The sequence below is a fragment of the Thermobia domestica genome, chromosome 10, assembly GCF_964235325.1.
Source record: "Thermobia domestica chromosome 10, izTheDome1.hap1.1, whole genome shotgun sequence".
In the NCBI taxonomy this organism is placed as follows: domain Eukaryota; kingdom Metazoa; phylum Arthropoda; class Insecta; order Zygentoma; family Lepismatidae; genus Thermobia; species Thermobia domestica.
The window spans coordinates 89,674,092-89,945,093 of record NC_137463.1 but is presented as its reverse complement, the minus strand read 5'-3'; the positions used below and the strand labels follow the sequence as shown (position 1 = coordinate 89,945,093).

The 271,002-nt window shown below is 35.1% G+C and overlaps 4 protein-coding genes across 4 annotated transcripts in view; 1 reads left to right on the top strand and 3 right to left on the bottom strand.

The window, feature by feature from the left end:
• Nucleotides 1–29,935: 29,935 nt before the first annotated feature.
• On the bottom strand, nt 29,936–49,826 carry LOC145662554 (uncharacterized). Its single transcript, XM_081728232.1, has 3 exons — nt 49,292–49,826; nt 40,319–41,095; nt 29,936–37,867 (listed from the first exon to the last, which is right to left on the bottom strand). Exons 1-3 carry the CDS (start codon nt 49,577–49,579, stop codon nt 37,826–37,828), a joined length of 1,107 nt encoding a protein of 368 aa, XP_081584358.1. The 5' UTR covers nt 49,580–49,826; the 3' UTR covers nt 29,936–37,825.
• A 279-nt stretch (nt 49,827–50,105) lies between these two features.
• On the top strand, nt 50,106–84,905 carry Pus10 (Pseudouridine synthase 10). Its single transcript, XM_081728230.1, has 8 exons — nt 50,106–50,398; nt 59,019–59,141; nt 61,447–61,751; nt 65,048–65,259; nt 71,638–71,763; nt 74,217–74,406; nt 79,964–80,324; nt 84,681–84,905. The coding sequence occupies exons 1-8, from the start codon at nt 50,258–50,260 to the stop codon at nt 84,726–84,728; spliced, it is 1,506 nt and encodes a 501-aa protein (XP_081584356.1). The 5' UTR covers nt 50,106–50,257; the 3' UTR covers nt 84,729–84,905.
• Nucleotides 84,906–96,759: 11,854 nt separating this feature from the next.
• On the bottom strand, nt 96,760–169,687 carry LOC145662552 (lysocardiolipin acyltransferase 1-like). Its single transcript, XM_081728229.1, has 6 exons — nt 168,819–169,687; nt 135,412–135,616; nt 122,305–122,417; nt 112,693–112,843; nt 110,162–110,279; nt 96,760–106,518 (listed from the first exon to the last, which is right to left on the bottom strand). Exons 1-6 carry the CDS (start codon nt 168,990–168,992, stop codon nt 106,152–106,154), a joined length of 1,128 nt encoding a protein of 375 aa, XP_081584355.1. The 5' UTR covers nt 168,993–169,687; the 3' UTR covers nt 96,760–106,151.
• A 57,060-nt stretch (nt 169,688–226,747) lies between these two features.
• The window catches only part of LOC145662547 (regulator of microtubule dynamics protein 1-like), a 69,222-nt gene continuing 24,967 nt past the window's right edge, over nt 226,748–271,002 (bottom strand). The window contains exons 3-7 of the mRNA XM_081728225.1: nt 270,299–270,443; nt 262,695–262,806; nt 255,098–255,312; nt 249,010–249,243; nt 226,748–238,258 (exon numbers count right to left, since the gene is read on the bottom strand). Coding sequence (XP_081584351.1) covers nt 238,196–238,258; nt 249,010–249,243; nt 255,098–255,312; nt 262,695–262,806; nt 270,299–270,443 — 769 coding nt within the window. The 3' untranslated portion in view covers nt 226,748–238,195. The remainder of the gene's footprint in view (nt 238,259–249,009; nt 249,244–255,097; nt 255,313–262,694; nt 262,807–270,298; nt 270,444–271,002) is intronic.

The following is a 271,002-nucleotide window of genomic DNA, read 5'->3' as shown; positions in this document are numbered from 1 at the left end:
CATATTAAAGCCTCAGAATAGTTGGGCAAGCGAATAATCCAGAAGTTACGTAACCCTATTGCGTTCATGGGAACGAAAACACAATAATTATAACTATGCTAAATTACTATAGACTACCAACTGCTCATTCAGAGAATTTATGAAGTTCACTTTATCGCAATAGTTTTATACAAACTAGATTTAGACTACGGATAATAGTTTTATACAAACTAGATAATCAATTATTATTATTATTATCATTATATTTGCAGTACAACCAAATACAACGACATTAACTATTAGTTCTAATTAACTGAATTGAGCTGAAAATTAAATCTTGATCTTTAAAGATTAACTATTAATTTTATGCGTTCTGTACCTTTCTGAAGGAATAAAAGCTGGAATTGGTTTCAAGGCTGTTTCTGAGTGAATACTTTCTTCAAAATAATATTAAAAATTATAGAAAGATTTTCGAGACATTCGAGTCGAGTCGAGATTTTTAAGAGCCGTCTCGACTCGACTCGTGTCTCGACTCGAAAATTCGAGTCGAGAAATACGTTTGTCTCGACTCGTCTCGAATTTTACAAAGTGTGTCTCGACTCGAATCTCGACTCGAATTCGAGTCGAGTCGAGTCGAGATTCGAGACATGTCTCGACTCGAGCGCATCCCTAGAAAGAGGTAAGAAAAATATCGGTGTTGTCAACTTTTCTACATAAGAAATAAAACCTTTTATGTGCAAAGCTATTCGTCAATTACTGTGTATAAAAATGGATTTATTAAAAGGTATCTAGCATCTACTTTCCAGTAATGGATGTTTTAATCATTGGAAAACCAGAGACGATATGCCTTTATCACTGAAAAACCGGAGGCGGTATGGCATATCATCGAATACCGTCTCACTTCAACCACTGCTATCAGTCTATTCAATGGCACAATTTGTGCTCTTGATTTTTTTCAACATTTGTGCGAGCAATTCCAACCTCTGCCTTAAAAAATTCTAACTATCGTACCGCCCACCTAAAATGTTTAACCTGGATCCGAACCTGGATTTTTTTTAAATTCAACATTACTTGTATAAAGTAAAAGACGAATTCTGGCCAAAGCATATACTTTTTAATAAATAATATATGCTTTGGTCAGATTTATTTATTTATTTTTTATTTATTTATTTTTTTTTACATTATACTAGAAATTCCAAAGCTAGAATGAGTAGTGTTCAAAATTATTCTTTTCACATTGTCCGGACTTACGTGTTTACAATTATAAGAAAATTAGTCTTAGCCACGAGACTAGACGAGACCAGAAGCTTTTCAAAATGGAAATGAGATTGGAAAGAAACACTAAATATTAGATACTAGAGACGAGACGAGAGTGCCTAAAAAGCCCTGAAAATGAGACGAGAAAGCATACTGGCATATGTGTGTGTTTTCTTGTTTTCAACCACTTAAAGGCCACGTTGGATCACCATGTTATGGTAAACGCGATGTTTATGTAAACGTTTCATCTGTGTTCTTCCACATTTAGATAACCGATATGCTCAAGCAAAAACTTAAGAAAGCATACCGCATCTGCTTCCCATTTCGTAATCACTAATGTTAAACAATTAGTTTGAGTCTAAAGGCCGGTTCAACAATAGTAAGCCTAAGTCTTGCAAACGGCTTACAACTTATAGTTTTGTATTTAGACTAGCCTTTGGCTAACTGTGGGCTCCGCGCCCAGACCTTCGCGTCTCTTATGTATCAGAATTTGCATCAAGAGTGAATTTCGTGCATTTGCACATTTCCTGAATTTGACCCAGCTGGGGGCTTCGCCCCTGATCTGCGAGTTTATTCGGCCTACGGCCTCGCACCTCTTAAACCCACAATTCTACCAAATTTCAAGTTTCTTTTCTTATTTCAAGTGTTTAAAAGACAAGATTTTGTATCTCAAGAAAACGTCCATTTCAATAACATGGGAATTTCTTCATCCCCCTTTATACCAATTAAAAACTAAAAATATTCACTCTTGGCAACTTTCGGGAGAACATGAGACGAGTTACGTGGTTCTGATCTCGTCCCGAAGAGCTACAATCAAGCCGAATTTCACTATTCTAATCCTGCCGGAAGTGCCAAATCCTGCCGGGGTGTAGAACATGTCCCATATAAATAACATGGGAAAGATTTTTCAGTTCCCCATAAAACCACTCTACGGTTGGAACTTTTTTTTAAGTTTTGGCAATTTAGTTAGTTAACGCTAACGAAAACATATAAGCATACCGAATTTCGAGTTTATATTCCAACTCGCTAAAGCTCGCTGGGGGATCCGCCCCCAGGCCCCCGGTCAGGCCTTTGCCATGAGGTGTCATGTTCTAGAAAACTATTCCTTCAGGAATTCACTTCCCTTTACAACAGACACCTGTTACCAACACATACTTGAATTCAATCGGTATTATTCCTTCCATGTAACTTTGAATAGCAAACACACAATTTATTAGAAAGAACTCTATTACTACTTCTACTCTGGCAATCATGTGCATGGCTTATTATGTATGATCTGTCAGGAAAGTAAATGTACACCTATTTTTCGAGTCTGGCATTCCTGCGCTCCATCCGTGGAGAGTATGAGAATTAAATCAATCAAATGTTTACTGAGGGGCAAAAAGAAAAGCTTAATCTGAATAAGACATTGCAGAGGGGCACAAGCTGTGAATACGAATAGTGCATAGTGTAAATAAAGGACGACACCGAAAGAGAAAGCCAGAAACAGCTGTTAAACTTACAAAAAAAGAGTAAAAATTGTCGAAGTGGGAACATAAAACACAAACATACCAAAGAAGGCGACAACTAAACGTTCACCATGCCATGATCTTGGTGTAGTGGTTAAGGTGCTGGCTTACAAATGCAAAGGTCACAAGTAATATCCCCGTCAAGGATATTTTTAAAAATGTTTGTTAATAATACATACAACTCATGAGAGGTGGTAAAAGAGGTCGTATTTAGTTTTTCGTAGCAATTATTATTGGTAATGTTTAGTACTGATAATACTTTTTGTCTTTGCGTATTGCTTTTATACTTTTCTCCATTTCCAAAGAGAAGAATATCCGAACAAATGCCACCAAAATTCCTCATATTTTGAATGTAAACGCCATTTGCAATTAGTGAAGAATAAAAATTGAACGTTCCGAAGTAGCTGCAAAAAGTAAAAAGAAAAACATGGAAGTGGACCATACTCATGGTTACTAAAAATACAATTTCTACATGCCTTACACCTTCCGACCACGTTTCTACGTTAGCAAGTAAGAGGTTTGTGTTTAGGTTAGGCTCGTCAATACGTTTTGCAAAGGGGCCCGGCTTAGCTCTGACGCACCACAGGTGCGAGAAGGGAGAAAAACACTTTTTCTCTCTCCCTCTGTGTGTCTATTTATCTATCTATTTGTATATATATAATGCTATTTGTGAATGCCATAACCACCCTAATTTTCAGCGGATTGAGACGAAACTTGGCACAAACATTAATTGTTGAAATATCTTGATGAGTTCGTTAACCAGAATAATCAGATGAAAATGTTCAAAATGGTGGCCCTTCAAACTCTTAAAAAGTTCTAAGGGAACCAAATTTCGCCCATAAATAGGTATTCAGAAAGTTTGAATAAATTTTCCTCTTTTACTGAAATATTTGTGTGCAGAAACTTATTGAAATATTGGACCCGATTAATCGCCTAAGAAGGTTCACGCCCTTTCGCTACGGTCAGTTTTTTTTTTTTTTTTTTTTTTTTTTTGCAGGAGGGGGTTATTTTCCTATCGGAACAAGATGATTGTTAGTGATGATATGAAATTACACATTGAAAGTGAAGTAACTTGTGAAACGTGTTATTTGAAAGAATAATATAATAAATGTGCATTCCTCTAACACAGAGAACTGTAAATCATGTATTTCGAGTTCGGGAGCCTGAATGGCGAGGAGTGTTATTTGATTTGCTTTTAGTAACACATTGCATTGCAAATAAAGGTAGGCAACATTAGTGGTAAGTAAAATAATAATAATAATAATAATAATAATAATAATAATAATAATAATAATAATAATAATAGGTGTTGTTTGTGGCAAGGTAATATCTTAATCAATTCTTCTTCAAACGTAATGATTGTAACGCCATATCTCCCTTACAAACAAAATATTAGCATTTTATATCGAGAGAACGGGAAACTGTAGAGCGATGGGAGCAACGTTGGACAGTATGCACTCATAGTACTCAGAAAAGTAAGCGATTTCAATGCAAAAGGAACGAAGAGTCATTGTCATGGGTACTCATGGGGCCACGGCAGAGCCCTCTTTAGGCAAAGTGTCAATAACTTATATCGAGAGGTGATACTGGGATGGGATCAACTTTGGACACCGTGGACCCATAAAGCGCATCGAAAAAAATAGGGGGGGCGCCAGCCAGCCTTACTTATTTCCACATAATAATATAAAATTATGTTGTCGAAATACACACACGAGTTAGCTACTAATATTTCATATTATTATTATTATTATTATCGACAGCGTCTTTTCATTACGTGTGCGTGTTTGACATGAAGCCAAAGAGAAGATCCATCATTCGTAGAAAGAATAATAGTCAGTTACTTTAACTGTGAACGACAGCGAAAAATACGAAAAGAGTGGACTACCTGTAGCGTAAAGAAACAATATTTTCTCTCAAATGGATAAAAAATCAAGCCGAGATTGATTCGAACTCGCATGGACGGCGCGAAAAGCCAGTGCTTTGTCCACTTTTTTTTTAACTGACTCACTGAACGTGTTTCAGTAACTTATTGCTAATTTTACTTGCTTCACTCGTTTAACTTGCTTTTTCTAATAACTTATAACGACAGGGACACGAACACAGAAACATCGAGGACAGTTAAAAATCATAGATGCTCTCCCGCCGGGAATCGAACCCGGAACTCCATACACAAAGGCGCACGTGCTAGCGACTAGACCAGCGGGAAGGACACCACTCTCTCCCTGTGTCGTTAGGGATTACGACCACTGTCTTGCCAGCTATCACTTCTGTGGGTTGTATACTATGATCACATGTTTCTTCTCTGCTGGAAGAGTAAAACCTACATTATAAGTAATACATGAGGTATTTAGACCTACATGCTCTTCATATAATGTAATAAAAGGGTCATGGTGGGAATAAGAAAAAGAGCATTCCTTGGACAAAACGGAAACTATTGGCATTAGAAATATTTATCTACGAGGCATGCGCAGTAGTGTATTTCAGAATAGTTTCTGTTTTGTTCAGTAAACGAAGAAAGGGGTATTAAAAAGCAAATATATTGCGTCAACGAGATCGACCAGATTTGACAGGGAAGAAAGCAGATGTATAGTAATACAACAACTTCGCTCAGTTGATACGAGCCGAGCCGGTTATCACTACCCGAGTTGGTCTTCTCCTTGGGCTCAAGAATTTGACCGTGCAGGTCTCAGCCTTAATTTTAAGAACTACAGTATATACTTATATTGGTGATTACGACATTTGAGGCTGTCTCGTAATAATAATAATAAAAGAAACTCTTTTCTTCTCGTTATCTAGACGAGACGAGATACACTAAAATTGCCCCACGAGATGCACCAAAATTACGAGAGGAGACGCACCCTTGCCGTGAGCAACACTAAAAGTATCCCACATTACTGCCTACATTTCTCATGGCTTTCGGTTTCCAGTCTAATTAGGCCATTATTTCAAAACGAGTTAAAACGAGCTGAACGAGCGAGAGAGCCATTATAAAACTCGACTCAACTCGAAACTCGACCTCGAAAACAGCGCCTTGGCTTGGAACTCAACTCAAGAAAAATACCTTTGACTCGACTCGGATTGAACTCGAGTCGAGTCGAATTTTGGCTCGACTCCTGCTCATCCCTATTCGTATTTGTATTTTGTTTCCACTTCAACAATTTCTACTCTTTTTTTCTTCGTTTACCTATTGTTTCTGGATTTCTCTGTCGGTGTCGTCCTTTATTAACACCATGCACTATTCTTATTCCCAGCTTGTGACCCGCTTCAATGTCTTATTCAGTTTAGGCTTTTCTCCTTATATTGACTTCACATGTGATTGATTTAATTCTCACTTTCCGCGCACGACCGATGAAAATGTTTTATTATTATTATTATTATTATTATTATTATTATTATTATTATTATTATTATTATTATACTATTGAACTTGCACGGCGAAATTACTGTATAATACGATATCATTTCAGTAATTTTATTCCATTGTATGTTATTTAATTTATTAATGGGCACTAAATTGTCTCCAGATCAACGAATAAATTAACTACGGCATGCACTTTGGTGGAAATATCATAACTAAATAACATACAATGGAGTAAAATTACAGAAATGATATCGTATTATACAGTAATTTCGCCGTGCAAGTTCAATAGTATAATAATAATAATAATAATAATAATAATAATAATAATAATAATAATAATAATAATAATAATAATAATAATAATAATAATAATAAAGTAATAATAATAATAATAATAATAATAATAATAATAATAATAATAATAATAATAATAATAAAACATTTTCATCGGTCGTGCGCGGAAAGTGAGAATTAAATCAATCACATGTTAAGTCAATGTAAGGAGAAAAGCCTAAACTGAATAAGACATTGAAGCGGGTCACAAGCTGGGAATAAGAATAGTGCATGGTGTAAATAAAGGACGACACCGAAAGAGAAATCCAGAAACAGCAGGTAAAAGGAGAAAAAAGAGTAGACATTGTTGAAGTGGAAACATAAAATACAAACACGAATAGGGATGAGCACAAGTCGAGCCAAAATTCAATTCGACTCGAGTACAATTTGAGTCGAGTCAAAGGTAATTTTCTTGAATTGAGTTCCGAGCCAAGTCGCTGTTTTCGAGGTCGAGTTTCGAGTTGAGTTGAGTTTGATAATGGTTCTCTCGCTCGTTCAGCTCGTTTTAACTCGTTTTGAAATATTGGCCTGATCAGACTGGAAAGCAAAAGCCATGAGAAATGTAAGCAGTAATGTGGAATACTTTTAGTGTTGCTCACGACAGAGGTGCGTCTCATCTCGTAATTTTAGTGCATCTCGTGGGGCAATTTTAGTGTATCTCGTCTCGTCTAGATAACGAGAAGACAAGAGTTTATTATTATTATTATTATTATTACGAGACAGCCTCAAATGTCGTAATAAGTATATACTGTAGTTCTTAAAATCAAGGCTGAGATCTGCACGGTCGAATTCTTGAGCCCAAGCAGAAGACCAACTCGGGTAGTGATATCAACCGGCTCGGCTCGTATCAACTGAGCGAACAGCTCGAGTCGGCTCGGTTGGGATGAGCCGATGACCCGAGCCGGCTTAGTTGGAACAAGCCATCGACTCAGCTCAATTGAGCCGATGGCTCGAGCTTTCTCGGTTGGGATGGGTCACCTACTCGGCTCATGTGAACTTGTTCGAGCCAGCTAAGTTGAAACTAGTTCATCAGCACGTTTCGACTCAGCTCAACTAAGCCGATGGCTCAAATCGGTTCGGTGTGGTGAGCTGTTGGCTCGGCTCACTTCTCGATTCGGTTCGATATTGAATGAGCTGTAAGCCGAGCCGCTCGAGCCGTTGAGAAGCCCAAACCCGGTCCCAGCTGTTTTGAATATGTTTGGATGAAGCCTATAACTTTTAACAATTTTTTGCTCGAGCCCGAATACTTGCCCCTTCGGAACTCAAACCCAGAACGTGACCGATGTCCTTGCCTCCTGAAGACTTCCAGACGACCGAGATCGACAGTCAATTAGCTTTTACTATTCAGATACAAACCGTATATCTTTTAAAGATTATACATGGAGTTGATATAATAATAATAATAATAATAATAATAATAATAATAATAATAATAATAATAATAATAATAATAATAATAATAATAGTTTTAAACTTCCCCTGAAATTTGGCAAAACTTACTTAAAAGTAGAGATTTCGGGGAAAGGGTTCCGTACCTTCAAGACACACCTCTGCAACTACCAACATTTTAAACTAGAACCTTTCATTGAAGTTTCATGTAGAAAGTATGTTTTGAGGAAAATAACTGTAATAAATATAACTGAATATCACGCGACAGTAAGGCATATAATAAACTAATTTTTAGAATATGCAGAGGTAAATATAAAAGCTTTGCTAGAAAAATACCTACACAGAGCATAATTCAATGAGCTCTGAAATACAATGTAACGAAATAGCCTATGAGATTCAGTCTACAGAGCAATTGTTACTTAAAGAATGGACATACACTATTTCGAGAATCGAGACAAGACGGGAAATGTTTACGATACTTTTCGTCTCGTCTCGATTCTCATCTCCAAAGAAAGACGAAAATTTTGATTTAGCCCTGACCCGTCTCGAATGTAAAATGTTAATTCTCATGTTATTTTATTTGTTTTAGAAACGAGATGAGAAACTCCTCTTCTCGTGAGCAACATTAAACCAAACCGAAATATTCTTTCCAAATGTCACGTTTCTCCTTGTAATGGTATGACCTGAGCGATAATTTACCTTCTAGCTTTTAATCTTCTACGAGATAATAATAATTATTATTATTACTATTATTATTCCTGAAGATTTGATAGTTCAAGTATTGAAACATCCGAGTATTCAAATATCTGAATATAATAAAACGTATGTTATCGCTGATCAATCGCCATCAAAAATTCTAAAGTAAGAAAAAAAATTGCAACGTGCATTCGCAGAAGCACCTTGACCACTGAACCGCGATCGCTCCGCGGTAAACGATCCGTCTTTAGTCTGGTTACGTTAGGTTTCTTTGTCTCCGCTTGCAAACTTGTATGTTATATTTTTCGATTCAAAATGTCTTTCGTATTTCTTTTATGAAGTCGGCAAAGTTTACATTAATAACTTGAGTTTTTCTTAAACCACTGATTCACAAGTTCGTTCTTTCTCCACACGAAACTACAAATATGACAGATTGAATTCTCATACTCCCCATTTCTTTCAAAGCAGTCGCCATTACCTGGTCAAAGACTTATTTCCGCCACGATTCATATTAACTAAAATAAAATTCATTTTTCGGAAGCGGAACTTTCACTTTCCGGATTTCGCAAAATTATGGAATTCAGTTATACTCCGGAATTCAGAAGAATTTCGGTACTCGGAAAGAATCCGGAATTTAGAAAATTCCGGAATTGAGAAAAACTCCGACTTTCGAAAAAATCCGGATTTTCCGAATTCCGGAATGTTAACGAAATCAGAAATTTCTAAATTCCGGATTTTTCCGAATTCCGAAATTATTACAAAATTGGAATTTTCCGAATTCCGGAATTTGTCCGGCTTTACTTTCGGGAGTCCGAAAACTAATAATTCCGGAACGGGCTATCCCTAGTTTATACACAACCTTTCAGAACACTAAGCTAGTAGCTGTCTACAAACAAACAAGTAATGCAAAGCATGTTGTATCCTGCAATACGCCATGTATTAAAATCCGACACCATGATCCTTTTATTACATTATATGAAGAGCATGTAGGTCTAAATACCTCATGTATTACATATAATGTAGGTTTTACTCTTCCAGCAAAGAAGAAACATGTGATCATAGTATACAACCCAAAGAAGTGATAGCTGGCAATACAGTGGTCGTAATCCCTAACAACACAGGAAGTGAGCGTTGCCATCGCCGCTGGTCTAGAGGCTAGCACGTGAGCCTTGGGTGCATGGAGTCTCGGGTTCGATTCTCGGCGGGAGAGCATCTATCATTTTTAACTGTTCTCGATGTTTCTGTGTTCGTGTCCCTGTCGTTATAAGTTATTAGGAAAAGCAAGTTAAACGAGTGAAGCAAGTAAAATTAGCAATAAGTAAGTTACTGAAACGGGTTCGGTGAGTCAGTTAAAAAAATAGTGGACAAAGCACTGTCTTTTCGCGCCGTCCATGCGAGTTCGAATCAATCTCGGCTTGATATTTTATCCATTTGAGAGAAAGTATTGTTTCTTTTCGCTACAGGATGGATTTTCTCTTTGGTTTCATGTCAAACATGCTCACGTAATGAAAAGACGCTGTAGATAATAATAATAATAATAATAATAATAATAATAATAATAATAATAATAATAATAATAATAATAATAATATGAAATATTAGTAGCTAACTCGTGTGTGTATTTCGACAATATAATTTTATATTATTATGTGGAAATAAGTAAGGCTAGCGGGCGCAAGCCTCCCTAATTTTTTCGATGCGCCTTATGGGTCCACGGTGTCCAACGTTGGTCCCATCCCAGTATCACCTCCTGTTTTCTCGATATAAGCTATCGACATTTTGCCTAAAGAGGGCTCTGCCGTGGCCCCATGAGTACCCATGACAATGACTCTTCGTTCATTTTGCATTGAAATCGCTTACTTTTCTGAGTACTATGAGTGCATACTGTCCAACGTTGCTCCCATCGCTCTACAGTTTCCCGTTCTCTCGATATAAATTGCTAATATTTTGTTTGTAAGGGAGATATGGCGTTACAATCATTACGTTTGAAGAAGAATTGATTAAGATATTACCTTGCCACAAACAACACCTATTATTATTATTATTATTATTATTATTATTATTATTATTATTATTATTATTATTATTATTATTATTATTATTATTATTATTATTTTACTTACCACTAATGTTGCCTACCTTTATTTGCAATGCAATGTGTTACTAAAAAGCAAATCAAATAACACTCCTCGCCATTCGGGCTCCCGAACTCGAAATACATGATTTACAGTTCTCTGTGTTAGAGGAATGCACATTTATTATATTATTCTTTCAAATAACACGTTACACAAGTTACTTCACTTTCAATGTGTAATTTCATATCATCACTAACAATCATCTTGTTCCGATAAGAAAATAACCCCCTCCTGCAAAAAAAAAAAAAAACTGACCGTAGCGAAAGGGCGTGAACCTTCTTTAGGCGATTAATCGGGTCCAATATTTCAATAAGTTTCTGCACACAAATATTTCAGTAAAAGAGGAAAATTTATTCAAACTTTCTGAATACCTATTTATGGGCGAAATTTGGTTCCCTTGGAACTTTTTAAGAGTTTGAAGGGCCGCCATTTTGAACATTTTCATCTGATTATTCTGGTTAACGAACTCATCAAGATATTTCAACAATTAATGTTTGTGCCAAGTTTCGTCTCAATCCGCTGAAAATTAGGGTGGTTATGGCATTCACAAATAGCGTTATATATATACAAATAGATAGATAAATAGACACACAGAGGGAGAGAGAAAAAGTGTTTTTCTCCTTCCTCGCACCTGTGGTGCGTCAGAGCTAAACCGGGCCCCTTTGCAAAACGTATTGACGAGCCTAACCTAAACACAAGCCTTTTACTTGCTAACGTAGAAACGTGGTCGGAAGGTGTAAGGCATGTAGAAATTGTATTTTTAGTAACCATCAGTATGGTCGACTTCCATGTTTTTCTTTTTACTTTTTGCAGCTACAACGGAACGTTCAATTTTTATTCTTTACTAATTGCAAATGGCGTTTACATTCAAAATATGAGGAATTTTGGTGGCATTTGTTCGGATATTCTTCTCTTTCGAAATGAAGAAAAGAATAAAAGCAATACGCAAAGACAAAAAGTATTATCAGTACTAAACATTACCAATAATAATTGCTACGAAAAACTAAATACGACCTCTTTTACCATCTCTCATGAGTTGTATGTATTATTAACAAAAATTTTTAAAATGTCCTCGCTTAAGATTCGAACTGGCTACCTTTGCATTTGTAATGCCAGCACCTTAACCACTACACCAAGATCATGGCATGGTGATCGTTTAGTAGTCGGCGTATTTGTTGTATTTGTGTTTTATGTTCCCACTTCGACAATTTTTACTCTTTTTTGTAAGTTTAACAGCTGTTTCTGGCTTTCTCTTTCGGTGTCGTCCTTTATTTACACTATGCACTATTCGTATTCACAGCTTGTGCCCCTCTGCAATGTCTTATTCAGATTAAGCATTTCTTTTTGCCCCTCAGTAAACATTTGATTGATTTAATTCTCATACTCTCCACGGATGGAGCGCAGGAATGCCAGACTCGAAAAATAGGTGTACATTTACTTTCCTGACAGATCATACACTTTGCGCACACCTATACATGTTAGAGACAATAACAGAATTTATTTTCTCAAACATAAACAGCGGACACTGTCTTCCAATAGCCTACCTATTAAACCTTGCATTTTGCGAAAACACTCACTGTTTACAAATGTGATTTTTGCAACCTTTCAAATATTTATTCGTAGCATTTTTTAATATTATGTTTTGCAGTGTAATTTAGTACAATGTAATATAATAGTGTCCTTGTAGTTAATTGTACATATTACCTGCAGGAAAAGTAATTCATATCTGTGATATAAGGGTGGGAAAATATTTCAGTCTTCCTGCACATTTATTCTTGTATTTACAATGAAGACTACAATTTACTAGATAATTTACAAATATGAATATTGTTGGACGCTTTTTAAACATTTGTTGGTATCATTTGAGAAAACACTATTTTGCACTGTAATATAGAAAAATTCCTTATAAAAGAACCCTTCGGCATAGTAGTACATATTACTTGCAGCAAGACTTTTTGAAATATTTCATATTTACTGGACAATTTCTTGCAGTCTACCTGTATCTCTCGTCTTGTATTTTTATGAAGATTAAATTTGTTCGTAATTTACAAATATGAATTTTGTTAAGGCTTTTTAAACATTAGTTCATAACATTTGATTGAACACCAGTTTTTGCACAATAACGTAGTACACTGTATTACAATGCTGTCCTTTGGTACAAAAGTAATTATTGGGCAGCAGGACTTGTTGAAATGATTATTTATACTGGACAATTACATACAGTCTTCCTGTATATTTACTCTTATATTTTCAATGAAGACGTTTATTTCCTAGGTAATTTAAAATATGAATATTATTGGAGGCTTTTTAAAAAATTGTTTATAGCAACTTAAACAACACCACTTTCTACACTGTATTAAAACATTGTACTAGAATCGTGTCTTTCAAATTTCTTATTACAATCAAATAACAAGAGATCATTTCCTTAATCATCCTAAAAAACACATATATAACACGATTACTATTCCGATTTTAGAGGTGTAATTCCACGGACGCGGGCCCGCTACGTACCAGTACTATGTGAGCAGTAAGTAGGAAATCCAACATCTAAGGAATTGAGTAGTGTAGGGGAACGACGTGAGCCTACTGTGCAAAAGACCTGGGTTCGATCCCCAACAAGATTTTCTCTCACTTTTTCTTTATTTGAAAGTTTATTTTTATAGCATAGGTGATTGAAAATAAGCTTGACTTTATTATATACGGCATTTCATTCCAACCGGACCCGCAACTAAAACTATTAAATCGAAAGGGGCACTTTTCCACGTATCTTATATATTAAAATTATGTACGCTGCCGACGAGACAATTTTCAAAGGTGCCCATTTGTGTGTGTGTGTGTGTGTGCGTGTATGAGCGTGTGCGCAGTTGAGTACGCAGGAATTTATTTCGGGAAGGGCCAAACTCAATATCAGTGTATTTTATATTGAAATTCCTAAACTTGTCCCAAAAATTAGGCTAAATTTACTCAAAAGTTGGAATTTCGGTGGTGGTCCGGACCCCCAGGACCCACCCCCTGCGTACGTCCCTGTGTGTATGTGTATTTCCTTAAAATTAATATTTTATACTTTCCATTTGAGGTATTCACTTCAAATTTGGTATACGCATGTATCTTAACGAGGAACATAAAAGGGGAGAGAGATATTTTGCAATCGTTTCCGGTTTGAAGCAGACACTGTTGTCGCGAGACAAAATGTATTGTTGTCTTGTATGGACACTATATCGTGAAAATGATGCCCAATGTTTCTTTCAGACTCTTTTTGGGGGACACTGCCTCCTCAGAGCGCCCCTGGCGAGATCAAAATAATACGTTTATAATACAATAACAAATAAAATGTTATCAGCAGTGCCTTCGGGGTAATACTCCCCCCCCGAACATTGCTTCCGATAGAGACACTGGTGATGCTCCATTTCCAAACCTACATATGTTTGATTTTAAATACTTCAGTATCGTCTCGAAACTTTACACGAACATACTGCCTAGTTTCGAGACCATCTCAACAGTTAGCGTATAAATATATCCTTTCCGTCTGTCTGTAATAACGAAAATATTCTGTTCACGCAATGCCAACAGAAACTATTTGGTAAAATGAAGCAACGTGATAAGAAAAAATGCAAGATAAAACATGGTCTGTGGGGATTCGAACCCAGACCTGCTACTCAGAAAGCAGACACTTTACCGCGGAGCTAACTTACTACGTTGAATTCTGGTAGTTCTATTCTACTCAATATACCACATAAGAGGCCAAATGAAGGCAATTCAAAAATATGGCAATTTTGAATTCAAGATGGCGACTTCTCCAATGATTTGTTTCTTCACTTAAACTGAACTACGTCCTTAATAACATAGCGAAACCTGGCTTACCTACTAAGAGCACAACTTACAATTTTCATGGTTACAAATTTTAGAGACGCCATTTTGAATCGAAGATGACGACTTTTCCAACATGTCGGATTTTTCCCCTCACATGAGCTGTACTCTACACACTTGAACGCAATTTCGTGATTCCACCATATCTACAAGTTGTGTAGAATTAGACGCCCCCTTATAACATTCCTAGCACTTTCTGACATCGAATATGACTATTTTTTTTTAAGTTTAAGGGCGGATTCGCAAACTACGCATCAGAATAAACATCACCTCGAAATTTCAACATCCTAGATACAGCCATTACAAATTTCACATTTTTTCGATTTGCGCCGCGAAACGAAAACGAATTTTAATGCTCTTTTTTCTATCATAAACTATGTTCCTAGCTTCACTGCCTGACAAAATATGACGTTTCTATGGTGTGCGGAACTACTCTAAAAACCAGCATTTCGAAACGACGAAAAAGTTCGACACTTCATTTACATGGAAAATGTCGCCTTTTTCGTGATATCGGAATTTTCCCATTACTCACATCCCATGACGAACAAGTATGCAAAATTTGGTGTTTGTATGTTTTGTGGAAGTATGCAAACAATTAAGTGTGTGTCCGACTTTAGAGGTATATAATTCCACGGACGCGGGCCCGCTACGTACCAGCACTATGTGAGTAGTAAGTAGGAAATTCGAAATCTAAGGAATTGAGTAGTGTAGGGGAACGACGTGAGCCTACTGTGCAAGAGACCTGGGTTCGATCCCCAACAAGTTTTTCTCTCACTTTTTCTTTCTTTGAAAGTTTATTTTTATAGCATAGGTGATTGAAAATAAGCTTGACTTTATTATATACGGCATTTCATTCCAACCGGACCCGCAACTAAAACTATTAAATCGAAAGGGGCACTTTTCCACGTATCTTATATATTAAAATTATGTACGCTGCCGACGAGACAATTTCCAAAGGTGCCCATTTGTGTGTGTGTGTGTGTGTGCGTGTATGAGCGTGTGCGCAGTTGCGTACGCAGGAATTTATTTCGGGAAGGGCCAAACTCAATATCAGTGTATTTTATATTGAAATTCCTAAACTTGTCCCAAAAATTAGGCTAAATTTACTCAAAAGTTGGAATTTCGGTGGTGGTCCGAACCCCCAGGACCCACCCCCTGCGTACGTCCCTGTGTGTATGTGTATTTCCTTAAAATTAATATTTTATACTTTCCATTTGTGGTATTCACTTCAAATTTGGTATACGCATGTATCTTAACGAGGAACATGAAAGGGGAGAGAGATATTTTGCAATCGTTTCCGGTTTGAAGCAGACACTGTTGTCGCGAGACAAAATGTATTGTTGTCTTGTATGGACACTATATCGTGAAAATGATGCCCAATGTTTCTTTCAGACTCTTTTTGGGGGACACTGCCTCCTCATAGCGCCCCTGGCGAGATCAAAATAATACGTTTATAATACAATAACAAATAGAATGTTATCAGCAGTGCCCCCGGGGTAATACTTCCCCCCGAACATTGCTTCCGATAGAGACGCTGGTGATGCTCCATTTCCAAACCTACATATGTTTGATTTTAAATACTTCAGTATCGTCTCGAAACTTTACACGAACATACTGCCTAGTTTCGAGACCATCTCAACAGTTAGCGTATAAATATATCCTTTCCGTCTGTCTGTAATAACGAAAATATTTTGTTCACGCAATGCCAACAGAAACTATTTGGTAAAATGAAGCAACGTGATAAGAAAAAAATGCAAGATAAAACATGGTCTGTGGGGATTCGAACCCAGACCTGCTACTCAGAAAGCAGACACTTTACCGCGGAGCTAACTTACTACGTTGAATTCTGGTAGTTCTATTCTACTCAATATATCACATAAGAGGCCAAATGAAGGCAATTCAAAAATATGGCAATTTTGAATTCAAGATGGCGACTTCTCCAATGATTTGTTTCTTCACTTAAACTGAACTACGTCCTTAATAACATAGCGAAACCTGGCTTACCTACTAAGAGCACAACTTACAATTTTCATGGTTACAAATTTTTGAGACGCCATTTTGAATCGAAGATGACGACTTTTCCAACATGTCGGATTTTTCCCCTCACATGAGCTGTACTCTACACACTTGAACGCAATTTCGTGATTCCACCATATCTACAAGTTGTGTAGAATTAGACGCCCCCTTATAACATTCCTAGCACTTTCTGACACCGAATATGACTATTTTTTTTAAGTTTAAGGGCGGATTCGCAAACTACGCATCAGAATAAACATCACCTCGAAATTTCAACATCCTAGATACAGCCATTACAAATTTCACATTTTTTCGATTTGCGCCGCGAAACGAAAACGAATTTTAATGCTCTTTTTTCTATCATAAACTATGTTCCTAGCTTCACTGCCTGACAAAATATGACGTTTCTATGGTGTGCGGAACTACTCTAAAAACCAGCATTTCGAAACGACGAAAAAGTTCGACACTTCATTTACATGGAAAATGTCGCCTTTTTCGTGATATCGGAATTTTCCCATTACCCACATCCCATGACGAACAAGTATGCAAAATTTGGTGTTTGTATGTTTTGTGGAAGTATGCAAACAATTAAGTGTGTTTCCGACTTTAGAGGTATATAATTCAAAGTACCTATACATGACATTAGAGGTTTAAAAAAAGGGCCATTTAAAAAAATGGGAATTTCTTCATTCTCCCTTTAGACCCCGTAAAAATTAAAAATATTCACTTTTGGTAAATTTCCTGTGAGTTAGTCCCGGAAAGCTACAATTAACCGGAAGGACCCCTATATTTTATGTCAGCTTATGCAGTTTTATATATAGTTAGGATATTTAAAAGTTTCCCTTTTAAGTTCATTCAGTTGGTTAATTGTCTCGTATACTTTTGGCTGTGTAAGTAGTCATAAAGTTCTGGACTTGAAATTGTATTAAGTGTTGGCATATCGTTGGTCACAACAGTGGATTTTTTGTTGTTGTTTTTTTTTTTTTAATTTTATTTTATCGTAAACCGGCTGCACAAAACATTTTTCTGTTCACTGGATTTGTATTATGTGCTGGTAATTATTTACTGAATATTAGCAATATTTAAGGTTCCCATATTATTGCACTTAATACAATACAATACAATGGAATACAACGGAAAACAATATTCATTGAATACCAATTTTATAAATATTTATTTCTGTTAAGCTGATGATAGTGGGGAGTAAAACATTTACATATTTGTCCTCACTCTCTCTCTCTCTCTCTCTCTCTCTCTCTTTCTCTCTCTGTCTCCGTTTCCATAGATTTTTTATGTCAAAAATGATGCAAAAATATCAGGAATAGAGATGCTTTTTAGAGTTCTGTCAACATCACTGCTCTAAGTGCTCATATTTGTTCTATACCGTCACCGTCACCTCATCTGATGTCACTTTAAGCACTGACAAAGCGGAACAATTCATCGCGTACTTTCATACTTGCAGCTTTTATTCATTTAGCTGGCAAATCATCGATCCCTGGAGTCTTCTTGTGTTTAAGTTGTTTCAAGGCCAAGTCAACTCCTCTGTAACACTATTATCTCTTTTTTCTTTCGGTCAACTTCTTTCAGCAACACTTCGGTTTCCTGTCCTCTTCGTATAGTTTTTCGAGATATTGTTTCCACCTTTCTGCAACATTCTTATGCTCGTAAACTAATAGTCTGTCTTCTTTCTGTATTCCATTGTTCTTTATTCTCGTACTGAAAAAGTTTTTTGATAAATATATATGCTATTTCCAGTTTACCTTGCTTGGTCAACTTATTCACTTCTCTACATCTCTCTTCCGTATATTGTACTGTTTCTTAGCTTTAATTCATTCCCTGTTGATCTCATTCCTCAACTTTATTCAGCGGTATTTCCTTTTCCCTCTTCAGTATTATTTTGTTTAAGCAGGTGTCGTTGCTTACAATGTCATTAATATCCATTTTTTCTTCCTTTGGACTTCTTGTCTTCCAATTTCTTCATCCGCTGCCTCCAACTATTACTTTTCAGCTTGTTTCATTCTTCTTCAATGTTTCCAGAACTTATTTTCTATCATATTTATGTTTGTTTTCTTTGCATATGTCCACCTTGCTTCATCGTTATTTTTCAGTCTCTCTAAGTTCTATCTCAGGCTAGATCGTTTCTTTAGCTTTTTGTATTTAAGCTCACACTCACTTAGCACCATGTTGTGGTCAGTGTCTATGTCTGGCCCTGCGAAACTTCTGGAATTCTTAACCTAATTTCTAAATCTATTTTTCACTAGAATATAATCGATCTGGTATCTTCTATTGTCGCTCGGAGATTCCCAAGATAGTGTATCTCCTATGTGGATGGTGTTGAGAACTACGTGTTGTACTTTATTAATTGGTGTTCGACACATAACTCTTCCAGTCTATCACCTCACTCATTCCTCTCTCCTAGTCTGTAGGGCCTTACATCATTTCCATCCACTCATTCTCCTATCACGGCATCCCAGTCTCCCATGATGATCGAGTTCTTTTCGTTTTTCTCTTATAGCTTTGTTTATTTCACGAATCTCTATAAACACAAAACACTATGCTTCAAAGAAAGTTTTAGCCACAAGTGATTCAATCTTTCTTCAGCAAAAATTTAATTTTTAGTTTAGCGTCTCTTTCAACAGTGAAGCTACAGTATATGAGACTCGGTCCTACAGCTTAACGTGGGATCTGAACCACAAGAGCTCCCGCCGGGAATCGAACCCGGATCTCCCACGTCAAAGGCGCGTTCTAACCTCTTAGCCACGAGAAAGGTCTCTTCAGTAAGAATCGGTTCTATGTATTGGAAAGAGAAGGAAGGATAAATTTATACTTTATGAACCAATGCTTCCGACACAGCGCTGAAATATTTCTTTTAGTGATATATTACTAGGTCTATCCTTGTAACGTATATTGGGAACACCATTTAAAATGTAATGATTAATTTATATTATACATATATTTTACGTTACATTCTAGCCCACAGTTCGTGTAAATTTTAAAAAATGTCAAAATGATCCAATCACATTAAATCAGGCACGACAAATTATATCACTATTATCTTTATTCTCCAAAACTTCATTAATTATACTTTTCTTTTTCGGTTGTCATAGCGACGTTTTAAACAAGTAACTATCTGCTGTTCTGATAACTATAAATGCAGATTACATCTATAAACCAACATATACTTTAACTATTGAGATTAAATCTTATTTCTTTTTATTTAGAATCAACAACATATTTTTTCTTCTTCTTCTACACGACAGATTGCGTACTTGTATGCACCGTTGCCCAAAATCAAGATATAAAAATAGAAGAAATTCAAAATAGATATACAATATCGTTGTATAAATGGCTCCTGACAAGGACTTCTTAAATTGGTTGCAATTTAAGAAAGAATCCTGGACCGTTACATAATTTTACATATAAGGTTACATTACTTTTCGAATAGCCCTCGCATATATATAAATTACAATGCATATATATATATATATATATATATATATATATAATTTTATCTCATATTCATTTAACAATCAATTTTATATTTTAATTCTATAAATTATCGTCGAAGAGGACTAATTCAAAAAAAATATGATCAATTTATTAATTATTTAGGTTCAAAAATAGATTCTTCAAATCAATATTATGGGAGCTCATTAACTAATCAACTCAGTATATGTTGACATATTATACTGACTTATTTCTTCCATTTGGGCTTAATTAACATAGCTTTGATAAACAATATTGGTATCGATGCATAGCATAGAATTCAGAAGTACGAATTACAAAGAAATATTAACAATATTCAAAGCGAAACAAAATAATCAATATCGTAACAAGAATTAATACAAGTAAAGAAATTATTATATTAAGAATCAGCAAAGTTTATGTGGGTTAGAATACCGAATAACATGTTTTATTTATTCAAGCATACCTATCTTAACTTTTAGTAAATGATATTCGTATTCATATCACAACGTGCTGAAATCTAGTATCCATCATTTTTATTATTTGTATAGGATTCAAACAAAGTACGAATGACAAATAAAATGATAATTGTATTCAAAGTAAAAATAAACAAAAACCAATTGAAGACGTTTTGTCGGACGCCACAACATTAGCGTAAGTTATATTGGCAAAGGGTTCGATTAAGTTGCATTGTACACCACAATCTTGTATACAATTCTGTCTATTATTTGCTTCAACAGTATTCCAATTTCTATTTTGATAATTTCTGTCACCTATGAATCTATTGTGAGTCCATTTCGTGGAAAATTGCATTTATTGTTCACTTGATTCCTGAATGTATTACGATTATTGTTCCTGTTTCTCCTAAAATTAGATTCAGTTCTATTACCGGTACAATTAGGTTCTGTTCTATTCTCATTACAATATAATCTATTATTAATTCTCGCATTAGAATCACCTTCTTCCCTGACATTGATATTGCAAACAGGTACATAACTAACTTGATTACGATTAGCATCTGGTTGATTTCGATTATTATTAGCTTGCAACATAGATTGACTTTCAAAATTTTGCACTATCATAATAAGATGATTGAAATTAACGCATTGTGCAGAAATCAACATTTGTTGCAACTTAAAAGGTAACAAGATTCGGATTGATGCTATTATTCTTGACTCCTGTTGGTATGATTAATTAACTTCAATTTATTATATACGGATATCACAAAATCAGATTCTTATCAATTTTGGGATCAAACCGTATGTTTCGTACCACGGCGTATCGATTTGCCAACATGAAATCGTTCTCGAAATTAGAAAGTAAAGCATTTATTAAAATCTAGATAATTACGTAAATTGCTTCGGATTGCTTTGAACCATACGGAACACGGTGGTAATGAAATATGAGGCAGAATTTTTAACAATTTAGATCTGTCTATTCCCATTAAATCACACTCTTCCTCGAATTTTTCTAGGAAAGTGCTGGCCGGGATGTCATCTGATCTTCCACTAAATTTTGTTAAGGATATGATTTCACTAAATCGAAAATGATTATTTTTACTAATGTGCTTCAAATGTCTAGAATTTGTGTGACTGTTTTTCATGCGGTGAGATAAATGATTTCTTCTCTCATCTCCTTCGATACTACCTTCACTATTGTTCTTTTCTGAAGATCCTTTGGATGAATCACTATCATCCACTGCTACTCTGGATTCATGTGGTTTAAGACCAACGTTGAGAGCCGGAACTCGATCATCATTTGCCGTACTGAATTTCTCCTTGATTGCATTTACTTCTTTCTGCAATTCCGTGATTTGACTAGTATGCTCATTCAGCTGTGTTTCAACCACATCTACTGGACTGTACAATTGTAAATTTGGTGTTGATTTGCTGTGTTATCTGATCTAATTTATTATCCATTCGCTGAGTCATAACCTATGTAATTTGTTCAAATCGAGTATCTATTTGTTGAAATCGAGTATCCATTTGCTGAAATTTTTGTTCAAATTTAGTATTCATTTGTTGTGTTAGTTGATGTGTTATGGATTGAGTTATTTGATGGGACATTTGCTCTAGCTGAGCATCCATTCTTTGCTGTTGCTGCGATATTTGGTGGGACATTTGCTCTAGCTGAGTATCCATTCTTTGCTGTTGCTGCGATATTTGCTGACCAAGCTGTCTTATAAGATCAGCCACGTTCATTGATGAATTTGTACCTGGTAGCTCTACATCACCACCTTCTTAATGCATATTTTCATTTCCAGAAACATTCATTTTTATGTTTCTATAAATTCTTTTCCTACTTCTGAGTAAAGTATACTCCGTGTTGATCACTATGCTGAGACTGCTTTACTATACTTCAAACTAATATCAAGGCCCTGGTCGGTAAATCACCGTCTAAAATGTAACGTCCTGGGCGAGATAACACCATCTAAAATGTAACGTATATTGGGAACCACCATTTAAAATGTAATGATTAATTTATATTATACATATATTTTACGTTACATTCTAGCCCACAATCCGTGTAAATTTTTAAAAATGTCAAAATGATCCAATCACATTAAATCAGGCACGACAAATTATATCACTAACCTTTATCTCCAAAACTTCATTAATTATACTTTTCTTTTTCGGTTGTCATAGTGACGTTTTAAACAAGTAACTATCTGCTGTTCTGATAACTATAAATGCAGATTACATCTATAAATCAACTTATACTTTAACTATTGAGATTAAATCTTATTTCTTTTTATTTAGAATCAACAACATATATTTTTTCTTCTTCTTCTACACGACAGATTGCGTACTTGTATGCACCGTTGCCCAAAATCAAGATATAAAAATAGAAGAAATTACAAAATAGATATACAATATCATTGTATCCGGGCGCTCCGTCCCCTCCCCCCTCCTATCTCAAGTTATAAAGTGAGACCGGGCAGAAACATCGAAGATAATTGCACACTCGCTTTCAATTGACAAAAATAAAACTAGTGGATAAGTGAATAGTCTTTTGTAGGATTACGTTTTACTTGAATTTACTTTTGTCAACTGTGAATTCAACAATACATCACAGTGGAAAAATAAAGTTGGTTTCATTACTCCAAACATCGCTATCATTCGACGATTGTTGAACTGTCAAAATTTTCGTTCTATTCACACTATCCAGAGGAAAGAATGAAATTATGCTAGATTTGGCCGAGACGCTAGACGCTAAGTCGTGTGAACTATGTTAGATTTAGCGCCAGGCCCGTATCCAGGGGGTCTAGGGGGCTGGGCCCCTCTTAAACTTTTGCTGACCCCCTCTAAAATTTTCACGGTAGGCTTGCAATGAACTATAATATGGTGAACTATAATATTGTTGGAAAGGCCCCCCCTAACTTCAGCCCCCCCCTAAATTTTTGGGCTAGCTTCCGGCCTGTTTAGCGCCATGGTCATAAAGAAGACGACCAAATTTCTACAGTGATTGATCGTAGGACTGATTCCATAGATGGTTATAGTGGCGGTGTTCCATCAATCGAAAGAAGAGCATTAATTTCTAGTATTCGAAACATCTTTTTCCTACATGTGATATGAGGCTAGCAGTTCTATAGTTATTCCTGTTTAAGTAAATTTTAATTTCTCTAACAAATCTTATCGCGACTCACCCGTTTTGTACGAGTACTTAATTACAAATTCGGAATATTTGTTCTTTCCTATATTATCCTCCTCCTTCCTCCTATATCTTTAACCCCCAAAAGGAAACATTGGTGAAAATTCACCCAGATGAAAGTTACTGCTTTTTGCTGCAGACTGGCAACACTGCATTTAGCTTTGTTCGCCGTTTCTCCCTTTGGTAGTAGCTTTATGATCGTGGTGCCAGGGGCGGATCCAGGACAGACTTCTGGGGGGGGGCGGTGTGTTGTAATACTGCTACTTTTAAGAGCTCTAAACTCTGGGATGGATTTTATTTATTTATAAAATAAGAAAGTTTCCTCTTCTGGGGCGATTGCCCCCCCTGGATCCGATCCTGCGTGGTGCAAGCCTGTTTATACTGTTTTCTGTTTACGCTGTATACGTAATTGTTCCGTGAATTTTCATCTATGTTTCCTTTGGCGTATATGTTTCCTTTTAAGAGTCTCCTTTAATAAACTCTATATTCGTATTTTCCTCTTCATTTGTCTAAGAACTTATCCGAGCTCATTCTTCAAAACTGCAAATCCTTGACCCCCCCCCCCCCCCCACAATACACAAGTTGACTTTTGCTTCCACATAACTGTATTGTTTCTATCTTCCTAAAACTCCACTTCACGCTCTGCGTTCTTAGTGTCTGCGTTTTTGGTTGTCCTCCCTTTTTGTTTTCAATTTCCTTCATCACATGAAATTTCCCTATCTTCTCTGCAGTTCATTATTATTACATTTATGTAATTTGCATGCTTCTCTGGCTTAGCTGGTTTCTCTTCTTAAATCACGGCTAAATTCTTCTATAGCTTAGGCTTTTCTTCCTTTGCGGTATCGTACCATTAACTAACGCTCGTAAAGTTTGAAATCCTCCCACCAAAAGCTAATTCTTATTAATTTAATTACTTATCTATGAATTGTTATTTAACTTCTATTTTCTTCTTGTCATTTTTTTTTCAGATAGATTTCACTTTATCCAGCAGATTATGATCTTGGAAACTATGGGCCTTATGCAGAGTAGTTCTGACTCCGTACCGTATTACCGTATTAGTCCCATACTAAAGAGTTCAACTAACATATGTTTCCTGCAGTAGTCAAGCCTTTAGTATGGCCCTAATCATACTTCAAAACGACTCTGCATAAGCCGGTATGTATCTAGAGAGAATTGTCACGTTTTTCAAACTGCTTCGAAACCTACCATGTATTCTTATTGTATAGTATGCACTGTTATTGTATCACTGTTCATCGAATAAAGACTTTCAGGTTTATTTAGTATCTCTTCCAGTTCTCAATTTACATTCTAGGTTTCTTTACAGCGAGTTTCGTCAACAGGAGTTCATTCATGTCTCATTTCTTTCTCCTAAACTATAAACTATATTTCCTCCTCATCCATTCGCCACAAAAGATTCGACATCACCTGTTAAAATTATATACGTTTTTTTTTTTTAAATTATTATTATTTCTTCGACTAAAATAAGTAAATTTTAATTTCAAGATGTAGATGACATAAAATATGTAGATAAATAGAAAGAACAAATTATTCTTGTATCTGTTGGTACTATTACTAATATATATAGTGTATTTTCCTGGTCATCTAACCTGTGTGTGATCATACTCTTCTATATACATGTGCTCCATACGATTTTAGTCTCTGGTCGGTTCCTTTCCTGTATGCATGGTTTTGCCTATCAATAGTTAGGTGATGCAACTATATTTTCTAAGCAATTTCTAAGCAATTTCTAATTGTGCACATCATTAGCCTACACAATCATATACCATCAATTATTCTTGCACCAGAGTTCGAAATGCTTCCACAACCAGCTAATTCGTTTGTGTATCTGCAGTACTTTTGTTATATCGTCGGGTTCTCCCTGAAAGTGAAGTACATACTGCATTGCTAGCTACTTGAAAGTTGAAATGCCTTAACGATAATGGTAAAGGTATTATCTCAGAAAAAAGTAAGAAAATTGAACAGATTTGTGAAATTAGGAAGACGATATAATTATTTTATCTTTATTACCTCTAATCCAATTATTCTAATAGTAGGAAAGTAAGAGCCTCTAGTCCTAGTTTGAATTGTTAAATAGTGTTATATAATCGAACTGGGAGAAACAAAAGATAACGAACAAGGAAATGAAACCGTAATCGCTAACGCTCTCGCCTTTGGTACGAGCGGTCCCGGGTTCGATCCCCGGTGGGGGCACTTCGTCGAAAAAGTGTAAAAGCTTTTTCAGGCCAGCCCCTGAATGAGGTTTTCCTGAGTTTTCCTCATTCACACCAAGCAAATACCGGGGTGGTACCTAACTTATAGGTCCCAGGCCGCTTCCTTCCTTCCCTTTCCCCGGATAATGTGCTCGCCGAAGGACGTCATTCCTCAAACGTGACGGGCTAAATGGCCATGAGATGCCGAGAGCCCAGAAATCTAAATCCTAAAATCCTAAAGAAATGAATATGAAACTATCATAATTTCGCTGATGATGTACTTTTCGCGAATGTTTCAGAACAAGAGTGGCTCTGTAATGTCACAAAGTGACGTTGCTCCCTAAATACGAAAATTTTTATAGGGCGCGCTCGGTAGTTCAACACCTATGGGGCTAGCAAGGTGTTGAACTATTGGAAATGTTGAACTACTGGATATATTTGTTTTAAAAAAATGGTTGGATTGAGTGTAAATACGTAATAAATCGGCATTACTGTATGTACTGTACTTAAAAACGCATTTACTGGTAAAAATTTAATTCAAATTTAGAATATAATTTTTTCTATCAAAGCCATATACAGTACAGTTGAAACAACGAAATTCAACAGTGCACGCTTTAAATTGCTCACGTGCGTCGCGTCATCCGGCTCGGCGGTGAAATAGAGGGGAGTTGTTTACATCTATAGTACAATTCCCCCGTAGTGCCTTCTGTCAGGTCTGTTTGTCAACAGTGCGTTGAACGGGGACGCGGCACAAGTCCTAACTGTCACAAGACCTAAAAATCATTTCGTGGCACAAATCCTAAACGGCATAAAACCCAAGCGGCACAAGACCTAAAAATCATTTCGCGGCACAAGTCCTAAACGGTATAAGACCTATATGGCACGTCCTAAAAATCATTTCGTAGCACAAGTCCTAAACGGCACTAGACCTAAAAATCTCTTGTGGCGTTACCATCGCGTCCGTGCGAAGAATACAATCAATCTGTTAGTCAAAGTTTTAGATATACTGTTTCGTATTACAGATCCAAATTCTAGTTCAGTTCTTACAAGTAATTTGTATAAGTACATATTCTACCGTTCTGAAATAAAAAATAAATAAAACATATTGTCCTCTCTCACTCTTTGCATGATAGCATTTGTATGGTCACAAAATTTTAACTGCCTATCAAATGTGATTTCCAGATCTTTCATAATGTATGTTTCTTTCTATTTCCACACCATTGACCTCATATTAGTAACATAATGTTGTGTTTTAGTTACATAGTCATAAATTTTGCTTTTTTTGGTACTGATTTGAAGTAAATTGTTTTTACACATATAAGTTATTTATTGTATTGAACTCTTTCTGTAGCAAATGGTTGTCATACTCGTAATTAACTACTCTTTACTCGTTACCATTATTAATAATAGTTTTAGTGTTACTAACATAGCTGTTACCGTTGGAATTAACTATTATTAATTATTATTATTATTATTATAGATTTCGGATATGCTACATTTTTGCCTGTAAGTGAAGTTAAAATCAAAGGTTATGTCACGGACGGTAAATAATGGCTTAACACCCAAAACAAGCTCATGGCCCCCAAATGGGGATTAGTCTGTTTTATGTTTATTAAATGTGTTTAATAATTACAGCAAATTAAGAATATTTATAATAGAATGTGAAAGAAAACACATTTCTAAAAAAAATAAACTACGTCAACATGTTAAAATAATTAAGAGAACCTAATTAATCATCCACTTTATACTCTCAGTTGCTTAACTGGACGAACCGAGACCTAAAGAAAAAGTGTTTTCTGCCCAAATCTCATAAGCAATGGGAAATTTTAATACAGGTATTATAGAAATTGACCCTCCTCCCTCTTAGAAGTGTAACTTTCAAGACGCTGAAACACACATTTTATTATTATTTTTTAGTTAAAAGTTCAAATACCGAGTTTCATGCATCCAGCTTAAGCAAATCCTTTCTTACTTTATAAATATTTTCTGAATAAGTAATGGCAAATTCGAACATTAAAGAAAGTGTCCCCCTTTTTCGTTCCCTTTTATGTGTTGAATTTTCAGTGGAAAGATGTTATGCCAAGTTTCATCTTACTAGCTTCAGAGATTTGCGAGATGCACTACTCTTTAAAAAACTTACCCCACCCTTTTTACTATGCGTATTTCCCAAAATTCTTATATCCTGCTTTCGTAAGAAAATGATTTTTTAAAATTAAAATTTAAAGACTTTACTTGTAGTAGTATGTCCAGAAAGTCACTCATCTTAACCCTTTTATGTAAGAGTACACAATATAAACACAGTCAAACAAATGGACTTCTATAAACAGTTTCCGATTTCGTCCATTTTCCACAAGCTGTGGTTTTAAATTCACCCATTGCCAAGACCCAGGTTTCGAAAAGGTAACACACTGGAAATATAATAATTTATTGTCTTATTGAAGCTATCGTAATTTGGAAATACACTTTTGGTTTGTTTTTAATATGAAAAAAGCCTGCTCTCCTACACAAGTTTGCAGGCAACACCCCTAAATGACTATTTATTGGTTTCTGCAAACGTATTGTGTTGCATATTATATTAACAATTTAGCGTTATTTATTGATTTTTCATTGCTTTCACATATCAATTCTATCAAAACATACTGTGAAATATAGTAACTGTATTACATAATAAATGTTATGTTCAATTTTAAATTTACTGCATTCTTAATGTATGCAGTCGGTATTTAATGTTCACTTGTGAAGTATCTATGGGTTTTTGTCCTAATTAAGTAAACTTCGGTGGGTTTTCGTCCTACCTTTCGAAAGTTAAGAGTGGGCTTTTGTCCTACTTTTAATAAAATACATTCCACAGAGTATATATTGCAATTCTGAATGCTTGCTTGGTTTCAGAAAAGTCTGGTAAAATATGTTTTTTAACTTTTTTTTATAAGGAATTTGTGATGGGATTCTCGTATCTCCATTTGAAAGAAACGAATTTCTTAACCAATTGTATAGTTATTTCTTAGAATGAAGTAGGTTATATAATATAATTCATTTATAACAGCAGAACAGATAATGATGATGATAATAATAATTTTAGTAGTACAAATATAGCGGTTACCATTGGAATTAGCTACGTTCGTAACATAACTGCCAAATAATTATTGCATCGTCTCAATTTCGTGTGGTGGTGTCGAATTTCAGAACTAAGGCAAGTGAATGAATAAGACACAAGACCTAAAAATAATTTCGCGGCACTAGTCCTAAACGGCACCAGACCTAAAATTAGGTCTAATGCCCATATTTTTAGGCCTTATGCCGTTTACGACTTATGAACGTCACCCCGTTGAACTACTGGGTGGCCGAACCTCAAAACTGTTGAAGTACAGAGCAATGTGCTAGCCATTTTGCCAAATGTTGAAACTACCGAATATGGTGGCTGCAAAACTGTTGAACTGTAGAGCGGGACCTGCGCCCAGGAAAATACTCAAAAGTGTTCAACTACTAGGCTTGTTGAAGTATCGAATGTTGAACTACCGAGCGCGTCCTGTACATTTATTACTGTACACAAATGAAGGAAAACCGATTATATTTATTTTAATATGGAGTCTGCAATCCTGATTGAGTCTGAGATATTACAACACAGGGTATGGGCACTCTGGTCACGTGTTCTGACTCAAGTTTTTCCACAGTTCGCTTGTTTCACAGAACAACCTTTTAAACCTCCCATAATGTTCAATTTCTCATACATTTTTCGAAACGTAAACACTTGTAAGTACGATGTGCCTCATACTATGTAGAGAAAGAAGTTTTCAATTTGCTCATTACTAAAATCTAATATAAAAATTCTACATAAATGAACTAAGGAGGGGTATATCTGCAACTTCTAGCCCAATCATCTTCTAAGAAATATTACGAAAGTTTTTACATCTTTTCTTTCTTTCTTTCTTTCTTTCTTCTGCTTCTCACTACTTTACCAAACCCTTTAAACATATTTTACTCACAACTGAAGGTGTACGCTAGTTAAAAGGCGGAAGAGCATTATATCAGCATGGATGTACAGGATACATTTTAAATAAAAAAGAAACAAATATTTAATACTTTTATTTGTTTAACAAACATATTACATTTGTTTCCGAAATAATTAGTCTTCCAAAATTTTCTCTACTTGAATATGCAAGTGTACAGGATCGAAATGGACATTTTTTTTTTTGTTTTGTTTTTGTTAATACTTTAAATATTCTATAAAAATACAAGCAATCAACTTGACTTTGGTTTACAAAGTGAACTGGCATCTTATTGTTGTTCTCATTTCTAATTACCAAGATTTAAAATTACAGCGAAAGTTTATGGAATACAAGTGTCTCTATCAGGATATCTGTTAGTACTATAGAGCAGTGTTTCAGAAACGTTGAGTAACACCAATAAAACGCCAGATGCAAGAGTCTTTTCATCGTCAAAAGTGATCGACTTTAATAATTATACAATGTGTTCATCAAAGAAAAAAGTCCTAAAATACACTTGGCATTTCACAGCAGCAGATTGAAACTGCTCCCTTATACAGTCTTACGTAACAATATTAATCCATTCACTTCATTATACACATGTTGCTCAAAAGACAGTTGGCAAAATTATGGGACGCATAAACGTGTCGGAATGAAGCAACTTTCGATCAGTAATCCATGTAAATATATGCCAACTAATTCTGTTGTTGAGGTCAAGATAACTGTGACGTGGTCTTTTGCTCTTATTATCCATTAAAATAGATTTAGTTATAAGACTCCATGGTGTCTATTTCGTCTACAATACCTGGATCCCGTATAAAACACTGTCTATCGAAAACACTTTCCGGAAAGGCCTTAAATACTAATGCTATTACACATTATCTCTTAATGTGATTAGTAGCAGATTGAAAAATGTACCACTTGTGTGAACATATCACAGTGGAATATTATCAAATTTTGATACGATACACTCCGTACATTGGATCGAAAAAAGTAAATCGGTTGAACAGTCAATCCTTCTTGTGACTTGCCATTAAGAACGTCTCTTACTGCCTCTAGCCAGGTAATTATTTTAGGAAATATTGGTTAATCATGGCATATTTAGAGATCTGATCTGATCATGTCACGTGATCTGAAATGTCTGGTATGTTATACGCAATTTAGATGTTTATACTCAAAGGGTTTACTGACTCTGAATTGGTTTGGAGAATACAAATCTAGTCAAGAGTTGCTTTATTCCGACTCATCTATTAGCCTTGTAAACAACATTCCTCGTTGTTATATGCATTACTCTTTATAAATAATTCATATATATTCAAACCATAAATATACGCAACATACAAACAGCATCGAAATATAATAATCAAATGCACATTCAAAGTTTACTTGTCTGTAATCGTATAAAATAGACAGTGTTATCACAATTTTTTCTGAATATTTTCGAAAAAAAAAAAAAAAAAACCTAAATGAAACGCCAGAATAGCAATAATTTCTGATTTAAAAAAAATCTCGTAATTAATTAGACACATTAAATATTATACAACTCTTTATAATACATTATACCAAGATTTATACATTGTGTTTTCTACGTATTTCTAAATTCATACATACGTATTACTGTTAATAGTAGTAAAACATATTACAAAGAAAAATACAATATATGATTTACTGCCATATTATTACATTGTGATTATTTAGAGAGAATATTGTAAGATTGAAAACAAATAATAAGTCGAACGTCGATAATCACGTGGAAAAATGGTATTTTAGTTGTTAAACAAACTATTTTAATAAAATCTTAAAGATCTGAAGTTCCATTATTAGTTATCAGGATGCTGTATTTCATTCAAATAAAAACATAACAGCTTGATTGAGCACAGAAATATTTACTCTATGGCACAAGACGTATAACCTCGACCGTCAACTTTTGAAGTGCAAAAGCACCACCACAGAATGAACACACACATATAAATATATAAAAAGGGCAACACCACTGAATAAGCACACACATCTAAATATAACTATTTCTAATACGTTCATTGATTAGAATCTCTTAGCTGTAGTAACATTTTAAGCGACATCTCTAAGTAGGAAAACAACTTGTCCTGTCATTGTATAAGTTTTGCCAGCAAATAGCTAAAATATACGTAGATGAAAACTAAAAATTCATAGATCAGAAAAACAAAAATAATTATTCACTAATCAACAAAAGTATTATTCTTTCAATTCAAAGTAAACTAAGTCCAAGACAAAAAGGTAAAAAATTCTATGGAATGAAATGACAACCACGATATACAAAAGACTTACATTTGAAAAGTTATTTTTACAAAAAACGACACATCGGGCAAGGAAGGCACTTTTCTTCAGACTTCAATCAATAGTTGGTCCTCTAGTGAACAAAATAGTAGCGACTTCCATGTATTTATAGAAAAAATAACTAACAAAACAAAATGTCGTGTATGACGAATTATGTACAACTGTGAGAATAGAATTCCCATAATTTATTCTTTAACACACATAATATATGTGAAAAAACATGAATTTCTTTTTAATTCGCACTAAACTGTAATGAAATCTGTTAAGCCATTTCAAAGACAACCTTAAATTGACGACGGAAATCATTACTACTGCAAATTCTCAAAGTAAAACTATTCTTTAGCTAAGAAGTCAAGTCATCTTTACAGGTTGAATACATGAACAACTATTGCCTTCAAATACTGATCTATACATAAAATTGCCGAATTGAATATATCTCCTCCCACTTTGCCTTATATTTATTTTATCTATACCTCTGTAATAATGGGTCAGATTCAGGGACAATTTTCCGTAATTTATATAATTCGAAACCAGGTGAAGATCTAAATCTAGCTAAGTTCGCAATATCATCTCTCAAATTCGCAAAAAAGAAAAAAATACTGCAAAAGACCTGGATTAAAGGACCTAACCACAGAAACCAAGACTTCGATGATATTCTCACAAGTTGTGTATAGAAATATCTCATTACAGCAACGTAATTTAAAATCAAACTAGCATATGATGTAAATGAACCATAAAGGATTAGTATAACGTGAAACGTTCTCCTTACAAATCTTAGAATTATTGCTTCAAAAACTTAATAATTTCATTAAATCACCCCTACTTCCTTTTTGTCTGTATCTGAATTGATTTCCGGATCTTAGAACTACTCCCTTAACTTCTACAACATATTTTAAATTTCCTACCAAGCTTTCCAAGTTTTCCCTAAAATAAAAAGTTTCGTTTAATGTATCACGATTATGCCATGTAACAGGCTCAAGGAAACGGATGATAAATTTTCATGAATGATAATGAAAGAATTTACAGAATAAGGACAGTGTAAGGAAACGAATCAGCCAACATAAATGCTATTCATCTCAAGCTCAAGGGCCTGAAATCAAACCGGGAGATTCTTTGAAATAGAGGAGATCACCCCATCCATATATCAAACCGATCACCTTCCCGATTTAAAAGAAAACAACCCTTCACACCTTTAATACAATTGTAACAACATAATGGGCTTGATTTAATCATAATACCATGAAATACCACATTTATACTGTATTTTCTTGTTGAACTCTGTGCTAAAAGGAAAATCATTATGCAATCTTCGAACGACGAATCACAGAACAGCAAAATGAAGTTAAAACTGTGGTTCAAATACATCAAAGCACAACAATCTAACTGTATTTTGTTGCTGTTGAACATTATACGTTCCTTTAATGTAACTCAAAAGTTTATCTACATCACGCGTATCTCTAGTGCCGCAGAAAACTCAGCCTTAAATCTCGCGCAGTAGAGCTTAGCTCACGAATCTCTGCCGCGGCTGACGGCATAAACGTATTAGAATCGCGGCAGAGATTCGTGAGCTAAGCTCTACAAGGGAGTTTGCATAAGAGAAGTATGCTACAAAATAGTATCTACTTTTCATTGTGTAAATCCCGTGCCAAGTTGAATATCCACATAAAATTCTAACAAAAAGAGAGTAAATACTGCAGTAAATAGAAATAAATTTATCTTCAGAAATATATCTATATACTCAAAAGTCTATTCAGTCTCATTCACATTAATAATAATAATAATTACACATTATATGATTTGCATTTGCATATTATTTCTCAATTATATCAACACACAAATACGATTCAAACCAGTGCTGTTAAAATTGTATGAATAATGGTTTAAATTCTGATCAAGAAGCCCGGCTGTAACGGCGAGGAAGAGCCAATGTGATGACCACATATAACCCCTAAGGCACGAATCTCAATGCCAGCTGGAAGGGAATTGGCCTTTGTGGGTGGTTGTGCCACAGACTAAATCAGTTGCTTTAATCATTTGAAATATTCGAATTTTAACAGCATGAATCAAACACTCGAAATATTGCAACATTCACATACTGAAAGTAATGTACGAACGTACTTCTGAAGTATATTATATGCACCAGCTTGCATTATTTAACGTTATAACAACTTATCAATCACAATAACAGATTAGCTACAATAATTATTTTACGCGATATAAAAAGGGTACGAATAGCTTATATAGACTCCCATGCAACAATTTATTCAGTCACACTGTATTTTCTTAAACTTCCTAAAAAAAAAATCTAAAATAACCTAAATAAGATATATCAAAATTGTATAAATTTACATATCGAAAAAATTAACAAAAGAAAAAAGTATAAATTGCTCTTACGACTAGAAGATAAAATACACCATATTAAGCATAGCACCAAAATGTTTTTTTTTTTTTTTCTGTTTAAATACTGGGATATACATTTATGACTGTCAAAGTGTTCATATCAATCCGAAGATAATCGATTGAAATTTTATTATCAAATATCTTCTTACATAAGTAATATATGTATTGATCAAGGATGGGCTAGACACATCAGTGTGCATTTTTTAATATTTTTTCTTAATGTAAGGTATACTTAAGTAAAATAATATAATACAAAATTACACTAACAATTTGTAAATAGATGTACCTTTAAAAAATAACAAGTTACAAAAGAATGAATCATTGATTTTCATAGATTAAATTGTAAAAGTCAGTCTTTGGTAGTTTCCTGCAAATATTGCATTGAACCAAGTTTGCTTTTTCTTGACCAAACTTTAGGAAGGTTTTATATAAACAAAATGAGACTTTTAGTTACCGTCAATGTTCGCCTTTATTCGTTTTACAAAGAAGCCAATCAACAGACTAGAAACAAGTTTCTACCTATACGTAACAAAATTACGGGTAAGTAGTCCTAAATATTTGACTTTACATGATTAACCTAAGAAAGTTTGTCTTAGTACATATATTCTCCTTAACATTCGCAAAATATTACTAAGCGTAGTATTGGTTCTTTTTTTTATTTTTTTAAGGAGCGATTGTTAACGCGTTCATTTGTAAACTTAAGCATATATTCTATTAATGATTGTCACATATACACAACCTTACAGTTAACAAAGCTGCCTGGTAATTTTCTGACTAGCGAAAAAATTCTCTTACATTCATGGATTCACAATGCTGTAGTAATTATATAGCTACCGTACAAACGAAAAAAAAGAAGAAATAAAAAACGCATCTGGAGACCAACAGTTTGAGAATATCGAGATCTATTTCATACGTACAGATGCAAGAGATTACGCTTTTCTCTCAGATTTATCTGTAACTTTCTGCCAGGGAAATTTTGGGCTTTTGCTAAATTTCTATTGAAATGAATAACTACCAACAGTTTGTTCCATTTTTCTGTTCCTATTCTAACACGAAAAAAAAAAGAAAGAAAGAAAGAAAGAAAAAGAAATTAACTAGTGTATTCTGAAGAAATTGTGAAAAAAAATTTCACATATCGTGGTCAGTCCGCATAAAAAGAAAGAGGGCAATCGCGGTGAGTTCTCCAGTTAAAACGAATAATTTGTATAATTAACACAACAGTCATTTTCAACTGGCGATATAAGATGTAGGACCATGATCTTGCGAGGAGAGATGTCAAGGTAGCGAAATGGAATAAAGTAATAATTGGCAGTGTACTAGTACTCATGGATCCACGGGTAGCGTATATGTAAATACCATCAGCTACCGCTAGCGTCTCACCACTGCAGTTTTCAACGCAATTTCCTATCTGTTCCTTGCTTTCTTTATGTAGTTTACTACGAACGAGAACCGCAAATTGTGACGCCACAGAACATCCAGCTGGAAATGATTAGTAATGTTCAACAAACAATAATAAAAATAAAGTTAAATGAAGTTAACGAACAGAAAATTAAACCTCAAAAAAGTTGTAGAAGCTAAAAAGATTTAAAGAACCCGCTGTTTACAAGGAAACAATAATGAAAACCTTGTCTGGCTATACAAAATAGAATACAACCCTGGCACACCTACAGCAAACTAGACATAGGCATCAGTACGGAGAAATTATTGTATTGGAATTCCAATTAATGCTTTATATAAAATAACTAATGAAAGCGTGCCAACATCGTATGAAATACGAAAGAAAGAAGTGTCAGTTTCTGGATACTTATGACAAGCCGTTTTGAGTAATATCATGGGCAGTCTCATAGTAGTGGCTCTATGAGAGTTTGAAAAAAAAAAAAGAAAAAAAAAAAAAGAAATACTGATAATATCGAGGAATTTATGCATATACATCGAGACAGCTTTAAAGGGCTCTTTCCCCAACCACTGCTTCTTTTCACCCCCACAATCCTCGGTTAGTCCTCGCAAGTGTATAAGCTGTCACTGCTCTCAGTGCTGCCGTACCTCCGATCCACTTGTGTAGTTAAAAGTCCGGCAAAATAAGGAGAAAGCTTTCCTTCCTATTTTCAGTTAACAACAACAAAAATTTAAAAAAAAAAAAGAAAAAAAACCTAGGAAAAAGGAAAGAAAGAAAAGGAATCGAGGCAACATTGGTTTTTAGCCAGAAGGGATCATAAATCTCTACCACGTGTCGCGAAGACTAATAAGGAAGGTCCAGAGGGGTGAACAGGGTTTTTAGAATTCCTGGAAAAAGAGTCCTCTCTTTCTGTCCCAATGTATATATATTTTTATTGGAAGAGGCATTTTTGTTTTGATACTTATATACCACTACAATGGATGTCATGTGATATGATGAATATACTGTAAATGATTAAAAAAAAAAAAAAAAAGGCAACTGAGGAGGAAGGACGTTTCCATTGAAACTTTCACCAGCTACTGTATATGATAAACGTACACCGAGATTAGTCCAAGTAAACACAATTATAAGTTGAGTTGCATCACTTAACCTTACAGGTAAATAAGGCAATCTAGTTTAAAATACAATCAAGGTAGTCAGTCAACTACACCAGTGATGCTGCTAATTTCCATCTTTCGAGATTATCCCAAATTACATTTTTTTCCCTAATAACCTAATTTCCTTTCGATCAAGCATTTTTAGAATTTACAGTATTGTCAGTCTTTGCATCATGATCATACCGGTTTTCAACTTAATTTTGGTCAAAGCTGCTACTATGGTATATAACCTTTATACAGTAGATAATATTTAATAGAATCATGCCTCTCTAAAGAAAGCTAAGTAGTCGTTAACGAGTAACGGAAGAGATAATGTAATTAATAGCGCTTCGTAGAGCAAATTCCGACTGAGATTAAAATATAAATGTCTTATTTCTATAAATTAATGACAAAAATTAAAGCAATAAAGTACACAAACTCGCTGTATACATGTTGTAATAAAAAAAAATGCATTTTAGATACATCTTTTAATTTTTACTAACACTTTCCAATCTTAAAGCATGGCTACCTTACACACTTACTTAAAGACATAAATTCATAGCAGTTGCATGCAAGCTTCTCACTGGTACCTGGAGATATATATATAAAACAAGCAGACAGATTACAAAAAGACAAAAAAAATCCTCTTTCATGTGTTACACGGATGCACTCAACTCTTTCATTTTATAAATTCTGTTTTCGCACTAATAATCCAAGAACAAAGACGTTACCAGTTGTCCAAGAACTCAAAACCAGTTTTCGGTATATTCTGAAAAAGAATATGTAAATGTTAGTTTCCGTTAACTAGAAATATTGTACTAATGAAAAGATTAACAAAATCTAGCTCTTGCATATTTTGTGGTGTTTTATAGAAGTAAACTGAATCAATTTATGTGAGTGTGTGTTTCATCAGCGTTTCGAAATTACGTTTTTTTCGAAATATCAGTGAAATAGATACAAATCTAAATAAAACATGGACGAAATTTTATATATAACCTTTTTACATTTACGTAATTTCAATTAAAGAGGAATGTTTGGAACTTTCTATCTTCTAAAAATCTTTTTCTGTTTTTGAAACTACTGTATATCATAACCTGAAGTGTTAGCTTTCGTCCCACTTGACATGAAGTCCTGTACAGGTAGAGAAATCAAACTGATGTATCATCAACTTTAAGCGTTCCATGATCCTCACATACGAAAACACAAATATGTGTATTTATCTATGTCGCACACTTTTTTCTCTTACATAATATGAGGAAACTTTCAGTTAGATCTGCTGCAGAGTGATTCCCTGAACTCACGGCCATCGCACAGAACCTCGCCGATGGTGGCGGCAGAAATTTTTAAATAAGGTAAGGTTATTTGCGTTACCTTAGATCAGAAACAATCTCTGCAACTAACAGTATATGACACCATCAGGAAAACTGCAAGTGTAGCCCAAAACAATTAGTGTGAAAGAGTTCTCGAGAGATATGGATATCAAATGGCAACTGTTTATAGGATATTAAAGAAACGCTTATGCTTTATTGGGAATAAGGCAAATATTGACTAAAATTAAGCCACAGAACAAAATCAAAGTAGTTGAATTTGCGGGCTGGATATGTAAGATCGCGAGGTTGACTAAGTTTTTGCACAAATTTCAGAAATAAGTGAAAAAAAGCCGTTTAGAAAAGAAAAAAAAACATTACACTGTCAATTTTTTCTTTCATTTCCACCTTTCTATCTCTGATGATGATCCATCGATAAATCAGAAAAACTGAGTATACTTTGTATTTATACAGTATAGCACTGCCGTTAACCATTTAAGTACTTAACTGGTTTTGGATGGACGATATACTATGATAAGTTAACTATTGTGTTCAAAGTTGTGACTAAAATACTTATTTTCAGTGCGGGGTGATCTTAAAATCTGATGCTCAGAACTAAGAATAGTTACGTCATTAATCTCACACATGGGTTAGTTAATTACAATATTTTACAATGAACATAAGCAAATGTAGAGTTGAAAAAAAAGACTACATTTAATTTTTCTACACAAGCTCATTGGTGTAATGTTTGGATATGGAGATTGAATCTCTACATGACATTGTGGAGCTTGATCATGACAGCCCCAAAATAAACGTTTGGTGTACAATTGGGCAAGACATTATTATTATTATTATTATTATTATTATTATTATTATTATTTTTATTTTTAACAAACTGTGATGGTAAAAATATTTTTGGATATATTAGGATGATATGCAGTATCCCAAATAATACGAAAAGGTAATCCTTAAGTTAAACAAAAATCCCTCTATAATTTGCCAGTCATGAGAGTTTATACGAAGCAAATCCTGAAGCTATTAATGGGAACTTACAAAGCAAAAGAAGTCAATAGGAAGATCCACATACAAGAGTACAAAGAGATGCTTTCTTCTTCTTCTTCTTCTTCTTCTTCTTCTTTTTTTTTATTTTTTTCCAAATGTATGAACATGTCGGCACCCTAATCCTGGACAATTCCCGAGGTAGAAGCATGGCATCGTATGTTTGTCAATATTCGTCAATAACTACCGGAGCTTTTGGACTATAGATTCACTTTCGCTTTTCTTAAAACATGTTTACTTCAAGATAAACATTGAAGCAGATCATTACTACTAGTTTTAGTTAGGATGTGCATAATGATACAACAGAAAGAATAAAAGACAAGTAGAATGAACCACCATAACAAAATTGCCATTAATAGTTGATTTATTATTATTATTATCATTTGTAATACGCTTGTTACAGAACATATCTACAAGAAAATTTATACTTCAGTACATTTTTAATCTTTAGTTTTCTCCAACTGTATATTGTGGTGGGGGATTATTTGTGTTTCTGAGTTGTCAATTTGAATAATTCCGTGAGGATTTGTACATACATGAAGTATGATTAAATAATTTCCTATGATATTTCAAAGGAAGAGATTATATACAGTACTATGCTGTGAACATATATACATAAAACAGAACATGATGTAATAATATGATTATAACACAATTATTATTTTCTTCATGTTAATTATTTATAATAAGGGATTAAGTCATTGGTCATCACAATTCTACTACCAAGTAATATTATAAATTAGGTTTTAACAATCTGTCTATCATACTTATTTTCTCTAAGTTGGTTATCTGTAAAGTTGTCACAGGTAACCTTAAACACATAATAAACAAATAAGTAAACAATGCGTACTCACCTCGGAAGGGTTTGACAAATCAATTTTGAAATCGCCCAACATATCGGATGACTGTGACTCCACGATTTGTTTTTCTTCCACAGGCTTTTCTCCAAGGATTTCATCATCTGTACAATTCTGAAGTAAAGCTGCCTTTTCCGAATCACGCTCTACACACACTGAACGCTTTTTCTCAGTTTCTTTGTCATTCGTGACCAAGGGAGCCTCCTTCGGACTATCCTTTCGATCTGAAATTTGAATCTTCGCTGCTGGTTTGGGAGGAGGAGGTGGCGGTGGAGTCTTTGGCTTGGAAATCACAGGCTTTGGCTTCAACTTTTGTGGCTGACTGGGCTGCACAAGACTTTCGGTGTCTTTATGTGTTTCGTTAGCCTTTGATGATTCATTAATCGTAGGCTTATGGCCAAATGGTTTCAGAGGAATCTTTAAAATGGCTGTTTTGTTCTTTAGTTTCGCCAGAAGACCATCTTCGGCTACGGACGAAGATTTTGTTGTCTCTGGTTTCGGAGGAAATCTTACTTTGGCACTTAAATTTGAAGCAACTTTGCTAGTTGAACCTCCAAGAACGACACTTGGTGGATCAAATGACTCTGAGTTTTGGTATGATTTTCTCTTTGGAGTAGACTTTGGTTTTGCATGTGGTGGGTGAGGACTAAGATTCTCATCAGTTTTCGAAGTTCCTTTTGTTTCTGAGGTAGATACACCGAAGATAGAAATATCCAATTGACTTTGTGTATGCCATGCAAAGGGTCCAGAATGTTCATCTCGCCATGACAAACCCTGAAATTATTATTAATAATAATAATAATAACCTAACTTAAGAACAAATGGTGTGCTGAAAATCACTTTAAAAATAATTAACTTAGTACTATCTGTCACAGTCAAAATATATTTATTATAATCCCTCTACAATTATTGGGAGTTACACTGGAACAAAGCTGGGAGGGGAAAAATCAAGTACCATAGTTTTCCACAGTACTATTAACGAAAATACAAAGCGTGAAAGTAATTTCAGAGCATAGAGAGGAATAGGGAGGAAGAAATTAAGATATAAAAACTAATTTATTTTGTGGGTTTTTGAACGAAGTAGTGCAAAAACTCCACCAACTGTTTCATAATGATAATTACCTTCAGTTTAAGGTTTTAGATTATGCTCTATAGGTTAAAGAAGATTTGATGGTAAGTAGATGATTGTAATTAATGCGCTGGGAACTATTTAAATTAAATACAATTCACACTGTCGATTGGACTCTATGCACAGTAGGTCAGATACACCAAAACGTTATGCGAAGCACCCTAGACAAACATTCGCACTCATCAGTACAAATTAATGATAGAGAAATAGAAGTTTATTAGTACTTTTAATACTGATCTTTTAAAACATACGTCCTTTGTTTTCAGTTAATAGTCAATGTGTTAGACAATTGCTGAAATGACCAGGAATGGGGGAAACAGGAGATCCACAAGAAAACCCACGAACGACGAGTTTATTATGTGTAGTATAGTGTACAGCAATATGGATGATAGAAAAAAGCGGCAAGAATCCTTGAAAATAAGATCATTAAAATAAATAAATAAAAGTTGGATGAAGTAGAAATATATATATATAGTGAGCACAATAACCACTGTTAAGACGGGAATTGTTGGCATAACGTCTATGGCAAATATATTGTAAATGTTTACCGGAAGTTGCACATTCACTAGTTTCTGAAAAATGTTAATATTTGTTTAAGTTGTGCGTAAAATGAAAGTGAGGTAAATGTGTATTCATATTAGTTGAAGTTATGAGTTAATTTGAAGTAATTTCAGTTATTGACACATTATAAATAACTGTCTTATAAAGGATGATGATGATGATGATTTGGAGTTAAACGTCCCGTTCAGCAGCGAGGCTATATGAGACGTGGACCTACTAACGTGGAATCCGAACCACATGAGCTCCCGCCGAGTATCGAACCCGGGTCTCCCACGCCAAAGGCGCGTATGCTTGACTTATAAAGGAGTTTGTTTTAAGATCTTTTGGGAAGTGTTGTAAAGTCAGATTTAATAAAAGAGAATATGAATGCAAGTATTTATAACTATTTTAGGCCTAAACGTATTTGCTCATTGATCAATCTATAAATTATTGTGATTATTATTATTAATGAGATTGTAATTATTTTTATAATTTAACTAACGACCACATTGGAAATAATTTTAAAAAATAACGTTAAAACATTGTAACTTTTTAAAATTGTAAACTATTTATACTCTGAAATGTAATAGAAAATAAGCAATGAACAGAATTATAATTGATGAACAACATAATGAATATCTTTGTACGGGAGAATATGGTGCACGAGAACTTCTCCAGTAATGGCAGAACATCCACTTACATGCATATGATGTAGATAGCAAAGAAGTATCGACATTGTAAGGCATCGCAGACACTGTTGTAGAGTAATTCTAACGGAAGTATAAAGTCCTTTTTACAATATAGATAGAACTACATGTATTTTTAATTTCCAGTACATGAAGATCTTCCATACTACATCCCAATTTCAGGCAAATAAAAAATTAAAAAGGGAGAGACGTGATTTAAGCATTATGATAAGTTGCCCTAAACTTTTATAAGGTAACATACTAGAATTAGATAGGAGTACGCTTCTTCGTGTCAAGAGGTTAACGCGTGCATGTCTCGGATAAAAACCTGAGTCAAACTCACACGAATAAAACTTTTAATAATAGCATGAAAACATGATTTCGGGAAACAAGCATTAATAATGTTGTTACATGCATTGCTCGTAGGGGCGAACGAATGGAAACACATGAAAATAAATTTACATTCTTTCCCATGTTCAATACAAGTTTCGAATACTAATTGTGATACGATGGGATGGGATGGGACAATTCTAATAAATAAAATTTAACAGTAAACAAAAAGTTCTTCTACGTTAAAACATTTGGGAAAATAAAAAATGAACAGAATTATAATTGATGAACAACATACTAAACATCTTTGTACGGTAGAATGTAGTGTATGAGAACTGATCTGGGACAGTTTTAATCCAACCCTAACCTCTTCCGCAGCGCATCTAAATACTTGTTCATACATAAAAATCGAGTTCACTACGTGTTCATTTTTTTTAAGAGTTTAACGTCCCACGTTTATGTACCGAAGCTAAGCGAGACGATGATGATAATGGTGGGATGAAGGAAGTGGGAGACTACAGAAAAAAAAAAAAAAACCAATGCATCCGCTGCGAGTTTGTCCACCACAAAATTCACTTGGTGACAGATGGGATTGAACCTGGGACCCACGCACCAGAAGTGAACAGTCTTCCATTGAGCCACCATGTATCTAGTCTGGCCATAAATACTGTCACAAAAGTTGCAGATCGGAACCGAGCGTTTATACCACATAGACTTGAGTGAATTCACTACTGTCAGTAGTCTGTGTATTGTTCATTGTGTAATTCATGTTTCTTTGCAGGTCCGTGATATTGTAAGGATGAAGTGGGATCTGGAACAGAACCTTGTAGCTGTGACTGCATTACACAAGTGTAGTCACAATGCATCGAAGATTCTCAAACTTATTCAACCTTTGAAAATCACATTGAGATTTGTCCATCGGACTATAGCAAGGTACTGTGAGACTTCCTCTGTTCGTGAACGCCAAAGACCAGACCGACCACGGAGCAGTAGAACACCAAAAGCCATCCAGGCTCTCAGACAGAGAATTCGTCGAAACGCCTTCAGAAAAAAAAAAAAAAAAAAAAAAAAAAGAAAGAAAGAAATAAAAAAAAGTCCCGGGAAATGAACATTCCGCAAAGGACAATGTCAAGAATATTCAGAAATGACCTTAAGGTAGGTGCTTTCTGCCGATCAACGGGAAATTTCCTAACCCCTTCGCTAAAAGGAACCAAGAAGGTGAGATGCAAGTCCCTGCTTTAGAAGTACGCGGATGGAAAAGACAGATCAATTCTCTTTTCTGATGAGAAAATTTTCAACATTGAAGAACACTTCAACAAACAAAATGATAGGGTGTATGTTCACACATTCAGAGAAAGTTCTCAAGTTGTGAAAATGGTTCAGCGGGGTCACCATCCGTCCCCGTTGATGGTTTGGTGGGGTTGTTGTATGACAGGGTCACAAAGTTACAATTCTGCCAACAAGGAATTAAAACAAATGCTCAAATGTATTGTGAAAACATTTTGGAAGTAGCTGTAAAACCTTTAGGCAATACACTTTTTGCCAACAAGCCGTGGACCTTCCAGCAAGACTCTGCACCGACCCATAAAGCTAAGGTGAATCAAACATGGCTGGAAATGAATGTGCCGGATTTCATTGCTACCACTGATTCATTCTCTCTCTCTACCCTTGTGCTTAAAATATGAACTCACGGTTACTGAATACATGCGCAGGGATCTAAATAGTACCATAAATTACCGAACTCAAAACAAACTTGACTGGTTCGAGAGCGGATACCGTACAACTGGGCGAGAAAAAGGCTTCTTATTCTTACATTTACTCGTATTACTGCTCCTCCAATTCTTTCTTACTAAATAAAATCCCCATTGTGTTTTCGCAAGCTTTAGAAAATGTATTTTAAAAATGATTGGCACTTATTTTAAGTGGTTCCAAAATTGTATTTAAAGTTTATAATTTAGAAGAAAAAAAGCTAAGAAAGAAATTCGCTTCGGAGAAAGAAAAGCAAAAACCTAAGCGAAAGTTTCAATGAACCACAGTACACCTCACCTGTTCGATTTCACTTTTTTTTTTTTTTTTTTTTTTTTTTTTTTTTTTTTTTTTTTAACGCCTTTTATCAATTGTAGCTTATTTCGTCCTCTAATTCTTTTTCCTGCCAAAATACCTTCTGGTATGTTCTTTAATGATATAGTTCTTTCACAGTCAATGCTCGTAATTAATTTTTCTTCCTTTTTTCAATTACTTCTAAAGTTCTTTTCTCCACTAACCTTTACAATATTTTCTCATTCGTTTTTATTCGAACTACTTCCTTTTTTTTTCGATTTTGTCCGCGTTTCTGCCCCATGAGTACAACGTACTTTATTTTAAATCTTTATTTCTTCTCAACTTATTTATTTGTTCTTCCATACAATCTTCTTTTCCGTATTAGAAGCACAACTTTTGCCATATGCGATATGAAATTATAATAGCTTTCTGGGTTCGATTTCATAGCGAATGGAATCACTATAATCTCCAAAAAATCTTTTAGAAACTCTCTTGTTTCATGTATTTCATTACAAAATAGGAATAATTCTTTCTTGCCCTTGTCCCCTCTAATAAAATAAACTCTAGGGTGACGTGGGGCAATAATGGTAGGTAAACGTAAACTTTATTTTTAACTGTTTATTTTCTTACCATAATAATTCTGTTACTTCTATATTATTGCATGAATTAACAAAAACATCTTAAACTCCTGTACGAGAAATCTAAGATTTTTTTTTTTTAACTCTCAACTGCTAGAACTGCCCCAACTATGGGGGAATTATGCCAAAGTTCTCTTGCTTCTATTGTATTTGCATTGCACTGACGTTTAGGCAATCATTTCATAGGCCTGTTATAGTTCTTTAAAATGTTTTCTATCTCACGCGGAAGTTATGAATAAGACAGTACAAACGACTATATTACATGTATAAATTACTTATCCTCCATACACAGAAAATTATAAAACGAATTTGATCCTGAAATTTCATCGAAATAACAGACACAATCCGAAGGCTGTATAAATATCAATGCGGTCAAAACAGTCTACATGGAACATATCTCGATACAGCCGGGGATTAAGATGAAAAAACAATTAATTTGCGGTAATCTAGCAATATTCAGATTTGAGAACCGGCATTTTTATTTTATTTTAACTCAGACATTTGCACAATGTAAAATACTTTGATTGAGGGGCAGGGTTGGCTGGTTTAAACCAAAAAACGGAAAATGTGCGTAAAAGTGTAACTATTCGTAAAATCTTGATGAACACACATTTGTGGGTTATCACGTTTCACTCCCATATATTATTCGTACTATATTCAGACCTAAATTCCCCATCCTTTACTCAAAGAGATTATATTACAAAAGAAACTTTTTTTATGTAACTTTATGGATGTTTCTTTTGTGATTTTTTTTAAATAGTTTGTTATTATTGTTATGCAACCAAAGGAAAATTATAAACAGTGTTTCGTTTTAATAATGTTTACTATTGATAAAATACATCGAAATGCCGTACTTTTTTGGGGAGGGGGTCATACAAACCACACGAGAGGCAATTATTGAAATAACAAGAATCTTTGGTAACTATTTATATATAAATGGGCCAGAGCCAAAGTGGACTCAAATAATTCGTATCTTTATTCACTTTTCTTACTGATATGAAAAGGAAGTCGTTATATTTCTTTAACTTGGGCTAACAAAAGTCGCAGTGAACTGACTTGGACTAAATTAGTTCTTCTGTACTCTATAGTACTTCAAATTGTCCATATGTAATTCTGTATAATGGATCCACTTGTGCAATTGTTTATCTTTTTGTCCTTCTGTACTAATGAGTCTTGACGATTATATTTACAAATATGTAAAGATCAGTCAACGTATTTTTATCAGGAGTCCTTTCGAGTTCAAATCGAGGACAATTTCTCTTGGATGTAAGCCAAGAAGCGGTTTAGATCCCGCTTTAAGCTTATGTGACCCCTTCCAGCATAACCCGGTTGTTGCATACTAACACTAAGGCGAAACAAGCTTACTTCTATCCATATGTGATATAAATACATAGAGCAAATTATTTAAACCAAAAAAACCGGGTTTAAATCAAAAAACCTGGTTTTTTATGGTTTTTGCCAACCCTGTTGAGGGGTTAAACAAGTATATATCTACATCACTACATCCACATCGGAAAATAAGTTCTTCAGCTGTAATATTGGTATTTATGCCACAGAGGTTCCGAAAGACATTGAAACTCAGCTACCTTACACAGTTTTAGTAGCACCGATTTATTTATTTTTTTTTTTTTTCAAATATTATATTCGTGCTACAAGAGAACGCTGTCATAATAGCCCCAGTTTTTTGCCATAATTCCCCTTGCATAACAAAAAGGGTAATTGTAACACCTCTGATAAATCACATTATTCATCGCAATAACTAATGTGATTATTTTCTATAGCGCTTTGGAATACGATTACATCAACTACATCATTAAAAACATTTTTTTATTAAGAATGACCGACTTAAACATTATCAGCAGGCACGGCGTTATGAAATTCTCGTCCTGCGGATGGAAGTATTTTCTTTCTATTGCTTAAACAGCTATTAATCCCATTATTTAAAAAACTGCTTTGATGAATTGAGCTATAAAACTGAAATGCATAGAAATTATAGACCCTTTCCATAATTGGCTCACATCACTTTATATGGCATATTAATTATCTATTTCCGTTGCATTTTCAATTCTCATCCTGAAGTATATTAAATCTTTTATTATCCTCGACTACTAACGTTTCTACTTCAATATCTAGGTTACGCAGTCTATCCTCATTCTCTCACACACACTCTCCACTCGTACTATACGATAAAAAATAATATATATCTTGTATGGGTGACTGTTATATAAGCATAGTAATGAAGGTAATTTAACACCCAAAAATTTAAGCCTTTTAGGCAAAAGGAGATGGATGATTAATAAAAGTTAATGATTATGAAAGAATTGGTGGAATGAGAATCTAGGAGTCGGCGGGAGAGCCCACAGAAATCCACGGTCCTCCACACATTTACATCACCTGCAATTGAACGAGGGACCTTAAATAACGTACGCTAAAACTACTTTTGGGTTAACCGTCGCAGATGATGGCCCCAAAATACGAATTTTACGGAGAAATGTACAGAATCAGGCGAAATGTCAGCATGAGAGTAATTAAAAAAGGCAATAACGATCATCAATATAGTGTTATTAATCAGGGTGAAAACCGAAGTTCAATTCTGGACTATATGAGTCAGCGGATTGATGCGGTATTAGGTAAACAAGTAATGGAGCATATGACAGTATTTAAAACCTAAAATCTCATTAACTAACCTAGTACATATATGTTGCTGTAATCTAGGGAAATACAGTAATGTAGAACGGAAACTAGTAAGAGGGTGAATTTATAAAACCCACGGAAGAAATGTGTTACTTGATTTCACAATAGGATAGCACAAATAATGAAAATACAACGGGATCTTAATCTTATATGTATAATAAGGTAAAACTACGGAGCTCTGTTGTGCTCGTGCTCCCTACACAGAGTCCACCCAGCAAAAGTTGGTTTGTGTTTTATGCACTCTAGTCAATGTGGGTTCACTTGAGCAGATGGTTCTACCAAACAGAAAATATATAGGTAAAATACTATGTGGAACGTTTTTCCTGAAGAAATCAGAGTGTGAATATAAGTAATTACTGTGACAAAAGTGCACAGCATATTGAAATGAATTTTGAGTGATGGTGAAAGTATTGTATGTATATATCCCCCGTCGCTGACGCGCCTGCTCCCGACGGATGCACCCCTCGCTGCGCTCTTGCCCTGACTCGGTTAGATAGCATTCGTGGTTTTGTGGTCGCCTAGCACAAGTTGGTTCGTGTCTTATGCACTGTAGTTTTTATGTCATACATCCACACTGTATTTATGACATACATCCACACTGTATTTGGAGTCTTCCTGAAGTCAATCTTCAAGTGGTAATGACGCTCCTCATTTAGTCCATGCTACGCTTAAAGAAATATGGAGCTCTAACCTAACCTGAAAATGCAAGAAATGTGTTAAAATTCGGTAGAACAATCTGCTCGAGTAATGCCTGGGTTTTCTTGGGGTTCTCCAGTCTTCATTCATTACCATAATTAGAATCTTCTTTAGCCTCCGAGCACTATCGTCGGATAATAAGCAATAATTGCGGCATATAAATGTAATTATTACACATCCTTAAAAGAAGCATTCCATATTTTATGAATACACGTACCCTTTCTTCATCTACTACATATTTCTCACCCATTTGAAGCCGCAAGTGAGGAAAATATTCAAATTCAGGATTTTCTTTAGGATAAAAGGCATACTTAAGAATTGCTTTCGGATCTATAATAGTTTCATCCAAAACTTGATTTTGTTCTTCTCCACTCAAACCATTCCAGACATCTTCATAAGCTTCCCTTGTCGCTGCGATATCTACACTTATTCTTTTAGCAATAGGATTTAAAGACGTGAAATATTCTTCAGCAATTGCCTTCATACTCGCACCCATTCTGACCATAAAACCACTTGTAACTGGGGGTGTGTCTTCCGGCAAAAAGGTCACTGAACTTTTTATGCACTTCACTTTAAATAAAACTAAATGCCTTAAACCTGAACTGATACTTTATAAATGGAGCAAGCTGTATATATAATTATACGTAATTTCATAATTCATGTTAATTCACAGATTACAACTAAAACATAACTCCATTCATAGTTTCGTCGATCTTCTTCTGTTATCAATGTTGCCAATTGCAAAATACTCATTATGAAATGAAACTCACTGGGTCTTGGAAGTCAGAAAATGAATCTCATTACAATAACATTGAAAAAAATACTGCATCTAATATGACAGAAAATTAAACAACGACCTATAAGAAAAGTCTCCATTCCACCAGAGTTTGAAACAGAGAATGAACAATTTTCTACTATCTGAAATATTTTCACTTTCCGAAAGAAAATTAAGCCACATTGGAAATACAAAACACGAGTCATCAACTAATCAATTTGATTCATAATTCAGATTCATATTACTGATTCCAATCAATTGAGTATTCTGAAGTGCGGAGTGCACTGTGCACATGTGATTTCAGTTCGCTGAGCTTAGTTCGAGGATCGAGCTGCAATGCTTGGTTACATAGAAAGGTCATTTTAATCGAATACGACTGCCTTTACAAGGAAAAAGAGATAATAAACTATGACAATCATGTTAAGTGAAACTAAAAACCGAGTGTTTTTAGCATTGAAATCAGCGGGATGTTGTCCTCGGTGTTGTTTCAGATACTTAGGAGAAAGAGATTGTAATTTGTATCGCAACTGGAAAGAAGGTTTGAAAAAGGTAGTCAATGTATACCATCTTTTCGGTGAATATTCATTTTTACGTATTAATACGTAAATTCATTGCATTTATACTTCTTTTTCAGTAAATCTACTCCCAGCACCGTAACTCCTTTATGGGGTGTGGACGTGCATTCCTCTATGCAGATTCACTTTAGGAGTGTTTCAGTGTACGTACACGATAAAAACCATTGTGTAAAAGACACTAACGAACTTGTACTAGGTGGTCACTAAAAACACGAAGGCATTACTCGAGCAGACGGCTCCACCAAATTTTCCCACATTTGTTGCATTTTCCGGTTTCTTCCAGAGCATGCATTAAATGAGGAGCTAATGCGTAAACCACAAACCAACTTGTGCTAGGTGGCCACCAAAAGCACGAATGTTACCTGGGTCAGAGCAGAAGCGCAGCAGGGGGCCCGAGCGAAGCGAGGGTTTGCGTCCGTAGGGGGCAGGCGCGTTAGCGATGGGGGCATATGCATAAACGAGGATAGTGGAAAAATTTATACCTGCGAATTTCGAACTGCCCAGTCACTAACGGTTGATGAGATATCCAGTTCATTTTGTATTATTTCATATGTTGGATATGGCAAGATGTACCAATGTATTACAAATGCCAATATTTTCTCTGCAGTTAACTTCGATCCTTCAAAATAAAAGTATCTTTCATAGCTTGATACACGTGTGTTACACTGTCTTCCTTTCTTACCATTACGACAGTAAAATAGTGTATGTAATGCATCTTTTCTGAATTTTTACTTCATTTCCACACTTTGCACAGTTTATTTTACGTTTCAACATGCTATGACGCTGCAAAAACGCTGTGTTAGAAAACGCAGCGCTATGACGCTGTTTTCTGTCTTCGTTAGTGTTGACCTCCAATTACTAAACAATTACCCTGGGCCACGGGGTTGCATCAGTAGGGAACAGGCGAGTCGGTGATGGTGGGCATACAGAAACTAAGATAGTGAAATAGACTGTACAAGCCAACCTGTGGCCACAAAAAACATGATTGTTATCTAACGCAGTCAGGGCAGGAGTGTAGCAGGAATGCGCGACCGGTGATGACAATGCGTCTAAACAAGGATGTCACTAAAAACACTAGGTTACGTGCTTTCTTATCACATTCACTGTACTTATCTTCACGGTTTGTACACACTATAATAGCATCTTCTCTATCAACAACTGGGGACACGGTAGCTTAGCGGTAGAGCAGTTACCTCCAGTGCGTGGGGTCCGTGGGTTTTTATCAGGGTACACCCGCTTCCTTCCACCAATTCTTCCATCATCATTCACTTGCTGTATTCAACCCCTTACCTTAAAGGGCATACATATGGAACGTTAAACTGAAAGATTTTATGAAAAGAAAGATCTTTCAACAATTTTACATCCTCGGAAAACGTAAGATTCACTGCCGACTTTTTCCACTGACATATCACACTATCAACACGATGTTTCTCCATTTCTGATTTTCAATGTCCTCATAAATTCGCCAGTTTCTTCTCAGTTTCAATAACTCGTACCACTCCACAAAACGTAATAACTTTTTCTTCGCCAATATAGGTTGTTACAAAATTCACAACCGAATTGCCACGTCCGTATCATTTTGAATACTGGAAATTAATTTCCTCTACACAATAATATCTGACGTCAGCGTGCCTCGACTCAAAATAGTACCAAAAACACGCAGCTTGTAACACTTGAAACTAGCACATTGCACTTCATGAAATATAAACACCTTTTCTTTCCAGGGGCCGCGGTGGCTCAGTTGTAGAGCGTTCACCTCTAGTGCTTGGGGTACCGGGTTCAATCCCAGCCCCCGCCAAGTGAACCTTGTCGTGGAAAAGCCGCGTACGTTGGTTTTCTCGGGGTTCTCCCGTTTCCTCCTACTTTCTTCATTCCACCATTTCGTTCATTACTCATCATCACCGTCTCCTTTAGCCTAACCGGCATAACCGTGGGACGTAAAACTCAAAGATTTCATTTCATTTTTACCTTTTCTTTCCTTCAAATTTTACGTATTTTTCTCATTTCCGAACCTACTCTCAGACACTAACCTCTAGATTTTCCAATCGGCGTGTATAGATAATCAAAATATGTCAAGATCTCACCTCTCATATGTAGCCTATAATAAGGTAGAAATACCAAATGCGAGTAAGGCGGCGCGGTGGCTCAGTGGTAAAGCGTTCACCTCCGGTGCTTGGGGTCCCTGGTTATATCCCAGCTTGCGCCATGTGGACTTTGTGGTGGACAAAAACCGTGCTCGTGGGTTTTTTCGGGGTTCTCCCGTTTCCTCCCACTTTCTTCATTCTACCATTTCACTCATCTCTCATCATCACGGTCTCTTTTAGCCTAACCGCCATAACTGTGGGACGTAAAACTTAAAGATTTCATATCAAATACCAAATGAGAGTGTGTCTTTACCACGTAGTACTTTATAAGGAAGACATGATGAAGTGAAGTGCAATGTGAAGGTAGTGTTCAAACTTGAAAATGGACATAGAAGTGGCGGCAAATCTATGGAACATGCAAGATCTATGTTTTTATACATATGAAGTACTTTTCCATTATCCTCATTTATCCATATAGGCTACTCGCCTTCACCCTACACAATGTAGGTCTCCCTGCTGCGCTCTTTCAGGTAACATTTGTGCTTTTGAGTAGCCACATAGGGCAAGTTAGTTTGAATTTTTAAGTTGCTTCGTGTTGTATGCTCTGTAGTTTTTATGCTATATGTCCTCACACTGTATTTCGGTGTCGGACATAAAGTCACCGACAGTCTTATATTACAGTGACGGACAAAAGCTCATCGATAGCAGACATAATCTTCCTTCAGGGACGTGTACTAATATTGAAATTTAGGCTTTGGCTACTTCCTAAGCAGAAAATGGAGTTACTATCTTGTATCACTTATTAGGTATTAAAAAATAATAAGGACGGAGTTGCGTTGATTTAAAGGTGGGCAGACCTTGAGGAACTTGTAATTAAATACCCTGAATATTAAAATCTAGCCTTTGAGTACAATTACAAATACGCACAATAACTCAGTAGAAAGTATAGCTACTAATGTGGTATAGCAGTTATCAGATACCAGAATACAATAGGGATGTTGCAAGTTTAATGTGTTAAGCATGGGCGACAGTAGGCCTAATTTTGGCCCTGGAAATTTTGGAACCAAATTTTTCTTATAGGCCGGACAATTCATCACTGCATTAAAATAGTTTCATAATTAGGCATGAATACTTACATAATGGAATTTGCTTGCTAACAGGATTGGTGATATTAATTTGTGACGTTTTTTTTTAATGAATTCATCATACTCAGTTGTATTTAGGCCTTGCTTCTTAGTATTGCCGAATGCTTGCAGACCAACACTCAAACAAATCTCTTTCTTATTTACTAACACTAAGCTTTTATTTATTTATTTATTTTGGTTCATAAGTTGTTGTTTTGTTCTTAGTAAATAAGAAAGAGATTCATTTGATGAGTATTGGTCTGCAAGTATGATGACAGCCTTAAGACTTGAACTCTGCAACATTCTTAATATTTTATTCTGATGTCTGATAACTCTTATATGACATTAGTCATATAGCCTATTTTCTATTGAGGAACTAGACCTACTAGTAGTCAAAGCCCAGGTTTAAATATCCGGAGCACTTTATTACAAGTTCTTCAGACCTCCCACGTTTAACACATTAAACCCTGGAACATCCTTATTATTTTATTCTGATATCTGACAATTGATATGGAAAAATATAGCATTAGTAGCTCTATTTTCTACTGAATTAGGCCTCCTATAAGGGGCGGTCAACTGAAACCCGTTTAGTGGTCATAATTCATGAAATAAATTTTATTTCGAGCGGAAACTTGTACACTTTCTAGAGGCGTGTATGGTTAGCGTGCGGTAAAAATATTGTTCAGAGAAGTCACCATGAACGTTGAGACACTTGTCCCACTATGTCGCTAACTTACAAATGCCATCCATGTAAAATTTGACTTTTGGTCTCCCGTCAACACACTGGGGATCCACTGCGCACACAATTTATGATACCCCAGATCTTTCACAATTTTCTGAGCAGTACCATAACTTATGTTTAACCCGCTCATGTTTCGCTATGAATTAAATACTAATGCACATAGCCGCATTCACCTTTTCACATGTGTCTTCTATGGCAACAACATTGGCTTGACCAGGACGGGAATAATCAGTGGTTTGTTCATGCCCCTTCCGAAACACTCTGGCCCAGTCCGCCACTGTTGTTTTGGAGACGCATGCATCACCATACAGGTGTTTCATGCGCCGGAACACTTCAGCTGGTTGACAGCCTTCGGCAGTCAGAAACTGGATGACGACACGCTGGTCCTATGTAGACGGATTGGAGATCTTAAACGCCAACTTTCACTCGTTATACCTGCAAAACGGAAACACATATAAACAACATTTTTACACCCAACACACAGGGACATTAGCCATTACACACTATTAAACAAACAATATCCTCCTACACATTATACCAATTATACATGGAACGAACGGGTTTCAGTTGATCGCCCCTTATACTAATCAAAGTCTAGATTTTAATACCTCTTCATACCTATCATACGTTTTTCTAAAGCAAAATTAAATATATCTCAGATACTTTCACCCATAGTGAATAATAATAATAATAATAATAATAATAAGGAGATACCCTTTCACCAAAATTTCGTTTACCGATATTTGTGTGCTGTAAAATTTCCTGCACCGAAAGTTCCAGCACATGAGAGGGGATTGGATTGCTTTCTTCAGTAAAAGAAAGTAGTATTTTCTTTGTCCAAGTCTGTTTTCAATTTATATTGTAATATTTAAAATCTACTTCATATTAATATTCAAAGTCTAGTTTCCATTTTTGTTATATTTTCCTTTGCCATCTTTCCGTTGCTTATTTATTTTCTTCAAGTTTATTTTCCTTTGCAATTAAATTAGTTTATCTATAAATGTAATTAGTTATCATTCTTGTATTCTTTATTGCATTAATTAACTTATAATACAATTATATTATTAGTGGTGAGATTATATCCGGGGAGCTTCTGTCCGCTTTTGCATTAACATAGGTGTACTTATGTCCGCGACCCCTGTATTTAAACTCAGCCCTTGCAGAGTCAATCTGCAACCTTTAATGTAACTCCTCCCTCAAGAAACATTTTCTAAGGCAGTAAGTGTGCATTTCGTTTCTTGTTGTTCGAAACCATTTCACTTTTTTCTTTTTTTGAATTTCCGATTTTGGCTCTCATACGCGGAATAAGATCCCAATTAAGAATTTTATCTTTCGATTCTGGGCAGGGTGAACCTAGTAAGCTCTGTAGTAAGGTGAGAGTACGACCATAGGAATCAGGCACGTTAGCGATGTAGGTATGAGCGTAAGTTGAAACACTTGCTGAAAACAGGTATCAAGCTCTGCTAGTGATTACTACAAGTTTTTTTGAGTTACAAGTGTATGGCCGTGAACTTTACTTTCCAACCCTATTCGCATGTTTACAGATAATTTCATAGCTGAATATAATTTCTGACTCTCAACGATTTGTCGCTTTGTTTTATGTACTTTTACTTTTATGAAAATTTTATTAATGCTCTAACAAGTGAATCTTCAATATTCAGAATTAGGTTGTGATAATTTTCCTGTTCGATAACGAAGTATTTATTCCGTTAACCCCCTGCCAGCTTTTCAACATGATAATAGTTTTAACAAAAGAAATACTGACCAAAGCTTAAAACCCACTGTATTTTAAATTATAAGAAGTAAATAATAAGTAACTGTTTCGGATATCTAACATATCCTTCTTCAGACACTATCAAACAAATGAAAATACAAACATATATGTAGTATTGTTATGACAAATTTTAAATTCTTTTAACAGATATATATATATATACATATATATGTATATATATAGTCATTGTTATAAATTTTTATTGTTTGTTGAGGCCTTCAGTCAATCCCATAAGTCTCCTTGTTCACTTTCCAACTAATCACGTTCCGCCATTTTTGGTTCTGATAAGGGCATTTTTTTAATTTTATTCTGGTCTACCCTATCCAAACTTCCTTGCCATAATTCATTAATAGGTAGCCCCCTGTCCAGTTCATCAGTTTATCTCTTCCTACCTTCTTTATCCAATCTGCTTCTTTCCACTTCCTTATCATTATTTTCTCTATCTCCAATACTTCCGTCGTATCGTCTCCTTAACATGTTTGTATATGGCATTGGTATCTTTCTTCCTGCTCAGATCATCTTTATGTTGTTTTATCCTTTCTTTCATTCTCTTTCCTGTCTCTTCTATATATATGGCATATCGCAGTCCTCACACCATACCCTGTAGATGACTCCTTCTTCCTCTTCATTAATCTTTTTGGTGCATTTTCTATTCTTCTTTATTGATCTTAATAAACTTTCTCCACTCTTTCTATAAATGTTAACCCCTCCTTTCTTCAATAAATTCTTCAGTTTCTTCTCCCATACTTTCTATACCATGCCATTTTCCACTCTCATCCTCTTGATTCTTCTTTCTCCCTTTCTTCCTTTTCCTGCGTTTATATGATAATAGTGATTATGAATAGGATAGTTTAGCTTGAGTTTGATTTCGTTCACTCACCTTAGTATGTTGATTTGGCGCGGCGGGGCTTATCAGAAGTTAATAAGAGATAGGTCATTGCTAGTAATTAATATATTTGAATTATATACCTAATAAAAATACTGTACGCTTGGGTCACGCTTTAACGTGTGACAATCAATGTTGATCTTATAATTTGGAGTTCTTTACTCAGTAGCTTATTTTCAGATTCCTCGTTGGAATCTTCAAGTGAAAAATTAAAAAAAGAAAAAAGTACTTACTCAATTTGCGATATTTCAAGTATAAAGGATATACATTACGAGGGTCACTACGAAAGTTTTGAGATGTGAAATAACTTACATACTTAAAATCAATTTAACACTTACAATTTCTCAAAGTATTCACCATTACACTGTACACACTTTTGCATCCTCGAAAACCACTTTTGGAAGCAGTGTTGCCAGTCTTTTTCTTCAAGTGTTGAAAGTTCATTTTCGTAAGCCACTACAGCTTCTTCAGGGCTGCAAAATCTCTTCCCACGCATGCGATCTTTGACCCTGGGGAGCAGAAGAAAATCACACGAGGCCAGGTCAGGGCTATACGGCGGGTGAGTCATAAGTTTGACCTCCGTAGATTCTAAAAACTGAATTGTGATGTTGGCCGTGTGTGCGGACGCGTTGTCATGATGAAGCAGGATTCCACGCAATCCAGTTCTTGGACGCCGTTCCTGCAGCTTCTGGAACACTTTTGTTAGGCAAACAGTGGTGTACCACTGAGCAGTAACAGTCCTTTGTTCTTCAAGTGGAACAGTTGCAACATGGCCAGATTTGGAGAAGAAAGTTGCGACCATCTTCTCCCCACACTTTCGTGGGTGGATTTTCGTCTGGAAAGATCCAAATTGTAGACTGGCGTTTATTTTCAGGGTCAAATTGATAGATCCAAGTCTCATCACCAGCAACTGTGTCAGAGACGCGTCGAGAATTGCCTCCATCAAATCTTGCAAGCATTTCTTGACACCATTCCACACGCATGCGCTTCTGCTGTTCAGTCAAAGTGTGAGGCACCCAACGAGATGAAACCTTCCTGAGCCAAAGATGATTATGAAGAATTTTTGTTACTGCTGGCGATCCAATCTTCACTGTAGATTCAATGTCCTTGAAAGTTGTTCGAGGATTTTCTCGAATCATTTGTTCCATAGCGACAATGTTTTCATCTGACACAGGTATTGCCGGACGCCCAGCTCTCCCTTCATCTTTAAGCGATGTCCGGCCTCTTCTGAATTCACCAAACCACCGAAAAATTGTAGCACGGGAAGGAGCAAGGTCCCCAAATGCCCGCTGCAAACGGTCAAGGCTTTGTGTCTCGTTCAAACCACTTTTGAAATCGTAAAGGATTATTGCCCGAAAATGTTCCCTTTCGAGCTCCATTCTAGACAGCCGAATACTGCTCACATCAACAAACAAGTGAAGGCGATACGGCCACGCCGATAAGCGAAGCGAGTTGAAACTTGCTTCGCTTCTTCGCTCTGGATACCACTACTGAATGCAATTGTTGGAATTCAAATACTGTGCCACAACAATGCGTATCTCAAAACTTTCGTAGTGACCCTCGTAACTTATTTAATTGATTTTTCTGTCTGTGCGTGTTCTTTATGATCCTGATATCTTAGGTGAGTTAGTATTTTTAGGAGGTAATTAGAGTTATCGAATGAAAAAATACAAATTAGAAACCCCATAAAGTAAGTAGTAATAATTATATAGATTTCGAAATATCACTCGTTCAGGTTTCTTATATATATATTCTAAAAAGGAACCATGATGATAGCTCGCTTACCCATGGTGCGTAAAGTCCCGAGTTTGATCTCAACTCTCGTTAAGTGGGCTCTGTGATGGACGAAAATAAGTAGTCAACATTTTCGTACTAAAGAATATATATATATATAGTTGATACGTAATTGCTGTATTTTTAAACACACATTTTATCTTAGTGCTTTAATTTTCAATTAATGAATTCTCCGTTGTCTGTGTTACAGAGAAATTTATTGGAATCTGATGAACCGGAAGGCAAGGTTCCATCTAAACTTCATAGATCAAACCCATGCGTGGCTTGCTTGGGTTTATTAGAAGATAGTTCCCAGGATAACTGCATACAGAAGGTAACTTAGTATCACATTATACTTATTTAGTCCGTTCTAAATGCTAAAGAACGCTGATACTAGGCCTCTACACTACCTATACTAATATGGAACATTTAATGTATTGTTTAACGGGAAGGGGGGGGGGGGGGAGAAGGAAGGATTTACTTTTTGTTAAACGAAAGAAAGTTTTAATAATATGGCTTAATTATCTCTTCTGTATTTTTGTGTGCTGTATTTGCTTGAGAAGAGTGATTTCTGCTAATTATAGATGTAATTGCATTAAATACAAATAAAATATGACTGGCAATATGTGGAGATTTCTGTCTCCAAATACAGAAAGAAAAAAAGATGGATACAACTGGTACATTTTTGGCATCTCAATGAAGGTATCCATTTGAATGCTAAGGCAAGGCATGTATCTACGATCTAAATTAATGAAATTCGTAGCGTCAATTAATTCCTTTTTTAATTTGTGATATCAGTAATTGATGGAATATAATTTTCACTTGCAGAGTTTAACGTATTTGCAATGGCTTAGCACCTTCGCAGTGCGAAAAAGAAACAAAGACCATTTGATTGTCTTGCAACAACAAGGAAAAATGACTTAAAAGCTCGTAAAAAGTACAGAAATCCGAAATATGTGCAGTCCGGATTTGGTTTCAAAATAATAAAATTTCGAGTGCAGTAATGACAAATATATATGTTATGTTATAGACAGTTCGGATATATGTTATAAACTCAATCTAAAGGCTACAGTAAACAATAATTTTGCGTAATTTAAAAGGAAAAAAGAATGAAGTAAAAGATTATGTTTTACATCCAGTACAATTTTATAGATTGGTTTTGTTTCCTTAACATAATTTTTAGAACTCGTTTTTGCTCGTAAGTTAAGATCGAACTGATACTCACACTCATCAGACATGAATTTTCCTTTACAGTACTGCCATAACCTGTCAGCCTCAAATTTTATGTAGAAGAATTTGTTATTTGAATAATTATTATCGATTCGAGTTTTGACAGCACTAGTTCGCACCCAGTGTTTTTTCCAGGCGTACTTGCGGAGGAGGGAGCTTTGTCCTCCCGGAGATGTTTAGGAGCTATGGTAAATTAAATAGCGATTACATTTCACTCTTGAGCAGGGCAGGTCTTTAGCAAACAGTATCCTGCTATTATAAAGCCTCCTCATATTTTCATTTTACTTCCCGGGCAGATTTTTCTAAAGGAGAACCTGTTCATATCAATAATGTATATGAGAGGAGCTGATGATATACGCCCCTAAAACTCGTAAAAAATCGAAAACTTGACATCTTACAATTGTATCATGAACATTGGCGTAACTAGATTTTCGCTAAGGTGGAGGCATCTACTACGGTTTACAACTATGGGTTGACTCATTCCGAGTCAAATATTTGATGATATGCCTCTGCATGCTCATTTGTTCGCAGGTGACTTAAGATTCGAGGAACATACCTATTAAGGGGCAGTTATTTTTTGCAACTTAAATTACAAAACTAGATTTCTAAACACTACATAATTACTTTTATTCCTATTGATATATATCTATATTTCCGTAATTCCCAGGATTGTGATTGCCATTTTTATAACATAACTGCATATGAGACTTTTATGAAATACTAAATTTTGCAAAAGTATTATAATCATCAGAAACACATACACAAAGCTCTTAGTGGTATATGTATATAAATCTTGTTTAAAATATAAAATCAATTTAAAAAAAAAAAAAACAACATGAATGTCGTGTTTCTGAAGGATTTTCAGTGCACAGAAGAAAAGAAACTCGATCAACACATACAGAAAAGACAGGAACACCAGTTGGTTTTCTTATTTAAAACCATTGGTGCTTGGGAGATAAATCGTCGTCACCTTAGCTGAACTTGTAAACCTTTTTTCTAATGTTCTTCAATTAAGACGATATTTTTTTTTTTCCAACTGAATAATTCACATGTTGCTTATGCATGCGATTCCTGGTTCAATCCCTAGTGAGGGTACTCTCTGGTAGAAATCCCTGTAATGATACGAATCTCATTTTAAACAGGAGGATCCTATCTCAGATAGCTTCGTTGTTCGAAACAAGTGTTAAAATCCAATTAATCACTCAGCCGAAAAATGAAGATAAAATCAAAATATTAATTCATTAATAAGCGTTCGTTTTGATTTTCATCATATTTGAAATTTATAGTTACAATCTTACAAATTCTGTATTTTCTTTATGATATAGCATTATACTTGCTAGTGTTGAAGTAGTTTGGTCTTTGGTAGTGTTATCAAATTGGTGTATATAATAATGCTGCTTTCATTTCAGATATGCGAAGAAGTTTTGTCATGCAATTATGATTCCAGTAGATTTACGTGTGCTATTTCCTTACCGATAGCAATGCAATTACGAGAACACTCCATCTGGTTATATTTAGTAGATACATTCCCTGAAGTTTATTCCACGTTGAAAGCAGATGAATTTATTATTTCTATGAAGGACGTTTGGAAGTGGGTGGTAGCTCCAAAAATGTCTAAAATAATTAATAAGGACTTAGACTCTGGCATAGGAAGTGATTTTTTTGTTGGTGTTAATGTGTTATATAAGAGTGATGAAGAGGAATGCTCCTGCCTGTAAGTGTGAGTACTCTCACTTCGGCTGATTATTGTTTGTCAGGTTTTGTAATATATAGCAATAATTATTTTGTATGTTTTTAGGCTTAAGTATTTGCATGTTCCGTTCCATTTCAGATGAATTTATGATTGAATTAAGAACAGTTACTAGTAGACAACTAGCCGTTTCCGCTGGACTAGTGGCTTGTGCGTACGCGCCTTTGGCGCACGAGGTCCTGAGTGTCAGATTCCCGTTGGGAGAACCTTGAAAAGTTTGAAAGTTTTATGGTGGTTCGAATTCCACTTCAAACTGTAAGTCCACTTTCCATATAGCCTCTGTGCTGAAAGGGGTGCAGAACTCCAGTCTAACCAAGAAACTTGTAGACAACTAAAATGGAAGTCGATAGGCTAATTAATTGACAGTAAATTTAGATGAGTAGTCAATTAATTATTTCAATGTGTTTCATACGTAAAATACTAACTAAAAGTCAAAAACAGAATTGATTATAAATAACTTTAAGTTGTTTGAAAATGGACTTCAATTGCTGCGGGAAGAAGTAATGGATTTTTACGTGTTTTAAACAAACCTACTGTACTCCTCAGAAGAGTCAAACTGCTGAAAATAAATTTGTAAAAAGTAAAACTACTATTTCCCATGAATTATGTAATATAGCTTTGATAAATAATCTGAGGAGGAGTAACGTTTGTGAGTCAGAACGAGTTTCATCATATTATAGACAACATCCGTAAGTGTGGAAGCCCTTTTTAGAATTGTAGGTGGAAGAATGTACAGCATTCTACAGCAAATTCAAATGTGCATGAGACATACCTTTTAAATTGAACAGAAAAGTGAAGAGTGCAGGAGTGGACTTGTATGTCCCAAAAACAGCAGAAGTATACGCCCTGGGCCAGACTAAATTAGGCAGTTCTGAATAGATGTTATTTTTATTGAGAAGTGTACAGTATAACATATTGCAATGGTTAGAGTAGATTACAAAAATGAAATCACACACACATATAAACCATCGACTTTCAAGATAGTGGTCGATCTGGGCACCACCTAAGTCAATACAGACTTTCAGACGCACAGAATACATACTCACCTAAACATTGTTCAACTCCTGAATAATCACTTCATGTAGAGGTTGCTCACTATCAATAGGATTAGCATACGCTCTGTTTTGGAGGTGATTCTAAAGGAAAAAGTGAGCTGAGGTTATGTCGAGGGAACTGGCTAGCCACTTCACAGCTTCTCTACGGCCAATCAAGCCTTTAGGAAGAACTTCTTACAAGAACGCCCGAACGATTTTAGCGCAGTATAGTGGGGCTCCATCTTGCTGTTATCACAGTTCTTGAAAGTTCTGTCGACTTTGAAGTTGTGGGATATTTTCTATAGTAGCTGTTGGTAGCTTTTCCCTGTGACGCAACTTTCCAGGAAAAACGGGCCAATTAGTCTTTCATATGCCACGCCGCCCCACACCTTCACTTCTGGGACTGGAAATTCTGCTTAATGATGACACTGCGGTTCTCTGGCGGCCAAAACACGCAGTTGTATGTGTTGACCGATTCCGATGTGTGAAATTTAGCCCCATCAGTCCACCCAATAGTCCAGGTAAGGTCATGGCTCTCCTGAAACTTCGTCAACATAGATCAAACTTGGTAAACTAAACTCGCCTGCCAAATCGTCCTCGTTAAGAACATGAATAAGCTGTGGATGGTATGGTGTCAACTTCATGTCACTCAAAATTCTATGTAATCTTGTCCTCGAAATGTCCAGCAGGGCAGACAAACGGCGGGTAGACTTCAATTTGTGAGATGATGATGCCAGTTTCGCAGCAACACGTGCATGTTTATTCGAGCGATTGAGTCCCTGTGGATTGCTGGCGGCCCGAACTCTTCCAACATCATACGCTGGACTTATGATACATTGTTAGTGACAGAGATAAAGCGCACATTTTACGCGCTGCTCAATAGACAAGCATGCTGATTTCTTAATACGCACTAAGGAACCAGATATATTGACCTCGTTCCCACTATACAGTATGATGGTGCCATCTATGACGACAACAAAAAGTACTTCTTTATTTTCCCGTGTGTTGTTGAATTGATTGATTATTAATTATTAAAAACTGCCTAATTATATCTGGCCTACCCAGTATATTCCAGCATAAAGACAGTAATGCTTGGAAATTATTTGGCTTCTCACTGTATATACTAATAGGATTCTATCATAATTACTCATTGGTCTTTGTTTTAAAATCTTTAAGATCTTTTTGAGTCTCAGAGTTCGCGAGATACGAGGAAAGATAAGTATCAAAAAAGTTTTCGAATATGAAGAATAGAATTATCTCACTTAAAATTCCGATTCTTAGATAATTCATGCATATACAAGCTTTCGGCCCATGTCTAGAGCCTTGCTCATTGAAGTAATTTCTAGTTTAACGTCCCATAATTATGCCTACTAGGCCAAAAGAGACGATTGATTAATGAAAGTGAATGAAGAAATTAGTGGAATGAAAATGTGGATAGAAACGGGAGAACTTCCAGAAAACCTGCAGACACGATGTTCTCCACACACTTACGTGGCCTGGGATCAAACCAGGGACCCCTCGTACTAGAGGTCAGCGCTCTTCCACACAGCCACCATGCATCCTGGGAGTATGACGAAAACATTTAAGAATTATTAAGGAACGGATTTACCGTGGAAGAACAATGCCACACATCTTGCCCAATTCATTGTTCCAATCCATTTATCAAGAAGTTGCGGCTTGCTCCCAAATAACGAGATCAAATTATATATTCTTTTTGTTTGGAAGGAAAGAGAAGGTTGGCAACATCAACTTTTACGTTAAGTGATTGTTTTTGTATCAGTACTTTATATATATTTTAATGCGAGTCTCTGCTCGTTATTTAACCAGTCTCTATCGGTGTTACTTTTTATAACTGTATCAGTAATAAAAAGTATATAAAAAGGTTTACTTAACTCTGTAACATTGTGTTTTGTTTCTTTTAAATATTTCGAAATACTTTAAACCTGTTAGTTTGTTTTTGTATTCATAAGATTTTAATTTGACACGCAGTTTTAAATTCCTTTTACTCCTACCTATAAAACGCCTTAGGCAACTGCATTTTGTATCTCGTAGATTCGTTTGGATCCGTGTAAAAGCTCTTTTTGCGTGTTTCTATGTTACCCCTAAGCCATACCATGAGAAAATTGCGATCGGCAATCTAAGGAATGAAGATACATCAACACACTCCTTAACAACACCTTTTCCGTGTAGGTTGTTTAATTTATTCCGGGTTTTATGTGTTCGTAGGTTGAAGATGCATCAAGAACTTTTTAAGCAACGACAACAACAGAAAAGGAAGTACAGCGGAGGATTGTATACAAGGAAGGCTGTTGAAAATGCTCTTCTTATAACAGAGGCGAAACAATTTAAAGAACATTATCCTTGCCCTCCTTCGATTCCAAATGAGGAAATTACATATGACAAAACGAGTTGCAGTCACAACTCTCTTTATATGGCAGGTATTTATGATTTTAAAGCCTAATTTTCTCGTTGTACTTGTTATGTTTTGATTCTGAATTTGAACATGCGTGCATCTTAAAAGAATTTCTTTATACAGGTTATTATTATTATTATTGTTATCAATACTACTTCCCTTTCTTTTTTCTTATATCTACATTCAGTCTAGTAGAAATATATATACAATAAAAGAAAAAAACACCTGAAATGAATATAGATATTCTTAAACAATGGTGTTGTAGTATTAACATTTTTAAATTCTTTAACCTTTCTAGCCGCCTCACTTGTAGTTGATTTATTTGACTGCATAGAGTAGCAAATAATAACGTCAACCGGGACAAGGCTGAACCCACGGGGTAAATCTGAACAAAAAGGGTAAAAAGTTTTCACCCTGAGTGTAAAATATGCAATAAATCTGTAAATTAAAATTATGCACCAGTTCTGCAGATATATAACAAGGTAATACGGGTCTTACATTGTGTATTTTTAACCCCACTTTGCCTATATATATATATATATATATATGACTTATTTTCTCCATTTTTCGTGGGTCAATTTAAGAGGTCTTACTTTTTAACAAGTGAAATTTAGAAATATTTTCCAGGCAGATTATTGTAGGAAATGTATCAGTGTCGCTATCTGCAACCATTACTGCAGTGGTCACCCCTGTTGAATTGCCTAAAGATGACCTTATTCAAAGAGAGGCAAAATGTTATCGGAATGGGGCAATGCTGAGCAATAATAATGTATTCATAATTAGTTAATTTACTTGTCCTTTTTTTTTCCTGATAACCCATAACAAAACAATGTACACTCATGTCCAAAATGATTGTCGCATATCTATAACTGTTTTCTTGTAAGAATAAAATTTGATAATGAATTTGCAGGTTACTTTTGATACTGAAACTATGTGTATAATCGGGAAATGTATATTTGTAGTAAATTTCATAGGAAAAGAATTATAAATACGAAAACTAGAATGAGTAAAACAAAATGTTGCTAAATGGACAAGAAAGTTTTATTTTCGTTTCATTGTTCTTATTTACTGCTCTTTTGGCATGAAATTTGCCACATACATGTCTCTACCGATTATACACGTACTAACATCATAAGAAATACCGGGCGAATTAGGTATCAAATTATATTCCTACAACAACATATTTATAGATATGCGATAATAATTTTGGACATGAGTGTACATAGACAATGGTATTAATTGATATTTTTTTATGATGAACATGAAAATCGTACTGCAATTAAAGTTGGACATCGGTTATTGTTTAAATACTTACGAAAGAAATCAGTGAAGCATTTTGTTGCCCAAGTAATTCAAGTAGTAGATTCTTTTTACGATGTAAAATTTGTTCGCAAAAATATGAATATACTATGTTTTACTGGCCAGTGCATGAGGACGTGTATACTGTTTCCGCTGATGATGATGTCCTGCTGTTGCCTCAGCCTGTGCTAGACAGAAGGGGCACTACTATATCTTTCTCAGTTTTATTTCAGGGTCTAAATTTACAGTAAATAGATGTTCATGCAATAAATAGATGTTTATACAGTAAATAGATTATTTTTGATAGGTAGCCCAATGTTTTTGTGGTACATCTGTTTATTTTGTTTCATTTACGCTTCTTGTAAGGATTGACATTTTTTACAAGCATGAGTAGTATGCTGCTTCTTTCACTTACTGTGAGAACTGCATGTTTATTTGATATGGTACAGGTATTGTACACAACGGATCAGCAGCAAACGTTCATTAATATATGTACTACATTCACAGAAGCAAAATAGCTATATTTAATTTTATTTGTTTTTAAATGTTCATTTTCAATGTTTTTTGGAATGTACAATTTTTGTCACGTTTTATGTTTTGGAAAATTGCCATACTCTTTAGTACATTAAGGTCTCATGTTAAAAGTGTTTTGGTTCAGTTACACTATTTTGTTATCCAATTCGCTTAATAGAAGTTTTATCTTGCACAACTTCCATTTTCCATGTAACCTTTAGGTAAACGGACAAAATCTGCCAGAAGTATGTCATGTTACATATCTATAGAATCAGCTAAAAGAGCACGTTTCTGCTGTATCACCATTGTTTCAATGACAGACACCTACGTCAAGATAATGGCAATCCAACTAACTGTATGAGCATTGCCCCGAGGTCGGGGCAATGCTGATACAGTACTAATTATTATTATTTCTGTAATATGTTAACACTAATTAATCCCATTTTCGTGTTAATGTGAAGATATAGAAAGGTTGTACGTAAAGTAATTTTCTTTGAATTTCAGCTGTAATCATTTAAAGTTACATACCTTTGTACCCAAAAAGTATATCAGCATTGCCTCGTTTGACGGTAGTATTACCATAATGTTAAGGTAAGAATGCGTCTGTAATGCCGAAATTTTCAATGCAAAGTCGCACCTTTATCAGCTTTATTTTATTTATTGATTATTAACGTAGTTTTTATAAGGGCAAGTCAATTGTAACCAATCTAATCCATTTTACAACTTTACTTACTATGCTCTTAAGAATAAATTGCAAGTCGATGTAATATACATAGATATTTCATTGATTTTGTCAGCCATAAATATCTTACTAGTAAGTTATCGAATATTTGCTAATCACCCTTGACATTTTATTTGTAAGCTATCTGTCAAATAGAACATAAAAAGTTAAAACTGGGCCTATATATTCTCGTGTAGGGTAAGTAAAATATGGGATAACGCAAGAGTCGCCCAGTGGGCCCCTCTTATTTTATTTCTTTTTAAATGATCTCTCAGATGAAATCAAATACTCTTAACATTCTTGTATTCGTTCAGGATACGAAGTTCTTCAGATTAGTCAACAATGATAATGATAACTACTGCAGCAAGATGTAGATGCAATAAATACGTAGTGTAAATACAATGTACCAAAAATTAATAGTAAGAAAACAGAATTCCTGACATACACAAATAAAACGCAATATTATGTCGTGAATATGAAGTCAGTTGTGTACAAATAGAAAAAATAAACAATATTAAAGATCTGGATATTACATTTGACTATTAGTTAAGAGTTTTGTTACCATATAAACTCTATTGTACAAAGTGTCAGAAAGTTAGTAGGTTTTATTTAGAATCAGTGGCGTGTATTTGAGAGGGAGAAAACGTATGTATATTTATATAATTTACTTGTAAGACGAAAACTAGCGTTTGGATCGGCAATATGAAACATCGTTTTTAAAACTGAGAAACACGATTGAATCCGTGAGAAAAAAAAAAAAAAAAAAGTGTTATTCGTCTGCTATGTTTTAAAGTGAAAATGAATTACTATTCCAGAGCTATGGGTATTGGATGATTAATGGGGTTTGGAGAGCCTTACAAATAGAAGAAAAGATTTTCACAAAATATTCATGCGAAAGATACTGGAATTGCCAAATCTGTGAATTGTCAAAATTCAAACGCCGTTGAAAGCTAGTAAATAAAACTTTCCGGCGATAGCCTACATGATCTTCGTACGGCACGGTATAGTTTCAGGGTCATTCAGTATAATCTCGAATCCTGAATATCACAAAATACGTCATCTGAGAAACTTACGAAAAAAAAATATTTTACTTTATTGCTCCAACATACTTCTACCCATGTACCAAATATTAGGTTGCCACCACAACGTAAAGTAGTGTAGAATGAATTGGAATGATATGCTGTACACTGCTGCAGAGATTTACACATAAACCATCTCAGTTTGTTATACACAACAATGACAGCCACGAGTATCCACCAGATTCAGTTCTAATAGATTTAGGATTTAGCAACGCTGATTTAATCTTGTACTCAGCTGAGTTTGAATATATTTTGGTTTTCACACCTATGCAGCTTGCTGGTACTATGCAGTGAAGTGTTTGAGTACCAGAAATTGATCGAGCATTCCTATAATGTTTCTCAACGAACTCTTGTGAGTCTCATACTCCTTGCCTATGCTGTATGTGAAATAGCAAGGAATGTTTGTGGAAGCTCAGTTATACGATTGTCGCAGTGTCATAATTTGGTCATTGAATAAACACTGAAGGCTGCACGTGCAGCTAAGCTTGTAATGGTGCCTTACACACCATCACATGGCTCCTTGTCATGTGAAGGGGTAAAAAAAATACCATTCAGCTGTGATGCCATCGTAATTACACAAATTGATAAAATTATTCTTGTTCTTATATTATGAAGCTGCATTATTTGAAAAGTAATAGATGTGTTCTACTTTCTTGTCAAAATGTGAAGATAAAACCTGTCTCAATTGATTTTGGAAAAGGTGAATACTGAGTGTGTCATGCTTGAAGCATTCGAAGATGACAACAAAAGAAACATAATCCAGTTGAATTTTTGTAGTACACGACAAAGAGGTGAATAGTAACTTGAAAATTCGCTCGAATGACATCTTTGGACTGCATCCTGCAGTACAAAGGAATAAATCTCCGCAGAATCACGTATCAATATGTACTGATTATCATCAAGATTTTTCTTACAGATTTAGGAAGAAGAAAAAAAAGGGCATGACTGCTGAACAGCTATGAAAGAATGTGGTAAAATTAATTTCAGTTCTTGATTCGAAGGTTTACAGAGTTACAGACTGTCGTCATAAGTATTGTGCGATCAGTTGTAGTCTACAGTTTATATACAATGTAATCAATCCCATTATCGTTGAAGAGGCTACGTATTTATTCGAGTACGTGTGATATGACAGGACACGAATCACATCTGAAGCAGAAGCGTTCTTTGAGGGAGGGGGGCGTACAAATTAGTTTTGCAAAGCAATCTGTGCTTAGAGCGTTTACCTCTGCAGCGTGGGGTCCCTGGTTTGCTCGTTCGATCCCAGCTCGCGCCCATTGGGCTTTGTGGTAGACAAACACCGTGTGCCTGGATATTTTTCGGGGTTCTCTCCCGTTTCCTCCCACTTTTTTATTCCAGCATTTCGTTCATTGTCATCATCACTGTCTCGCTTACCTCGGAGCATAGTCATGGGACATTTAAACTTTTTAAAAAAAAAAAAAAAAAAAAAAGAAAAAAAAGAAATGTGGTACGGTTAACACATTTATGTTAACATCTTATCTCAAGTAAATCTTTTGAGATGTAGCAGTAAGAAAACAATCTAATTCCGCTGGATTATTCTCGGGACTTGGACTTGTTCTAGAAATGATGTAGTTATACTGATGCGATTGTATAAATTAATAAGAGTATGAAACTGTTAGAGACGGGGTCATTAGGAATTAGATTTCTGAGCTTTCGGCATCTAGGATCATGTTAATTTGTCGCGTATAAGAGATGACGTCTACGGGGATCACACTACCGAGTGAATAGGGGAGCAAGGAAAGAAGGGAAAGGATGGAAGCGGCGTGGGGCTATAATGTTGGGTATCATCCCGGCATTTGCCTAGTATGAATGAGGAAAACTGTGGAGCTTTACACTTTTTTGACTAAGTGTCCCCACTAGGGGGACTTTACGCGCCTGGACCACTGTATTTGGTAATAAGTTCATATATAGAAGATAAAAGTGAAATTTCTAGTTTTACGCCCGTAGTTATGCCCTTTAGGCTAAAGAAAACGGATGAGTAATAAAAGTGAATAATTATGAACCACGAACAAATATTATCCACCACAAATTCGAATGGTTGGGGTATATGTATATATTGAGTGAGAGAGTACTCCTGTATTAATGGTTGTACTTTTGAATCGTAGATTTGTTATAATTGGCCGATTGTGCCGAATTGTCTCCAGTACGTCGTTAGTTCTTAATAATGAAAAATAGCTTGTTAATACAAAAAAGTAATAGTTTTTTCGCTGTATAAAACGTACTCCAAGATTTAACTACTTGTTAAACGAAATTGAGAGTAAAAGAATGATAATTTAAAAGTAAATATATTGAACAAAATACTGTGATAGATTTCGAACCTCTTAGTAAACGTGCTAAATCCAAGTCCCCGCCATCGTAATCTCCTCCCTTACTCACGTCATCGTTGCCGTCAGTCTTTTTTCTTTCTTCTTCTTCATCATCATCATTCACGTCTTTATACGGAAAAATTAACTTCACTTCGATCAAGGGTATTACTGATGCTTTATTTAAGAAAAGTTTTAATCACAGTTTTTATTTTTTTCATCAGAACTTTTAAACCACCTGCGCACTCGTGTGATTTGTAGGCTAAGAAAAGAACGCACAAGGCTTTGAAAAACGGAGCCCCGTTGTATAAGACGCGCCCCATTTTTAATATCAAATTTTAATATATAAGAAGTGCGTCTTATACACCGAAAAATACGGTAAAATAGTCGTAATTACTTAAATTCTGAAAAAAGTTTAAAAGTGCTTTTCATGTGTCAGCTCATTATTATTATTATTATTTATTCGATAGGTCGATACAATAAGTATTCTCGCTGCCTTAGTCAGACGCCGTGGGTGATAGATGGAGAAAGGAAAATGGAGACGTCTGTTCAGGATCTAATCTGTGATAAGATTATTCCGTTTGCAAAAGCTGATGGTAAGTCTATAGTTGCCAAATCTTCAGGTTATTTACTCTTTTGTCCTACTTTCACTTTTTTTTAAATCGAGATAATGAGAGTTCCAGTATAGGCATTACTTGCTGAGAGAAATATTTATTGTCCTTCCAACCATATTTGGCAAACTATTGTAGAAGTTACAGATTTGCGTTATGTGTAATATTTTACAAACAATAAAAACTTTTGTTCCGATCTTCCTTTTGATCTATTTTCTGTGTTGTTCATTGCTGACAAATAGATTTGCAACTGAACAATGCTGTCATAAACTCTGACACGTATTTCTTAACAATGCGAACTTCAAACTATCACTGTTTTAAATCATATTATTATGTAAATACCATAAATTTTCGCTGTCAGTTTTTCGCAATATATATATATATATACGTATAACAAATGAGAGCAAATGATAAAAGAGTCAGTAAATATTCTTGATGTTATTTGGAAGAACTTGTTAGAACTTGCATGATGTGTAATATACGAAAAATGAAGCACTGTCTTTGAAACGTTGTTGTCATCTGGGTTCCTGATTCTTTTTTGTGTTAATTCAGTTTCAGAAAAAGTTCTGGAGCTGTTTGATTTAAGAAGTAAAGCCCTCCAGCCTGGAAAGTCATATAGAGATTCGATTGAATCCGATTATAATTATGTTTCAACTAAAAGTCTTTCTGAAAGGCTGAGACCTATGGATTGTGAGATCTCATGTGACTGTATGGTTAGCATACGCGCTATGGCACGGGAGGTCTGAGTTCGAATCCCGGGAGAAGCTTTTGTGGTTCGGATTCAACGTTAAGCTGTAGATTCACGTCTTATACTGCCTCGGTGCTGAAAGAGAGATTAATTCCAAATCAACCCAATAGGTTGTGGTAATATGCACATCCGTTATCAGGAATTCACTTAAAAGCTTTTCCACAAGTTTTTATTTGTTTACGAAAAGTAGTTGAGAGTAGTGCAGTGATAATTGAATTAAAATGAAATGAAATATTTGAGTTTTACGGCCCACGGTTATGCCGATTAGGCTAGAACAGTGGTGTCCAATTGTAATGAGCCTGAGGGCCATAACCGTCTTTACTAGTAAAGTGGATAGCCGCAGCAGCTGCTGCTGCTACTACTATTACTACTACTACTACTACTAATAATAATAATAATAATAATAATAAGAAGAAGAAGAAGAAGAATACAAAATAAAAAAATTAAAAATGTATTTGAAATATTACGTAGGCCTACCTATTCAGTGTAACAAATGAGGGTGACTAGCAGCGTTTAAAAGACTGGGATATTTACATCCATTTCTGTTGTTGCGAGTCGAAGGAGATTAAAGAAGAAGAATCTACAAGACAGATTGTGAAACGATTCTTCACAATCTTGATGGTAGAAAATGCACTTTCACAGAAGTAAATACTACCAAACATTGACACTCTTTTCCGACCAAACTCACAAAAAAATTATGGGAAACGTGTTGCCGTGGATGCCGCTTTCTGTTGTACAGAAGCACTAAATGAATGCCTTATTTCGAAAAAAGAGTGGAAACATTAAAAGAATGAATAAATGTAAATAGTATAAGCACTAACAATCGTAAATCGTGAGAACTCTGTGGGCCGCAGAAAATAGTTCGGCGGGCCGCATGCGGCCCGCGGGCCACCGTTTGGACAGCACTGGACTAGAAGGTTTAATATCTTATACTATATCCAGTACTTCTAATTACAATATAAGCATACTTTTTTTTATTATTTGTTCAGTCTTACGTCTCATGTCCCGTATGAGCTAATGAATACTCGGCCTCTATCGTAGATCAAATTCGAAATTGTGTATATTGCATGCCATTTAGTTACTCGGGATTTTTTAAAGATTATCCTTAAAAAGAAATCCAACTAGTCAAATTCATTAATGAATATGTTCGATGGTTCTCGGTTCTTGTATACGGTGCTACTGTATCCTGGTTAGAACTCCGTAATATTCAACATTTTAACCTGCGCTGAGACCGTGGACGCGAACACTCCTACCACAAACTGGAAGAAGTTACTAAGACATTATGTTGTTTCTGGTTCGGTAATAAAATGTAATGGAAAAGTAAATGAACATAGTTGAAACCTTCAAGTGTTAAAACATTTTTAGTGCCTTTTGAATACTCAAGAATATTTTCTTATTACAGGACCAAAACCAACATAATGTCTTAACAATTTCTTTTAGTTTACAATAGGAATGTTCGCGTCCGTGGCCCCAGTGCGGACCGAAGTTCTGAATATTACGGAGTTTTAACAGGATTAACACTGGATGCAAGGTTAGTTCTTTGCTATGTTTAAATATGCATCCTAGAGAATCCACAAGTTACTATGTTTGGTGGTTATTTATCGTGTAAAGTGAGAAAAAGTAAAGACGAGCTATATAAAATTGTAATTTTTGTCACTAATTATTTATTTGGTGGTGATATGCTTTCCAGGTGGGAAGTTTTCAGCGTCTGGCAGAGAAGATGTGGATGTAAGGACGTTAGGAAGAGGTCGGCCCTTCGTTGTAGAATTACTGAATCCACATAAAACTAAAATAAACAAGAAAGACATTCGAAGTCTGCAGAATGACATAAATCAGAGTACAAAGGATATTAGTGTTCGCGACTTGCAGCTAGTACCAAAGTGAGTATACGTCACTCACATCTCGTACTTTTGAACATTTTGTAGTAAGGTTGGGTATATTTTTAGTATGTTTGTAATATGAGGTTATTGACGTGATGTTTTTAGTTGTGATTAGAATATAGGAAGTAAGAATGTGTTACCTAATTTAAAGAAACATTTAAGAAGTACTTTTTAATATGCATCCAACCTGAAACCACGAGAACAGAAAACACCTGTGTCATAAGATTCAACGGAAGAGAAAATAATGTACAGTCATGTTCAAAAAATCTTGCTTGAGGTCATATTCTGGCAGCTGTATGTAGGAAATTCGTATCCTTTGGATATAAATAAAGCTCTCAATTGGGCAAAGAAAATCTTCCACATTTGTTCGATTTAATTTTGACCATGGGTAAGAATACAGGGCTTTTCAAAGAGAAGTGGATGACCAGATTTTTTTTTGCACGAGACTGTACAGGTGTTAAGCATCGTTATAAAATAAGAAGTTAATTTGGAACGTGCTTTGCCACAAATGAAGTTAATACTCAGCTTGGTATAACCAGCGCGGTTTCGCAGCCTGAGATGTCTCGATTCTTAAGGATCGAAAAGTATCTTAAGATACCTATAAGACTGGAAAGACAAAGTTGTTTAGCTATATTCTAGTACTTGTAATGATACTGACTTCCATCAACAGTTTTACAACACCATTTATTTGTAAATTAATCAAGCAAGAAAATTGCGGATTCTTTTCCTAATAAATTCCTTTCGCGATATTTTATAAATACGAATATAACAATTTTCACATTATAGCGCTGAGTTATCAGCAGCTTTGTTAACTAGGCATGAACAGACACCATCACAGAAAAATATATTGCTAGTGACTCAGCTGCTAGGACCTATCGTCAGTTAAGAAGTAGGAAGATTCGTATAGGATGGTAGATGTCCAACTAAAATGACCAAATTGTCACTGGCAGTAATGTGCCCTATAAACACATTGTTACTATATACAGACGATTATCAGAACAATAGGAAACACGTCAGATGTCTGAGTTGGCTACGATTAGCGAGCGACAACAGCATCAGACTGTTGATGATGATGTTAGGGTGTGCAGTGAACTGAGCAGACAGTGATGGTGTAAAATGGGCGACCTATCTTACTTCCAAAGAGGGCATATTAATGACACTTGGTTATATGTGATGCAGGGCTCCCAGCTGTCCTATTTTTTCCTATATTTTGAAAATATGTGTATATTTGTCCTCTATATGTCCTATATTTTAATCTTGTCCTTTATTCCCTATATTTTTCAGTGATTGAATTATTAAAAATACAAGCCAAGGGCAGTTTCAGTGATGATTTAAAATGCTACATATTAGCAATATACTAAATGTCGTAGTTTTTTGACTAGTCATTAATCCTCACTATTATTTTTGTAATTTGCTTTTTCCGATCATTCCATGTCCACTCTTTTTTTTTTTTCCTTGCTTGCTTTCTTTCTTTGTTTCTCATGTGCTTATTCTTCCCCAATGAAGCTTAGCTGAGAAACTTTGCCATGCTCCAGTTTCTTATAACGCAGGCTATGTTAGCATTTTCTTTCAGCACTGTGTGCTGCAGTATTGGCTGGGCATTTAGGTGTGTTGGTATTTACCAACCTATCCCTATGCTTTCCAATATTGCTGTAATAATATGCAGTATTCCTACGCGTTGTAGAAAACCTGAAAATAAAAGCGTCGTGAAAACGCCGTGGAAAAAATCATGGGAAGCAGAAAAATAGTGAAAATCGTGGAAATGTCCAGGAAATTATTTATGAACTGGAAATGTCCTGAAATTTATGTTGTATAACAGGTGTTAAAAGTGTATACATAATTTGCAGAGCTATGATGAATGAAATGCTGTTACATGATTTATTTCAGAGGGAAATACGTTGTTCAAATAATTCAATGCTTAATTAGATTCAAATAATTCATTATAGAGAAATAAGTTATATTTTTTTTACATTTCATTAGAAAAATATGAAGTAACGAAAAATAATGCCAAAATAAAGTTCATAATACATTTGGAATTGGGTTGAAACTAAACACTTTTTGTGATCTGGTAGAAATGCTAGAGGATCTACAATTTTGGTCCCAATGATGTCTTGCACACAGAGATTTAAGTAAATTAACAGCAGAAGAAGGAAATGTGCTTCACTATGTCAGCAGTTTGTGGCTATCGGTAATTACATATTGCTCTAGAATTGTCTCTCTGTGGCCAGCACTGACAGAATATTTCTTGAATTTCCTTCCCAAACAAAATCAAATTTCATTACAGTCAGAACGCTAGAACAGAATCTGTCAGAACTTGAGATCTCCTGTTATATTTGTATACTTTCATTTTCTTATTAGTGTAGGCACTTTGTTCGATAAATTCCTTGTGATTATGAAAAAAACAGGAACCACATTTTGCATGATGAATTAGTTGAGCTACTTAAAAGAATAATGGCAAAATTTGTAGTATTTGATCTGTACAATGGAAAAACTAGATCTGATCTTCTGAATATAAAAGTGAAAGAAGAAAAAAATCTACTACCAGATAAGAAAATGTCAGTGAAGGCGCACGGTTGGTATTGAAAGAAATCGAAAAGTGCAATAACGGTTATTCACATTAAATGCAAAGAAGTTCTTCATGACAATAACAAGTTACCTTCAACAAAGGCTGCCGCTGAATAACCGAATTTTGTAACAAAGCCAGATTTTGCATCATGCTGTTAGACGTGCAAATGAAGAGCAAGATAAGATATTGTCATCCTTGAAACGATTAGCGTCTTGTGTGCCTCAGGTGTTCACCAGTCGTGAAATTGACAAGGCTGTAGACGAGTGGTGAATTTATATGAGTGATCAGAGTATACACGATGACTTTTTTGTTGATTGTAGTGTTGACGTGTAGTGGGACAAAGTAATACTGCTGGAAAATCATATAAAGAAACCAAAGTATCCAACAATTACTAAACTTGTGAAAGCAGTGTAAACACTTTCATACGGGCAGGCATCTGTTGAACGTGGTCTCTCAACAAATAAGAACATGATACCGTCTGAGAGACAAGAACTGAATGAAGAAACCATCAATGGGCTTCGAATGATTGAAGACGCAGTGAGTAAAGATGTAAGTGAAATTAATATCACTGAAGAAATGTTAATGTACTACAAAGAAGCACAAAAGAAGTATCGTGAAGGTGTGGACAAAGAGAAAACAAGACAAAACAGCAAGAAAGTGAACATAAGATTAGAGCAGAAAAAAAAGTGTGCGCGCCAAAAAAAAAAAAAAAAAGGAGTGGAGGAAAAGATGTGTTTTGGAGTTCGCGAAGTTGAAAAATTAATTTCAGAGGGAAGCCTTCAGCTTCAGAAAGCAATAAAGCATCAGCTCATGGATGATGTGTCAGCTGCACAAGCCCTGATTGAGGCTGTAACCAAAAGACTTAAAAAGTACCACAACAAAAAATGTCGCAAAAATAACACGGGCACTAGTGTTTTACAGTTCATTATTGTACCTTTAAAATATAAAAGTGAAAAATGTGTAAGTATAATAGTAGTGGATCGAGGGAAAGACATGGAGAGCTCGGATCACAAGAATTTTTCTTTTAATCAGTAAATCAAGTCATTTATTTCAATCAGGTGTTTTTTTTTTTTTTTTTTTTTTTTAACAATACAGTAGGTCTGCTATGTTTTACAAGTAAAAGGTTATATATACTCTTTTTCTGTATTAATGTAAATCTTGTTTCCAGTTGCCCATTGGGGTGAAGGGGTGGCCTTTTCTTACAATATATATACATTGCTTCAGAACATAATATTCTATTGTATAAACCAAACGTTCTGTTTTATAAACCAAACTGTCCTATATTTTTTTAATGTCCTACTGGGAGGCCTGGTAATGCGAGCGTAACAAAAGTGGAAAATGTGTTGAGTGTGTCACGAGGGACAGTATCCAAGATGATGACGACCTACAAAACTTATAGCAAAACCACATCGGTAAAGAGACCTCTGGAGAGTGATCGGAAGAAGCCTCTCAGTGACAGGTTCCACCGAGCATCAAAGCGAATTGTTACTCAGACCCGATGCAAGTGACCAAGGAACTCACTTCCCATAGCCTATGTCGTCAACCATAGTCCGCCAGGAGTTACATAACATGAACTTAGGATTCCATGGACGAAACCGCTTATTAAGGAACCATAACGCTTTAGCACGATGCGAGTGGTGCCATGAACATGCAACATGGACCACTGATGACTGGAAACGTATATCATGGTCGGATGAGCCATCGACCACCTTATTTCAAACCACGGACCGTGTGTTTATATGTGGATGACGCTCACAGAAGCGTATGGCCCGCAGTGTCTTCACCCAACTACGAGTCTGTGATGCTGCGGCCCGCAGGATCCTGGTTTTCAGTGGGTCCGGAACTGACGGTTACTGGTAGCGTTACTGCCCGCGATTGTGTCGCCATTTTAAGTGACCATGTGCATCCGTTGGTCCAGATTGTTTCCGAACGCCATGTTCCAGGATGATAATGTACATTCACACATTTAGAAGCGGTGGCTCAGTGGTAGAGCGTTCACCTCCGGTGCTTGGGGTCCCTGGTTCGATCCCAGCTCGCGCCGTGTGGACTTTGTGGTGGACAAACATCGTGCTCGTGGGTTTTCTCGGGGTTCTCCCGTTTCCTCCCACTTTCTTCATTCCACCATTTCACTCATCTCTCATCATCACCGTCTCCTTTAGCCTAACCGGCATAATCGTGGGACGTAAAACTTAAAGATTTCATTTTCAGTTTCTTCATCTTGAACGGAGGAGCAGAAACTGGTAAAAATGTATCATTACCAGGAACTGATGGCTGTTGCTGAAAGGGAGCCAAATCTCCTCCAGAACATCATTGCAGAAGACGAAACGTGGGTTTTTCAGTACGATCCGGAAACCAAGGGGCAGTTGTTGAGTGGAAGGGTCATGATTCACCCCAACTTCCTCTCCCAACAAAATCGCCAATCGAGTTATGTATATATTTACGACAGCTGAGGAAATTGTTTACTTAGCGGCTAAATTGATATTGAGGCATTTTATATCCTGAATGAAGATCCAAAACGTCTGTTGCGAAGAATCAGATATGTGAGATTAGAGTATCAGAGTGACCTTTACTGGAAGCTGTTGCATGACAATGTCTCAGTACACAACACAGCAATTGCTAGTAAGTTTTTGGTCCAAAAAGTGTTTTATGTGTTGCAACATCCCTCATATTCATCAAACCTATCCCAAATCAAAAGCAGCACTGAAGGGCTGATGATGTCTCATCTATCCAGCAAACAGTGATGAGAACCTTGAACACCATTACAGTCCAGGATTTCCAGAAGTCATTCCATGATCTACTCAACCGTACTAAGCTGTGTGTGTCCAAAAGAGGTTCCTACTTTGAATCAACCGAACTAAGTTGAGTCCACTTGTTATTCATTTAAGATCCAGTCTTGTTTCGTAATTGCCGCATTGTGTATTTGTAATCATGTGTAATCAAACGTTAGTATTTTCTAAAACTAAGTTTTTCTTCTTTCTGATTGAATAACAGGGAATCTCTGAACAATTTAAAGGAAGGCGAAGAACAGAAGAAGAAGACTTACACTGCTTTGTGTTTTTCTCAAACTCCTTTATCCAATGAGAAATTAAGTAAATTGAAGGAAACAGTGGATTTAGTGATTGAACAGAAGACTCCAATTCGAGTACTTCACCGTCGTCCATTAGCAGTTCGAAAGAAAATAATTCATACGATGAACGCTGAACAAGTAGATGATATTCATTTTAAATTGTACATGACAACTCAAGCTGGAACTTACATCAAAGAATTTGTTCATGGTGATTTCGGACGTACAAAACCTAACTTGGGACATTTGCTTGGAACTGAAGTTGATATTGTAGCCCTGGACGTTGAAGTAAGTATATTTTTATCTTATTTCATTTCTCCGCATAAGATTAATATCACTTTTCTGTACATTAAAGTGCGATGTTGCAATAGATATTTTGATTTGAAAAAAATAGGCGGAAGTCAAATAATATTGTGAAAAGAGCTTTCGGAGAAAATAGTACATCTTTATCTTTACTTGAAAATGCGATGTTGTTTATTCAGAAATATTTGTCATGTTCTCGTGTTGAAATCTATCTCCTTTATTTAGACAGAAAATGCAGGTGGTTTACAGGCGCCTGTGAAACATGTATAAACAGACATATTTTTACAGACGCCTGTACATGCGCCTGAAAATGGAACACTTTTAAACGCATGAGACAGGTATCGATTTTTTTCACGATCATTGCATGTTCATTTCACGGAAACATGTAGTTTTCATGTTGGTAGGGTTGCAACCTTGCAACATGAAAAATGCGTGTAAACAACATGTAGAGAGTTGAAAGACATGTACGTAACCGGCATATTACATGTAGTTGACATATACGTTACCTCATGAGAATCTGACGACAGCTGCTTTTCATTTGATAAAAATGTAATTGACATGTGAAATACAGGTGTTAGCGAATTAGTGGGCGTGTTCGCAGAATATACATGTATACATCGCATTAAGTACTATACATGTCTCAGGACCTTGCATATGATCATGACAAACGAGACTTAGTGCCTGAATATTACATGTTTCCTACATCTGTAACATTAATGATTCACTCCAATCAACCTTGGGAAGTAAAAATCAAAGATTGCATTTCATTTTTTCAATCAATCTTGTTCATTGCATACACCTGTTTAACCCATTTACTGACAGTCATGATCATTGCATTTTCCGTTTAACTGCACACTGCCTGTACATTACATATAGGTGGGTTCACACTTCGCATGTACACGGAGATAATACAGACAATGTATTCAGTTGTAATCCCTTGTATTCAGGGTTTGAAAAAACCCAACCCACCTGGGCCAATGTGGTTTTTTTCGGATTTAATTGGGTTTTTTTCGAAATATTTCAAGGTCTTTGGGGTAAAAATGTTAAAATATGATTTACATTTCAAGATTGTCCTTGTCACAACTTGCAACAATTTTCTATTCACTGCTGTTTTGAAAAAATGGCCACCATTTTGAGATTTTATATTGGATAGCCGAAAAAATCTATACAGCAAATTTAGAATGTCTTGTGCTTCTACCCTCAAAATTTAAACTTAAAAAGTCCGAAATTGCACCCTGTAGCATGGATACCCGCTATTTTGAATAATGGCCGCCATTTTAAAATTGTATGCCGCCAAATTATACACCGCTAATTTAATTTCTCGTGCTTCTACTTCGAAAATTTTAACTTGAAAGACCGAAAACTGCCCTTTGTAGTGTGGATATCCACTATTTTGAAAAAGAAAGAAATGGCGCCATTTTGTAATTTTACGTTGATATCCCAAAAAAATCTATACAGAAAATCTAGAATTGAAATCCTCCAGCTTGTATCCTAAAATTTAAAAGACCAAAAGTTGAACACTGTGTGGCTACAGGCACACAAACGAACAAATGTAAATCGAGTCATCCTAGGAGCCTGTGACGATCGCCAAATATGAATACCAAATAGCTATATTAATTTAAGACATAATTAATCAAAATGTCTTATATGAAATAAATATTTTTCAACGTAAAATAAATGGTTTTATTGTTGAAGTTCACTTTCGATGCTTTGTGCGTTCAATTACGGAAATTTCCCGAGCATTTGTTGCAAGACGGTTCTTTCCCGAAAATTAATTTAAAACAATTAACAAAGATAGGCCTATAATTCATATTTTATTAAAGTAAATGCTTCAAAATGTCATAAATGAAATTAAATGTCTTCCAGCGTAAAATAAATAGTGTAAAACTTCTTGGGTAGAGCAAATAAAATGTACTCGGGATTTGGACTTTTCCCTTCACCTTTTTATTATAAAAAGTTTATGAACACAAATTATAATAAGAAATTCCACTAATATTTAGGTAAGATTAGATAGGAGCCCGGTGACCAAGCGTCGTGGGCTTTGAGGTGAGGTACTCTCGGTGACCAAGCGTCGTGAGAGGGGTGTAGATTAGGTATCTCTCTCTCGGTGACCGTGCGTCGTGAGAAAGAGAAAAGGAACCCGGTGACCAAGCGTCGTGGGTATAAGGATGGGTACCTCTCGGTGACCAAGCGTCGTGAGAGGGGTTTTAGGTGTTGTGATCGATCCGGGAAGATTGATGTTGGTCGAGGCGTGCAGGTCCTTTTCATCCTGTCTTGTCGGCTTCCTTCGTTGATTCTCGTCCTTCCGACTGTTGGCGATGGTGATCGACTCCTCTTCGGGACCGTCGTCTGTTTGTTTTTATTTATTACTAACACATGTAGTTCACACGTGGTTATTGCCTGGTACGGCAATGTGATCCTTACAATAGTTTTATTGTTGAAGTATTCACTTCCGATGCCTTGTGGGTTCAGTTGCGGAAATTTCCCGAACACTTCTTTCACGACGGGTTTTCTTTGAAAATGCAGCTTGCTTTACTGTACATCGAAACTTCCATTAATACTGAGGTTTGAATTCAGCACTTAAAATAGTAAGCGTTACGTAGTCTTGAGAGCTCCGAGCATTAAGCTTCTTAATTTTGACAAGAATTTTTACGCTATTGCTGGTGTTGATTCTACAGAATGCTTATTTGAAGGGTAGCAACAAATGGCTGAACTGAACTGTTGTTGGAAAACCAAATTTTACTGAATACTTTTGTTACCGTGAAAGGTAAGGAATAATACTAATAGTTTTACTAATGTATTTACATATTTATGTTACTACCGGCACCTATGATCTTAAACCTGTCAACGTATGAGGGATAACCTCCCTCGGCGGCGCCGAGTCAGAAAGCACACTATTCACGGAAAGTATTTTCTAAAATACAAAATTCCTTATTTTACTTCAAATAGGCTATAAGCATAATCCACACATTAATTTGTTCTATAATTATCTCAAGCTGAGTTTTTTTAAATTCATTCATTCAGTGCATTCAGAACTTCATGAAGGTCTTATGTTGAATGTTGTTGACTACCTTAACATGAAAGCATATAATTCGCCCAAAGAAAGTTCAAAATCTGATAAAAATAACTTTCAATGTATTAGTTGTACCAACAATATACCAACAGAAAGGTCAGGTGGGTTTTAAGGTGGGTTTTTTCAGGTGGATCCAACCCGAAAAAACCCGCTGAATTTTCTCGGGCTGGGCCCACTTGGGCAAACCCTGCATGTATTATACATGTGTCAGGACCTTGCATAGCGACTGTCGAATTGGAAACTTGTGCCTGAATATTGCACGTCTCCTATGCCTATAACGTGAATGTTTAGCTCCAATCCACCTTGTTCACCACACGTATCTGTTTAATCCATTTATTGGCAATCATGATCATTGCATGTTGGCGTTCACGTGTACATTGCCTGTACACTGCACGTAGGGGAGTTACACATTTCGCATGTACACGAAAATGATAAACGTAAAATAACATACCCTACATCATGCGTTTTCCATGCTATACGCTAATACATGGTATTTATATGTAATGTGAATGTCACACATGTATATTACATGTTGATAAACAGGCACCTTCCTTGTACTTTTCATTCTTACTGTATTGCGAATGTTATCAACAATCCATTCAAGGTACTTTACATGCACATATCTCCTCCAGTGACTACGTGTACATTGCATGTCTCATTTTAACGTACAGGCTCTGTACAACGCATGTTTCCGTGCAAAATTTCCAACAGAAGTTTAATACTTTTTCGACATGCGTATTATCTGAAGATAGTCTGCCTGTAATATTTTCTGTACATGTATTTTCGCCGAAACAGGCGCCTGTATAATGCCTGTCAAAATCTGGCAGGCTTTTACAGGCAGTTCCATGTACAAAACATTACATGTTTCCTTAAAAATGTTCACAGTAGATACATAAGAGAGATTCTTAAGTCAGGATTTGAACCCATCATCTCCCGATCACAAGGCGAGAAGATATAAATACTTTCGGTTCAAAGGCGTAAATAATAAAATCTCGTCCAGATTGAATACGAATGCATCTTCGCAAATATTCATACTTCTTACCGATTGCTTAAGATAGAGGTAAAGAGTCAAGCTTTTGCTTGATAAACTGTTGTACGATTTATTATCGCACTTCGCTTTTTTTGGGAGGGGGAGGGGGCTAAGTTTGGTTTACAGATGTTTCGTAACTTTGCAGTTATCGGTTACGCTAGCCACTTTTTTCTTCTTTTTGCTTTGCTTGGTTTGTATGTAGTGGTCACTAATTGTTCTAATTTTTTTTTATTCACAGGAAATAGAGCTGAATTGGCCGCCAGAAGTATGCTACGAAGACACATGACAAATGCAAATGACGTAGACAAGAAGAAACAAAATATGAAGACAGTACTTTCATTTAAAAAAAAAAAAAAAAATTGTACGTAATATTTTATTTTTTGGTGTAAAGTTTTTTTTTTTTTCTCTCTCTTTAAATATTATTTTCATCAAGAGTTAGTCTTATATGAAAATACGAATAAATATCACGTTAATGAGAATATTGTGTTTCACTTCTGCACATAACATTCTTTAATGTGTCTTCTTTATTACATAGAGTACCAATTGGTTATCTTTAAATAGTAAATTATACTATTGCAGTTAGAGTTTCGTTAGGAGTTGTTGCCTAACAGAACTATGTTAACAACAATTTAAGCTGTAGCTTGAGCGTATCAGATGATGATATTTAATGAATGGCAGCAGTTTTAAGTCCTCCAGAGTTGCGGACAAAGACACAATGGGGAAATTAAATAGGCATGTTTAAATCTTCGAGTGAGTCATCTCGTGGTTAGAGTACACGAGAAAAAGGAGAGTATATATAAATCGCGTTTGGTCATACGTAACTGTGAGCCGTGTTTAAATAGTCCCCGAATATATATGATGGCAGAGTGTGTTGCCAGGTCAAAAGTTTGAGTAGATGTGTAGAACTAGGCACACCCACAATTATGTGGATCCACTAAAGAACATGTGATTGGTGAGACAAAGCAGCAAGCACAGGAGTACGCTTAGACCATTTACTTTTGAAATAGAGTGCCTGGAAGGCTGCCTTTACTTTTCCAAGAGCGCTAGGGTGACTTTATAATCAAGAATCTAATAATCAATTTTCACTCAGTTCTTCCTGTTTGTGACGAATAATATGAAAAGTTAGTGGTTAAATGATTAATGATAGAAAAATTGGAGAACACAATTGTCCTGAATAATTTTATTGTATTGGGCGCAGAGAGGCTCTTCATGATCCACTAAATTACGCCTTTTTTATTTTATTTTATTTTATTTATTTATTTATTTATTTACTTTATGAGTTAAACGTCTCACGATTATGCACCGAGGCTAACGGAAACGGTGATGAGGGATGGATGATAATTGTGGAATAACGAAAGTGGGAGGAAATGGGAGATCTCCGAGAAAACTCACGCACAGATGTGTGTCCACCTCAAAGCTCACTTGGCAGGATCTGTGATCGAACCAGAGACCCCATGCGCCAGGGGTGAACACTTATCACTGAGCAACAGCAGTCCCCACTAAATTATCACAACTCTTTGTGGACTTTTTAATAGTTAGGCCTACGTATTTTACATATCATCAGTAATGTAACACATTTATCCAGTATTTGTAAATGCATGTACACATCTATATTCTTCAGTTCGTTTATTAAAGTGTATCGTCCCTTTTCAGCACAGAGGTTATATTATGAAACGTGGACCCAGAGTTTAAGGTGGAATTCGAACCACCGTAATGTGTTCAAATGTCAACGCTATCCCAACAGGATTCGAAGCCGGGACCACGTGCATCAAAGCTAGCTACTAGAGCGAAAGCTAGCTACTAGACCAGCGGAAAGGGTAACATTAAATAAATATGAATGAATGTACAACATATATAACTTACAGGGACCACAACATAGATGACGTAACTTTTGCTTAGCTCACTACTAACTACTGCCCTGCAGAGTAGAAGATTTATAAATGGACACCTGCGGATGGTGGTTCGAATCATAATTCCTCTGTGCCATACATATTGCACAAAGGGAAAGGCCAATTCGGAATGTTGGTGCGAGGGCAAAGACCGGCTGGGAATTGAAAGTTGAGGACAAAGGAAAGAGAGAGGCCTAGATTGGAGTCAGTATGAGGACGATGGGGGCAAAGCAAAATGTACAGTTATAGTGCAGACCGATGGTCAGATCAGCGTTACCGTGTCAGTTTACTGGTATGTGTGATAATGAGAAATTGGTCCAATGATTTTTGTATAGGGGATGGGGAACTTCTCTGTTTTTGTACTTGAAAAATAAAGCTCACATTACATAACAAACCACTCATTATCTTTGGTGAAACACACAGGTGATGGATTTGGCTTTAAGAAGAAAGTTAAGAAAACGTAATTGCGTATTTTCTACTTTTCAAGTGTAAGTTATTCATATCAAAGTAGATCTTTACATCTGATTAGAAAGTTATTGCCGTTGCAACTAGTAATTAATAAAATTTATCAAAATATCAAACGAGTTGACATTTGGAAAAGCATGGTACCCTATTTCTACTTCGTGAGAATTCCGCTGAGACATTCTATAATGTTCTCACCAAGACGGTTAATTTTGGCATGTTTGGATGGATGAGAGGGTATATCAGTGTGCATAAATGTGTGTGTGTGAGAGGGAGAGAGGGAAAGAATAGAAGAAGGGAAAGAGAAAAAATATATGTTTGCGTGAGTATTTCAATTTAGGAAATATTAGTTGTAGTTGAGTTTATTAGGCCTATTATTATTTACCCTCAATAGATTTTTATTACGTTATATTTTAATTCAACAACTTATTTCAGCAATGATCATGTATAAAACTTAGGCAGCAATTAAGCAAAAATGTGAATAAAAATTCTAATTTTATGTCTTATGATTATGCACCGAGGCTGAGGAAGCTGTTATGATGATAATGAATGGTAAAATGAAGAAAATGAGAGGAAACGAGAGAACTTGGAGAGAACGCAAGCACTCGGTATTTGTCTACACAAAGATTATTTGTTGCGATCTAATCCAACTAGGGACCCCTCGCATCAGAGATGAGCGCCCTATCACAGCCACCGCGGCCACTTCAACAATTAAACATAGAATCCAAACCAATGTAGCTCCTCAGAGAAGCAAACCCGAGAATTCATCACTGAGCACCGCGAAACGAAACGAAATGTTCGATTGACAGACACTTTTGAACACGTGTTACAAGGCAGCAACATTATAATATTATTGTCTTTCCAGACCCCACATGTGACTGACTACCACCGCGAAGTTTATGATTGGTCTCTCTCTCTTAGTGACCGTAACCATATGAACCAGGTTTCCTCTTTTATACAAATTTGCAGTTTTTGATACCAGATTTTTTCTAAGATTCAGTTATCAAGGTATGTTTTCAATTGTGTTCGTGTTTTTCATTGTCGTAGTGCTAGCATTGATAATGTTAATAGCATTGTCATTTTCTTCAATTTAGCCATACTAATATCAGTGTATCATTCTTTAAAGCAATTCTCGTGGGTAGGCCGAAGATTTTTTTTTTTCCTTCGAAAAAGAAGATTGATGTGGAATCACCTTTCAGAAGGTGAAAGTGGTAAAAGCGCGATATTGGTATTGTTCACCAAAAATAAGTGTAGGAAGTGGATGTGTAGGGAACTTAACAAGATACTTAAAAAAAAAATCCAAACATACCAGTGTTCACTTCTGTGGCCCTAGCGATACTCTAACAAGTGCCAATGGAAGCATTCCGAACAAAGATGCATTTAGTAGTCAATCACGAACTAGTCAGTCTCCCATACTTCGTCTCAGACTCCCAGTTAAAAACAGTGCGCCGTTACTATTTATATCTGTATAAATAAACCTCTTGCTGTGAGCTTGTCCAAGAAAATAGATTATCAGTTAATTCGTGCTATCGTCAATGATACAGTCCTTTACGCATGGTTGGAACTCAGAGAATTTATTTACAAATCGAATCCAAATTATTCTCTGCCTAACAAGAAGACAATTTTCATCAAATTGATTCCACAAATGTACTACATCATTATGGAAACTGTGAAGACAAAATTAGAAAATCCTCCACTAGTTTGTTTACAACTGATTGATGAACATATCGGATCGGATAAGCGAAAATATTCAATCATATTTTATTGGATGTCACATGCCAGAGAATTCGTGAAGAGTTTTGGACAAGATGGTTTGTGAGTGGGATATTGGAAACAAGATTGTCGCAATTGTGTGATAATGCCCCTAATCAGCGGCAATTCGAATTTTCAAATGAGGCATTTACCATGTTCATCCAATTGATCTTGTCGCCGAAACACATAAACACTACGTTGGGCATAGAAAAGGACATTGTAATTTAAAAAAAAAGAAGCAGCTCAAATGCTGCGTCAAAAGTAAAACGCAGATGGGCCTTCCTTAATTAAAATTAAATCAAGGTGGCAAACAATGTTTTGATGACATGACATGTTGCAAAGAATTTTCATGGTGAAAGATGCTATAATGGCCACGTGGACTATTGAAGGCACTAAAGTACAAAATCTAACACCGGACGAATGGCTTCTAGCAAATAATAGAGACATTGAAAATATTTTATATTGTTACGGAAGAGATCGGTGCAGAAACGAGTTTCCTCTTTCGTCTTCCAAAATAATCCTTTATTTGAAAGCGGTTAGGAAAAGACTATACTGGACAGCGCTATAGAAATTTTTATTATTAAGATATTTCATAAATTGCTTTACACAACTTACTAATCAAGGGTAGTACAGTTCAGCTAGTGTCCACCTTGAAGTATTGTGGTGTAGTATTGTTCCTGCCAGCTTGAAAGGTGTGAATTCTCAAGTCGTACTGCATTTCAGTCTGAATCTTGAGGTGCATTGGAATATTCTTACCTCAATTCGTCTACAAGCACTATGAATCTTTCTTCCAGGACAACAATCCCCTTGTCATATGGTAGAACAAAGAAATCCTATTTCTTGTCTAGTGAAAAATAGTATGTGAAGGATATAACTCCTCCCCTTCTTTTCTTGCGATTAATAATAATTATATTGCTTTATTTCTAGATTTTTCTTTACCTCCAACATCCTTTTATTGTCATTTGTTAGATGTTTGGAGTTACTTTTCAACAGTGACCAAACCTTTAAGATATATATATATATATATATATATATATATATATATATATATATATATATATATATACAATTAAACATGCAATTCTAAGCAGCATGAGTTCCTCTTATACTTAAGGTATTTCCTGGAAAACATTGCAGTGAAAAGTCATATATCCCGGATGAATTGGCCTTCTCAGAGTTCACATCCATACAAAGGCTGTTCTTGTAATTCCCAGGATTTTTTCTCAAAAAGTATTAATTATATAGAATGTTTTACTCAGGTAATGAAAAGAGCGATCATAATGGTGTACTAATAATTCTTGGTAAGTGCCTAAAAGAGAAGGTAGTGTTGAGTCATGATGTTCAGACTTTAAAGGAAAAAAGGAGGGTCTAGTGTTAATACAGACATATGCACCTACGACTTCGCATACAACTGAAGAAGTGGAGGAAAATTATGAGAAAATAGAAGAAATTACAAACAGGGAAAAGAGAGGTGCATGTATAATTGTAATGGGGGATTTCGATGCAGTTGTCAAAGAAAACAGGAAGGTAGTGTTGTAGGCGAGTATGGTTTAGGCGAAAGAAAGAAATGAAAGGAGGAGAGACACGTATCAATTTCTGTAGTCCGAGTTCACTAGTAATTGGGAACACATGGTTCAATCAGCACAAAAGAAGAAGATAGACATGGAAATTCCCAATATACGGCGGAAGATATCAGATTATGTTATGATTCAGGACAGGTATCGGAATAGCTTGAAGAACACGAAGACCCTTCCCGGGGCTGGCATTTTCTCTTATCATAACCTTGTGCTGGCCGAAGCGGATATTCAACTAAAAAATGTAGCCAGCAAGATATTGAATATCGAAAGTTGTAAAACGAGGAAGAAAGAAATCTTTTCGTTGAGAAATTGGAAGTAAAATTCAATTATAGGTGCAGGTAGTAAGAGACGGTGGGAGCATATTAAACTTTGCATACAGCAGACTGAAAAAGAAGTAGTAGGTTACCCCAAACACAAAACGGCTAAGAAATCATGGGTTACAGAATAGATGTTGCAAAAAATAGAATAGATGATGATGGAAAGGAAAACATGGAAGCAGGTTGATGCAACTTATATAAATGATCGATATTAGTGTGAATCCATAGTTTTCGGGGTCGCTGAGATAAACAGTGACACTTCCGATACCGTTTAAATCCAAATTCAATCCACAAGTAATATTAATTGTTAAGACAAAAAAATCGTTTATCAGAGAGCGCTTCAGTAATAGTAAATAGTGACTGACAAACGAAACATATTACTAATTTTTATTATTTTAACTCAGCGAAGCGGGTATTTGACGCTAGTATGAACTAAATTGCTTTGGAGGTCCTCTATAATTTGGGTACCCAACAATTATGACGTCATAAACTTCGCACCCAAATTTCTTGGCTATAAGAAAATGTTTAGAAATTGTTATTAATTTATTTAATAGGATTTTATAGATACTACCTAGCTCATTTTCTGTAGTTTTGATATGTTTCATTGTCTTCAAGTCATTCACTAAGTTTTGAAAAAAGTGGGGATGACCTTAATATCAATTACAATTACTAAATCAAACTATTGGTTTCGTATCTAAAAAAAAAAAAAATAAAGTTTTGACCTCTCCATTTCAAAATAATTTCTTTTGGTTTACATAATACCGAAGGTCATTTTAGATTTATGGTAACGAATTTGGTACTCTTACCAGCTTAAGAAATACGAAGATTATCAGCGTTCTTACAAATCTGGAAATCCCGAAAAAGTTGGGGAAAACAGAATGATATGAAAAATTCAGGAGAAAATGGTACATAAACTGGAAATCAGAAAAAAAAATGGCGATTTTTGCTTAGGAAATTAATTTACTTCTGTTTTGCTTATTTGTTGAGATAAGCCGATTGATGTCTTATAAAATGTATTCAGTAGCTCAGATAGTAATTATGTGGTTAGTTTACGCGTTTATTTATCCATTGTTATTTACCAATCTTATATTTACCTCTTACAGGCATTTTTCATTACTGGTCCTTTATCTTCGTAAATGCCGCAGGTCAGGGAAAATGGGTAATCTGGCACCTGAAATTCAGGGAAAATGATCAAAATTATTTTGTAAGAGCCCTGGTTACCTTCGATATGCAAGCCCTGTCTGTTAACTATCGCGCTGCATCTCAGTTTCCACTAAAGAAGACTGCATTGAAGCATAATTTGTTCAAGTCTGTTCCATTCCTCTTGACAAATTTTCCAAAAACAATCGAATGCGTGTCTCTGCCAATGGCCCAATTCTTGTTTCAACAACAACGAGAACTCAAAAAATCCTTGGGAGATGCGTCATGGGATTTCAGAGGAATGTCTGTAAAAGGGATTGCATGAACTCGCGTTTAGCGTGCCATCCACTCCGTATATGCCAACGTTGACTTCGCTGTGTGACTGTGTAGGTGGATGGTTACGCGAGATGTGTCGCTGCTATATAGAGTGGAACGTCATGCCGGTATAAAGGCTTCCAAAATGTTCGTCTGGTAATCAGCTCATTGATTTGCTAATTAATAACTTTGGCATTATAGCAGTGACCACCATGAAGCCATGTGAAAAAATTTTCATAAATTTTAAGTGTTCTGTCAGAATGGCCTTTGCAATCACGGCGTTCATACACCGTTCAACTGTTCGTCTTCCTCTCCATGATATATGAAGCACGGAGCTTACGAACTCGAATCTATAAATGTTAACTCTTGTTTAAATGTAAATCCAGACATGAATCATAATTACCAATGTAATGCATATAAGCAAGCAAACTAATACGAATATATCAAATTGATAAATTCGAGATACGAAGATACGAAGTATTAGTTTATAATCCACACACCGATATGTTGGGAAAATAATATCGAAATAGGGACAAGATTGAGTCGGAATTGTTTATAAACATTTATTTTCTAATATTACGTACATTATATTACACAACATTTACACTTATTTATTAAATAACATTTCTTCATGTTCACTTACAATCCAAAACTAATACTGTTCAACATAGGAAAATGTATTAATTTTTTGTTTGAAGTTTAGTATAGCAAATTTAACAATAAACAAAGCAAGCAATCGTGTTGGAAAAATCTTGTAAATAAAATTTTTATCCTCATTTTGAAACAGTAGTGCAGCAATGCTCAAAAGAATAAACATGATATTTAATAGCTCTTCATGCCGAACAATGAAGCTTTTATTATTATTATTATTTTTATTACAAGTATTAAATTTTCAAATTTCTGTTTAAATTTCATTTTAAGGTACAAAGAAGATCGTCTCGGAAATCAAACTTAACAAGAATTTGTCGAAATCTAAATACCACTTAAGTTACCATTGTTTCAAGACTTTTACTTAACACAGTTGTTACCATATAGAGATTCATTAATTGAATTTCACATTTTACTTTCTTGTATGAGTTTATATTTTAAATTTCGCTTACCTGACATAAGCATGTAATATTATAATATTACGCCTCTAGGATATTATTATCGGCACGTCAATCCTTCCAAAACGTTATTCATAAGATTATTTTAATTTTTAAACACTTTTAAAAATTCAAATATCTAAAATTTGTTTCATGTTAATTTAAATATCTTTCGCTTAAATATTTTGCTTAAACGATCCTTGGAACAAAGTATATTTATTACATATGACGTTGTTTTAATTTCTTTTATTTTATGTCTAGTTAGCAGGAACCCCGAATTACAGTTATTTCTTCTGTTATTACAAATAAATTTTCGTGATTCTTATAATAGCTTAAAAGTTACGCAATACATAGTTCATATGCATCCTGAAAACCCAGTACAGATTTTCCTGGAGTTTTTCTCGTTTTTTCTATAATAATGAAATAAAATCACTTTTCATCAAGTTTTTCCTGTATACGTGTTACTAGCACTATAACAAATAATTTTAATGAAACCATTTTCTGCATTGTGGTTCAACCACCCTTGAATTATTCTTGCTTTTTTTACAATCCATCATTTTAGAGAAAATATGACGATTTTGAACATACATAACAGTTTTATGGGCTCTTGCTGAAGCTTATTAGTTGTAGATTAACATTGTCGTTGCCTGGTTGTAGTGTAATGTGTTATTGCTCAGATATATATAGATATATATATATATATATAAAATATCCGATATGGTTGGCATTTGTAGAGCTTTTTTTGTATTTTCTGTATAAAAACTAGTTTCAGCCATTTTGCTTTAAACTATGTAAAAATTACGAGGAAAGTAGCAAGTTATAAGGGAGTTAAAACACTGTATTTTAAATAATGATAAGAATAATAAAGGCCTACGTGTACAGGTGCAGTGATAATTTGTTTTGAAAGCTTGTAGAATGGAGTCATTGAAAATGTGGAAATGTTCTGGAAGAAGGATTTTGAATTCGAACCCTGGTAAAAGTTCGAATATTGAAAGAAAGATTGTCGGAAATCGACAGAACGCAAGTAGCCGTTAGTATAAGTTATCTTTTCGAGACAAACAAACAAGAACAAAGTTAATATTGATTCCGTAAAACTCAGATTCTATTGAAAACTAGAAAGCAAAAGATAAGGTTTCAACACCTCACGAGCGCTTCAGTGTTCAGATTTTTCTGTATTCATCCATTATTGTTTCGAATATTAAAATGCACTTTAAAAAAATGTGTAAAAACAATGCCATATCTAAATCATATCAGTTTAAATTATTTTTCCACTTTAATTCCTTTTCGTTAAACTACAAGTTCGTTATTTATTCATCACGATTTATGCATTACAAGCAACTAGATATTGTCATTCCGTATTTTAATAATGAATATATTCATCAAGTAAAACCTAAAGTGAAATGTACTGTATATTACAGAAAGGCTGCTGAAATAAGAATCATTCATATTCTAACGTAGATTCGAACATAGATAACTCTTTTGCAAAGAATTTAAGTTGTTTTAAATTAAACAAAACCAATAATTTTACTGATGAATGCTTAATTCATAAAACTATCAGCCTTTAGTGTTAAGCTGTATGTCTTTCTATATTAGGTATCGATTGTAACTGACTTAGCTTTGTCTTTATGGCTTTTGTATAACAATTACCTGTCTGTAATTTATTTTTGTAATTTTAACTTTTAATTTGCCCTAATAAATACTTGTTTTTCATTGTAAATATGAATGCGAAGAAGTTGTCCAAAGGGAATTTTTGTTACTTTCCTTATTCTTTACAATCTTACATTAACAATAAGGTGTGAAGGTGGTGAAAGTCATTAGATAAATTAATGGAGAAGGATCTGTTGCTTAATTTGTAAACTTAATAAAGGTCAGCTAGTTTTAAAGTGGACGATTACATAGGAAAAAGAAAAGCAAGGCGTGAGCTATTAACATAAATCTCAGCAATGGAGAGTCGCTTATTTTTAATATCTTGTAACAGGATATATTCTAGTTTTCGTAGAACTTGAAGTAATTGCTTTCCCAAAACTTTTTTTTTCTTTTAATAAAACTAAAATATATTTGCCTAGTTGATATATCTTTAAAATATTTTAAAATATTGACCTTTATCTTAAGGCTTCAATTATCTTTTTCGAGAAATGTAATTATCTCAAACTGTAGCAAAAATATGACAAATTAATGGGTAGCTGTACTGATTTTCGTCTAACAAATCACGATGCACTTTCTGTTAATATGTATAAATAACCTTAAAAATAAAATTTACCGGTATAACACAGAAACACGCTGATTGTATCTTTAAAGCAAAACAAAATCTTTTGATTGAAACTTAATTATATATATCCTTATAAAATATGTACATAATAACACTAAACAATATATTTTACACGTAACAGACTTCACATAATGAAACCCATCTGTACATATAATACTATTTAATGAATAAATATTGAGCCGTATCTAGATCAAAGATTTTCTATACCATTAGATTTTTTCTTCTTAGAGATACATCAGAATATGAATTCCATGTAAACCTTTAGTTTCATTCGGAGTAGCTTGTGAGCAGAGAACTCAACAACAATTACTAATAAACTAAGGAATTTCACTCTCTCATTTACACAAATATCTATATGTATTATATTTACATTATTAGTGTTGTGGTATACATATTTACAGATGTTATTGACACATTCATGTATCTAAAGGACATATACAAGAAATTGCTGATTACAGCAATAAATACACATACAACCACTTGATAAACTCTATCACACATTATATGAAAACGTTTTTGTTTTATTTACACTTGTAATATCTAAGAGTTTGGCACAAGAATTCACATTAACTTCGTGTTGGCCTATGCCACGAAGTTTATATATTTATATAATTTTAATCTAGGCACAAGAGAGGACTCTAGTAAGATACTATCGCACTTCATTCAAATATAAATGCACTAATTAAAATACTGAAATGAAGAACACAAGAAACATTTAAACAGTCATAGTGTTAAGTGTGGTGTCATATTAAGAGAGATATTAGTTATATCTAATTCGAATGGGTGAAGCCTCTTATGGACTTTTCATATCATATTGGAAATGTCCAATTTTTTTGAATACGTGGTTTTATAATTTAGCATGTATGAAACTTTTGTGGAGTTAAGTTGTGATCAATTTTTAAATTTGAAACTTCAGCATAGTATCATGTGATGTATTTGATAGCTGTATGTTAGGTGAAAATGTTATTGTTCAAAGCCTACAGATGTAGTAAATCGATATTCAAAGTAATGCTCGTGCCTTCAAATGTATAAAAATAGGATTCTTCGTCAAACATTGGCGCAAATCCAACATACAACGAGTCTAGTACTGTATGTTGTATTAAAGTTGTATTAAATGGAATGTATTAAAGTAAACGTGTCAGCGCATTACTTAAATGAAATTTAATACTTTTTCAATCTGAAGAAACTAATGCGAATGTAATATTAGACTAAGACTGAGTATTTTTCTTACTTTGTTTCCTTCTGTAATATTTTTAAGAGCATTTTCTTGTATAGTTTAAAACCCGTTGAAATAATATTTTCTTGAAGTTTAATATCAATATTCTGTACAAAGATTATAAGTTTAATCTGAACTTAAACACACATACTTCACCATGACTCAATCTTGGAACCACGCCACGTATACCCATTACTCGTTTTTTTCAGACATCGTTGCAATAACATTTTTCAATAACACAAATTATAGTCAGTTTCAAGAATTAATTGGAGAACTTTTTTTTTGTGTGTGTGTGTGTGTGTGTGTGCGTATGGAAGTGTAATATGCTCAAAGAATCGCAATTTCTGTATATTTCTTTTTGTTATATTTAAAATTAATAACGTTTGAAATCAAAACATATTATTCCTTAAGTGTTAATAAACGTTGCATGCATACATTATTCTAAAACAAAAGTTTGTCGTGAATTTTGTCCAAAGATACTTGCAATTATGTTAACGATTATTAGACTTCCAAACTGTGCTATGCGTAAGTGTCGGAAATCTTATAGAACAACTGTCCGTCCGTCCGTCTGTGACAGGACGGTAACAGATGTCAAAATGCTGTTTTTTTGCAATCGATTCTGCGTCCCAAGAATAGGTTCCGTCTTCTACAGCTACTCTCTATATTTAAACCAAAGTGGTTCAAATTAGTCAATTCCCGTTTCAAAGTTTATCGCCATAGAACGAAAAAGGTAACATATAGCTATAAGCAGTTTTTTGAAAACGATTTAGCGTCTCAAGGCAACTTACCATGACTATCCTGAACCAACTTATCAAAACCGGAAGGTTAAAATTTGATATTACTTCCAGTTTCAACACAGATTTCCACAGAGCAAAAACGGTAAGAAATATCGAGATGCAGTTGTTTGTAATTAATTCAGCTTCTAAAGAGTGATTCGATTTCTTCCCTTAACCATTTATTCAGTCCGGAAATAATTCAAATTAACGATTTCCAGTTTCAGCCTTTATCCTCATACATCAAAAACAGTAAGGCATAGCGAAAAATGGCTTTTTGGTATGGATTCAACGTCAGGAATAGGTTCTATCTTTGATCTTATTAATCTATTGCAATCAGTAACTATAGATGTACAACTTCAAGTTTGAGTATTCAATTCCCATTGTTTGGAAGTCTATCGTAGTTTGACACTGTAAAATGAAACTCACTTGTTAAAGTTTCGTATTAAAATACACATGTACATTAATGAATACGATGACGGTTTCGTTCATCGAAGAAAAGAATAATAATTTCTTACGCTAGCTGTTATTCGAACCTAATTTGAGCGTTTTTGAGAGTTTGTTACACATTTTCATGTATTTCATGATGAAAAAATAAGCTAGCCTAATTACGTGCACATGACGTAATCGGAAGAAGGAACACCTATTTAAATCTGATATAATAACTACTTCGTGCTGGGCGTTCTAGTTATTAAAATCATTTGATGATTTCAACTTTTGTTCTGCAGTCTGTTTGAGGTGTTAATGGTAGTACGACTTAAGAAAATTTACTTATTTCAAAACACTAAACATAAAAAGAATAAATTTTATTTTAAAACGAACTTCAATATTTTCTGATTTGTTTGAAGTATCGATTTCACAGTATTTCGCTCTACCTTTATTACATTACTTGTTATAGACACATCAAGAAAGAAAATGAATGTTTTGGTGTGTTCCTTCCGCTTTCTAATATTTTACCTGTGGTAAAGGTTAATCTTTCGACTAAATAATCTGACGCAATCGAAGAATTGTATGTTGTTATTTTAATGTTAAAATAATGTTTATAAAAATTATAAATTGTGAACTATAATTTTTATTAAAGCTGTTTATAGTAGTGTACCAATCTTTATTTAAATTACTGGTGACTTTATTAAGTTTGAGGTTTCAGTACAAATAGAAATATTCAAATAGATTTCTTTCTATTTGTGAAATTAATTTATACAAAATGTGTCTCTTACACTATAGTTATATGAAAATAAAAGGTTTGATAAACCTGATATGATTGCGTTTTCTTATTTTCAATCGCTTATATGTTTCTCAATTCTGCTTTTTTTACATTAAGGTTTAGTCTATTACATTACATCTCTTTTTCCTTCTTTATTTCTTTCTTCTCCCCTTCATTTCATTCAGTCTAGAATGAAATTCTTGGTGTACAAAGCAATGTTTAAAACTAGTTAAAGCTTTTTATGTATAAATAGGTGAGTTGAAATTTAAATTTATTCGCAAGGTATATTTAAGCCTATATGATACCTATAAGATATCTACTAATCACCCAAAGTTCTCATTCTCCAAATAATTTTTGATAATTGAACGATTCGCAAAACATGAAGTAATAAGGCATTCCACTTGTCTTTTAACAAGTGTATTCCAATTATAAAGTATTGAGCGTTCTTTATACAAGTTAGCCACTGTAATGTTCGTAAATTCTTAAAAGATGGTGTATTGCAAATTCGTTCGTAACCTTGTTTTCAGTTTCATAAGCTTTTTGCAGTTCAGTCGTTTTGTAGAAATAAGATCAAGAAAAAAAAAATATGGAGATAACAATGTTACATAATCATTAATTCTCTGTGTAGCTAAAAGTTATAAATTCACGTATTCGTCTTTTGGCATTTCAATACATATTTACACATCTCGACACATAACTGAAGGAAGTAGATTAACATTCATATAGTTTAATTGTCAGCTAAACATTAAGAAACGAACTAATTTCAATATCGATAATGTTAAATACAAATTACACATAACAAAGAGGAATGCTAAATTTGATTTTTGTTATGTCTGAAACAAAAGCTATGATCACATAGAAACTAAGTCTCTAGCGGAATGTGAGCCACATACTCATACACAAAGCTTTATACAACTGCATAACCTTAATGAAAAAAATATACTTCTTTTCGTGTTGTATATAATTTGGCATGAAATATATATGTTTTACACATTACATATATTATTATACTCTAATTGGAATTCCTTGTGTTTTGTATGGTCATTGACTTTTTTCTTAGTAATGTTTTGTAAATACATTATTCTATTTTACTACATAGATATACAAAGAACGTATCAATTGACCCATCTTATTATAGAATATTTCTGAGTGTTGGGCACAAAACAGGCATTTCGATAAATCGATATTTAATAATTAGAAATATTTCAAATATAAAGACCAGCAAATAACTTGGACAGGGTTCGCACGTACACGGGAAACCTGGAGAATCTGGAAAAGTTAGCTTACTCGTAGAAAGTTAGAGAATTTCATGAAAAGCTGAAAAAACTTGCAAAATCAGGAAAAGTTCAGTACGGTTTTTAGCTTCTTAGAACCCATTGTTTTATATCTTTATTGTATTACAGCTGACATTTCTTATATAATAAGAAATGGCGACCCGTGTAATTGGAGCCTGTGGTTAATAATAAAAAATGTTTCAGACCAGGGCTTTCAGTGGCAATATCCAGAAGGTTATTATTAAATTAATTTATTTTGCGAAACTGCTCCACCTATTCACACAGCTATATGCGCGTGCACGCATAGTAGATGAGGAGCCCCCTGAGGAAAAATATAGTTGCTTTTTTAATATTGTGTATATAGACTTGGAAATTTGTAAATCGTGACCTTGAAAACCTTGAAAAGTAAGGAAATTTGTGCCCACCAAATAAGAGGGAACCCTGCTTGCTGAATAAGTGGGCTGGGTACACTTACCAGCCAAAACATGACCACATTCTAGTTTTTGAACAAAGTCGTTCGACTGACCTAAGAGACAATGAGGATAGCAGAAAGGCTCACCAAATCGTGACAGGGATCTGACACGATCAGTCAGTGTAACGTTTGTGCGTAAAGTGAGGAAAGCCAGCAATATATCAGAGTTTGATTGGGTCCAGATTATAATGGCCAGACAGCTGGGAAACAGCGCAACTTGTCGAGTATTCGCGAGCTGCCGTGGTTAGTGTCTCCCAAAGGTGGAAAACCAACACCAAATCACAAGAAGTGGGACGGCTACTTGTTTTTTGAACGTTGTGGATTCAGGTCGCAAACTGTGACACAATTAACAACAGATTTTAACGGTGAACAAAGAAGATTGTGTCTGGAGCACACAGTTAACTGTACATTGTTAGATATGAGTCAATACATGTACCAATGTTAACCATACGGCATCGTCGGTTATGACTGAAATCAGCACATGCTCGTCATTGGACCACCTAACAATGGCACCACACTGTGTGGTTCGATGAACAACGATACTACCCTCATCACATGAATGGCCGGGTCAGAATGCGTTGCCTTTCAGGAGAACAGCTGCTCGAGATGTCCACAACAGGATGACAGGCCAGTTGTGAGATCATTATGATTTGGTGAACCCTCACATGGTCATCCATGGGCCCGATAGTGCGTGTGGAGGGCACATGATAGCTCCTTGCTATCTGCAGATCATTCCTGATCACGTACATCCACTCATATAGGCCATATTTTCAACTAGCAGTGGCATATTTCAACAGGACAACGCTCCTTGTCACAAGGCCAATGCTATGCTGCAGTGGTTCGAGGAGCACAATGATGAATTTTAATTGCTGCAATAGTTCCAAACTCTCCCAATCTTACTAATTGAACACCTTTAGGATATCATTGAACGTCAGATCCGAGATCGTCGAACCTCTGCACGGAATTTACAGGCATTAAGTGACTTGGGCGTGCAGATGTTGTGCTCCATGTCTTCAGCTTGTCATCAAGGCTTAATTACTTTCATTCCAAACCGCATTGCTATTGTTTTGCGAGGCAAATTTGGACATACCAGATATTAAATAGTCATAATGTTTTGGCTGGACAGTGTACATCATAATACAATATTGTAAAAAAGTTTATTTTATGTATTAATTTATTATTTCATCATTTTATTTTTTCTGTTTATCTGTTTACTAACGTAAATTTCAGTTTCTAGTAATAGTATTAATTTATTTAAAAGCCTGAGTAGATCTAATGCGAACAAATAACGGTTAATCTTTAAATTGTATCGTTAAGTAATTTGTCCATTTATAAGTATAATATGAATGTCCATTTGATAATGTATGTGAATTTGTCAAACATGCTAGATCTTGTTCAAGTTGAGATTATGTATCAGAACTCGAAGAAATTGATAATTTCATGCTATTTCTGCCCTCAACAGAAATTTTCTTGCATACCACTTGAGTTTTTTTTTTTCAACATAATTCTATCAGATTAATATAAGTACGACATCCATAAAACTCTTTCATTTCGACATTTAACTAATGTTACTTGAGTTAACAGGTAGTAAGACTCCTCTGTAAGTGAAACATTATTATTAAAAGTAAGTTAAGAAAAGTATGTACATAGAAAAATTCACACGTAAAATTACAAGCTGAGAGCCACAATTTTTTCAAATTTGTTCAATAAGTTTCGTTTATATTGATTCTACTGGCAAGGTTCTAATACATGAGTACGAGATTTGCTTGTCTAACGTTTTGAAGTAACAACACCGACCGGCGACTTACTTATTGATTGTATTACAGTAAAACTGCTACAACTCAGCAGGGAAGGTTGATCAAGACATACGTTGAAGAGAACAGTAGAGGTAGAATTTGGTATGTATTTGACAAAATCACTCTGTTGTCAGTCGTTTGGTTTTAATTATGTTAGCTATATTTTATGCGTCATGATTCATTGATTTTAATTTTTAGTGCTGTTCATATATTCCATATACCTTATTGCACTGAATATATTTAAGGTAGAATTATTGTTGTTCCATACTTAAAACATAAATACCTAATTAAAATAATTTGTAAGTGCAGAAATACGTGTTCTGAATCATCATTATTTGTCCTCCCAGTCGTTACCGTACGCAATAATCTAGAGTTCAATGTATTTTTTTAAAAAAAGAAAGTATAGTCGATTTAAAAATTGCATACTGCTTTCTCTTATTTCCTTGTCTTGTCGTTAGAGCTTTATCGTAGCCTATGCGGTACGGTATCATACTGGCAACGTTATAATTACTATAGTATAAGTTCTACTATTTTCCTGATTAAAACCTATTCTGTTATTTAATATATTTAATGGTATCTGACTTCATTACAATCATATGCTGTTAAAGAAAATTACAACTTAACTATTGTATTAATATGGGAATAATGACATTCGATTTTTAATCTTCCGATTATCAGTTACAAAGCAAGGTCATAGAATTTATCAGCTTATTAAAAATGTTGGCATTTTTTCATTCTGTAAGCCGAATTCCCATTGTTCATTCTGTTAGTCATTAATTCTTCGAACATTAGAAATACAAATAAATCAGGTAAACTAAATAAGAACTATAAAGTTCAAATCCTTTATCTAAATGTTCCGATGTCTAAATATTATGTTAATGTAATTAACAAAAAATTCAACCAATACTTCAATTTCCATAAAAAATCTCGAAACCACAATACTCAATTGGGTAGTTACAAACGTGACAACACGATGATGCTATAACAAATTTGCACTGTGTAAAAGTTTCATTGCTGACAGAATGTCGTAACATATTCTTAGTATCTTTCACAATTTATTCTACAAAATGAGCTGACATAAGTGTTTCCACGTGACACGGATATTAGAGTGACAGATTTTCTTTTTAAACAATTCAGGAAATTTAAATCGATTAATACGATTCTATGGTATTGCTGGGAGCTTCATTAGCTAACTTTTCTTCTTAAAAATAAATTATAACTTATCAAACACATTACTGTTTTTTGCAACAAACTATTGTAGGAATTATTATATATGTAACAAACATTAATGTAATAGATCGAAAATGAGCTTGCTCCCTGTAAGTGAAGACATATGCATATATATATATAAAGATTGCACACAACGGTTTTTCTTTCACTCATCTGTACATGTACACATCCAGACATAGAACAATTATGAAAAAAGTACAGAAATGTGAGTAGAGAAGTTTTCAACCATTAAGTATTGTACAGCATATAGAAAAAACATACATACATTGTAGATATACAGTTGCAAATATAATGTTTCTATTTACATTAAACCTTTAATCCCTATTTTAAAAGGGTAGGCCATTAAATATCACATTTTTGTCATTTATAAGAAAATAACACACCATTCATTCCAGATTCATTGATACCTTCAGTATTTGCTTATAATACTATTTTAGGTTAATCACATTGTACACCAACTAAAAGTGTATTATATACCTGAAAATACTGCTTTTAGAAGTCGTATTGGACCAAGAGACCTTGATAAAATTTCCAGTATACTGGATCATTGATAATACGCTTATGAATTTGTACAATTAATTGTTCATATATATTTTCACTGGCTAGTGTTCTCTATTTTTTTTCAAACTAATTAGAAATATTTTTGACTGTAACAGTAGGCGTTACTCGTGGTAAACTAAAGTAAAAGGTAAAAGGAAATTATATTCCCTTTTAGCATGTAGAAGTAAGAGGTACTGTTACATTCAAAAGTCCTAAAATTCTGAATCATTTCCGTCACTTTAGAATTATTTACTTAAATAGAATTACAAAATCTATTGGTGATACTTCGTGAATTCTCTGAAAACTTAAATTATATTCTAATATTTATTGGAGATGTACTGAAAATTAAACGGGAATTGGATATTTTTTTTAGAGATCTTATATGTCAGCATGTTTTACTCAAATGTGTGTGCTTTTGTTAAACAGTAGAGCTGTCCTTTATGTGGTGAGTACGTTTTTTCGGATGATTTTTTCGATTAATTAAATTTATTTTTCCTGTAATATAAATGTACAACTTACTTGAGGAGAGAAAATAAAACATAATTGTTATTTATTTACCTTGAGTTAACTTTGTATTTACTTGTGGTAACTTAGTATTTTATTACCTTTGTATTAATCTTGCCTAATATGTTCACTATTTAAATGTGTGCAAATTCATCATTGTAAAGACAACAGTGAAGGACATATTATATTGCTGATTGTTCTTTTTGGTGCGTCTGGAACACACATTAGGAAGTAATTACTGGCTAATTCTAACTGGATGAGAATTTACTGAGAACAGTGTAAAGTGTATTGGTTTTAAGTTGAAGACTGATTTACTTCTAAATTATGTGTGGCTAAAGTGACTAGATTTTTTTAAGCTCTTGAACATTTAGCCCTAGAAGCTTCACTTGTCACATTATCTAATCTTAGTAAGCCTTTCAAACAAAGTTGAGGAGTGGAATTATGAGCATAATTACACATAGTGGTTAACAGGTGTGGTCTTATCCCCGAATAACATCGATGCCGTTAAATGTATTGGTCCAATACTATTCTATGTAAAACTTGGGTAATACTGTGACATATAGGTCTAATTAATCACAAAATCTAATTGGTGCTCGCACATAAAGCATGAAGGAAGTTTGAAGGATGAAAATATAATATTTCCACTTGGAGTTTTAAAGTGTAATTGACTTCCAGAATTCATTCGGAAAGTTAGAAATATTTCTGTATAGAAATATTTTTAATATTTTGAAAATATTACAGTCAATTGTAAGAGTAACGGGACCACAATAGTGATACAATGTGTATAAACTATCTGAAATATTGTAAAACCCTGTTCTTACTGAAGTTGAAATTAAAACAATGAATGTAATATTGTAAATATTATTAAAACGTTACTGAGTTGCATAGTAAAGTTACCTACATATGAGGTCACTTCTGTTAAAAATTTTCATATAACCCATATAATCCATTCAGGAATGGATCTCTGAATTGTTGCTGTGGCCAAGAATACATTTTCGGTTCGACTGTTTCGCGTTTGTTGGAGAAATACTTGCAAGTAATAATATATATATATAGTTTTTTATTATTGCCACATTGTGGTTCGTCAATTCTGTATGAGATTTTCCTAATCATAATAAAGAATATTAGTTTCACAGTGGTTAAAATTCAGGAAATGTGGTGTATATACGAGAATAATTTTGTTCCAAGCAGTTCTAATCTTTACACAATCACTGAAAGCCGTTTGTTTTTGATCTTTTCCAAAATTATTTAGAAGTAATGAAAGTGTTGACCTTAAATATCCTATTATTATCATTTATAAATGAAAGATCTACCTACTTTATTAAAAACAGTATACTGAAAAATTCACATAAGATGTTTTTATTTAAAAATGCTTGTGGGATGTATACAGAATTAAAATCACTGACTATCATGAAATGAATTTTTTTTTTTCACAGGCAAACATTTTATTAGTATCCTTGATCGTAAAAACTTTCTGTTTTGGAATGAGGTAATATATTGTATATTGCTGTGTATCGTACCTTGTGCTAAGGATAAAAAAGTTGATCTCTTTATAAAAGCCATCCGAATAAACTAATCATAGTCCTTCAGAAAAATACTTTGATCATATGTAGGTACACTGTTATCAATAGTTGTTAGAACTAGTAAGAACTGGATTTTACCACATTTTTAAAGAACATCAATACTCCACTGATAGAAAAAGTAAAGAAATATATTTAGATAACAATAAAAATATTCCCCACATTACTTTCTAATTACAATACTATCTATAAAATTATAGTTCCAATTAAAAAGAAATTATTGTACTAATCATACGTGGACATATGTTATTATTTTCTAAAATCACAAAAAAATCACTAACGTTTTTCTAGCAGCTAATTTGAAATTGTAGCTGTCATATTTGCTTTTTGATATCATTCGTGATCATTTCTCTTACACGAATTTCTATATGCTGCATCCCTTCCGAACAAAATGAGAGGGTAACAAATATCAGAGAATGTACTAGAATCCATATTTGCATAGTTGCCGATGTGGCTAATCCATATAAGCCTATAATTGTCAGAACAGTCCACGAAAAAAGTGCCAAATATAGTGAGTTATTTGGTGGCGTTGGCAGATCAACCAAAGTATCTGCTGATAGTATGTGGACAAATTGACCAGCAGTGTAGAATTGTTGCAAAATTTCTTCTTTGTCTCTCCAAAGTTCGGAAAGCCAGTGCCGGAGCTCAATATCTGTGTCAGGCAGTGTAGATGCTGCATGTCTAAAAGAATATTTAGAAAAAGAACGAATAAGGAGCTTTTCGTTTAAAATTAACGAACATGTTCTGTTCTTTTAGGTTAATTTATATAAACTTATCTAATAACTAAAGATCATACTTTATGGCAAAATGCCCAGTGGTCAAATTAAAAATAAATTACCACTGGTTTGTTCGTGTGCATAGATCTGTCGTTTTTCATTGTTTCTCTTAACACAAAATTAACGCACATTTTATTTATTTTTTCCCACACACAAACTGCAATATCATATTTCATCGCGTGTTACTATAACAGGCTCATAGCATTATTGACGTGTCGAAATAGGAAAATGATAAATACACTTTAATTTACTAAAAACTGGAGTTACCACTGCAATTCAAACAAGCAAGAAAGAAAAAATGAGAGAGAGTAATGAGTGTCTTTAGGTATTACTCAATATATAATTGTATCTAATATTTTCAACGACCTTAAAAAGTTCGTTACTGAATTCTCTATGTCTGTGTGCCTGTCTGTCTCTCTCTGTCTTCCGTCTGTCTGTTATTTGATTTTTTTTTCAATTTTGAACCCTGCATTCGATAGAGCATCAAATACTATCAGAGAAAGTGATTAAATTTTTCGCGTCACTCTTACCGTTCCCGAGTGGTCACGGTGGCTCAGTGGTAGAGCGTTCACCTCCGTTGCTTGGGGTCCCTAGTTCGATCCCAGCTCGCGCCGTGTGGACTTTGTGGTGGACAAACACCGTGCTCGTGGGTTTTCTCGGGGTTCTCCCGTTTCCTCCCACTTTCTTAATTCCACCATTTCATTCATATCTCATCATCACCCTCTCCTTTGGCCTAACCGGCATACTCGTGGGACGTAAAACTTAAAGCTTTTCTTGCCGTTCTTGAGATATTGGCCGAAAATGGCCGACTTCCAGAGATTTAAGGAGACATATCTCGGGAAGAGATCATATTGTTGTTGATCAATATCTAAAAGGATGGTAAATATGTTGGTACTAAATAGTAACCGGTGGCCACTGACCATCTGGCCACCGGTTTGGCCAATGGCCAGTTGGCCAGTGGCCACCAATTAATATCGTGCCAAAATGTTTACTATCCTCTTAGGTATTGATTAATACCAATATCATCTCTCTATGACTTACCGCTGCCGTGATATTGGCCAAAAATGGCCAATTTCTAAATATTAATGGAGCCACAGCCCGGAAACCATAAATTTTAGAGAGATGATATTGATGTTGATCAATATCTAAGAGGATGGTAAATATTTGGTATCAAATATTAACCGGTGGCCACTGTCCAACCGGCCACTAGTTTGGCCAGTAGCTAGTTGTAGAGTGGCCATCAATTAATATCGGTACGAAAATATTTAACATTCTATTAGGGATTAATTAACACCAATATCATCTCTCTATGACTTACTGTTCCCGTGATATTGGCCAAAATATAGTTCGGATTTCGAGAGATTTCAGAAGCCAAATCTCGGGAACCGTAAGTCACACAAAGATCATGTTGGTGTTGATCAATACCTAAGAGGATGGTGAACATTTTGGTACCAAATAGTAACCAGTGGCCACTAATTAACTGTGTACTGGCCAACTGGCCAGCGTTCCCCAGATGTTGGCTTTAAAAGTTCGAATTTCTAGATATTTAAGCAGCCATATCTCGAGAATTGTAAGTCATAGAGAGATGATATTTGCTAATTTTTGTGAAAAAGAGAAGAAGGTGCGGATAAAAAGATTTACTTTTACATCTAGGAACAATGACAGTTATCCTTTCCGCTCCATTCTTTTTAAGTTCGTTCTGGCAATGTTCTTGGAGCATTCTCAACTGGTATTTTTTATAACTTGTCAGTGGTAGAGTGGCTCAGTGGTAGAGTGTTCACCTCCGGACCTTGGGGTCCCTTGTTCGATCCCAGCTCGCGTCGTGTGGACAAACGCGATAAACGCGATTTTGTGGTGGACAAACACCGTGCTCGTGGGTTTTCTCGAGGTTCTCCCGTTTCCTCCCACTTTCTTCATTTCACCATTTCATTCATTTCTCGTAATCACCGTCTCCTTTAGCCTAACCGGCATAACCGTGGGACGTAAAACTCAAAAATTTCATTTCATTTTCAATTAGCATCTAGAAAGATATGTTTTTACAGTAACAGTTTCAGGAGAGTTGCATTATTTCAACATCTGCAAGAGTGTTACCATTTCGAAACCTCATCACTTCGACAACTTGGTCGAAAGAAAAGATGGTCGTGGGTAGCCGATGTTTGGAAGAGTTTAATATGGTAAAATGTGTAATCTTTCATGTTTCCAACAGCAACCGTATTCATGTATGGCGAACACCCTAACAGCTATATACTATATACCACTGCATGCGTCGTGCTGTTAAATATGGAAGCGGCTGTGTCGTCGTGAACCGCGTAATTTCTTTGTATTTCATTGGTCATATTATTGATCTCAAAGGACGAATTTCTGTCATTATTATATTTATTGACCAGATTCATCCTGTGACACAGATTATGTTCCTTAATAACAACGATCTTTCAAATTGACAACACGCCAATATACCAGGCCTCTTCCAGGGAGGTGTGAATCACATCAGATTCCCTTCAGCACTTAATTAGTCCTTGGTCGCTTAATCATGAGTCTGGCAAAAATTTCGCCTTCATCATCACTGATCCAAGTAAGTGCTGCACTGTTACATATACTGTGGAAACGCATTAAGGAACGCATCTTATTCATCGTCCTATACGAACGGAAGTTTCAGTACAGAATGAGTGTCTGCTGATCCTAGTTCGTAGGTTCAAACACATTAGCTCGTAAAGAACACATTCTTTGAAGGTTGTTGAACAACATAAGACGAATGCAATTTTGTGTACAAATGTGTTCGTGGGCGACGCCTATCAAAAGTCTACCATGCTATTAAAGTGATTGAGCGTAGATGATAGTTGGGCTCCGAGAGGCCGGGAGGTCGTTCTGCAAAATAGCTACTTGCGCTGGGCGTGGAGTACACAATGAATGCAGAGAGTTCTCATTGTCCTCGGATAGTACCGGCGACGTCTGGACAGATGGGTCAAATACGGCCACCTTAAGTGACAGAACTACTTTTGCCTCTGAATTACAGTCATCATTGCATACCATGTAAACAGACAAACAGCAAATAACAGATAGTTGGAGGTAGGTCTACGTTCCCATGTTTCTCTTGTGTGATATCCCCTCACTACTGCTCATTGCCAAAAACTTCTTTCATCTCAAGACAAATGAAAAGTATTAGTATTCAGCGATGAGAGTCGTTTCTATCTCGGACACAGTGACGATCGTGTGCCTATTCGTAGACGTGTAGGTGACCAAGAGAATTTACGTGTGTTCGCTCTCGCCATACAGAACCCACAGGTGGCATTCTGGTGTATCTACACATCCTGCTCAACTCTGGTCCTTATTTAGGGGCATATGAGTTGGGTCGTACATTCGTATAATATAAACTAATCACAATCATACAACAATGAAGAACAAATTGCTTCTTTCACAGTACCGTATTAAAAACATGTATATAAATGGATATACGAAGGTAGTTGAATTATTTAGTTATAAATGATAAGTATATTTCAGATAATGGATAGAGATACAACAGAATAAGATAAAATATCCTTATAGATTACCTTTTTATGTGAAAATGAACTTCCTCGGGAATATTTCCTCGTACAATGTCCATTTCACTTTGAGGTAAGGTTCGAGGGTAGCCAACTGTAATATCATAGATTGCGTCCAGCTGATTGTCTGAAAAAAAAATGCAATTTCTATTTTTAACCATTTTTTGCATAAAAATAAGAGCATAGTGGAAAGTCGTCTCAGCAACAGTTTTTTAATAAATAGTTTACAATCATACTAAGGAGCAAAAGTGCGGGGGAACACGGAAGAACGTCTTCCCTCCACTTCTCGAAAATATCTGTCGCTTCCCCCAGTTTCTAAAAAAAAAAAAAAATTACAATAGGCAAAGATAGGCACGGGGGACGGCATGACGTCATGCGTCCGTAACATACGGCATTCCTACATTGTCAGTGACGTAACTAAGGGGGACAAACGGGGATTGTGCCCCGGGCGCCGGATTAGGGGGGCGCAAAACTGGGCAAATGTTTATTTTTGCTATAAGGCAAGGAAAGGAGTTTTAGCAAACTAAAGATCATTAAAAAAGTACCTCAGAAACTTAACACGATAATAACGATTCACAAACCTTAGGATCATATCCATAGAGCATAAGTTAGTTTCAAAGCTTCTTTTTGATGACGTAAAAATCTTTGGAGCGAAAAGAGCCCACAAAGTTAAGCCAGTCTTTTGTGTTTTCATTTAACTTACATCGATTTAAGAGATTTGCAAAACGTCCAAGTATAATACTCGAGACAATAGCTTGACCGTTTGCCATAATTAAATATTCTATTCTAAAGCAACAGACGGTTTTTGATTCATTCTACATATATACACATCATGATAAAATTCGAAAAGAATTGTAATTAACAATTATTATGATAAGACTATAAGAATATGTCAAGCATGCTACTCTCAGATTATTTAGCAATCAAATTCTAATTAGTGTTGTGTTTTATCTTGTGCTAAAAAATGAATTTGCAATTTTGAAATCAAGCTTCACCACTTGAAGAAAATATGGAATCGGAGATTTACTGTGTGATGCCAATATCAGGTGTAGTCGGGAAGCGTTTTGGTTTGGTTGGCCCCGGGGGGGGGGGGCGCTAAGGAGAGTACTTGCCCCGGGCGACAACTAGCCTAGTTGGATCGCTGTACATAGTAACTCTACTTACAGTATCTTCATTGTTCTAAATGTCATATGAGATTGTCACTTGTTTAAACAAGTTTTTAGCATATTTGAATGTAGCGTTGTCTGAAAACTATATAATGCAAAACAAATCCACCTTTCTCTTGACGATTCAGTGAAAGAAAAAAAATATAGTGGTATTGACAGCTTATCTTCCATAGGTCTATGCTAAAAACTGAATGAGATAAGACTCCAGCGCTGAGCATCTGAGCGTCTTGACTGCCGCGATTTACGCTGTCATGCATACGAGCTATAAAAGCTCCTTAAGTGGCTTGTACACTTCGTTGCCCCATATCGAATATACACCATAAAGCTGTCACTAAAAAGTAATTGCTCTCACCGCGTAGAAAGGTAATATTAAACGTTATACTGCGTAGTTGCTATACGCTTTAGAGTCAATGGTTAACGGCAGTTAGATGGCATCCCCAGACACCAGATTGGAAGAAAGAGCATATGGACAACAGGTCATCTGATCTCAATTCTATGAATTTCACAATATGAGGAATTTCAACTCTGAGCTATATGCTGTAAAAATCCGGATTCTCTATTACCGTCGGGATGAAGTAAATTATTTAGCTGCTGTCAAACATACATTATGTTTAGCTCATAAAATGTCAATAAAGTTTGGTTAAAACAGTTCAGCTTGTATAGCATAAAAAGAAACATGTGTTGAGGATATTATATGTGGTCATATCAAAGCAATAGGAATGCAAAGGTTTTATTAACTCTGAGGACGTGGTATTAGAAGAAAACACAGTATTCGAAAATAAAATTCTGAGGCAAATGTTCGGACACAAGAAAAATGGGAATGGTGGAAACTTGATAACAAGAAACTGCATAATTTACCCCGTATAACTAACATTGTTAGAGTCATTAAGTCTAGGAGGCTCAGATGGTCAGTTTTGTAGCCAGAATGGAAGAAAGTAGAAACGCTTTCAAACTTTTAACTGGAAATCCAATCGGAAAACGACCATACACTAAGGCGCAGGTGGGAAGACAATATTAAGATGGATCGCGCAGAAATTGGAATACAAATACTGGATTAAGTTGGCTAAGAACAGAAATCAATGAAAAATGTTTTTGAATGCGGTATTGAACCTTCGGATTCCATAGGCTATTGAGTTTATTTTAATTAGAGCAGAATTATTTGAAACATAATGCAATACACATATAAAATTGCCCCAATACGTATTATAGTCAGAACGAAATTATAGTCTCAGACATAAAGTTCAATTTCGAGAAATTTCTGATACCCTAGGACAAGTGTTTATTTTACATCACTAAAATTATGTTATTTCACTAAACAAATTGTTTTAATTATTATTAATTGGCTTCAAAGGTTTTACAGTATGTTATACTTACTTTGACGCATGCGTTGTGTCAGAAAAACAAAGCCAGTGGTTTTAGGATGTAGTACGTGCTCATATCGTTCAAGGTGTTTGGTAGCTGCATAGTCATCACTTCTTTTCTTACTTTGCGGGGTTAAATCAGTGCCTTCAGGGAATATGAGAATCTGAAAGAAAAATCCTATGTTCATTTCAAATAAGTATCATGAAATTCAAACAATATGTTGACTTTATGCAACTGCTGAACAGTTTAAGTTGTTTCTTCCACGGTTGAATAAGCTATTAAAAAAAGAAAAAAATAAATAAATAAAAAGACCTTAAATCATGCAGATCTTTAAGTAAGCTTCGATCCCACTTAAGCACATTTATATCAAATTGTAAATGAAACTTAATTCACGGTTATGATTTAAAAGGATTCATAATATATACACACATCGACAAATCACTGAATTATAACGATCCCTCGGAATATTGGATCTTATCCTTGCATCCCTTTAGTGCATAGCTACAGGGCTCGGTAGTCAGTTAGTATTGAGAGTTCGGGAATGGTGAGTAAACGTCAAGTTTTATCAGTATTTGACAAAGAGTAGATCATGGGATGCCGAAGAATTCATGCCTCGATCGCGCAAATGGCTACTAATGGGATGTTGAAGAATATCCATAGAATAAAAGTATATCAAGACTAGTGTCAATAGAGGTAAGCGACAAACCTTCAACGTGAGGGCAGACCAATATCCAGGGCGAGTCTAGGGGGGCCTGGCCCCCTAAATTTTTACTGTCTTCCTAAAAATTTCACGATAGGCTTGCAAATGAACTATAATATGGTGATGAAACTATAATATGGTGATGAAACTATAATATGGTTGGATCGCGTCCCCCTAACTTCTACCTAGCCCCCTCTACATTTTTGGGCGGCTGTGGGCCTGCATGAGGGTAATTATCATCGACCGGTACGTGCTCCCACAGACGTAGTAGCACGGTGGAACAGCTGAATACCAAACAGAACCGTGCTCAACTAGGAAACCCTTTAACTGTCCACTTATGTGTATGGCTAGGCTAGAAGGCATCTCTTGCCTTCACGCGGGTTCAGCAACAACTTGTCTGGTGCAATAGACAAGCAAATTGGACACTAGAAGTTCGTGAACGAGAGCATTCTTGTTTGGAAGAAACTCCTGAGACGTGCATGATGTTAACAGTTTAGGTCGGTAGCGACGGGTGCGTAGTGTAGGGCATATTTATATCATAATGTATAATTTATAATTCAAAATTATTTTCTTGGTTGTAGAATTTCAAAGAGTAATTTCACTTTTGCCAACTTAAAAAATAATAATAATAAGCAGTTAAATTAGTATTACTTCAACACTTTTTCACATCCATGTTATAAGGAAACGTATTCTTATGTTTACTCTGTAATATCCTTAGTATTCAATCCAGTAGATTAGAAGATACGAAAGCAGAAGATACATGTACGCTCTTCATATGGGTTAGGTCCAAGGGCAGTACAGCTTCATACTTTCATGGTTTCTGTATTAACAGGAACTTATGTGCATTAAGATAATGTGCGTGATTCTCTGTTGTGAATAAATCAATGAAAGAAAAATGTAACTCATAATAAATGAGAAATAGCAAACTTTGAATTTTGGTCCTATTAAATATACTCTTACTGCTATCAATTGCTTTCTCTATAGTAGTATGTGATACTAAATAACGCTGATTCAACAGGAAGGGTACAAAAATGGTATTGGAGTTCCCAGCTGATTAAATTGAGTTTAATTATATAGCCAATACCGAGACTATATGAGAAGATTTATTGGTTAAAGTGAAGTATGGATCATTAGTCGAGTTTTACCGAACCACTGAAACATCCACTAATCAGGGCTGAAAACGCGGACACATACATATAAAGGATGAGTGTAGTCACTAAGCTATGAAGTGGTACGCGACCAACAATAATTCTCGTGTCAATGATAAAGTAGAAAAATAAAAAGTACTAACAACGAGCTGTAAGACGGTACTACTTACATTTTTTTTTTTAATTTTCAAACAATTTATTTCGAGACTACCGCCGAGACTTGGTTCACGAGATCGAGGTCGTAACAAGCATCTGTTGATTGAGACGAGAACGAAAACGAGACGGCGATCTTCGACTCAAGACAGGACCGAGATCGAGACATTTATTTCTTCTTACTCTCTCCACGATTAGTGATGAGCGCAAGAGTCTTGGTCTTGCAGTTTTTGCAAGAGTCTTGCATGCAAGACCAAGACCAAGACCAAGACCAAGACCACGAATAGCGGTGCAAGACCAAGACCAAGACCAAGGTGTGCAAGAACAAGACCAAGACCAAGACCATACCTGCAAGACCAAGACCAAGACCAAGACTCTTGCGCAAGAGTCTTGCACAAGTACTGGTACTACTTGAATTTTTTTATACAATGTATAAAAGGAGAAAATTCATTACATCTTTTACTTGATTTTTTTTTACTTCAGTAAAAGTGACACTAGAGTGAATGTGTTCCCATTAGTGTTATGCAATCCGTGTGAGTCCATCTGCCCCTGTAGCATATAGCTACAGTATAGTTTCATGAATTGATTGTTCGCGTTTCCTGTAGATATTACTCGTTTTCAAGCCACACAAGTGTCATCTTGCGCCATGTAAGCTATTTTGGTGGACAAACATCGTGTGCGTGGGTTTTCTTAGGTTTTTTTTTTCGTTTCCTCCTACTTTCTTCATTCCACCATTTCAGTCTATTTTCATCATCACCGTCTCCCTTAGCGTTGGTGCATTACTGTGGGACGTTAAACTAGATACTTCATTTCATTTCAAAGCATACTAGTGGTGTTCTTCTTCCAAAACTGAAGAGAAATGTAGTATTGAACATCGGTAATTCCGTACACCATAGGTGCTGACTACATGAGTATGGCCTTGGCTATGAGACTCAAGCATCCGTTGTAAATTTTTAATGTGTGCTCATAAAATTAATATCGAAATAACATTTTCATGACATTGATAAAAACTTAGTGCATGTGACCGCAAGTTTGATTTCATGGGCAGATGCTTATACGTTGAATAATTGTTTACTCATATAATTTTTAGCCTCCTTAGGTATACGGCACATCGGGGATTGAGTGATTTAACATTACACTACAACAGTAAATATATATTATAAAATTGAAAGTGACTATGCTTGTGACTCCCAATCTCTTGAACACTCTTGAACCACCAGCTCGAGATCGATCAAATTTTCAATATAGATCAGGTTTGGGCCTGGAATGTTATTTATCAGTTCACTTTGAAGGAGCAACGTATGGGAGGAGGAGGAGGGGGAGGTATACAAAAATCAAAATAAATAAAAATAAAAGTGACTAAGTTTGTGACTTAATAATTCTTGAACCACCAGATCGACCTTATTCAAATTTTTAACATGTATGAGGTGCCTAACTGGAAAGTTTTTTATAGTTTCACTTTGATGGTAGAACCTAGGGGAGGAGGAGGGGAGAGGAAGGTATATATAAAAATAAATACAACTTAATAACTCTTGAAACACCCGACCGATCTCGATCAAATTTTCAACATAGATGAAGCTCAGACCTTTCACGATTTTTACCATTTTACTTTGACGGTGCAACATAGGGGATGGGGAGGAGGGAGATATATGTAAAAAATAAAAGTATAAGTGACTGTCTTTGTGACTTCATCACTCTTGAACCAGCCAATCGATCTTAATGAAATTTTCAACATAGATGAGGTTCGGACTTGGGGTGTTTTGTATCATATCACTTTGATAGTAGAACTAAGGATAGGAGGAGGGGAGAGGAAGTGTACAAAAAAAAATAAAACTTAATAACTCTTGAACCACCCAACCGATCTTGATCACATTTTCAACATAGATGAAGTTCGGACCTGAGATGGTTTCTGTCATATCACTTTGACTATGGAGCTTAGGGGCCGGGGAGAGGAGGGATATTTAAAAATGATCGAAAATGACCGATATTAGAGTGGAGTCTATAGTTTTCGGGGTCGCTGAGATAAATAATGACACTTCCGATGCTGTTTAAATCCAAATTTAGCCCCTAGCTTGGCGGTGGGAGGAGAGATATCTAAAAATGATCGAAAATTAATATTAGTCTCGAATTCATAGTTTTTGGGGTCACGAAAGTAAACAGTGATACTTCCGATCCCGTTTAAATGCAAATTCAGCACCGCAACTTGGGAAGGGGGAAGAAGGATATATATATAAAAATTATTGAAAATGACCATTATTATCAATGTCAAATTCATGGTTTTCGGTATTCATTGAGATGAACAGTGACACTTCCGATGCCGTGCCTTGCAACATGGGGGAGGAGGAGATATATAAATTTATTGAAAATGACCGATATTAGTGCCGAATCCATAGTTTTCGGTGTCTCTAAGATGAACAGTGATGTTTCTGATGCCGTTTAAACCCAAATTCAGCCCCGCAACTTGGGGAGGAGGAGGGGAGAGAAATATAAAAATAATCGAAAATGACCGATATCAGAAAGCGCTTAGTAATAATGAAAAGTGACTGATTAACGAAACATATTATTATTATTTAAAATTTAACCCAACGAAGTGGGTAATCGATGCTAGTAATCCATATTCACAAGTGAGACTGATTTTATACAATTATTTTAAATAACTTGTAGTTTGATGTCGTTATTTTGTATTTCTAATGTAGGTCGAAAGTATTTATACAAATTGAGTTTATAGAAAAGACATAGACGGACAGACAGATGAGTCGTTTTTAGTTTTCACTCAAATTATTCTAAAATATTAAGTTTTGATTATAATAATTATTTTATTTTTTCTCTCTTTTTTGTCGATATGCTAAACATATCATCATAATCATCATCAAAGCTATTCTGCCATTATCGGCTGGTTGCTTGCTGCAACTGAGAAACTTCGATGTACGGTGGTCCTCAGCTAGTCTCTTCGTCTTAATGTAGCAATTTTCTTAATATCTTCCTTCAACTACAATGTCCTTTTCTCCCTCTCTCTCTCTTTCCTTTCACCATAACTTCTAGCACGTCCTCCACAGCCAATATCCCAACCAGTTCCTCTTTCTCCTCTTATCAATATCTAAAATTCTTCTTTTTTCTCCTACTGCTAATATTTTTAACACCTTCTCATTCGTTTTCCGTTCGACACAGCTAATTCTCGCCATTTTTCTCCATGCCCAGGTTTCGAAAGTCTGTAATTTTTTCCATCGCTTTTGCGTAATGTCCATGTTTCTGCCCCATTGGAATCAGTAAAACAAAATCTCAATATTTAATTATAAGTTTGTTTAACACAAAGATTAGCTAATGTGGTTGAAAAGAAAAATCTGACGCCTTTAGAGTGTAAAAATAATTTTGCATTTCATGGTATTTCAATTATCTGTACCGTTTTGATTTTCTTTCATTCGTCTCAGGGGTAGCCTCCCCAGTTTCGGAACCTGTGGAGTGTTGGATTTGTTAAAAAATATAAAAAGATTAGCGAAGCGTGGGCACCCAATAAAAAAATAAAGGTAATCACTTATGTTGTACACTATTATCATACTTACACGAAGATAAACTATGTTACATTTAAAAACATATATTGTATTTCCGTTACTATTGGAGCATTGTAGAATTTATTATCCCTTATATCCAGAGTAATATTTACCTATGAAAAACATGAGATTTCTTAAAAGCAAAACTTGCAAGACTCTTGCAAGCAAGACCAAGACTGGGTGTGCAAGACCAAGACCAAGACCAAGACTGGGTGTGCAAGACCAAGACCAAGACCAAGACCGAAGGTTCCAGTGCAAGACCAAGACCAAGACTGGGTGTGCAAGACCAAGACCAAGACCAAGACCACCCCGGTCTTGGTCTTGGTCTTGCATTTGCTCATCACTATCCACGATATATTCTTCCTATAGTTCGTGGATATCAGCTTTAACTACACAATGTTTATAATTTTAGATGGCGACTCCGGAATGTTTTCGTCCTTTAAACTATTCCAAAAGTCTTCCCTGAATCACGGTCTATTTGATATCTTCGTTTTGTGCTGATTGAACCAAATGTTTGTAATTATGAATGAGTTGTATCTACAAATATTGGTCAGTCCCTTTCCTCTCTCCGGCTAAACATGTTCAAAACTGTTCGGCTCGAGTTTAGGGTTGTCGAGCCACGTGAGCCGAACAAAGCCGATGGTTCATACCAACCGAGTCGGCTCCAGCCGGTGGCTCACACCAACCGAGCCGAACCGTGCTGATAGCTCATCTCAATCGAGCTGGCCAAACCATCGACTCAATTGAGTTGAGTGGATGGTTCATTCCAAGAGCCGGTTTACATCATTACTCGAGTTGGACTTCTGCTTGGGCTCAAAAATTCGACTGTGCAGGTCTCAGCCTTGATGGTAAGAACTACAGTATATACTTATATTGGTGCTCACGACATTAATTTGAGGTTGTCTCGTTGTAAACATCGATTGTTGTCTCGTTATCGAGACGAGACGAGATGCAAGCAGTGCCCCCTCTCGCGAGTAACACTAAAACTGCTTATTGCTTATATTCTCACGGTTTTCGCTTTCCAGTGTAATCAAAACGGCCATGATTTCAAAACGAGTTAAAACGAGCTGAACGAGCGAGCCATTTATCAAATTCGACTGGACTTAAAACTCAACCTCAAAAATAATGACTCGGCTTGGAACTCAACTTGAGAAAATTACCTTTGACTCGACTCGTGCCCAACCCAAATCATAATCCTATCATAACAGATTCTACTTTCATAGCCTTCTCCTTCAGCTGATTATCTAGAACAGTGCTATTCAACCTTTTTTCCTCGCGTACCGCTACACACAGTTCGCCATCCAATTGTGTACACCTTAAGCTGTTTAAAAGAAATTAACTTATTAAACTTAATACACATGTTCCGTTGATTAAAAAGGGGCAAATAGAGACAGTGTGTCAATCAAAAGACTATTTACAAGGGGATAAAATGCTCATTCGAAAAAAAAAATAACATGGAAATTTCAAAAGATATGGGAGACATTCAGCTCTACTGAGGAGGATTTTCCCCTCATCCTCCCTGATAATTCGTACACTGAGGACAATGTTAACAATTCAAAAACTAAAAGTAACTTTAGAACTAACATGTTAATGAGATGACTGAGCTTGTTTCCAGGACCTCAACTCCTCGATTCTTGGTCAAATTTTCGAGAGTGCGAGAATCAGAGCTGATTCTGGATTCAAGGAATTTCTATGTTTTGTTTTTATTCATGTTAATGCAGAGAAACCCTGTTCACATAAATATATTGATGGAAATGGAAGAAGTTGTGAAAATTTCATTGTACTCTTTTTGAGCATAAATACAAGTCACAAATGGACAAGTTATCAAATTTCATTTGCAGTAAACTGTCAACAGATATTTCCAGTAGACCCTCAGAAACATCTTCGCGTACTCCCGGTTGAATAGCACTGATCTAGAATAGCTCCTACACCACCACTATCACTATTATTATTTGAATAAAATATCCTATATCCTTCGCTTTGTAGTGCTCTATTAGTTTTACATGTAACCTCACAAATTTCTATAAAATTTAAGCTGTTTAGTTTGACTCTTTGATGTGTGTGTGTGTGTGTGTTTTTTTTTTTTTTTTTTTAATTTTTCACTGTGTGAAGTTGCACATACGTTTATGTCCCTGTTCTAATTCTGTTGCTATTGCTTGTCTCTTTCACTTTACTCTCTGGCAATTGTAACGCTCTCGGTGGAAGTAGTTTGTTAAAAGAGATCCGAACAGGAAGACATTTTAACTTGAGAACCCTTTGCCCTGCGAAAGATCATTGGCCATAGTTTCCTCTCTTGTCCACACACTGAGAAAAATCCGTTATCCGAACAGCGGTTTATTGTATACAAATATATGGAATCCTTATGTTTACTACGGAAATCAGTACGAAGCATACGTTATCCATATGCTACATACTTTTCCCGCTTAGATATTACATCATGCCGTTGCAGGATGTCTGACATCTAACTGTCTTCCGTATATTACATACATATATGTATGTTACATACGTCAGCTATATTATATACGTTTATCTGTATATGAGATCCTTACCGCCTATATACCTTCATAAGGAAAGTACGTATAGATGGAACACTTATACGAAAAGTACGTATAAAATATACTTTTTCAGTTATACGTTTGCTGTACGTTAAGTCCAAAAACTACAGGATTTACGCATGTAACCTATGTTTTTACGTACACCATATACTTTTTTACTTTCAATGCAGATTAGGGAAAATAGCGTGCTATTTTCCTGTTCTTGTCACACTGCAATATCCCGACCGCTTAAGTCACTGACCAAACCTGGAGTTGATGTCTCATAACAATTAAATTTATTTCCGCCAACTTGAGTAGTGCGAAAACTGTGTCTTCTTCGGTGGCATTCTTTGTTTAATTACTTCATCTTGATCAAATTTGTTATGGGTGACTCTTTTTGGTAGCAATATATAGCCCAAGTTGCTCTAAATTTTACAATAGCACGCAATCCTTCCAACCCGATACAACAGAAATATCTAGCATAAAGATGATACCTATGAGGAGAAAGAAACATATATAGAATGAAAATAAAATATTAATTACTTCGGGTATTTATGACATTTTCCTACCTGATTAAAACGGAGTACTTTCATTCTAGTAATAACTAAAACTTAGCTCTTCAAGCTCATGCTCCATAACACTTTTTGCATATGAATAGGTAGTATTTCTTTTCTGAAAATATTTCCCTACTATTTAATACTATCTGTATATATTGCACACACTGAAAATAATGAATGAGAAAGTGATTGAGTAATTTGGGTTCAATTGTACAAAGAAATCTGTAAAAGGGTTTCCGAAAAAGTCAATCTGCCCTTGGCTTAGTAATTGCATCTAATTATGTTAGATAGGTATAAATTATGTAAACATCCCTGTGAACAGAATACTCAAACTTGGCAAGACAGAAACTTAAAATCTACCTTATGTCGTTCCTACCCAGAAACGTCATTTCAGATTTTGCTTTGGGGGCGGGGGCAAGACCCCTTGATATAAGTAAAATTTCGCGTTTTCCACTAATTGACTACTATTCTATTGATCTATATAAATCTCAAACTCAGGGGGGATATTTGCCTCTCCCTGCCTCCCCTAAATGATGCCCCTGTTCCCATCCCAAGAAATAAATTTTGAAAGGTGTTCTTTAAAAAAATCGAAATTTACTTACCGTCGAACTATTAATAAAATTCAATGACACCTATTTCATTTTTCGCACAAATTGTCACCAGCCCAAGCAAAATTGTTAGTTTTAAGTTTCCTAAAGATGCTGATCAGTTTGTTTTAATACATCATTGTCATTTCTGCGATATTTGAATGCTAAAAGTGATTGAGCTGACCTTCTTGGTCTTGTGACTATCTACTGTATGATTTTATTTACAAAATCAAAATGAAATATGTTAGTTCTCAAAGAAAATTGTAGATGTTGAGCATCGTGTTCTTTCAATTTCTTATGTAGATGTCTTATTTCATTGATGATACCAGTAACCATAAGTAATATTTTTTTTTCAAGCACGTGCTTGTCAACTATAATTGTAGCAGAAAAACATTACCTGACAGGTGTGGTCGATGTCTCGGAAATAATCCAGTGCTCTTGCCAGAATTTTTTTGTCATGCTCCCAGTGCCGATGGATGTAAAGAAAACAGGCCATTTGCATTGCCCACCCTGTGAATTAAACAAAGTATAGACTCGATTAGCTTTTATGAAAGCTGAATCAAAGATTTTGATTTTGTTTAATATAGCAAATACTAACATTAAGAACTGTTAACACCACTCAAAGCATCATGTTGTATTCTAATATCGGATTAATAATATTTCAGTGAATAAGTTTCGCATGCAACAATCTAAAAATATATAGTCTTTATTAATAACCACCGACAAACACGTCCTTGAGATTAAATAAGATTTTGTAAATAACCATGATGGAGATTTATTATAGGTGTTTATGATTGATTTTGTATATTAATTTATGGAATAGTTAACTGGAAGAAAATGAAATCCGGAATTTTCGAGAAAACCCACATATACAGTTAGGCCTATTCGAAATCAAGGTTCACAAACTATGTCCAGTATTTCTGCTTTCTAGCTACGTGTTCTCTAGCATAATTCATAACAAGATTTTTCTTTCTTCCTTACTGATGTTTTTAAACATACATGTGATTAATAAATGATATGATTTGCATTTGCTTATATAATGCAGCATTTTAAAATATAGGTAACAGGAATTAAACCGAAATTTTGAAATTTGGAGAATTTTTCCCATAATCAGCTTTTAGCATTTTCGAGATTTTAATACATACATACATACATACACACACACACACACATATATATATATATATATATATATATATATATATATATATAGGGTGGCCCATTTTAATCTTTCCACGGAAATATCTCGAAAACAGTTGATGACCTGAACAAAAACTCAAAAAGGAAATACCATGGGGCAAATCAAATGGTGATGTTGCGGTGCCCTCCAGGGCCGCTCTTCAAGAGGGCCAGGAGCCCAACTTCAAAATTTTAAACTAAAATATGGGTCAAGTGATACCACATTCGATAGATCTTCATACACTAAACAGCGTTGTGGCAAAAGATTGTTCATATGGGCCACCGTTTTCAAAATGGCCGCCAAGACATGGTGGCTATATCAGATAAAACGTCCACTACCACTAAAATGAAAACGGTTGAAGATAATAACGGATGAACAGAATAAAACTCCGAATATAGGAAATCACAGAGGGTATTTATCATTCCAAGGCTCCAAAATGTTGTAACAGAGGAGAAGATTATTGGATTAAAAGTGCCATAAAGCAAAGGAGGAAATCTAATTTCTAGAATATCATCGTTCTAACGTCCTGCGTTAGTTGGTGAAGCGGGACGGGAAGGAACAGTGACATTGCAAATGAGAACCTTCGTTTTTGCAAATTGTACCTACACAACAAAATTATCTGAAATGTGTTTTTAAAAGAGATAGAGGTCTGTACTGGAAAAAAGTAGGTAAAATTTTTGTTAAATGGTACCTTCTATTTTGATTGCAGAATGTTCTTTTTTTTTACTGGCTTGAACGATGTTAGGTTAATATGTTTCACACCTACAGTGACATATCCTGTGTAGAATATGAAGTTTATTCTTGGAGACGTTTTCTTTTTGCACGATTTTCTCAAAAACGACTGAAGGGATTTTGTTAATATTTCATAAATAAACATTTTATTAACAACTTGATAATATGGCATAAGTCATTCGTCCTGGAAAAGACTACGAGGTGTAGTTTATTCTTGATGGCGAGTTTGTTCGAACGATTTTTTAAAAATTCCTCAGGTGTTTTTGTTCGTATTTCATGATTAATGTTTTTATTAATAACCCTAATATATGGCACAAGTCATTTCTTATAAAAACTCGAACCCAGTTTACTTGTACCTCGCACAGATCTGCCTTGTGACCATAAGGACTCAGGTTTCACCAGAAATGAAGCCGGTATCTTTCATTCCAACAGTTAGGTTTTGACTATTCGTCTTCTATCGAAGTCATTTTATTTTCTACCTGTAGCCTTCTGTAGATAAATCTCAGCAATTGCAAGGAGTGCCAACGCTCAAGCAGAGAAATTTGGGTACACAATTGAATTAAGAGAGAAAAACTTGATTCGTAAGATGAAGAACTGTGGAAAGTCGCGAGAAGTCTAGCTTTGGTAGCATTTGTAGCAGGGGCGAATCCAGGACGGACTTCTGGGGAAGCGGTGGGTTGTAATATTGCTACTTAGAGCTACTTTTAAGAGCTCCAAACTCTGGGATGGGGGCCCTGAATCCGCCCCTGATTTGTAGTGTTATCAAAATAAAGAAAACTGCCCCATCTTGAGCATAATGTACTGTGAACATTTTTGCTGTCTTTTATTTCTTTGATAGACAAGGAACTCAACCTCAAATGCCACTATAGACAGGAAACACGAATTTTGTGAATAAAACACATTGTTTAATACTAAAAATAACATTTTTTTAAATTTCATTAATTGTTAAAACGTGTTTATTCATTTCCTAACATGGAAATTAACGTATATGTGTGACTAACATTACGTACAGTGTGTTATTTACTATTTAATGACTAAATATATATGCTACCGTACCTTTAATTATTCTTTCCAACCTGTAGCTGAGGTGCTCATGTTTATTGAAATGTGAACCCCAAATGAAAACTAAATCTTAACCCGAATGGAACAAAAAAAATGTCTTATGAGTAAAAGGTTAAGAAAAAAGTAAGCAGAATTTTAAAATGTGCTGTTATTGAGAAAAATCTTGGTCTAGTATGCAACAAAAACAATGTTTCCATTTATTGAGACTGATAATGAAGATAGTAGCGTTGCATACGGTGTTTTCTGTTCTGAAGCTTTAGAGAGAACATAAATAAATAAATACTCACTAAACAAATGAATTCGTTGCAGTTTCTGCCAAAGTTGGTCCACATATATATTTGCCATTTCATCTACATTTGTTATATTTCATAATACACAGGATATGTTGCACCATGGAACGCTTTACATATATATAACTGCATCGTATTTTTATTCTTAATATGTAGGACAAGAACAGAGAATTACATATACAAAGTTTATAGAAATCTTTGATGGTTATTAAAATTTTATTCGTGTAAAAATATCGCTTTCTAAAAGTACTGGAGAGGTTTGAGAAAAGCCTTCGGGCCCCATCCTAAACGAAGGGAAAATCTCAACCTACACCTCCTCGTGGGAGAAAGCGGGCAACGTCTTTGGCGGCTAACGTAGGTGGGGACCGACCTACTCCCGGGATAAGGAGTCAGCTTCTACCAAGTGCCAACGGCCTTCTCGGAGGGCGGATGAGTGGGTGGAGTTCAGGGCACCTTCTTGTCCTTAGGAGGGGAAACTGTCCTAAAAGGCGGATGAACCACTAGATGGTCAACGGCATGGAGATGTGGAAAGGAAATGGGAATACTACCACATTATCTTTTTCCCATAAGGGACGAAGGAGGAGAATAAATAAATATGATGATTCTTCCTGAGGTAAAAAAATTTCGGAGGTAAAATAGTCCCCCGTTTGGATCTCCGGGTGAGGACTACTCCGGGAAGAATCATCAGAGGAGAAAACAATAACGTTCATTTCAATATGGGAACCTGAAACGTACGAACTCTACGACGTGAGGGAAAACTTGAAAATTTAAAAATGGAAATGGACAAATGTAAAGTGGACGTAGTAGGCTTGAGTGAAGTGAGATGGCCAGGAAAAGATGAGATAGTATCGGGAAATTATAGAATATACTATTCGGGTGGCGATAGGGCCGAAAATGGTGTCGCGATAGCGATGAAGTTCGAAGTAGCAAGAAGTGTAACCAAAGTGGAATATTGCAGTGACCGCTTGATGTTTGTAAAACTACATGCAAAACTAGTGGATATTGTGATAATACAAGTGTATATGCCAACAACCGACCATGATGATAATGAAGTAGAAGTAATGTATGATCAGATCAGTGACATATTGCATCAGGAAGGAAGAGGTAAAGTCATCGCCATAGTAAAGGGAGACTTCAACAGCGTAGTAGGAGAAGGAGCTGCGAATAAGGTAGTGGGTCCATTTACACTAGGTAGAAGAAACGAACGAGGTCAAATGCTTATCGACTTCTGTAGGCAACATGATATTGTGGTGATGAATACGTGGTTTAAGAAAAGAAAAACCAAGCTGTACACGTGGAAAAGTCCAGGAGATAAGAAACGCTACCAAATCGATTACATTCTTGTGAAGCAACGTTTCAGGAATAGTGTAGGAGACGTGAAGACACTGCCAGGAGCGGACATTGATTCGGATCACAATCTCCTGATGGCGGAAGTGCAAACTTGGTTAAAGGCGATCAAGAAAAATGAGAGGAGAAATCGAAAATGGAACTTAGAGCGACTAAGAAATATCGACGATAATATGAAAGAATAGATTGAAGAAAAATTCTGTGCAATGGGCGATGTGGTTGACAATATAGAGAATAGTTGGGGAAAAGTTAAACAGATTCTACTTGACACACTCCACAATGGCAGGATGGAAAGAGCACCGAGAAAACCATGGATAACTGAAGCAATGCTTAAGAAGATGGAAAAACGCAGAAGGGCAAAAAACACGGACATCAATGAATATAGAAGGCTGAATAATGAATTGAGAAGAGAAACAGACAAAGCCAAATAAATGTACATAGAGCAGATATGTGAAGAAATAATGGAACTTCAACGGCGCGGCAGATATGATCTGCTGTACCAGAAAGCACAAGAGTTAGGAGGGAAAGCTAACAAAAGTATACGAACGTTCGGCATCGAAGATCAAGAAGGTAATGTAACCACTGACCATCAAAGAATCCTTAGAATTTGGGAGAAATACATAAAAGATCTGTATGATCAGAAGAACCGCCCCAAGGATATTGCGATCGAAACAGAGGAAGAGGTGGATGATGATGAACAAGGACACAGTATATTGAAAAGTGAAGTAGTACAAGCAATCAAAGACATGCGAAGAAGAAAGACCACTGGAGACGACGACATACCAGTAGATTTGCTCAAGGGATTAGGAGACAATGCAATGAAAGCACTGACTTCACTTATTAACAAGATCTACCTGAGTGGAGAATGGCCAAAGGATTTTCTTGATGTTACAATGATTGCATCGCCCAATAAAAAGCAAGCAGAAACGTGCAGCGATCACAGAATCATTAGCCTGATTTCCCACACTGGAAAGATCATTGCACGCATACTGAACAGGCGGCTGGAAAGTAAGATAGATGAGAGGTTGGAAGAAGATCAGTTTGGATTCCGGAAAGGAAAAGCCACCAGAGATGCTATTGGATTGATGAGAATTATATCAGAAAGAATTCTTGACGTAAAGGAAGAGTTGTGTTTCTGCTTCATCGACTGGCGAAAAGCTTTCGACTGAGTCAATTGGACGAAACTTCTGAAAATACTTAAAGAAATCGGAGTCAACTGGAGAGATCGACGACTCATTCGAAACCTGTACATAGGACAACGAGTGAAGTTGCGCTTGAATGAAGGAGAAACCAATAGTGTGGAGATTGGAAGAGGAGTCAGACAAGGATGTAGTTTGTCGCCCTAATTATTCAACATTTACAGTAAATGTTTAATGAAAGAAGCATTAATAGGAATTGGAGATTTCAAGATTGGAGGGCAGATCATTAACAAGATCAGGTATGCAGGTGATACGGTTATAATAGCTAAAACCGAAGAAGGACTACAGGAGATGATTGACAAAATAGTTGACACCGGAAAACTGTATGGAATGGAAATTAACATCGAAAAGTCAAAAGTCATGAGAATATCCCTTGGAAATACGCCCTTACGGATCAGAATAGAACAAAGAGAACTTGAAGAGATCGATAATTTCAAGTATCTGGGAAGTATTTTGACGAGAGACGCTTACTGCACCAAAGAGATCAGGTCAAGAATTGCCATAGCTAAAGAAGCATTCAACAAGAAAAGATCACTCTTAACTAGCAAGCTCAATATTGGACTTAAGAAGAAGTTGGTCAAGTGCTATCTGGTATATATTGGACTGTATGGTTTAGAGACTTGGACATTACGGAAGTTAGAGAATAAATATTTAGAGAGCTTCGAAATGTGGTGCTGGAGGAAGATGGAGAAGATAAAATGAACAGAGAGAGCAACAAACGAAGATGTTTTAAAACGGATAGGAGAGAAGAGGACATTTCTAGCCACCATCCTCCGTAGAAAGGCCAATTGGACACATTTTGCAAAGAAATTGTCTTCTTCACACCGCCATAGAAGGAAAGATGGAAGGGAAGCGAGGAATAGGAAGAAGAAGAACGCAGCTGATTGATGATTTGAAAGATAGGAGAAAATATTGGGAGTTAAAAGAGGAAGCTGAAGATCGACAAAAGTGGAAGAAACATTTCCAGGTCCAAAGCTAAAATTGAAAAAAAAATCCTCATTAGTCCTAGGACCTGCCGAAAGGCAGCATACTTAATAATAAAAATATCGTCATCCAGTCCTCAGAAAAAATATAAAAGAGTATGCCATGGTATAATAGTGCTCCTACTGGAAGTCACTCGATAAATTTATTAAATATCTATATTTTAAAATCTTAGGTTTATATGTTTGTCTCCAAAGAAAAGTTTATGTTTGTCTCCAATCCTCTCGACAATGAGATCTCGAAAACCACAAGTACTAGAAAGTGCCGTTTTCCCTGGTCGATTCCAAATTTTGTGTAGATTGTCCAGTGACCGTAATTTCTTTGTTACGTTTCTAGAGGTACACTGGAAGTGCTGATTAAAAAAAACATATCCTATGAGTTATACATTCCAACACAGCATAGTTATATACAGGGGTTGTATATCTGTCAGGCGTTTGTTTCATGGCCCAATGATAATGAAAAATAAAGGATAGCCATTTCTCCAGGCAAAGACGAATCTTAATTGTTGTTGTTTGGAGTGTTTTGCCCAACGAACACCATATATCACTGACATAATGATTAATTTTGTATGTAATGTGTTTGCTTATTATATACTGCATGCAATAAGCAAGAAAACACTGATCATACATGAATTAGAAATTCCTACCGGAAATAGGCTCAAATCTTGCAAACGGTGCGAGGTATTGAAAAAATAATCGAAAAAAATCTCCCCTTTACGGTACCCTTTTCCGATTTTTATCAAGATGTCTTTCATTTGTGTCTGTAAAGGGACATATACAGATGCGAGGAACGACAAGGAGATTCATGCTCATATGTGAATGATGCACTGTGTAGAGAGCGCAGGTTCAGCTAATCTATATATTAAATTGCTAGGTTTATATGTTTGTCCGTAATCCTTTCGACAATGAGATTTCGAAAATCAGAAGTGCTAGAAACGTGCCGTTTTCACTGGTCATTCCAAATTTTGTGTGGATTGTCCAGTTCTCATTCAAATATTTAAAAACCATGTCGTTACTGTTCTATTCAACATTTTAGGGGCCGTTTTGAACCCATACGATTAACATTGTTGCAGGCCGAAACCACGGTGTTAGGCAACCAGTAGAGAAGTTACGTATGGTGGGTTGACGGACATTGCAGGCGCTCTGCTTAAATCTGAATTGCAAAACCTATTGCGTGCTGGCAACTTCAAAGGCCTCAAGATACGCAATGAAGCGTACTCGGACGGATATCGATTTATTAGAAAAATATTTCCAGTTGATATCGTGTTCTACAAATTTGCTACAAACTCATTCCAACATCTATACACAGCAATTCACTTAAATTGTGAATATTCTATCCTTTACTTATGTGAGTAAGGAGACATGCACAGCGGGAAGGATATTCATTTTCATAACAGAACGATACGCTGAGCAGACTGAGCAGATTCATCTAGTTTTATTTTTAAAAAATGAAAAATAATTAAATGTACGAGTAAAATTGTGAAGACTACTAATTGTAAGATGAAAAGAGTAACTTAGTATGTCTAAGATCAGACAAACTGATGGTGTTATCGAAATACATTGTTAAAACTATAATAGAAATCTTATTAAGATGAAAGTGATGAATGTAAACCATATTAAACATAGGTTATATTCTTATATATCATATTTGGTTTGATTTTTGGGATACTGATATCAGCAAGTCTCTCTTCAAAATACTTATAAGATTAGTATTACCACAATTTCTCTATACCTCTTTCCGCACGGGAGTAGAAATTTTTAGATTATTTTCATAAATCCGGTTTTTCCATACTACATGAAACATGTTTAGAAAATTTTTATGAAAAAAAAAATTGCATGGGTCCATCGTAGTTCTAAGAAAGTGGACCCGCACAACTGTGCGTGTTAAGTTTTAATTGCGGCAGGAATCAAAATAATAGATCCGCACGAGTGCATTTGTGGTATCAGTCAAAATAGCAGACCCTCACTTTGTACTCGTTAGATGTTAGCAAATTGATATGCATTATACCAAATGATTTTTTTTAATGCTAAAAGAAAAGTACATTTTTGCTTTTGTGTTATTATATTAGAACTACTGTACGTACCTCGAATGCCACAATGAAATATTTTTATACAGTCTTATTTTTAACTTAGTAATTTGAACATTTGAATAGCTTTACCTGACGTGAAAAGCTTTGAAGCAGTTCTTTTCTTTCAACAAACACAAGTAACAATCACATTTTTCACATCGGGTCTTTGTTCTGTTGTTACATCCTTCTAGTTTACACATTCTTGGTTATTTGATGTCATACTGTTGGCAAATGATCATATCCGTCGTAACGCTTATCTGCTACAGGTCTGTTTGGCATGAAGTATTTTCTTAAAAAAAAATAAAGAAACAATCTTCTCTGTGAAGAACAATCTGCCTCAGCGTTTGTACATGATTCGTCCACAACTCTTTTTGAAGCCACATCATGTTTATCTATTTCTAGGTCACATTCTTGATCAGGGGAGGATTAAGGGGGACTTAGGGGATGATAATAATAATAATAATAATAATAATAATAATAATAATAATAATAATAATAATAATAATAATAATAATAATAATAATAATAATAATAATAATAATAATAATAGTAATAATAATAATAATAATAATAATAATAATAATAATAATAATAATAATAATAGTAATAATAATAATAATAATAATAATAATAATAATAATAATAATAATAATAATAAATTTTATTGCAGAAACATCTGAGAACATCAGATGTATTACAATCGTCAGAAATAGATAGTTAGAAATTGAAAATTTTAGGGTTACATATATAACATACCATAATATAAACAAAGATCACTGCATAACAGACGCAAATATTTTAACTATCAATTTTGAGTTCAAAACATTTTTCAACACTATATATACAATTATTAATAAGTAGTTTCTGTGTTTGTTTTTTAAAAGACAGAAATGGAAGTTCTCTTAAAAATATAGGAAGAAAATTATAAAATTTAACTGACATATAGTAAAAGATTTTTGTGTCTTACTATATTCACATCTAAATAATCCTAAACGGTTCCTGTTTCTAGTTTGATAAGTACGAGAGTACTCTAATTCATTGTAAATATGATTGTTTTCCTTGATGTAATGCAAACGTTGGTATATGAAAATTGCAGGTACTGTCATAATTCCTAATTTAAAGAAAGCTTCACCTACAATGTGCACGACTAGGGAGACCGAGCATCAATCTTACACATATCTTTTGTATTTTCAATAGGATTTGATGGAGGACTGATGATCCCAAAGTATCGTGCCATAACTTAAATGAGCCCCGGGCCTCCATTTGGACAGGGGCCTCCACTCTGATCAAAATTTCAACTGACTATTTAAAAAGAATAATAAAGATACAATCATTGTCTTATAAAATATGACCAAAATATGAAACATATTCCCTTAACTTTCCTACTGTAGAGACCTGCATGGGCCGGGCTTGGGCGGGCCGACTCTGTTATTTCTTTGGGCCGGGCCGGGCTTGGGCTGGCCGACACTGATTTCTCTTCAGTTCGGGTCGGTTCGGGTCGGGCCGATCAATTGCAATTTTTTAATAATTATTGACTTTCGTTAAACGATAATTGGAATAAAGCCAAACGTTGAAGAAGTGTGTCCATGAAAAATGTTACAAAGAATGCAATAGCTATTTACAGTTTGTGTTGCTTAGCGGCTCCACTTTCACTATAGAGGATTGCAGGTATTATGCGGTAAATTGAGCTCTGACCTTGATCTTTACTGAACTCAAAATATAAAAAGAAGGGGTGGGGATGTTTTGCCTGTCGCTAAATAATATTGCCATCTTCATTTTATGCTAAAAATCAATTAAGTTAGATTTTTGTTACCGGGAATGGAGTTTTTGTTCCCTCTATGACAGACAAAGTTCTAGGAGGCAATGGTACGATTCGGAAGGCAAGCGTCAGGTTGTGAACCAAAGTTTAGAAAATGTTTCTGAGGGTTAGGTCAAATTTAGTACTAAATTTTGAGAAAGATTCAGGCTCAAGTTTTTTTTTAATTTATCGGGCCGGGGTCGGACCAAAAACTTTTAAAATTTATCTGGCTCGGGCCGGGCTTGGGCCAAGAACTAAAAAACTTATCGGGCCGGGCCGGGCTCGGGCCGAAAATCTCCAAAACTTTTCGGGCCCAGGCTGGGCCGAGCCTAGGTACGTTCGGGCTGGATTGGGCTCGGGCCGAAAAATTCGGCCCGTGCAGGTCTCTATCCTACTGTACTTTCACAGAAATGTGTTAGGTGAAATCAGCAGGGGTACATATTTTTTCTAGCCCCGGGCCTCCAGATGAGTTAATCCAACCCTGTTCTTGATTTATGTCTTCAAGATTTGCAGGCAGTCATTTATGATTGTTCTCCCTGGACAAGTCGCTGCTATCTGAATCATCTAATAATTTTATGACGTCAGTATAAGATAGTCCTACGAAAAAAACGAGATTACTGTGTAATTTAATAGCTTGGCTATAAGGCAGCCGTTCACAATATCAAATGCTAGTATTTTTTTAATAGACACAAAAGAAACTTTTAGTCTACTCAATAGAATAAAATGAAATAATATCTGATCAAACACTCTTCAATTAAATATGTATAAAGTAAATAAAACGGGGATTAAGTGAGGTCCTTTATTATTGTAGTACGTTCCATATGAGGCCAGTGGTAGTCACTAATTGTGGAGCGACATAAAAATTTTAGTGCAAAAAATATTCTTAAACCAATACTTTGTACACATAAAAATTGACTTGATATCGGGCCAGGAAAATGTTGGAGAGGGTAATTCCTCTTTGCAGGAAGCGTGTACATAACATTAAAACATTATCCTAAAATTACAGTAAATTTAAGTATTTTTAAAATGCTATACAGTGAAACCTGTCTATGTTGGCCACCATCGGTTCCATCGAAAAGTGGCCAACTTACAGAAAATAAGTGTGATTTGTGTATTTTTAGAATAGAATTTCTAGTATTACTTGATTGTAAAATTTTAATAAGCAGTGGCACGACAGCTACTTATAAATAATGTATATAAAGTAATCATAAAAATATACAGTATTAGAAAATATTACTATAGTATGCAAGAGCGCCGATTTCTCTGTAAATTGGGGGGGGGGGCATTCAGATGCAGAATGTATATATATGAAGATTTTAAGACAAATTACACTCAAATTGTACCAAATATTGTATACTCATAAATAAAATAGAGCTTTGGGGGGGCCCGGGCCCCCTCGGTTCCCCCAGGATCGGCGCTCTTGATAGTATGTTTAATATATATGCATACCTTTCTCTTCCTGAAAACTAGTCTGGTACACTGGATTATTCGGATTGAAAACACAATAACACAAACAACCATGAAATAGAAGCATATGTACGCAGTTTATTGAAATTGATATTATTAGAGCACACTGAGTGATTGAGATTGAAAACAAGAAAAGCTGTTATAAATTGAGAAATTCATATGCAATTTATATGACTTCTTTTCAGTTGTTACTGAATGATGGTTCATTCTAAACATATTTGCTTTATTCTTTTTGGCAGATATGCACATTCTAATATTGTAGTTAACTACCTCTTGTTCATGATAGAAGTGTTTCCCTCGGAGCAAAGGATGTTTTGAGAAAATCTTGAGGGGAATTCATATCTCAAAACCTCCGCTACCTTTTGACATGCAGTCAGGTTCCAATAAATGACAATTGAGCTTTAACCTTGAAATTTTCCGGAATTACTAAAGCTTTCCCACTGATGAAAGGGACCGATATAGCAAATGGTTTTACCAAAACAGACAGGGTAAACAAATACGTACAACCATTTCCTGAATTCCTGTACGTGCGTTTTCTTATTCACATCTTCCTTCACCACCCTTTTATGAGGGTAGTGTTCTGGTCATTGACCTCTAAGAACAAATCGTGCGAATCTATGCTTCTTTGTGTCTAGTCACAAATACAGAACATCTGCCTCTTATATGGGAATTCGAAAGAGTTAAGAAAAACAACAAAACTGTGTTTTTCGTGGCCAAGATAGGCAGGTAAATTTATCATTATCATCATAGGGTAAACATTGCTTCAGTGTGCCCAACTTCCAAGATAGACAGGTGGCCAACTTATAGAGTAGTAAGTAACGAATGTCTTATGGGAAAATGCAGGTTCAAGACGAACTAGGCCAAGATAAGCAGGTGGCCAACTTAGAGAGGTGGCCAAGTTGACAGGTTTCACTGTATTTGATGAAAAGGCTCAAGAAGAATCTATTGCTTCTGTCGATCATATTATTTAAAAGACCAGAAATAAAGCCTAACCCGCACGATCGTGCTGCTTGTATTTTTCTTCTAAATTACATACCATAGAACAAACGATTTTACTACATTGTTAACATATCAAAATTCTTTAGACATTTAAGTCATAAAATACACTGACATCAAATATTGAAACAACAAAGAAGTTAAAAAAATAAAAATATTTACCTTTACAAGCCATACCGCCTTCAGTTTAGCTAAATTAAACTCTTCAAAATCCATATGGTTTGCTAAATTGCAAGGAAGAAACAAATTAAATTCGTAGAGCGGAACTCGCACAATCGATCGAAGCCGTAATGAGCGTGAAAAATATAAAATTCTCGCTTGTACAATACAGAAAAGCTACGGTCGGAAAGGGATACTGATAGTTTTATTATGAAGAAAGTTTACCTGGACCTGGAAAATGTCTTATTCCTGACTTGAGCACAATCTTGAGACGATGAGCAGCTGGACGAGTTCCGTGGAACATTCCCGCCCAAAGGAAATTCCAATCCAGCCTTGTCCTATGATTCATCACAATTAAAGATCTGTCCCAAGGTCTGATCATATCTCCGGACACAATGACCCGTGTACCAAACAATAATTCCAATAATGCCTGCAAAAGAAACACGTTTGATTCACCATTATGCTCTATGTATAAGTTAGATAAATTGAAGGGTGCACTGAAATTGCGCAAACTTTCACTCCATTATCTGTTGACAAAGATAAAGCCTTAATGAGCAGGCAACAAAATTGGAAATTGCACAAATATGTTGTGCAACGTTGCCATTATTACCATTAACATTTCGACTAATAAAAACAATCACCAAAACGCAAGTTGTTTTAGGGGGAGAATAAGTAATGGATAAAAAGTCATGGATAACAATAGAATTTGCAGTTATCGCTATTATATGTGTGCACGGGCGTCGTTAGAGAGGGTGACGGAGGAACATGTCGCAGCCAATATTTTTTTGTATCATGTCTAACTGTAAGATTGCCTTTAAGATTGAAACTGTAAGAAAATAATTATTGAGAAACTGTAAGGAAAAGAAAGGTATATAAAATAGAAAATATATGAATATTTCCAGAAGTTCCCTTTAAATATAGTGGACAGGCGTTCAACCAACCAGAGACAAGGATTTGTTTACATTTTGCAGTTTTAGTCAATCAGAAACAAGCATTTGTTTACATATTTCAGGTGTGTCTACCATGTATTTTAGTAAATGTTCTTTCATCTTTCTATAAATTATTCTTTTATTTGCATTTCTATCAAAAGGATCTAGTTTTTCATGGGGAAATACACAGAATTTAGGAATTCACATATTAAACCACGAGAAGGCACTATGACATTTTTAAAAGCTGTAGGATTTAAATTTCAAGAATACAAACTGTAAACGTGAAAAGTTCTGTAAGTATACATATATCTTGTTTTGTAGATATTAGAATGAGCACGAGTATATCTTACAAAAGAATGGCGTTTATACATTTTATTTCGGTGCAAAATTTCACACAATTTCCCGAATCCTGTTGTTGGCAACGTCGCGATGAAAATTGGCGCAATTTCAGCACTTTCTGTTCTCGTTAATAAGTCATAGATTACAGATTGTCAACGATCTAATCCGTAGAAAAAATTGCGCAATGTCGTTGCATCGAAATTGAAGGGTTGGATGCAAGAACCAGGTAAGTCCACTTTTAGAATTTTTTTCTGGAGCTGCCTGCATCTTGCTCTAACTTCACGATGAACACTGTATGTAGGTATCTCCTTTGCATTATAACACTGAATATAATGATCGGAGCCATATCATTCTTGCACACAATGTAGAGTTAATTTTCCCTACCGGAAATTGTGAAAATCTCAAACTCGCTAAAAAATGGATCTACCTGATTCTTGCATCCAACCCTTCAATTATTCCAGAAAATGTTTGATTTACGTTATCTAGATTTAGGATGTAATTATGTTTTGAAAAATGTATTGAAATTGTGTTTAAATGCCAAAATCTGGTTCACATACAGGAAGGTAAGAAACTATTTGAATAACGGGTGTTTACTAAAAATCCTGACAAATTTCATTAGATGACAAGAGTATGCAAAGTGGTACTCTGACACAAACTAGTAGTGGGATTTTGTAGTGTATGTTATCTCGTTTCTGATAATAATTTTAGTCTTTTCTTATTATTGTAGACAAGTGTGAAAAACGATGTCAAAAGAATATATACTTCCTAAAAGATGTACAAGTTATACTCAGGGAACAAAGAAGCTGGGAAAAGTCATACAGCGAACCATTTTTGCAAAGAAGGAGTATCCAAGAGTACTGTTCATGATATTTTAGGGCGTTTTGAGAAAGATTTGGTCACTTTACGCAAGTCTGGATCTGACAGAACATCAAAACTAATGTCTCCAAGAAAGGTCAAGGTTTCACGACAAAAATTTAACCACAAGGAAAATTTCGCAACGCCAAGCTGTAAAATTGCTCCAATGTTCGCCTGCGACAAATTATAAGACTTTTAAGAAACTGAACAGTTAAATTTTCAACCAAAAGAAGCTTGAAAAGAAGATTCTGGTATGGATTGCATTTGGCCCGAACGGAATGAGTGCACCCTTCATCAAATACTCAAATGGTGCCATTAATGCCGATATTTATTTGAAGGAATGTGTAAAAAGAACTTATTCAGAACATTGGACCAAACTATAACGATATTTATGTATTTTGCCCAGATAAAACCAGCTCGCATTATGCCAAAATTGTCGTTGATTATCTACACTCACAGAACGTCAATTTTGTTCAGAAACAAGAGAACCCTACTAATTTGCCGGAAGCACGATTTATTGAAGACTTTTGAGCTGATTTAAAAGAATGTGTCCTGCAAACGGTTGGAAAGCACAAAACACAAGAAAACTTGGAAATCGCATTAAATTCTGCTTTAAAAAAAAACTGGACAAAAATGTTGTACAGATGCTTTGCAACAGTACGAAGAAAAGAATCGACTATATCCGCAGACACGGACTGGTCGTACAACAATGAGTTCAATTTTGTATTGTACTTTGTTCATTGTTTACTTTGTGATTTTTTTTTATTTTCTTGTACATTACCAACGAACTAAATAAATTGGGTTCCATCAGTAGTCCGGATTTTTAGTAAAGACCCGTTAAACTTCGGGAGCTGATCCCGACACCGAAACCTGCAAAAATGTTCTCTAGAACTTTGGTCAATGATGGATAGTTTCGACGATATAAGATGCCGAAGCTTGGGAAAATGAACTTCAGAGAGCTGTAATTCAAGAAAAACGCAACGTAGAGAGTGCAGTTTAGAACATGACACTCGAGGTCATACCTGCTCGATAGAAAAATGTAATTTTCAAACCTCCGCAAGACGTGTGCGAGGGATTCCCCAATGGAATATATGGATTACTTCCCAGGTTATAGAGAATCCATAAGTTCCTTTGAGGAATCCCTCGCACACCTCTTGCGGAGGTTTAAAACATACATTTTTCTATCGAGCAAGTATAACTTCGAGTGTCATGTTCTTAACCACACTCTCTACGATGCGTTATTCTTGAATTACAGTCCTCTGAAGTTCATTTTCCCACGCTTTCAACACCTTATATCGCCGAAACTATCCCTCACTGACCAAAGTTCAAGAAGACTTTTTTGCTGGTTTCAGTGTCAGGAATCAACTCCCGAAGTTTGTTCAAATAATTTCTTACCATCCTGTATATATTGTTATATGCTTATAGTGTCAGCACAGTAACATTAGGGCCTGCAAAGTCTGCATGCAGGCGGGCCCTTGTTAGCTTAGAGATCAGCAAACTTTCCCTTCTAAATGAGAAAGGTCGGATTGTATATTACGGTGGTTTTGTGGGATAGTCCTAAGTGTTCATTATACGTAAAACAAGAAATTATCAAAATATCAAATATTCCGTATTTCAGTTTTGTGCTGAGGTCGATGTAATTGTTAATAAAACTCACCATCCCAAAAATCGGCCAATGCCGCTGATAGAATGTCGGTTTCGTACAAGCCGTGAAATCAAGAGATTCTAACATGAAAAACCTATTATGAAAAATTGGAGTGCAAATGCAATTAACGATACACCATACTGTAATAGACTTAACATTTATAACACTTCTCATCCTATCCAATTAACAAATTTAGAATCAATCTCTCGTCAATACTACTTTCTACTTTAGAAAATAATTTATGGCAATGAAAGAATATCACTGAGATTTTAATAATAATTTTACCGTGTACAAAAATGATTAAAACAATACGCGATCACTGAAAATCGAATTACTGTCCTGTAAACTAATATTTAAAAAAAATAACAATTCATCTCCTAAAAACCTGAGTAACACACAAATAATAGAGCTCAATTATGATAAATAATGAGATAATGCCTTAACCTTCATGTTGTAACTGATGCATTATATCATAACTAATTTTAACTCGTTTAGTTCCTATAATATATATAATACATAGTACGGGGTCCAAAATTTATTTTTACAGCTGATGAACCCGCATTGTTATCATTACACCACTGTATAGTTTCAAGAATAGCCGGCAATCGAAATATCTTGAAGGGAGTTGTCCGTTAGTAAATGAAATTTTTAAGTTTCACGTCCCCTCTATTATCTATCATATAAAATATTTTACCATATTTATTATCGACCGCAAGGAATAATTAAACTAAATACTGAGTTGTTTTACGCCAGCAAAATTGGTTATCCAGCATTGAAAACAGCACAATTACCGAATGCTTTATTAATCCTTTAATTTTAAATAGTTTTTAATAACAAAAATTACTCTTTTACTTGAATGGCACATTTAATTAAATGTTAAAAATAATTATAATGATGATATAATATTACTATCGTAGTAGGGAAGACCAAGGTTATTTAAGTATTCTAAGAAAGAAATCAATTTAACAAAATAACACCGTAGACAATTTTATTTATGATGTGAAAATATCATAGTACAACATAGTTTATTTAACAAGTGAGTTTCGTTTCACAGTGTGAAACTACAGTAGACTTCCAAACTATATGAATTCGATACTCAAACCTATAACTACTCATCATCATCATCATCATCATCATCATCATCATCATCATCATAGGTATTCTGCCCTTATTGGCACGTCACTTGCTGCAGTTCAGAAACTTCCATGCTCCACGATCCTCCGCTAACGTCTTCGTCTTCACGCATGATCTTTATGCTTTTATATCGTCCATTAATTGTAGCCTCTTTCGCCCCCTCCCTCTCTTTCCTGCCAACAACCATCTGGTACCTTTCTCATGATATAATTTCTTCTTAGGTAATGTTCCAACCAGTTTCTTTTCCTCTTCTCAAGAATATGTAAAAGTGTTATTTTCTTCTCCACCATTTGTAACACCCACTCGTTCGTTTTCCACTCAACTCAACTAGTTCTTTAATTATTTCCATTCTTTTCCACACCCACATTTCGAAAGCTTCCAGTCGTTTTTCATCACTTTACGTAATGTCCATGTTTTCTCCCCATACAATACAACACTCCACACAAAGTATTTTATAAGTATTTTTCTTCACTCTTTATTCAAGGTCCCACAAAATAGACTTTTCTTCTAAAGGCTTCTTTCATCATTCCTATCCTTGCTTTAATTTCATGTTCGCACTTCATGTCATTATTATTAGTTGCAATAAATTGACAAGATCAAATATAGAACCTGTACCACATCAAAAAGCCATTACTTGCTATGCCTTACTGTTTTTATTGTATGGCGTTAAAGTTTGAAATCGGGTATGGTTCATTTGAACCACTTCCGAATTCAATAGAATGCTATGGGAGGAGATAGAACCTACTTCTAGAAAGCTTAGTGAATTGAAAAAAAAAACTGTATCTCGATATCTCGTACCATTTTTGTATCTACAGAAATCAGTACTGAAAAATTAAGTAGTAGCAACATTCAACCATTTTCAGTTTTGGTAAATTGTTGTGGGTTGTAATGACATGTTCTCTTGATACCCTAAATCAACTGCAGAAAACCACTTGTCTCTATGTATTACGATTTTCGTTCTATGGCGATAGCTATTGAAACTGGAAGTTGTTAGTTTAAACCACTTCCGGTTTGAATAGAGAGTTAATGGAGGAGGTGTATGATATTCATGGAAAGATTATTCAATTGCCAAAGACCGCATCTGGTATCTCTTACGTTTTCGATATATGGAAATCAGGATTAAAACCGGAAAAAAGTAGTTAATTTTAACCACTTACGGTTTTAGTAGAGTGTCACAGAATCTAATCTTGGGAATCTGAAACGATTCCAAACAACTACATCTCGATTCTCCTACCGTTTTTTGCCAATCGGAAATCAGTATTGAAGTCGTAAGTAGTGCTAAATTTCAATCACTTCCGGTTTTAGCAGGATGCAGCGGGTTATGATCGTATGTTCTTTCGAGACCCCGAATCGTTTGTAGGAAACCGCTTGTCGTTATCTAATATAATTTTTGTCCTCTGGCGATACATGTTGAAACCTGAAATGGTTAATGTGAACCACTGTCGGTTTAAATAGAAGATGAATGGAGTAGATAGAACCTTTTCTTAAACTGCATTTCGATATTTCTTACCGTTTTAGCTCTATGAAAATCAGTATTGAAACAAGAAGTAGTAATAAATTTCAACCACTTGAGCCTTTGGTAGAGTGTTGTGGGTAGCGACGATATTCTCTTATGAATCGATTGGAGAAAGCCGCTTGCCGCTATCTATTACCATTTTTAATCTATGGCAATAAGTATTTAAACCGGAAATGGCTAATTTGAACCACTTTCGGTTTGAATAAAGGATTAGTAAAAGACGGAATTTATTTTTGAGACAATGAATCGATTGAGAAAACCGAATATCGGTATGTCTTACCATTCTTGCTCTGTGGAAATCAGTATTGAAACCGGAAGAGTAATATTCAATTTGAACCATTTCCGGTTTTGGGAGAGTGTTAAGGGTAGTCATGATACGTTGTGTTAAGACACTGAATCGTCTGCAAAAAACGCTTCTTGCTATAATCTGTTACTGTTTTCGTTCTATAGCGATACATGTTGTAACCGGAAATAACTAATTTGAACCACTTCTGGTTTGAATAGAGAGTTAACAGAGGAGATTGGACCTATTCTTGAGACGCTTGGATCGATTACGAGAAACCACATTTCGATATTTCTTATCGTTTTTGCTCTCATCGTTGTCGACAAATGGACATGCAAAGACCTTCTATAAGGCTTCCGACACTTACGAATTTAGTTTGGAAGTCTAAAAAATTGAAATCCTATTATAAAATTGATATTCACCAAAAATATTGAAGTGAAAAGAACGAAAAATGAATCGAAAAAAAAATACGAGACTCATTGAGTCATTACTATATTGTACTTTTATATTTTTATTTTTTTTAAAAGAAAGGTTGTATATCGAGATCTTATATTACTTACTACACAAAACTATATGAAACTAATTACTTTAGAGAAGGGTATCTTATCCAAATTAGGTTTTTCACAATAGCAAGTTTAAAAAAAAAAAAACAATCACTGTATTACAAAAGTTATGAACCGAAAGAGTTTACATTCACGTCACAGGCTTTTGCCACACACAATTATTTTCTCCAGTAGAAATGACGTGTATTCGCGGTAGAGGTCTGCACGGGCGGGAATTTTTAGCCCGAATTCGGCCCGGCCCGTGAATTTATAATGTGAGGCCCGACCTGAGTCCGAAATATGTTTTAATATTTACGCCCGAGCTCGGCCCGAGTACGTATGATAATCAAATGAACTCGAAATAAACCCGAATTACAGAAACTTATAATTAACGCAAAATTGTATTTTTATTTACAGAATTAGAGGTTTAGTTTTACAATTGTGTTTCAAAATTTCTCCAGAAAGAACGGTCAAATAAATATCGTTGTACAGTACATTCACAAAGTCAGGCCCAAAGAGGCCCGAGAAATATGGTTGTATATTCGAAAATTTTCGGCCCGGGACCGAAGTGATATATATTTTGTAGGCCTAAGTGTGGCCCATGGGCCGGGTCGGGCTTAGGCCCGCAGGCTCGGCCCAAGCCCGTGCAGCCTTCTAATTCGCGGGGCACTGAATTGATTCCAAAAGACTGACGTTATCTTTTACCACTTTTGCTCTGATACTTATCGACAGATAGACGAACATAATCGTTCTACAAAACTGATCATAATTTTGCATACGAATTTGGAAGTCTAATAACAAGTAACTTGAAGATACAATTAATCACTTCTTCAACCAAGCTAATTTTTCACTGTATCAAAAAGTAAAACCGATTAATTAAATTCCACAATACCATATGCATAGGCCTATATTAGAGTTTAACGAAAAAAAAAGTCCAAAGATAAGACATATTAATCGATAGAAGTGGTTTCACTGACAAAACCTTTTAGAATAAATTATAAGATGTATTACATCAGAAAAGTAGATATATTTTGAATTAAATCATTATACCCTATATTTTGTTACTCTTAAAATCATATTTTAATTCACGCTTAGACTAGTGACGCTTCTTTCATTTTCAAATCGATATTTCATATTTGTTCCTCGAAGAACCACTGTGTGTTAAAACGACAACTTTTCAGGGGAAGCAAAAAAAAAAAAAAAAACATTCCAAACTCTTAAAATTTTGCCAAATATACACGAAAACACTTGAAAAATATAATAAAATTAGTTCTGCGTACATTATGTACTAGACATCGTTGTAGCTTGCTTCAGCAATATTATATTACTATTTTTGTGTTTACATAGCACATGTCGGTTTATCTTTTGTGCCTTTATAAGCACATAGAGGATTTGAATACACCTATCAATACGTACGTAATGAGAATCTGAAGCCTTTAATTTCAGTCTAGTATTTTTTCATTCTTGTGGCGAAACAATTGATTGATTGATTGATTGAGTAATTGATTTTGAGTTTAACGTCCGTTTCAGCAGCGAGGCTATATGAGACTTGGACCTACTGATTAACGTGGAATCCGAACCACGTGGGGGCGAAACAATTGAATATTCACTTATAACATAATAAGGGACGCTGCCCGACAGCTTTCACGTTTATTTGCACGGCATAACCCATTTTCGAGAAAAATGTCACATAGCGGTTCTTTGAGGGCGCATCGACGTAATGTGATTAACATCATACTATAAATAGCTTCTATTAAATAGTTTTATTGGAGAATTTTAGATATCACAAACGATTTAAACTTTGGACTCAAATGTACTGGTATTGTAAAACTTTTTTAAAAATCATATTTTTGAATCAAGAAATATTACTTACAGTAGGATAGTGAATTGAACGTTCTTAATTTGGAATAAACAGAACAACTAACAAAAAGATATGCGTCATTATAAAAGGTCATGTAAACTTTTCAAAAAGATGCTGTTTATTTATTTATTTATTTATTTTGTAAGCTTAAAAATTGATGCTGCGTGAAAACTGTTTTACGTATTTCGATGATACCGAAGTATACTCTTATATGATGCTCTTCATTATGACACTAGCAAGACGACAGTATTAAGTATGGTTAACTAGATATAATTTAAGTTTACCATAAACTCTTAAATTGTAATTCTATTGAACTAAAATATTGTCATGTATCACTCAATAATTCACATCGACCTGAATAAAGTAACATTGTTCAGGATAAATTCTCATATGTAGTTTTTGAGAAGAAAGCAAATAAAACAAACCTGTGACGCTAGAAAGTATGTTGATCGTTTATTTTCATTAAAAATGGGCAGTTTTTATTTGACTGGAAGAAATTGTTATTCATTTATGCACTGTATATTGTATAGCAAAATACAATATTAACTATCAGACTGTGTCTTTTTTTTCTTTCGCAACGGTCATACAACGCTTGCATATTCTCTGAGGACCTGGGGCCTACTACACGAGTCTTGTAATACTAGTAATTTTTTTCAAAATCAAATATTGTATAATTGTATTTTGTGATGAAATCATAAAAATCAGAGACATCAGTACTAGTATTTAGAGATTACTTTTAGTATTATCATAGAATTTCTACTTCATAATATATTATACGATTTGTAAAAATATATATTACAAGACTTGTTGCATTGAGAAATAGATCCCTGACAGTAACAAGAAATAAAAGACTCTCGTTTCCATTTGATTTTTTTCAGTACGTGATTTGTAGAACAATTTTTTTTAAAAAAAGTAGTGTACACTTTGGCACGGACTCTCAGCGCTTCCATGTGGTTACAACTGGAGCGTATTTTATATTTTCCTCGGATTGCCTGTTTTACAGTTAGAGCTCTCCGCTTGTTGCTTGTCTCGTAAGACCAGAATCTACACCCACACAACGTTAGCTATATAAACTTCTGGCGAGCTAGAAAAAGAACTAGCAATAACAAACAAAGATATTGGGTTTGTAACTTCAAAAGAACCTCTCTTTTACACTGGCTTTGTTCTGCAGACTTCAGGAACACTTTTGTTACTTTCTTCACATTGTCGGAATAGTGTATGTGCGTACGTAAGAACTGACGTTTGGCAAGAGTGATCTTATTTCATCCTTAGCGTTACCAACTAGAGACGAAGAAATTATCATTGATAAATAGAGTTAGTCTATAAGTTAATATTAGTTGCGTTTTTCAGGGGAAAATGTACAGATACGACCTATGCAAGATAGCCACAGGAGTACTTGTCTGGTCATAGGTAGGCTTACCCATCAAAGAGAGTAAGTGCTTGTCCATAGACTCTGATTGGCATAAGACCATAAACACGCATGTTAGAGCAGGATTGGCTCTTACCACTCACCAAAGGGAACCACAGAAGTAGAATCTGGTTCTAGGTACTCCCAAAGAGAGTAAGATGCTCGTCCATAGAACCATATGAAATGAAATCCTTCACTTTAGCATTCCACGATGATACCCTTTAGGCTAAGAGAGACAGATGATTAAGGCAAGTGAATGATGATGAAAAAATCGGTAGAATAAGAATGTGGGAAGAGACGGGAGTACCCGAGAAAGCCAATGGACACGATGTTATCAATCACAAAGTTACTTGGTCGCGGATCGAACCAGGGACCTCACGCATCAGAAATAAGCGCTCTACCACTGAGTCACTGTGCCACCTCCATAGGACCATAAACACACGTCTTAAGAGGACAAATAATGTCAGAACATTGACATTTTGAATTTTTGACATTTTTTTTTTATCACCGAAGAGAAAAACTCTCACCCATTCAAAGGAATCATACGAGTACGTAGCTGGTCTTCGACACCCATCCAAGAGCGTATAGTATATATCCATCGGGTCAAACACTCATACATAAGACTATAAGCACTCAACATAGAGTATAAGGGATGCAGAGTTGGCCCACCCCACCCACACAAGGAATCCTCAGGAGTACGTACTTAGTTCTAAATACCTATTAATGAGAGTAAGGTACTCCTCCAGAAGACCATAATCACCCATACATTGAAATAAAATCATAAGCTCCCTTTAGAGCACAAGGGGTACCCACCCACTCATCAAACGGAACACAGAGGTTCTAAATACCCCTACCTATAAAAAAGAGTGAGGCTTCCCATAAAACGATAAGGATCCATAAACCCTCGATTTTTTTTTATTTCTCGCAAGTTCCCAACTTAAAAGAATGGGCCAGTACAGCCCTCACAAATTTGATAGTCGTGGGTCGTACCTCTCTCAAAATCATGGTCAATGACCTGCGATTTCACACTACGTGACCGCGGTCAAGGAACGGAGATCACGTGATCCTAGTGGACAATCAGAGCCAAATGTTCTGAAGAGGCAATTATATTACTACACTATAGCAGATGTTAAGATACGAAATGCAACGATTAACTGTTAAAATTTGATGGGGTATGAAATGAAAATGTACGAGATGTTACTGAATCTTTAACAGTAGTTCCAATGAATTCTGCGTCCTCAAATTAGTACATCAAAAATGTAATTAAAAATTTACCCAAGCATGGGCATTTTGCCATTGGAATGAATAGTAGTTACTTCTGCACAATATGATAAATTCTGAAAATAAGTAGTGGTTCATTTAATAAAATGTTATAAGCAATAAAATGTTTGGTTTCTACAAGAATCATGTTATTGACTTATTACAAAAAAAGTAAGAAGAATGTAGTGTAAATGGTGAAGATCCTTTCAGGTTTTCTTTTTTAAATCCTGTACTTTATTGTGGACTTTCAATTTAAAATTACTTACTTTTGCTTTAAGAAACACTTTTTAAAATACTTAAACGAATTTCCTTCTGTTCTCAAATATAAGCAACGTTGGTTTGTGGCAGGCGCGTACCCAGAAACTTTTGTTGGTAGGTAAGGGCGCCGATTTCTCTGTAAATTTGGGGGGGGGGGCATTCAGATGCAGACGGCATATATATGAGAATTTTAAGACAAGTTGCATTCAAATTATGCCAAATATTGTGTATTCACAAATACAATGAGGGGGCCCACATGAGCTTTGGGGCGGCCCAGGCCCCCTGACCCCCCAGGATCGGCGCCCTTGTTGGTAGGAGTCCAAGGTTTGGGGGGAGGGGTCCGATACTGCAAGCCACTACATCTATGTACCGGTAGTATTGAATTGGTATTATTCTTCACCCGAAAAGACGATAAGTAATTGTAAAATAATTGCATGTATTTTCAGAAAATATATAGAACTAGATTGTTTTATAAGAGAAAGAGTACAGATGAAGTGAACGATTTTCGTGCTACATCAATCATTTCTCTGTTAAACAATAGTTTTATTAGGAAAGTATATAAATGTACGTTGTTAAGAAGTTTTGGGAGATCCAGACCTGGTGAACCCCGTGGGTACTCTCCTAGTTTGTGGTATGTGTAACGCTTCATTTGAAACTAACTCGATTTTAGTTCACGAATGGAGTTCGTTTGTTTGTGTAAACTTAAACCAAACTTTTTTTTTTTTAAATTTAAATTTACGGCATTTCTGTTAACCAAATCTGTCCTGCGATCGAGAAAATAAATAGTATAATTCGGCAACTATTGCATACATTGGCAACACTATTTTGCAGTCTGAAATTGGTTTCGGGAGTAACACACACATTAACAATTTAACAAAGGAATTCGGCCTACGTGATCTGTTCATATGTTTATATGTAAGAATATATATCTTTACATATACAAGAGTCTCTGTTATATTTCAGTTGGTGAAGTAAAAAAAAAAGACAAAGGGACTGGCCCTTCTCTCTCTTTTCCTGTTACACTTTAGCGAGGTCTATGCTGAAAGAAAGGTGTGAAGGAAATTCTCAAGCCTATGTTATTTTGGCATCATTTATTTCGCCTCCTGCATGATTTCAATCAACACTGATATATCTCACAGCCTTACTATTTGATTCGATAATTTATAACCCGTGATTATAATATAGCAAGACTCATTAGTAAAAATTCAAAGCACGCACGGCCGGAAATAATAGTTTTAATCCTAAGTTTCATGCACGTGCCTAGGAAGACTAATGTTGATTTTCAGTCTGAGAGAGCTTGAGTTGAAAATATTAAAATACATACTGTGAAATGAAAAAAAAAATATATTGTGCGTGATATTTGATGCTGATCTATAGACTGGATGTAGGACAATGCTGTCAATTATTTGTGGACACATATGGAAAATAAATAAATTCAGTTTTCAGAACGTGTTGAGTAGCTGTTCAGCGCTAATGCTTTTTTTTTTTTTTTTTTTTAAATATACATGTATTTTCTCTTAGTTTATGGTTACAAATATTAAATTTGAATAAATTTAATTTTTGGCGTAATGATCGCGATATGAAATTCTATTGGCTATTCATAAAACTACTAAGTAGGCATCTATCTATAGCGGTGGCTCAATGGTAGAGGTTTACTTCTCGCGCGTATAGTCCCTGGTTCGATCTCAGTTTCTGCCAAGTGAACTTTGTACCGGAAAAATATTGTGTGGGTGAGTTTTCTCGGGATCTTATGTTTCCTCCTATTTTCGTTATTTCACCATTATCATTTTTCTCATCGTCATCGTCTCCTTTACCATAATCGTAGGATGTTAAGCAAAAAAAAAAAAAAAAAAAAAAAAAAAACTTTTGAGACAAATTTAAGATAATTGGAGGATAAAAGGGAATTTGAAAATCATACTTCGAGAAATTTAACTTAAAACTATAAAAGCAAAAGCTAAAAAGTTTCCAGTGCACAAGATACCATGATGGATCAGTGGTAGAGCGTTCAACTCTGGTACGTGAAGTCTCTGAGCTTATGTTTTCTCGGGGTTCTCCCGTTTACTCTCACTTTCTTCATTACATCATATTATTCATTCTCATACTTACCTTCTCCTTTAGAAAATAAGGCATAACCGTGACATGTAAAACTGAAAGATTTAGTGTTATTTGTCCAGCACAATGGCCATTGTTAGAGGATAGGCAGTTTGCCTTGAAACTTTCTGTTATTTGTTTAGATAAATACATATAGAGTATTATCAAAAATTTAGCGTCCAAGAAATTATTGTAGCTTATTTCGTTGCAAACAGAAAAATAAATCTCTTTCTTGTAGGGGTGCAATAGAGGACCCAATTTCAATTTCAAGTATTTACTTCAAATTGTTTATCCCAGGATTTCTCTTTTACCTTCTTACTTTTTTAAACTTGACCGGTCTGTTAATGTGGTGCTTTCTGTCATAAACATTCTTGACTGCGATTACCTGCATCGCTGAAGGAAATATGGATTAGTCATTTCTTGCTTTTAAGAAGTAGTATTTAGTCAGGCCGGTAGCCAGCCCAAAAATGTAGGGAAGGGCGGTAGAAGTTAGGAGGATCCGATCCAACCATATTATAGTTCATCACATTTTATAAGTTAATTTGCAAGCCTATCGTAAAAATTTTAGGGGGCCAGTAAAAATTTAGGGTCCGGCCCCCCTAGACCCCTATGGATATGGGCCTGGTACTCCCATACTTTTATTTTATTTTATTTTTCTTTCTTTTTTCATAACGACTCCAGACGATTTTGTACTTTCCTATTTTCAGAATTTTTTAAAATCTGACAATTATTCAATTCACTTCAAATGCTTTTCGTTTCTACGTAACTCATTAAGAAAAATCATATTTCATAATCATATCATTTATGTACTAAGGAACTATGAATGTAAGATGAACTCAAGAAATGAAATGAAATCTTTCAATTTTACGTCCCACGATTATACTGTGAATGCTAAATCAGATGGGGATGAAGAGAGAATAAATGAATAGTGAAATAAAGATAGTGGGAGGAAATGGGAGAACCTACACACGGGGTATTTGTCCACAATAAAACCTATTTGTGAAAACTGTTATCGAACGAAGGACCCCTTGCACCAGAAATGAACGCTCTACCACTGAGCCAAAGGTGAACTCAGTTAGACCCAAAAATTATTCCCTCCTGTCTCAGTGTTCTGACTATGGGCCTGCCAGTACGTACATATATATATATATATATATATATATATATATATATATATATATATATATATATATATATATATATATATATATATATATATAAGATGTAGATAATAACATTAATTAATTTTCATAGGATATTCGTCAGAAAGTATTTTCGTCATCTGTTACTGGTAAAAGAAAATTAACTGGAAGCAAACATAGTATTTTAGATAATTTTCTAATGAGCTAGCGTAGCTTTTAATAAAGTGTGCACAAATTGCATTTTGTTAGAAATAATTGCGTTCTGTTAGCAAAATAATATTACTTGTTAAAATAATGTTTGAGTTAAAATACGTACATGCTGTTTTGAGATTTTTAAAAAAAAAATCGCGATTAAAGTTGAAGTTTATACATTAACTAGCAAAATACTCGTTCTTCGCACGGGGTACTCCTTTGTACTATATAACATTTCTTCTCTGAAGTTGAGAATGCTATAAAAAGGCTCAAACCAAAAAAGCTTGTGGTCCTGATGGAATCACACCAGCTTATAATTACGGGATGCATGCACTTATTGGCTGCTCTCCTAGCACGTATCTTCAATTTATCCTTGGCAGTAGGTGAATTCCAGACAACATGGAAAACTATCATTATTTGCCCTATTTCTAAGTGCAATAGGAAGGACAAAATCAAAAATCACAAACCAATAGCCATACAAAGAGCACCAGCAAAGATTTTTGAAAGTATTCTTTATTAACGACTATTATCGCACATAATCTCCTTTAACCAACGTGGCTTTTTACTTGGCAGATCCACCGTTACAAGCCTAACTCTTCTTACTGACTTTATAGCCATGTATTTTGATAGCAAAAAGGAGGTTGATGTTATATATACAGACATCAGTAAAGTTTTCGATCAGGTTAACCATTATGTCCTTTTAAGCAAACTGAAACGATGATTTGACACTTGATTTATTTTCTTCATATCTTAAAGATTGTCGCCAAAGGATATTGTACCGAGGTATACAATCTTACGATTACTCAGTGCTCTCAGGGGGTCCCTCAGGGCTCAAATTTTGGCCCACTTTTATTTTTAATTTTAATTAATGATATGCTCAATTGCCTCCAAAATTCATTCAGCCTACTATATGCAGATTACCTAAAATTCGAAAGACGTATTAGTAATGTCAATGACTCGGTATCTCTACAAAATGATATAAATGTTGTTTCCAAATAGTGTCGACTCAATGATCTGAACCTTAATGTACATAAATGCTTTATAATGTTATACTCGCATAAGAACGCACTCTAAAATATAACTATTGCATTGATAACGTCAATATTAAAAAGATCGAAAAGTTTAAAGATTTCGGGGACACCTTTAACACAAAACTAACATTTTCCAAACACGTTTAAAAATGTGAGTGAAGCGTATAAAAACCCTGGGGTAGGCTATACGATAAGAACTGGAAGGGATTTCAAGAAATAAGAGACATTAAAAACAAAATACAGGGTGTTTTAAAACAACACCGACAACATTTGGGAGGTGATTCCTGACATCAAGATAAGACAAAAAGTATAGACCAACATGAGTGCACAAATGCTTCCTTTCGGAGTTATAGGCTGCCGAAAACATGAAAAAATGAACTTTAAAGGCCCATAGCTCCAAAACTATGGGACCCACCGTAGTCGGTTCAAGACTTATACATAGGAACTAATATGTGCCCTATCCTAAAATCCATGTTTCAGGATCCTAAGGTATTTTTACAGAGGAAGTTTGGCTACGGGCATATAAATTGAAGTCCTCACAAACTACTTGTATGAAAATTGTTGCGGAAGTACCTTAGGACTCTGAAACATGGATATTTGGATCGGGCACGTATTAGTTCCTAAGTGAAGTCTTGACCCGACTACGGTAGTTCCCATAGTATTGGAGCTATGAACCCTTAAAGTTCAATTTTTCATGTTTTCGGCAGCCTTTAACTCCGAAAGGAAGCGTTTGTGCACCCAGGTTGGTCTATACTTTTTGTCTTATCTTGGTGTCAGGAATCACCAGCCAAACGTTGTCGGCGTTGTTTCGAAACACCCTGTATAACGCAATCGTTAAATCAAAACTAAAATACTCTGCCGAAATCTGGAACCCTGACAGTAAAAAAATATAGCCGCAAAATAAAAATGATACAATCAAAATTCGCAAGGTACTTAATTTCCAAGGAAACAGGCATATATCCTAAATTTGAATTATATCAATGTTTAATTAAACAACTGAACCTTGTATCCCTCGACACCAGAAGAAAAGTTTCGTTACTCTGTCTTCTATATAAAATGTTAAACAACAAAATTCAAGTGTCGCAATTACTTGAACTTCTGTAATATAAAGTTCCCAACGTTAGAAGACGTCAATAAGCTGGCTTATTTTACCGTAGAACATTAAAAATAAATATAATGGAAATCTCACCTCTTTGGAGGATATATGACCTCTACAACAAACTTTGTGTGGTTGATCCAAATGTTGATATATTCAGAATGTCCTTCACTAAATTTTAGAAAGTAGTAGATTCTTTAAGTGACAGAATCGATGATTAAGCAGTCATTAAAATCATCACTTGTCTGTTTATTCTACTGTTATGTGTTTATCTGATTTTGTGAATACTGTAAATGGGTATCTTTACCTATAGTATTCATCTCTCTAAATAAATAAATATAAGTTTTATTTTGGACATAAATGACTGAATTTGGATTTAATCGGAAAACTATGAATTCGACACTAACTAGGGATGATTCCATACCAGGACCAAGTACCTGGGTAAAACCTATATATCTTCTGAAAGCTCTTGCCATGAGAAGTACGAAATCGATTTCAAATCACGAGCAAGGAGCCAGTTTGTTGGTGTTGAAGCCAGTTCGACAGAAGTAAAAGTGAATGTTACGATGCATCACGAGTAAGTGCCTGAGTCCATCATGATCCTTTTTAACTCATTGCTAGAACGTCACTCTGGCAAGAGTTTAGTAATATCGCTCTGCACCCAGACGTACCCATTTGATCAGTGTTGGCAACGAATTGTAAATATAAAGTGGCAAATGGTTTCTCTACGACTGGACGTATATCCATGTAACGTGGCATAAACACCATTCGTCACTAGAGAAAATATACTGTGGACGTATTCCTCTCTCAGGGATTCCAGTTTCTCAGTGTTGCCAACAAATTGTAAAAATGAGAAGGTGTAAAACAGGTTCCGTACGATAAGACGTTTACACACCAAGCTTGGCAGAAATATCACACGATACTATAGCACAAAGACGTTGAGTGTGACCATCTCCCAACAATTCTAGGTTGTCAGTGTTGCCAACCAAGTGTAAACATCACAATGTTGCAAATGGCGTGCGTGCCATGGAACGAATATTAAACAAATGTGAAAGAAGCAGCATTGGATAATGGAAAACATAGTGTGAGTGTCCCCGTCTCCCAAGCACCTCAGTTTAGCAGTGTTGCCAACTAATACGAACATTCAAGATTATTGCATGAAGTCTACAGCATTGGCAAACATAATTAGACTGTGACCGATGCTAGGTTTTCCATTGTCCAATGTTGCTTATGTCACATTTGTTATATATTGGTTCAATTGCAAGCACGCCACTTGCAACATCGTGATGTTCACATTTGGTTGGCAACGTCTTTTTGCTATATGATGTGATGTTTTGTGTGATCTTGTGATGTTTCTACCAAGGTTGGTGTATAAATTTCTCTTTATACGAACCTGTTTTACACCTTCTCATTTTTACAATTGGTTGGTAACACTGAGACACTGGGGTCCTTGAGAGAGGAATACGTCCACAGTATATTTTCTCTAGTGACGAATGATGTTTATTCCACGTTACATGGATATACGTCCAGTGGTAAACCATTTGCCACTTTATATTTACAATTCGTTGGCAACACTGACCAAATGGATAAGTCTGGGTGCAAAGTGATATTACCATACCCTTCCCGGAGACACGTTCTAGCAACGGCCAAAAAGGAACATAATGGGCTGAGATGCTTATGTGTTATGGGTTGTAATATTCATTTTTACTTCTGTCTAATATGTCATACATAGGGTCACAAACACCAACAAACTGGCTCCTTATAGGGTCAGATTGTGGGTTTGTCCGTGATTTGAAAACGATTTCGTACTTCCCATGGCAAGAGCTTTCAGACGATATATAGGTTTATCCAGGTACCTGGTCCCGATATGGAATCATCCCTAGTAATATCGGTCATTTTCGATCATTTTATATGTATCTCCCTCTCCCCAATGGCGGAGATGAATTTGGACTTAATTGTCATCAGAAGTGTCTCTGTTCATCTTAGTGACCCTAAAAACTATGGATTCGACACTAACATCGGTCATTTTCGATCATTTTTAAATATGTGCCCCTCCCCTTCCCTGAAACTGCACCGTCAAAGTGAAGAGACAAAAAGCATCCCAGGCCGGAATCTCGTCTATGTTGAAAATTTGATTGAGATTGGTCGGGTAGTTCAAGAGTTATGAAGGTCACAAACATAGTCACTTTCAATTATATATATATATATATATATATATATATAGGTAAGAAAGAAAAGGAAATTTTACGAATGAAAGTCACACGCATGCTCACAAGGACAATGAGTAAACACCTCTCATGTTTTGATACTTTCAAAAAGTTAAGGGGATGAAACTCTTTTACATTAGCTATTTATCACAGAAAAGAAGTTGAACCGGATTAAGATTGTGTGGTGTTTAATCAAAATGTCTGCACATACTTATGATACGAGCAACAGCCATAGTCATCATCATCATAGGTATTCTGCCATTATTGGCAGGTCATTTGCTGCAGCAGAGAAGTTTCCATGCTCCACGATCTTCCGCTAACCTCTTAGTCTTCACATATGATCTTTCTGTTTTTATATTATCCATTAATTGTAGCCTCCTTCGCCGTCTCCCTCTCTTTCCTGCCAACATACCTCCTAGCACGTCCCATATGATACAGTTTCGTCTCAGGCAATGTCTCAACTAGTTTCTCTTCTTCTTCTCCTCAATAATACCTAAAAGTGTTCTTTTCTCCCCCACAATTTCTAACATCTCATTCGTCTTCCATTCGACCCAACTAATTCTTTCCATCCTTCTCCATACAACAGCCATAGTGGAAATATAAATAAAATTGTTATTTTAGGGGAGAAATATAAATGAAATCTTTTGTTTAACGTTCCAAATGATCCCATGGTTAAACCCTATAGGCCAGTGGTTCTCAACTGATGTGTCACGACACACTGATGTATCACGCAATCCCCTAAGGTGTGTTGCAAATTTTTTGAATTTAAAAATCATGAAGAATTTAATAATAATTGGTTAAAGTCGAGGCAGACTGTACCAGTCAACATCTCCTGCGGTAGCAATAATGCTCAGTGCTATATAGAGTCATTATAAAAACTAATTGGTTTCACGATTATAATAGGTATTATTATTATTATTATTATTATTATTATTATTATTATTATTATTATTATTATTATTATAACAATAATATCAAACAAGAGTGTCGCGATGTGCTGCACGTTCAATAAATTGTGTCGTCAGTCAAGAAAGGTTTGAGAACCACTGCTCTAGGCCATAGAAGACGAATGCGTTATGAGAGTAAATGTTTATTAAATAATTGGTGAAATAAAAGCGTGTGAGGAAATGGGAGATTCTCGAGAAAACTCTGGACACGGTTTTGTGCACTACAAACTTACATGGTCTGAGACCGAACCATTGGCCCTTTCATCAGAGGTTAGCACTGCACCACTGAGCTGTGGACCGCGGTGGCTCAGTGGCAGAGCGTTCACCTCTGGTGCTTGGGGTCCCTGGTTCGATCCCAGACCCCGCCAAGTGAACTTTGTGGTGGACAAACACCGTGTGCGTGGGTTTTCTCGAAGTTCTCCTGTTTCCTCCCACTTTTTTTCATTCCACCATTTCATTCATTACTCATGATCACCGTCTCCTTTAGTCTAACCGGCATAATCGTGGGACGTAAAACTCAAAGATTTCATTTCATTTCATTTTTCCACCACTGAACTTTCGTACCGCCTGTGACATTTATAACTTCACTCCTGGCATTTTAAAGAAAAAAGCGCATTACTTAAAGTTTGAGTTTAACATTGATTTTCAGCACAAGCTCGTCACTTGTTAGTGTTATATTAATAATAATACCACAAGCAGCTGGAAGGAAAATAATGGTTGCAGTTTGTAGGCACTATGTGTAGATAGAATTACATCTGATTTATAACTATCATAGCTTGTGTTTTATCGGCAAGAAGTTGTTATCCATATTCTCTTTCCACATGTCGTGATATTTAAAATTAAGAAGCTGGAAAGTATAGGCGTAGCCAGAACTTTTCATATTGGTGTGCAGAAAGATAGTTAAAGCTCACCACCCTCTCACTATAACGTTCTCACGTCCACATTTTATTTAATTTTAAATATATTGCAAATGAAATAAATTGCCAATGTCAATGAATTGAGAAATTATAGATAACAAAATTTAGAAAGCATGACAGTCGAGGACAGAAAGAAAGAAAAAGAGAATCAAACCACCCTGTAGTTATGTAAGTCTATGTATAGAAGAAATGTTTGAGTTTTTCAAACTACCAGCTTCTGTTATTAAGTTAATGTAGGAAGTACTTATTTAAATAGCGTAAGAAAGATATTTACAAGGCAACGACATTAAAAAATTAGATTTTAAAACAAAATGAATAAGATAATTGAGATGGTGAAGGACGAACGAATACCTAAATGAAATGATTTTATGGCACTTTAAGCGCGTTACCATAGAAATTGTCGCAGAAATATTTCTGACTACTGAGACCAAATCAACACAAAAATCTATATATATCAAAATCAAAGAAAGGAGAATCGTTTCTATATTTTATGTACACATGTACAGATATACGTAAAAGAACTACGATAAAAAAACGAGGTATTAAGATATAATCGGATATTCGGACCAACACAGTGTTGATCAGAATCTTAATCACTCCATGAAATCTCTTGAGGATTTGACCGGTGACATGAAGCTGTTGAGGATATTTAAAGACTTCTTAGGAACAAAAAAACTACACGAGTCTAGAAAACAAAGAAAGCTGATATGCGTCGAAAACTTTACTGTATGACTTGAGCAATATTTCGTTTATAAAAGGAAATGAAATCTTTAAGTTTTACGTCCCACAGTTATGCCGGCTAGACTAAAGGAGACGGTGACGATGAGAAATTGATGAAACGGTGGAATGAAGAAAGTAGGAGGAAACGGGAGAACCCCGTGAAAACAAAGTTCATCACAAAGTCACTTGACGCGAGCTGGGGACGAACCACGGACACGATTCACCAGAGGTGAACGCTCTACCACTGAGCCACCTGGCCCCATATTTCGTTTATAATTGCACTGTATTCACATATCACTATTGTCAGAAATTTGAAATTTTCTCCATTCCTTGATTTCGCTATATGTATTCTGTCATCACGGATTATATACTGTCTCTTAGTGAGAACTGAGAAAATATATACAAAAACCATCGTTTCTTTAGGCTTTTTGTATATATTTTCTAGTATTTATCCTTTATCAATATCAGAAGGAACGAAGCACTACTTCTAGGAAATAAAATGTATCGCAATAAGATCCATTTTATGCCAACTTAGCAAGCCTGCATTCAGAGAAGGAAGGAGACTTTCTCCGTTGCGCTAAATTATGCTGTACAATTGCTCAAAGCATACGATGCATAAACTTTATATATAATCATAAACTTTATATACCTCCCTAGTGTTTGTCACTAGCTACGAATCTACAACTCGAACAATGTAGTCACTTGACCACTTTCTATATATATTGAATAATTACTATCCGTTGTCAAATTATTCCTACTGAAATATTTTCTATTAGAAATGTCTGAAAATATGTTGGTTGAAATGTGACCACATGCATTATATATAATGACTTGGTTGGACTTTGATGAGATGGAAATGGTATGGAATGATAACTTGTGGTCTTATTACATAGAATGGCAGTCTATTTTCCTTTCTCACAGAATGATAACCTATCGTCTTTTCTCATAGAATGATAACCTATGATTTGAATAATAACTTAGGGTCTTTTCACTTAAAATGATGATCTTCGGCAGCAAGTATGCACTATACTTATAGAGCTACCGTTCGGAGCAAAAGACCCGGCATAGTGTTGGCGCGAACTCATGTGGTTCGGATAAAATGCTCAGCTGTAGTTGTACGTCTCGCGTAGCGTCAGTGCTGAAAGGGACGTTAGCTTCATATAAACGAATTAACGAATGTTCAAATACATCTCTTCACTCCAGACTCTAATTTCACTTTTTAAAATATTATTTTAAGTTACAGAAGAAAAGAACTGGACATCCTTACTAGTGATCAATCTTACTTCTGTTAGCAAATAGAATAGTACCTGTTTTTAATATAATGCTGATTACAATTACATTCCTTATCGTTTGCATTGCAAACGTATAGCATTAAAATCTGAAAAGTAACAAAACTATACATTCTGTAAAATTTGGTTTCTAAATTCTCCTGAAGTTGAACAAAATGCGGGTAATTACCAGGAAATTCTAATATAAAAATAGAAATAATAATATCATATAAAAGCATAAGGGAAAATAACATACAAGCGACATAATAGTAAATGAAAAGTATAGTAATAATCCAAGAAAATTAAACATGACTTAAATTTGAACTCAACCCACCAAATTGCCAGATCAGCTTTTTATCCAGAGATATTGTATATACGAGAAGAAGTCAAGAAATAAGATTCTCTATCTGCATATACTTTGTGCTGTTGCAGATAGAAAGTTGCTAGTTGGTCGAGACAAAATTCACACTTTTGACTGCTTTGTCTGATTCAAGTTGCAACACTTCACAGTCCTGAATAGCACGTAGAAGCAGCGGTGCGATCTGTTTATCGACTTTTATGGGAAAATGGGAACCAGTTCAAATCCATAAGTGTATGGAACAAATATGGTGACATTGTATCATATGAACAAATGGTGTCAGGAATGAAGTGGTGGTCGTGTAAATGTGCAAAATCAAGAAAGACACGGCGTCCTCGTACATCAGCAGAGCTTCTCTCTGCATTTGAAGATGCTTTACGGATAAATCGCCGAGTATCATTGGCAGAGGTGGAAATACAGTTTAATCTGCAGCATGGCACAGCAGAAAAATGTGCGGGGTAAATGGACTCCGCGTTAACTGACAGACCATCACAAGAAAACTTGCATGGGTGCATCACTCTTACATCTTTTCTACTTTAATGAGCATGGGGAGTATTTCCTGAGACAAATCATTACTGAGGACGAAACATTAATGCTCCAGTATTGCTCAGAAAAATAAGTGAAATCAATGGTATATCAGGATTTAGGATCTCCAATAGTCAAAATGTTGAAGACATCATCCAGCACTACCAACCTGATTTCAACTGTCTTTGGGAATATCTATTGTGTACTTCTTGTGAACTTTTGTGTCCTAGTCACACAGTGAATGCTCCGATGTATCGGGCAACACTTCAGAAACTGAAGAGACCTGTTCAATGTAAAAGGCCTCAATTGATAAGAAAGACATTGCACTTGCTCCACGTCAATGCGCACCCTCATACAGTTCATGTGACAGCAAATCTTTTGCAAAGCAGGGTTTCGAATTTCTTTTGCACCAATCACACAGGTTAGATTTGCCTCTTCGGATTCCCAAAACGAAAGAAGATTTGCGTGGCAAACAATTCACATTACATGAGAACGTCAAACATATTGCCCAGTCATGGCTTTCATCTTCTATCGCAAAGATTTTAACAAATAGATTTTCCACCTAAACAAGTGCCTCAGCACTGAAGGTGACTACGCTGAAAAATAGTGGAAAAGCGTGTCTTCTTCCTACATGTAAGTATTTCTCTTTATATCTAGTATTAAAAATATAGCTGAGGCGAGAAATTTACTTTCTAACATCCCTCATATTATATAACTCTAGAAGTGTAGCTACTTCTATCTTTCCGAAACGCAATGGAATAGATAATACACAATTAAATACTTCTTGTTATATCATACTAAATCTGCAGACATAGATTATATTTCGTTTGATGTTTTTTTTTTCAATACGTTATGACAATTTAATGTTGTTATGACTTAAGATGCTCATGTATTATTTATTTATTTATTTTTTGCCATAGAACAAACAAAGCTCTATGAATCGCTTATACGGTTGCATCTGGATTTGATTCCTCGTAGAAGTATCCTTCTCGACGGGTCTAATGGCTAGCATGCGTGCCTTCTGTGAACGTGATCTCGGGTTTGATACCTCGTGGAAGAATATTTACGGTACGTTACGATTTTCGAATTTCACCTTAAACTGTAAGTCTACGTCTCTGTATCCTCTCGGCACTGAGAAAGAACGCTTAACTTCAGTAGTCAAACTAAACTTAGTAGGAGTACAAAATATCTGTGAGCTCTCGGCGCTGGTTCCAGTGGATAGCACGTGCACTTTTGGTGCGGGTTCTGTTCCCGGTGGGAAAGCATTGAACGTATTGGGGTGGTTCGGATTCTACTTTAAACTATTGACCTACGTTCCTTATAGCCTCGGTGCTGGAAAGGGACGCTCAACTTCAGTAAAGAAACAAACAACAAACAAAATGTTGTTAGTTCAATATCCTGATGAAACTGTGATATTTCTTGAATTAAGAAACACTGATCATTAGCCTAAAAGGTAGAAATAATGGGATTGCTAAGTGAGGTGATATTGTGGCCATAGATAGTCTAGTTGAGTGGTTTCCAATCTTGTTTCCCTGGCGCCTCCCTTCCTGAATCCTACATACTTCTCACCCCCATTTTACTCTTCGTTAGTTTACCCTCTCTGAGATTTTATTGGGTTCTCAAATACGTATATAATAATAATAATAATAATAATAATAATAATAATAATAATAATAATAATAATAATAATAATAATAATAATAATAATAATAATAATAATAATAACCTCACCAATTTATATTTCAGCAAAATTTCCGTTATAATGAAGTATTATTTTTTACCAACATTCTTCTTAATGAAATTACAATCACACTGAATAAATTGTTTTATATTTGTGTGGTATTTAATTTAACGCCCCTTTGTTACAGCATTTGTAATATTTGTAAAGTTTCATCTAGTCAATCATAGACTTTTATTGGATTTAAAGCCCAGAAGATTATTAAATAAAACTCTTCATGAACAAACAAATCACTTATTTTAATATTTTCCGATTAGACTGAACTTTTATTTAATTAAAATTGATTGGTTTGAATTTCATATCCATTTTTCAGCTCTGAGACTCTGTGAGACAGAACTTACAGCTTAAAGTGAGTTCGGAACATATATTTGTATTTGTATCGAAACAAGCACTCCCAACAAATATCGAATTCGGAACCACACACACAGGAAGCAAACATCTTACCCACTAGGTCACAAAGTGGCATTGCTTAATTGTAGATAACCCACTAACGATAACTAACTTTCAATTAAGAATGCTTAAGTAATTTTCAATTTAAAAAAAAAAAACTCATAAAACGATAGTAAATGGTACCAGCCACCGTACTAAACTTTCTCCTTCTCACTTGTTAAGTTGAATCATACTATGGTGCGATTATTACTGTTGCTGCAGTTATTATGCAACCACAATCACAGTAAAGAATGTGTGGTTGCCTATAAGTATGTTGTTTTGCCGTAATCAACCCAGCATCCGTTGAGGTGTTTCATAGTCGAACTCCAAATTGTCATATAATACTCGGCACCTGGAAATGCATAAGGTTTTTTTTTTTTTTTTTTTTTTTTAAAAAAAATTGGAATTATATTTTAGTGTACATTTTCGTACACAGTAATTAGAAAGTGACAACATGGTCAAGGTTGTGTGAATAGGGAAACAAACTTTCTCATCGAAGACAACAACAGCCAGGTGACCTTTACATAAGCTTCTCGGCCTGTTACTTTTTCCAAAACAAACATCTCGTGACGTGATGGACTTTCCTAGAGAAAAATAAGAACAAAAATACTTATTGAAAACAATTTTTGGATTTTTCACCATCATACGTCACGAGATTCAATAATATAAAAAAAGTACGGGCAAGAGGCAGAGGAGAAGAAAACTGATCCATCCTTCGTTCCATACAGTTTGGGTCAGAACGTCAAGAAGCAACCATGGAGCTTGGGACTTGTGCCTTGTAAGTATCCTTTCTTTACCACAATATCCCTTTCCACTTTGGAGAGGAGATTCAGCAAAAAACTCTGCCATCTGGCATGTAACAAGTCATTTATCATTGTGGGTGTAAATCTCCTGAGTGGCACGCAACCCACTATGCTATACTTGCAAATTTAAAGATTTTATTTTCCTCTATACATGCAATTTAAAGATATTTTCTTCTGTACAAATTAATAATAATAAATTGTATTTTTAAATGGGGCTACTCATTTTTATTTTAAAGCCCTGATATATAGCTCGCTTTAGCATTTTTTTTTTAATATTTTAAAATATTATTATCAGATCATAAAGAAATGTATATGGAGCCACCAGGAAGGTATACTATTTCATGCAATATAAGAATCATCAAAATTGTTTTACCTATATGGAAGTTATGTGTGAACATACAACATATATATAAACACGTTGAATTGAGAACCTTTCTAAAGAAACAGCACCAAGAGTAAAATTCCCTTTGTGGACTTTTTCTGCAAAATTGGGGGGCGCGGTGGTTCAGTGGTACAGCGTTCACCTCCGGCGTTTGGGGTCCCTGGTTCGATCCCAGCTCACGCCGTGTGGACTTTGTGGTGGACAAACACCGTGCTCGTGGTTATTCTCGGGGTTCTCCCGTTTCCTCCCCCTTTCTTCATTCCACCATTTCATTAATTTCTCATCATCACTGTCTTCTCTAGCCTAACCGGCATAAGCGTGGGACGTAAAACTTAAAGATTTCATTCCATTTCATTTTTTCTGCAAAATTATTTATGTCGCATCGTAGAATTTTTAAATGAAATATTTGTTTATGAAATAAGAACAAAATCAAGTGAACAGTTTTCGAGAATCTTCCGAAAAAAAAAACTCTCCCTCAAGGATAAATTATCTACCTCTTGTGGATTTTCTCATTCATAATGATTTATATGATGTTATATAGACGTTAATGTAATATTTACTCGTATTTATTAAATATGAACAAAAGCAAATGAATAATTTCTGAGAAAATCTTTTAAAAATACTCTCCCTCCCGTAGACATTTTCGTGCAAAATTATTTATATCGTGCCATAAGTGTTTTTTTTTTTTTTTTTTACTTATGAAAGAAGAATAAAATAAAGCGAACAATTTTTGAGAAAATTTTTAAAAAAAACATCCACAAGAGTAAACAAGCTCTTGCAAAGCTTTTCATGGTTAACAAGGTATCCCATATTCTGGAGTTTTACTGAAACGTTTACTTATAAAATATATAAAGAAAATCGCTTTAGTCATTCTTGAGAAAATCGTGCAAAAGAATTATGTTAAGAGTACACTATCACCTGTAAAGTTTTAATGAAAAATGACTTATACAATATTATAGATTTGTTAATAGAACATTTATTTAGGAATTTGAACAAAATTGTGTCATTTTTGAGAAAATCGTTCGTTCAGAACTCACTTCCAAGACTAAACTACCTCTTCTGGATTTTTATTAAGAAATCATTTTATACGTATTATTTTTATGAATAGGAATAATACTCGAAAAAACGAGAATTTTATAAAAACTTCAAGTTTAACATATTTTGTCCACAAACGTTGAATGGTATGGCCTCTAGACGAGTGTACATAAAACCTGGACGAACAGGCGGACTGAGATCAAAAAATCGCTTTCTTCTATATGTAGAGGCCATGAAACGTAAAAATCCGTTGTGATCTCGAACTATTTTGTTTTACAATTATTATACTTTTTTCTCTCCTGTTGCACTGAATTTTAAAAAAGCGTGAAATAAATAAATATTTTGACAAGATAAACTTCAGATCAATTCTCCACTTTCAACCCAATCGATATTTTCCAAATGAGATGTTCATGTAATGTGTCACTTGAGACTAGAAAGTCACCAACATGAATCCGATGTCATACTTTACCTATTTTCTTGTTGGAGTCGTTCACATAACGATATGAAAAAATCAGCATGTTTTTACTTTGCAGGGAGCGGCATTTCAATAACTCTTAAGAATCGAATTGAGATTGTGTTAATAATTTGAGGACGCAGCACTCGAATGATAGCGGCCGAGTTCAATGCATTGTGTTTAAAAACATGCATTGTATCACATAGTACTGTGAGATTGTGACCAAATTTAAAAAGACCAGCATCTGTGCACAAGTCACCCAGTGAATGTCCGAGGACAAACAAGAAAACACCAACTTTAACATTTGTCAAGAGCGCTATCTTGGTATCCACCAAGTAGCACATGTCAGTAGTGACGAGATTCAAATTTTAGATGGACGGAACATGCAGTGCAACCAGTAACACCCATACAAGCTGCACGTACAGCACCAACTAACCGAGGATAACCCCCCACAGGCGATCCCAATTCTGTCTATGGGCCCTGGAACAATGCCATGTTAATCCATAATTTCCGCGTGAGGTGCTTTTCAGTGGTCTCTTTTCTCCCTGAATGCTGATATAAACAAACAGAGCCTTGATACTGGTCAGACGAGACCTCACACCGGACTGAGGCTTGTGAATTTGTGAGTAGTTAGAAACTAACGATGTGGTGTGGAATATAGAACACATGTATTGTCGATTCCGTGTTCATCCAAGTTACATGGAGTAGTAACCGATATAGAAACTTGTAATATGAGGTGTTTCTATCAGGAGCGGATTAAGGGAGGAGCCAGTAAAGCCCAGGCTCCGGGGCCTCCAGACTCAGGGGGCCACAAAAATTCCTCTCTGTAATACTAAAGTATAGCAATCAACTTATTATATTATAGGCTTCAGATCCATGCTAATAATTTTTCCGTTTGCTACGCTCGCGGTATCGCTAGAGTTAAGCCTTCTTCCACCAGCGTCTTCACGTTACTTATTTTGTGAGGGAGTGAGCTATTTTGGAACTATTACAAACCAAATTATTAGCTTGTGGCGCCAATTCCTTTCAAATATCTCAGCCATTACTTAGAGTAAATCTGAGGAGGTTTTCCAAATCTCCTTAGCAATAAAACGTTCCCATTCAAATCAATTTGGACTGTCTGAGATACTGAAAAGTCATTCCCCAACAACATGTCTTGGGAAAAAAGTACTTAACACGCGAAAAGCACGATGAAATATTGTCCTATTAATTTTGAAACGTACAATTGCTATCTTGTTTATCAAAAGAGAATTCTGAGTAATTCCTTTCATTCGTGTGTCGATATTCAATATCTTAGCCTTAGGTGAAACTAAATCATCACTAATTATTAATATCTGCAAAGAAGAATCTAATGCAGCATCAGTATTCTTATTTTCAGATAATAATGGCATTAAGATCATGTTATTTCGTGTAGTAATGGAGGATTTTACAACATGACCCTTATTTTCTAATACAGTGTTAGCTGTAAATGTGCTTCCCACATTTACAGATATTATGCGTTTAAAGACTGTTTACGCAACAAACACGTATGTTCTGTGTGAAAACCATAACCACAAAAAGAGGAAATGGAATGTGTTTGTGCCTGATTCGGAAATTGTTGATAATTGTTTCCATACATAGGTGACTGAAACTGATAATTCAAACGTATCCTAGGAATTATTCGTAACATAGGGCCCCTTTTAAATGGTCGGCTTCAGGGCCCCAAAAGCCTTAGGGTCTAATCCGACCCGAGTTTCCATTACTTATGAATCCAGAAGAAGCGTTTCCAGCGTTCTTTCAGCATGACGTTGAGCCTCTGTACAATTAAGTTTCAGGTTCAACAGTGGTTGAATCAACAATTATATCATCACGGGATCAGCAGAAAGGGGACAGTGGAGTGATCACTGCGATTTGGTTTACCAACAAGACGAGACATGACAGAAGCGTAGTGTTGAATACGAAACAAGACAGAGTTCTTCAAACAGAAACAGAGTTCTTTTCTTTTCTTTTTTCTTTTTTTCCTTTCTTTTTCTTTCTTTCTTTCTTTTTTCTTTTTCTTTCTTTTTTTTTTTTGGGGGGGGGAGACGAAGCAGCCTCAACTGTTCTCTCGTAGACATCTCTGACCACGATTCCCAGAGCTCTCTAATCAATAATGAATATTTTGTTTCGACGATTTTCTCGTAAATGGCTTTAAGACTTTTTTTTTATATATTTTGTAAATGTATTTTCACCATTAACCAAGACAATTACATGGCCTGTTTTTTTCTGAAGACCCAGAAAGGTTACCCTATTGATAGGGTTAATTTTCTTTGGAAGAAGTTTTCCCAAGAACGCCTATTATATCTGTATATATATATATATATATATATATATATATATATATATATATATATATATATATATATATATATATATATATATATATATATATATATATCACAAATCTGTACATATAACGGACAAACCGGCCTCCCTACATGTTTGCAATGAAACTCATTGCTGTCGGCACAGTCGGCACCAGTAATTGTTGCTATTGATTGCGTATTGCAGCAGTTAGGGAGGAAGAGGTCTTATTGCTGTAGCATCCCACTACAGTATAAAGCCGTGAAGATTAGGTGCAGTTGAATCTGTAATGGCTATTTCCAAGATGTACTCAATTCAGCAGAGAATAGCAATAATTGAGGGAGGTGTTTGTGTTCACCGGTTCGTTTAAGGAGACAGACATTTTTTGGAGACAAGTTTTCTTGTGTAGGTGTTTCTGCAAAGAGCAATGTTCAAGGTTTAGTGAAAAAGTGGCAAGAAACAGGATCAGTTGCAAACGCCAAAAAGAATCGAATCTCGTGCGTTCGTACACTTGGTAAATGATATCGAATTACTAATGTCATATTAACCCTCTCAAGTCAACATGTAAGTTATCATGTTATCCCAAGAAATAAGTATTCCGCGCAGTACATGTCAACGAGTTTTACGTGCTGTATCTGCCGGTAAAATTGTGGATCCCATATTTTTGTCAACATTAAATATTGAGGTGAATATTGGAATTTTCGAAGAATTTTATGAACAAATAACATTCTTGGAACGAAATTATTCCTTCTTTCAACAGAATGGGGCAACCCGTCACACTTCACGTGTGTTGCTGTCACTAATTCACGAGAAATTCACAGAGACAAGAAAGAATTGTGACCACCGCGATCACTAGATCTGTATACTTGTGATTTTTATCTTTGAGGCAGTTTGAAGGGTAAATTGTGCTCTAATAGATCTAAAATATTAGAATACTTGAACGACAATATCTGTAGTGAAATTCGAACAGTGACGTAGCAAAGTTGTATTCCATGTACAACATGGTAAGGCATGCACAAAAGGTTTGTTTGAGTTTTAACGTCCAACGTTTATGCCTGGGCGGCTAAGGGAGATATAGTGGAATCCGAACCACTTTTTTCGTTCAACTGCAACTCCACCAGGAATCGAACCCGGAAGCATGCATATCAAAGGCAAGTGTATAGCCACTAGACCAAGCGAGAGTCCGGCGTGCACAAAATGGCATTGATGCATGAGTAGAACATTTTCAGCACCTTCTATAATTTTCTGTAATTTTGATGAGTACAAATCTTTCCATTATTAGCATGTGTGTGTATATTTTTTTCTGTACTATCAGATAGTATTTAGTTATTTATTTACAAAACCACTCATTCAACCTCATGAAAGACCGGTTTTAGTGGCTACCCTGTATATTTCATAAACAAATAATTCGGTAATAACTGAAATATGGCATCATTCCATTTAAGAAATGGGAGAAAGTAAACTTACTATCCATTTGTTTATTCCAATATGAACATGTTTTTAATTTTCAAGTAAGCTTTATTCCCCTTAAATTAATTGACTTATTATCACAGCACACCATTATGGTTTATTCAACTTTAATATTAATTTCAGAATTGAATCCATAATATTCGAAGATTTTTTTTGATTAAAATGTGTATAACTATTGCTACTATAATTAAATTAACAATATTAATATTCGCTCTTAAAGAACTAAATAATCTACAGTCAGTAATAAGTTATTCTGTGATGCTTGATTTCATATCTGATCACTTTATAAACAACAAAACGTAGTACTACTCCCTCAACTTACATCTTAACAGTTGTCTGTGTGTCACACTAGTATCCAATCTACGAATCAAATATTTAGTTTTATTTTAAACAATTATTCTAAATCTTATAAACAAACCATTTAGCACATATTCACAACACACCAAACAGCATGATGTTGACAAAAAAAACTTACCACAGGGTACATCTCCCACACTGCAAAAATAACATCAAGAATTCGACGATACCAGCCGTTATGAAGAAACATTAACGGAAGCAAAGGACAACACAGAAGAAAGAATCCAATCAGAATACTTAAGTACCAAAGAAAACAGAAAGTTAAGCCACGCATCCACCCAGTAATTGACATTGTTTTAGTACAATTCCAACAACATCGATCTCAATTGCTCACTGTATGACCTACCACACAACGACCGCTACATTGTCTTGTTTCAATTTTATCGTCCGTTATTATAAAGTATACAAGTAATATACATAACGGCGTTAAAATATCTTGTAATTGGAAAATTCTTGACAGATACCGGTAGGCTCATTTTGAATATGCCAATTTTTCTGGTTTATTTCTGTATGAAGGAGAATACAAATGCGATTTGCTGCTGTCACTTTCTTGAAGACGTGTACCGCTTCTTCGGAGCCACTGTTTCTCTCACAGTTGTTGGTATTTTGCCAATCGCGGAAACGAAGACCTGACTCAGAAAATGGACACCGGCAAACTGGCGGCTTTGGTTCGTGAGCGAGTTGCACCTGCCACAGTTTTTATACACAGCGCGCTGCCTGGTGGACAAGAGTCAAATCACATTATAAGCTGTACGGATCATTTTGATATCTCTTTTCCCGTCATGCAAGTGAAAACCAATAACTCATCCGGTTTCTTTTTTTCTTACGTCTTAAGGACTTCATTCCGATTTCTGCACGATTTGCCTAGTTTTATCTAAACGGCACTAGAGTGTGATTGTGGTTCCTTCCTGTGACCTTGACCCCTTGTGTGTTCCACTCTGTCTACTCCCGCTCAACGTCTCTGTCTCTACAGGATGCTGCAGGTATTGATCTTTCGAGATCCCCAGCATCCCGGCTCGGTCCAGAGCAATGCTCCAGCCTAGCCGCGACGTAATCGTTACAACTGAGTCGATCCAGCGCGCTTCTAGTTTAGATTGTTATCCTAAATCACACCACAAGCCATGGAGAGAAAAATTTACACACTTTCTCTTCTCCAACTATAACTGTAAACATCACGTATGCGAATCTTAAATTTCTTTTTTTCCCCTCTTTCCTTTTCTTCTTTCTTTTATTAATATTACTCCCTTGACGTGTGTTTGTTCCAACACTCCATCAATTTAGCGCATGACTAAAAGTTTGTTGAAAAGATGTAACATAAATTTAGAGGGGATTTTTTTTTTTAAAAGAAGCACGTCGTGAGAAACCATAAATTCAAAATAGTAATGGGTGTTTCAGAATCCACCTTTAATAATGAATTTGGAAGGAGACGAGTTTCTCTCTCTTTTTTTTTTAAACATTATTTTGTAGTTCAGAAATTTATTACTTAACTTCTTTTCATTCCCAATCTGTTCTATTTGTGGTATAATATCCCTCGGAGAACAATATATTCTGAGAAAGTAAGGGTTTAAGTTAGTGTAAATTTATATTTAAAAATAGAGATATCATTTATTGTATTCTGAACTCAACTTGTTAGAAGCGTACACGCCTTTGGCGCTGGAGATCCGGATTTGATTCCCAGTTGGAGATCAAGTGGTTCGGATCTATTGGTAAGCTTCACGTCTCATATAGGCTTGGTGCTGAACGTAACGATAAACCCCAAATCAATCACGTGAACAACTAGAAATCACATACTTCTCTTTTAGTAAAAACCGTATATTTTACAACAGTATTAGCTTATAGCGGGAAAAATGTCTAATCGATAATTCTCATTGAGCTAAACAAAACGATGCAGTGAGTGTAAATCCTCATGAGTAATTTTAGAGGATATCGGGACAAATCAATTTTTTGTAAACCTAAAAATTGGTGGTATGAAAACGCCGCCACATATTAAGATCATGTTTATATTGAAGTATAGACTTATCAAACTTTTCATCAGGACACTAGCTTCATGACAGGACATAGTATAGTTTATGCGATATAACTCAAAATTGTAATTAAATATGGAGGTTAAGTTTAGAGTAGCCCCTCCGGTTTTTTATAAAAAATAGGAAAATTTACAAGATAAATATGGTAGGAAATGATAATTTGGAATTCCTATGTGCTGTTTAGGTGTGTAAGTTTGACAGTAAAGTAGGTTTAATAGGAGAAAAAATACATAGAAGTGGGTACTATTTGCAAGACGGGGAAGGTTTCCAAGATTCAGCAGCATGGTAGTCGTATAGTATGGCGAATCGATGCGTTGAATGTGATGTTTTCGCCTTGAGTTTTACAGAATTATATGAGAATAACGAAGAGGATCTAATATATATATATATATATATATATATATATATATATATTACAGTAACCATGGATTACTTAATTTAAATGATAGTTGAAGGTTCTATGAGAACCGGTTCCAGTCATTGTTCTAGTCCAGCTAAAGTCTTACCGGATAACCTAACCTAACCTAACCTAACCTAATAATTCTTAATGTTTTAATTGCTTTCTTTTGTAGGTTTGAAACTGGAAGGGCACCTCTAAACTTAATCCAAATATGGATTTAATTTTTTGTATAACTATAATATTGTCCAAAGATGAGATATGTGTATCAATTGATACATAATATCAACAAAACAACATGCTTATAAGTAAAAATTCTCATGAGTAGTTTTCGAGAAAACTGACGCAAACTAATTTTATGACGTTATAAAGTATGTCGTTTGCTGTCAATAATTTATGATTTTTAATCTGCTGGAACAGATTATTTATTTATGACACTGTCATAAAAAGTATACTATAAACTAGCAGATTATATCTGAAGTTGTTTGTCTTTTATTAACGATGAAACACTTACTCCTAATTGGCACATATGCTCCTAACAGTGACACACATATTCCTAATCGTGAATATATTACTTATCTTGCTATAATATAATATAAGTTTTTACAGCCTCATGACAAGAATTTAATGAAATCACAATAAAATGAAGACAATAACTAAAATAGGTATCTTTATAGTTGAAAAAAGTTGACTATAGTTGACTATCTATAAACTCTGAAATAGTTGAGAGAAGTATTTAAATAACGTGTATTAGCTTAAAATCCAAATGCTGACAATTCAGAAAGACAGCTCGCTAATTTCTTATCCTTGAAAGGTGCTCTTTGAATAAGTTATGCTTACCTGATAGATAAAGCAGACAGTTTACAAAGTAAGTGATGTGCCGAACTAACTGTCAGGATGTAGAGGAAATTCTTTTTTTAACCTGTAGTCTTGTTTCTTTAAAAATAATGTTCACATCTTTAGTGCAAGAATCTCTTTCATTTCCTGGTGGAAGCTCATAAATACAGTTTTCATAAAAAACTGTTCGCTCACGTCTAACATAGTATTGGTGTTAAAAAGAAACGTTAAAATGAAGAAGATAATCCACTTTACATTACCACCGCGGGCTTACTCACATCTTTTAGGTAAAATATTTTTAAACATAAAATTAATGATAAGGATAACCATGTGCTGAAATATAGACACATGTTCATTTTTATTCTAACATGACAACTGACAAAATTAAGTGATGATTTAAAAACTAACGTTAACTTACCGAAAATAACCCTTCAATATTGCCTAGGATACTTGGGTAGAGGAAAGAACGACATTGACTCAACACATTGGTATGTAGTGATGCGCACGAGTCGAGTCGAGTTGGGACTTAAGCCTGTCTTGACTCGTCTCAAGAAAATGTAGTTTCGACTTGTGTCTCGACTTGAAAATATGTTTCTGTCTCGACTCGACAGTTTCTGTCTCGACTCGACTCCCCAGAAAATTCCGGGGAGGAAGCGATGCGTTCTGACGTTACGTTCAATCACATCACAGATGTGTTACTTTGGGTTCAGATCCGGCGAGTTGGGCGGACAACACATCACTTGAAACTCGCCCCTGGGCGGACAGCACATCACTTGAAACTCGCCCCTGTGTTCCTCGAACCACTCCATCACACTCCTGGCCTTGTGACATGGTGCATTATCTTGTCGAAAAATTACTTTTGCAAAAATCCTTTTAAAAATCCTTTCCTACCAATAGAAGCGAAAGACCTATCTGTACTAGTTCTTGGCATCCAAGCAGTCCATTTATTGTAATATACTATATAAAATAGTCTCATATCATAATATGTGATATACTGTACAACAAATGTTACATTATATATTATCCGTAACTCGTGACATGATGCGACACATTAAAGCCTTAAAATAGTGGAGAAGCGAATGATCCAGAAGTTATGTAGCCCTATCGCGTTCATGGGAACGAAAACACAATAATTATAATTACACTATAGACTGCCAATTGCTCATTCAGAGAATTTATGAAGTTCACTTTATCGCAATATTTTTTTTTAAAAAGTAGATAATCTATTATTATTATTATTATTATTATTATTATTATTATTATTATTATTATTATTATTATTATTATTATTATTATTATTATTATTATTATTATTATTATTTGAAGTAGAATTAAATATCACATTAATTATTAGTTTTAATTAACTGAATTGAGCTGAAAATTAAATCTTGATCTCGAAAGATTAGCTATTAAGTTTATGCGTTCTGTATCTTTCTAAAGTAATAAATGCTGGAATTGGTTTCAAGGCTGTTTCTGGGTGAATACTTTCTTCAAAATAATATTAAAAATTATAGAAAAATTTTCGAGACGTTCGAGTCGCGTCGAGATTTTCACGAGTAGTCTCGACTCGACTCGTGTCTTGACTCGAAAATTCGAGTAAAGAAATACGTTTGTCTCGACTCGTCTCGAATTTTATAAAATGGGTCTTGACTTGAATCTCGACTCGAATTCGAGTCGTTTCGATTCGAGATTCTAGACATGTCTCGACTTGTGTGCATCCTTATTGGTATGCCAGTTACTTACTTACCTTAAAACTTTTGTTTTCTATCTTGTATCTTCTTACCTATAATTTAAATTAAGAATAGCTTAAATCTGGCTGAACATCCTTGAATGGAAAGATACTGTTAGGATTTCCCTGAAAAAAAAAGTTGTATACCACTGTCCTGAATAATACATTAGGAATATGAGAAATTGTTAAGAGCATAACTTACTAAAAATAATACAAGATTTACCATTTTTGTTTTACTTGTTTCTCATAAGTGAAAGGAGATAATGAAATGCAACTTACCACAATCATAGATTATTATTCTATAATAGAGAATATGAAACTGAAGAATTTTCAGTATGCCATCCATAGAAATTACAGTGTTGCCAGAATAACATTTCCTCAAAATCTAAGTTAAGTCAGCGACTAGAGGAACGAACTCAATTGCATTTGATTACGTATCATGTTGTTTTGGTCTTCTGTGAGCTACTTTTTTAAATAACTTTATTATTTAATTTTAATAACTGTATGTTAAAACTATTTTGTTAATTACAAACTAAATAGAACTATTATTTAAAAAGTAGTTCACAATATTTCATGCGCTCACAATAGTTGAATTTGCGCTCTTTCACATTCACATGTTTATAGCAGTGACCAACTGAAGACGCATTTTTTGTTGTGATATGAGTTATGGTCTAAAATTTTCTTGATGATTATGTGCAGAATTTTCATATGTAACTTCTAAGACATTGCTAACGTTGAAGGGTATGTAAGAAGTATGTATGTACAAAAAATTCCAGAATTTTTATTTCTGGAAAGGGTATTTATCGTTTGAAGATCAGGAAATACTGGTGTTGGAACAGCAGCAAAGGATTTGATCTATCAAGGATAAAACTTTCTAGAATGTTTCATTCTTGAAGTAAATATTTAAATTTTACCCGCCACAGGTGAATAACTTTTGGTATTATTCTTCTGCAACCTATCAAACAAACAGTGTAGGGACAAAAAAACCTGTATTTTGTTTGGGGGAGATTTATTGCCTCGGCGTTTGTTCTTCGTCAAAATGTTGAAAGCATATGTATGTAGCTTTTCTATTTTTGCCAACTACTGTTTGAAGGTAGGCAGCGCCAAAAACAAGGCACTTCTTGTAAAGAGATTATTGTACTTAAATTATACCGGAAATCAATATTTGGACTTCATGTTTTTATAGTATTATTACTGGAGAAGTAAATTAATATTTGAATTGTTATGAATACAAGTAAAAGTATTTTTTCACAATTTTCGAAAAAAAACGCTTGCAAAATTTAAGTGCATATATTCCTTATTTTTCCTATATAGATAAAGGAAAACTTTGGGAGTGAATTATGGTAATATAAATATATATAGTGAAATCATGACCAATTTTGATACCTCAAGTGAAACTTGAATCCTTAATTGACGCTTATGTATAAAGCTCTAGATCTCTGGATTGACGCAACGAATCATTCAACTACAGAAACCGGTTAGTTCAGGCTTACTTACATTTGAAGCATTGGGGGAGTATTTGAAAGCCATAGTTAGTGCTGTAATTTAATCTGGAAGCCTGTAAAACTTAATTCCCCTTGCGTGGAGGCAACCAACAATGCACTAAAGTTAAGCGGAAAGTGTGATGCGCTAGGGGTAAACAGTTCATTAGAGTTACGCGACTTGGAAAGGTGATCAGAATGAATTGACTACATTTTCCAGTCAAATAATACGATAAACAACCCACATATGAAGTTAAATTTGATCAGCTGCATGCATTTGGTATTCATCCGCATGGATGCAAATGAAGTAAACGAGATGGAACATGTCAATCATTCACAGCAAAAAGATGTCAATTTACGGGGGAAAAAAGGAAGAAAGAAAAGAAAGTAGAAAAAAAGTATTTCTATTTTGGACCAAGGGTGACTGGGAATTATAATAATCAAATAAAATGAAGCGAATAGTGAAACATCAACAGAAAATGTGAAAACAACAGATAATGTTTACAACACAAAAATTCAGATCTAAACTTAAAACGTCAAAGAAGAGTTGAGTTTAGTTGATTTTGAATTTAACGTCCCTTTCAGCAGCGAGGCTATATGAGACGGTACCTACTGATTAACGTGGAATCTTAACCACATGAGCTCCCGCCGGGAATCGAACCCAGATCTTCCACGCCACAGACGCGTATGCTAACCGCTTAGCCAAGAAATAGCTCAAAAGCAAAGAAGAAAATAAAGAGAGTAGCGATTATAAGAACAGATTAATTTAACAAGAAAAATATAATAATGAAAATTTCAATTAGCGATTAAATCATTACGAGTTAGTCAAGCATTAGGGATGGCAACTGAATTCGATTCATGCTAAACTAAACTTATTTTGATTAACGTTGTCGACAAATATAACTCTAACACTTAAAGCCAGAACTCCCAAGAACCGTAAATAAAGAAGGAAAAAGTAATTTTGTTTACCAATAAACGTTATTACTCACTGTCGGACAAAGGGCAACCGAAATGTTTGAAATCAATGAAAAAGCAAAGGTGAAGTAATTTTCGTATGTCGACAGATATAAGATCAAAAACGGTAAGACATATCAAGATGCGGTTTTTGGTAATTTGATTCAAGGTTCCAAGGACAAGTTCCATCTCCTTCATTCACTCTCTGTTAAAACCAGAAGTGGTACGGATTAGCCATTTCCGGTTTCAACATTTATCGTCATAAAATGAAATCGGTTACAGATAGCAAAATGCAGTTTTCTGCAATTGATTCAGCGTCTCAAAGCAACGTACCATGGCAATGCCGCACACTTTTTCAATAACGGAAGTAGTTGAAATGTAATATTTACTTCCGGTTTCAATATTGATTTCCATAGTGCAAGAATTATAAGAGAAATCGAGATGTGATTTTCGGCAATCGATTCAGCGCCCCAAGAATAGGTTCTATCTGCTCCATTAATCTTCTGTTCAAAACACAAGTGGTTCAAATTAGCCATTTTCGATTTTAACGTTTATCGCCATAGAACGAAAACGGTAACAGATGGCGAACGATTCAGCGTCTCTAAGTAACGTACCGTGACAATGCTGCACACTCTATCAAAATAGAAAGTAATTTAAATTTAATATTATTTCTGGTTTTAATATTGATTTTCGTAGAGCAAAAACGGTTTTCGCAATTGATTCAGTGTCCCATGAATAACATTTATCTCCTCCGTTAAACCTTTATTCAAACCAGAAGTGATTAAAAATAAACCATTTCCGTATCAACATTTATCGCAATATGGTTGTTAGGTAGAAACAAGCGGTATTCTATAAACGATTCAGGGTGTCAAGAGAATATACTATTAAAACCTCGAAACTCTATCAAGACCGGAAGTAGTTGAAATGTGCAACAACAAGAACAAAACAGTAAGAGATATCGAGACACGGTTGTCTGCAATTGATTCAGCTTCTCAGGAATATGTTCCGCCTTCTCCATTAATTCTCTATTCAGATTGGAAGAGGTTAGAATTAACGATTTCCGGTTTCAATCTTTATCGCCATAGACCAAAAACAATAAGGCATAGCGAGTGATGCCTTTGTGGTATTGAGTCAACACTCGAGAAAGAGGTTCTATCTTTGATCTGTCTAGATCAAAAATAGAGAATTAGTTCTCGCTGGTCTAGTTGAGCCAGTGTGGTGTAATTAAACAGCCTAAGAGGAATCCATTAGAGGTTTGAGTTCCTCTGAAGAGAACGGACATCTTTTATTCTTCTCGCCGCTTCTGTGTTCGTATCCCTGTCGTATTCGGATTAACTAGGAAAGTGATTAAAAAGAAGATCCAGGAGGGAAATTTTCCAGTTGGAGCGACTGAAAATAGTGTCGTAAGAATTGAACGCATGTCGGTGGTTTCACGTTAAGCTGTTGGTCCACGTCTGATATAAGCCTCGATGCTACAACCGGCTAAACTTTAACAAACAATAATATCAATGTTAGAGCGCTCACCTAAGAAGTGTTTGGTTCAATCCTCAGCCATCTGAGTTCGTGGTGAACAACATAATATCCATGGATTTTCTCGAGGATCTCTCGTTTTCTTCCACATTTTCATTTCAACAAGTACTTCAAAATCATTCACTTCAATAAATAATTCGTCTCTTTTTGTCTATGGGACATAAAACTAAACATTTCATTTTATAAAACTAGAAATTTCATTTTATATCAATACGTTTTGTCTTGAAAAGTCTAGAAAAGATAGTTTTTAAAAAAAAAAAATCAAAACAGCCAATGTATTTCAATCGAAAATTTTCTTATAGGCTTTATGTCTGGAGAATATATACAGTGTAGCCAAACCCAAACTATCAGTTAACTCAGTATGATGTGCTTATTCCGTACAAAATACGAAAACTCAATTTAGAGGCCGTTCAAAAATTTTTGTGACCCCTGATCCAAAAACAAATTATTGGCCAAGATCGCAATCTCTTGATTCACTTTTGGTTTTCCTAACTCCTTGTTTCTTTCCCTTTATTCTAAAACACATGATCTGCGAAATATAAGATTCATTTAATTGATTTGAATTACACTAAGAATGCAGTTAATAAGAACGTTAGTCCAGTGGCATGTGCCTTTAGTTGCATTTTATTCTTTATATCGTTGTATTACTTATTGACATTGAAAAACAATAACCTCACGTCTTTCGAACCTCGCGTTACATATCAAGATTAGAAATCACCTTTTGAATTTTAATCATGTTATTTTCCTCCTTAATGTTTTTCCTTTAAAAAAAGAAAATAAAAAATGAAATTGAACAAGAAATTCTACTCAGAAGACTTTAGTGAATACACGAAAAGTGTCTTTCCATGTTCTATTCTATCTAATCCAGCTTACGAGCGAAGCCTATCCAATGACAGGCACATGACAGGCACATGACAGGATTCCCTGTATCTCTTTCCTTAGGTTTATTTTAGTAACTTTTGCTGCTATAGAAACCTGTGACTAGTACATCATAATGTTTGTATAAGTATTGTTCTTTAGAATTCATAATTGTCTAGAGCAGTAGAGTACTATATCATTATCGTATTTTCGCTTTCCTTTCTTTCGAGCGACAATAGGAAAAAAGAAAGTGAGGTAACCGTGAAAAAAATCGAATTCGAGATTTCAACGAAGTTACACGTTTCATGGTCCAATACATATCGGAAAAGTGAGGTTTGGAAGTCTGTCAGCCAATTCTATCTGTTCGTCCATATATATATATATATATATATATATATATATATATATATATATATATATATATATATATATGCATGCCTAGAGACTATACTGTTCAATGTATCTGGACCAAATTTTATGCAATTTGAGATCTTTATAAGATTTTTTAAAAATTTTCTTTCTTATCTAAAAAAAAGGTAATTTATTGACAGATGGAAACTAATAATTGCGATTTTCTCAAAAACAGTTCTAAGGATTTTATTTACTTTTTTACAAATTAAAATTCCAACAACATAAAATGGTATAAGTCTTTTTTGTGCAAAACATCGCTTCATTCATTGTGCGTGGTTAATCAATAGTATTTTCACCATTGTTAGAAGCAACCAGTCAGGTTTTTATCAAAGATAAGTTTTCAACGAATCAGAATTCACTATAGTTGATACCTTAATCAATAAGAACTTAGCAAAGATAAAAGCAACAAATAATGTGACGTTATAAATAACCGTTTCTATTTTTTAAACACTTTAGGTAGAAATCCAAGCCTAAGTAAACTAAGTATACCTCTCGAACCATAGCTCCAAAATCTAGTTAGAAAGGTACATTAATATACCTGTATGTGGATCTTAATATATAATCATCTAATATTTTGTCCTGGCAAAACATAAATCTTCCAAAACTGTAATGCGCCACTCCTCACTCCCGCTGGAAATTATGCATTCCAATGTGGTTTGTTTATGCTAATAATTTTCATAGGTTTTTACTTTATTCATTGCTTTGCTAAGGGAATGTAATCTTTTGAGTTCGAGGTGCCGACAGGTAATGAATCTGCACCGTCTCTTAATTTTATTTATTATGAGTGCTGGCGAAACATAGCCGCAACAAACTAAAGGGGGAGCTATTTAAATTGTAAAATAAACTGTACTGGGAATTCTTTTAGAAACAGAACTACGTTCTATATTTTATCAGTTTTATACGTATTTTAAAGAAATCACTTTAAAACCTGGCGAATACAAGCTGAGTTTCATACATTAAGTAGGCCTACCTGGAAATAACAGGTAACAAAAAATTTAAGTAAAATTTTGAGATTTGTTTGTTGAAGCAATAAGTGTGTTTTATTATGGAGGACTAAATCTATAAGTATTCGGAAGGGGAGAGAGATATATATTCATCTATCTCTCCCCTCACATTCAGCCACTTTTTTCATACAGGAAGCTCAAATTTAGAAAGGAATTTTCTAAATACTAAGTTACTAAATTTTAAATTCTAAATTCCAAATTACAAAACAAAAGAAAAATTGCAATAACTGTATATTTTCCCTGAAGTATAACTTGATGTCATTATTGTCGGTAATTTAACATTATATAATGATACTTCCGCAAGCAAGCAAACTATTCCATTTGGATTCATGTAATAGCTTATGTTTACGACTCAGTTATACTATCTAAGATGCTTCTACAGAACACCTTCGAATAATAGAATGGAGCAGGGTTAAAAATAGATCTGAAAAGGTAGCAGGACGCATGACGCCACCCATCTCCGTGCCTATTTTTGCCAATTATATATATATTTTTTAGGAAGTGGGTGGACGCCATAGATATTTTCTGAAAGTGGGGTAACGGTGCCCCCCGCGTTCCCCCTCACTTTTACCCCTGGAATGGAGTAGAATAATAATATGGTTTTCTGTCAAACAGAACATCGTATGTCATTATGGATACAATTTCAGATGTTCAGCGTAGTCCGGATTGGGCGTACCCCTGATTGGTGTTTTTTGACGGTTTTAGGTTTTACCCACATTTGTTTGGTAACATTGCTTGGCATTGTCTGGCAACATTGCTATACATGTCCCTTTGTTTTCTGCTTGGTAACAGTTATTTGCAATGAAGTTGGAGTAATCAACAATGTGTGATTGGAAGAGGTTGTGCATCTTCACCAGCTCCCTTTGTTTCGCCTCTAAGAAGTCCCGATCTGACGACACCAGACAATGCTCTCTGGGGTTTCATAAAGCAACAAGTAAGAAACACTCGATATCACTCAATGCAGGTATTACGGGCAGCTGTAGAACACGCCTTTACTTTTGTGACTCCGGAGTATCTCCGCAAAACATCTGCGAGAACTTGGCGCAGAATTCTGCTGTGTTACGACATGGATGGTGATCACACTGATGTTTATGACTCTTAAGACTTCAAGGTAACTGTGTACATACGTTCTACCATAACTAACAGTATACTGTTGAAACTAAAGGGGGGTACGCCCACTTCCGGACCACCTTATACACACAGCTTGTGTAAGAAAGAAAGTAAAAGAATTATTCAATTTAAATACTGAAGGTTATATGGGAATATGCATTTATATCTATTATTTATACAGGGGAAAGACAAAAAAAATCTAAAAACATTTCATACAGGACACGTAAGTTTCGCCCTCCACTGTACAACGCGTGTTGCGGTTGCTGATCGTTTTTTTGTTTTCAATGTGTCATGTGGACCTTCCTTTTCTGTCACCAGTAACCCGTTCACCTGTGAGTGTCTTGATGTGAAACTGGTGCGGTAAAATGGGCGACCCGACAGACTTCCAAAGAGGCATGATCGTTGGTGCCCGTCTGGTTGGAGCTTCACTGGCAACAGTAGCGAACATTGTGGGGGCATTGAAAAATACTGTGTCCAATGTCACGAGGGCATACTCAATTCATGGGCAAATTACGTCTGTAAAGCACAACAGTGGTCGAAAGATAATCCTGTCAGATAGGGACAGGAGGGCATTAAAACGGATTCTAGCAGCTAAAAAGAAGACCACTGCAATGAAAATAATGTCTGAACTCAATTCCGGCCTACAAAACCCGGTTTCATCGAAAACAGTGCGACGGGAACTTCATAAAATGAAAATTCATGGCAAGGCCGCTATCGCCAAACCTCTGGTCACAGCAGTAAATGCGAAGAGACGTATCCAGTGGTGCAAGGACCACAAGGCGTGGACGCATGAGCAGTGGAAACACGTTATGTGGTCCGATGAATCGACCTTCACCTTGTTTCCAACAATTGGTCGTGTTTACGTATGGAGAACACCGTCGCAGGCCTATGATACAGACTGTCTGCTCCCAACTGTAAAGCATGGGGGTGGTTCTATTACAGTATAGCAGTGATATCGTGATTTTCTGCAGGTCGCATCATAGCCCTGCATGGAATGATGAATGCTAAGGCGTATGAGGCCATTTTGGGGACCCATGGTCTACCCATGGCCAAATATTGTTCCCTGATGGTGATGGCATCTACTAAGATAATTTGGCACCCTGTCATGCTGCAAAAACGGTGAAATCATGGTTTGAGGAGCATGACCAGGAGCTATCACACCTCTCCTGGGTCCCACAATCACCAGATCTGAACATCATTGAGCCATTGTGGTCTGAGTTAGAAAAGCGTGTTCGGTCTCATTACCCTCCACCAGCATCCCTTAAGGAACTGAGGAACAATGGTACAAAATTCCACACACTACGATTCAGGAGCTGTATACGTCCATTCCACGTTGAATCCAAGCTGTTTTGAACACAAAAGAAGGCCCCACACCATAGTAGGTATGATTTTCACACTTTTGCAAACGTTTTAGATTTTTTGTCCAACCCCTGTACATGATATTAAGTAATTTATCATATGTTTATGTGCACAAAGTACTTCAATGTTAATTATGAATTGTTAATTCAAAGGAAAAGCGCTGTAAGATATATATACAGAGTGTCCCATAAGTCCGTTTACATAGGCCATCTCCGTAACTATTGAAGATACGGAAAAATAATAAGAGAGCAATATTGTTGAAAAGTAAGTGTTTTCAATGTAAAATGTTGGAATTTTCGGAATTGGACCAACCGTTTAGGCTCTACACTAGTATAGCACCCAATGGTAAAGAAAAATGCAACGTTGCCACGTCTTTGTTGGACAACAATGAAGGTAAGTGCGTGTGGTTTGAAGTATCCTGGAGCAAGGAGAATAGAAGGGATGACCATAATGAAGGATATGAAGAAGAATCACACGTAACGCCAATCCAAAGCAGTGGCGTCGTCATCATAAGGAAGGGGGCGGTACGAAAAGAAATTGAGTTTATTCACGGCAAACTGGTATTAATTGCTTAGTGATGTCAACAAATGAGACAAGAGGACAATTGAATAAAATTAGAAAAGGCCTAAGTACCAAAACTCAAAAACCAGAGAAAAGTCGATAAACATGAGTTATCGCAATACAAGTTAAATGGGTATAGCGACCATGTGAGTGCTTTAAAACAAAAGCAACGACTTTTAATCTATAAACTCCTAACAAACGTATTCTGCTTGGTACTAAGGGGACTTTGAACAATACAATTCAATTCTACTTATTGAGACACTTAGATCCTGTCTCATTATTCAATTGTTGTCTCGTCTAGAAATAGAAACTCCAGTATCGTCACGTTTCCAGACGAGTTCAAACGAGACAGATTACCTCGTACCCACCCGATGGTATAGGGCTAGCATGCCTACCTGCCACATGGCATTTGGGTAGGTCGAACTTGGCACGAAACTTGTTCTAACACTAACTAACTGACGGTTACTCTGGTAAGGTTTCTGACAAGGTTTTTCCCGGTTTTCCTCAGTCCCCCGGGTGAATGCCGGGATGGTCCCTACTCTCAGGCCAAGGCCGCTTCCTTTTCCAGTCTTAGACTCATCTAAAGGTCGATGTGACCTTGGAGTGGAGACCCGATCTCTCCTTGTATCATTTCCTTGAACAAATAAATAAAGAAAGAAAGATTGTCGGCTGGTGAGTATCATTATTTGTTTGCAGGTCTCGGCTCGGCTCGTAACTGTTGCCTCATCTCATTTCGCTCAATGGTTGTCTATTGCCGTATATGAGTTTTCAAAACGAGGCGATACACGAGAATATTCTGGTCTCGTGAGCAATACTACTTATGTCATTGCAGAGGAATTGCAATAACATAACGTCATTGCATAGCCGTCAGTTAGCGTCGGAGCAGATTTCGTGCAAAGTTCGACCTACCCAAATGCCATGTGGCAGGTAGGCATGTTACCTTTATACCATCGGCTGGGTACGAGATAATGAATCCATCTCGTTTCAAGTCGTCTGAAAACGTGACGATACCGGAGCTTCTGTTTCTAGATGAGACAAGAATTGAATAATGAGACAAAATTGCCTTAGTACCAAGCAGAACGTGTTTGTTAGGAGTTTATAGCTTAAAAGTTGTTGCTTCTGTTGTAAAGCACTCACATGGTCGCTATACCCGTTTAACTTGTATTGCGATAACTCATGTTTATCGACCTTTCTCTGGTTTTTGAGTTTTGGCACTTAGGCCCTTTCTAATTTTATTCAATTTTCCTCTTGTCTTATCTCGTTGATATTACAAAGCAATTAATACAAGTTTGCCATGAATAAATTCAATTCAATTTCAATTTCTTTCCCCCTTTCTTATGATGTCGAAGCCACTGCTTTGGATTGACATTGCGTGTGATCTTTCTTCATATCCTTCATTATGGCCATCCCTTCTACTTTGCTTGGTCCAGGATACTTTAAACCACATGCACTTACCTTCATTGTTATCCAACAAAGACGTGGCAAAAGTTGCATTTTTCTTTACCATTGAGCGCACTATACCAGTGTAGAACCCAAAAGGTTGGTCGAATTCCGAAAATTCCAACATTTTAGATTGAAAACACATACTTACCAACAACATTGCTCTCTTATATTTTTTCATATCTTCAATAGTTACCGAGATGGTCTATGTAAACAGACTTACGAGACACCCTGTATATATAAAACTACTGTATGTATGTAAGGATATTTTAATAATACTGTAATTTCGAAACTAATACAGAAAGTGATGTACATGCTACTTACCTTGGAGATGTTATATCTTCATCCATGATTACGAACGCTTGTGGTGACAATCTTCTCCAACAACGATAACCTATGAAGAAAAGAAAGAAACAAGTAATAAATATAAAACTATACTACAACACAATGTCTATTATACATGTTTATTGTAAGTCTTCTATTGTACTAGCCAGCAATTTACATCTAGTTCTTAACACGATAATGCATACATGAAATCTAACTTACTACAGTTGAAAATTTACTACTACTATCTAATTTCTAATTGAAGCTACTACAACATCACTTCTAAAAGCACTTACTAATATTTATTAATAATTCCTACATGAAATCTACCATCAATTACGTTATTAGCTATTGACTATACAGGAAATCTAGTACCTCAGCAAGCTTAGACAGCACACTAACAACAACATCGGTTTCATGTTTCTGGCGCAGCTACAGTACGTAGGAGACAGCGGTTTTGCTAAATCGGTCGAACATGAACCTAGCAATCTTCTGTACTTATGAACAGAGAGTTCTTGTTTACATGATTTTCTAGAAAACACCAGGCCTAATTATTTTGTTCACATTACGGATTGCCTTTTTCGAGAAATCTGTTTTTCGATTTTCGGAAATTTCATTTTTCGTTTTCCGGAATTTTTTTCGTTTTTCGAAAAAAATGTTTTTGTTTTCGTTTTCGTTTTCAAATTTTTGAAAAAATAGTTTTTTGAAAAAATCTGAAAACGTTTTCATTTCATTGTTTTCTTTTCTTCCTTCATTTGGTCTTCCTTTTAAGACACCGGTACCAATAATCTTTTTTCATTTAATTTTTCATAGAAAGAAATCAAACAAGGATAATATATATCGTAAGCTATCGATGAAACTCATTTGGTTAAAATTGGCATGGCGGTAGACTTGAACAAGATTCGTAACCATGTGTAATGTTATGGTGTGCAGACCTTTGGTTCTAAGTTATTAGTCATCAAATTTGGGTTTGGATTTAATGAAAGGACATGGTATAACGCATACTATCGACGAAATTCATCCAATCACAATTAAAATTAATATGATTGGGGACTTCAATGTATTTAGTAAGTACAGTAAATATTATAGTGTGTGGGCTTTTGGTTCTACAGTTATTGTCCATCAAATTTGGGTTTTAACTTTAGTAACATCAAGAAATTTCACTAAGACGCATTTGATTAAGTTCAAATCATCTTGACTAAAGTTGGTATGATCGTAGAACTTGACGAACTTTGTATGCACGGAAGGTCAATATGAAATATTATGGTGTAGTGTACAGACCTTTGGTTTCCGAGTATTTAGAGATCAAAATTAGGTTTGTACTCGGTAAAATCAAGAAATTTCACTAAAGCGCAAAAGATGGAACTCATCCGATTCTTACCAAACTAAACATGATGGTAGGCCTTAAGGAGCTTTACAGAACATTATAGTGTACAGGCAGTGTTCGAAGTGGAAAAAAACAGGCGGTATGTTTTGACTCGACATACTCGACAATTTTGACTCGACATACCGGCTATCTAAATATTGAAATACAGTAAGGGTATGTTACCTAAAAGATTGCATTTCTATTTACATAATGGCTCAAAATTAATCGAAGTTACAGGAAAAGGGAGCATGGATAGGCTTTGGCCCCCGCCTCCAATTTTGTGAGAAAATAAGAAAATATCTCCTTATGTTGTATTATAGAGAATTATACAAGAAAATGTAAAACCGAGTTTTTGCATGTACAATTTCTCGTTGGACAACTCCCGGACCCTCATTCGACTGAGGGGTATTTCAGACCCCCAGAAAGTCCTCCTCCTCCACAGCAGGCAACCCCTAAATCCGCCCATGCTCAAATTTTCAGATTTAATGCACCCAAAGTTTCCTTCGCATCTGTACATATAGAACAACAAAATCCGCCATTATTGTATGTCAGCTATACGTATATTCTCTAAATTTGGCCTCCCATTGTGCTTTAGTTAGATAATCAGAAAACAGCAAAATTCATATCATGAGGATTACTTCCTGATTGATAAATGAATTTACAGATGAAACATGTAAGAGAGTTTTTTTTTTTTTTTTTACTAAAAAGGATATAGCCGGATAAGGGGTGAAGAGTGCCCTTACACGAATTGTTGTGATATTTATATCAAAGGTACCTCATATCTAAAGATAACTTTGGTCAGAAAATCAACTTTAAATTCCTTCGAATTTAGAAGTTATTATTGAAAATTCGAAAAAAAAAATGTTCATATTTCGAAAACGAGTTAAGTTACGAGGACGAAACAAAATATGAAGTCGGATACGCCTGGAAGATACACAACCCGCGTTACGCCGTAAATGTTTTCGTCTCTACGAATACTGTCAGAAGTCAAAGATGGTCGAGTTCGGATTTCCTGTCATGAACGGCTCTACATGACAGTATGACTCTCATAATCGTATCTCTTCGAGAAACCGCGTGAGAGGGCTAGAACTGCTGATAATCGAACTGTCATTTAACTACCGTTACGTTTTTGTTTAAACTGCGCACTGGAAATTCAAATAGTGTTAGTGCTGCAATTTTAAGCCTGCAAGGGAACAGTAAATCTCGGAAATATATGTATTTGTCATGACGTCCTTTAAAAAAATACCTATAAGTTGGGAATCGCAGCTTGTTCGCAAGAAGAGCTCATAATAATTGAAAAATCTATTGCGGCAACGAAATCTCACAATTCTCTTGACCATTTGGTATACTCCGCATCAAAAAAATTGCGCCAGCTAACGCCGTGCAGCTAGGCCACCCAATATACACCTTCTTATCCCATAATCGGGTCTGGTAAAGAGACTTCCTCTCTATCCTACTTTCTTCTCTCCCATACTAAAATTAGCTAACGACATGAACGCAATTCTAATTTCAAATTATACATGTATTATTTATCGATAAAATGAAATAACAAAACCGAGACGAAACAAGATGCATAAGTTAATTTAGGGACAAACTGAAACAAACATAATGAAAAATTGAAACCAATAGATGTCTGTTACACAGAGGTTCAGAAATGAGGCAGAGAGAGAGAGACAAGGCGAGAGAAGAAGAAAAAGAAAAGGGAGAACAGAAAAAAATGTAGAATTTTAAACTTAGTAAGAAAAGAATCTAACATTATAAAGTTCCGTTTCCAGAAATCCAACAGTAATATACAAATAACGTTTGTTTTTATACATTTTTTTCAGGATTGTTCGAATATATAGAGCATGCTTGAAAGATTCATAAAGTCACTTTCATAAAGGATAGCATACTCAATTTCCAGTAGAACTGTAAATCTCACAGACACATCTAAGATAATGTCAACAGTTTAACACACATGCTTTGTTTCCGCGTGGTTCGATTGTAAATTCGGTAGTGTTCATTGGACGTACTGATGCAAACTACATTCTAATAAATCCAGTACGTAGCGTAGGTCATATCTTCCATTCCAGACTACTAATGCAAAGTGAACAAAAAAAAAAAAAAGGAAGTGCTATTTTACTGGTAAATATTTATCAGAAATATCCTATATTAAAAGTCCAAACCGTATCATAATCAAAAGTTACAAATGTTCAAATGGAAAATTGGATGTTCCTTATAGATGTAGCAGACCTTGCATGTTTCAAATTTCAACGTCAATAAATCACATTGAATTATAGGATGGAAACAAATTTATGTCGAACTACTATAAATAAAATTTTGTTTCCAAATAATCAAAGAGGTTGCCATTTTCTAGTTTTTTCCGAAGATTTATCTGTTCCGAACATTCAGCTTCACTTTCATCTCTTGCGAATATAACGTTGTAATTTGCAAAGATAGAATGAACACGTTAGAGCTCAAACGGATCATAGTGTCAGTCGGATGATGTTGGTTAGCTTATGGACCGCCACTGGGTCGAGGATTCAAACCCGTAGTGACCCGGTAATTTGACTGAGACTCGGTAACCCAGATGATAAAAAATATATTTTGTTTATTCTGTTGCGATTAAACAGTATTTCTTTCAGATATTACCAGGATCGGAGATGTTATGCCCAGAGCGCGAAAAACTCGACGCTGAAGTTACCAGTTAATTACATTCTCCATACCAGGTCTATCGGCCTCTTGCTCCGTTTTAATTTTGGAACACGCACGCGCACATGAAGCGCATGTGTACGTGAGAGAGAGGGGAGAGAAGTGAAAATGCAACGACAGGATTGGGAAACGTCAAGAAAGAAAGAAAGAAAGAAAGAGAGAGAGAGAAGGACGAATATAAATATGAAACATACTTATCATTACAGTGTGTGATGAAAACCGCACACACTGTTTATTCGAATTCTCGCCAGTGATGCTTTGTAAATTCTCCAACAGAAGATAAATCTCTGTTCGCAGCCATTATTTTATGGGAAAAAGTTATACTAATTGACGGGGAATCGAATCCACATTTTCAGCTTGGAAGTCTAGTACTTTACCACTACACCACCGATTGCATTACCCAAACTTTATTCAACAAATGCTGTAATATTTCTTTCTGAGAACGATAACACGAAAAGTGTTTACTGCAGATCAATGAAGTGTTTCGAATATCCTGGTAAATCCCTTGCTCTTTCCCAACCAAATTCATAAATCGCTCTATCCTGATAAAGGTGTTTGCTTCCACTTTCTTAAGCATCGCATGTTGAATATGAGAAATCGACTCTTCACTAACACTTTGTAAAAAATGCAACTTTGTCGTGAACAGGATTTGAACCTATGCTGGACAGATTTGTTAATTGTAACTCCATTACGTTGCCGCTACACTATCATGCAGGGGCGGATCCAGGACCGACATCTGGGAAGGCGGTGGGTTGTCATACTGCTACTTTTAAGGGCTCCAAACTTTGGGATGGGTTTTATTTATATATATAATATAAGAAAGTTTCCGCTTCTGGGGAGGCAATCGCCCCGATCTCCCCCTGGATCCGCCTCTGCTATCATGCCACCTGAAACTAGAAGCCAAATATTCTTACTTTAGTCTTGATCTTTGGAAGGATCAATCTTCTTTCTGTAAGGTTATTTGCACCTAAGTGCACAACAAAATTCATTTATTCGACGACCTAGAGAAAATTAGTACCCACTAATAAAGAAAACAACGTACAATCCAGGAAAAATTACAGAAATAAAAACATATTATGAATTAATTTCGCCCTGCAAGTTCAAAAGTACGCGAATAATAATAATAATAATAATAATAATAATAATAATAATAATAATAATAATAATAATAATAATAATAATTGTTATTATTATTATTATTATTATTATTATTATTATTATTATTATTATTATTATTATTATTATTATTATTATTATTATCAATTGGCCGCTTTGCTGGGCTAAATTGAGAAATAATAGTAATATGCTCCTCTGTTATTCATCACTTTTTACTATAACTAAAGTGCACTTTGATATCGGTCATTTTCGACGAGTTTTATATATCCCCTCTCCTTCCCTTGTTGCGGAGCACGGCATCTTCAGTGTCATTGTTCATCTCAGCCACCCGGAAAACTATGAATTCGACAATGATATTGGTTATTTTGATCATTTTTATATGTCTCCCCCTCCTCCATGTTGTGGGCTGAATTTGGATTTAAACGGCATCAGATGTGTCACTGTTCATCTCAGCTACTCCAAAAATTATAGATTCGATACTAATATCGGTTATTTTTCGTTCTCTTTTAAATGTTGCTATCCTTTCCCCTTCCTTTACTTACACCATCAAAATGATATGAGGAAAACCATCTCGGGTTCGAACTTCATCTAGGTTGAAAATTTTATCGAGATTGGTAAGGTGGTTCAAGACTTATTAAATTTTATTTATGTTTATATATCTTTCCTCTTCCCTCCACTCCCCTAAGTTTTACCGTCAAAGTGATATGATGAAAACCACTCCAGGCTCGAACTACATCCATGTTGAAAATTTGATGCAGATCTGTCCGGTGGTTCAAGACATTAACTCATTAACATAGTCACTTTTATTTTTATTTACATTGATTTTTGTATATCTCCCCGTCCTCCCCCTTTCCTACGTTCCACCATCAGAGTGAAATGATTAAAAGCATTCCATGCACAAACGTAATCTACGTTGAAAATTTCATCCAGATTTGTCGTTTGATTCAAGACTTATTAAGTTTTCTTTATTTTTTATATTTTTCCATCCTCCCCCTTCCATAAGTAACACCATCAAAACGAATAGATAAAAGTACTCCCAGGTCCGAACATTATCAATGTTGAATATTTGATCGAGATCGGTCGGGTGGTTCAAGAGACTATAAATCACAGTCACTTTCAATTTTATAATATAGGTTATTATTATTATTATTATTATTATTATTATTATTATTATTATTATTATTATTATTATTATTATTATTATTATTATTCGCATACTCTTGAATTTGCACGACAAAATTACTGCATAATATGTTTTTATTTCTGTATTTTATTCTGGATTGAATGTGGTTTCCTTTATTAGTGGGCACTAATTTCTCTCTAGGTCGTCAAATAAATGAATTTTGTTGTGCACTTAGGTGCAAATAACCTTACAGAAAGAAGCTTGATCGTTTCAATGATCAAGGATAAAATAAGTTATATTTGGCTTCTAGTTTCAGGTGACATGATATTGTAGCGGTAACGTAATGGAGATTCGATTAATACAGCTGTTCACCATAGGTTCGAATAATGTTCACACCGAAGTTGCACTTTTTACAAAGTGTTAGTGAAGAATCGATTTCTCATATTAGACGTGCAATACTTAAGAATGTGGAACAGAGATTTATCTTCTGTTGGAGAATTTACAAAGCATCACTGGCGAGAATTCGAATAAACAGTGTGTGCGGTTTTCATCACACACTGTAATGATAAGTATGTTTCATATTTATATTCGTCCTTCTCTCTCTCTCTCTTTCTTTCTTTCTTTCTTTCTTGACGTTTCCCAATCCTGTCGTTGCATTTTTCACTTCTCTCCCCTCTCTCTCATGTACACATGCGCTTCATGTGCGCGTGCGTGTTCCAAAATTAAAACGGAGCAAGATACCGATAGACTTGGTATGGAGAATGTAATAACTGGTAACTTCAGCGTCGAGTTTTTCGCGCTCTGGGCATAACATCTCCGATCCTGGTAATATCTGAAAGAAATACTGTTTAATCGCAACAGAATAAACAAAATATATTTTTTATCATCTGGGTTACCGAGTCTCAGTCAAATTACCGGGTCACTACGGGTTTGAATCCTCGACCCAGTGGCGGTCCATAAGCTAACCAACATCATCCGACTGACACTATGATCCGTTTGAGCTCTAACGTGTTCATTCTATCTTTGCAAATTACAACGTTATATTCGCAAGAAATGAAAGTGATGCTGAATGTTCGGAACAGATAAATCTTCGGAAAAGATTAGAAAATGGCAACCTCTTTGGTTATTTGGAAACAAAATTTTATTTATAGTAGTTCCACACAAACTTGTTTCCATCCTATAATTCAATGTGATTTATTGACGTTGAAATTTGAAACATGCAAGGTCTGCTACATCTATAAGAAACATCCAATTTTCCATTTGAACATTTGTAACTTTTGATTATGATACGGTTTGGACTTTTAATATAGGATATTTCTGATAAAAATTTACCAGTAAAATAGCACTCATTCAATTTTATCTTTCTTTCTATTTTTTTTTTTTTTTTTTTGTTCACTTTGCATTAGTAGTCTGGTATGGAAGATATGACCTACGCTACGTACTGGATTTATTAGAATGTAGTTTGCATCAGTACGTCCAATGAACACTACCGAATTTACAATCGAACCACGCGGAAACAAAGCATGTGTGAAACTTTTGATATTATCTTAGATATGCCTGTGAGATCTACAGTTCTACTGGAAATTGAGTATGCTATCCTTTTTGAAAGTGACTTAATGAATCTTTCAAGCATCCTCTATATATTCGAATAGTCCTGAAAAAATATATAAAAACAAACGTTATTTGTATATTACTGTTGGATTTCTGGTAACGGAACTTTATAATGTTAGATTCTTTTCTTACTAAGTTTAAAATTCTACATTTTTTTTCTCTTCTCCCTTTTCTGTTTCTTCTTCTCTCACCTTCTCTTTCTCTCTCTCTCTGCCTCATTTCTGAACCTCTGTGTAATAGACATTCATTGGTTTCAATTTTTCATTGTGTGTGTTTTAGTTTCTCCCTAAATTAACTTATGCATCTTGTTTCGTCTCGGTTTTATTATTTCATTTTATCGATAAATAATACATGTATAATTTGAAATTAGAATTGCGTTCATGTCGTTAGCTAATTTTAGTATGGGAGAGAAGAAAGTAGGATAGAGAGGAAGTCTCTTTACCAGACCCGATTATGGGATAAGAAGGTGTATATTGGGTGGCCTAGCTGCACGGCGTTAGCTATCGCAATTTTTTCGATGCGCAGTGTACAAATCTTTGATGAAAGATGTATTTGACACGACAAGAGGTCGAATAATAAGTATGAACGAAAATCATGCCATGGAGAAAAAAGTTGCCTCTATGAAAGCTATTTACTATTTATACTACGACTGGTTATATTGTAGATGTACTGAGGCCATGTACTGCAATTACAAATAACGTAGCGATAGTAAAATGTATTTCAAGATCCAAATGAACTAGCGATTGCCATGGCAAAATGTGATATTTATTGTGTGAATCGCAGCATTCGGGATATAACTGAGTACCTGGAAGAAAGAGGATTTACAGTTTTAATGACTACACTGAAAAGTAAGCGCAGGCAATTGATTATGGCTGAAGTGAACTTTTCCTGTTACGTTACAAGAATTTGCTGGGTTGTTAAGGCCGTTAATAGTATTCTTGGACAAGTATCGTCTTCTACGTCACCAGCTGGACAACAAGTTGGTTCCTCAACTTGAATTGTTATGCCGGATAGCTTTTTTTTTTTTTTTTTTTACATAATACTTTTCATAATCTTCTTAATTCTGAATATGGCTTTGACGAGGAAGTTCAACAAATGGAAATACAGCACATCGCAGAGAACACATTAGGATTAGAAGTAAAAGAGTATAGTTGGTACAGGTGTATAACTCTTTCGCAAAAGTCACATCTGCGGCCACCCTGTATATTCCGGAGTTGACAAAAAGAAACCTAAAAATTGTTTTTACTGGTTCCTATCAGGTGTCTCAGGCACTTTCCTACTCGGCTGAAATGATGAACGAGATCTTTCTTCGTGGCTAAGCAGTTATCGTACGCGCCTTTGGCGTGAGAGACCGGGTTCGATTCCCAGCCGGAGCTCACGTGGTTCGAATTCTACGTTAATCAGTAGGTCCACATCTCATATAACCTCGCTGTTGAAAGGGAAGTTAAAATAATCTCAATTCATAAAATGATGAAAGAAGATAACAGCATCAATATCCATTTCTTGAAAGAAAATACCCACACCGTTAAATTCAAGGTACGATCTCGACATATTAATAGGAAGATATACAGGTGTTATATTGATTTTGTTCCAAATACAATAGGGTATTCGGGTCTAAAGCTGTATTAATTTGAATAAGCATATGGGAATCGAACAGTTTGATGTTGTTCAAATGTCGCTGTGGACATTCGTTACCTTCCACGTGCTCGATAGTTCGCTAAGATTGTTCGGCCTCCACAGATTTTAAGCAATTTTGTATTGCCGGTCTTGTCACTCCAGTAACAAACGCACATAGTAATGAAGATTGAAGGTTCCACATACCGTGACGGAACGTGTAACGTGTAACCAACCGCGAGTGACGTGTGCTATGTTGCTCTGGAAGAATATATCGAAAAAAGAGGTTGTAGGGGAAGCAGGCTATTATCCGCTGACCCACAAGCTCGTGAACATCAAGTGACCATTTACGAGTAGTGAAATCTAGAGAAAAAACATTGTTTTTAAAATATTAACAAGAACAATAACAATTTCTAAAAGTTACAGTGCAATATTGAAGACATTTTCTGTCGATAAGTCGTCAGGATATTCCTTCCTCTAGAAAGTAAAAACTGCAATCTTGCTGAAAAGAAGAGCAAAGACTTTTATCGTTCGATAAACGCAGAATCATCTTTCTTCAAGAAAACATTTTTTTTCTTCTTTTTTAGTTTGTGTGTGAAGTGTAAATGGAAGAAAATACTATGTGTGCAGTTTATAGTACTACATAGTATCTTGTGAATGAGTGAGTAAAAACACGTGCTTTTGTATACATGCAAAAGCACGGGGTGTAATCAGTGGATCCTGAGAAACAACAGTGAGTGTTTGTGTGAGTTGAAGTTTTAGTTTTGGTGCAGTGTGGTGCAATAGTGAGTAATACCTTTAAACATATAACCCCTTTTGCTTTTATCGGGGGGAAAATTGGCGGGAAACTAGTACACATACAGGAGATGCGGCTACTACGTTCTTAGGGACACACGGGTTGCATTTTCCAAACTAACTAAACTAAATATAATCATAGGGAAACAAAGATACAAGCCAAAATTCCAATGGATAGGAGGCCAAACTTTTCGGGCAGTTCTTATGAGGATATGCTAGATAAGTACGAACAGGAACAAAGACAAACAACCAACTCTAACGCACAAGTGAACAGAACCAGATCAAACACAACTCAAAGAGAGAATCCAGAAGATAAAGGAAAGACATTTAGTGAAAAACGAAAGGTAGATTCACCAGGTGAGAAGGAAAGGAGTGGAAAAGGGAAAAAAGAAGTTTCACCAACCAAACTCAATGTCAGCATGAGTTTAAATGAGCAAGAGGGAAATATCTCAGGAGATGAGGTCGAAGGAGAAAAGGATCAAGAAGACAACGATGTTGAAATTAGTAAGGACTACGAAACGGCCATGGATTTTGTTGACCAAGCAGTCAGAAAAAGCAAAGCCAGTTCAACAATAGCTAAAAGCATCAAGAAGCATTTAGCCAAATGGTTAATGAAACAATCAAAAACAAGGTGTCAACCAATACCTAAGAACCGAAATAAATAAGCTCAGAGAGGAAAATGAAAAATTAAAGATCGAAATCACCAAATTACAAAACGACAAGGGAAAAGCCACAGAAGAGAGGCCACTGTATTCCGCAATCCTTACAGGATCACAGGAGCAAGTACAAACAAGTAAAAGAACTCAGGAAATTGAACAAGCACGAACGAAACAAAAGCCAACCATCTTTCTAAAAGCGAATGGGAATGAGGAAATAAAGGAGGTAAAGAGAAAATTGTTTCAAGCTGTCAATCCAGCTAAAGAGAAAATCAAAATTTCATCGGTTAAAACAATGAAAAATGCAATCATTGTAGAAACAGCCACTGAAAAAGACATGAGAAGCTTAGTAAATAACAAGAAACTAAACGAAACCGTTGTAGTAGAAAAACCGAAGAAGAAGAAACCATTATTGATTATATACAACATTCCAGCTGATTTCAAAGATGAAGAGATCGTCGAAACTTTAGTGGAGCAAAACTTTGAAGAGCAAGAAATGACAGAAGCAATCAAAGAAATTAAACCTAGATTTAGAACCGGACCAAAAAACCAAAATAAATGTCATCTAGTTATTGAAGCAACTTCCCAAATCAGAAGAAAACTTTTAAAAGAAGGACGAGTATATCTAATGTTCGAAGCTCATGGAATAAAAGACTTTATTACTGTCTCAAAATGCAATATTTGTCTTGATTATGGTCACATCAGTAAACACTGCAAAGAAGAGAAAGTTTGTTTTTTCTGTGGACAGGGGGGGGGCACGATAAGTCGGGATGTGTGAATAAAGATAAAGCCAAGGTTTGTATCCCATGCACCAAGAGAAAGAAAAAGTGCAATGCTAAAACCGAACAAGAGTGTGCAACATATAAAATGCTATACGAGCGCACAATCGCAAAAATCGACTTTTAAATACAGAAAAAAAAACAATTTTAAGATAAATTATGACAAACTCAAAAGCATTTTATGACAAATTTCTTAAATGAAGAAAAATTAACAATCATTCAAATCAACGCTATGGGAGCAAAGACGGCTATGGATGAAATTAAAGAACTAGCAAATAAAGTAGAAGCAGACATAATAGTTGTACAAGAGCCTTACACAAGAAATGACAAGTTGATTAACATGGGAGACTGTGAAACAATTATTGCGAAAAACCACACAGGAGAGATCCAGATTCCTCGAAACGTAGGTGAGAAACCAAAAGCTGCAATCATTAACAGAAATAAAAACATCAAAACATTAAATATAACACAATTTGGAAATAATTGGACTGTATGTGTGGAATTGAGAACGAATCTAGGGAACATTAAATTAATCAACTGTTATTGTCAATTTTGCATGGACATACAACCTTTTTTGGATAATATAGAAAGATTTTGTCAAATGTACAAAGAAGAGAACATCTTAATATGCATGGATTCAAATGCCAAATCAACACTATGGCACGGCAATAAAACGGACAATAGAGGGGAAAGGGTTGAAGAATTGGTCATGAATAATAACCTAATAATAATAAATGAGGAAGGGAATCCACCAACATTTAAGAACAGTCAGGGGGAATCAAACATTGATCAGACAATAGCTTCTACAAGATTGAGTAATAAAATAAAAAATTGGAAAGTACTTGATTCAGCAACAATAAGCGATCACAATATAATAATATTTGATATCGTAAAACCAACCAAACAAGAAAAAACAAATTATTTTCAATCTTCAGACGAAACATTAATATATAACCCAGAGAAGATGAATTGGACAAAGTTCTGGCAAACGATAAATCTACCACAGATAGAAGAAGAGAGCAACTTAGATGAATTAGCCCAGAAAATAGAAGATACAATAAAATTAGCAATTAAAAGCTCAACAAAAACAAAAAAGACAACTAAAGGATTACACACGAAAACAAATACCTTCTGGACCAATGAATTACAAGACCTGAAAAGAAAAACACGTAAAGCTAGGAAACTTTATCAACATACATCAGAAAATAATCTAAGAAAAAACAGATTAAACAAATATAGAGAGTTAAAACAAAAATATGAAAACAAAATAATAGAATCAAAGAAAAATAGCTGGAAAACATACATTGAAACTAATTTAAATCTAGATCCCTGGGGTGAACCCTACAAAATTATAAGTAATAAAGTTAAAATACCTACCACCCTCTCAACTCTAAAAAGAACAAATGGTACATATACAAATAATTGGGAAGAAACAATAGACTATCTAATAAAATCTCTTTTACCACAGGATATACCTGAAGAAGATAATAACTCACAAAGTTTCATAAGAAGAGAAATGCAATTACCACCTTTAGAAGACAGAATAGAAGTAATAGAAAACCAAGAAATAATAAATAACATAAAACGACTTAAAAGCAAAAAAGCTCCTGGACCGGATGGAATAAAATCGGAAATTTTTAAACATAATGCTGACACATGGGCACCATACCTAGCAAAACTCTTCAACTTGTGTTTTAAAAACGGACGAATTCCAAAAAGGTGGAAACAAGCAAATTTAATCATATTCAAAAAGTCAGATGACAAGAAAAATGACGATCCAAAATCTTATCGACCTATCTGCTTATTAAATGTAATAAGTAAACTTTTCGAACGAACCATTGTGGAAAGAATAAACAAAAACAGAATTTTAAATAATGACAAATTGCAATATGGTTTCAGAAAAGGAAAAAGCACCGAAACAGCTGTAAAAAGACTAATTGACCTCATAGAAGAAGGTAAACTGGAGAAGTACCAAGTTGTTATTTATGCCGACATTAGTGGTGCTTTTGACAATCTATGGTGGCCCGCACTATTTAAAGAACTCAAAAAACTAAAAATTAGTAAAGCTCTTTACAACATCATGCTGGATTACTGTACTGACAGAACGATTACATTAAAATCTCCAGGAAAAGATATAACAACAATAAGCACCAAACGATGCCCACAGGGTTCAATATGCGGACCTACAATGTGGGACATTACTTTCCAACCATGTTTAAGAAAACTAAACAATCTAAAAGAAACATTAGGTGTAGTTGGATATGCGGACGATTTAGCAATTGTGATGACAGCATCCTCAAGAAGACAAATAGAGCAAAAAGGAAATATAATATTAGAAAATCTAGAAAGATAGTGTATAGAAAATAAATTAACTCTATCGGTTAATAAAACGAAAATTACAGTATTTGGCCAAACTCTACAGAGAGAACCCATAATCAAAATTAGGAACACTAAAACAGGAATTGTGAATGAATTCAAATATTTAGGTGTATGGCTAGACAAACGACTAAACTACGAAAAACATATAACTGAAACAACAGAGAAGATGAAAAAAATAGCCAACAAACTCTTAACAGTGGCTATGAAAGATTTTAAAATTGACAGAAAAATTTTTAAATTGTATAACAAAGCTATTCTAATGGCTATTGCACAATATTGTGCCGGAATCTGGGGTCATAGACTGTTTCTAAACAAAAACTTAAGGCAAAAATTAATAAGAGTGCAGCGATTAATGCTAATTAGAACCCATGGCATCATAAAAACTATCTCTGCAGAAACAATACAACTTTTGGCCAATGAAGAACCCATACACCTTCAGATATTAAGAAGATGTATTAAGACGTGGCTAAAGAATAATGAGAGAACGAAGATATTGGAAATTACGGGAGAATTGCCAAGCACCGAAGACGATATTAACAAACTGATTAAACGGAAGTGGGAAGATGAATGGAGGGATTCGATAAAGGGACAAAGAACAAGAACCATTATCCCAAACTTAAAAATAAGAGAAGAAATGGGAACAATAAGCAGTGAATTAAAGAGAATACATCTCGGGACATGGACCGTATAAATCTCATCTGAGAAGACTTAATATAATTAATGACGATAAATGTACGTGTAATGAAGTACAAACACCAGAACATGTCTTCTGGAATTGCAATAATTACATAACAAATAACAAAATAAGAGAAATAAGAGACCAATTAAAAAGGGATAATATACAAACTTTAATAAACGATAAAATGAAATTAGGAAAATTACAATTTGTTGCAAGACATGTATCAAGAAACTTGTGGAAGGAAAGAAACGATGAAAGAAGAAGAAATTAACAAGACCCACACCCTATATTGTAAATATAAAGAAATAAAGAATTAGAAGAAAGTAAACTAATCAAACAGAAAAAAAACTAAGTTCTGATGACAATTCCAGAACTTAAACCTTCACGTTCCTTATTTGTGTTAGTGTATAGTGCCTTGTTTAGTGTTTTGCTAGTGGTGGCAGGATTTTAAAATATAACAAGTGTTTTAGAAGAAGAAAGAAAATAAGAAGACTTTACAAAGCTGGTGAGAGAAATTCAGACAGACCAAAACAGTTCTGATGTTGATTTCCAGAACTAACAACTAACGAAAAATTGGAAATCTGGAACTCCGATTTCCTTTCAAAGAATTTTCTTTTTAGTGGGAAAGACAGGTATGAATAACATCAAGAAATAAATTCATACAGGGGAGATAAAAGAAAAAAAAGAAAGAAAAAAAAAGATCCTGGTAATACTTGTTTAAATTGTTTACTAATTATTTCTTGTCTCTTTTCAGCTTACCTTAACATTTTATGCAAGGTGTTTCCTGCTCATGTATATGTATGTAGTATGTGTGTGTGTATGTGTCTTTGTGTATCTTTTCATTTTTTTCTAAAAAAGGAAATAAAACAACGAGAAAAAATAAAGAAAAAATAAAGAATAGGGCATGATTTAAATTTTGTTTTAGGTATCATGCCAATAAAAGGTAAGCCTCGCCTCACCCTAAGTGAGGCCAATCATAAAAAGAGGAGAGAAATCATACGGGAAAAAAAAAGGTAGTAGAGAGAGAATTACGAGTAAGAGGCAGTAGCGTCTGCCATTTAATAAGACCATATGAAATGGCAAAGGCAGGGGAAAGTGGAGGCTTAAAAAAAAAATACCGTGTTCTTCATTTTCCTTGTTGTTTTCTAATACAGGAAAGAGATTGAAGAAACATTTGAATATTTTTGTATTATCATCATCTTGTGCATTATAATATTTTGTACATTTTATATGGGTATACATTATATATAACTAACTAACTAACTCTATGGCCTATGGAACCCGGAGGTTCAATGCCGCATTCACAAAAGCTCTCCACTGACTTCTATCCTTAGCTAACTGTATCCAGTTTCTACTTTGTATTCCAATCACTGCGAGATCCATCTTAATATTGTCCTCCCATCTGCGCCTAGGTCTTCCTAATGGTCGTTTTCCGATTGGTCTTCCAGTCAAGACTTTGAAAGCGTTTCTACTTTCTTCCATTCTAGCTACATGACCCGCCCACCTAAGCCTCCTAGACTTGACGACCCTAACAATGTTGGGTAAACCATATAAATTATGTAGTTCCTCGTTATGAAGTTTCCGCCATTCCCCATTCCTGTTCCTCTTGGGTCCGAATATTCGTCTCAGATCTTGTTCTCAAATACTTTCAGTCTATGTTCTTCCCTCAGAGTAAGTAACCATGTTTCGCAGCCATACAAAACAACAGGCAAGATTATCGTTTTGTATATTTTAAGCTTCAAATTCCTCGACAGAATTCGAGACGACAAGAGATTTTGAACCGAATAGTAACACGAATTCCCTGCTTTTAGTCGACATTTAATTTCTCCGTGAATATGATTTTCCTCTGTTAATATTGATCCTAGATATTTGAAACTATCCACTTTATCAAAAGTATTATTTAATATTTTAACGCATCCATAATTTGCTGTATTGCGGTCCCGACGCACTTCCATATATTTAGTTTTCTCTGCATTTACTTCTAAACCCATGTCCCTGCAAGCGTTTAATAAGATCTCTGCATTTCTTCCTATTGTTCTCCTATCATCACCTATTAAATTTACATCATCAGCATATGCCATAACCTGGTGAATACCGTTCAACTGTAGGCCCTGGTTGCTATCTTTGATTTTCCTTATAGCGTATTCCAGAACGAAGTTAAATAATAATGGCGACAACGCATCTCCTTGTTTCAGGCCATTTTGGACGTGAAAGCTCGCGGACAAAAATTTTCCTACCCGGACTTTACTTTGGGATTCATTTAAACATATCTTAATTAATCTAATTAGCTTTCTCGGTATTCCAAGTTCTGTAAGAACGTTGTATAATGTTTCTCTCCTAACCGAGTCGTACGCCTTTCTAAAATCAATAAATAGTTGATGTACCGGGGTATTGTATTCCCACTTTTTTTTCGAGTATTTGGCGAATGGTAAATATTTGGTCGATAGTTGATCGATTTCGTCTAAATCCGCACTGATAATCTCCAATAATTTCATCTGCGTATGGGGCCTGTCTTGCTAATATAATATTTGAAAGGATTTTATAGGATGTTGACAAAAGAGAAATGCCTCGGTAATTATTACAGTCAGTTTTGTCGCCTTTCTTGTGAATTGGAACAATGATTGATTCTTTCCACTCTTGTGGCAATTCTTTCTTGTTCCAGATAAGGAGAATGAGTTTGTGTATCTTGTTCCACAGTTTTTCGCCTCCAGCTAAAATTAACTCAGCCGGAATTTCATCTACACCCGGAGATTTGTGTTTCTTTAATTTCTTTATAGCGGTTTCTACTTCTATTCGGTTGGGTTCTGGAATATACGGTTCTACGGTGTGTATCTCCTTTTCTACACGCACACTAGTTTTTGGTTGCGTGTTAAGCAAATCGTCAAAGAAATCTTTCCATCTATTTAAGATGCTATCCGTGTCGGTGAGAACTGTACCGTTAGATTTATAGGGATAATTTAAAACGTTGTTTTCTGTAACTCATAATTTAAAATATTGGTATCCTACTAAGGCAGACTTAATGACACTAGTGCTCTCGTGCTCTTTCTAGAAGAGGTACGATTGTGAGAGTTATATTGCCATGTAGAACTATTCATCACGATCACGAGTCAGAAACTCAAACTCAACCATCTTTTAACTTCTGACGGTACTCGTGGCGACCAAAACATTTACGGCGTTATACGGATTACATGTCTTCCAGGCGTATCCCACTTTGGTTTTCCTCATTTTACACCAAGTTGCACCGATGGTATCAAACCAAAATTAAAGTATACTTTAGGTGGGTTGATGCTGTTTCTATGTGGAAAATAGAGGGTAGTCACTCAAACATAAACCAAAATATTTGAATTCGAATGTTTTCGACGTGCTTTTCGCTAGAAATTTGAAGGGCGAAATACATTGTCTCTTGTTTACGGTAAGACCCTTCAAGCTAAGTATATTTATATTTTGTTTTATCTCGTAACTTAAGTCGTTTCTGAGATATGAACAATTTTTGATTTTCGAATTTTCAATATTCGAAGGAATTTGAAATTGATTTTCTGACCAAAGTTATCTTTGGATATGAGGTACGTACCTTTGGTATAAATATCAGAGTAATCCGTGTAAGGGCACTTTTCACCCCTTTATCCGGCTATACCCTTTCTCTATATTGAAAGTATTTAATATCCATTAACTAGCAATATCAGATTGAATTAAAAGCACTCATCACAAAGATCTAAATTTTGGGGATACCCTCACGTACAGAGATAATCACCGCACGAATATTCACAGCGTTATCCAATTATTAGAAAGACGAAAAAATACTTTATAATGAAAACAACAGATTTTTTGGTTGCATAAACTATATTTTTCCCTCGTAAATATCGGACTCAGTTATGTATTTCTATATCATTGCAGGCACAAAAGAAGTCTCAACGAATTCATAACAATACTTTCCGATTTCAGTTCAAACGAGTCGCCTCCATACGCTACTATTTTGTTTGGATTGGGCCCATGATTCATTCCTTTGTGTCATGTGACCTTTATCTGCAACCAATACAATGAACACGAGTTCTTGCATGGGAGAAAGGAGTGAACTTCTTTAGGAAAAATAACAAAAATATCGGTGTTGGTATCTTAGAAATTATTCCAAATAAGAAATTAAATCTTTGACGTGCGAAACTATTCGTCAATTACTGTGGATAGTGACGGTATGTCTTGACCACTAAAAAACCAGATGATATGTCTTCATCACTGAAAAAAACAGAGGCGGATGGTATACCACCGCATACCGTCTCACTTCGACCCTATGTACAGGTCTTTAATTCCCGAGTTATCGGCCATCAAAGTTAAGTTTGGACTTAACGAAAGGATATTTTATAACGCATACTATCGGGAATCATCTAATCTTGATCAAAATGAATACAGTTACAGACTTCAACGTATTCAGTATACGTGGTTAATACTATGATGTATGGGCTTGTTTCACGAGTTATTGTCCATAAAATTTCGGTTTAAACTTAGTGAAATCAAGAAATATCATTAAAATGCATTGGAATAAATTCATTCTATATTCATCAAAGTCATGATCATGATCATTGACGAGTTGGGTATACGTGCAAGCTCAGCATGAAATTTTGTGATGTACAGAAATTTGGTTCCGAGTTATTGACCATCAAAATTGGATTTGAACTCAGTGAGATCAAGAAATTTCACTAAAACGCGAGAAATGCAACTCATCTGAATTTCCAAACTTAGCACGGTGGTAGACTTCGACGAACTTCGTAACCACATATAACATTACAGTGTGTAAGACTTTGATTTCCAAGTTATTGGTCATGAAAGTTAGTCTTAACGAAAGAATATTGTATAACTCGTACTATCGAGGGAAATCATCTGATTTTGGCCAACATTTGTATATTGGTAAATCTTGATGTACGTAGTACGCATCTTAAATATTATAGTGTTAAATATTATTATAATGTATATTATTATAATGTTAAATATTATAAGCTTTTGGTACCCGAATTATTGATAATCAAAGGGTAAAGACGGGTAAGGCGTTGAAAAGTGCCCATACACGGAATGCTGTGATGTTTATACCAAAGATATCTCATATCCAAAGATAACTTTGGCCAGAAAATCATCTTCAAATTTCTTCGAATATCGAAATTATTGTTGAAAATTCGAAAATCAAAACTTGTTCGTATCTCGGAAACGACTTAAGTTACGATGATGAAACGAAATGTAAATATTACTTTGCTTGAACGGCTTACCGAAAACAAGAAACAATGTATTTCGCCCTTCAAGTTTCTAGCGAAAAACACGTCGAAAATATTCTAATTCAAACATTTTTGCTTTATGTTTGAAAGAGTACCTTCTATTCTCCACCATAGAAGCTGCATCAACTCTCCTATAATACATTTTGACCATGGTTTGATCCCTCGGTACAAATTGGTGTAAAATGAAGAAAATAAAATTCTGGCACGCCTGGAGGATATGCAACCCTTTTACGCCATAAATTTTTTCGCCGGTACGAATACTCTCAAAAGTCAAAGATGATGAAGTTTGAATTTTTGACTCGTCATGAATGGCTCTACATGATAGTATAACTCTCATAATCGTACCTCTTCGAAAAACTCTCATTTAACTACTTCTACGTTTTTGTTTAAACTCCTCACTGGCAATTCGAATAATGTTAGTGCTGCAATTCTAGGGCTTGAAAGGGAACAGCAAGTTTCGGATATGTGAGCATTCGTCATGACGTTCTTCGAAAAAATCATTTTCCCCTTGTAAGTTCGGAGTTGCGGCCTGTTCGTGAGAAGAGCTCATAACAACTGAGAAAGCTAATGTGACAACGAAACTTTACAATACTGTCGATCATTTGGTGCTAATCTTTGATGAAAGATATATTCGACACGGCAAGGGGTCAAATAATGAGTATAAACGAAAATCAGGCCCTGAATAAAAAAGGTTGCCTTTATGTAAGCTATTTACTATTATACTATGACTGATTAGTATATATTGTAAATATGCTGAGGCCATATACTATAATCACAAATGACGCTGCAATAGTAAAATGTGTCGAACTAGCGATTCACATAGCATAAGGTGATACTTATTGTGTGAATCGCGGCTTTCGGGATACAACTGAATATTTCGAAGAAAGAGGATTTACAGTTTTAATGCCTACACTGAAAGGTAAGCGCAAGCAATTGATTATGGCTGAAGCGAATTTTTCCCGTTATGTTACAACAATTCGCTGGGTTGTTAAAGACGTTAATGGTATTATTGGACAAGCATCGTCTTCTACGTCACCAATTGGACAACAAATTGCTTCCTCAAGTGGATTGTTATGTTATGCTGAATAGCTGCTTTTTACGTAATACCTTTGGTAATCGTCTTAATTCTGACGATGGCCTCGACAAAGTAGTTCAACAAAGGGAACGACAGCACTTTGCAGAGAACACATTAGGATTAGAAGTAAAAGAACATTGGTGGGACTAGTGTTGTAAAATTTCCGGAAATTTTGAACCGGTTGGTAAAAAAACTGTTTTTCCGGTTTCTTTCCGGAAAAATTGGAAAAATAACAAAAATCTTTGTATTAATCAATTTCGCTAGTAATGGAACAGTTTTTTTTATTCTCAAATGCGTGAAAGTGTAAGTTGAGAAACTTCAATATTGCGAATATTTAAAAAAGAAGCAATCGAACTTAAAACTGTTGTAATTATTCTTGAAAATTAATAGTCTGCACTCATTTCCTTTATATGCCTTTTAGTCGTTTATTCGTGGTTGTGCATTAATTACAGAACTTTGACAGCTGCATAGAACATCTAACATCATGAAGCGTTTCTGTTGCAACAAATAGAACTCTTGAATGAAACTGAGTTCTTAATGTGCTCTTTGATCTGGTGAAATTTTGTTAATTTTAACCAAATTACTTCTTAAAAGAGACAGCAGTAGGCAAATTTCACTATACTCATGCACTAAAACATATAATTACTATTATTTAATATTCTAATATAGACTTTTATATAAACTTTATGCACAAAATTTTGTATGTTAACAAATACCTGTTTTCTAGTGCGACAAATTATATAAAAACGAAAGTGACTATATTTGTAACCTAACAACTTTTGAACTACCAGACCGATCTCGATAAAATTTTCAACATAGATGGGGTTCGGGCCTAGAATGGTTTTTATCATTTCACTTTGAAGGTGTAACTTGGATGAAGAAAGGGATATATATATATATATATATATATATATATATATATATATATATATATATATATATATATATATATATATTAAAAATTGCCTATATTAGTGTCGAATCCATAATTTTCGACGTTGCTGAGATGAACAGTGACACTTCCGATGCCGCTTAAATCGAAATTCAGCACTGCAACTTTGGGAAATGGGAGAGAACATACATATACATATACATAAACTTCCAATGCAGTTTAAATAAAAAAAATCAGGCCCGCTACTTAGGGAAGGGGGAAGGAGAGATATATAAAAATGATTGAATAGTCTATATTAGTGTCGAGTCCATAGTTTTTGGGGTCGCGGAGGTGAACAGTGACACTTTTGATGCCATTTAAATCCAAATTTATTCCCGCAAATTGGGGGAAGGGGATATATATATATATATATATATATATATATATATATATATATATATATATATATATATATATATATATATATATATAAATGATGGAAAATGATCGATATTAGTGTCGAATCCATAGTTTTCGGGGCCGCTCAGAAAAACAGTGACACTTTCGATGCCATTTAAATCCAAATTTAGGCATGCAACTTTAGGGAGAAAAACATATATATATATATATATATATATATATATATATATATATATATATATATATATATATATATATATATATATACATATATATATATATATATGTATATAAATGATTGAAAATGGCCGATATTAGTGTCGAATCCATAGTTTTTGGGATCGCTGAGATGAAGAGTAACACTTCCGATACCGTTTAAATCCAAATTCAGCGTCGTAAATTGGGGTCGAGGAGGGTATATGTATACAGGGTGTTTCAAAACAACACCGACAACGTTTGAGAGCTGATTCCTCACACCAAGATAAGACAAAAAGCATAGACCAGCTTGGGTGCGTAAATGCTTCCTTTCGAAGTTATAGGCTGCTGAAATCATGAAAAATTGAACTTTAAATATCCATAGCTCCAAAGCTATGGGAGTTACCGCAGTTGGGTCAAGACTTTATTTAGGAACTACTATGTGCCCTACCCAAATATCTATGTTTCAGAATCCTGCGGTACTTCCACAACAATTTTTATAGAGGTAGTTGGTGAGTATTTCAAATTATATGCCCGTAGCCAAACTCCCTCTATAAAAAGTGTTGCGAAAGTATCACAGGATTTAGAAACATGGATTTTTTTTTTGGATAGTGCACATAGTAGTTCCTATGTAAAGTCTTGACCTGACTACGGTAGGTTCCATAGTTTTGGACCTATGGATCTTTAAAGTTCAATTTTTCATAATTTCGCCTGCCTATAACTCCAAAAGGAAGCATTTGTGCACCCAAGTTGGTCTATACTTTTTATCTTATCTTGGTATCAGGAATCACCTCCCAAACGTTGTCGGTGTTGTTTTGAAACACCTTATATATATATGATTGAGAATGACTGACATTAGTGTCCAATCCATAGTTTTTGGAGGCGCTGAGATGAACATTGACACCCCCGACTCCTTTTAAATACAAATTCAGTGCCGTAACTTCATTGAGGGGAAAGGATTGATATATTTAAAAAAAAGATAAAAAATGACCTATATTAGTGTCGAATCCATAGTTTTCGAGTCAGCTGAGATGAACCGTGACACTTCCGATGCCGTTTAGTTCCAAATTCAGCCCCCTCAGTACTCCTAAATAAGGACAGTGACATGTAAAAGTAATTGAAAATGATTGATACTAGTGTTGAATTAATAGTTTTTGGGATCCCAATTGATTGGTAACAGTTTCGGTGCCATTTATGTCCAAAATAAAACGTATTCTCCCCGCGCGAAGAACGAGTATTTTGCTAGTATTAATAATAACGAACGGAAGTTTCACATGTTAAATACTTTAATATATTTCTTGCTGATCAAATTTACACTTGTGTGGTGTATATAAGATCATCTCTCTTTCTGAGTTGTTCGAAAAATATACAAATAATAAAGAGATTTTTTAACAGAAATCAGAAAACTAAAAAGTAAAATTAAAACCTGTTGCTTTATGTGCCTTTCCTGCTAGCGAAATACATTGTATATACGCTGCAGACAGGTTACAGAAAATAAGATTAACATCAGGCAAAGAAATAGTTTTAAAACTATATTTTCCGTTTTTTGCCGCTATTTCCGAATTTTTTTTTTTTTTAATGGGTTCAAAATTTCCGGAAATTTTACACAGCACAAACGTATCTCCATAAAATATATATTTGATTTTAACATACCGGTATTAACTAAAATGATTCTGCCCCGTTATTTGAACACTTCCCTGCTATAAAGCGGGAACTTCATAAGAGTACTTAAGATAATGAAACTATCTTAATTCATTTTATTTTAGTATCTTTTGCACCCATAACTCCTTTCTATCACGGTGGTAACTAATACACTTTAATATAAACTTTATGTACAAAATTTTGTATGTAAACAAATATCTGTTTTCTAGTGCGGCAAATTATATATATATATATATAAATGAAAGTAACTATACTTGTAACTTAACAACTCTTGAACCACCAGACTGATCTCGATTAAAATTTTCAACATAGATGAGGTTCGGGTCTGAGATGAATTTTAACATTTCATTTTGAAGGTGCAGCTTGGAGGAAGGAAGTGTGAATATGTATTGAAAATTACCGATCTTACAAGAAGAAGGCAGACTTTGGTAAATGAACTTCGGGGCCATTTTTTGAGAGGTGATAATGCACATTTAAAGAGTTAATATTACAAACTGAGAGAGCGCAATGGCCAAAAATAACGGAGAAAAACCGTCTTAAAGTTTTCTACTCGCCACATATATCGTACAACGCACGAATTTGCCAAGTGACGATGTGGCAGAGTGAGTAAAATTTGTAACTTATGTGTAAAGTGCCCCGGGTTCGGTTCCCGCTCGAGTCAAACTTCTTATTTTTTGCTTCAACCAATAAAGTAGTCATTTGTAACTATAAGTAAAATATTAATTCATCATATGTTTATAATGAATTAAAACAGAAATTTTCAATCACTTGTAAAATTCTTCAATGTTCCATGTTAACTACGAACAAAATTTAATCTATTCCGTAAATATTATTGTTACTTCAGTCGTTGTGTAAAAAATTTTCTTGACACTTCGTATCTACATCTGTTGACAGTGTGCGAATTACAAGGGAAATGAGGGGAATATCTCCTTTGGTTATAGCAATATTCAGTATTAGTAAAGAGGGATTTTCCCCTCAAATGCTTTGTAATTTGTACACTGTCAAAAGATGTAGGCACGAAGCGTCAAGAACATTTATTACACAACGACTGTCGTAACCATATAACTCGTGATGTCAGTATATTTACGGAGTAGATTAAATTTTCGTTAAATTTCGCTAGTTAACGTGGAACATTGAAAGATTTTACAAGTGATTTGAAAATTTCTATTGTTTATTCATTATAGACATATGGTGAATTAATATTTTATTTATACAGTAGAGCGTCGATTATCCGAACGTCGGTCAACCGAACGACCGCTTAACTGAACTATGTACTCGCTCGCACCTGTTACTCTCCCACCCTACCGTCCATCATCCCCCTCACTCTCAAACCAAGTTTCCCACAGTAGTCGCCGCACTGAGCCACCGCTGGCGGAACATTGCTTCTAATGGGACCTTCATAAGGCGCTGCTGACCGGCCAAGCCGCCAGTCGCTGTATTTCAACAATCAGCACACTTCTGTCGGTTTGGCACTGGCTGTAGAAGTCCAGTCCAGTACAGTGCAGTACAGTACAGTACAGTACAGTACAGTACAGTACAGTTCGAGTATCCGAACAAACCAGTTTTCCGAACACCCATGTCCCCCAATTACTTCGGATAATCGACGCTCTACTGTAGTTACAAATGGCTACTTTATTGGTTGAAGCAAAAAACAAAACAAAGTTTGACTCGAACCCGGGACACTTTGCATATGAGTCACATATTTTCTTCAATCTGCCACGCCGTCACATAATAGATTTGCGCGCCGTACGATATATGCGGCGAATAGAAAACTTTAAGGCGTTTTTTCTACGTTATTTTTGACCATTGCGTTCTCCCAGTTTGTAATATTAACTCTTAAAATGTGCACTACCACCTCGCAAAAAATGGCCCCGAAGTTCTTATCAAAGTCTGCTTTCTTCTTGTTAGTGTCGAACCCATAGTTTTCATTAGTGCTGAGATGAACAATGGCATTTCCGATTAAGCTTAAATTCAAATTCAACACTGCAACTTGGGGGAAGGGTTGGGGATATATATAATGATCGAAAATGATCGATATTAGTGTCAAATCCATAGCTTTTGGGGTTGCTGAGATGAACACTTCCGATTTTGTTTAAATAAAAATTCAGGACCGCAACTTAGTGGAGGGTGAAGGGAGGATATATAAAAATGTTTGAAAATAGCCTATATCAGTGTCGAATCCGTAGATATCCGGGTCGCTGAGGTGAACAGTGACACTTTCGATGCTGTTTAAATCCAAATTTATCTTCGCAAATTGGGGAAGAAGGATATATATATAAAATGATGCAAAATGATCGATATTAGTGTGAATCCATAGTTTTCAGGACAGCTGAGATGAACAGTAACATTTCCGATGCAGTTTAAATCCAAATTCAACGCCGAAACTTCAGGAAGGGGCAGGATGTGATATATAAAAAAAATGATCGAAAATGACTGATTTTATTGTCGAATCCATAGTTTTTGGGGTTGATGTGATAAACAGTAACACTTCTAATGCAGTTTAAATCCAAATTCATCCCCCGAACTTGGGTAGGAAGAGATATATAAAAATGACTTAAAATAGCCGATATAAGTGTCAAATCCATAGTTTTCGGGGGTCGCTGAGATGAGCAGTGATATTTCCGATGCCGTTTAAATCCAAATTCATCTCCACAACTTGGGGGCGGGGAGATATATAAATATGATAAAAAAAATGACCGATACTAGTGTCGAATCCATAGTTTTTGGAGTCGCTGAAATTAACAGTAACACTTCCACTGCCGTTTAAATCAAAATTCATCCTCGTAAGTTGAGGCGGGTTAGAGGGGAGGATCGAAAAGGACCTATATTAATGTCGAATCCATGTTTTGGGGGTTCTGAGATGAACATTGATACTTCCGATGTTGTTTAAATCCAAATTCAGCGCCGCAACTTGGGAGAGGGAGAAGGGGTTCGAATATATAAAAATAATCGAAAATGGCTGATAGTGTCGAATCCATAGTTTTCGGAGTGGCTGATACTAATGTTGAATTCATAGCTTTTGGGGTCCCTAAGTTCATTGATGACAGCTTTAGTGACCTTATACCCAAAATGAAACGTATTCTCCCCGTGCAAGAAACTGTATTCTGCTAATCTTTAACAATAACGAACGGAAATTTCACATGTTTAATTCTTTAATATATTTGTCGCTGCTCAAATTTACGTACTTGTGTGGTGTATGTTTGTATATGTAAATAAGATCATCTCTCTTTTTGAGTTGTTCGAAAAATATAATTACAAATAATAAAGAGGGATTTTTATGAGAATTCAGAACACTAAAAAGTAAAATTAAAGCTGTTGCTCTAAGTATTTTTCCTGCTAGTGAAATACATTGTATATATGCTGCAGACACGTTACAGCTAATAAGATTAGCATCAGGCGAAGAAACAGTTCTTAAATTATATTTTCCGGGTTTTGCCAATATTTCTGAACAAAATTTTTTTTTCTAATGGGTTCAAAATTTCCGGAAATTTTACACAGCACAAGTAAGATTCGTATCTCCATAAAATATATATTTGATTTTAACATACCGGATTAACTAAAATGATTCTAGCTCCGTTATTTTAACACTTCCCTGCCATAAAGCGGGAACTTCATAAGATTGTTTAAGATAATTAATCGAACTAGGATTATATTTTAGTATCTTTTGTAGCCATAACTCCATTCTATCATGGTACTAACTTTAAAGGAGTGGTGCAAATATATTTGTCACAAAATTTCCCTATTCTAATACAAGAAACATAACTAGTCAATGATCTTAAGTGTAAACTAGTAAATATAAAATAGTTCTCATTTTAAAAGCATAATGTAGTAAAATATTCGAAAATTTCATTTTTTCCCGTTTTATTCCAAGCTCGGGAAAAAACGGTAAAAAAATGGTTTTTTTACCCAAAATTTCAGTTTATTTCAGGACTTTACACTAGTCTCGAGTCACCGAGAATCGAATCCGGAACCGTTCGCATTGCCCAGTAGAGCTAGAGGAGTGAGATTATAAGTTATTCAACATATTTCTCACTGAGACTAATGTACTTGGTACAGCAATGTTGTAGCTTTTCTAACCCTTGCAAATAAAATTCCTTTGGATCGACAAGAAACCAAGTATCTATAGTGGACGTCAGAAACGACTTTAAAATGATGTCTCTTGAGGTGTTTCTTCAAGTTTGGAAACAAATGATAAGAATCAGAGGGAGCCAGGTCAGCCGAATTAGCGAACAATTAAAGCCTCGGGCTTTCAATTTGACAACCACAACGAAAGATTTATGAGATGGATAATAGTCGTGGAAAATGAGAATCTCTTTAGACAAGCGATATTCGAGTTCCAAAGTAGCATAGTCCACCAACAAAATACCGTCTTTGTCCTAGAAAATTGAAGCCATGGCCTTTTTTGCTGTTTCTGGGTATGGGTCGCGGAGACCCGGAGTGGTGTTATCCTATTGACTGATTCTTGGTCTTAGGATAATTGATATGGAACCAGTTTTATTCTGTCACTAATCGGGCCAAAAAATTCGTAGCACTAGTCTTAAAACAAGCAAAAATTGCTTTTTGGACGTTTGTTCCTTTCTTTGATCACTGCTCAGGTGTTTCGGCACCATTTCTTAGAGATGCAAGAGCTCGAAAAAAAAAAGCGGCTTTTTTTGAAAAAAAAAAACTGTTTTTTCTGCTTCGATTTTTTGCTTGGGAAATTTTGGGCTTTTTTCAAAATTGTGCTTTAAATTGATAAAGCAGATTTTGTTTCGCTTCTCTATAACACAAAAAGTCATTTAATTAGTGGTTGATGCCGATAATAATATAAAACCTCGAAAATAAACCATGAATTTCGAAAAGATATTTCAAACAATTTTACTTCTCAACATATTTAGATTATGAATTCCAAAGGATTAACCAATGCATATAATAAGAATTTTTTTAACCTCCTATATACAAAAGTAAGCAGGGTTGGGAAGAACCATGGTTGTTTTTGAAAATGCCAAAAACCCGTTTTGGGGGGGAAGTTTAAACTGGGCTTTTTTGGCTTAAACCAGGTTTTTTGGGTTTAGATATTTTGCTTTATGTATTTATATTACATATTGACAGAAATAAGTTTGTTCCGCCTTGGTGTTATTATGCAACGACGGGGTTATGCTGGAAGAGGTCACATAAGCTTAAAGAAGTCCGGTCAGTAAATTTCTTAAATTGGGAAACTCCCGCAGCCATCGGGAAAATCCCGTCATTACTCTAAATGTAAAACAATAAAAAAAATCCTGTTATTGCTTTGCACCTAAAATTTAAAGGTCAACGTATCATAATCATCACGCTAAAACTGAGGTATTAAATTACAAATTTAGTACGTACATATCATTGAAAGTCCAATCCAAGCTAATGTTGGAAGCTACGTAGGCAATCGATAAATTTTGCCAATTTCTATCAATATATTTAAGCAACCTTGGCTTCTTTATAAAATAACAGGCATTCAGGCATGCAGAAATATACAATTTGGTTTCCTTTCGTATGTTCAGGCTTAACATCCTTACGTAATGCCGAGGTTATCAAGGAGAAGACTCGCTTAAAGTTACATCCGAACCGCTACTTTGTTTACGCATGAAAGAAGGGTTGTGGTTCAACTGAGAATTGAACATGGGGCACCTTGATTAAAAGGTGAAAAGGAAATAAAACTAATGCAGATTGTTTGATGTGTGGAAACGTCACCATGAAGTTCAAACGATTCGCATTTTTCGTTCTTTTTATTTATTTATTTTTTTGGTTTAAACCAGTTATTTTAAAAAAAGAAAAAAACACCTGGTGTAAACCAGCCAGCCCTAAAAGTAAATACTTTAAAAAAAATATACAAATAAGTAGCAAAATTCTATGTAGTATTTTTACTTCAAAATATTCCATACCCTCTTTTTGGAGCAAAATAAAATAAAACATAAGAGAAATACTTAGATTTATATGATACACTTAAAGGCTGCACATCTGGTTCTGTATATTCTTGAAATTCTACAATTTTAAATAACCACCATCACAGTTTACTCAGTCCTCAAGTTTTCTGAATTTTTAACAAGAGGGATTCAACATATGAAGGGTGTGAGGCAAGAACATGGTAACCCACAATTTTACTATTTTAAGAAATTAGAGATTTTCTGCTGCACAATCCATTTGGAAAGTCGGAAAGCTGGTTTTTCACATAAGAATATACATGAAGGACTGAACGAAGCGGTATGCGTTGCTGTCTATCTGCTGCGTAACTCAGCAATTGAAAATTTGTTGGTTACCATGTTCTTGGCTCATACCCTTCATATAATTACGGAACTCTCCCCAACCCACCACCACCAATAAAAAAAAGGACTACGGAATATATTTAAGTTAAGATAAATATAACTGCACAACAAACATGACTGAGTGGAGCTTTTGCGCTTCTATCGGGAAGTTCGGGATTCGACCCAGCATTCGACAAAGCTTTTCTTCACTCCATCTGTGAAGTAGAAATAGTGCGTGTACTGTGAGTTGGTCGACTTCCTTTTTTATTGTTTTTAAATCGTTATTATTACTAATTACCAGCAGTGACGGTTTTGCGAAGGTTAGAGGGGTGGTCTTTCGGTCTGAAGCCTGTTCCCCAAGATTACGGAATGTCTAAAACAAAGGAAATATCTATTAGTTATGCTTTTACTCATAAACTTTAAGCTCCCGTCAAATAAAAATTACGAATGTTTAGAAAAACTAAACACGTTAGTAAGAAAAACCCCTCCCAAAATACTCTTCTAAATGCGCCACTGATTCTTAGTATAAAATGATCTTCAAGGTTGTATTCGGAAGATTATCGCTAAATATATAAACGAAATGAAATATTATGCCTGTACTCATAAACTTCAAGCTTCTCCCAAATAAAATTAGGACATTTTAGAAAACGAAACAGAGAAACCCCTCCCAAAGTACTTTTCTCAATCCGCTCCTGATTATTTGTATAAATTAGTATTCAAGGTTGTATCCGGAAAATTATTGCTAAATCGTTGCACAGCTACAGTATAACAGAAATGTGGAAGTACGGTTTGACGGATATATTGAAAAACGTACGCTTTGACGGATATATAGAAAAACATAAGTTTAACTTTTGCGCTAGAAGCTAGAGTACTAAGCTTTTAGAAATGAAACACGGATGACAAACTATAATGATCTAGAGAAGAAAAAAAAATGTCGATAACTAAAAGTTAAATAGCCTCTAAAATTGCCCTCAAATACTGCATTCTTCATGTTAGCTTTAATTCGTAAAATATGTACTCCATCCATCTTGATGGTGAATTTCATAGCGAAATATGACATTTAGGTCATGGAATTCTTATCTAACTATAGAATATACTATAAGAAAGCTATTTAGATAGAAAAATCATGAAAATGAAAAAAGCCAAAATTTCCAAAATTCTCGTTTTTTCCAAAAAAGCCGGCTTTTTATGTGAAAAAACCATCGATTCAAAAAAGCCGGCTGTTTTGCATCTCTACCACTTCTCTGAAAGTTTTCACATTTCCAGTATGCTGCTTATAATAGTGAACCCAACACGCTTTTATCATTTATTCAGTATTTGGGCTATTTTTTAAGTTGATATTTCCTGCCTTCAAGGATCAGGTCACGAACATTAAATGTTGACAAGTCAGATGAGATTGGAGAGGACGTCAACTGCGGGACTCATCTTTAACGGTGAAATGGTCAGTTTAGAAACGAGCTATCCAGGTTTTGATGGCGCTGTAGAAGGATATCGCTCCCCTAATGTTTGTCACATCCAGGGAAGTAACGTAACACAAGTAACGCGTTAGTTTTTAAGTAACGTTTCCTAGTAACGCATTACATTTTTACAAAGTAACTGTAACGGTAACGCGTTACAAATTTTTAAGTTCCGTACCTAGTTTGCGTTACTTTTTTCGCGTTACACTTCGGATGAGTAACTACAATATATGTATTTTTTTTCTCTCGGAAACAAATGTTTCCTTCATGTAAGTGAATTTCTCAGAATGAAACAATCGAGCATGAACTACGTATGTCGGTGACCGACAGTCACCGACACACAGAGAAACAGATATGTTCGTAGTGCCACTTGCTGGAAGATGAGGACAAGCCTTAGGGTAATCACGTGTACTGATTGCAAGCACCTGGAAGATTTTGTAGTAGACTTTGACAGCTTCAAATCAATACATTCAGTGAGTAAACTAGGAGTGCAATGATACCGGCAGTCTATTTTACTTTTATTGGTGTTGTTTTTATAAAGATGGAGAACGAAAATATTTTACCGTTCGATCATTTGAAAGAATACTTTTTTCTTAAGAGCTGATGATGATGGTGGACATAATTTAAAAGTAAAGTGCCCCGGCGGAAAATATTTATCAACAACTAGGGTGCCATAATTAACGATATACAGTACAGTGGGTTAATATGAATAAGCTGTGTTCTGATTTGCAGGCCTACTTTATTACTAGAAAATAGTTTGCTGATTTTATGTAATATTAGAGTTCTTTCAGATCAGTTTGCTTATCCTAGAGTCCCGTTGATTATAGTTTGAAACTAGCTTTAAAAAGCATGTATCGATTTTAGAGTTACTGGCAAGTTTTGATTCACCCCAGTTCATGTGTTCTCATTTTATTAGATGTAGTGTAATGTTTCTCTATATTCTGTATTTTTAATTTTACATAACAACATTGTTATTATTAGTGCTCTCAAACGGGTCGGGTCAGCTCGAGTCGGGTCGGGTCGGGTTGTCGGGTCAGCTCGGGTCGGGTTGGGTCAATCGGATCAGCTCGGGTCGGGTCAATTGAGTCAGTTCACTTTGGTCAACTGAGTTTAGGTTGAGCTTAAACTCTGCTGGAGTCGAAAGCTGCTGTTTTTCACTAGCTGCCTAATTAAAAATAGCAATTTTCAATTGATTTTATAGAAGCCATAAATCTATTTTGGACACTTGCAGCTAGTATTTTTATGATAAATGCTTATTTTTGTACTTGTGTGTACTTTAATTTTTAAATGTGGAAGATTGATTTTACCAATCGACTGTAATATTAATATCTACGCCAATATGGAGTCTGGATTTAGAACAAAACTAGAAGTTGTTTAAGCAAGGCCAAAAGAAAGATTGGATATGGACGACCAAGCCCAAGTAGGGCCGCGGTAGCTCAGTGGTAGAGAATTCATCTCTGGTGCATGGTGTCCATGGTTCGATCCCAGCTTGTGCTAAGTAGGCTTTGTGGTGGAGAAACGCCATGTAGTGGGTTTTCTCGAGGTTCTCCAGTTTCCTCCCACTTTCCTCATTCCACCATTGCATTCATTTCTCATGGTCACCATATCCCTTAGCCTCGGTGCAGAATCGAGGGATCTTAAACTGAATATTTCATTTTATTTCACCAAGCCCAAGAACATCGATACAAGAATAAGATAAAGATTGGATATGCAAGACGAAGTGCATAGTAATCTTGCTCTTGGCCTTGTTTTGGTGATCACGAAGTAGCGATGAGCATATATTCTTGCTTTCCGTATAGTATGAAAGACCTGGTCTTCATTTGTACCGATGAGGCGAGCATTCTTGGCTCTTGTATAGCATGAAAGACCACCAAGACTACGAAATGCAGGACCAAGACTTGACTGTGCAAGACAAAGAATAAGACGCAGTATTGATGACCAAGACCCAGGGTGCGAATTGTTTGAATTTCATTTCTTGGGCTGAAAGTGATTAAATAAAATTAGTACTTTATAATTAATTATACTGCATTTTTAAATTTTAAATTACAAAATTCATATTATGTATCTTCTTACTGGCAACTATATACACTGTAAAATACGTTTTAATTGCCGAGAAAGAAAAATCAAAGTGGCGCGGGTCCCGGAATCATAAGAACCTGTTTTGGAATGAGTTGAAGGGTTGGAGAACATCAAAGGTGTTCTCACGTTTCCTCAACCCTTATCATTGTAGTTAAATGATTTCCTTTTGTCTCCGCCAAGAGACTCTTGCTACTGCCTTCCGAGAAGACCCCCTGCCATCCGAGCAGGTGAGAACACTGACCTTGAATAAAAATTTCGTCACATAGAACTAAAGCAAGAAAAAAATAAATTTCTCCCACGTCGGACACTGGTATCAGTTATAAAAAGAAATAACCAAACCTCAAAAGTGCCAAATATTCATTAAGATGCATATACAAATCCCCCGCTTGATCTAGCTAGTGGTTAACGTGTAAGACTTCGGTACACGTGGTCTGGGTTTAATTCCCAATGGGAGTGCATTTTGGCGTTCACCCAGTGTCGTGACCTATAGTGCTCTCAAACGGGTCGGGTTGTCGGGTCAGATCAATCGGATCGGATCACGGGTCGGGTCAGTCAATTCGGGTCACGGGTCGGGTCGGTCTTCAAGCCGATCCGACCCGACCCGTTGAGAGCACTAGTTATTATTATATAATTAGTTTAGCAGAATAATAATAAGCAACTATTTTTTCTAACACATAGGGATAAGCACGAGTCAAGCTAAAACTCGACTCGACTCAAATTCAAGACGAGTTTCGAGTCAACTCAAAGGCAATATTCTCGAGTCGAGTTTCAAGCCGATTCAGTTTTTCGCGTCGAGTTTCGAGTCCAGTCGAGTTTGATAAATGGCTCGTTCCTTTTAACTCGTCTTGAAATCATGGCCTGATTACACTGGAAAGTGAAAGCCATGAGAAATGTAAGCTGAACAGTAATATGGAATACTTTTAGTGTTACTCACGAGAAGGGACACTGCTCGCATCTCGTCTTGATAGCGAGACCACAAGAGATTTTTTATAACAAGCTCAGCTGGGCTCGGCTCAACTGAGATGGTGGCTCGAGCCTTCTCGCTTGAGGTGAACCATCGGCTCGAGCTGGCTTGGTAGGGATGAGCCACCTGCTCAGTTCGGCTCAACTGAGCCGAAGGCTCTAGCCGAGTCGGTTGGGTGAGCTGTTGGCTCGGCTCACTTCTCGGTTCGGGTCGATAGTGAATCAGCTGTGAGCCGAGCTACTCGAGTCGTTGACAATTCTAAACCCGGGCCGAGCAGTTTTGAAGATATTTGGCCAGTGCCCTACAACTTTTAACAGTGTTTGGCTCGAGCCCGAATACTCAAACTAGACTCTCAACCCAAATTCAGAAGCTCGTGAACAATGTCCTTGACTCCTAGACTTCACGACTACCGAGGTTCGCAATCAACTAGTTTTTTAGTATTCAAATACAAACCGCCTATCTTTCATGTTTATTTACAGTGTTGTTATAATAATAATAATAATAATAATAATAATAATAATAATAATAATAATAATAATAATAATAATAATAATAATAATAATAATAATAATAATAATAAAGTTGTAGTGGCAGTAGTGTCATTGATAATAACTATATTGTCTATGTAATATACTTGAAGAATGTACTCGAAACTACACACGGGATTTGGCTCGACTCGACTCGAAACTCGACCCCACTTCGAGTCAAGTTGGAGGAAATTTTTTGAGTCGAGTTCTCGGGTCGAGCTCAAAGATGTTTGTTTCTAGTCGAATCGAGTTTCAAAGAAAACTCGCTCGTGCCCATCTCTACGAGTAACGCAGTATGGCATTTTATCAATGTTACGTTATATGAAAGTGTTCATATATCAAGTAAAAATTTGTCCTTGCATTTACATAAAGCGATTCAGAACGTGCAGCAATATACAGGGTTATTAAAAAAAAAGAACAGATTTCAAACATTTATTTCTTCCAAACTACAAAAGATAGAAACATGATTCGAGCGTTACTTGATTAAGAAAAGTTTACAATTTAAACAGCCCGGATAGAAGTTACAATCACGGCCACATTGGCGCTGTTATTTGTAGTGAAATGGCGGCGTCACCACAGGAGAAGTCTTTTAGTGTGATACAATTGGCAAAACTTGAGTCCATTGTTGCAGCTCAGCGAGCATTTCGCCGTTAATTTAATAAACAACCGCCGCATCATAAGCAAATTTACGAGTGGCATCGAAAATTCGTAGAAGATGGTTGCATCTGCAAAGGAAAATCAAAGGACGTCCACGCACATTGAACGAGAATGTCGAGCGAATTCGTACATTTTACGAAACGAGCCCAATGAAATCCACATCACGAGCAAGCAAAGAACTTTACTCAACCAACGGTATGGCGAGTTCTAAAACATCGTCTACACATGAAGCCATACAAACTGCAGTTATTGCAAGCATTGCATCCTGACGACCACAACAAAAGTACGAATTTTGCTTTAGCATGTTAGATGATATGGAAGAAGACAATTTTGCTCAACGATTGTTATCTATGGGGTTACGTAAAAGACCGTGTTTTTTTATCCCTCCTATGCCTGACACTCTTGAAGGTCTACGACATCGAATTGTTGAAGCTGTGAATTCGATAACTAGGGACGCTGATTCGTGTGTGGCAAGAAATGAGCCACCGGTTTGACATTTGTCGTGTAACACACGGTGCTCATATTGAATGCACACCATAATTACTAACAATAAATTATAAACTTTTCTTAATCAAGTAACGTTCGAATCATGTTTCTATCTTTTGTAGTTTGGAAGAAATAAATGTTTGAAATCTGTTCTTTTTTTTTTTTTTTTTTGAATAACCCTGTATTTTTTATTGCATACTGGAAATTACAGACAGAACTGCCCACTTACAATTTCCATACAAATAAATGAAAATAACAAAAATAAACATAATACATTATAAAATACAAATGATACATGCACAGAAAAGGAAAAAATCATGCATAAAATAAACATGCTATTATATAAAAGAAAATAATATTCTCCACTGGTAATGAAATGATTATATAACTGTCCTTGTATACTACTAAAATTATGATCAAAAATGTCAATAACACTGGCAAAATCATTGGCTACTGATAAAATTTTATACAAAGGAACATTATTGAGAAACTGAATGGGTTTAAATATTTTCGGATTTTTTTATGATAACTGGTTGTATACAGAGTTATTATTGAGAACAGATTCAAATTACCGTGAAAAATTGAATAAAATGAAATGAAATCTTTAAGTTTTACATCCCACGGTTATGCGGTTAGGCTAAAGAAGACGGTGATGATGAGAGATGAATGAAATGGTGGAATGAAGTGGGAGGAAACGGGAGAACCCCGAGAATACCCACGAGCACGGTGTTTGTCCACCGTGAAGAATTGAATGTAGCATATTAAGATCCAAAATAATCCTTCTTTCAGACAACCTTAACATACCTAAGGACATCCTAACTTCATCCAACGACATATCTTCATAACACTTAAACTTCCAGCGTAACCAAGCAAGAAAAAGATTTTGAATTGTCTCCAGAGTAGTAGATATATAATCTATATTTCTATTCCATATGATTGGACAATATTCAAGATGACTTCTAACATTGGAATAATAAAGAATAAGGCATGTTTTAACAGACTTAAAATCTTTAGACATCCATTTAAGAATTCCAAGATTCCTTCTCGCTTTGAAAGTTATATTCTCAAGATGTTTGAAAAGCAATTTGCTGTCTAAAACAATACCTAAATTTTTAATAGTATCTACAATTCTAATTCGAGTATCATTTATGTTATAAGTGAAAAAAAAAATGGATTTGTTTTATTCGTAATATTCATTGAAAAGGTTTTGTTACAATTTAAAGGTAGTATATTGTTTTGAGACCAAAGTAGTATTTTATTAATATTATTTTGGAGCACCAAACAATCATCCAAATTTACAATTTGTAGAGTTTGAGGTCATCTGCAACATTTACAAACCAAATTTTTAGTTATATCATTAATAAACATAAGGAATAGAAGTGGTCCGAGATTTGATCCTTGCAGAATACCGGAGTATATGTTATATACGTCTGAAAGATTACCCCTATACCTAACCACAAACTTTTTTGGGACAAGTATGATACTAACCAAGTAATAAATACAGTGGAGAGATCATAATGTTTCAATTTGTAAATTAAGATGTCATGTGGTAACTTATCAAAGGCTTTAGCGAAGTCAAAAGAAATTACATCGATTTGACCATTACTTTTAAAGATAGGAAGAGTGTCAGCCATGTTAAGTTAGTTGTAGTCGACCTATTTTTCATAAAGCCATGTTGGTAGATCGTAATATTGGGATGAACATGATTATACTAATAATTATATATTATCAAAAACCTTGGGTATGATACTCAACAGAGAAATAAGTCTATAGTTGGATAAATTTTCCCCATCAGTCTTGGGGATAGGAACAACAACGACCATCTTCCAATGTTCAGGATAAACAGAAGTAAGTAAACTCCAGTTGAACAAAGATGTTAAGACGGGCGCAATGATGGACACAATGCCCTTCAGTATAAAAGCAGGTATACCGTCTAAGCTAGAAAAAGATTTGACATTAAGATTGTTTATAGCCTTAGTTACTTGCTCAGTTGTAATAATAGGATAAAAAGAATCATTACCCACCAAATCCGGTAAGTAAATATTATGTAAAGAAGGACGCCTTTGATATATAGTCTCAAATAATTGAGCCCATGAATTAGCTCAAGTTTTAGGATTAGACACATGCACATCATCAACCGTAAGTCCAGTGGCTTGGTTTATTTGGCTTTTATTTTTATTAACAAACTTCCAAAATTTTGAGGTGAATTATTTAATGCATTCTCCATATTATGTATATAAGCAAGCTTGTCCAACCTTAACCTTTCTTTAAATTGTTTCTGTATGTAAGCAAAAACATTATAATCTTCATTTGAACCAGTAAGTTTAAATCTTTTATGAGCGCTTTCTTTCGCTTTAATTAATGAGATCAGATTCCTAGAGTACCAAAAAGGATATTTTCTAGATTTAGGTCTATTTAGAGGTATGATCTTACTCATACGGATTTTATTAAACTTTCTACAGCAATAACAGCAGTATTAAGGTCTGGTTTCAACAGAATATTAGTCCAGTCAGCTTCAAGAAGTTGTTGATAAAGGGCTAAAAAATCGCCCTTATGATAAGCATAATGAGAAGAATTACCAACAAAGGGAGTATTGAAATAAAAAGGAAACGTAATTTCAATAGAATAATGAAAGCTATCAGGCACCACAATCGGTTGAACATTCTTGGAAGCACATAAATTAAAATTAGATATTACCAAATCTAAGTCAGATACATTATAATCAACATTGAGATTGAGATCATCCAGAAATGTAAATAAAATTTTAGCTTTATATTTTGCATAATAATGAATACTTGTTAAAATTTTTTTCTTAGCCCAATCCACTTTAGGTACATTATAGTCACCAACCATTAAATTGTCATAATGTAGAATATCTATTTTATGAGAAAAGGCCTCAAAAAATTCACGGAAATACACACAAAATAAAAGATTTTTTCCAATTTTCCTTGGAAATTCTAAACAAACACTTTCCTCAAAAAATTCAGTCAATTCGCCTCACTACTTTAATGTTTTCTTCACTGCACAGAGACCACCACCACCTCTTTCACAAACATGAGATTCATAGTCCTATCGGATCTAAAGCAAGAGTAAGTGTCGGGAAAATAATCAGCATTAATGTAAGTGTTACTTAACCAAGTCTCAGTGACAACAAGAATATCGTATTTGCAGTCTGCCACAGAACTATAAAACTGCTTATTTTTAGTTCGTAATCCACGTACATTTTGGTACCATAACTCAGTGTTCTCCATGATGAGTCTCTGTTTTCATTCATTTCTTCCATATTATTTGTAACATTTAATATCTTTAGTTTTCCATAGAACGGACCAACTAAAATACCTTTGGGCCAAATTTCAGGATCACTTATAACATTATAATCAAACTTAGGGACCTCAATATGAAATGAGGAATAAGAGTCATATTTGGTTTTGAGTTTAGTACATTTGACAGATTTTGCATATTCACTTAATAATTCTTCAATATCCTCAACAGAGGTGGATGGGCTAAATCTTGTAACAAATAAAGCCTTTTTCCTTGCATTAGAAACCAATTCTGTTTTAGTATTACCACGACCAACATTCAGTTTGCGTAAATTATTCTTTACTCCTATATCTACATTCAGATTTTGATTTAGGTTTACATTGTCTTTATTAACAGGTTTACTTCTCATTTTTCTTTGATTTCTCGAAATTACTTCAACCCAACTTCCCTCAGAATCATCCTTCCGATTAGTCGTTCGTATCTGATGCTTGATTAACACTTACAAGCGGTGGAAAACTGTTTTCTTGATCTAATTCTTTAATCTGATTGCTTTGATCATTTTCTAATTGTGATTTCATATTAGATACATAATCGGACATAATTACATTCTGTTGTAAAAGAGACCTCAACTGATAATTTTCATCACGAAAGGAAGTTACCTCAGCTTTGAGAGCTCTTATTTCTATCAAGAAAATTTGAGTCATTTTATCTAAAGAATGAGCCGCTGAAAAGTAGTATTTTCATTTAGAATAAATTTACTCTGTTTATTCATTTCACTACTATTTCCAGTGTTATCATAGTCTTTTTGTTCCATACAATTTTGACTTACATAATTTCCTTCAGTTTCCACTGAAATACATGATACATGACATTTAGTTATACATTTCTTACATTTAACAGCTTTTTGTCTTCCGTAAACTGGGAGATCACAATATGGACAATTTTCAGCTGAGGGTGGCATATTAGAAAATGACAAATAAAAACTACATTCATCAAAAAGAAAAGAAAAGGTCGAACTCCGCTGGCCTAAGGAGCAAGACAAAGAAAAGGACCAGCCAAAGCACAGACAGAAACACAAAATCGCTTCTCAGCACTGCCAGAGGATCAAAAAACAAGAAGACCTCACGACCCTTCCTACTCAGAAATATGAGGATGTAGATAACGGACAGATGGAAATGTCCCTGCTTAGCCTCTGAAGGCCCTGCAGCAACACTCAGTCACTGCGACATACTGTCACAGTACCGGTTGACTAACTACCATCAGCGTTCACCAACCCCACCAGCCAAGGATAAGAATGAGATGTAGAAAGTGAGAAAACGCTTGGCACTCTAGGAGGAAGGGACAGCCACTCTGGATGGAAATTGGCCAGAAAACTAAAGAAATACTTTCGAAAAATAGAGTAGCCACGGGGTGAAAGGCCGAGAAGCGATAATAATAATAATAATCATAATAGCGGTAGTAATAGTAGTACGGAAAATTGAAGTAATAATTTTTTTTCACATATTTAAAGTTTCGGACCTAAAAGTAACGCGTTACTTTCGAAGTAAAGTAACAGTTACTTTTTTAGGGTAAGTAACGCGTTACATTTTAAGAGAAAGTAAGTAACTTGTAACGCGTTACATTTTTACAAATAACTTACCCAACACTGGTCACATCTCAGTGTGAATATCCTTTGCAGACTTTTCCTGGAGAAACAAAACTTATGACGGCCCGACACTTCAAAGTTGTGGACTTTGTTTGAACCTCCATCATCATTGCTTCAAGTCCAAAAACTCGTACATTAATCACATGAAATCTATATTTGTAGCATTGCATATTAAGCTATTAAACTTTCACATGAGCATATACCCAAGGTGACCTCTAAAAACTAAATCATTGTCTTTTTCTTGGCTGTTGGGATGTTTTCCAAACTAGGGACTTTGAAAAGTAGTCAATGTACACGCTATAGAATTTTGGGTACAACTTTGGGAGGAAAGCGTTACTGAGTTGAGTGATTAGCAGTGTGACACAAGCACTGGGGGCCCAGTAGGCAAAAAAATTGGCAAAATCTGAATATAATAGGCAGTATTTATTCATCTTTGTACATACATATTGTACATACCTAACATGTAATACATTTTTTCAAGATATTCTTAAATACATCATTTATCACAGAAGAATACAACAGGCTAAGTATATCGTCTCATCAAGCTAACCTTGCATTGTTTCAACAATTTTAACACCTTACAAATATTTAAAGTCATGTAACGTAACAATACATTTAAAAGATTATGTAACAAAATGGTAAATCTAACACCTATTTGCAGCTCATATAGATTTATATAAAATATAACTATGTAAGCATTTTAAACATATATAACTATAGGAACCCATTCATGTGTAACCCCCTGAAAGGATTATTATTCCTCTCTTTGCAGTAATAATGGTAAATATTTCTACGGAACGATACTTTCCAAAAATATAAAGATAAATCTATAAGAAACACCTAAAAATTAATTAAATATTTCAATATATTCCCTAATAATCCCACATAAGTCTACGATACCAGAAAAGCACACACTAGTAATTACGGAACAGAACTGTATCAACTCTAAAACAATGGGATTTTATACCAATAGTCTACATAAAGTTTAGAAGACAAGAGATTAACAAAAATCATATTTGAATGCTTTGTCATGATAACATATTTGTTTTCTGAAACTATTGTAAACAATGTATTACCAAAAGCACTAACTACTTAAGGAAATATTATAGTAAGTTCTTCAATGTCTGCGTTTTGTCTAATCTGTTAAAATTGCAGTTCCAAAGACAATGTTTTCTGTTAATTCTTCCTTCACTTTTATCATATATTACTAAGCAATTACATTTGATTACATTTGTTTCTTATAATAAAAGAGGTAACTTGTCGATATGCTAATGTACATATTTAATGCTCACAGGAAAAGGTGAAATATTGATGAGTAAGTTAATTTTGTAAAAAATACAAAATTTTGGAACAAAACTGTTTACTTAATAATATTATGAAAATATAGATTTAAAAAAAAAAAATGTAATATACATACGATTCATTAAAATTCCATGTGAGATGCTATAATATTAAAATAAACCAGACTTATTAGTCCATCAATTTTGAGCAGAATATTATAGATTAAGTTGTTTTCGGAGTATATATGAGATGCAGATCTAGGTTAATGTGCACACATTAATATCGAACCACATAACCTCCCATCGATCCTGTCACATCAACGAGAACCTTAACGACTTAACCGCGAGGGAGCCCTAAGCAAGACTGACCCATTTACGAGATGTAGCTTCACGTAGTAATGTTCAATGCAGCACACATACACAAAGAATCAAAAAGACAATATGTAACCAAACCAATTGTAAGATGCATGTTTACAATTCTTTGTAAGTGATCTTCCATTTATACTAAATACATTTAGTTTATTCTCCGTTTCGAACAAAATAAATTATACTGAGCACGTGCTAAATACATGAAACAAAAAGCAGTAGGACCGGATTCCTTTGCTACGATCATAAACGTGTTCATTATATTGACTGTAATTCCTTCATAATTTTCTTAGTGAAAAATTACCACATTATAGTAGTTTCTTTAAAGTTAGAAAAACATCTTCACAATAAAATTTAGAAAAAAATCAGTATATTTACTCCTGAGCATGAGGATAAATGCGACGTTACTAGTTCCTTACCCAGAAACCAATGTAAACTTTCGAAGATTATACATCATATTATTTGTATTATTTCTGTACTTAAGTCCTTCTTCAATCTTATATGATTGAAATATGAAAATACGAAATAATATATAATTTCAAAGTTAGTATACTTACACAAATCAATAGATAATAAAATTACTTCTTTCTCACTCTAAATGTTTACATACAAGGCAAAAGATTTACAGTAAATCGATTTTAGTATGTGTAACTGACGAATTCAATAAAGCAACTAACAAAATAAGACAATTGTTAAATTCTCACACATGATACTAAAACATTTCATAAAGATTACGTTAATATTAACATTCTAAACATATCCAAGATATCGCATTGTAATTTTACAAATAAAAGGATATAATCTAGAGATCCAACGCTTATCTCGTCAATCTCAACAAGACTAACTGGAATGTTTTAATCAAAGCATTACATGGTACATACCAGAGATAAATGATTAGGGTTTCAGAGCTAATTTTTGTCCTTCATTTGTATTTTTCTGAAAACCTAAGGACACCATATTATATATATATATATATATATATATATATATATATATATATATATATCATACGAGTTCAACGGAACTTATGCAATAAGGATAAAACTTGATGGGAGGAACTTCATCTGCAACATAAGCAGATGAAATATTATGTTCTCCAGTATTTCGGTTCCCGAGTTACAGGCGGTCGACTTTTGAGTCAGTTTTTCGAAAACAAAAGACTGAACTCTACTGATCGGGACAAAACTTCACGTGATGGTAGACTTTGAACTACTATATAAAAGCGTGTTGTGCAGGTGTCGGGTTATGCATAATCAAAATTTTAAACCAATTCATTAGGAATAATAGACCGTAATAAGTACTGTTCAAATAGCAATTAAGAGCGTCTTGGATAAGAAAAATAATCAAATGAAGGACGACTTTTTACGACTATGCGTATTTCATTAGCTATTTTATAACGTATTGGTGGGCTGTTAATAGCTCAGGGGTTTGGAATGAAATTTTCGGATCAGAGAAATGATTAATTTACAATGATTTATCGGTTAAGAGTGAAGGTAAATTTATCCTTCTTTTCCATTTTAAATGCATGTTAAATTTCATAAAAATTCTTCGACTTGCACACGACACACAGCGTTTTCTTTGAGACATTCTATTGAATTACTCTATTGCTTGTGGCTGAAATCAAATACAGACGATCTAATTCAGTCCATTAGTTAAAAATAAATAAATATATAAAAATCATGCTAACTTCTTTTTAACTTCCATAATTGGAAGAAACATGATGTCTAATTTCTTGGAGACTTCCGAAATTGCCTATTGCTTGAAGTTCAAATCAACCAGCTGCAAGACAAGGGAACGAATTTACTCCTACTTTTAATAAAAACTTGCTTAACGGCTCCCCTAAAACAAGTACCAAATTTTCGTGAAACATGGCATGTGCTTTCTTTGTGGCTTCTACATGGATTATTTTAAATGGAATTGAGATCATTCTGAGGGAAAAGAGTGAAACTACATTTTATGTCGATTTTTGAGGAATATGCAGTACTTTTTTTTTTCTTAATGCTAAGAAAATCTACTCTTGGATACGGCTTAATCGGTCACAGGTAATGATATAAAAGAAAACAAACTTAATTAAAAAAAAAAAGAAAATCGCTTTCTGTATGTGCATGATGACATCACCAACCGTAACAGACAGCCATATGTACTGACAGCTGTTGAATCAAGCTTCAAGCTTCCAAGAATAAAACTCTACAACATACAACACGAATTATACGCATACAAAAAAGAAAAACACTCTTTATAATTGGAAGCTCCACAGTAAACCACTGATTACACAATCATTACAAATTTTAACAAATGAAGTGAAAACAGACACGACTACATTTAACACATGCTGCAATCGTTTCGGGAATTAATAGCACGATTAGAAATCTAATTTTTCACACAACTTATATTTACAGAGTAATAACGACGAATCGTTCTTGATAACACAATGACTGTTTTATTTATCACGTAGTCACAGAAAGAAAGTAGCATATTTCATATATAAACTCTCTCTCTCTCATATATATATATATATATATATATATATATATATATAAAATACATAGTATACTAAATCCTTCTGTTGCTGTGTACAAGAATAAAGGTTTCAGTAGGCACTCCTATCCTAAATCTCTCTGATGAGCATATCGTCGGTACCACGTCAAAACCACAGTTCTTTATTTTCAGATATTCATACTAACTCAATTTCTGGATATGGTAATAATTAAACACAATTTTAATAAAAAAAAAACAGTTCAGAGTATTAAAACTCTCCTCTATGTGACTTTTTAAACGGCTAATTTTCGATTTTTCGATGAGCTGTAAAGCTTAAAGGCTATGTTCTCAGACTCGTAGCTCTGGCGTGTGCCCACGATATGTTTTAAACATTGTATAGCATCCCAATGGAAGTAACATCTTAGTGCTTCATCAACTATAAAAACGATCTTTGCATATACAACGCAAAATCGTATTTAAACCAAATAATGCTTACTCTTTCATAATACTGCTGTTAACATCGGATTTTGATTTAAAAATTAAAATCATTGTGTTCTAATTAAAATTGCTGATCTGATCATGCAAGAATCTGTCTACGCTTATTAATTAGACGAATAGACTGGAAAGAAAAATCAACATGAAGACAAAACTGCAAATATACTACTAAATATTGAAAACGCATCACTGCCTCGAACTCAAAGAATTAACAAAAAAATGTGTTACACGACCACAACAAACAACTTACAAAAATACTGATTCTACAACCATCAGCCCTTTGAAAATTGACAGTAGGTACCATATAACAGATATGTAAATATTACTGCATACATTGCCATTGCTTTTGTCTGAAGGAAACTAGTCAATACTTTGCAACTGAATTGTTGTTGTTTACTGTTTTGCGTCCCTTTTAGCAACATGGATTCCGAACCTCATGATGTCCCGCCGAGAATCGAACCCGGATCTCCAGCGCCAAAAATGCGTACGCTAATCATGTAGCCACGAGGGAACTCTTGCAACTGAATTACATAGTACAGTAGAAGAAAAACATTTACTATCTACATACATGTTTAACGGAATCTAAAAAAACATTAATGCTTCTGTGAAAGAACTTCCACTATCAAAACAAGGCGCACTAAATTATGTATAGCACATTTTGATTTTTGGCACTTCCTTTTATCTTTATTTTGGAAGATTAACGTTTGAGTAACGAGAAATATGAAAGAAAATCAGACCTACTACTACTACTATTACTTTTTGAACATACGATTGCGATAAAGAAATTCTAGTCATAACTTATAGAAAAATTATTAGGTACTCAAAAACAGGCTAGGGTAATATCAACTTTCTGCAAAATTTAGCTTATACTGGATCTTCAAAACTTGCAAAGGCCTAATCAACTGTGGCACGAAGAAGGTACCTGAATTGCGTCTTATTTAAAGTTCATCTTTTCATATTCCATGCATTTTAATGACATGACTATAACCCTTATGAGTGTGTTAGTGTTATGTGGCAGTGAAGATAACAGAGGCGTCACAACCAAAAAGTTATATATATATATATATATATATATTCTACGAAGTGTAGAAACAGACTAACAGGCTCCATGTTAATCGCATTATCCGAACAGGGCAAAAACTGTCAGTCTTTGCTTATGGGAAGATGTTTCCTGAATTTTAAAGCAATGCTTTTTATTTTCTACATGGAACATTTGTTTCGAAAGAAACTGAAATGTTTGGCAGTCTTAAAATTACATACTTATTCACGTATGCTGTGCAGTTTCCTTCAAAACCAAACGCCTAAAATCATAATTTCTGATATATAGTGATTCGTACTGTCGTTGTGATCAGTACTGCTGTTAGTAACACGAAAGGAGGTAACACCCAAAACCTTATTTAATTACCTGCAAATAAATTTATCATGCCAATTCTTACATTCAATGAAATCAGTGCATATATTACACACGTGTCAAGTAAATTCAAATGATGTTACGTAAGCTTATGTTTCTAATGGTGAAGTTGTTGGGTGTTGATCTGACTAGCGTTGACAGTGGTAGCAGCATCACATACACACGAGCACACTTAATGTGGCTTTTTATTACAAATAAAAGTAAAAACGAAATATGTACTCGTAAGAAGAATCATTAAAAAAATTGCTACTACCATATTTCTGTTTCTTATTCAATAGAAGGTCTCTATGTAAGTTTGTACAATAGAATTCATTAATGCCCATTACAATGCGTTGTTCTTGAAAAATTCTCACGCTTTAAGTGCAATCATGTATGTACAAGTACCAATGATATTTTCAAAATCCACGCGTATGGTGACAGTGAAAGGTACAGTTACATTATTATTCAATACTCATGAACATGAAAGAAAAAAAAATCCCCCATCTTTGGTCCTATGACTTTTCTTCCCCACGAAGTATATGTATGTGTGTCAAAAGTCATGGGATGACTACTTAATACCGTGTGGAAGCTCCTTGAGCAAGGCCAAGTGCAGCAACTTGACATGGCAGGGACACGACAAGTCGCTAGTAGTCCGCTGGGGGGATGTGAAGCCATGCAGCCTCGATTGTCGTCCACAATTCGGTGGTTGTTGCAGATGAAAGATCCTGGGCACAAATTGCCTGTTCGATGATATCCCACATATACTAGATAGTGTTCATGCCTGAAGACCTAGGGAGCCAAATTATGTATTTGAAGTGGGCAGAATGTTTCTTGAACCAGTTGGGTACCATTGCTGTCCGGTAGTATGGTGCAATGTCATTCTGGAAAATCCAATTTTTGGCAGGGTACACGAAGTTCATAAGGTCTGGACATGGTCACCAAAAGTTTAAACATACGATGACTGATCAACGTTTAGTGCAAGCAGACCAGAGCACCCAAACCATATATTGTACATACGCCCCAAGCCCCAAACCAATACGGAGCCACCACCAGCTTGGAGAGTGCCTTGTTAACAACTTGGATCTATGGTCTTATGGGATCGGCGTCACACCCGAACCCTACCATCCACGTGTACCAACCAAAAATGTGACTCATATGACCATGCTACACGTTTGCCAGTCATTTAAAAACTAATCCGCAGCTTTCCGAGCCCACGTTGAGTCGCCGCTAGGGATGACCAACAATTAGTAGCGGCACTTTCGTCGGTTTGCGGCTGCGATGCCACATGTAGACAAAACTGCACTTCACTGACCATTAAGACACGTTGCAGGGACATTCTGCATTGATGCATGCTATCAGTTCAGGTTCGGTTGAATGTATGTTTGCCCAGATGTTTCAGGTATGTTTGCAGAGGACATGGGCGGCCATTGTGTTGTTTCTGATGGGTCGTAATGACTCAGATGCTGTAGTCATGCTCTACCCCTGACAATATGGAGCGAAAAAACTTCATTTCCGGACGGCTTCCGAAATACAATGCGCCATGTCTAGCACTATCATCCCGTGCTCAAAGGTCGATAATTCCGGTCGGGTTGCCATCATCACGCCATCATCACGGTTTACAGCATTTCACTGAACTCACTACATAGTTGAGGTTCTCCTAAAGAACGTCTATTACTTTTGCGTTTATATGCTAAGGCGTAATGAGCAAGGAAAGAAGTTTCAAGACTAACAGTCATTGTATAATTACTTATTGTTCTAATGAAGAAACATTTGAGTTTCTATATCTTCCAACTCGTACTTATAATATGAAAGATTCTAGTTACAAGAGATGAGATATCCCTTAAAATTTCTCTTTATCTTGTTCACCTTGGCGCTATGATATTCCTTACATTCTAATACAATTTGTTAGATAGAGCAAGAATTCATTCATGATTTTTAACTTCGATACGATCGACTATTGCGCTTTATTGAACTCTTTCATTTATTCAGCCTTTTAAGTTGAATGACTAGTAAACTAAGTTGCCTAACGTTAAAGAACATTCAAATGACTATTATTTATAGACAAGTGACACAGTAACTTTATCATAAATAAGCACAATCGACTTACAGAGTTACTCCTATCATAGTCGAACTGGCACTTAGTAACTGCTCAATGCGAACGTTTTATTTTAAAAAAAAACACATAAAAAAAATAAATTGACAACTGGTTTTGTTAAGACTTGAGCATTCAATGTATTCCACTTAGATGGATTGAGTATTTGTGTAAAATGGAGTATGTAAGACTACCGAAGCAAATATGGAAAGCACAACAGCAAAAGGAAGACCTAGAAAACCTGAAATTAAGAGTACAAGAAATATAGGAATAGCGAGGAAGAAATTGGATGGGATGAAGTAAAGTAAAGTATTAAAAAAAATAAAAAAAAAAAAACCTGGAAACGCGGAAACGCCTGAAGGGTTCTCTGAAATATCTCGACACAAGCAAGTAGAAGAGGATGAAACTAAATTAAATACAAATGCACGTATAATCATTACTTGCAAAGAAATCTTCAGTAGTACCTGAAACATTATGATGTCCTTGAAATTGTGTGTATATAATCCTTAAGAGGAGCACGGTGGCTCCGTGGTTCAGCAGTTACCTCTAGTGCGTGGGGGTTCCTTGCTCGATCCCCGCCCAAGTTTGTGGTGGGCAACATCGTATCCGTGGGTTTTCTCGAGATGCTCCCGTTTCTTTCCACATTCTGATTCCATTAATTCTTCCATCATCATTCACATCCCATAATCATCCGTTTCTCTTAGCCTAAAGGGCACAATCGTGGGACGTTAAACTGAAAAAAATAATTTCATTTCATAAAATATAATTCTTAAAAATAGTTTTAATGGCAATACTTTAAATGAATAAAATGACATTTTTCCCTTACTTTATCACAAAATGTTGTACATACGAGGCGCATCCAGAAAGTAAGTTTCCCCAGCGTCCCATAACTAAGAAACGGTATGTTGCGCGAAGCGACTACGTGTATGTGAGAGAGTAAGGTCCTAGATTGGCACATGCACTAGCGGAACTTCCCTAGTGCTCTCAATAGCGTCGTGGCAGTGGTTGAAGATGGACGTTCCTATTCCAGCTCCCGCCACATGCGAAGTGCGAACAGTGATAAAGTTTTTGAATGCACAGAGCATAGCACCAATCGAAATCCATCGTTAGCTGTGCCAGGTCCATGGGCCTAACGGCATGAGCAAGCAGTTCCTGCAGATTTTCCGCTTCTTATTGCACACCACTGTCAGGAGTGCCTGTTGATCAAGAAATTTTGTGCTGAAGCAACTGACCCTAGAGCACAAAGCAAGGCGCACAGGGTCAGCATTGACATTTTTGCAACAATACAGCTGACGATGGATTTAAATCGGTGCTATGCCCTGTGCATTCAAAAAGTTTATTACTGCTCGCACTTCACACGCAGCGGGAGTTGGGATAAGAACGCCAATCTTCAATCATTGCCACGATGCTACTGAGAGAATTAGGGAAGTTCTGCTGGCGCATGCGCCATGTTAGAACCTTACTCTCTCACGTACACGCAGTCGCTTCGCGCAACATACGGTTTCCTAGCTATGGGACGCGTGGGAAACTTACTTTCTGGATGCGCCTCGTATTTACAGATTATACTACTTTACCAAATTAAGCTGAAAAGAGATACCAAACAAAATAGGAATTTCAGATTAAAAAAAAAAAAAATCTCATTACTTAGTAGAGAATTTCATGATAACACATTTCATGTAAATTAACCAAGAAATTTAAAGTATATATATATAATACCTTATCTGAAAATGTGCCATTCATTCTATTATTAAAAACATTCTTTTGCCATAAACGTCACCTACCAAATGTCAATACGTGACCATTATCTTCCTGTGTATTCATTTAATTGACTATAGTTAGAATTAAAATAATATGAAAATTATTTAATATATTACCGTTGAATATATTCGTGAATATTTATAGTAATTAATTTTTCGTATTAAAATATGGATTCTTTGAATTACATAATAAGAAATAATTCCCTTTAAAAACCATACAATAGCTCATTTTATCTAATAAACGGATGAGTGCGAGGTCTAAAAAATATGGATAAAATTTTACTTTTCTTAATGCTGATTTCTATCAAGATTCTGTGGCTCAAATCTAAATCAATTACTGGAAAATAAAATATATATACGCTTACATTACGGAAATTATAAATAATAGAATGTCATATGAAGTTCGAGTAGTCAATTATGTTTGACATTTCAATATTAAATTGAATGAATGATATTAGACAGAGCAAGGCACGCGCCTATTCGAAACTTGATTATATTCACTAAATAAATTAATGTAGAAGTGATACTCACTAGGATAATCCAGATTAGATGATAATTTAATAACTTGTTACAAGTTTACTCATCTTGTTTGCTAGTCAATACCATATAAGATTACGTCAACAGTACGACTTTGGCTTACTAATACTTCTCTTTACGAAAAATATACTAATCACTGTAGTTGTTGCTAACTAGAAAATTACAGTATCCTATACGTACTATAACTTATTAATGAACTAAAATTTCTCAGAAAATCACAGTATCTTCTACGTACTGTAACTTTTTAAGGAACTAGAGTTCCACATAAAATTATAGTATCTTCTACGTACGTAACTCTTTATGAACTAGTTTATCAGACAATCGTGGTAGTTTCTATTTATATAACATCTTTATGAATTAAAGTTCGTCATAAAATCACAGTACCTTGTACATACTGTAACTTCAACTATAAACAATACTTACGAGATAAGTACGACTTTCTTACTATTTTCAAATGTAAACAAATTAGTATCATTCTCTAAGAGAATTAAAACACGAAGTAGTAAAAATTGAAAAGGTTTCACTTCTGTTGTTTTACTTTTACGTAGTAACTAAAAGACAAACTATTCTTTGCCTCCAATGCATGTAGCTAATTTATTTTCAAGGGAGACAATGTAGTAACCGCATTTCAAATTCATCTTGGTAAACTAACTACCAGACTAATGGCTTGTGTTTTTATCTTAGCAATGTTCCCGTTTGTCTATCTTCTCGTTCTATTTTAATACAAAGTATTACTTATTATACAACAATAAATTTTCTCGTGTATGCTGGAGTATTCCTGAAAATATTGCTCTACATTGTGACCTTGAGTATTGTGTATATAAGAATAACAAATTTTATCCTTTGAGTTATTTTTCATGCCTTTACACTTGTTACTCTTCACAGATAGCGAGAGATGGTAAATACGAACTACTAAAACCGGAATCCCCTTTTCAGTTATGTTTTCTTTCTTTCATTTTGATCATGTGGGCTAATCGTTATATACTCCATTACTTTACAAGCTGCTGCTATATCTCTATAGAAAGATTCATATGTATTCAGAGAGGTGACTAAATGTATAATGACTTCAGACTATGGAAGTTAATATTGTCGTGACAAATCTACCCAACTTCCAAGCTTACACAATCAATGTGATCCCGACATCTCTTACAAACTTTATAACAAGGTGAGAGTACAAAAATATTGGATTGTTTCTGTATTAATACATAAATACCTAAACCTTTAGTATGATACTATACAATAGTAACAATTGCTCATTTTGGACAGTACAACGGTAATAACCACAGTTTGTACTGCTATCTGCTTGAACTCAGAAATACAGTCCACTTGCTAGTACTCTTCCAAACGCCTTCTACAACAGATCTGTCTGCATCTGTGTGTATATATATATATAACAATATATACATATATGTTACAATCAATCTTAACTAGCATAGATTATATACTTAGGTCCTGCCACAATCATAATCTATATGAGCTGTATTTGTTCCTAAGTAATTGAATTTCTTCTTCAGCTTGTTTGTCCTGAAACGAAAAAGGAATATTATCTCATAATTTATCGCTTTATTGCAGCACGGGATTCATATAACAAACACCTAGAAATAACTAAAATGTTTTCATAACTTAACTGTGGAATTTCATCTAAGGTATTCACATTTCTTTATTTAGCTCCTATAATCTTAGATGTTATATATATATATATATATATATATATATATATACCCTACTGCATATTTTCACCTAATTTAACAAATACTTTAGATCAATTTGAGGACGTAATGATCTATTCACAAGTTCACTAAACAACTATTTGCGCACAATTTTAGTTCCGAAATTCTGCAGCAAGATACATGCAAATTCTGTTGTGTTCAGAACACATTTTAAATATAATTTGCAGAAGTTAATTATTTGTAGTTACTAGTTTTGCTTGCTTCTTTGGTATTAACTTAAATTCTTTTTCACTACTAGACTTATTTCAGGCTGATACGACTCAAAAGACTGATTATATATACAAAGACGACCACTTAACCTGACACGCCCTTGTAATTTTTAAACTAATAGATAAAATTCAATGAAATTTTGTAGCATGGAACTATGAACAGGGAGAGATTGTTTGATATACTCAACAATGCCACCCGATTAATAGTGTCAAAGCTAACATAAAGCTACTTTTAATTAATTTTTTTAATGGCACTACGTCAAGTTATTACAAATTTCAAATCTAGATGTTACAAGAAAACTTACAATATCACATTTATTATTCAGTGCTACAAACTCAGGACGCTACAGTATCACAAACATTCGTAAACATTCAAAGTTTAGAGGCCTTGAGAACAGTAATGGCGGAAGTGAGACTGAATGGTGGTTCAATAAACATCGGAAGTACTTTAGTGTCGAATACTATGGTCATGATATGAAGTATTTCTAGCAAGTAATAGCAAATTTACAAGGGATTCAAAATTTTTCTTTCTTCAAAAGGTTTTATTATTATTATTATTATTATTATTATTATTTTTAAAGTGCTTAGGCAAGTATAATATAGACGGTTTCTAATAAACGTAAAGATCATAGTGTCGTAATATCTCAACCCATTCTGGAGATATGAAAAATATGGGTAGAGATTGATATACTACTTAAAATGACGTGGTTGTGGAATATTGTTTTGGAAGATGATGCTTTCGTCTGCTTCTATAACATTACAGCAATAGTTCTTGGAAACTGCAATTGCAATAAGTTTTCGCAATTACATAAATTTAACCAGTATTCCCAACTTTAATAACGTTCATCACATCATTGGAATAGGTTAAGATATCAAATTGCTGTAAATGGCAGTATGATATTTACGTTACTGAAATCATCTATTCTATGTCACTGGATGTATACTTATCTAAGTACTTTTTTCAAATGAAAATTTTTAAAGGAAGAAAATTTGAAATTCTTTGAAGCTTTCTTCCTACTTGCTAAAAATACGTTATAACTTGGTCATTGTATTTGACACTAAGGTACTAACGATGTGTAATGACATGTTCGTCTCACTTACGCTACTACTGCTGTAGAGACCTCCAAAATTTGGATGTTTGTGATACTGCAGCGTCCATAGTTTGTAACAAAGAATGTCAAAATGTAATATCGTAAGTTTTCAATATAACATTATGTTGGAACGGCAACACTGTCACTCGACTGGTATTGCTGAATATTTCAATGTCCCCTTGTCGATATTAGCACGTTACAAACTTTCATCGATTTTTATCAATAATATAAATTTTACCTAAGCGTTTCAAGATAAATACAAACCGTTTCCTTGGTGTTTGTTAGAGGCAGGCAGAGCCGTAGCCAGAGATTTCGTCCCCCCCCCCCCATACACTCTCCACACCAAGCTTTTTCCTTTTTGCATATAAGAGAAGCAGATTTTGGTGTTGTAAAACCCTCCATAATACAAATGCAACACTTTCCCGAAGTAAGGGCGTAACCCTTTAAACGGATAGATCGTAAAAAATGTTACGCTATGTTGATTTTTTTTATCATGCTGCTTGGACAGACCATTGCAACAGCCAAAAGCCATCATTATGTATTCTTTTACAAATAAGAGCTGTTTCCAAGAGGCGTATTTTGGACATTCTGTTAAACATGACAAAATTACCTTTGGTTGGTATACAGATCCACTTGGAGGTTAGTTATGAAACTTTACAGTACAACTATTTGTAACGTTTCATACAATCGATAAGAAATGATATTTCAATATATTAGAAACTATTCGAAATGGGCGAAAGCATTAATTCCCAGTAATAATTGTAAACTTTCAAAATTTTATTCTGTATGTGACCACACAAATAGCATTTTAATTTCGATTCTTTTAATATCAGCAATTAAACGGGTTGAATTCGTTAATGATTCACTTTATTAATCTTAACGGTCGGTGGTGTAATATTATTGTTTTAAATGTTCATGCCCCAACAGAGAATAAGGATGACGATATTATTATTGTTATTAAGTATTCTGCCTTCCGGCATGTCTAAGACTAATGTGGATTTTTTTTTATTTTATTTTTTCAGTTTTTAGATTTGGGCCTGGAAATGTTTCTTCCACTTTCCTCTATCTTCAGCTTCCTCTTTTAACTCCCAATATTTTCTCCTATCTTTCAAATCATCGATCAGCTGTGTTGTTCTTCCTATTCCTCGCCTCCCTTCTATCTTTCCTTCTATGGCGGTGTGAAGAAGACAATTTCTTCGCAAGATGTGTCCAATCCAATTGGCCTTTCTACGAAGGATGGCGGATAGAAGTGTCCTTTTCTCTCCTATCCGTTTTATAACATCTTCGTTTGTTGCTCTCTCTGTCCATTTTATCTTCTCCATCTTCCTCCAACGCCACATTTCGAAACTCTCTAAATATTTCTTCTCTAACTTCCGTAATGTCCAAGTCTCTGAAAAAGACACTTTTTAAGAAGAAGTATCACGGTATTCGACCAAGTCCTGCGATACCATACGAAAATTCTATTAGAGGATTTCAATGCGAAAGTAGGGCGAAAGGATATTTTCAAACCGGTTATAGGGAAAAGAAGTTTGCATAAGGAAAGTAATGACAACGGCATTAGTTTCGTGAACTTTGGAACATCCAAAAATCTTATCGTGAAGAGTACAAAATTCCCACATCGCGACGTTCATAAATACACATGCGCCTCGCCAGATGGAATAAGACAATCAAACTGATCACGTTTTAGTAGATAGAAGAAGACAGTCTAACATAATTGATGTTCGCTCGTTCAGAGGAGCTGACTCTGACACTGATTACTACCTGGTAGCAGCGATAATAAGAGAAAGATTGTCGTTGAATAAAGAGAATATTCAACATCTGAAAAAAGAAGAGGTTTAATTTAAGGAATTTAGAGAAGAGCCAGGCGAGAGGGGAATACCAGATTGAAGTATAATAGATTCTTGTTTTTAGAAGGTTTTGAGAACACTAATGTTGAGGGTATTTGGGTTAAAATTAGGGAAAGCAAAGGAAATTTCAGCAAGGGAAAAATTGGGACACGCGGAAATACGTAGGAACAAATAATGGTTCGACCAGGAATGCACCAAACAAACGGAGAAGGGAAAATAGGCGAAATTGCGTTGGCTACAAAATCCGAACGATATAACTACACTAAATTTCTTTGACGTCAGACGGGAAAGTTCCAAAATGTTTAGAAGAGAGAAACGCGATTTTATGAAAGCTTAAATTAATGTACTTGAAGATAATAGTAAAAGAAAAAATTCGAGACATGTTCAAGGGTATCAACGAATTTGAGAAAGAATATCAACCTCGCGCGTATATATAGAGAGACGACGGAACAATTCTCATTGACACAGATAGAATCATGAATAGATGGAAAGAAGTCTTTGACGATTTGCTTAACACGCAGCCAAAAACTAATGTTCGTGGGAAAAGGGAAATGCACAGCAGAACAATAAATTTCAGAGCCTAGCCGAACAGAAGTAGAAATTACTATAAAGAAATTAGAAAAACACAAATCTCCGGGTGTAGACGAAATTCCGGCTGAGTTAATTTTAACTAGAGGGGAATATTGTGGAACAAGATACACAAACTCATTTTCCTTTTCTGGAACAAGGAGGAATTACCACTAGCGTGCAAATGAATGAATGATCGTTCCAATTCATAAGAAAGGCGACAAAGCGGATTGTAATAATTATCGAGGCATTTCTCTTGTGTCAACATCCTATAAAATCCTCTCAAAAATTATATTATCAAGATTGATCCCATACGCGGATGAAGTTATTGGAGATTATCAGTGTGGATTTAGACGAAATTATTCAACTATGGACCAAATATTTACCATTCGACAAATACTCGAAGAGAAATGGGAATACAATACCCCAGTACATCAATTATTTATTGATTTTAGAAAGGCTTACGATTCTATTAGAAGATAAATATGTACAACATTCTTACAGAATTTGGAATACCGAAAAAGCTAGTAGGAAAATCAAAGATAGCAACCAAGAGCTGAATGGTATTCACCAGGTTATGGCGTATATTGATGATGTAAATCTGATAGGAGATGATAGAACAATAGAAAAATGCAGGGACATTATTAAATGCTTACAGGTTTAGAAGTAAATGCAGACAAAACTAAATATATGGAAGTTCACTAGGATCGTAATACTGCAAATTATGGATGCGTCAAAGTATCAAATAATATTTTTGATAAAGTGGACACTTTCAAGTAGACCTATCTAGGATCAACATTAACAGACCCATATCATATCCACGAAGAAATTAAATGTCCACTGAAAGCAGGGAATTCGTGTTATTATTCAGTTCAAAATCTTTTGTCGTCGCGAATGCTGTCGAGGAATTTGAAGCTCAAAATATATAGAACGATAATCTGCCCGTTGTTCTGTATTGCTGCGAAGGGAAGAACGCAAATTGAAGGTATTTGAAAATAAAATCCTGAGACAAATATTCGGACCCAGGAGGGACGACAATCAGGAATGGCGGAAACTTCATAACGAAGATGTACATAATTTACACTCTTTAATAAACATTCTGAGGGTCACCAAGTCTAAGAGTCTCAGTTGGGAGGCCATGTAGCGAGAATGAAAGAAAGTAGAAACGCTTTCAAAGTTTTGACTAGAAATCCAATCGGAAAACGTTCATTAGAAAGACCTAGACGCAGATGGAAGGACAACATTAAGATGAATCTCGCAGAAATAGGAATACACGCAGAAATAGGAATACAAAGTAGAAACTGGATTCAGTTGGGTAAGGACAGAAGTCATTGGAGAGGTTTTATGTATGCGGTGTTTCTATAGGTCATAGAGTTAGTAAGTTAGTTCTTTTACGGTAAAAATATTTTGTGAAATACGTATAACAGAAATTTAGAAGGTTTATGGTTTTTCTGTATGTAGATAGATATAAACAGGGCACAACTGATACGTATGCACAGAAAACATATCCTGGCGATACAACTGGAGAAATAGTCCCAATAATTTCCTTAAATTGGAAGCATTTCATACGTAAATTGAATTTTAAAAATCACTGGTAGTGATTAGTCTTTGAAAAAGACGAAATTCGTTGGGTTAAGTTCGACCCTTTTAGCCCTACTCTGCGATTTCGAATATGTTATTATGATAGTTATTTAGCTTCATTTTTAATATTCCTGCGCAAAGAGCAGCTTGCGTGTGTCTCTTCACTTCTCTCACTTTCATACCTTCATTCTCACCATCGTGCTTAATCCAATTGGATAGAAAAGCGTGATTAACTAAGCAAACTCATCACCACTGAACACGTATTTCACACTTTGAACGTTTCAGATTTTGAAAACGCTCCTGCGTACACTATAAGTCATTACACGATATCTTGTATAACACATCGTGGTTAAAAAATCGTATATAATAACTTTCTTTAAGTAATAAGTAAAACCTTGTTGTGACTCTTATTGAAAATTTTGGGTTGAGAGCGGAGCGAGCAAGAAAATTTTTAACAAATGTATTTCTTTGCAAACTCACAACAATATTCATTTAATAGGGCGCCAATTCTTTTACGGGGCGCCGCATTGTTTACTCATTCCCGATATTTTTTCTTTCTTCTTGCTCGTTCGGCGCCCCCTTGCTATCTGCACCCGGGGCAACCGCTCCCCTCCCCCCCTTAGCTACGGCTCTGGAGGCAGGAAATGTTGACGAAGCTGGTGGACCTATTTACATCTGCCGTTCACTCAACCATAAAGGACTTTGTTCCTCTAAAGGCATCAAAATCGAACAGGTTCCGGTCTGGTATGACAGTGAACTACGTGATCTTCTTAAAAACAAAAAGCTTGCCTGGAATCTATGGAAGTCTCATCCGAGTGACCACACAAACATTTCGCTAAAATTAGAACCCTTACTAAGAAGTTACAGCGACGTAAGTACTTTGAATACATGGACTCAATTGGTGACTTTACTGTTAGCAACCCTAAACTCTTTTGGTCTGTAATTAAATCTAGATCGAAATCTCCCGGCATACCAGCAACAGTTCAAGACGAGAATACTGAAGTGAGTGATGATTATAGACCCGACCTCTTTAATAACTACTTCTGCAAAACATTTACTTCCCTTCTCCCTGCAACCCATCTTCCCCTCTCCGCCCCATCTGTTCTGACACCTTATCTAACCTTTCTACTACCGCGGACGAAGTTCTGTCTCTCTTGCAATCGCTATCTCCCCATAGATCACTTGGACCCGACAACATTGGTTCTCCCTTTCTCAACAAAACTGCTTTAGTTATTGCGGTTCCTCTATCCATCTTACTCATTAAATGCTTCAAGGAAGGGTATTACTCCACCAGTTGGAAACTAGCTCACGTAATCCCAATATATAAATCTGGTCCTAAGTATCATCTATCCTCATAGGCCTATATCTCTTGTTTCTGTAGTATCAATTTTGCGAAAAAATAATCAAGGACAGACTTCTTAAATTCACCTCACCTTACATTCACATTTTTCAGTATGGCTTTCTACCGAAAAGTTCAAGTCTCACAAACTTAAGTACTCTTCTTTCCTGTGCAGTTAAATGTATGAATAACAATACTCAATTAGATGTTATCTACTTTGATCTTTCCAAGGCCTTTGATTTTGTCAGTCACATTTTTCTTCTCCACAAGCTTTCCAATAGGTTTAATATACATGGCAAATTTCTCTCTTTAACCACCAGCTACTTGAAGGACCGTAAACAGAGAGTTGTTATTTCAGAGGCGACTTCTAACCCCCAACTCGTGGTCTCAAAGGTGCCACAGGGGAGTGTACTTGGGCCTCTGCTTTTTGTCCTGCATTTGGATGATATCCACCCTCACTTATCAGCACATCCTAGTGGCCTTCTACTATTTGCTGACGACTGTAAGTTATACAGAGAAATATCGTGTCTCCAAGACATGATTGCCCTACAGGAAGACATAAATTATCTTATAGGCTGGTATAAAATGTGGCACTTGAAACTTAACAGTAAAAAATGTGACAGTATTACCATTACACTGAAAAAGCCTTGTTCCCTCCACATACCACATCAACAATTTACCCCTTACACATTCTGCTAGTCATAATTATCTTGGTGTCATCTTTGATTCGAAACTCACATTCTCTGACCACATTTCCTCAATACTTAAGAATTCAATGTGCATGTTGGGACTTCTTTATTGATTTACTGAACTACGCACTGTTTTATCCTTAGGAACTTTTTATAAAACTCTAATAGCGCCCAAAATCGAATACTGCTCTCCTATATGGGCCATGGCCGCAGCAATACATCTCTCTAGACTTGATTCTATTCTTAATTTCTTTATTGCAATAGTGTGCATTTGTATTCCCTCACTTCGAATATTATCTAAGGAGGAACTCTTGTGATATCTTAATATCCAGACTCCGGGAGTACGCAGAAATAACTCTGACCTGAAATATCTTCATAAAATAGTTAATGGAAACTTGAGATCGGAAACATTACTTCAGGAACTATCCTTACGTGTCCCTCCTCGCATAGCCCGGAACACCCACCTATTCCATCTTGGCCGTCCTAGGTTGGCAGTTACACAGTTTTTTTTTTTTTTTTTTTTTTTTTTTTTTTTTTTTTTTTTTACTGAATACCGAACTGTTATAATCATTTAACAACTGATGTGGACATTTTTTCTACCCAATGTTTGAAAGAGCAATTAAACGAGTTTTGGCGAAATAATATTACTTTTGTACTATTTGTTGACATTGTTTCTGTCGTTGTTGTTGTTTTTTTCTTTCTTTTTCCTGTTTGTTAACATTTCCCTGTGTAAAATGGCAAAGTTATGCTGTATCTGGGAATCTGTTCAAAATATATACGTTCCTCATATCAAAATAAGAAACCAAAAATTCATGCATAATTTCAGTCAAAACCGCAACAAGGAAGAAGCAGGAAAAATTAAAGAACAGGAAAGTAACTTTGGGCACCATCTTAGAATCCAGTTGAAACAATGGACACTGCATTCAGAGATCCACCGCTCACTTTGCATCCGACCAGTAACTGGTTGTTACAAACTTTTCCTCGTTACAGATTCATTCTTTCTTTCTTTGTACTGACTTATCTGCTGTCTGTTCCTAGCGCCCGTATAATACATTTGTACCTTATTCTATTTATTTTTTAATACTCATACTGCTATTTGGGTTTGTCTTTTGTTTATTTAAAAGTATTACTTAATACATTACAACGTCGACAAGTTTGACGTCTAGATCAATTGGCGCCACGGACTTGAACTTCAGTGACAGTTTCGTTTCTTCTTTTTCAGATATACAATAAATTATTGTGCTGTAATAAATCTAATGTTGAAAAATTTTTGAAGTGTACGTCGAAAACAGAAATTGAACTCATTTTAATTGAATTGTTGTCGGTATTTCTATCATTAATATAATTACTGTCAATGGATTACTTATTTATTAAATAATATTTAACCTATCTTAATACATTTAAATTATTTGTTTAGGGCGAATTGAAGTGCAAATATGTATAACTACTGTATTACTAATTAAGTAATTCCACAATTTGTGAGGAGTCCTTTGCTCCTCTCTTCCTATGAGATACCATTTAATATCAGCGTAACATGAATTATGTAATTTCGCAGATTCATATGTGTAAGAAAGGTTTCTCATGCATGATACTTAAGTGTAGTTATTACGGTACTAACTGCAATACCGTTCTGGTTGAAACTAGATGCACGTATCAGTTGTTTAATCCTATTCTCTTACGATGTTTACATTACGAAATAGCTATGAATTATAAATCACGATATTGAATGTTTGCACGCGATTTAATGACATTAAAACTAAAAGAAAATACTGCTAGTTTCTGTTGTTTTGTGGAGAAGTAAGGATTGCTAGTTGACGTTTCTTACATGTATTGTTATCTTACAGAAACGAAGATGGTCACATATATTGTAATAACCTGATTTTATGTGTAATTCAGTGCCTGCCTGTATTATTATGATGTTACCTTCATAACAATAATCATCTGAAACTAGATAATAAATGAAGTCAATCCCAAAAGTGTTACTATCTTCTGTACTATTATTAGCTGCTTAGTTATAACTCCTGCCTGTATAATTTAATCTACCACGTGTGAAATCAGAAATATATATTATTATGCCGACTTTTCCGTTGTCAACTGTATATGGTACTATGCTACTCACAAGTGTGATATAATTAAAAGCTCAATGTGACGCTAATAAAAAGAGCACGTTCAAAAGGCTTCTTTCAAACTGAACGCTTCACGGTTAGTTTTCAGCCTTTTAATTTTTACTTTCGAGCGACGATAAGAAATAAACTACCGAATTATAGATTTAAAGGATTTACATGGAGAAAAAAGCCCAATTAAATGAAAAACAAGCCTCAAGGACATACCATTCTACATATTCGAACCAAATTTTGAGCCCTAAAAGAACAACTTTTTCTTCGCAGCCCGAAATATTCATGTGAAAGGTAAGGGGAAAACTGATCACACTACAATAACTAGATGTTTCAAGGAATATTGTCGGAATGCCGATTAGCCCAAGTCAGGTGGACATGAAACTTTGGATTCCGAGATTCTTTATCGGTCATAGACGCAAAATCTAACGACTAACACTCGGAAGTTAATAGATGACGTCCATATCTAGGGTGACCGGACATCCTATTTTTAACGGGATTGACCCGTTTTTCCAGAAAGTCGTCCGGTTTCCCGAGAAAGATGTAACCGACTCGCAAAATGTCACGTTTTTTAAAAATAAATAGTGTCCCATTTTTGGCTCCAAGTTATAGATTAGACTAGTAATTTCTTGTATGGACTTCAACAGTATTAAAAAAAAATCCTTCTACAAGAAAGTCAGTCATCCAAAAATAGAATCCAAGAGAGAATAGATATTCCTAATTCTAGTTCCAGTTAAATGTTAAAAGATAACATAAAAATTAAAATTGGAATATGCTTAAATAAGTAAATACTGGTTATTTATATGCTCAAAATTAGCAGTAATAGTAACAGAATAGGAAAAACAAATTAAACAGATAAACTTCAATAATAATAATAATAATAATAATAATAATAATAATAATAATAATAATAATAATAATAATAATAATAATAATAATAATAATAATAACTACAACTACTTCTTCTTCTTCTTCTTCTTGTTGAAAACACAAACAACAAAAAAGTCCACTTTCAAATGTAACTACACAATAACAATCTGTCCGATAAATGCTTAAACAATGCTACCATATTTATGATACTTAAAAGAGTAATAAATATCTAACTTACATCAGGTGTTATTATAGATATTTCAGCAGCTTTATCTAACCACTCGATTGCTTTACTATATTCACGCATTTGAACATATGATTTGGCAATGAGGAGTCGATTTTCCTTCCACGGTTTCGGACTAAGCTCCTCAGCACGAAGGAAGCTTTCAACAGCATCTGAAAAGTCTGCAACTGGAGGCTCAGCGAAAAGGGTAGCTGCAACTTTCCTTTCTACCCACGACAACATAGCAACCTGGAAGAAAATAACAGAAATGGTATTTTTGAGCTAAAATAAAACTTGTGATCCAAATACACACGAAAATAATCGTTCTACCACAGAATCGCTCTAAAGAGAATGAAAAGATAGAATGGATTAGTTTTAATACATGTTACTTGTAAAAATAATAAGACTATACCCGTTCATGTTTATGTGTTTATTTTATTATTTATTTTTAATTTTTGAGCAATGATAACAGTATTTTGAGTAAAGATAATGATAATAAAAGCCTTATATTTAAGGAGAGAGACAGCGAGAGAGAATAGAATTCGATATTTTAACCCTTTCATTTCATTTTCTCAAACAGAAACACTGGTGTCTGAACTTTCGCCCATCCGTACTTAACGTATTGAAATAAAGTTTCAAACTAATGGCTTTTATGAAATTCTCTAGAGAAGGTATTGCATAATTCCTTTAAACCCAAAAATAAGGTAAGTAAAATGAAAACTGAATTCTCAAAATCGGATCTAACAATTATGACCAGATTTTATAAATAAGCATTTTATTAACAGTTCTATAATACAAAATAATTCATTTCTCTCAAAAAAATAAATAAATAAATAAATAAATAAATAAATAAATAAATAAAATAAAAAAAAATAGTAGTAGTCTAGTGGTGGAATTGAGTTTTCTGGGATTTACTCAATTTTATAAATAAAAACCTAATTAACAACCCTGCAACAGGCATAACTTATTTCTTTGAAAAATCTTCTCTAATGACTTCTATACATTAATCGATTTCTCTTATAATTTTTTCCTCGAAGAGGAAAAGGATCTATAAGGAATTTGTTTATATTTCATTAACAATTTCGATATATGGTAAGACACTAGATTCAACAATTTCAAAAATGGAAGCAGAAAAGTGCATTGGCCCGGTCCTGTAATTAAAAGCGATACAGCACATAAAGGAAACAAATCAAGTCTTGATCTAAAGCGCCATTTGTGAGACTAAGGAACAAACCTAAAACATTTTTAAACCTGCTACATTTACCTCTTTGGTATTCCATCAAAGCTTTAATATGTGTGTCCAGAAATATCTGGCATTTCGAACGTTATAAGACAAATAATACGTTGCGAAACTAGAAAGTGGATTTGTTTTGTGTTGAAATTTGATGGCTTCAATTTTTTCCTCTGTTCACTTAAGGTTGCAAACTATAAAAGTGAAAGTATGTGAATGAAGTAATTTGATACTAGGGTTTTTAATGGTACCAGAACCGGAAATGTTTCGGATTCCAGTCTCGGAACTTAAATAAGCTTTTTGATTCAGTGTAATTCCGGAAGAGAAATGAAACCCACTTCGACATATTGGTTCTATTCAAAAAACAAAAAAAAATGAAAATGAAATGAAATCGTTGAGTTTTACGTCCCACGGTTATGCCGGTTAGGCTAAAGGAGACGGTGAAGATGAGAAATGAATGAAATGGTGGAATGAAGAAAGTGGGAGGAAACGGGAGAACCCCGAGAAAACCCACGCACACGGTGTTTGTCCACCACAAAGTTCACTTGGCGGGGGCTGGGATCGAACCCGGAACCCCAAGCACCAGAGGTGAACGCTCTACCACTGAGCCACCGCGAAAAAAACAAAAAACAAACAATATATATAGCTGCAGACAGTTGCTAAAGATAGTTACAAGCTGCAAACACTGGTTAGCAACTTTCAAATGATAACTCAAGGAAACCATTATATTACAAAACCTATTTCTCTTTCCTCTGTAATTGCACTTCCATCTCATATCGGTTTCATTTTCAGAACCAGAACCAATCTTCTCAGGGATTCAATTTCGGTTCCAGGGGTAAATCGAAAATAAATTACGATTTTCTAGGACTATTGATTTCCGTGCAGAGTCCGATACCGTTATCAAAAAATCTCTTTAGTTTTCATGTTCGTCATTGTTTTCCACAAAAGAAACCATTTACGCCTGTCGGTTCCGTTATTGTTAACAACCCAGTTCCAGAAAGTACTATGCCAGTCATATACAAATCAAGGGCTGATAGCTATTCCTATGTTCAGCTTTTTCAAAGCATTTACAGCTAACAGAAAAAGGTAAATTAGTATAGAATGTATTTCAATGTCCATAGGGGCACATTGTAGCAGATGACAAGTTGCACTGTAAAGATATAAACCCTCAATACACTAAGTTCCCATTTGCTTAAATAATCAGGATCACACTAAAATTTTGATATCGATTTCCTGAATTCCCATGACTAAGTAAGTAAATTTTCCCTTACCCATAACATTGCAAACACTATCAGTCATGGTTACGTTTAGAAGAAAAAAATCATTTTTTCAATCGACCTCTACTATTCCTACAGCCGTTCAACGCTCAACGCTCTCCTTTTTATTTTTTAAATATAGTATAAGCTTACTTTCCTACTGTAAATACTTATAAGTCAAACTTACTGTATTTGGAATAAATAACACCAGTAGCAAACAATAATTACAAACTAACAATATACTTTGTATTTAATATCTCGACATTCTGGATACACTCAAACATAAACAAATAAACATATATCATAATTAGGCCTCTTTCTGATAATCTACAACAAACAAACCTAACTTTTTTTTTGTAGTATTTGGATTTTTTTATATTTAATTTGCTCTTTTTCTTCCACAGGGTGAAGTTCTACGTCCTTCGGCACACCAATTTTCAACTATCTTTATTCAGTTTTTTCTTATCAACTTTTTGAATTTGTCTTGACTCTTGAGCTGTTCTTCATATCCTTTCTGGGCAGCTAAAAGAACACTGACTCTTCTGTGAAGTATAGTCGATTTTCCTGATTTTCAAGACTAGTGAGAACCCTAATGATTTAACTTCTTTCCTTGCTGTGGAATATCAGAGTTGATTTTGGACGGCAACAAAATGGATTGGGTCCCACATTAAGGTGTAATCATATTGCCTCGTTGCTAAAAAGGGCATTAAACTCCATCCAGCTAAGCTAAATGTCACAACAAATCAAATCTTGATTGAGGTCAAAAGCAATGTATTGTGAATTATGTGTCAATTTAACCATTAAGATCACTTTCTTCATAAAATAAAGTTTGTCTCAATCTTTTTTCAAAAATACCGATTTACGCGAATCTAAGACGCCCTCAAATGTAAGACGCACCCCAATTTTTGAAGAAATTTTTTTTTTTTTAAAAAATTGTCGAATGTAAGACGCACCCTTGGCGAAAATGAAGAAAAAGAAATCTATACACTCCATTGATTTTAAAGAATGAAAAAAAAAAATTAATTAATAACCATGAGAAAACAAATGTTATGGGAAAATAAAGAAACATTGAACTTACTGCTAGAATTTACGGTATGTGTATCTGCTGGTACTTTTTTCCTTAATGTAATTACGGTACAACACTTGCTTGCGTCAATTTTATAGCAATCCTTATCGGTATCATATTATCAATCTCCGCTGTCGTAAATTCACAAGAATGATTCATCTCTTTCATTTGCCACTGGTTTGCTGGCTAATTTGAAAGGGTTTATGTTTCGCGTAAAATGCACAATTTTAGTTCTGCATTCTATTCGTACATGCAAAATACACATTGTTTACAGAATCGTGACTAACGAGAATGGAAATTTTTGGCAAAATTTCATCTAATCTGGCCTAAATTTGCATAACTCCAATCTAAGATGCATCTTGATTTTGGAAAGGAAAAAAAGACAAAAAAGTGCGTCTTAGAATTATGTAAATACGGTAAACAGGATAAAATGTAGATGGTCGAATCTAGAATAGCATGTACACTCATGTCGAAAATTATTGTCGCATATCTATAACTGTCTTCTTGTAAGAATATAATTTGATAATGAATTTTGCAGGGTACTTTTAATACTGATACTATGTGTATAATCGGGAAATGTATATTTGTGGTAAATTTCATAGGAAAAGAATAATAAATACGAAAATTATAATGAGTAAAATAAGATGTTGCAAAATGAACAAGAAAATTTTATTTTCGTTTTATTGTTCTTATTTACTGATCTCTTGACATGAAATTTACCACATACATGTCTTTGCCGATTATACACATACAGTACTAACATTGTAAGAAATTCCGGACGAATTCGTTAACAAATTATATTCGTAGAACAATATATTTATAGACATGCGATAATAATTTTGGGCATGAGTGTACCATTACTCATATATTCCACATAATTTTTACAGAGATATCTGTAATTAAATAAATTCATTTTTCGGTACTTCGCCCGTATTTTATTTAACTCACTAAGTTAAAATAAAATAAATAAAATACGGATGAAATACCAAAAACTGAATTTATTTAATTATCATTACTCTTCTCAATATTATGGTAACAAAATTAATTATGCTCTTGCTAAGTAATTTGTCAGTCGTTTTCCTGTTCAAGAAGTGTTTAAAATTTAACACTACGTTTTGTTTTGTGATATACGAATATTCCCAGATGATGTAGTGATTTAGAAAGAAAGCTCTCTCGGCTTATCTAATAGCTAGCGCGCGAATCTTTGGTGCAAGAGGTCCCGGGTTCGATTGCCAGTTGGAACGCACTGGACGCATTATGGTGGTTTGGAGTCCCCCTTAAACTGTAGGTCCATGTCTTACATAATTTTGGTGGCGAAAAGGGACGCTGTATTTCAATAAAATTGATATAGAAAATAAACCAAAGAAAAGTACAAAGACAACTGGATGCTTGAAACAAATGTACAGATGAATATGGCCTCCCTATAAGCCTAAAGAAAAGTTTACATTCCACCAACGAAACAAAATATGAGAAAAAGTACTGAAGACAGCAGAAATGTTCAAAAATTAGAATTCTTCAGTGTTGGCAGATGGATAATTTCTAGGAAAAATCACTAGAAAAGAGAAATATTTCATCAAAGCATGAAACACCTAACATATACACCTATATTTCACCCATAATATAAGTTGCGGAAAAACAGGTAATGAAGAAAAGACAGTGAAGCGGAATCCAAGTATCGGAGATGATATTTTTACAAGTATTTTCGAAAAGGCAAAACATCGAGTTAAAAATGAATGAATTTATCACAAATAATTCAACCAAGAGAAGATCTATGAAATAGTAATAAAATCGGACAATAACAGTATGAACATGTAGAAAGAACGAAGAAGAGCGCTTATCTAAGAAGTTTCTACATATGAAAATGATAGGGAAACGATCATAAAGAATATCAAGGAACAGATAGCAGGTGAGGTAAAAAAGGAAGTGGGTATCCACGATGAAGAACGGTGGGATAAAAGAAGTCGTTCAAGAGGCCTTGTATGCATCCAGACCGGGAAGAATTATGGAAATGAAATGAAATGAAATCTGAGTTTTACGTCCCACGAGTATGCCGGTTAGGCTAAAGGAGACGGTGATGATGAGAAATGAATGAAATGGTGGAATGACGAAAGTGGGAGGAAACGGGAGAACCAGAGAAAACCCACGAGCACGGTGTTTGTCCACCACAAAGTCCACACGGCGCGAGCTGGGATCGAACCAGGGACTCCAAGCACTGGAGGCGAACGCTCTACCAGTGAGCCAGCGTGCCCCCAGCGGAAGAATTACGGAGTTCATGAAGTCAAAAACTGATGATGATCAAATGATGATGACAATACTGAAATTGTTATTGTGTTTCAGTAAAAAAAGAACCGTTTGAAAAGTTACTTTCGCAGTTGTGCGAGAACAACGAACACATCCTTTCATTCTGTAATCTGTATTTCCCACATACACAAATAAGTTTACACGGTTAATAGTATTCTGAATCGAAAACAAATCAGAACAAAAGGATGTGAAAAAAAAAGTCCAATCATAATCAATCGTATTGTAAAGAAAGAAGAGTTTGTAACTAACCTCATACTTAAATCTACCAAGGAGATGATGCAGCGAGGGGTCATCAGGTCTCAATTCTAATGCTTTATCTACGTGCTGCTTAAACACATAACCATCTTCAATTTTTTCTTTGTACCCTAGAAATTCTCCTCGACTTCCCACTGTCACGGCAAACCACTTATGAGCTTCAGAATGAGTATCGTCCAATTCAACAGCCTTTTTGGCGTACTCAAATCCTGAAAAATATAATAGGGAATTTAAAAGCATGAACATTACAAAATAATCATCTGTAATCATTCAGTAAAGAGATAAATAAAACAGATATATAACTAAAATCATGATTTGCAAACCACGGCATTAAGTAACAGTCAATTTTTATTTATATATTTATTTATTTCGAACAAGCAACACAGTAGAACAAGCAATAGCAGATATAAAGGACAAGGAGGAGAGGGAGAAAATAAGGAAAAAAGCATTATCGATCGTTAGACAGAATATGAACAAGAAAGAAAGTAACTTAAGAAAAGAGGAGAAGGAAGGACTAAAAAGTCTAAGAAAAAGAAAAGACATTGTAGTGGAACAGGCGGATAAAGGAGGTGCGTTGGTAATTATGGAGAAAAGGTGGTACCAAGAAAAACTAGGAGAGCTATGTGATCAAACATATGAGGAAGTAGGTAACAAAGACATGAAAGAAGAAGTCATGAAGAAGATAGTACAAGAAGGGAAAACAGAAGGGATTAAAAAGTTGATAAATGAAAAAGGAAGGATTCCTATAATAAAAGGTTTTCCTAAAATACATAAGAAAGAAATTAAGCTAAGACCTGTAATGGATTGCAGAGGTAACTATTTTGAACCACTAGAAGAAAAATTAAGAAAGATAATAGATGAAATCAGAGAAGAGCAAGAGACATACAGAATTAAGAAAACGGAAGAACTGAAGAAGAAGCTAGATCAGATTAAGTGGAGTAAAGAGAACATGTTAATGTTTAGTGTAGATGTTAAAGCCATGTTCACAAGTATAAAAAGAGATTATGTTTTAAGGGCGATACAAGAAGAAATGGAAGGGAAAGTTAGGGGTCAATGGAAAAAAGAAAAAAGTTAAAGAGCGCTTAAGACGTTATGGGAAAATAGCTACTGTATAATTGGAGAAAGACTAGTAAGGATAAAAGAAGGTCTAAGCATTGGATCCAAGCTGAGTCCAGTTTTAGCGGAAATAGTGATGAATAAGTGGGAGAAAAAGTGACAAAAGAAGCAAAGGGAAAGTTAATCTTCTTTAGCAGGTATATAGATGATTGTTTAGGCATACGGACAGGGAATAGAGATCAACTGGAGAAATATGCTGAACTCATAGAAGACGAAGAAAAAGGTATAAGGTTAGAATTAGAAGTAGAAGAAAACAAATCCATCAATTTTATGGATATGAAGATAGAGAAGCAAAGTGAGAAAGTAATTACCAGTTGGTATCAAAAAACGTGTTGGGCAGGTATTTATTGTCACTGGAGAAGTGATGTAGACAAAGCAACTAAAAAGAACTTTATTAGGAACATGGAAAGGATAGAGAATATCAATAGTGAAGAAGAGGGAAAGAAGAAAGATTTGGAAAATTTCTATAAACAACTTAAAAAAATGGATATAGGATAGAACACATAAAAGGAAAGAAAAAAAAGAAAATATAAAAAAGAAAGAAGAGGAAGAAAATAAGAAGTGGTATGGAATTCAGAGCATAGGAGAAAAGACGGAAGTGCTAAAGAAGTTATTAAGAGAAGGAGGTATTAACATATAGAAAAGGAGGAGAAACGTTGTTGAGGTGTATAAGGAAGAAAAAGAAGAGGGAAAGCAATATAGAGGAAGAAGGAGTTATCTATGAAGTGAAATGTAGTGAGTGTGACATGAAATACATAGGGGTGACGGGAAAAAGGCTCATGGACAGATTGAAACAACATAAAGATGATGTTCGAATGAAAAGAGAAAATAATGCTATTTACAAACATGTGACAGAAACGGGACATAGGATAGATTGGGAAGGGGCTAGAGGTTTAGAAAGAGAAAAAAGAAAGATTATTAGGAAGTGGAAGGAAGCGAGAAGAATAAAGAAAGAACAAGAGGAGAACTTAATGAACTGGACAAGTGGTATAAATATACATGAGCAATGGGAGAAATTATTAGAAGTGATAGAAAAGAAAAATGCATAAAGGCTATTAGTGCATTTTGAATATTTCCAAATTTCTACTATTTTATTTTATTTTATTTTATATAAAGATCAATAGAATTGTAAAATTGCATTGACAATTAACATGTATTAACAATGTAATTATATGATATTGTTCCATATTACAAATTTAAATTTTATTAATATAAAAACAACAATTAAAATTATATAAATGAATATGCTAACTAACGGCTGAGGAAGATATAAGATTTGCTGTCATCTGTCTTTTCTCAATGTCTGATGAAGAGGACGTTAGGTCCTTGAAACTGTAACAAAAATCGTATAGTTATTAAATAATTCATTTTGTTCTGGTCAGAAATGTTTTTTAAAATGTATATATATATATATATATATATGGTCTAGGAATTAATTCGTGCGGGTGGACAAGAGATGGCGCAACGAACGGAGCGTCCCACAGTTCCGTGTATCCACACATGTGTTGCAAACCCCTGTCATCGCGTATCGTTCGTAGTATAGGGCAGTGGATTAAAGCGTCAACAACACCAGTTTGTAGTTAAGTGAACATGGCGCAATTTGTGCCTGATAAAGTGTTTTTGCGGGGTGTCCTGCTGCATTACTTTAACATGCAGAAAAGTGCGACTGAAAGTCATCGTATTTTGGTGGAAGTGTATGGTGACCATGCTCTAGCTGAGCGAACGTGACAGAAGTGGTTTGCACGGTTTAGAAGTGGTGATTTCGACTTGGCAGACCAAGAGCGAGCTGGACAGCCAAAAAAATTTCAAGACGAAGAATTGACAGCATTGCTCGAGCAGGATTCGTGTCAAACGCAGGAACAACTTGCAGCAGCATTAGGCGTTGATCAAACAACAGTCTCCAAACGCTTGAAAGCCATGGGAATGATTCAAAAGATGTCACATTGGGTTCCACATGAATTGAAAGACAGAGACGTTGAAAGACGAAAAACCATTTGCGAATTGCTGCTTCAACGACAGAGCAGAAAGGGGTTTCTGCATCGAATTATTACGGGTGATGAGAAGTGGATCCATTACGAGAACCCTAAACGAAAAAAGGCCTGGGTGAAACCAGGTGAACCAGGTCCATCACAACCAAAACGAGATATTCACTGTGCAAAGGTTATGCTGTGCATATGGTGGGATATGAAAGGTGTGGTGTACTATGAGCTGCTGCAACCGGGTGAAACTATGAATGGAGAACGTTATCGACGACAATTAATGCGTTTGAAGCAAGCTCTGGCCAGAACACGACCAGAATGGGAGAACAGACATGATAAACTTATTGTTCAACATGATAACGCTCGCCCACATGTCGCAAAACCGGTCAAAACCTATTTAGAAAATGTCGGATGGAAAGTTTTACCCCACCCGCCGTATTCACCAGACGTTGCTCCTTCGGACTACTACTTGTTCGATTGCATGAACAACGATTTGATTGGACAGCGGTTTACTTCTTCAGAAGATATCGAAACATGGGTCTCTGACTGGATCGCTTCCAAGGATGAGGACTTCTTTCGCCACGGAATCCGTACATTGCCTGACAGATGGGCGAAAGTGGTGGCTAGCGATGGACAATATTTTTCTTAAGGTATTTATGTATTTTGTGTTTGTACTACAGCTTCAATGTGTGCGTACCAACCGCACGAATTAATTCCTAGACCAAATACATTCAGAAGTTTCGATTGAATGAACCGATTTTGAGTACATAATATCAATATCAACATCTCTTCTACATTGTGTACTAAGAAAAATGGTCAAATAAAAGTAGTAAACTTTTGCAGATGCCGCTATGAATATTATCAAAACTAAAATTTAAGAGTTAATGATGGCAGATGTAATAAAAAAGTATTCATTCTACTATTGTGACTATATAGTATATACCTACCTGTTTCTTTTTTATTACAAAAAAAGAATATTTTTTATTTCTAAAATATTTATCTCTTAACAGAACTTCAAATACATGTCTAGGGGTATGTTATACTCTAAAGGTCTTGAGTTAATGTCTTAATTTAAATCAAAATCTCAGGATAAATTTTCCTCTCAATACTTTATTGAAATTACGAGATTTTTTTTTCTAAAAATGCAAATTAAAGTAGAGTTTGTACTAGGTTCTCCCGAATCAAATTTATGCTATATTTTCAATATTACGATATAGCACAGCACCCTGTCTACACTTAATAGTTGCAGTGAACAAATTATTGCTCCTATCCTTTAAATTATTATTACGGTATAATGTTTTTCTAATTAACTTGTAAGGTGCTATTTGAACGATTCTTTTTAGATCTTTTAGGTTGCTTTTTTCTTTCTTATCTTTTCTATCATCTTTTCTTCTCTTTTATCCTTGATCTTTTTTACTTCGGATACTACACTTCTCTCTCTCTCTCTCTCTTTTTTTTTTATCTTGGACATGAGTTTTTATTAATATGTCATATGCAATTCTTTTACTTTTTTGTATACTCATTTTATTTTATCATTATTAGTCTTATGAATGAGTGTATTTTACTTGAGGTGTTATTTGAGATGATAATTACGCTTATATATATTATATATATTACTTTTATTGTATTTTCACTTTGTAATAGACACTGCATGTTTGAAAAAATATTTTATTTCATTTTACTTATTTTGTACTATCAGTTGTATGTTATGTCTATATCCATACGTCCTATACTTGTATAAACTTTTTCTTTTCTTTTCTTTTTTGGGGCACTTTGTGGCTGTAACGCTGTTTGTTCCCAATAAATATTTCATTATATTATTATTATTATTATTATTATTATTATTATTATTATTATTATTATTTAATAATAATAATAATATACGGCCTGTGGCACTGATCTTCCTCGCGTCGATTTCCAACAACGTAAGTCAAACCTTAACTTTTTAAAGGCGCCTTCTCTCATTTAATAAACGCCTGGCCTAATTCTCTACATGTAATTTCCCACTAGTAGAAACTGACTGATATCAAGAATACTATTCACTTGAATCACCAGTATGCGATACATGCACATGTGCCAATCACTAGTACGCAGTAATAATACAAGTTAAAACACCCAACTACGAAGTTATAGTTTAACAACGCTCAGAATTTTCCATAATTATACTTATCAGTAATGAGTAATAAGTGAAAGTTCGTGCATATTTAAGGTTTAATTATGCTCTGAGACCACTACTACAAACAAATGAACAAATACACCAACCGAACATGCATAACAAAACTGCTTTAGATATCATACCCTTAACACCGATCATGAAAATAAATTCTACCGCCACAACAATATTTTTTTTATTTTCATTTTTATTTTATTTTATTTTATTTGTTTATTTATTTTTTTTACTCCTTCTTCTAACTAGCTGGCAAAATGAGAGACACTTTTCGTCCAATTCTATTTGTAAATTCTTAATATCACCTCCCTTTTCATTTTTAATTTATTTATTTTAAATTTTGCAATTAATTAGGAACGGACTCGAAGAAGTCCGAAAAACATTTAAAAACTCCAGTAAATGAAGCGAACTTTAGTGAAACAAAATACTAACGTTACACCTATAGGAAGAAGATCGAGAAAAAGTAGATCTATATAACTAGAAGGGAATTCAGAACAAAATGATTTGAAGAAATCAGAACAACATACAAAATCAGTGTAGTTAGAAAATCAGTCTTCTGATTCAGCTGTTGAAACTGACGCTACGTATGTGATGCTCAGCATTTAATTACATTTCAAGGTTAAATGCTGGATTCATTCATTTCAAGGATTCAAGAAATCCTTCCGCGAAGCTATTTCCTTTCGTTTTCCCTCTCTTATTATTTTCTGTTTCTTTTAAAGACTTAGTTTCATTTTGCAATCCAGTCCAATAGATCCCAGTTTAGATCTAAGTCCCCGAATTAGGTTTGTCAGCTTATTTCCTGATCATACCCTTGAAGTTACTGAGCTACAGAGCTGGTATCCCCAATTCTCAATCTGCATTAATACGATTACTGACAAATCTTTGAACACATTGCGGCAGTAAAGTTATCAACTGAATAAAATGATTTTTTTATAGGTAATTTCGGCGCTATAAAGATACTTTTGCACTGTATGGAGAATGATTGTTGAATTTTCATTACACCCAAATTTCGTATACCAAGAAAAAATTATTGTAAATGTAACACGTAAAATAAAACATATTGGCAATTATTAATAAACTTTGTGACATTATAAACAAATACTGAAAAAGTGCAGGACTGGATCGGGACTCAAACCGGAAACCTTAGGGGTACCGTACCGATGCATTAGCCACTATACTACCCAATTCGTTCCTTGAAGAGCCATACAACCTCATTCTTGAAATCGGTGTTCTTTCATCAGACCACATGACTTGTAGCACAACTTCCTGTTATGCTTGGACAATCCAGTGTTCACTATTTACAACATCTCTGACGGTTATATTATCACTATAATAAGAAATGGAGAAAACAACCGATTTTTAACACATCAATTCCTCTGTAAGTGCGAATCGGTTGCTTCCTTGCAACTCAACTACTAACAATTTCAAATATAATGACCTAGAAGACAGATCTAAGTCCCCGAATGATATGAGATATACGTATACATATATCAAGGATAAATTCAACATAAAAATACTTCTTTGCAAAGTAAGAGCTTAATAATCGAATATGTTCTTCGATCTAAGGCGAAGTGAAGAAAAAAATATGATTAAGCTACATTCTACGGACATACACGCTCTGGATTAACAATGTACGCCTCAGAAAGAAGCTTTCACGCAAGAGCTTGAAATGAAATTAAAAATTAAGTACTTCTATTGAAATAACACGGGAACTGTAACTCTGGACTATTTATGTTTACTACCGACAGCAACGACACCATGTGGCACAAATATAAAGCTCTTGCCTCCACCGGAATCAAGAATGATTCTTTTTAAAGGTCAAATGGTTATGCTCTTTAGAATAAAGGTGTTTTTTTTTTTTTTTTTTTTTTTTTTTTTTTTTTTTTTTTTTTTTTTTTTTTTTTGCTCTGCCACTGAGAATCTAACCACATGCGCACGCGCTAGTTACATGACACGCTGGGAGGGCTAACATTTTCAGTGCTTAGCCGATTATACAGTAGATCGACTTGAGTACAATTTTCTATAAAGCAAGAAAACCGTATAATCTTTAAGGTATAAAACGAAGTATTCAAACTGTTTTATGAATTGCAAAGCTAGTAACAAAGAAATAATAGTAAAAAAATGTTTCGGGCAATTATTATTCAAAAAATTATGCAAATTAAAACTCAAATCAAAATGTTATGTATTAACTTTATTACAAACCACTTAGAGAGTACGTCACATTCACGATTTTGTTTTCCTTATAGGAATATGTCAGATCTGTTATCTTGAAATTCAGTATGATTAATACTAATCATACTTATGTGATTTTCTTTTATCCTTTAAATACCTTGTAAAATATATTCCTTCTTCTTATCCGGATCACCGTTTATTCCACACACAGTACCCATCATGTGAGATGCTTTAGCTAGCCTCCATAATAATTCCACAGAATCAGGATACTGAAAGAAAAAAAAGTTCACATTTATTGTTTGCTGTAGTTATTTTTATCCACATTGCTTGCTTTTTCTATATACTCACAAATATAGAGCAGTATAATTTTAAAAAAATTAAATTTTCAAGGAAAAATACTCATTCAGTAATTTTCTGGGACAGAACTGGATTTTAAAAAACTGCTTTAAGAGCTCGCTCGTTGCTGTTTGCTTAGCATACACATCTTTGGTCCGGGCGATCTGGGTTTGATTCCCGGTAGTTAATCATGTGGTTCGGATCCCACGTTAAGCTGTACGTCCATGCCCAGTACAGCTTTGGTACTGAAAGCTGTACTAGACTTCAAATCAAGCAACCAAACAAATAACTATTTCACATTACTTTTTTTTTTTTGGTAAACAATAGTCCATCAGTAATTTTTCGCATTACCGACTTCGTACAGCGTGAAGATACTACCGCCACGTATTTCATTTCCAAACTAAGAGAAAACCATGTGACAAACCTATTTTCTTTACATGGAGTAATATAAGACTTCTATAAATCACAGTAAAAGCAATGATAATATAAATTATTTAAATTTCTGTTGGGATGTAATATTACTTTTAGTATTCTGCCATTCCCGGTACTGTGCAAGTAGAAAACTATGACAGTCAGCTTATCTTAAATAATAATTATAAATACTTGGTTGAAATTATGTGCACAGTTTTTTTTTTTTTTTTCCTAAATTTGTGCCAATACAAGTATGAAAACAGAACTGAACTGGAATGAAATCATCCCGATATTCGAAAGGCTGGTTAATTTGGAAGTACCGTTCGAGTTGCCACGAGTGTCATTTGAAAAATAATGCACACTTACTTTTTTCTTACAGTTTCTCTTTATTTATTTCAAGTAGTTCTCTCATGAGTTCTTTTAACTTAACCCCCTTGCTTCTGAAATACCCGCATCCCAATATCTCGGCAGATCTGCTATTCCTCGTCGTCTTCTGATAACCTGTGAAACTGCTGAAGGAACCTCATTCAATGATGAAGAACACTGTTCTTGAAGAAATCTTTCAACTTGAGGAAGAAGTCGAAATCTGGGGGGAGAGGGTATTCATGTTTGGACTGCGCGATGGGTGTGGTAGCACATTCCAATTGTACTTGGTCAGCAAACTGGTCACAATCTGCCCCAGGTGCAGGTGTACATTATTATGCAAAACAAGTAGCCGAGTCCGAAGCAAGTTACGTATAATTTTCTTCATCTTCTGCGAAAATTTCGCAACCTTCATTATAATGTGCTGCAGTAATGTAATGTCGACATAGAACTATTTGTGATTATTTCTTGGTGATTGTACGCAAAGATCATCATTGGCTTCACCTTTAATTGTGACTATCGATTTTTGAGGGGAAGAGAGGGAAGGGTCGTGGGGATACCGGTCGCGTATCTTCTCTCTTCACTCATTTGACTGTGATTTTAACTGTGGTTCAAACCCTCAAATCTACGACTCATCAATAGCGATTATTCGAGATAGAAATACTTGACCTTCAACGGTGAATTTTCGTTTTAGTTATGTTGCAATGTTCAGACATATCTCTTTCTATTCAGATGTCAAGCAATGAGGGATCCAGCATGCACAGAACTTTCTTTTCTGCAAAACGTAAGCTAGAATACGGTATATACAAGGAAACCAAAAAAGCTCTTGCCGTTCTAGAGCAGTGATAAATAAAGAGTAACATAGTAGACGGTACGTACCTTTAAGTTACGAAGTAATCTCCATCAGCATCCAACACATTTTGCCCATGTTCCTGAAGCTGCACAATACCCTGGTAATAAAACTCGGTGGTCGTGGATGCAAAGTCTGTGAGTGCGTTCCGCAGTCTCCTTCATTTCCGAAGGATCTCTCACTGTGGTGGTTGAGAGAATGGAACAGGTGGTAATCTAATGGCGCAAGGTCTAGTCTCTCCCACGAAAGTTGCTGAAAGGTCTCCCGGCTCCTCTTTGCCACATGTGGCTTGACATTGTCATGCAGGGATAGCACACACTTGCGATTCACCAATGCAGGCTCCTTCTGGCGCACCCTTCGCAACTGCTGAGAGTAGAAGTTAGCAGTGGTGATCTGACCAGGTGGAAGGAGCTCGTAATACAGCACTTGCCGACAATTCCATCATACAGAAAGCATAACTTTTCGTGAGCGCAGAGGTAGTCTTGAGGTGAGAGGATTAGGGCCACGTGGCGACAACCAATATCTGGTGCACTTGGAAGTGTCACAGAGGACTCACTTTTAGTCACCAGTGAGCAAGTGATCAAAGATGAGTGTGTTCAAGTGCCGGAATGAGCAAGGAGAAACACGCTGTCACTTGTTGCTTTTTGTTAGTTGCCGACAATGTGTGGGGTACCCACTTGGTTACCTTATATGAATTTCCTATCCCATGTGGGTGCAACTGAGTGTTTCAGCGAAAACATGGAACTTTTTTGCAAGTTCATCACACGTTAGACCAGTGTCCTCCTCGATGCTGCTTTCAGAGCCTCGTAATTCAACACATGTGGTCGTCCACTGCGGGGTTTATTCGAAAGGCTCACATCTTCCGAACGGAGTATCTGGAACTATGCCTGGTGGTCCGTTCGTTCACGGCATTCTCTCCACATGCTTGGCATATGGGGCGACTTGATACGGGAGCTGACAGACCCACTTTAAAGTCATATAACAAGCACTCTTGAACAAGTTGCTTCGGTATCTCCATTTGTCTTCGATACTGGACGAGCTATGACTGCTGTATGTGCGCAACGTGCCTGTATTACTGAAAGATGGTTAGACTAACTCCTGATCGCTTGACAGGCACGTACGTAATTTCATTTCCTCTCTGAGAGCGCACGATTAATGGCACGTCAAAACCGACAAGAACTTTTTTGGTTACCTAGTAGATGTCAGTGAAATTATTGTATCTTGTGATAATTCCTCACATATTGCTTGACGATCTTCTTCAATAAAGCCCGCCCCACAAGTTTTGCACTTCATTTGTCTATTGATATTTTCAGTCTTCCCAGCCTTTGGTCATCATACATGCTGACACATCGTTTCCGAAAACGACTAGCTCAAGAGATACTGTACTACAATTCACAGTCAGATTGCCATAAACTTATTTCGATGCAAGATCATTGACCATTTACCGACACCGTACTCAAGACACCTGCAGCCTTCTTTTGAAATATTTGTTACTATCACACGGTACACACTAGAGCTCACAAGCACATGTTCTGCCGCCTCAATAACTCAACTACAATTGGTAAAAGTTCCAATCCGATTGCAACATCCAACCCGCAGTGATGTCATTATGTGCCTTTGTACTTAATACAATCGGAGTGTAATATAATCTAATGGTTGTTGATTTCGTAAGAAATACACCGTTCAACAGATATAAAGAAGCTCATAGATGTCGATTCATGACGACTACACTAGTAAGAGTAAACAATTATTACATTAATGAGCGCAAAGACTAAGCAGGCTCCGAGACTGACTAATTTACCAGTTCTTCGTTTGTCAAACACTTGAATTAATTAGAGAACACTATTTCACAGAAAAGCCGGGAAACAGTAGTTAGTATTATAAAATAAACATAAACTCCACCAATGTGATAATAACATTCGCTAAATAGTACTACAACTATACTTAACCAAGTACTCAATTTAACTGTCTACTAGGTATTATAATATTGCTAGATAAGTAAAGTTTTCAGGAAAATGTTTTCTGCATATTCTCTTAAACTGGGTCATAATTTGGGCAGTTAAGTGATCAGAAAAGTGGTTTCAGTAATTTAATCCCTTTAAGTGAGAAGTATGTTAGTTCAGACTATAAGCCGTACAAACATAAATGACACGGACCTATTTCCTCAGCTTTTTTTAGTGAAATAGAAACGAATTGTGATGGTGGAGTTGACGCAGTTCTGAGACTACAATCATGAATTGAACATCAACTATTACACACCCTTTCTCAAGCAGAAATTCGGCTCTCGAATACGACTTGTCATAACAAACGAATGAATTCTGAAGGTGGCTGTTCACATAAACTATGATTTCTTTTCGACATTTTTGTGTAAATACTTCAAGGGAAGTTTTATGTAAACGATATGGTTAGATCAGTGATGTATTATGACAGTTTTTAGATCAGTGAATATTGGTACAGTTTTTATTGGTTCCCATTCGAAATAATAAGAAATTGAAGTAACATCCTAAATACTGATCAGTTTTTCGTTACTTGTTCCTTTACTAGACGAATATACACATGCTGAAAATCCCACATGTACCCTAACTTCCATTCATGTTTAAGTCATTAGTCTCACAATATTTTGATCCTCTTTGGATCATCCTTAAGCACAGACGCTATGCTAGGCAGTATCTATTTTTTGATTACTTTATTATATCTCTTCAAAACATGTAAACAGAAAAATGGGCATCAAGTGTTCAACGCTACACTTCTCTAATTCTATTCAGCACTTATGAGTTTCTGTGCAAACAAACCTGTTCCCTTAACTTCTGTACGTTCTCTTTGTCCACTGCTGTGTAAGTTATTTAAACTTATTTACGGGCATGAAAAATAATGGAATAAATGTCACTTATCCTTTGTGCATTTAGGGCGCTGAAATTGTCACGAGTAATTTTTTTTTGTTTTAAACAACATTTTTATACAATATTCACACTTGATTCTTATTCCTTTGTTACTATAATTAACAGTCTCCTTGTTGATTCTAACATTCACACTATTGATTTTTGTTTTAATTTTGCATTTCAGTTTAACACGTAAGTTGGAAATTGAATGAACCGTGGTATGTGTCCCACAGGGCCTCCCTATCATGTGTCACTGGGGGTCACTCAAAAAATTTTAAAAAGCAAGGTACGTCATTTGATTAATTGAAAATATCATGGAAAACCAACTTCCGTAGGAAAAAATGATTTTATGTGGGCACAATTTACGAAAGGGCCACAATTTAAGCGATGTGTCATATTACATAACTTCCTAGTTAAACTTTTCGAGTGATCCCCTGTGCCCCATGAAAGATAGCCCTAAGGAACAAAGAGCACAGTTCATTCAGTTCGCCCTGACATTTCCTTATCTCACTTTCTATTTCATCTATTTATCTTTAGCCGTTTGTGATTTGTAAGCACGGATGTTTTATTTGATATACCATATATCTGATATGCAAACTTAGATACATGGTGATCTCTTTGAATGTTTTATAAGGCTTTTATTTCTCCGATCACTGAATATTGTTCACCTGTATGGAACATAGCAGTACCTACTAATCTATCTCGCATTGACAATGTATTAAACTTCTTTCTTGCCACAGTTAGATTTAGAATTCTCAAGTTACGTAATTACTCGAAAGAAGAACTAATGTCTTTAATGAACTTACGTTCCCCTGACAAATGACACCGAGGAGCCTTACTTTACCTGTATAAGATCATCAATTGCAAAATTGATTCTGAATTTTTACTATCGCAGATTAACTTCTGTGTTCCTCAGCGGCGGACTCGCTCTCTCAACTTGCTAACTTATCAGACACCTAAGCTATCGATTGTGAAGAATCTTTTATCTGTAGTTTATTCTTTTACGTTTTTGTTGTTTCTTCTGTATGTTGTACAGTTTCAGATAATTGGCCTAGGTGATATATATATATATCCGAATACACATTATATTTACCGAATACAGTGAATATTGCGAAATTGCGTAGATGGTGATGTAACAACCAACATATATCCCTATATGAACGATTCTGTTCACGTTACTTAACAATTTATACCGTTTGCCTTTCTATTCTCTCCTCCTGATTTTCTACTATTCATATATTCACAAAAAATATTTTCTTATTTTTTATGACCTTACATTATTTAATATTGTATGAAATGTTTTCTAGTCTAATAATTAAAATTTGGTACGTAAAACTACTTTTCTGAAATGAATATTTGCCAAACAGGCTCGACATTTTCCGAAGGTCCTTATCTGCAAGGAAAGAGGTGTCACACCTCTACAGTAAGGACCTTGACATTACAACATTTTGCTAAGAAGACTAAAAACAGGAGATAAACACACAGATAGACACGTGATTTTCCAAGCATACACCCTGTCCGCCATCGAAAAGGACTGCATATGAACTACTTTTCCACGCTGCACACATCTGAGTAAACAATATGTGAGAAGACTGAAAGTTGATCAGTTTATATCTGAATTGGCAACATTGCTCTCTCCTACATACTTGCACCAGAACCATGAAACCGGTGTTGTTAGCAATGTAGTTTCTCAGTTTACGGGTGCCGAAGTGTCATGTTAGTACTAATGAAATGATGATGAAAGTGAATCGTTATTGAAAAAGGTGAATCAAAGATCTTTACCACGAACCTTTTTTTATAAAACTGTTCGGCACAGTGTAAATCCGGCGCAGTCTACTATCAGCCCTGTTATTAGCCGCAGTCTTGGCATGCGGTGCGTATATTAGGGCGAGATTCAAAATCTCCCGCGTTACATTGCTGAACGCGAAACGTACAAAAGACACTTGGCAGGACCAAATTGGAAGATAACTGTTACATTAGGTGAGGCCTACATTTATCACATGCATAATGGTAACATTCGGGCAATTACATAACGTGGCACTTCTTGCAATGGATGAACTGGTTTTCACCTATAATGCTAGGAATGTTTCCCGCACCAAACTAAGGCGCCGACCGAAATGGTTACCAGAGGAAGTTGGAGGTATGTAAGGTGGACAAGAACTTGAAGGTGAGAGCGCCGTCTACTTCCAGGAATCCATCATTATCTCAATTTATCCCTCGTTGCTACGAAGCCAATACGAACCAAGTGTTGATTTATATGGACAAAGCTTTCAGTCATACCGCCAGACCATTCCTCCGGTATTATCGTGGCAGGGAGCAGGAAACGGAAGTCTGTTTATTCCCGTCAATGACATTCCTGTAAAAAGCCCTGATGCCAGTCCGATGGATTTCTGCGCGTTTGACTGTTGAAACGATGTCTTCTAAAACACGCGCCTACTGGCCTAAGGAAAACCTGCATGAAGAAATGGAGTAGAGTTCCTATACCTGAGTTCCAACGTAGTTTGTTGAAGTGGAAATTGTGATGTTGGGTGATAGCTCTTTATGGCCCGATACAACACAACCGGTGGTGGTGGCTTTTCATAGGGTAAATACACTTTAAATTTTCATCAGATATAATTCCATCAACCTTTTGTATTGGAGTATTAATTTCGGATACTAAACGCTAAGTATTATACTAGACTTATTAATGTCGGTTGAACACCGTTTTATAATCATATTTTAATAGCTCACACATACACACACATACATACTGTGTATAGTCTAAAAGTGCGGAAACACCCTAAGTAGTAAACGCTGCAAAACATAACCAAAGTAACAACGTAAGTGGAGAATAAGGATGGGAGAAAAATGTTTCGAATTGTAATACCCTATGTATATATAAAACAACGATCAAATTTTATTTTAACACAAACAAAATATTACCTCAGTTTCCTTGGCAATAAGCATGTCATATGCTGTAGTTTTTTCTTCCGAAGTTCCATTTAACAAAGGGTCAACTTTTAAAAAATATTCTTTGAGCACTGGATCTATTTCTCGCACTTCAGTTTGTTCAGTCTTGTGTCCTATACTAACAAACAATAGAAACTATTTAGAAACATCAAACAAACTTAATTTATACTATCAAACTACTGATTTCCATAATTTAATTTACTGCTAACACAGGCAACACTAGCTTATTAACCCACCGCCTTGTGTTCTACCACACTATAGATAGACCTCTCAGGATCCTGGTTCATGACGATCAGATTCCACGTTAAGCTTTAAATTCGTTTCACATTGTACAGGGTGTTTGAAAAGTCCCTTATCACCCTTATTAAAATCCGTACGGATGTATTTATATTGAACTTGATGTAGGAAATATACAATAGGGTTAGAGGCAAACCTTTTGGATGATGGTTCTCGAACGGCCGCCATCTTGAATTTCATTTTTTTTTTAATTTCAAACGATAGACGAGTCATGTGATACACGACCTTAGGCCAGAATTTACTCAGGATGTCACATCTGAAACCAAATTTCATATATATATCTTTATTTGGTGATAAGTTATTCTTCTTTATTTGACGATTGTTCCTCTTTTCGCAGGTGGTGAGCCATACCGTTAGCAACTGAGGAACTCATCCAGATC

Excerpts from the sequence above, each read along its gene's own strand:
- LOC145662554 (XM_081728232.1), bottom strand. The coding sequence starts at position 49,579 with ATGGTCAGAATGGGTGCGAGTATGAAGGCAATTGCTGAAGAATATTTC. Across the intron at positions 41,096-49,291 it reads ATGTAGTAGATGAAGAAAGG|GGTTTGTCATGGCGAGATGA; the intron begins GTACGTGTATTC and ends TAATAATTTCAG. Across the intron at positions 37,868-40,318 it reads ATTTGTCAAACCCTTCCGAG|AATATACCGAAAACTGGTTT; the intron begins GTGAGTACGCAT and ends ATTCTTTTTCAG.
- Pus10 (XM_081728230.1), top strand. The coding sequence starts at position 50,258 with ATGACAATCATGTTAAGTGAAACTAAAAACCGAGTGTTTTTAGCATTG. Across the intron at positions 74,407-79,963 it reads GACTTGCAGCTAGTACCAAA|GGAATCTCTGAACAATTTAA; the intron begins GTGAGTATACGT and ends ATTGAATAACAG. Across the intron at positions 80,325-84,680 it reads TTGTAGCCCTGGACGTTGAA|GAAATAGAGCTGAATTGGCC; the intron begins GTAAGTATATTT and ends TTTTATTCACAG.
- LOC145662552 (XM_081728229.1), bottom strand. The coding sequence starts at position 168,992 with ATGTCAATTACTGGGTGGATGCGTGGCTTAACTTTCTGTTTTCTTTGG. Across the intron at positions 135,617-168,818 it reads TGTGGGAGATGTACCCTGTG|GCATTATTGGAATTATTGTT; the intron begins GTAAGTTTTTTT and ends TTTCTTTTGCAG. Across the intron at positions 112,844-122,304 it reads ACATCGACCACACCTGTCAG|ATTCTCATATTCCCTGAAGG; the intron begins GTAATGTTTTTC and ends TTTTTCTTTCAG.